Source organism: Callithrix jacchus, chromosome X, assembly GCF_049354715.1.
Source record: "Callithrix jacchus isolate 240 chromosome X, calJac240_pri, whole genome shotgun sequence".
Taxonomy (NCBI): Eukaryota; Metazoa; Chordata; class Mammalia; order Primates; family Cebidae; genus Callithrix; species Callithrix jacchus.
This window is the reverse complement of record NC_133524.1, coordinates 45,787,888-46,062,101: the sequence shown is the minus strand read 5'-3', so window position 1 is coordinate 46,062,101 and position 274,214 is coordinate 45,787,888. Positions and strand designations below refer to the sequence as shown.

The 274,214-nt window shown below is 38.4% G+C and overlaps 2 protein-coding genes and 1 non-coding gene across 18 annotated transcripts; all 3 read right to left on the bottom strand.

The window, feature by feature from the left end:
* Positions 1-35,195: 35,195 nt before the first annotated feature.
* Positions 35,196-235,319, bottom strand: KDM6A (lysine demethylase 6A). 16 transcript variants are annotated; one of them, XR_013531672.1, is made up of 31 exons: positions 234,815-235,319; positions 234,540-234,603; positions 157,331-157,439; positions 145,710-145,759; positions 131,561-131,619; positions 121,677-121,797; positions 106,474-106,528; positions 103,753-103,787; positions 92,344-92,437; positions 89,834-89,960; positions 84,420-84,518; positions 84,059-84,278; positions 83,369-83,503; positions 82,764-82,919; positions 82,112-82,207; positions 80,798-80,899; positions 79,720-80,115; positions 74,558-75,336; positions 62,292-62,421; positions 60,625-60,730; positions 59,810-60,015; positions 58,505-58,569; positions 58,355-58,429; positions 57,546-57,694; positions 55,223-55,337; positions 51,414-51,601; positions 50,481-50,622; positions 40,034-40,178; positions 39,224-39,350; positions 37,197-37,367; positions 35,196-36,066 (listed from the first exon to the last, which is right to left on the bottom strand). XR_013531672.1 is itself a non-coding variant. In XM_078363572.1 (31 exons), the coding sequence occupies exons 1-30, from the start codon at positions 234,973-234,975 to the stop codon at positions 36,756-36,758; spliced, it is 4,341 nt and encodes a 1,446-aa protein (XP_078219698.1). In that variant the 5' UTR covers positions 234,976-235,319; the 3' UTR covers positions 35,196-36,066; positions 36,721-36,755. The 16 variants fall into 16 exon arrangements, 12 of the variants coding, with proteins under 12 accessions (XP_078219698.1, XP_035144872.1, XP_078219699.1 ...); XR_013531673.1 differs by having other exon boundaries at positions 40,071-40,178; XM_078363572.1 differs by lacking the exon at positions 40,034-40,178 and adding an exon at positions 36,721-36,764.
* A 15,227-nt stretch (positions 235,320-250,546) lies between these two features.
* On the bottom strand, positions 250,547-250,618 carry TRNAE-UUC (transfer RNA glutamic acid (anticodon UUC)). The gene has a single exon. It is a non-coding gene; the product is annotated as a tRNA-Glu (tRNA).
* A 6,697-nt stretch (positions 250,619-257,315) lies between these two features.
* On the bottom strand, positions 257,316-258,189 carry LOC100394387 (dual specificity protein phosphatase 21-like). Its single transcript, XM_002763797.6, has one exon. The coding sequence runs from the start codon at positions 258,075-258,077 to the stop codon at positions 257,508-257,510; it is 570 nt and encodes a 189-aa protein (XP_002763843.3). The 5' UTR covers positions 258,078-258,189; the 3' UTR covers positions 257,316-257,507.
* Positions 258,190-274,214: the final 16,025 nt, after the last annotated feature.

Sequence of the window (274,214 nt, the reverse complement as noted above, 5' to 3'; positions counted from 1 at the left end):
ATTACTACTACTACTTCCTATTACTACTACTTTCCTACTACTACTACTTCCTATTACTACAACTACTTTCTACTACTGCTACTTCCTATTACTACCATTACTGCTTCCTACTATTATTTTCCTACCACTACTTCTACTACTTTCCTCCTACTGCTCCTACTTCCTATTGCTACTACTATATATTACTACTACTACTTCCTATTACTACTACTTTCCTACTACTACTTCCTATTACTGCCATTACTACTTCCTACTACTATTCTCCTACTACTACTACTTTCCTACTACTACTTCCTATTACTACTACAACTTCCTACTACTACTTCTTCCTAACTACTACTTTCTACTACTGCTACTACTACTTTCATACTAATACTGCTACTTCTTACTACTACTACTATGATTTTTTTTTTTTTTTTTTTTTGAGACAGAGTTTCTCTCTTGTTACCCAGGCTGGAGTGCAATGGCGCGATCTCGGCTCACCACGACCTCCGCCTCCTGGGTTCAGGCAATTCTCCTGCCTCAGCCTCCTGAGTAGCTGGGATTACAGGCACGCGCCACCATGCCCAGCTAATTTTTTGTATTTTTAGTAGAGACAGGGTTTTACCATGTTGACCTGGATGGTCTCAATCTCTTGACCTTGTGATCCACCCACCTCGGCCTCCCAAAGTGCTGGGATTACAGGCGTGAGCCACCGCGCCCAGCCTATAATTACTTCCTACTACTGCCACCTGCTAACCCTCCCCTACCCACCCTGTGGTGGACACAGAGACGATCCACCCAGCTCTCCCTTCAAGAAACAATGCTCTTCCCAGCATGGGAACATGGTTGGCATGCAGTATAAGCCATCAGGCTCTTCTGCCTCAGCCACACAGAGTGGTTTCAATTGAGGTCACACCCTTCCTAGAGCATATCTATACCCAGTGACTAGGCATGGAGAAATGTGAAGGCCCAGCCATTTTGGCCCATTGAGCAACAACTCTAACAGGCTGTTCTCCTTCCAGAACTCCAACCAAGCTGATCAAGACTGTTGAGCCTGCCTCACAGTTTGACATTTCTCTCTTTTTTTTTTGACAGGGTGTCGGTCCATCACTAAGGCTGGAGTACAGTGGCACAATCTCGGCACACAGTAGCCTCTGTCTCCCATGTTCAAGCTCTTCTCTTGCCTCAGCCTCCTGAGAGTTACAGGTATATGCCACCACTCCTGTATAATTTTTGCATTTTTTTTTAGTAGAGATGGGGTTTCAACATGTTGGCCAGGCTGGTCTCAAACTCCTGACCCCAAGTGTTCCCCATAGCAACTAGAGCAGATGCTGGGAAAATGTTCTTGCTGAGGATAATGATGGCGTTCTTAGGCCTTTCACTTGGAGTACTTCATACACCATACTGGCCTTACACGGGATAGAGCCACTTCCTCAGGAACTGTGCCTTCCCTTCCATAGCCAGGAGGCAGGAGAGTCAACACTCCAGTGACTTTAGGTGGAAAGAAATTATATGTCATGTATTCTTAGTCCCCTGGAATTTGATTGGAGGCATTAGGGTATTTTTCTGAATTGTGTCAAGCATTTGCCTTTAAGCCTGCAGGACATGCTACATAGTTTGTGGAGCCTGGTGCAAAATGAAAACGTGAGGTTCCTTGTCCAACAATTATTAAGAATCACAAGACAAGACAGCAGAGAACTAAACCAAGCTCAAGCCCCCTGGGATTGCATTGGTTGCAGGTCCACAAAGCTGACCCTGGGTGCCTATAAATGCTGATTCTCCTTACTCTTGGCATAGAGTGTTCTCAGCATTTGCTGGGGTCTCAGTTGACCTCCACACCCCAGAGGAGTAGGTGTGAGACTAGCAGCAATATATAAAATGTTTAGGCCAGGCGCTGTGGCTCACGACTGTTATCCCAGCACTTTAGGAGGCTGAGGCAGGAAGATCACCTGAGATCCAGAGTTCGTGACCAGCCTGGCCAACATGGTGAATCCCTGTCTCTACTAAAAATACAAAAATTAGCCAGGCATGGTGGCAGACGCCTGTAATCACAGCTACTCAGGAGGCTGAGACATGAGAATCGCTTGAATCCTGGAGACAGATGCTGCAGTGAGATCACGCCACTGCACTCCAGCCTGGACAACAAAGCAACACTTCACCTCTGAAAAAAAATGAACCATTACAGGGCAAAGGAGCTGACCTATAAAAACAAGACTCCACGGCCGGGCGTGGTGGCTCATGCCTATAATCCCGGCACTTTGGGAGGCCGAGGCGGGTGGATCACGAGGTCAAGAGATCTAGACCATCCTGGTCAACAAGGTGAAATCCCGTCTCTACTAAAAATACAAAAATTAGCTGCGCATGGTGATGCATGCCTGTAGTCCCAGCTACTCGGGAGGCTGAGGCAGGAGAATTGCTTGAACCCAGAAGGTGGAGGTTGTGGTGAGCCGAGATCGTGCCATTGCACTCCAGTCTGGGTAACAACAGCAAAACTCAAAAAACAAAAAAAAACAGACTCCACCAGCTGCAGCCGTCAGGAGAGCCAAACCACAGCCCTGCAGGCAAGATCTCCTTTTCAAACAAGGAAAGTGATTTCAGTGATTTGCACGAAAGATAATTTTCAGGTCTCCTGCTTTCCCAGTCCTCTCCTGTAGCATCTGACTTCTGCCTAAAAGTGATTCCATGAGCCTGAGCATTGAAGGTAAAGGTAGGGAAAGAGCAGAGTGTCTCCAGGCAGAAAGGGTTCCTCACGCAGCCACGGCGAGCACAGCAGCATCTTGGGAGGGATTCTGGTCCCTACCCCAAGCCTCTACTTTAGCTCAGAGGAGCCACCAGGATGCCTCAGTCCTCTAGACAGTCTGACGGGCCATTTTTCTTCCCTCCCTCAGCCAAATTCCGGGTGGATCATAAATGGCAGCAGAGCAGCCACTAACCTTGGCTCCCCAGCCCAGCCCTCAGCCGGGCTCAGAAGGGGCTCCGCTTTAATCAGGTAATGTTGGGCGCCTGAAGAAGTCCATTCACGCTCAGTATGTGAAGAGAAATGAGGAATGCAGTTTGCCCCGTTGAGAACTCCAGCTTCACTGCCGGTTCATGATGATGTGGCTTGGGGCCTGTTGCTCACATATGCTGGCACGGCTGAGCTCACATGCTCACATGCACACAAGTATACTCTCTGCTCTGTCCACAGTCTTTTTGTTTCTGTTTTTGAGGCAGGGCTTTGTCCAGGCTGGAGTGCAGTGATGGCATGATCATGGCACACTGCAACCTCTGCCTCCTGGGCTCAAGCAATCCTCCCGCCTCAGCCTTCTCTGTAGCTGGAACCACAGTGCATCACTATGCCTGGCTACAAAAATTCTTTGTAGCCTGGGTGCAGCGGCTCACACCTGTAATCACAACACTTTGGGAGGCTGAGGCAGGTGGATCATCTGAGGTCAGGAGTTCCAGGCCAGCCTGGCCAACATGGTGAAACCCTGTCTGTACTAAAAATACAAAAAATTAGCTGGGCATGGTGGCATATGCCTAAAATCCCAGCTACTCAGGAGGCTGAGGCAGGAGAATCTCTTGAACCTGCGAGGCAGAGGTTGCAGTGAGCCTAGATCATGCCACTGCACTCCAGCCTGGATGACAGTGTGATACTCTGTCTCAAAAAAAAATTTTTTTTGTAGAGGCAACGGGATCTCTCTCTCTCTATTGCACAGGATGGTCTCAAATTCCTGGGCTCAAGCAATCTTCTTGCCTTGGCTTCCCTAAGTATTGGAATTACATGCATGAGCCATAGCTCTCGGCCATGTCTGCCTCTGTTTATGACACTGTTGAAAGATGGTCGTGGGCTGTGTGGAAGGGTCAACACACAGGAAGGGACCACGGCATTTGCAGATATAATGACCCTTCAGAAAGGTGACTTAGATGCAGCAAACCACCACGGCATGTGTACTACTATGTAACAAACCTGCACATTCTGCACATGTATCCCAGAACTTAAAGTATATTAAAAATAAGAATTTTTTTAAAATGCAACTTAGGCCAGGCATGATGGCTCACATCCATAATCCTAGCACTTTGGGAGGGCATGGTGGGATAATCGCTTGAGCCCAGAGTTTGAGACCAGCCTGGGTAATATAGCGAGACCCCATCTCTACCAAAAAAAAAAAAAAAAAAGCAAGACATGGTGGTGCATGTGCCTGAAATCCCAGCTCCTTGGGAGGCTGAGGCAGGAGGATTGCTTAAGTCTGAGAGGTTGAGGCTGCAATGAGCTGTGATTGCACCACTGAACTCCAGCCTGGAGCCTGAGTGACAGAGCAAGACCTTGTCTCTAAAAAAGATAAATAAATAAAAATAAAAAATTTTTAAAAAGGTAACAAAGTAATCAACCAAGAAAGGAAGGCTAGGCACCCTGTGCACCCATTAGAGCTCTGTTTAGAATCAAACAAGGAGACAGGAACATTCCTGTCCCAATCAAGTGACCAGGGAATAGTGTCAGTCCTGGACAATGACTCTAGAGGCACTACGCCATTGCAGAGAGAGCACTGACTCCAGATGCAGACACATCTGCCTTCAGATCCTGCACCAGTCCCTCTTCAAAAGTCAGAGCTTCAAAGTTATTTATTGCCATGGTGTTCATTGCAATTGAGTAATGAATAAACAAACATTTGCAATGAATAAGCAAATCATTCATTGTAAATGCAAAATATTGTTAACAATCTATATGCCTGTGGTTGAATAAACTACAGTTCATCTACACAATGGAGTGCTGTGCAGCTGTACAAATGAATGAGGAAAAGCTTACTGACCTGATAAGGAATGATTTGCAGGATACTGTGCTAAGTGAGGGGAAAAAGCAAGAAGCGAAGCGTATTTACAGGACGTTACCTTTCATATAAAAAAGAAGGGGATATAAGAAATCATTTAGGCCAGGCATAGTGGCTCATGCCTGTAATCCCAGCACTTTGGGAAACCGAGGCAGGTGAATCACTTGAGGTCGGGAGTTCGAGACCAGTCTGTCCAATAAGACAAAACCCCATCTCTTCTAAAAATACAAAAAATAGCCAGGCATCGTGGCGCATGCCTGTAATCCCAGCTACTTGGGAGGCTGAGGCAGGAGAATTGCTTGAACCCAGGAGGCAGAAGTCACAGTGAGCCGAGACCACTCTGGGTGACAGACTGAGATACTGTTTCAAAAAAAAAAAAAAACCCAGGAAATCATTTATATATCTGCTCATTTGTAGTGCTCTGGATTGGATGCTGTCAGGAAGTGGGGGTAATTCTATGCTCGAATATATCAATACATCTTATCTACGGAACAAGAAGAATGAAGCACGGCTAAAGCTCTAATTAGTAAAGTCATGGCAGTCACTCATACTCTCATACTAGCCAGGATAGGGGGATGTTGTAGTCATTTCTGTTTGAACAATGTTCGCATTGTGGTTTGTGTTCAGCCGTGAGTACAGAGTGCCCTTGTTTTGTCTTGATCTGTCTTAGTCACAGAGCAGCTTTGTTTGATGGTGTTCTGAGAGATTGTTTATGTTCAAAGAGACCACAAAGGCCAAGCTACAAGGGCCAAGCCAGCTCTAAGTGGCACCAAGGGTGAAGCCTAACTGATAATGCCAAGCCAGTTCCCAGCTGGCATGAGCTACTTTTCTCTTTCTCAATAGGACAACTGGTGAAATTTGAATAGGGTTTATAGATTAGTAAATAGCATTTTATCAGTGTTATTTTCTTAGTTTCAATCATTGTACTATGATTATGTAAGATGTTAACAGGAGGGAAAGTTGGCCGGGAGCAGTGGCTCACCTGTAATCCCAACATTTTGAGAGGCCAAGGCAGGGGGATCCCTTGAGCCCAGAAGTTCGAGACCAGCCTGGGCAGCATAGTGAAATCCCATCTCTAATTGTATCAAAAAAAAAAGTTAGAGAAGTTGGATGAAGGGTATAGAGGAACTCTGTATACTATTCTGGAACTTTTCCGTAAGTATAAAATTATTCCAAAATAAAAAGTTAAAAAAAAAACTTAGTGTATGCAGTACAAGAGGTTGACTTGCATATCCAGGCTGTGCTGTATAAAACTAAACGCATATCTCAAAACACTAAAGCATTACCTGTGTGACAAGATGGCCCAGACAATGCATACAAATTGAGTAGGATTAAAAGGAAGATTCAGGGCTCCTGTTTAGGTCTTACTCTGGGGTAATGCTGCTTGAGTAGATGCATCACTGCTTCATTTTCAGTTATTGCTCTTTCTCTCCCTTTCTTCTATTTAATCTGCCCAAGTGAATATGCCCATGCTACAACCAGGACTGCCCCTACCACCCTGGAAAGCAGTAGAGACCTGGACCTTCCACATGGTCACTTCCAATTCCTTCCCTTCTCCACACAGTACCTCTTGCAGAGAGGACACCGAGCATGAGTTGAACCTCACCCCGGCCGGGTGCGGTGGCTCATGCCTGTAATCCCAGCATTCTGGGAGGCCGAAGCGGTCAGATCACCAGAGGTGAGCAGTTCAGGAGCAGCTTGGCTAATATGGTCAAACCTCATCTCTACTAAAAATACAAAAATTAGCCGGGCATGTTGGCAGGCACCTGTAATCCCAGCTACTTCAGAGGCTGAGGCAGGAGAACCACTTGAACCCAGGAGGCAGAGGTTGCAGTTGCACTCCAGCCTGGGCAACAAGAGTGAAACACCATCTCAAAAAAAAAAAAGAAGAAGAAAAAGAAACTCACCCCACACCCCACCTCGGCCCATTTAGCTGAATCCACCTTTCTGTCACCTGCTCATACCTGGAGCTTCTCTCTAAAAAACCATCCTTTAAAGACAATTGTGGCAGAGTGAGTTCATATTCCTCTTGTCAAAACAACAAATATTTTAATATTTCATTTTTGTAAGTGATCCTGTGCAAGGCAGGCAAAAATTGAGAAAAGAGGCAAGTCATGGAAACTTGGTGAGAATATAATCCTATTGAAAGCAATTTGGCAAAGTTCATCAAGAGCCTCAAAAACTATGGCACACTCTACCCCATAATTCCACTTCCGGGATGCTATCCAAAGGAAGTCATCAAGAATGCAGAGAGATTTATGCACAGACTGGCTGTTAAAAATCATGGATTGAACACTTGTAACCCCTGCTAAAATGAAAGTAAGAGGAATTTTTAATAGGCATAAACTACAAGACAGGAGAAAATGAGAGAGGAGAAAAATAGAAACGCAATTTTGAAAGCTGGAAAGCAAATAACTTAGCAGCACCAAAAAAACTGAATCCTAAACTGGCAGCAAAGAATGCTGAGAACCAACCCAATTTACACCATAAAATCCTTCAAAAGGTTCAGGAATTGATGGCACTAGATCCCTCAGGAAATGAGGGGGAAGAGGTGGATGAAATCTGGATGAAGCTTAAGACTGTTTTAAGCAGTTGGATCTGGTTCACTCTCCCTACTCCTCACAGCCAGGTAATGGTCCTCCAAGACCAACAAAAGATTGGAGGCTCCTTCCCTAGAGAGAGTCAATCAAAGGTCTTCAGGGACAACAAGGCGATGTCGGGGTGGCAAGTCACACTGAAAACTAGGAGATGAAGGGCTTGTGTGCATAGTGACTGTGGGCTCCCCATCCTCACCTGCATAGGAGAATGGAAACGGGAACCCCCAGGGTATTTCATTTCTGTCATCAGAAGCCCCTCAACCACTCCTACCCAGCCAGGTCCTCACATTGAAAGTCACAGCTAGCAAACCCCACTGGCTTTCCAGAGCACCCAGTTATCTTTTTAGTTTCCCACTCCTTTTATTTTCTGGGGTTTTTTCCCCTAACATTATTTTGAAATAATCTTAGGCCTTTAGAAAGGTTGAAGGAAAAATACAAATCCATATTCCCATTGTGTGCTTCTTTCTTGTGTTTGCTTTATCATTCCCTCCCCTCCTTTATCTCTCTCTCCCTCCCTGAATGTTCCTCCTCATGCTCTTTCCCCGCTACCCTGCCCAACTCCCACCCATTTTTTTCTGAACCATTTTAGAGAAGTGACAGACGTGCCTCTAAATACTTCAGAGTATATATCCTAAAAACCAAATATAGTCTTACCTAACCACAGAATGATTATCAGAATCAGGAGATTAATATTGATACAATACTATTATCTAACTACATATCCTGTTAAAAGAAAAATTTTAGACAAATTAAATTTCATAGAGTTTAAGCAAAGAACAATTCGAGAATCAGGCAGCAGAAGAACGAGAATAGGTTCACAGCAACTCCAGTGCTGCTATATGGTTAGATAACATTTATGGACAGAAAAAGGAAAGTGTGGTAGAGAAAACACAAGTGAAGTTACAGAAACAACTGGATTGGTTACAGCTCAGTGTTTGCCTTATTTGCATAGGCTTAAACAGTTGGCCACCTGTGATTGGTTAAAACGCAGCTACTGTGATTGGCTGAAACTCAGCAGCTGTGATTGGTTGAGACTTGGGTTATTTGTTACAAGAGCACTTTACAGTCTGTTTACACATTCAGTTAGGTTACAGTTCACTGTGTATGGAGAAACCTTTAGGCAAAACATAAACTGCTGGGTGTGGTGGCTCATACCTGTAATCCCAACACTTTGAGAGGCCAAGGCAGGCAGATTACTTGAGGCCAGGAGTTCGAGACTAGCCTGGCCAACATGTTGATACCATGTCTCTACTAAAGATACAAAAATTATCTGGGAGTGGTGACATCTGCCTGTAGTCCCACCTACTTGGGAGGCTGAAGCAGGAGGATGGCTTCAGCCCTGGAGGTGAAAGTTACAGTGAGCCAAGATTGTGTCCGTTCTGAGTGACAGAGCAAACGTAAACTATGTAAGGAGGCAGCTTTAGACTAAACTTAATTTAACAAGCCCTTTTTTAAATTTTGGTAATTTCCTCAATAATGTCCTTCATAGGAATTCTTTTTTCCTGGCCCAGGATCTAATCCAGGATGACATATTGCATTTAGTTATTGTGTCTCTCTCGTTAATTTTAATCTGGAATAGTTTCTCAGTCCTAACAGAATATATTTGAGGTCAGTTTGTCCCATTGTTGGTGATGTTCCCTTAGTTAAGCTGAGGTCTGCTAGGTTTCTCCAGTTAAAGTTAATATATAACTGAGGAGAAAATACTTTGAGACCCTGTAAATATCCTGTATTCATCAAACTTCCACCCGTTCATTTTAACATCACTAATGATTCTTGCCTGAATCGATGATTACTAAGATGGTTGCTAAACAGTGCTTTTCTAATTCTGTTACTCTTTCTACACTTATTAGGTGATATTCTTTTGTTAAAAAAAAAAAAAAATCAAAAGAACTTTTCCTTTCCCCTACTTACTTATTTATTAATACATTTATATAAGTATGGAGTGGATTCTTATTTTATTTGATGGATTATAATATATTCTTACCATTTATTTTGATGCTCCAAATTTTCCCAGGTTTGACCAGTGGGAAAACTCCCAGAAAGTAGAGCAAAAAGTCAGTCTAAAAGCAAGAGGAAAAAAATAACTACAGAATTAGTCTGAATAATAGGAGTTCCAAACACACACACACAGTGACAAATGCAAACACAGTGACAAACACACTGACATAGATGTGTACATAAACACAGACACCACACAGTGACACAGGCACAAAGACACACACAGACACACAGACTCAAACACAGAGATACAAACGTACAGACACACACATAAGGAAATAATCAACAAGAAAATTCAATTTCCCATAATCAAAGGCCGTCAGTGTTTCCATTGGAAGGACTTTTGGAATTCTCATCACAATAGATGTGGCAGGGACTTAGTGGGAGGGCGGGTGTCAAAATCACTAGAAGCCAGAAGACAATGACTTCAAAATTCTGAATGAAAATTATTTTCAACCTTGAATTCACTTTCCCAAGCAAATTATCAATCAATGTTATATCTATGCTATCAATTTCAGACATCTAAGTTCTCAAATATTTTTGTTTTTAAGCATCCTGTCTTAGGAAGAATTGCTAAGGATATTGGAAGATACGCTCTATCAAAAGAGTGCAGTGGACCAAGATAAAGGAGACCCGAATTGTAGGAAATAAGGGATCCAATACAGGAGAGACAGAAATGGGATCCAAGGAAACAGCTGCATACCAGGCATGGGCCCACCCATTCCACAGGGGAGCAGGTCAGAAGGCTTCAAGAGTGGTTGAATCCTGTGAGACTTGGCAAGTGTGTGCAAATCAAGTATACTTGACTTTCCAACCTCTTCTTTCAATGTAAGTTTTATACGAAATAAAGTAATCCATTGACAGTTCTCAAAAAAAAAGAAAGAAAGAAAAAGAAAAAGATTCATTCCTTCAGGAAGATGAAACCTTTGAAAACCCAATCTATCTGAATGTTTTATTTGTTTGTTTGTTATAGAGACAGGGTCTAGCTCTATCCCCCATGCTAGAGTACAATGGTGTGATCGTAGCTCACTGCAACCTCAAATTCCTAGGCTCAAAGGATCCTCCTGCCTCAGCCTCCTGAGTAGCTGGGACCACAGGCACACACCATCAAGCCCAACTAATTTTTAAATTTTTTGTAGAGATGGGTTCTTGCTCTGCTGCCCAGGCTGGCCTCAAGCAGTCCTCCCGCATCACCCTTCCAAAGAGCTGTGATTATATGCGTGAACCATGCCCAACCTATATCTGACTTTTTTGAGAGAAGATTTAGACAACTGGCAAAGAATTTGGATTTGAATTAATGATAACTACATAGAAAACCAAGTAAGGCACTAACAACACAAGAACTTCTGAGAAACAAAAACATAAGCAGGAAAGAAAAAGTGGGCCTTGTAGACCTCATGGCCCAGCTCTGAATGGTGTTGACATAACCATAGTTATTTAAACACAAAATACTGATTTAACCAAATAATGATATATTGATATTGGGAGTATGGGAAGGATGTGCATGGGAAGAGGGGGCCAGGGAGAAGAAAAATAAAGCTAAACAAATCATCTTCCCTGGGGAGATTCAATAGATAATGCCTACAATGGAAAAACATTGAGAAGTTTCCCTCAAACCCGTTATTTAGAAAAGAGGCAGTAAGTACCCAACGTAATTAGCTAAAAGAGGCTGTGAGGCAAGGCAAATGGTGAAGGAGAGAGGAGAGCTTGCTGGGGTTTGTAACAAACACTGCAGAGCTGTATGTCTCGCCAGACTATATATTATCTATAACTTTGCTAAAAAAAAATTTGTAAATGCAACACTAAAAATTTTTCAAATAAAATAAACAGGAGATTTATGCATTGAAATTACAATCACATCATCATTTTAGATAATAAAGAGTTGTAAATAATTTACATTCCCAAGAGTGGAGAAATGGCTAAGTAATTATAGTGGTATCCTCACAATTATATATACAACTAAATTAGAATACGTCTTTTAGGGAAGTTATAATGCTATGAGAAAATGCTTATGACCAAATGCTAAGTGAAATCAACAGGTCACAAAATGTTCTACAGATGTCAAGCTCTTTTCGTTTTGTTTCCTGTGTTTGACTTCTTTTTTGTTTCAATAAATAGTTTTGCACAGAAATAAGAATGGAAGGAAAGATACCGAAATATTAACAGTGGTTGGATTTGGATCATGCGGCTTTTGATTCTTTAAAAATCATTTTTACTCTTCTGTGTTTAACAAGTATTTGTTTTGGAGCAATATATTTATTATTGCCAATTAGATTCAGTTTTAGATTGTGAGGTCTAAATACATATATATATATATAAAGAGAGAGAGAGAGAGAGAATTGACAAGGTTTTGCTTTGTTGACTGGGCTGGTCTCTTACTCCTGGATTCAAGTGATCCTCCCGCCACAACCTCCCAAAATTCTGGGATTACAGACATGAGCCACTGCACCTAGCCAAAAAATACTTTTAATAATATTAATACGTGTTTATTATAGAAAAATATCAACATGGTCTAAGAAAAAAATGAAAGTCATCCAGATGTATTTCTTTTATTATGAAAAAAAAAAAAAAAAAAAAAAGACAGTTTTGAAGCATGGGAATTTCTCCCTTATGAGAAAAAAGCAGCCATACTCACGACAGTTTGGTCAATGAAGACCAAGGCCTTAGCCTTGACATTGAGACAGACTTCATCTGAGGCAGTAATAATCACTATTTTTTCATACTGAGATAAAACCTGATAGAATTGTTTTGCATGCCTTCATAATGGTGAATTTAAAAAAGAAATCTGAACCAGTTTTGATGTTTATTTTCAAGTCCCAGGAACTAAAAAAAAACTGCAACGACACAAAGTTTCAGAAGAATTTCAGAAACTAGGTAACTAAAAATGAACGCTAGAAAAAAATGATTTTCACATTGATCATTCCTTTTATTTGTTTCAGTCTTAAATCTGAAGCCTGCTTTTCCTGGATTTCCATTTGATAGTGTGCCAGTTCTTAGAGTCATGACTTGTGTATTATTAGTCCATTTTCATGCTGCTGATAAAGACATACCTGAAACTGGGTAATTTATAAAGAAAAAGAGGTTTAATGGACTCACAATTCCACGTGGCTGGGGAGGCCTCACAATCATGGCAGAAGGCAAAATGCACATCTTACATGGCAGCACACAAGAGAATGAGAGCCAAGTGAAAGGGGAAACCCCTTATATAATCATCAGATCTCATGAGACTTATCTACTACCATGAGAACCATATGGGGGAAACTGCCCCCATGATTCAATTATATCCCAGCAGGTCCTTCCCACAGCATGTAGGAATTATGGGAGCTACAATTCAAGATGAGATTTGAGTGGGGACACAGCCTAACCATATCAACTGGTATGGGGAACTAGAGTTTATATTGCCTTTGTGTATTCATAGAAAAAGAGGAGGGGGCAAGACTGAAAATACTTATATATAAGTAATTTTTGTCTAGGTTGCATATGGACAATTTTTGCTTACTGTTCTATTAAAAGTAATTGTCCACACAGATGTCCACAATAGAGCTTTTCATGGATAGAAGCATAAAAAATACATGTTGAATGTATAAAATGGGAGAGAAGGAGGGAAAAACAGAGGGAGAGAGAAATCCAACTTGCCATCACACCATTAGGACCAACAGGAGCAAGCAAACAGAAGCAGAGACAACTCTAGGCTGAATGTAAGGGAACAGATGATGTCTGCTCATTGAACATATAGCTCAATGTACATGGAGCAACCAAGTAACACAACTGTTGGTGGGAACTAGGAATTTGGCAGGATGGAGGAAAGGGGAGGGGAGAAAGATTGAGAACTGTGTTCCCCATAAGTCTTCCTCATCTATGGTTTAGAAAATCAGGGACACATTTAAAGTGGTGTCTAGAGGGAAATTTATAGCACTAAATGACCACACGAGAAGTGAGGAAAGATCTAGAATTGACACCCTATTGTCATAATTTAAAAAACTAGAGGAGCAACATCAAACAAATTCAAAAGATAACAAAGACAATAAATAACTAAAATCAGAGCAGAACTGAAAGAGATAGAGACACAAAAAACCCTTAAAAAATCAATAAATCCAGAAGCTGCTTTTTGAAAAGATCAACAAAATAGATAGACTTCTAGCCAGACTAACAAAAAAGAAAAGAGAGAAGAATTGAATAGATGCAATAAAAATGATAAAGAAGATATCACCACTGATTCCATAGAAATACAAACTACCATCAGAGATTACTACAAATACCTCTATGTACATAAACCAGTAAATGTAGAAGAAACAGATAAATTCCTGGACACTTACACCCTCCCAACACTAAACCAGGAAGAAGTTGAATCCCTGAATAGACCAATAATAAGATCTGAAGTTGAGGCAGCAATGAATAGCCTACCATCCAAAAAAAGTCCAGGTCCAGACAGGACTGTCTAGGTCCAGACAGCCAAATTCTACCAGATGTACCAAGAGGAGCTGGTACCACTCCTGAAACTATTCCAAATAATACAAAAAGAGGGAATCCTCCCTAACTCATTTTATGAGACCAACAGCATTCTGATTCCAAAACCAGGAAGAGAGACAACTAAAAAAGAAAATTACAGGCCAATATCCATGATTAACATTGATGCAAAAATCTTCAATAAAATACTGGTGAACTGAATGCAACAGGACATCAAAAAGCTTATCCACCATGATCAAGTAGGCTATGTCCCAGGGATGCCAGGCTGGTTCAACATATGCAAATCTATAAACGTAATCCATCACCTAAACAGAACCAAACACAAAAACTGCATGATCATATCAATAGATGCAGACAAGGCCTTAGACAAAATTCAACAGTCCTTTATGTTAAAAACTCTCAATAAACTAGGTATCAATGGAATGTATCTCAAAATAATAAAAGCTATTTATAACAAATCCACAGCCAATATCATACTGAATGGGCAAAAACTGGAAGCATTCCCTCTGAAAACTGAAACTAGACCAGAGTGTCCTCTTTCACCACTCCTATTCAAGCAATTTCTAGCAAGAGCAATTAGGCAAGAAAAAAAAAAAAATAAAGGGTATTCAATTAGGAAAAGAGGAAGCCAAATTGCCTCTATTTGCAGATGACTTGATTGTATATTTTGAAGACCCCATCATCTCAGCCCAAAATCTCCTTAAACTGATAAGCAACTTCAGCAAACTCTCAGAATACAAAATCAATGTGCAGATATCATAAGCATTTCTATACACCAATAACAGACTAACAGAGAGCCAAAGCATGAGCAAACTCCCATTCACAGTTGCTACAAAGAGAATAAAATACCTAGAAATACAACTAAGAAAGGACGTGAAGGACCTCTTCAAGAACTACAAACCTGCTCAAGAAAATAAGAGAGGACATAAACAGATGGAGAACATTCCATGCTTATGGGTAGGAAGAATCAATATTGTGAAAATGGTCATACTGCCCAAAGTAATTTATAGATTCAATGCTATCCCCATCAAGCTACCATTGAACTTCTTCACAGAACTGGAAAAAAACCATCTTAAACTTTATATGGAACCAAAAAAGAGCCCACATAACCAAGACAATCCTAAGAAAAAAGAACAAAGCTGGAGGCATCATGCTACCTGACTTCAAACTATACTACAAGGCTACACTAATCAAAACAGCATGGTACTGGTACCAAAACAGAGATATAGACCAATGGAACAGAACAGAGGCCTAGGAAGTAACACCACACATCTACAACCATCTGTTCTTTGACAAACCTGACAAAAACAAGCAATGGGGAAAGGATTCCCTGTTTAATAAATGGTGTTGGGAAAACTGGCTAGCCAAGTGCAGAAAGCTGAAACTGGTCACCTTCCTTACACGTTATAAAAATATTAACCCCAGATGGATTAAAGATTTAAACATAAGACCTAATACCATAAAAATCCTAGAAGAAAACCTAGGCAATATCATTTAGGACATAGGTATAGGCAAAGACTTCATGACTAAAACACCAAAAGCAATGGCAACAAAAACCAAAATAGACAAATGGGATCTAATTAAACTTAAGACCTTCTGCACAGCAAAAGAAACAATCATTAGAGTGAATTGCCAACCAACAGAATGGCAAAAAATTTTTGCAAGCTACCATCTGACAAAGGGCTAATATCCAGAATCTACAAAGAATTAAAACAAATTTACAAGATAATAAACAACCCCACCAAAAGTGGGGGAAGGATATGAACAGGCACTTTTCAAGATAAGACATTTATGTGGCCAACAAACATATGGAAAAAATGCTCATCATCACTGGTCATTAGAGAAATGCAAATCAAAACCACATTGAGATACCATTTCATGCCAGTTAGAATGGCGATCATTAAAAAATCTGGAGACAACAGATGCTGGAGAGGATGTAGAGAAATAGGAATGCTTTTACACTGTTGGTGGGAGTGTAAATTAGTTCGACCACTGTGGAAGACAGTGTGGCAATTCCTCAAGGATCTAGAAATTGAAATGCCATTTGACCCAGCAATCCCATTACTAGGTATATACCCAAAGGATTATAAATCATTCTATTATAAAGACACATGCACACATATATTCATTGTGGCACTGTTTACAATAGCAAAGATGTGGAACCAACCCAAATGCCCATCAGTGATAGACTGGATAAAGAAAACGTGGTACATATATACCATGGAATACTATGCAGCCATTAAAAATGATGAGTTCATGTGCTTTGTAGGAACATGGATGAATCTGGAAAGCTTCATTCTCAGCAAACTGATACAGGAACAGAAAACCAAACACCACATGTTCTCACTCATGGGTGGGTGTTGAACAATGAGAACACATGGACACAGGGAGGGGAGCATCACACACTGGGGTCTGTTGGGGGTGGGGGGCTAGGGGAGGGATAGTGGGGGATGGGGAGGTTGGGGAGGGACAACATTGGGAGAAATACCTAATGTAGGTGGAGGGGATGGAGGCAGCAAACCACCGTGGCATGTGTATACCTATGTAACAATCCTGCAAGATCTGCACATGTACCCCAGACATTAAAGTATAATAAAAATAAATAAATAGAAAATCAGAAGAGCCAAGTCCTCTGAGAATAGGACACTGCGCCCAACACAGAACTCAGCTGTGGCTTTGGGAGATATTCTGGCCCTTCATTAAAGCAGTCTCAGCCTCCAAATACTATTTCTTTGTCTTTTTTTAAGTTGCCATTTTTCCTCCCTGTTTGGCACCAAATCTGTGGGATTAATGCCCACTCTGTTGTGCTCGGGAAACTGTTTCAGCCGGCTCTGTGATGCTCATGAAGCAGCTGCCAAAAAGTTAAGAGGCCGAAATGCGGTTGGCAAAAGCTCCTGTAATTTTTACAAAATTATCTGTCTTCCCAGAAAGACCGTCTGATAACCGTTTCTGGTGGCTGAGGAGCCTGTGGCCTGTTAGAGCCAATCCTGCTACAAGATCAACTCAAGCCGTCCTCCCCCCAACCTTGGGCGAACTCCGCACAGGCACCAGCAGGAAGCAGCCAAGCAAGGCCTCTGAGCCCAGAACACTGGCTCCATTCACAGGCGCCACTCTACAGCTGCCTGTCTCCCCCCTGCAGAGAGAATAAGCCTGCATGGCAGATCCTGCTAGCCTTGTTTTGTGCTTTGTTGGGTTTATTGATGGCTTAATTTTCCACTTCCTACTCCTGTTCTTTCTTTTCTTCTCCTTCTTTTAATTGAGGTATAAATTAGACACCGTAACTGGTATACTTCTTCAGTATAGAGTGATGAATTTTTCATACACACACACACACACACACACACACACACACATACGTGTATATATACACACACATACAATCAAGATATAGAACATTTCCATTCCTCAAGAAATGTCTTCCATGAAACTTCCCAGTCAATACTGTGTCTCCTCCCATCTCCAACAAAGGTAACAGTAATTCTGGATTCTCACTCTACAGATTAGTTTTTCCTGTTCTTGAACTTCACATAAATGGAATAATACAGTGTGCACTCGTTTGGATCAAGCTCCTTTCACTTAGCATGTTTTTGAGGTTTATCCACGTTCTGTCTGTACTTTGTTCGTTTTTCTTGCTGAGTAGAATTCTATCGTCTGCAGATACCAAATATTGCTCATCCATTCAGTCATTGCAGAACATTTTGGTTGTTCCCAGTTTAAACCTATTACTAATAAATCAGCAGACAAATTGATAAAGAAAATGTGGTACATATAGACAAAACAGTACTATTCAGCCATCAAAAAGAATGAGATCCTGTCATCTGCAACAACAGGGATGGAACTGGAGGTCATTATGTTAAGTGAAATAAGCCAGGCACAGAAAGACACACATGGCATGTTCTCATTCATTTGTGGGATCTAAAAATCAAAACAATTGAACCCTTGGAGATAGAGAGTAGAAGGTTGATTCTAAATCTTGACTATTTTGAAGATGTTTTGATATATGTGTACTGTGAAATGATTACCACAATCAAGCTAATTAACGTATCTATCACCTCACATTGTGTGTGTATAGGTGTGTGTATGAGTGAAAGGGAGATAAGAACATTTAAGATCTACTATTAGCAAACCTCAAATATACAATAGTCACCATGCTGTATGCTAGACCTGCAGAACTTAATCATCCTACCTAACTGAAACTTTGTACCCTTTGAGCAACATATCCCCATGACTGTCCCCATGGAAACATCAGTCTGAAGTCTTAAAAATAAACCTACCTGATGCAAGTTAAGGTTGGTTGCTAACAGTATGTTTGAAATATAAGAGCGTGAATATTTAGCATTGTATGGAGGTACTAAATAATACAAACAAAATAATATCCAACAAACTTAAAAATATCGAGGCAGATAGTTCCATATTTAAAAACAGATGTTGGAGGGGACTCAAGATGGCGCTGTGAGAACAACCCAGGATTGGAGCCCGCGTTGAATTCGCAAACGGTGAGTCAGTGCTGCATTTCCAGACTGATCTTTGTTGCCCACAGAACGGGGAAACTCCCAAGTATAAAAAGACACGGGACGCCAGGCAGTAGGTCTGCCTGGTGAAGCCGGCAGCCGGGGCGGCGGCGGCCGGCCCTACCCAGCAATCCCCACAGGGCGCGCTTGTCCGGGTGCCTTGTTGAACCGGCAACCTGAGACTTGAGAGGGCTGGACTTGAGACTGAACGAGACTTGCACATTAGCCCAGCCCAGGGGATTGCAGGGACAGATCGCTTGGGATACCCAGTGGGACGAACAAAACCGCGATTTCAAACTATCCCGGGCAGACGGTCCGAGACGCTCTGTGGGGGAGGGGCGTCCACCACTACGGAGGCAACCCGCCCCAACTGAGATACACGCCCACTGCTGAGGCAGCCAGCCGTTGCCGAGGCAACCCGCCCCAACTGAGATACACGCCCACTGCTGACGCAGCCAGCCGTTGCCGAGGCAACCCGTCCCTACTGAGATACACGCCCACTGCTGACGCAGCCTGCCCTTGCTGAGGCAACACGCTACAACGAAGAGACTCCACCGCAGGGCGTGGCGGAGACCACAGCAGAGCCGGCAGGAACAGCGCGAATCACACAACAGCAGGGCGGAGCCTCGGCAGCCAAACAGTGGCTAGTCTGCCTTCGAGCTGGGCAGGACACCTGATCGGACATCCAAAAATAAAGCCCAAACCCCTCAACACAGAGCATTTGAGAAAAAAAAAAGGGTTGTTTAATGAGCTGTGTTGCAGCAGAATCAAACATAGCAGCCTAACAGCCCTGAATGAACAACAGAGTGCACAGCTCAGCAATTAAACCCCTATAAAGTACAAACTGTCTCCTCAAGCAGCTCCCTGACCCCTCTATATCCAAAAGACTGTCATTAGGCAGGCATCATCCTGGGACAAAGAGAGCAGAAAAAGAAACTGGTAGCATCCCTCGCTGTGCCACGGCTACTAGAGGTGCACCCCAGACAAGCAGGGTCTGGAGCGGACCTCAACAGTCGTACAGCGAAGGGGCTAGACTGGTAGAAGGAAAACCAAGCAACAGAAATACTTCATCATCAACATTCTGGGTGTCCACTCAGAGACCCAAACGAAAAGTCAGCAACTACGCAGACGACCAGCGGACAAATCCACAAAGATGGGAAGAAACCAGCGCAAAAAGGAGGAAAACACCCGAAACCAGAACACATCGCCTCCTAGAAAGGACCAAAACTCCTCACCAGCAAGGGAACAAAGCTGGACGGAGAATGACTGTGACGAAATGACGGAATTAGACTTCAGAAGATGGATAATGAGAAACTTTTGTGAGCTAAAAGATCATGTATTAAATCAATGCAAAGAAACTAAGAACCTTGAAAAAAGATTTGAAAAAAGATTCGAGGAAATGATAACAAGAATGGATACCTTAGAGAGGAATATGAATGAATTAAAGGAGCTGAAAAACACAATACGAGAACTTCGCGAAGCAAACGCAAGTTTCAATAGCCGAATTGACCAAGCAGAAGAAAGAATATCTGAAGTCGAAGACCAACTCAATGAAATAAAACGAGAAACCAAGATCAGAGAAAAAAGCGCAAAAAGGAATGAACAAAGTCTCCAAGAAATGTGGGACTATGTGAAAAGACCTAACCTACGTTTGATAGGTGTACCAGAAGGGGACGAAGAGAATGAATCCCAGCTGGAAAATACTCTTCAGGACATCATCCAGGAAAATTTCCCCCACCTAGCAAGACAAGCCAACACTCAATTGCAGGAAATACAGAGAACACCACAAAGATATTCCGCAAGAAGAGCAACCCCAAGGCACATAATCGTCAGATTCAACAGGGTTGAAATAAAGGAGAGAATACTAAGGGCAGCCAGAGAGAAAGGTCGGGTCACCCACAAAGGGAAGCCCATCAGACTCACAGCAGATCTCTCGGCAGAAACACTACAAGCCAGAAGAGAGTGGGGGCCAATATTCAACATTCTTAAAGAAAAGAACTTTCAACCCAGATTTTCATATCCAGCCAAACTGAGCTTCAGAAGTGAAGGAATAATAAAATCCTTTGCGAACAAGCAAGTACTCAGAGATTTTGTCACCACCAGGCCTGCTTTACAAGAGCTCCTAAAAGAGGCACTACACATAGAAAGGATCAATCAGTACCAGCCATTCCAAAATCACACTGAATGCTAAAGAGCTTCAACATAATGAAGAATTTACAACAACTAACAGGCAAAACAGCCACTTAGAATCAAAATGGCAGTATCAAATTCACATATAACAATATTAACCCTAAATGTAAATGGACTAAATGCACCAATCAAAAGACACAGACTGGCAAATTGGATAAAAATCCAAAACCCATCAGTGTGCTGTATCCAGGAAACCCATCTCACATGCAAGGATACACAAAGGCTCAAAATAAAGGGATGGAGGAAGATTTACCAAGCTAATGGAAAGCAAAAAAAAGCAGGAGTTGCAATTCTCATCTCTGATAAAATAGACTTTAAAGCAACAAAGATCAAAAGAGACAAAGAAGGCCATTACATAATGGTAAAAGGATCGATACAACAAGAAGAGCTAACGATCCTAAACATATATGGACCCAACACAGGAGCACCCAGATACATAAGGCAAGTTCTTAATGACTTACAGAAGGACTTAGACTCCCACACAATAATAGTGGGAGACTTTAACACTCCACTGTCAATACTAGACAGATCAACCAGACAGAAAATCAACAAGGATACCCAGGGCTTGAACTCAGACCTGGAGCAAGCAAACCTGGTGGACATTTACAGAACTCTCCACCCCAAATCCACAGAATACACATTCTTCTCAGCACCACATCACACCTACTCTAAAATTGACCACATAATTGGAAGTAAAGCACTGCTCAACAAATGCAAAACAACTGAAATCATAACAAACAGCCTCTCAGACCATAGTGCAATCAAGTTAGAACTCAGAATTCAGAAACCGACCCAGAACCGCACAGCTTCATGGAAACTGAACAACTGGCTCTTGAATGTTGACTGGGTAAACAACGAAATGAAGGCAGAAATAAAGAAGTTCTTCGAAACCAATGAGAATGAAGACACAACGTGCCAGAACCTCTGGGACACATTTAAAGCAGTCTCTAGAGGAAAGTATATAGCAATAAGTGCCCATATGAGGAGAATGGAGAGATCCAAAATTGACACCCTATCGTCAAAATTGAAAGAGCTAGAGGAGCAAGATCAAAAAAACTCAAAACCCAGCAGAAGACAAGAAATTACTAAGATCAGAGCTGAGCTGAAGGAGATTGAGACACGAAAAACCCTTCAAAAAATCAATAAATCCAAGAGCTGGTTTTTTGAAAAGATCAACAAAATAGACAGACCACTAGCCAGATTGATTAAAAATAAAAGAGAGAACAACCAAATAGATGCAATAAAAAATGATAAAGGGGAAATCACCACAGATTCCACAGAAATTCAAACCATCATCAGAGAATATTACAAACAACTCTATGCACATAAACTAGTAAACCTGGAAGAAATGGATAAATTCCTGGACTCCTGTGTCCTCCCAAGCCTAAACCAGGAGGAAGCTGAAACTATGAATAGACCAATAACAAGGTCTGAAGTTGAGGCAGCAATTAAGAGCCTACCTCACAAAAAAAGCCCAGGTGCAGACGGGTTCACAGCCGAATTCTACCAGACACACAAGGAGGAGCTGGTACCATTCCTTCTAAAACTATTTCAAACAATCCAAAAAGAGGGAATCCTTCCCAAATCATTTTATGAGACCAACATCATCCTGATACCAAAACCCGGCAGAGACCCAACGAGAAAAGAAAACTTCAGGCCAATATCCATGATGAACATAGATGCAAAAATCTTCAATAAAATATTGGCAAGCCGATTGCAACAGCAAATCAAAAAACTTATTCATCATGATCAAGTAGGATTCATCCCAGGGATGCAAGGCTGGTTCAACATACGCAAGTCTATCAACGTAATTCACCACATAAACAGAACCAAAAACAAAAACCACATGATTATCTCAATTGACGCAGAGAAGGCATTTGACAAAATTCAACAGCCCTTTATGCTAAAAACCCTCAATAAACTCGGTATCGATGGAACGTATCTCAAAGTAATAAAAGCTATTTATGACAAACCAACAGCCAATATCATACTGAATGGGCAAAAACTGGAAGCATTCCCTTTGAAATCTGGTACTAGACAAGGATGCCCTCTCTCACCACTCCTATTCAATATAGTACTGGAAGTTCTAGCCAGAGCAATCAGGCAAGAAAAAGAAATAAAGGGTATTCAAATAGGAAAGGTGGAAGCCAAATTGTCTCTATTTGCAGACGACATGATAGTATACCTACAAGACCCCATCGCCTCAGCCCAAAAACTCCTGAAACTGATAAACAACTTCAGCAAAGTCTCAGGATATAAAATCAATGTGCAAAAATCACAAGCATTCGTCTACACCAATAACAGACTTAAAGAAAGCCAAATCAAGAGCGAACTGCCATTCGCAATTGCTACAAAAAGAATAAAATACCTTGGAATACAACTCACAAGGAACGTAAGGGACCTCTTCAAGGAGAACTACAAACCACTGCTCAACGAAATCAGAGAGGACACAAACAGATGGAGAAACATTCCATGTTCATGGTTAGGAAGAATTAATATCGTGAAAATGGCTATACTGCCCAAAGTAATTTACAGAATCAACGCTATCCCCATCAAGCTACCATTGACTTTCTTCACAGAACTGGAAAAAACCACCATGAACTTCATATGGAACCAAAAGAGAGCCCGCATAGCCAAGTCAATTCTAAGCAAAAAGAACACAGCAGGGGGCATCACACTACCGGATTTCAAACTATACTACAAGGCTACAGTAATCAAAACAGCATGGTACTGGTACCAAAACAGAGATATAGACCAATGGAACAAAACAGAGGCACCAGAGGCAACACAACATACATACAACTATACAATCTTTGATAAACCTGACAAAAACAAGCAATGGGGCAAGGATTCCATGTTTAACAAATGGTGTTGGGAAAACTGGCTAGCCATGTGCAGAAAGCAGAAACTGGACCCCTTCCTGACACCTTACACTAAAATTAACTCCAGATGGATTAAAGACTTAAACATAAGACCTGGCACGATAAAAACCCTAGAAGGAAATCTAGGCAAAACTATCCAGGACATAGGAGTAGGCAAGGACTTCATGAACAAAACACCAAGAGCATTGGCAACAAAAGCCAAAATAGACAAATGGGACCTAATGAAACTCCACAGCTTCTGCACGGCAAAAGAAACAGTCACTAGAGTGGATCGGCAACCAACAGAATGGGAAAAAATTTTCGCAGTCTACCCATCTGACAAAGGGCTGATATCCAGAATTTACAAACAACTCAAGCAGATTTACAGGAAAAAAACAAACAAGCCCATTCAAAAGTGGGCAAAGGATATGAACAGATACTTTACGAAAGAAGACATATATGAGGCCAACAATCATATGAAAAAATGCTCATCGTCACTGGTCATCAGAGAGATGCAAATCAAAACCACATTGAGATACCATCTCACGCCAGTTAGAATGGCGATCATTAAAAAATCTGGAGACAACAGATGCTGGAGAGGATGTGGAGAAAAAGGAACACTTTTACACTGTTGGTGGGAGTGTAAATTAGTTCAACCATTGTGGAAGACAGTGTGGCGATTCCTCAAGGCCTTAGAAATAGAAATTCCATTTGACCCAGCAATCCCATTACTGGGTATATATGCAAAAGACTATAAATCGTTCTACTATAAGGACACATGTACACGAATGTTCATTGCAGCACTGTTTACAATAGCAAAGACCTGGAATCAACCCAAATGCCCATTGATAATAGACTGGATTGGAAAAATGTGGCACATATACACCATGGAATATTATGCAGCAATCAGAAATGATGAGTTCGTGTCGTTTGTAGGGACATGGATGAATCTGGAAAACATCATCCTCAGCAAACTGACACAAGAACAGAAAATGAAACACCGCATATTCTCACTCATAGGTGGGTGATGAAAAATGAGAACACATGGACACAGAAAGGGGAGTACTAAACACTGGGGTCTATTGGGGGGGAAAAGGGGAGGGCCAGTGGGAGGGGGAGGTGGGGAGGGATAGCCTGGGGAGAAATGCCAAATGTGGGTGAAGGGGAGAAGAAAAGCAAAGCACACTGCCATGTGTGTACCTACGCAACTGTCTTGCATGCTCTGCTCATGTACCCCAAAACCTATAATCCAATAAAAAATTAAAAAAAAAAAAAAAAAACAGATGTTTCTGCTTCCAGTAAACACGGAATAGCAGGACTTATTTACCTTCTTGCCTTAAATAAAAAACTGGACAAAATATATAAAGCAATGGTTTTCAGACATTGGAAAACTGGCATCACAAGACTGATCACTGAGAAATGGGGAAAAAATGAAGTACACCCCAGGTTATTGCTTGTATAGAGTTTCTAGGCTGTAGCCCAGGGAGAGAGAACCGAAACAAAGCCCTGTGGTTTCCTTGAGTTTAAGAGATAGAGCTGAGAACTCAAGGGGGCCAAGACAGCTACAAACTCACAGGGCAGGGTACTAAATAGAGATGCGCAGAACAGTAGCTCTTGAGATTTGCCTACGATTCCTTTCAAGTCTTCTACTAAAAGGATTTGTATGAGCTGAAGAAACTACTTGGGGACAGGATGGGTAGGGGAGAGGGGAGACACTCTATAAAATTAGAGAGAGAAATCCCTGGAGCTAACTTAGCCAATAGTATTTGTTCTTCTCCCTAACTGAATTGGCAAAACCTGATAAATCACATGGTATCTGGTAGAGTACTCTGAATGATTCTATTCCAGTAGTGGGAGAAAATTTGAACTTGATTAAATATTGCTCTGGTCTCACCTCACAAAGCTTAAAAGCAAGACCTGAAAGGTTCAAACTGTTTCCAAGAAACTTAACTGCATCCTAGAAACAAGTCCAAGGATATTTATGGAAATAAAACAATATCTAGAACCCAACAAGATAAAATTTGCACAGTTTGGCATTAAATAAAAAGTTATCAAGCATGTAAAGAAACAGGAAAATCTCACCTATAATGAAAAGAAAAATCATTCAAAAAAGCCTAGAAATGATTTCAATGACAGAATGAATACACAAGGACTTTGAAAGCATTATTAACTTATATTGCATACGTTCAAGAAAGGAGCAGAAAGGAGGAGACACGGAAGATATTAAAATGATTCAAATTCAACATGCAGAGATAAAAATTATGGTGCTTGAGATATAAAAACTATACTGGATGGGATTAAGAGCAAATTAGACATTGTGGAAGTAGAATTTAGTGAAATCAAAGACAGTATTCAAGACACACAAAATATATTCTCTGACAGCAATAAAATTAAATTAGAAACCAGTAAGAAAAATATCTTGAAAGTCCTTAAACATCTGTAAGCTAAATAACACACTTTTAAATCATTTACGTGGAAAAAAGGAAATCAAGGAAGAAATTACAAAGTATTATAAAATAAATGAAGATGAAAATATATCATATCCCAATTTGTAGCAGGCGGCATGTGCAAGAAAAGGTTAACTCAGTAAGCACACATCATTATAAATTATGAATTTCAAAAACATTATGCTAGGTGAAAGGAGTCAAACACAGAAAAGTACATTTTCCATGCTGCCATCTTAAGAGCTGTAAGAATAGCAAAATTAATCCATAGGTATAGAAATCAGAAAAGTGATTTCCTCCAGGGGCAGGGGAGGAAGGAGATAGAATAAAAAGAGACACAAGGGAACTTTCTAGGGCGATGGCAATGCATTTTTTGAGGGGGATAAAGATTACACAAGTGTATTCATTTGTCAAAACTCACTAAACTGTACACTTAAGATCTGTTCAGCTTACTGTATGCAACCATATGTCATTAAAAAAAGATGAAGTTTAAAAAACAGATCTTTAAATATATGGAAAGATATTCAACCTTAGTAATAAGAGAAATGCAAATTAAAACTATCCTAAGATTCCATTTTCACCTATCACATTTGCAAAAATCCAAATGTTTCATAATACATTCTGCTGTCAAGGCTGTGGGAAAAGTAGTCATGCTCACACATTGCTGGGGCGAGTGCAACAGCATACATCTACGAAGGGCAATATTGAGCTAAACTATATCTGCACACACTTTTGGCCTACCAATCAAACTTCTAGGACTCTACCTGGAAGATTAACCTCCACAAACACAAAACAATGTAGGTATAAGTCATTGCAACATTATCTGAAATAGCAAAAGATTGCAAACACCCCAAATGTCCATCATTAGGAAATGGTACATGCACACAACAAGCACCAATGAATTGTCGTGTGGCTTTTTAGGATACAGTCAATGAAAAAAATCAAGGTATCTACATATATAGAATGCTACGTCTTGTGTAAAAAAGGAGAAATAAGACTATATGTGCAAATTTACTTTTGGAAAAGAGAAATGGAAAGGAATTTTCCTAATGAGTTGTAAATGGTTACCTATAGATGGGAGGTGAAGGCAATTTGAAGGTGAAAGGACAAGTCTTCTGTGAAAGTACCTTTTAATATAATTTTGCATTTTGAACCACACAAATGTTATATATTTTGAAAATAAAGTTAAATCAATAGAAACAAGCCAAACATAATGTAGAAAAAAAATTTAAACCTCAAGTGTATATCAAAGTGGTAATACACAAAAGAAAATTGTCAATAACTTTTGAACACAGTGTTTCATCCTTAGTGGTATATATTCTAACAACCAAACAATTGCAGAGAAATCTCAAATATCAGTAGGTTTATGGTTGGTAATAATATTAGGTATTGTAATTTCAACATTTATATTTATTATAGAATAACAAATTAAAAATTCATGTTATTAGGAACCAAGACTTTGCACGTAAGAGGAGAAAAATAGAAAAGAAAAACCTGCAATATCAACTGTGAATTTAAAATACCAATATGAACTCAATTCATTTCATTTTTTATTTTTTTGATATAGGGTCTCACTCTGTCACTCAGGCTGGAGGGCAGTGACACGATCTCAGCTCACCGCAACCTCTGCCTCCTGGGCTCAAGCAGTCCTCCTACCTCAGCCTCCTGAGTAGCTGGGACTACAGGCACATACCACCACGCCCAGCTAATTTTTTAATTTTTTAAAATTTTTTGTAAAATATAGGGTTTCACCATGTTTCTCAGGCTGCTCTTGAACTCCTGGGCTAAAGCGATCTGCCTGCCTAGGCTTCCCAAAGTGCTGGGATTACAGGCATGGGCCACTGCACCCAGCCTCAATTTTTAAAAATAAAAGCTGTCCACAAAAAAAAAAAAAGAAAAGATTAGAAACAATGATACCACAGTAGCAAGACACACACTTAGCACACAGGCCTTGGATTCTAAATACCTTTATACACTTAAAAAAAAAAAAAAGAAATAAAAATCAAGATTCTTTGAGAAATGATCCCAGGGCTGAGACAGGGAAAACAGAAGGCAAGAAAGCCTGAGGCACCTTGTTGCTTTCCAGCAAAACTAGCTGATAGAGGGGTGTGTCAGAAGTGTCGACACAGAAACCAGCTTGAGACAATTTGAACATCAAAAAAAGTGTAATGACTGTAATTGATGGTAAAACATTCAAAAATCCATGAGTTTATGGTAATAGAGAGTATATCAGAGAAGAAAAATAATACTCTTCTTTAGAGAAGAGTACTAGTTAACACAGCTAGAACAATGTAATTAGAAAATTAGCATTTTCGGCCAGGTGAGGGGGCTCACGCCTGTAATCCCAGCACTTTGGGAGGCTGAGGCGGGTGGATCATGAGATCAGGAGTTCGAGACCAGCCTGGCCAGGATGGTGAAACCCCATCTCTACTAAACATACCAAAATTAGCCGGGTGTGGTGTCATACACCTGTAATCCCAGCCACTCAGGAGGCTGAAGCAGAACAATCGCTTGAACCGGGGAGGCGGAGGTTGCAGTGAGTGAACTAAGATCATGCCACTGCACTCCAGTGTGGGTGACAGAGGAAGACTCCGTCAAAAATAAAAAAAAAAGAAAGAAAATTAGCATTGTTCAAACCCCAATTCAGCCAAAAATGATCAGTGGGTTAAAATACAGAGTAAAATCTTGTTGAGGACAGGATATTTGCATGGTGCCAAAGTATCACCCTTACAATGACCTATTCCTAAAGTGAAAAATGTACCTGTACGGTGGAAATATCTGGCAGTCACTACCTTGACCAAATGATCAAACAACATCACAAACAGTGAGACAATCTGACATAATGTGCCTACTGATGGGACACAAATATCAGGTATACAACATCATCTATATGAAACCTCACCTAAGTTAAATGATACCATGAGGAAACAATAAGACAAATACAGAATGCAGGAGTCTCTACAAAGACAATGTCCTGGACTCTTAAGTCAATGTTTTGTTTTTTTTCTAAAAAAGGGTCAGTGGATTAAAAGAGACTAAACAGAAATAAAAACAAAATACGATGCACCTGTCTTGATTGTATCTTAGCTCTAAAAAAACAAAAGTCAAACAGACATTTTTGAGGACAACTGAGATTTTCATTTGAACTGAATATTTGACATTGGAATTACTCTTAGATATGTAATTACATTTTTAGCTTCTGCATTTTCACAATGTGCATGTTGAATATTTAGGGGCAAGCAACATGAAGTCTGCAACCAACTTTTAAATGGTTCTGTGAAAATAATTTTTAAAATGTGTTTATCTATAAAATGTGAAGAGAAAGCAAATATAAAAGAAGCCAGAAGCAAATGAATACATATGGTATGTAAAGTTCAAAAACGGTAAAAATAATTTCCGGTGTTAGAGGCCAGGCTGACATTACCTTTGTAGAAGGCATAGTCATAGGAAGGATGAAGAAGCAGGCCCGTGGGGCACTGGTAATGTTCTATTTCTTCATATGGCTGGTTACATGGGTGTTGGCTTTGCAATAACTCAAGCTATACTCTTATGATTTGTGCACTTTATGAATGTCAAATTTCAAAACAAAGTTTATAGAAATTAAGATTAAAAGCTCAAATAAAAATTTAAATATTCTGTCATGATTATTTAATGGGAATAACTGGAAAGCTGAATTGGGAGGGAAGAGGGGATAAAAAGGTAAGATAAAAGGAAGTGAGGAAAGGGAACCAGACAGAGGTGGAAGCAAGCCTAAAAGGCAAGTTTCAGAATGCTAGCATCTCGTGGCCTTTCCAGGTTAGCCTGATTACCTGCTGTTAGACACACAGCTCTTCCATGGGCTCTTATTCATAAATATTTCAGCAGACTGACCTTTTCTGGAGGAGCAGATGGAGATGGAGGCAGTCTTAAGAGAAATTATAATGCATAGACTACAAACTCCATCTTATCTAGAATGCCATATAACTTGCAGGTTCACCAATATTTTTAAACTATACAGGTTTTGTACACAGCAGTGTATTTTCAAATATTTGGTAGTTTTTTTTTTCCTGAAATGTTTGATGCATCAGTACCTCATGTAGTTTTGAACTTGCCCTCCTCTACCCAAATGTTTTAAGTAACTTAGCCCAGAAAATCTTGCTGATCATAGATCTGGGTACTGATTCCCATTTATTACACAGACTCTTCTCTACATACAGTTATCTCAAAAGTCGCATCCAACGACTACATTTCATAGAAAGATAATGGCATTTAAATCATTTGTATCTAGTTTTCTAAAGATAACATTCTCAGTTTCACTCTGTCAAATGTATTTTTCTTCCACAGTGAGCTGAAGTTAATGCTTAACTGCGATAAACTATATAAGCCTCCAAAATCAGTGTATTCACTTTTTCCTCTTTTCTCCATTCTCTTTAGTAGATGTTATATCTGGGCATTTTTGAAAGAAGGTGTGGTTCAGAGTATTGCGTTGTGTTAACCATACCTCGAATCTATTTGAAGTCATCTTTCTCTCACACACAGTTATAATTTAAATACATTAGCATAGTCCTTATGTTCATTAGAAATCTTTGTTGGTTTATATATTAAAACATACTTAATCACTTGGAATTAAACTACATGGCACTAAATGGTTTTAAAATCCTGAGAAAACAGTGACTACATTTTTTCAAATTGACACATTTAAAAACTTATTTTGAATATGTTACATCAGATTCCCATCTTACATGGGTAAATTGCAGTTGGACCAAGAGTTTAGGAAAATGCATATTAATAAAATCTCTACACTGTGAATATTCTATTCTTGTTCACTTTTTTCTTACATTTTTTTTTTCACCTGCCACTGCTTATTTTGAGAAAAACTCAGCAAACATCACTAAGGCTTAAAACCAGGAATTTCCCCTTTCTCTATCATTTCCATTTTCTGATTCATTCATGTATACAGGTTTACTGTGATAATTTATCACCTGTTTCAACCACTACTGTGGGTCCTAACACATGTAAACTCATCTGTCCTTTCCATTCTAAGAGTGCAAAAATCTAGGATAATGATGTTGGGAGGAGGTAAATGTGACTCCCAAAATGCTGCTTCTGAAGACAACTTAAACACCATTTTATAGCTGGTGCCTAGGCCAACTATTAATAATGCCTCATTTTAATCTTAAATGTGTCCTGATTTAGACTCTAAAAGATATTAGCTTAATTATACAAGTTTAAAGACATCTTAATCTTCTTAAAGAAATACTCAAAATGAAAAGGTTCTTCCAAACATTCCATTTCTGAGTGGAGTAAGCACTCAGAAATTCCTATTTCTCTACAGAGGTAGAATAATACTTACTCTGGAGTTGGATTGCTAGAGTTAGAATCCTGGCTTCACCACTTAACCATGAAACTGTGAGCAACTTACACAATCTCTCTTTGCCTCAGTTTATCTGTAATTATGGGAATAAAACAGTACTTAAATCAGTTTATTTCTATTAAGGATTAAATAGAATGTAATACTTATCACTGTGCTTTGCATAAATTCTCAGTAAATGGTAGGCATCTTTAGGCCACACTAAAAAAATACCATTCTCATTTTCATTTCCCTGTTCAACTGAAAGTATCTTTCCCTAAAAGCAAAAAACATCATATGGGTTGCTTTGATGTATGTTTACAAAGCTATTACTCTGTAAAGCATTTTAGGATAATGCTGCACAATGTTTAAAATGGGCGAGATCACCAAAGACCAACATAATTTCATATCTGGGGCTCCTGGGAAGACCGAACTGACCCGTCACTCTCAAACTCAATACCTTTTCCCATCCATAGCAATCAGGTTGTCATTCCACAGAACTCTGGCAAATGTCACCAACTGTATGGAAATCAATGGAATCCCTTTAATCCTCATTGCAGCATGCTGTGGTTATTTTTTCAAAAGACCTAGCTTGTCTACCACCACCATGGCTTCGTTTAAGCTTTCTTCTTTGCAGTCTGTCTGGCCTTTATGTGCTGTTAGCAGGTATTTGGTCCACCTTTCTCCTCACTTGATCCTGTATGATCTTACTGGCCTTAAGCACCACCTCAACGGACAGCCAGATACATACTTCTGGTCCAATCCCAATTCCAGACTAGCATATCCAACTGTAATCTCTAAGCAAATTAGATGTCCTACAGGCAGTTCATTATCTTCTGCCTCTAGAACTCCTCTATTTCTTATTCCAGTTATAAGCACGCTCAGCCAAATGGAAGGCATCTAGTTAATTACGTCTGTAGACTTTACTTCTGTCTTCTAAATCTTCTGCCCTTACTTTATCTTCATCATATCCAAAGTTCGAGCCCAAATCACCTGTTCCCATGAATTTCTATGCTTTACAACTATCCTGGCAGCAATGTAGAGGATAGAGGGAATCTGTTAAAACAGGTAGGAAGGCTACTGCAAATTCAATGCTCTTCTTTGGCTTAAATCCAGTGGCTGGTTCCATATTAACCACAGGGTAAAGTCTAAGCATCTCTTGGCCAAGGAAACTTTCCAACTTTGGGTCCTTCCTACTTTTGCAGTTCTATTTTAACACACCACCCCTTAGGCCAAACTACTATGTTTCCAGATCTTGTTCTGTAAGCTGTGATGATATAACCCCTGTTGCAATCCAAGCCCCCATACTACCTATATCTTCCAGGTTCTGCATATTTATATAAATCTTCCATCTTAGACGTGTGTACAGAGAGAAGGCAGGAATAATATCTTATTCATATTTGGTTTTCAGGGGATGCTAAATGAATATTGGCTGAATAAAAATCCATACAGCCAGGCACAGTGGCTCACATCTGTAATCCTAGCATTTTGGGAGGCCAAGGTGGGCAGATCACGTGGTCAAGAGATCGAGACCATCCTGGCCAACATGGTGAAACCACGTCTCTACTAAAAATACAAAAATTAGCTGGGTGTGGTGGCCGTGTCTGTAGTCCCAGCTACTCGGGAGGCTGAGGCATAAGTTACAGTGAGCCGAGATTGCCACTGCACTCCACAGCCTGGCGACTGTGAGAGAGACTCTTATCTCAAAAAAGAAAAAAAAATCCACACAATAACCTAAAATTCTCGTAATGAGGTTCTCTTTGAGAAACAGACTGAGTTAACTTGTAATATTATGTGACCTTAACTTTCAATTGGCCAATTACTTACTAATGTATTGAAAGACCTGTCAATTTACAACCTTGGGAAAGTAACTTAGATCTTATTTCAAAATGTAAAGCCCCTGTAATCCTAGCACTTTAGGAGGCCAAGAGGAACACCTGAGCTCAGGAGTTCAAGACCAGATTGGGCAACATAACAAAACCGGATCTCTACAAAAAATACAAAAGGTAGCCAGGCGTAGTGCAGTGTACCTGTGGTCCCAGCTACTCGGAGGGCTGAGGTGGGAGAACGGCTTGAGCCCAGGAGGTCGAGGCTGCAGTGAGCTGTGTCTGTGCCAATGCACTCCAGCCTTGGTGAGACCCTGCCCAACCCCCCAGCCCCAAGTTTTCAAAACTGATTTAAGATACTAAGTTCAATTGCTATACTGATGGTAAGTTCTTGTGTCCCTATTTAACTGATGGCAATGAGAAGAGAGTATGATTTACCACTTTCTGGATCACATCTCACTTTCTGGATTACATCTACTTTTTCTATGCACTGTGTGATCAGCTTTTTTTCTCTCAAATTTGTGTGCTAGGATGTAAACTTGTTTCATTATTAAGGCATCTAGATAGAGTGTGCGCCTTAATGGGACTGCCTATACAAACAGTAAAAAAAAAAGAAAAATTATTCTATGTCTTCTAAAAGCTTAAAAATGTAAATTGTATAGGATGTTCAATTGAAGATAAAAGCAGTTTACATAGGATTTCAATTATCTATTTCAGAGTAATGTTGATGTGTTTGATTTCTACTCCCTATCCTCTACACATTCAAAGACTAGGTTCCTGAATAAGTATTATTCTTGACATAGAATCCAAATATGAATTACACTAAATTTCTCTTAAATGTCATATAATTTATCTAAATGTCAGATAACTTATTCTCTTAAATGTCAGATAAATTAATCTTGGCAACAAACTATCTTAAAATCATAGAAAATAAGACATTGTGTCAGTAAGATAAACTAGAACAGGTTAGAAACCTTTAGGTAGAGCTTCAGCATTATGATAATCTTTGCTTCTTGATGGTTGGCCTGCAATTTTTGTTTGCAAATATGTTCGTCTTGAGTTATTCTCAATAATCTTTGGATAGGAGATTTTACAAGAAAACCACTTATTAGCGATTAAACATCCTGAATAGCATTTGGACAAGCATTCTTGCTCCATAACTAAAATAGATTTGGAATTCTTTCTTCTGAAATTATAAATGAGATGATTACTTCTAGTAGTCAATATTTACCAAATTATTAACTAATTGAAAAAAGTATCTCCATGCTTTCAACCTTCGAACTGTTTCTAAGAGGATAACATACTCTAAATCTGATTAATGCAATCAGCAGGGCATTTTACTAGATAGATTATAAGCTCTCTCTCTATATATGTATATTATTTATGGCATTATCTATGCTTCTTCACGAATGCTTGCTGGAAAATTCATACGGAGAACAGTATGATAAAATGAGAGTATGTGTCAAATGCTTCCAAAAATGGAGGTACAAATGCAAGGTGCTGTTATTATAAAATGAAATACTATCACTAACTAGCAGTGCCTTGTGAATGCTTAATATAGATGCTATATTTTACTAGTGATAGGGAATTTGCAGCACCCCTCCCGCAAATGATGTCATGCAAGCAAAAAAGCATGAGATTTCAAAATTGCCTAACGTTAAAAAATAAGTCTCTTAATTTATTTGCATTCTAAAATAGAGCCCTTCATCCTGAATCCCCTTTTCCATATAAAATGTCACTAAGTTATGTACAGGATTTGTCAAGCCCATATAACATTCCCTTTAAAATCTTAAGTTCAATCACTGTTTGTTTTCTACTATTATACTACATTTTGGCAGCAATTGTTTATTGGTCTGTCATTGCAGTAATTGCAACTTAACAATAAACCAGTCTGACATTTTAGGTCTTGAAGATACATACCATATATATTTCTTTAAAAATAATCATACTTTTTTTGTAAGCAATACTTTACAGTAGACACCTCAAAAATCTACCATAGATGTGAAACTTAAAACGAGAAAAATTTAAGTTCTAAATATTTATACATATATATCCAGATTTCTATATATATTATATATACATACATAAGTATATATAAAATATATATAATCAGATTTCAAAAATGAACAAAAACTGGGCACTGTACATAAAGTCCTTTTAAAACTCAAACAATAGAAAACTCTTTAAACATTAAACAATTTTAATAAAAGTTTCTGTACAATGCTAAGCAGTTTTATTTACACATAGAAAATGTAATAGGAGTAGTGTTTGAAATTACAGAACTCCTTAAAATTTCAATGGCAGGTAAATCTGGAAAAAATAACAGCATTCCATTCACAAATATTTTCAAGCAATAAATATGTATTTATAAATAGTGTAAATTTACATCAAGATTAGAAACAAAAATCACAAATCTGAAGTTTATTCCTTAGTCTATGTGCAATCCATTACCTTTGTGACTTGGCTGTTAATTTTTTAAATGTTTTATTTAGGAACCAAAAGTGTAACCATCATGGTCTCAAAACAAGACAGAAAAACATAAAAGCAGTAAAAAAGTGTCTTAGCTAACTTTTCACATTAAAAAAAAGTTGACCAAAGAAAGACTTAAAATTGCTAACTACCTTACAAAGAAATGACCAGCTAGGCTAGTATTTTTTTTCCAAGGAAAATTCTGAAGGGGGAGAAGACAGATGAAAACAAATTCATCAGCCCAGAAATAGAGAAATATAAAAGAGGTTGTCTTCAAGTCAGTAGTCTGTATGATGTTGCCAGTTTTGTCAGATATATACAAAACATGGAAATTATTATTTTTTTCTGAAGTACAGCTGATCAGCCTTGTGAGATCCTGGAGTAGGAGCAGTACTCTCTCCTGTCCAGTTGGTTGACACTCCGCACTTGGAAGGTTGCATAGACAACAGTTTTCAGCCAGCAGCCTTACGAGATAGCTACAAAAACCAGTGGTGCAGAACTGGGTTGTTTCCTGAATAGCAGAAAAGGTCTCATTTAATGTCCATGGAACAATATCAAGATGAGGCGGATGGTAATGGAGGAGCCTGAAAATAAAAGTAAGATGGGTTATTTTGGTATACAAATTGTTAATAGCTCATGGCTACAAAAATATAGTTTGCTTATGAAGTTAGGGGAAATAACTCCCAAGAAAGTTCAACAGCCTGCTATACAACATAAAAGCACAACCTACCTTACTATCTCCCATTCGGCCAATTTTCCTAAGAGTCTAAGACCATTGTCCTACTCAGAGTACTTGCAGTTTCCTATACTTCTTCACCTAAAACTCTTGCAATGTTATTAAGTTTACCATTTTTTAAGATTGCTTAAAAAGGGGGGGGGCTTCTTGAAAAATAATTTAACAGATTACAATTTCACTAGTGATTGCCTTCAGAATCTATCTCAGCTAGATAATATATTTTGTTCAACATATTCCAGATAATTTTCTTCTTCAGCAATCCTGAAGACCATTTAAGAGAAAATATCAGAAACAAAATTTCAAAAAGTTAGTTTCTGATCACATATGTGTGGGAGACAAGTACTGGAGAAAATCAACAATTCATAAAGTATCTCTGTGTTTCTATTCATAAAGCTATTGATCTGCTAGAGTAAAATGCTTTCCCCAAGCATCTGCTGTCTGAAATTAAAAACTGTGTGCAATTTATAAGTATACTTGAATTTCATAAGGTTATATAACATACCAGGAAGTTAAGCTCCATCAAATATTCCCATGAGGTTAATACTTCTGGCAAGGACAAAATTTTAAACAAATACAATTAGCTCTAAAAGCAGAAGTGTATTTAAAAGCACACTTACTGATTCATTTTGTGGGCTCTAATAACCTACATACACAAACATTTTATCAACCGAGATAAAATGACATAAAGGATGATAGTGTTTTATCTAAAGCACACAAAGATTTTTAAATGTAATTGTTGTAAAATCATTTAGGCTGGTCTCACCCAGAAAGAAAAGTAAAAATGATATATGCCAATTTTATAGGAATAAATACTTGGAAATGGAGGGGGGAAAAGATATGAATATACCCTCATGCAATATGTAATGAGCCAAAGGAAAACTTAAAATATTTCATTACCTCCTACTTATCAGGTGGCAGAACAAACACTGCTGCTTCATAACCCAGTTAACTATGTACTCACATGTTGATTTGACTTACTAATGTAAATTGGTCATAAACTTGCATCAGGTCCTCCATTTTGTACTGTTCTAGCACCACAAAGTTTTCCAGGTTTCCGCTTGTTTTTCGTGCACAATCTTGGCAATGTACTATGTAGGTCTTTCGTGAATTACTCTCATTTGTGACAAAAAGCAGATTAAAAACCTCTACCTGTTTTATACAAGAGAAATATGTATTCAACAGAGATGGTGGTATTTACTGTACTGCTTTAGTATAATCATGAAATTCTACTTGAATGAAATTGTGAACAGTGATCTCTGGTTAAGAGTAGGTGGTAAGAAAAACATGGCTGTGTTTGAGAATCTTTAATAGACCAGGTTTATTTTGCACCAAATCCAAAGACATGGGTGGAATGCATATTTAGGGGAGTAATCAAAGGGGGAATGACATACTCATGACAACCACCAGCAAAGCCCAGTTCAAAAGTTTGATAAAGGTCAACCTATTTTTAAATCCAAAACACTAGTATACAATCAAATGTAAGTGATCATTTTTATGTATTCATGAGTACAACATGATTTTAGAAATAATACCTCTGTCTTCTACAGAAAGATTGATGAATCGCTAAGGTGTAGGTAGCATAAGGAACAACACACCTAACTGGAATCTATCTATCTCCTAATGACTTATTTTGGTTAGGTCATACAACATTTAAAAAGTCGATGGATTCAATCATTTCAAATAAAGGTTGACATTAGAATTACAGAATTTCAAGGTTTGAAATGGACCATCAATATCCTGTCTTTGACTTATCCTTGAGTTTCTTCAGTGACAGAAAACTCTTATGACCCCATGTCTTCTTTGAACAATTAACTACAATCCCAGAGAGTTCACTATGTTATCCATTATTGTCAACAGGCAGCAATATGAACCTAGTGACCTGAGCTAGAAAGTTGGTGAGCGTTCTTCAACTTGTACTTCTGCTTCTGCTATTTAATGAGGTGTCTTGCTGATTTTACCCTCTAAATATTTTTTGAGATTATTTCCCTTCTTTGATATTCCCATTTCCAGGTTCTAGTCTAGATAACAACTCTTAAGACCACTGTCACAGCTTATATCGCTGTCCTTTCCAACCACTTTTCTCCCTGAAACACTTATCTTACCCTTAGTTGCCTGCTCAAAACCTTTTAATGGCTTCAATGACCTCAGAATATCAAATTCCTTAAAACCATTCAAGATGTGCTACAAATTACATGCCACCTAGACTTATGAGTAGAATTGGCAGTCTGTGTCCCAGCCAAATTGGAACACATTCAATCTTTTCTAAAACCATTCCATTTTCCCATTTTCTTCTTGTTCCTATAGTCCATGACAGCCTATCTCTGATTCCCATCACTTTCTTAGCCTACTGATACACTCTTTTTTTTCAAGGGTGGACTCAAATGCTAATACTTTTGTGAATTCTTATGCCAATACAACAAGAAAAAATTAGGTCACTTTTCCCCTCAGTGTTTTTATAACGGTAAGTCCAATTTCACATTCATCAGTCTCAAGTACATTATAATTAGTTGTTTATAATCTGTACGCTCCAAGTATAATTTAAGCTCCTTCATATTCATAGCAGCCACCACATCTTTGTTCCTACACCTCTTGCAAGCCTTGGCAACAGAAGATTCACAAATGTATTGTGAATTGCACCAGAGAGGACTGAACATAGATCTGCCTATACTGAACCACACATCCAGTTTATTGACATCTGTGTATATCTAGATTGTTCCCAGTTTAAAATCTCAGACTAAACTTGCTGATTCTCATCTGTTGAAGATCTACCACAAAAATGACTCTGTAGTAGATACTTTTAAGGTTATTAATTAACAGTGAAATATTGTTATTATCACACTAAGTTTTAATACAATGGCTAACAACAAAGTTGAATCCAATGTTGATTACTATAAACTGCATTGCATAAAAGTATAAACAAGTTTTAAAAAAATAACTAAAGAGAAACCAAAAGTAGAGAGGGCAGAGGCTTTATAAAACAACTGTGGATAAGAACAATTACTTACTTCACAAATGCTACAGTAATGAGCTGGTTCTTCTTTTGTCCGCCCATGCCATATAATCTCTTTTCCTGCAGCGATGAGAGCTTCCCTCAATGTTTGGCATTGCTTCAGAGTTCTTAGAAGACAATACCTATTGTGGGGGAGAAATTATTTGTGACCAGCAACTGAATATTGAATATTTTTAGCATAAAAGATATACTAACTGGAAATAATGCCAAGAGACTTGACTCTAATGTCTATGATTTCATAATTTTTCTTTCATCAATTTATCAATTATTCTCAGATTTAGAAAAAAAGCCAATGTTCAGCAGGCCTGAAAACTATTAAAACATTTAAAATTGAGAAAATTGATATTGGATATCAACATATAATCGTCTTAATATATAAAAACTAACTCCCTGCTTAAAATGTGAGTTGCTAATTTTGGCTCTTATTTGGGCAAGTCAGTTAACCTCTCTGGGAGTCAATTGCCTTATCCTTGAAATAAGGGGTGTGAATTCCAGGTCTGAACTGCTATGATTCTAATAAGGCAGGAAGGCACATTATTTTTTTTATCAGCGCTACCTAAACACTCATTAACAGCATCATCTGTACAGCTGCTTTTGAAACTCAAGTCTATAAGCAGAAAATATATTTATGAATTTAGTTACTAGAGGATACGATATTCATTTAACTATAATAGTAAAGAAAAAAGTATGTCTTCATTTTATCTTGAAGGTAACAGTAGAATTCATTCATATTAACATAATTGAACTTTTCTTATACCTTTTCTAAACTCATACTTAGGATGCTAACAACATAGTAAATTCTCACAATTTGTACTGATTCTCTTATAGTTTTCTGTCATTACTTGGAATTCTTTGCTGAATTCTCTTACTCTCCTGTGAATCTTAGTGGCTCAGGTTCTCCATTCGAATGGAGAGGTTGAACTAGATGATCTGTAACGCACTTTTCAGCTCTAAAATTCGGAAACAATGAAAATATCATAAAGTTTAGCAACTGAACGTTGTCTTGAAAGCAGAGATCTTATCTATTTTATTCCTGCTATCTACTTATCTACTCACCACCTAGGATAGTGCCTAGCATACAGTAGCTTAATCAATAAACAACTAAAATTCAAATTATAAGTAATAAAACATTTAATATACCTTATTATTTCTTTGCTATTTTATAAGTTACTATGTTAAAATATGGTTATTTATTAGAACGCACGTATATTAATCCGGCAGTGGGTGGGGAGGCGGGGAATGACTAAATCTTTGTAAAACTTGTTAGCTTATTTAAAAAACATAAAACAATATCAATTTCATAGTTGTAGGCCAATTCCTTAAGTATCATATTCAAAGATGCACTGTCAGCTTGACTTCAACAATTCTTACATATTTAACTTATTTAGAAACAAAAACAATGCTTTAGACCAGTGGTCCCCAACCTTTTTGGCACCAGAGATCAGTTTTGAGGAAGACGAGTTTTTCAACAGACCTAGGGGGAAGGGCGGGGGGAAATGGTTTCGGGATGACACTATTCCACGTCAGATCACCAGGCATTAGCTTCTTATAAGGAGCGAGGAACCCAGATCCCTTGCATGTGCAATTCACAATAGTGTTCCTGCTCCTATGAGAATCTAATGCCACCGCTGATCTGAAAGGAGGTAGAGCTTAAGTTGTAATGCCAGCTTGCCTGCTGCTCACCTCCTGCTGTGCAGCCCGGTTCCTAACAGGCTAAGGACTAATACTGGTCTGCAGCCCAGGGCTTGGGGATCCCTCCTTTAGACTGTGGTTGTGTGTCAAGACTAGGGCAGCTATCGGTGGTATGTATGCATGCCTGTAAAGGGTGCCAGGGAAGGTAGCAAGTAAAAATTTAGAACATGGAAAAGAGAGAAGAATATAATTCAGACTCTGCCTCTAGCTTTTGAACAGTACCTGCTCCTCTCTTTTTCCCTCCTCATGTCCCATACAACACTTCTAAAGGTACAGATATTACTGAACAAGTTTTCCAAGTAGGGCTTCAAAATAAGGTCTCTTATAGGAAAATATTGCCTAAAGCTCTGTAGTCATTGGAAGACTTCAAACTCAACTATCCTGACACATGGCCAAACAAAAATAATATAATAAAAGTAAATAAAAAATAGCCAGACAGGAGCTATGTATTTGCTATTTCACATACATTATGCCAAGTAAGCCTCCTAACTTGTGGAGAAAGGTTATCTCTATCTTGCAAATGGGAAAGCAGGAGTGCAGAGAAGTTAAGTTTGTCTGTCATAAAGCTATTTAAAAGTGGCTGAGCTATGAGTTTTTAAAAGAAAATCTCGAGCTTCCCCTTACTATCTCACATTGTACCCTTCTTTTTGATCTCTTCTCACATATTATTCTCACCCACTCCCCTTCTTTTCTTGTGAAGATGAGATTCTTGGTTGGGCTCAGGAAGCACAATTTTTCCAAACACAGAGCCTTGGTTCTGTGGAATTATCAGGCTACTCGTTACTCAGCAGATAAATTTTCATCTTCAATGACTACTTTGGCAATTAGACTGTAGTTTACAATGTATTGTTAGCTTGGTAGTTTCATCTTAGAAAAAGGCAGTATACCTCTGACCCCTACAAATAACTAGGGGTCAGAGATAAGGTTGCTAAGAGTAAATACTAAGCCATAAGTAGTCAGTCTGCTTCTGAAATAAATTCTGCTCCAAAATTTACATTTTATATTTTGTGTGATACCAAAATCTTAGGAAACTGACAGTTCGATTTATCTTATCTGACGATGAATAACAACATTGTGATTTCTCCTTGCCTTTACTTTTTTAACATGGAAAATTTTTGCTCCTCCTTATTTTCAAAAGGCAGCACTTGGAACAGAAGAAGAATTCAGAGAGATAGAGATTCTTAAGGAGTCCACAGTAATGAGCATATCCTAAAGAAAAGACGTGATTCAACTGAATGATAGGGAAAAATGGAAAGTAAAGTGATTTAGGGAAAGGATCCTAGTAAAGAAACAGATATAATATTTAGGACCTTACAGTAACCTGTTCTGCTTTATTAGCTCCAGACAGATTTTATACAAAGACAACATTTAAGTACATTAACAAGCTAAAAAATTAAAGCTAAACAAAATCAGCGTTCTCATTTCCTCTTAATTTTAGTTTTGCTGAATTTCTATAAGTTTACCTTATGGTAATTAAGAATTCAATTTGCTAAAAACAGAAGAATAAATCATTTGCAAAAGGTATAAACACACAGAAGATGGAAAATAATATTTGCATACGTGCACTTTAGAATCAGGGCCAAAAATGATTTTAGCAGCTATAAAAGCAGGAAATTCTTTGACATTTAAGGATCACTACTGGTTTCAGGACCCAATCCCCGTTTTTGGCTGTTTGGATGAAAGACTACACAAAAAGGCAGGGGATAAAGGAAGTTCTAGAATGGAAGAAAACCATGAGGAAAAGGCTGATTGAGGGCTTGGCATATTTGAGGTTATATAACTAGAATCTAATCCAACCAAAAAGTGATCTGCAAAGATGAAGCTTAAAGAGCAATAGAATTTTAGAAAACAACTTCACACAGGGAATCGAATGAAAATCCACTTGCAATATTGGAACAAGAAAATTGGATAAAATAATATGTAGACAAATTATCGTGAGCCTTATTTATAGGCAATTAATGTACAATATATTCATAAATCAAGGACATTAGGCAAAAAATAAACAGTATGCTATGGATACTAAAAGGAGGGAGAGATCATCTTCAGGTGAGGGGAGGTAGAGAATCACAGAAGTTTTCATATAGAAGTTGAAATTTCTGAATCAATTTACAGAGGTGGTGGAAGGCACATTCTGTACAAAAAGAATGCCACAAGAAGGTTGTATGGGGGCTTCTTTAGGGAACAAACAACTGTTCTTACAAGATTTTAATCTTAGTGTGAGGATTCTGGGGCAGGAAATAATAGGAATGAAGCCATACTATTATTACATTACATCAAAGTTAAGACAACACTGGGGGTTACTCTGACATTCTAATGACAATGTGACTCAGTTTCCAAAGTAAGTTACCACATGTCAATGTGGAGATAGATAAAATATGGGTTAACTTGGCATTGTACTTTTAAATGCTTTACGGTAACCATCTCAGCCACTGAGATGTACATAACAAATTAGCCAACACCAAGAGGTGCCTTGCTCTACCCAGTTTCCCTTACTGAAAGAGCCATGCAGGAAAAACAAGCCAACATGTGAGCTCTCTTGCCATTTGTCACTCCAGGACTGTGTTCTCCTAGGACAACAGTGGGTATATGAATGTCAATAAGGCATCTAACAGTTTTATTTACACCAACCACATGGCTGAAAATCAAGGTCTCAGTCAATAAAATACTTATCTTAAGAACTTTAATCTTCTAGATGGAAAAATAGAAAGCATGCAAGCAAATATATATTAATCATGATAATACATTTGTAGAATTTTTATATTTTGTTTGGTCAATGTTATCAAAAAGCATTATATATCAAACCCAACAGAGTATTAGAAGACCACCAGGACTAAAGCACTAGGATTAATGCTAATTATGGACTGGTCTTTATGGCTATACCATTACCTATGCATACTGTTGGAAAAATCTTGGTCCATTATTAGGTCAAATGAGTGTGGACTAAAGAGTTTTATAACACCGTATCTATCCATTTAAAAAAGGGAATCAAAGAGAAAAGAGAGTCAATACTTATGAGTTTGCTTTAATTTACATTTTAAAATTCTGTGTTTGTGATAAAGTGTATTTTATGTAGGTAAGGTAATAAGCTATAATGTATGTGAACAAATACATTATAGCTTAGAAATAAAAGGGAACAAAAAAATTCTTAGTTCTAAAAAAGACCTAACTTGTCTGATAAGATTCACTAGGCACCATGAAAAAGGTTCCCACAGTTCTTCGCATAGAGCTCTGAAGACGTATTTTAATAAGAGTTCCAGGTGATTCTTCTGATCAGCAAGTAAGAACCAATTCAGTCTCTTACTTTTTAAGTGTCAAAATTAAAACCAGTATCTCAGATTTGCAGCATATTTTTCAATAGACACTGATAAAATATCAACTTCAGAAATCACTGCATTTTTAGGATTAGAGCCTTTAAGAGACCATAGAAAGAGCTGTAGAGTGGGCAAGAGCACATTCTATACCTAAACTGTCTGGTTCAAATTCCAGCTACACATTTTTTACTGTCCATGACTCAGTTTCCTCAGCTGTAAAAAGATAAAATATGGGTTAACTTGGCATTGCATTTTTAAATGCTTTATGGTAACAATCTCAGCCACCGAGATGTACATAACAAATTAGCAAACACCAAGAGGTGCCTTGCTCTACCCAGTTTCCCTTACTGAAAGAGCTATGCAGGAAAAACAAGCCAACATGTGAGCTCTCTTGCATTTGTCACTCCAGGACTGTGTTCTCCTAGGACAACAGTGGGTATATGAACAGTGGGATATTTAACTTATAATGCTGTTTTAAGGATTACATATGTGATACAAAATGTTTAGATTTGTGCCTGGCAGTTACTACTCAATCAATGTTAATTATTTGAACTTGACATGTCAAATTCCTAAACTGCATTAAAATAATAATATAATTACTAAATTAATTTGAAAAAATTGTATGACGAATGCCAACTCAAAGTATAATAGTTAACACACCAAAAATAAAATGAAACAAGGTTATTCAAAAGGTGTTTAGTCTAGATTCTATTAGGTAAGGGTTTTTCAATCTCAGCACTATTGGTATTTAGAGCTGGGTAACTCTTTGTTGTGAGGAGCTGTCCTGCGTACTGCAGGATGTTTAGCAGCATTCCTAATCTCTACTCAAAAAAGCTAGTAGCATCTCTCCCACCCAAGTCATGATATTGCCATATGTCCCCTGGGAAAGGAAAGCAGGGGGAGGAAAAACTGTACACATTTGAGAACCACTATACTAGGTCCGAGAATATTAACCTACTTAAAAAAAAAAGAAGGTAACTGGGGTTTCTATAAACGAAAATAATAATTACAACTACCATTTCCTGAATGCTTATCCTATGCTAAGACTTGCATGATAGTCATAAAAGCTCTATTAGAAAGAGTATTATCTCCATTTTTCAGAAGAGGAAGTAAAGACGAATAGGTTTAGTAATTTGTCCACAGTGCTCCAGTCAATAAATGAAAAAGCTAAGATATGAAGACAGATTGGATTACAGAAAACTACACAGTGCTGACCTTCCTGTAATATTTTACTGGGATATTAAATAGTGTAGATTCTAAGAAAAATAAAAAAGGATGGGCAAATAATGCAAATAATGAATACACAGCGATCACATATACACAGAAGGCAGAGAAAGCACATATAACGTTAATACTGTACATATAAGATGGCACATTTAAAAACTGAAATACTGGCCAGGCATGGTGGCTCATGCCTATAATTCTAGCACTTTGGGAGGCCGAGGCAGGAGGATCCCTTGAGCCCAGGAGTTGAGACCAGCCTGGGCAACATAGGGAGACCCTTTTTTTTTTTTCCATTTAAAAAAAAAGACCATTTTTTTTTTTTTTTTTCCATTTAAAAAAAAAAAAGGTGGCCAGGCGAGATGGCTCATGCCTGTAATCACAATACTTTGGGAGGCCAAGGCAGGCAGATCACAAGGTCAAGAGAGAGAGAGAACATCCTGGCCAACATGGTAAAACCTCATCTTTAACTAAAAATACAAAACTTAGCTGGGTGTGGTGGCGTGCACCTGTAGTGCCAGCTATATGGGAGGCTGAGGCGGGAGAATGGCTTGAATTTAGGAGGCGGAGGTTGCAGTGAGCTGGTGTCACTGCTCTCCAGCCAGGTAACAGAGTGAGAATCTGTCTCAAAAAAAAAAAGATAAAGAAAAAATGTAGAAACAGTGCTTTTATAAGATGGTCAAAAGAATGACAAAATAATATGACAAGAAATTAAGTTTGTGAGGAGTGGTTTTTAATGGGCTTGGCACTGTTGAAATTTAAGAATTTATTTTCAACCATTGGCTTATATGTTATTGGTATTTTTAGAATGTATTGTCTGGCAGATTACAGGGGATTAAGACAAATGAATGTGTATCCTGAAAATTAACTTTCTGCTCCTCAGTATACTATTTAACATGCTCCTCGTAAATCTAAGACTTCCTAATATTAAAGTTTTCAGAGGAAAATGCACTCTTTGGCATTCTGTTTTTAATGTATTTTAAAATTTATTAAACTACTTATCATGATGATTTAAGTGGAACTCACAAAGTTGCTGGTGAAGAAACCAAAGTTTCCAATGTATTGAAAACATATTACCATTGCATTAATTTGACAACAGTCTAACATGACTGTAACAACTTGTAGCACATTTGTTGGGGTCGACTGTATCAACTGCCCCTATAAGTCTATTTATTCTGATAGCCTGTTGTCTACAGGAAAATCTCATCAGTACCAACAGTTTGCAGAGCTCATCTCCTCCACTAACACTTGATTCCTTTCAAGGGTCCTGCTAAAAACAAATATTTCAGTGGTAAAACAAGGAATGTATAAGTCCTATTGAAAATGAAGCAAAGAGTCTTAGGACTGTACAAAGAGAAAACAAAATATAGGCCAAAGTACTGTATCACAAATATCTTAAAATGGGAAACATGAATTTGCAGAGGGTCTCATTTAAATCAACCTACCAGTTGTAAAATTAAAACCACAAGATAAAAAACATATACTATGACATACACAGATTAAAAACTAATAATAATCTCCTCACCCCTAATTTTAAGCTTTAAAATTGCCTTTTTAGTAAAACTTAACTTACTCAGGACCCACTAATGAAAATATCTCTGACACAGTTTATACTGGTGTGAGGCAGGAGTTTAACAAAAGGAAGTATCATTAGTAGTTCTTGTCAAAAATTTACCCCAAATAAAATTACGAGAAAACAAATCCAAAATGTAGAACTCTGCACAACACAAAGGTCTGCTATCTTCAAAAAGAAAACGTCATTTAAAAAGACTTTCATAAGTTTAAAAGAAAGAAGATACAATGACTACATATTCAATCAAATGTGAACCTTGATTCAATATGGATAAGGGTGGTAGAGTGAGCAGAGGCAAAAGCTTAAAAAAAAAAAAAACAAAATTTTTGGATAGTTGGGAAAATCTAAATGTGGACTGTGTATTAAATGATACTATGGAATTTCCTATTTCCTAGATATGGTAAATGGTATTACAGGTAGATACATAGGAGAACCACCTTTTCTTAAGATGCAGGACGAAGTATTCAACGTATGTCACAATGTCTGCAAATTACTTTTTCATACAGCTTACATGAAAAAGCACATGCAAGCATGTGAGCGTATATGGAGACTGCTAAATAAATGTGGCAAAAACTTAACTGATGAATCCAGATGAGGTTACACAGGTATTTACTGTACTACTCTTTCAAAGTAAAAGTTGGAGGAAAAAGTATAAACAAGTTGGGGAGGAAAGCAGTGATGTGTTATATATGTAAATTTTACATTTTTTAAAGGAGAATAGATATATTAACATAGAAAAACTGTCATAGTTCAATGAATTAAAGGAGGTCAGTACCCTTGATCTTAAAGTTTTCTTTTATTCATTTCTTTGTGTGGGCACTGCTCTACTTTAAAAACAGTTAATGGTTGGGAAAACTCAATAGCTAATACCTTAGCAATGATTGCCTATCAGCCAGCTAAGGGCTATGAATGTATTATCTCAGACTCCTTTTCTAAGCAATAGAACCATATATCCATCTAGCTGCTATTTAACAGAAATTTCAACTTAAATCTTGTAGGAGGAATTCAAGTTCTGCATGTCTAAAGCTAGCCAAGTTGGTAATCATCATTTTCTACACCCAACTCATTTCTTCATCTCCAATTTCATCACCAAGCACAAACGTTCCACTGTCTGGCCCCTGCTGAAGTCCAGCAATACAGACTTCTCCCTCAACTCCACCACCAAGCAATCACCAAGTGTAGTCTATTTTACCCTATAATATTTGTCTCTCCTTTTGTCTGAACTGCAGCAATTATCTTCTGATTTATGCTTATAAATTTTCTGCCTTCCATTTAATGTTTCATCTTGCTAAGTGATCCAACAAGTAAAAATTTGACCATTATTTAAAATATTAAATAACAATAAAGTCTTCTCATTGGCAGCCATTGCCAATATGAAGTCTACCTGAAATTTTTAGCAACAAAAGTTTAAATCTATCTTCAGCTAATATGATCTTTGTGAAGTTGATTTCATCTCATTATTCAGGGCTAAGAAGAAAACTCACACTCTCAGACCAGTTAAGCAAAAGTAGCACTCTGACCTTTCCTCCTCCCAAATATTATTGTATTTTATCTTATTCATATAAATAAATTATTCATATAAAATAATTATACTGTTTTTTCTTGTTCTACTAGAATTTAAGTCTCCAGAGGACAGAAATTTCATTTTAAATGCTGGTATGTCTATCATCAGTGCCTAGAATAGTCTCTGGCATGGAGTTTGTTTTCAAACATTTGTTGATTGGGATTTATTCTACATAAATCCTAAATATATTTAGGAAACTGGGAACAAATGACAGGTAGACTTCAGGCCATTTTGTAAATAACTTTCAAGAATTACAGTGAGATGAAAAGAATATTTAAGAAGTCACTGGATGACCATAAATCATGAATATAGATGCGATTACTGTATCAAGCAGGAGCTGATTACGTGACCTTAAAATCCTTTCTAATTATAAAATCCTAATCTACCCATAATGTAATGAGTTACTTTCAGTCTATATAGCTGTTAGATAAATGGTTTCTATATTGACTACCTTTAAGTGATCTAATGACTTAGCATCTAGTTTATGACTACCTCCAACTTACTAACCTTCAGTGGCTTTAGGTCATTTTTATCTCAAAAAAAAAAAAAACCACTGAACTTGCTATTCAGGGTAAAGTACCATTCTGAAGTATAACAGGATAAATGGAGAGACAATTCCCCACCCCACTATAAATTATATTTATGGAGAATATGGTACCTAAGATCCAATGCTGTAAAGAATTTGTACATTACTTGCTATGATTTGGTATTGGTCCTTTTTGTCTCCCCTATCCTTCTACCCATGACTAGATAAAACGGTGCAATTGAGAAAAGGCTGTGTTATAAAATAATTCATAGGCATGTTACATTGGCCACACAACTTTTGTTTAAATAAAAGTTTGGATCCAGATTTGAATCATTTTAATAAACCAGGATTACTTTCAAAAGATAATATTTTGAAAACAACACATGCTGACCAAATTAATATATCTGCAGGAGAAAGACTTTATGTAAACACTATGTTAACAAAGACTAAGACAATTTTTTTTTTTAAATCAATGAATATAAAGCAGTGTATTCCAAAATAAACTTTTAGAAAAACGAATTCTTCAAAAGATACTGGTCAAATAATCTTGGGAAATACTGTACACTGTAACTCTTCTCCCCATTCACAAATTACATTAACACATACAGTATCTACAATACTTTACAAAAAATAAATTTAAAAAATTTTAAATAAAGAACTTGTTCACTTGCTGAACTTTAATCTATCATTTCCCATATTCCCTTAACCAGAATTCCCCATCTTTTGGGGACAGAGTTAGTAGTGGAAAATACAGCTTAGGGAAACACTGATATATAGCACTGTTTGAAAACAGTACCTCTAAATAGATTTACAAAATGGCTAAGATAGAAATTTTGAAAACAAACGAGAAGCTTACTGGTATACATGTATTCAAACTAGGTCCCTAGATAAAAATTTATATAACTTATATTAAAGTTTAAAAGTAGTTCAGAAAAGAGACACTTAAAAGATAGATTATGTAATTGAAAATTTAAAAATTAGCATTTTAGTCAAAGCCCTATATTAACTGCTAATTTGTCTGTGACAACAAATATTCTGTGATGCCATTTTCCCCTCAAGTTACTAAAGATAGATTTTCAATATTATAACTAAAGTTCTCCTGGGATATCAGAGAGAAATGGGAAAGCAGCACAGGTTTGTGAATCTACTGATTTATAATCATACATGTCTTTTTTTCCTTTCTGTACCACAGTGGGCTATTTGAAAGGTAAAAATATTTTTAACATGTGGATTCTCTTATTACATTCTGCTACACTTCTGGACTATTGTGTTTTGATGTCAACATATTTCTAAGGGAGAAAAAAAACTTAATAGTTAACACTCCCCAAAAAGAGAGGGACTACAGCAGTTTTAGAAAACACTTACTTAATCATTTCAAAAAGCTTTGGATCTGAGACCTTGATATTTCGTGCCATATTCCAGGAAAGATGAACCATGGGTACTATTGACTTCACACTTTGCAATTTGTTCCATTCGTACCGTTCCACTGCCAATTTATACTGGCAGGCTAGGAAAAAAAAAACAGTTATAAAGCAACCCAAAATACCAAAAGATATGAAGATAACCATTATCACCTGCTCAGGTGATATCTTCAACATTAATTCTGAAAACCTCCAAACACTATAAAAATAATTTTTATGCTTTATGATAATTACAGTAGTAATATTAGCAATCATATAAAGAGCGCTTCCTATGCCTATGTGCCAAGCATTGTGTTATTTTCATTTTTATCCGTTATCTCATTTACTCTTCACCATCACCTTATGAATTTCATTACTTGCATTATACAGATGAAGAAATCAAGAACCAGAGAGGTTAAATAACTTGCCCAAAGTTACAGGAGCCAGATCCTGGTCCTAATCCAGGTCTTTTTGGCTCTAAACTCCATATTCTTAACCTTAAGTGAATATTGCCTGAAGGGAGGCATAATTCAAACAGATTTTGATATTACACAGCTATTCACATGAAACACTAGTTTTTTTTTAATGTGAAAGAGTAATTTTTCTACTTTGTTTTCTCGCATATGATTTTTAAAAATAAAATAAACCAAGCACTCTAAATATTATTATTATATCCTTTATGTATATAAAAGCCATAAACTTGTTATCTGCTAATATCTATGGTTTTAGATTTCCATTTGTTAACTTGAATTACATTTATTGTACTACAAATTATAATTCTATGCAAGGAGACATTCTTCTTACAACTTTTAGTGAGTTATATTTCAAGAACAAAAGAACAGACCTATTGGATATAATCCTTTATAAACTTTTTTTTTTAGCATATTCTTTATAATACCTGTAAGTGGACCAACATTCCAAGCAATGTTGTTGCACCAGCCAATAGCCTGAACCCAGTGAACAGTGCCTGCATTTATCCAGACCAAATCTCCAGGTCGCTGAATAAACCTATACACTGGAACATTTGCTTCATAAAGATCTTCAAGGTTGGGCCACCAAGAACCCATTAGGAAATTCAAATTATTTCTGAAATTAAAAAAAAAATAATGGAAATAATGGAAATAGATCAAGTACATTAAGAAGTTCCTAGTAAGCTCCAGAAGAAAAACGTCACAATTTTTTTTTAATAAACACTTGTTCACTTTATTGAAACATAATTGCTCGTGCAAACAGATCTGCTGTATGTATGTAAACTGTGCAATTATGGTTGAGTACTAAATGACTAAAGATCAGTATTACTATCTTTTTTTTTTTTTTTTTTTTTTTTTTTTTGAGACAAAGTCTTGCTCTGTTGCCCAGGCTGGAGTGCAGTGGCTCCATCTAGGCTCACTGTAATCTAAGCCTCCCAAGTAGCTGGGATTATAGGCGTCTGCCACCATGCCTGGCTAATTTTGTATCTTTAGTAGAGACGGGGTTTCACTATGTTGGCCAGGCTTGTCTCAAACTACTGACCTCAGGTGACCCGCCTGCTTCGGCCTCCCAAAGTGCTGATATTACAGGCATGAGCCACCATGCCCAGCCCAGTATTACCATCTTAAATTGATTTTTCAAAAATCCAAATGAAATCCAAAGCTACTTTCAAGTAACACATACATTAACTTTTAATAAAGACTATTTTTTACTGAAGCCTTCTCCCTGGAGCACCTAGAAATCCCTAAAAGGTAAATGGAAGGTTGAGTTGACATCAAGTCATTTAAATCCATAAACAGAATACTGTGGCAATACAAGTACCAGGAACTTCCCTTAATTTCTGAGGAAAAGGAGACAGAATATGTCAGTCTCTATATAGTTTCGATGATTACATGATTAAAACTATGCAGTTGAAAACAACTTTATCAAAAACAAACAATCATGCAAATGCACAAATAATCATGACCACTACTACCAATATACTTTGGAAAACATTCCATAGATCATATTATAAGCTTTTATTTTAGTATCTGGATTCTTATTCTCCACCATGATATGAAGTACTTTTTAAACTACATAGAAACTTTTCCCATAAAATAACTTTATAAAATTGAATTAACTACTTTAAATTTCATATTTTGGGGAAGGAAGAACTTAGAGAGTAAAAATGTTCCTTTCCTAAAGATCTAAGAAATAATATCGATTTTATTTGTCTTGTGCTACAGCGCATGATAAAGTGTACTTTACAATTGTTTTTACTGGTTTAAATTTTATTTTTTATCTAGATAAAGGGTTGGCAAACTATGGCCCATGGGCTAAATTCAGCCCACTCCTTGTTTCTGTAAACAAAACTTATTAAATATAGCTATGTCCATTCATTTATGTACTATCTCTGACTATGTCTGTGCTGCAGTGACACAGTTGTGACAAAGAGCATATGACCTGCAAAGCCAAAAATATTTATCATCTGGCCCTTTATGGAAAAAAATTGCCAAACTATGATCTAGAAGGAACCTTAGCCTCTCTTTCTTTCTCTTGAAAAATGCAAGGCTACTCTTTAAAGTTTAGACTAGAGTGCAAATGGTAGCCTAACTGCAAAGAGATAAGGACTGGCTTATTGTGTGTGACAAGGCCAAGTAGAAACAGTCCAGAAAGAGTTGCCTATAAAGTAAAAAATGGCTATAAACAAAACTCCTAGCCTTATTTCATCCCTGTATTGCCATTATAAAATTAGAGAAAACTTTTTATCCAAAAGCAAGTAATCCCAAATAAACCAAAAACCAAAAACCAGAAACAAAAAAAACAAACTTGCCAAAAAGCATGCATTGTTTTAATCATATATTTAAAAGAATGGTTTTTCAAGACAGGTATTATTTAAAGCCATAAAATAAACTAGAGGCAGTATACAGCCACTATCAAAAACAACAATCTTTATGTGAAACAAAATTACAAGTGAAATGCTGAAGAAGCAAGTACTACTTTCACAACTGAGTTATTAAATTTATCTAACCCTTCCTACTAATTTGATATTCTTATTATCCCCATACTCAAGCTTTTTGGACATCATCTGCCTAGTCTAATTATCTTTTTTTTCCCCAAGACAACTCTCCATTTAGATAGGAAAGAAAACTACACCCTAAAAAAATAGCCAATCCCTACTCAGAAACAATGAACAAGGATCACTGTACTCTAGCTCCAACAACATAGTATTAACTCAAAGTTTAAGAAATAAAAATTTTTCTATATAGCACAATGGAGATTTCCCATATGACAATGTTCTTTCACTGCTGCTACTAGACTGCTGGTACATAAAAGAAAGTACAGATTAAAGTAGATCAGGTTATCTCATCAGTACATTAGAAACTTATTTAAAACTCCTTATCTTTGGCTTTCTTACAGTGAAAGAAACCAATATATGAACAGTGAAGACAATATAAGGCAATTATCTCGTTTGCATATAAGGAAACAATGAATTAATACCCTTTTTCTGGTTTTTCAACTATGATGTACTTCTTACTAAATCCAAATATTTACAGCAAAGATTCTTAAACCAAAGAAATGAGAAATTAGTATGGGGCTGGGCACGGTGGCTTACACCTGTAATCCTAGCACTTTGGGAGGCTGAGGTGGGCGGATCATGAGTTCAGGAGTTCCAGACCAGCCTGGCCAACATGGTGAAACCCCAACTCTACTAAAAATACAAAAATTAGCAGGGCATGGTGGGACACACCTGTAACCCCAGCTACTCAGGAGGCTGAGGCAGGAGAATTGCTTGAACCTGGAAGGTGGAGGTTGCAGTGAGTCGATATTGCACAATTGCACTCCAGCCTGGGCAACAGAGTGAGACTCTATCTCAAAAAAATAAATAAGTAACTAAATAAAGAAGTTAGTATGTGGAATATATGTATAATTAGTTTTCAATGTAATCTCATATGTAAATATTTTCTGTGTTTTCTTTTCCCCTTTTATCTAATTGGGATGGGGGGGCATAACACCAAATGTGTATATAATTTTATCCTATACTAATTTTCTAATGTTATTACTAAATGAAAATATATGGTCCTTATATAAAGTACTTTTTAGAAAAGAAGAAAGAATAATGTTCTATCTAGACAAATGATCAAATTGAAACCAACTAAAAAAAAAAAAAAAAATTCCAAAGTACTCTTTAACCCAAGACACAAAAATAAATAAAGGTTATTTCCGGAATAGGAACTAGCCACATTCTTTCAACTAGAGAAAACAAAATCTAGGCTGGATGTGGTGGCTCATGCCTGTAATCCCAACACTGTAGGAGGCCCAGGCGGGTGGATCGCCTGAGCTCAGGAGTTCAAGAGCAGCCTGGGCAACATGTGAAATCCCATCTCTATTAAAAAATAATACATTTTATAAAATTTCTTCAAAGAAAAAACTGTCAGTTCAAACAAATTCTTCTTGGAATATACACATTTCAAATGAGTAAGTATGCATCATTTTAAAAATTAAATAACTCAACTTTTCTATCTTCTAAATTCATGGGTACTACTATTGCATGAAGTGGTTTCATGGCATCTTTCTTAAAGTATTTCCAATAACACAAAATATGAGATTTGGAATCGAATCATTTAAAATGAATTCTTTGCCAAAGGTAAGTGAACACTGGCAATTTATCCATTAGGATATCCAGCTTGGTAAGCTGTCCTTTACAATTACTGCTTTCTAATATATGTTTTAAGAAAATTTACTTTGGAAACCTACTTTTCACAGAAGTCATTCAGAACACCCCAGTAACCTTCAGGAACAACAAACCATTCACAGTCACCTGGGCCAATATTTATATTAACTGAACAGAAGTTGTTATTTTCTTGATGACCTGAAATGTGAAAAGAAAAAAAAATTGGAGCTCCAGTGGCGCAATCGGTTAGTACACGGTACTTATACAGAAAAAAAAATAATGACCACACTACAATTCTATAGAAAAATGGGTCTTGAGAAACAAAACCTTACAAAGCTTAACAGAGAACACTCTAGTAGTATTTAGTTCTTCATCACTGTAGCATTTTTGTGTCAACTCCTAACTTAGAGCTTCTATGACAGGCAGTATAAATCACGGTTAAGAGATCAGGCTCTGGAGCCATGCTCCTTGGCTTAGTCATGAACCTGGGCAATTTGGTAAACCATTCTGACTCAGTTCCCCTATATGTAAGAACAGATAATAATGATTTCTGTAAATTGTTGGTCTGTTTTGAAGATCGATAAACTAATGAATGCATATAACAGTACCTAATACAATGCTCCTCAATTTACAGATAGGACTAAGTTGAAAAAGCATTTAATACTCTGATAAACCCACCATAAAGTCCAAAAATGGTAAGTTGAACCATTTCAAGTTGGGGGCTGTCTGTATACAGTAAGCAATAAATATTAGCTATTACAGATATCATTACCATTTTTTCCTTGTGAACTAATCTCCAGCAACTAAGTGTTTACCCCATAATGAGGTACACAAAATAATGTTTTTTGCCCAATATTTATATTAGTGTCCAATGACAGAGTAGAAAGCAGAACACAGTTGTTCCATCATTTGTTCCAGAATCCTTTGCACTTTATCTGACTATGGATAAAACATCACGGAATTGGGCTTCCAATGGTCTGAGGATAACAACTATAAGCAATAAGTTCTAATCCTGGCTGTATATTAGAATCCTCTGGGGACCTCTATGAAAAACCCACCCTCATGCCTGGATCTGAATCCTAGAGAATAATTAATTATATAATTTTTAAAAAACTACCAGGTGTGGTGGCTCAAGCCTTTAATCCCAGGACTTTGGGAGGCAGAGGGAAAGATAACTTGAAGTCATTACATGAACCTCAAAACAAGTAGGCATGGTGGTATGTACTTGTAGTCCTAGCTACTTGGGAGGCAGGTGAATTGCTTGAGCCTAGGGTTTAAACAAGGTTAGAGTGAGCTATAATCACATCACTGCTCTCTAGTCTGGGTGATATAGCAAGACCCTGCCTCCACCCCCACCAAAAAAAAAAAAAAAAAAAGGACCAGGAGAATCAAACGAGCAGAGCAGACGGGATGGGAACCACTGACCCATATTACCCAGAAGCAAGCATAGCTCTATTTTGAAATAATTCTTAAGCACGATGCAGTAAGAATGTGAACAAAGTAGGAAGCAGTCTGGGTTTCAAACCATGGCTGCAAAGAGAAGCACCTGAGGGAGACTGGTGCAGCCCACAGTACATTGGTACAGCTGAACTGGTTATCGATAGTATCTCTTCTAACTGATCAGTGCTGGGGTTCTACCAATTGTTAAATATTTTGAATATCATCCTGTGAAATTTCATGTCAATGCAAAGGAGCACAAAGAAGATGGTACTTTAGTACTGGATAGAAAATTTAATTCTAAAAACAATGTAATTCATTTTACAAATGAAGAAAAAGACGTAAAGAAGAAATGTAACTTGCCAAAAGTGACAAGCCTAATTAGTGGCAATGGCAAAGTCTAGACTAGATATTAGAATGAGTCTAGTAATGTTTCCACATCACAAAGTTTTTTTTTAAAACTGTGAGTTGTGATCCACTTAGAAATTTTCAATCTACCCTTTATTGTTTAAATGAAACAATGGAATAGATTGGAAAACGTATTCTTCAATGAAACCGCTGCTGTACACATACATGTGCATTAGGTTAGAAATAAAATATAAACAAAATATACTTTTTATTGTTACTGGGGTTAAAAATAGTTCAAAAACACCACACACACCATCACTTTCTGCAATGGATGAGATAAACAATAGAGTCTTGAGGCCAAAATAACTTATTTCTCAGTGCTGCTTCAATGACTCCTTTCCAGATTAAACTGTTAAAATGTTTCTGAGCTATTACACTAAAAAAAATAATGAAAAGGGAAAAAATCTTAATCTGAGCCTAGTTAAAAAGTACAATATTGTAACAGGAACAACACTTTCAGTTTTATTCATTATAAATGACAAGATTCCAGCTGTCTTTGCATGTTTCATATTTTGATTTTGTTTTCAATTTTAACATGGTATGTTAGTTCATACAAATTACCTGGTGTTCTGCTCCCTGGAACTTTCATGTATAGTTGAACTGTGTTCATGCCCAGTATGGTATGACCAACATGACTTAGAAGATTTCCTGCTGATACGACACGCACAAAAGCAGGAAGTTTAGTCAGCTCATGTAGCTGCAACTTCCACCTGCAATAAAGTAACACATCAAAAGTGAAACTCTGCTACAAATATCTGTGGAAGTTTATCATTTCTTCAAAACCCTTGTGTTCCAATCAGAATAACAATTAAATCTATAAATATTTTACCTTTCCATAGGAAAATGCTTAAATTTTAAAATTTTTCCAAAGAAAATTTTCCAATAAAAATTGACCAAGTAAATAAAAGGAAAAAAACCTTCCTATTTTTATAGTTGTATAATTTTATTTTATACACTTTCGTATAACTATTTCATATAATTAAAAATATAATTTTATGATTATGTAATTAGCATATAGTCAGAATCTTGATGAAAAACTGTACAAAAGTTTTAAGTAGAAACAAAATTTGGCAGGGTGCAGTGGCTCACACCTGTAACCCCAACACTTTGGAAGGCTGAAGTGAAAGGATCGCTTGAGCCCAGGAGTTCAAGATAAGCCTCAGCAACACAGTGAGATTCCATCTCTATTTTTGAGAAAAAATTTTAAAATTTTAATTGTAAAATGTCGCAAAAATAATTTAGCTTAAATTCATGTCAACTTAAAAAAAATGACAAGAAATGAAACAGAAGAAGAAATTGTAGAGAATTTCCAATCTTGCACAGGATAGCTCTTTGCATCAGTTCACAGAAATATGACTACAAGGACTTACTTTTTGTCATCGGATAGGTCAATATTGGTCCCAAACTTTATGGTTTTAAAGGGTCCTTTCCTCCTCCTCCCAGAACTTAAAAAAAGAGATACAATATTAGAAACATACCTTTTAAAAAGAAATACTAAGTGGACATTAAAAATGACTTACTTATCTGATGATGTAGATTCACTATCTGAGTGGTCTTTATGATGACTTCTTTTTTCATTTTCTTCCTATAGATTAAGCAAAAAGCAGTCTAGTTTAGTATTCTACAACTGGCAATCCTTTCCGCCCTACAACTGAAAAGAAGTTCATATCATCTAGATTGAATAGTATTATCTATGTTTTGAAACTAAGTTTCGTATTTTTATTTTTTTGAGACAGGGTTTGACTTCCATTGCCCAGGCTGGAGTGCAGTGATACAATCCCAGCTCGCTGCAACCTCTGCCTCCTGGACTCAAATGATTCTCCCGCCTCAGCCTCCTGAGTAGCTGGGATTATCAGTGCGCACAACCACGCCGAGCTAATTTTTGTATTTTTGGTAGAGACAGGGTTTTGCTGTGTTGCCCGGGCTAGTCTCAAACTCCTGAGCTCAAGCCATCTACCCGCCTCAGCCTCCGAAAGTGCTGGAATTACAGGCATGAACCATCATGCCTGGCCTTGAAACTAAATTTCTATAGGCCTTTTACACATGAAAATTTCTTCAAACACCACATTAAATAAATACCCAAGTCAAATCTCATTGGCATGGCATCCAATTACCTTCACTAGCCACAAAGTTATACTGCAGATTCTCACACTTCCCCCATTTTGAAGAAGAGAGAAAACCTGAGGAAAGTTGAAAGGCCTAGGACATCTCATCTTGATTATAAATGATTTAAGATAGCAGAGGTGTGTCTATGTGTACATAGCTATATATATGTATAAGAGTGGAAGGTAAGGTACTTTTTATTCTATTTCCCCATAAAGATATTTACTTCATCAACCCATAGGTTTGTTTAGATTTTACTAAAAGCAAACTGAGGCTAGGTGTGGTGGCTCACGCCTGTAATCTCAGCACTTCGAGGCCGGAGTAGGCAGATCCTTTGAGGTCAGGAGTTAAAGATCAGCCTGGCCAACATGTTGAAAACCCGTCTTACTAAAAATGCAAAGAAGTTAGCTGGGCGTAGTGGCATGTGCCTGTAATCCCAGCTACTCAGGAGGCTGAGACAGAAGAATTGCTTGAACCTGGGAGGCGGAGGTTGCAGTGAACCAAGATTATGCCACTGCACTAGTCTAGCCTAGGTGACCGAGGGAGACTCTGTCTCAAAATAAATTAAATAAATAAAATAAAAGCCAAGTGCATAGCACTTACGAAGGATTTTATGTAACATAAAATGATGAGATGCATATAAAAGTAATTTACCCTTTCAAAACTCCAAAGTAAAATCATCTTTAAAATCCTAAAATAATCTTTAGGATGCAAATACTTACTCTCAATGATTCCTGGAATGAGGAGGCCTGGTACTGTGCATATTTAGCAATTGTAGTATGAGATCTATTACTTTCACAATGCCAGATTTTCCTTGTTCCAGTGGGATCCCAGTTTTCATCTGCTGGCTGCAACAACTGCGTCCTCACTTCTACCATATGTTCATTGTTAGCTTCCACCAAAGTTTTAGTAGAGAAAAGTCCCAGGTCTTAATAAATATATAAATGTAGTTAAAAAATGAAAATTATATTTGGGATAATATTTTAAGTGCTTGTTTTGTTTTGTTCTTTTAAGGAAGAAGGTAAAGCATTTTATGGCACTGTATCAGTTCCCATAAAAACCAACTAGGGTCTCTACACAACCTGAGCTATGTGCCAAGTTTGCAGAACCATATGCTGAAGCCCTGAATCTAACTGCTATGTCATCTCATCCGAAAAGAATTATGTGTAAAGACTGAAATTTCACTTATTTAATTTCTGCAGATGCCAGGAAATAGTTATGGGGCTATAGTATTTTTTGGTAGCATTAAATTTCACCTACATTTTATAATCAAATTTTTTCTATTAACCTAAATCACAATTACATAAATGGAACAAAATAATAGCTAAATTTAAAAACCATCACAAAATTGCCAGTAACCAACATCACCATCAATATTATTCACATCATGGATTAAAGAAGTGATACACACACTCTCTCTTAGTACTAAAAAAAATTTTAAATAAAAATACAAAAAAAAAAGTTTCTGTCAGTGCTTGAAAGTTAAAAAATAGCAAAGAAATAGACAAATGTTTTCCTTTTTTTATTTAAGGCTTACCTAACTTAAGAGCTCCAGCAAGGCCACGTATTACTGTAACAGGGTTGTTTGGGTTTGTACAAAATTGATGTAATGGAGGAAAGAAAGCATCACGTTTATTTTCCAACTGTAAAATTAAAATATGTGGTTAGATCTCAGGAAAACAGAGCTTTTATTTAAATATTATGTTCCAAATTAATATTCATTTTTTTTTTACAGTTTAAGACATTTTATGGGGTGATATTTCTATTTGACTGTATCTTATCACTATGACTTTTGAGTCTAGCTTCAATTAGATAGTAACCGCATACATTTCTCCTGTCCATTTTATCATGACTAAAATATGTAGAAGAGATGAAACTGAAATTAAGCTTAAAAATCAAAGTGTTTTAAATATTATTAAATCTTGAAAAAAAGAAAATCCTGGCACATGCTGCAACATGGATAACCTTGAGGACATTATGTTAAGTGAAATAAGCCAGTCACAAAAAGACAAATATTGTATGGTTCCATTTACATGAGGTATCTAGAGTAGTCAAATTTATAGAAAGAGAAAGTAGAATGGTAGTTGCCAGTGGCTGGGAGGAGGGAGAAACGGGGAGTTGTTCAATGTGTAGTTTCAGTTTGTCAAGATGAGAAAGTTCTGGAGATTGGTTGCACAAGAATATGAATATGCTTAACAGTACTAAACTGCACACACAGAAATGGTTAAGATGGTAAATTTAATGCTATGTGTCTTTTAAAAATTACAATAAAAGAGGAAAATAAGGGGAAAAAAAGTCTAAACAAATATTATCAAAGAAAGCAGACTGAAGAGGACCCATAAAAGATAAAAACTTAATTCTGAATTTCTCTCCTGAGACCTCACTTTAAAAGTTTTTTTTACATGTCTATCCCAGTTCTTCCCTTACATAGTAAGGGATAAATAACAACTGGCTGGAGGAAGAATTAATGTGATAATATTTGGCCTCTAGGGGGCAAAGGGGGTTAAATCTATAAAACAAACTCTAGTATCATTTTATAGATTCAAGATCATTATACATACACTACCCTAACTTTATACTTAACAAAAAATTTTAATTTGGGATAGAAGCAGGAAAATGAAAGAAATTAGGGTAGGAAGATCTATTTGGAAGAAACAGAAATAGGAATTGCTTTGACTGAATTCTTATCAACTTTCCATATGAGATTCCTATATTTCTATAAAGCAGAACTAATTCCTAGTTTTAAATATTTTAAATAACCTATCAAGGTTTTTAGTAACATATATATATAACAGTTTCTCAAACACCTTTTTTAAAGGTAGTATTTTTTTAGGGGGGTAGATGTATAAAACAGAATGAATGTTAAGGTCTACATAACTAAGTAGAATGCAGATTTAAAACCCAGTTTACTCAAAAAAGTTACACTTTTAGGTAGTGTTTTCCTAATAATGCTCAAATTTAGGGCAATAAAAAGTATTTCTCATGATTCTAATATCATCACAGTTAATAGCTGAGAAGGTCTTTTAAAAATGCTATTATAAAATCTTTTTGAATATATCTTTTTTTCCCCAAAAAAATATTTAACCTGCTGGCAATAATTGTAATGTTTCCTAAAGGGCATCCATATAAATTTAAAGAAGGATTTTATGAAAGACAGGTAGCGGCAAACACTGTTTTATTTCTAGTCAGTCAATTCAGACTCACGTAAATACTAGGTGTAGGTGGATTCAACTTGTCCTTTGGCAAGGGAGGGTACGGTGAAGATGGTGGTCTTGGAGGCGGACATTTATCCAACAAAATGCTACTGTTAGATAAGCCATTTTTACCTAGATTCCTTAAAAAAAAGGGGGGGGGGGACAAATAAAACAGTTGTACATTTATTTGGAAAACAGAAAAAATCCTGAATTAAATCCTAATTAAATTACTAGGCATTTGCACAAATCCATGGGATGTGGATCCATCAGGAAAAACACTAGGAATGATTATTAATTTCAGCAAGGACTTGATTCCTATATATCCTCCGTTGAAAGAAAATAAAAGATATCACAACATATAAATTATTGATGACATTCCTTATTTTGCTTGTAATTTTCCAATTTATTTTCTTCACCTAAACAACAAACATAAGCTCCAATTTCCTCTCCACCATCATATTCGTTTCCATCAATGTTAAAACATTAACTTTACCAAAAAAGTTCTAGATAACAGTAAAAAACAGAATGTCTCTTTTCCTATGTCTCATCTTAGCAATTATAATCAGCATACCTTTGTAACAACTCAAACCTGAGATTTTTTCCTTTTTCTCAAATCAGAAAAAAATTTCCTGTACAACTCCTTAACTAATAAAATTCAGCAAGATGCCAATCTACTAACTTACACAGCAAATTATACTATTTCTTTTTAAGCAATGCATATAATTGCTGTCTACTCTCTGACATTGTATATAATTATTACTTACTGGTATTTAGGTTGATGAAGGTATCCTTCAGTTAAAATTATAAATTCTTAAGATAGGGTAGAATAATTCCCTAACCGTAATTCTTTTAGTGCAAGAAAGAAAGATATTTTCAAATTTTTTATCAAACTTAGAAAATCAACAAGAAATAATTTTGAGCTTTCAAACCAATCCAGATTAACTAGCTTACCTCACTGAATTATTACAAGTTCAATAGCAATCAATGCATTACTCTTAACATACCAAATTTCATGTAAAAATTTGAAATTTTCAACTATTCTGGGAAGTCAAAAACTCAGTAATTTTACTTAAGAAGGTATTTTCATCACAAATTACAGAATAAAACAGGCTGAAACAAAATTAATTTTCCTAATTTTGCTACACTGAACAAAGTGTTACAAATTAGCCTTCCGTTGGTACTAATGAAACTAAGGCTTAAAATTTCACTGCCATAGACTTTTAAGATGTTATACTAAATAGCACCATGGGTGTTACTTTCTTAATTTTTTCAACTACAACTCCAGGTAAAAACAAAAAAGTTCACGCAGGTCTCAAAGGAATGATTTACATTGAAAATAATTGACTTTCAAATAACAGTATATGAAAATATCATTAAACGGAAATTTTATGGTCAGCTAACAATTCAGGTTACAGGTTGAATAAATTTTCTGTCCAAAAACTAGTTTTCAATGATCTCTCCACAAAGTGCATGTGCCTTGTAGATTTAAAGACAGATAGACATTTAAGCTTTTAGATGTGGGTATAAAATTAGTACCAATTTATAAACTCCATAATTTTTGCTTTTTACAAGTAGAAAATTTTGGGCAGAGAATGGGAAAGAAACAATTCAAGTATTATCATTAAACCAATGCAAGATAAAACAGTTACAGTATCTATATAAACAATAATTAGTTTTCATGTTGAATTGTGTATCTGCCACTCTATCGAATATAAGCAAAATATGACTCAATACTCAAAAACAAAATCTGTCTTTTAGGAAAGGAGATGGATGTGCTACTGTATAGTAAATGATTACTATTTTGAAAAAATTGAAAGATATGAACCATGTATTAAAACTGACTATGCTATAAAAGAGTATCTCTAATTAAATGTGTCACCAAAATTTAAGCTTCTACGACATTCTGGACATTGAGAGATGAGACTAGAAAACAGGGTTTGACACTAGAATTCTGTCTCTATCATTTATATAGCTCTTTAACAATTAAAAAAGAGACAAACGAAAAAGTAAAACAATGGAAAACGTTGTTGCCAATATTTTCAAATAGAAAAGAAAAAGATTAAATGTGACTAACGGAGCTGATAACAATTCAATCACTTGAATGTTGCAATTAAAATTTTAGACAAGAAAGAAGCAAAAGTATTATAACTGCCTTTTAATGTATACCATTGACCACTGCAACATTAACATAAACTAAACAAGAATCAGATTAAAAAATAACCAGCACTTTAAAAACTACCTACATATATGGAAATAAAGGGGTACCCAACAGTGCATACAAGTCATACCTAGCAGTTCCTTATTGTGTTTGAAACACTGACTACCTGCTGCCTATTAAGGTCAAGTTTCAAACAAACAGGAATTTCCCTGAAGGAACTGATGATATATATAGTGGTCTGCATAGCAAATATAAGCTATTTCCACTTAAAATATACTGACTAATCCTAATGCAAAGGGCAGGGCTGTGGATAACAGGAACAGACTTTATCTTCTGAACATGTAAGTATCCAACACTGTTTAGAACACCTGAAGCCAAACAATAAAACTTTAATGTAAATATCCAAAGTGGAGAAAGGAGTTAAGAAAGAAGCAGGTTTTGGAATGGATTTAGAGATTATCCCATCTTAAATCCTTTTCTCCCATTTTTGAAATCTCTCTGAGAAAAGTCAGAGTAGGGGAAAATTAACTGTTGCTCAATTGTTTAAAATATTGGCTTAAACTTACTTTCAAATTTACCCATATCATTTGGTAGGTAGAGAAATGGTAAAAATGTGTTCTGTGATAACTCATCTACACTTAAATTATCTCTTATTAGGAAGCTCCCAGACCACAGATATCAAATCTCTCGTACCTGTGTTACTTTCCCCTTGGGTTATGGACTCCTGCCCAGCACAGGCCACCATCAACAGAACGCAGAAATGGTAACAACATGACACCTATAATTTGCCATATTACCTTTTTCTCTATGCCTCAAAAGACTGTTATCTCCAATTTATTAGAGTACTTTTTGGTCTCTTCATTAATTAATTGAGTCCTGGATTTACTGGAATAACCCAAGTAACCCCAGGGTTCTATAGTGTTTAGATGAATCTAGCTGTTTACAAGATATGTAAAATTAAGAGAAAATTAAGTCTCCATAATAAGGCAAAATGGCCTTTTTGAGTTAAAAGCTGAAAATATAACTGTGAATGTACAGAAATATTCTGAAATAAATGTTTGTATATGCCTGGAAAATGAGATGGAAGATTATAATCTTCAATACATTAAGAAATACAATCAACTAAGCACCTATAGCATAAAGCTTTATTAATACGAACTTATGAAAACTGCTACTGTACACTTTGTAACTTGGGCAATAGAACATAGCTCCATGAAACTCTTTCTGACAGTATTCCTCCTTAGGTCCCTACAGTTCATGATGTTAGTTTTGAACCTCCAAATCTTCCCATTTTCTAGCAACCACCCTGAGTCTACAGAGAGTGGATGACGGAGAAAGCTCCTCCTCCAGCAGTGAGAGCAGCAGTACATAGGAAACAGGACAGAGGCTCCAGCAGATGAGGGAGGAGCAGGTAGAAGACTGACAAACTGGCAGTGAATCAAGGCACTGTGTCTAAGGAGAGCCAAGTGTAGCATTTAATCTGAACAATCCCTATTTTCTGTAGGCCCAGAGTTGAAGTGAATGACAGTGTTAACTTCTAGACAAAAAAACTAAGATAACCTATAATATAAAAATTTCTAAATAAACAAATTTTAGGAACTCAAGAACCTCACTACAGGCTTCAGAAGAATTTCATTTAGAGATCATCCAATGTACTTTTAAGTTACTGACATTTAAAAATCTTGTAAGAAAGTTAAGATTAATTACAGTAATCACCATGTTGTAGGTCACTAAGGAAAATGCTGCCAAAAATGTGGACGCAATAGATAAAGAAAAAAATAAAACATAAAAAACAATGTAATTTCTGCTCTAGTTTATGTCAGAATAACAGCTAAATAGTTAAAAATTGACAGGAAATAATGAAATACAAAGTAACAGAAAATAAAACACAGACCAGTTATGGGCGGTGGCTCACGCCTATAATCCCAGCACTTTGGAAGGCTGAGGCACGCGGATCACCTGAGGGAGGAAGTTCGAGCCCAGCCTGACCAACATGGAAAAACCTCATCTCTACTAAAAAATAAAATTAGCTGGGCGTGGTGGCTCATGCCTGCAATCTCAGCTACTTGGCAGGCTGAGGCAGGAAAACTGCTTGAACCTGGGAGGTGGTAGTTGCAGTGAGCTGAGATTGTGCCATTGCACTCCAGCTTGGGCAACAACGGTGAAACTCCATTAAAAAAAATAATAATAATAATAAAAATGAAAAAACACAGACCAAAAGGTATTTTAAGCACTCAAATTCTTTAAAGAAAAATATAGTGTAATTTACAGTAAAGATCTAGTGTCACAATTAAAGTGATAAATTTAAATTGGAATTTATTTTTAATTAATTCTTCCCCATACTCCATTGCTTGTACTCCACATCCCTCCCAAGGAGCAAACTTATATATAAATAATAAAATTTAATTTCACTTCAATCATTTGTTACAAACATTTAATGGTAGACCCAGGATACCTTCTAATAAAATAATCTGAACAGCAGAAAAGATAACTATACTTTTAGATAACAATAAATAAGACATATAAGCACCAGCAACTGCAGGAAGAGGTTTATATGGCTATAAATAAGAACTGCTTTGAACTTTAAAATGTAAAAGCTATATTAAATGTCAATGTAGCCATATTAGAACTAATGTTTATATTTTCTAATTATAGAATGGTTATTTTCTACATATCATGACAATCTACAACCAAAAAACCATCTTTTTAAAAACTACCATATGTCTGCTCAAACTTAAAATTTAACGTACCAGAAAGTATTACAGAATTATTTCTTGTTTGTTCCAGATATGTTAACTAAATTTAATTCAATATTTAAGTCACTTATGGAGGGCAACAATTACAAGAAAATAAGAAAAATTATATATGGGCCATATACAATGAAAAGGCCAGTAAGAATTTATATCCTATAAATATCAGAGAAAGATGGTGCTGCCTGATCCTTTGATTCTTCTTCTGTGGAACAGAGGAGGTTCATTTCTTCCTAAATTCCTGAGGCCCTGCCCTTCCTAGACTAGCACAGTATGTCTAGCTCCTTCCAGAATAGCTAACAGTCTGTCATGTCTCTCTATTGCCCCTGACCTCTTCCTTCCTCTTCTGCCTCTTTTATAACCTCTTGTACATTCAAATAAAAACAGTCCAGTTTTCTCAACTGTAAGCAAAGGCTAGCCTTGATAATTGATGGGGTCAATTCCTAACCTAACATTTAACAGGCTCTGGTCAAAATAAAAAAAACCAATAGGGTTTTCCAGCCTTTCTGTTTTTGGCCAAATATGATTTAACCCATTCTCTTGTTTCAATCACCAGAGCTAAGTCAATCACACTGAAACTGACAACCCTAGTAAAGACGGAGGACAGTAACAGCACAATCAGACACACCCACTCAAAATAAGCAATTTAGGGAGGATCCAAGATGGCTGAATATGAACAGCTCCAGAGTGCAGTTCCCAGCAAGAAAAGCACAGAGGGTGAGTGCTCACCACATTTCCAAACAAGTTTTCACTACCCACAGACCAGGAGTTTCCTGGCTGAAAAGCACCAAGAGTTTTTAGTGTGGTGGTTTCAGCCGGTGCTGGGTCGGCGCACACAAACTCACACGAGTCTGGGTGGTTGTTTCCACTGGTGCCTGGAACGCCTGGAAGACAGAGCCGCCCATCCAACTGAAAGGGAGGGGGCTGAGACAGGGAGCCAGGCGATCCGGTTTGGCGGGTCCCACCCCCACAAAACAAGCAATCTGGAACACTCTGGATTGAGAGTTTCTCAGCAAGCACAGCTGGACCCAGGACAGTCCAGCTCAGTGGGGGACAGGGCATCCCCCACTACCAAAGCAGTCCACCACTACCAACGCAGTTCACACAGCAGCTGGGCAGAGCCTGCAGCAGCTCAGCAACACCTCTGCTGGCAGACTGACTAGACTACTCTGTGAAAGGCAGGGCGCATCTATGAAAAAAGGCAGCAGCACAACAGGAACTTATAAATAAAGCCGACCTTCCTAGGACCGAGCACCTAGGAAAAGAGGTGGTTATGAGTTCAGCTGCAGCAGACTTAAAGGTACCTGCCCAAGAGCTCTGCACAGAGCAACGGAGCTCCCAGCACAGCACCTGAGCTCCTATAAGGGACAGACTGTCTCCTCAGGCAATGACCCGACCACCATATGCCCTAAGAGATACCTCATAAAGGAGAGCTCAGACCAACATCTGGTGGGTACCCTTCTGGGACGAGGATAGCAGAGGAAGAAACTGGTGGCAACCCTTGCTGTTCTGCAGGCCCTGTGGGTGATCCCCAGGCGAGTGGGGTCTGGAGTGGACCTCCAGCGGTCCTGCAGCAGAGGGGTCTGACTGTTAGAAGGAAAATGAAGAAACAGAAAGAAATAGCTTCAACACCAACAAAAAGGATGTCCACTCAGAGACCCCTTCGAAAGTCACCAACTACAAAGACCACAGGTAGATAAAGCCACTAAGATGAGAAGGAACTAGTGCAAAAAGGATGAAAACACTAACAACCAGAACGCCTCTCCTCCTCCAAGGGATCACAACTCCTCACTAGCTAGAGATCAAAGATGAATGGAGAATGAATCTGATGAATTGACAGAAACAGGCTTCAGAAGGTGGGTAATAACGAACTTCTCAGCACTAAAAGAACATGGGCTAACCCAATGCAAAGAAACTAAGAACCTAGAAAAAAGGTTAGATGAGATGTTAACTAGAATAAACAACTTAGAGAAGAATATAAATGACTTGATGGACCTAAAAAACACAGCACGAGAACTTCGCAAAGCATACAGAAGTTTCAATAGCCAAACTGACCAAGCAGAAGAAAGGATATCAGAGGTTGAAGATCAACTCAATGAAATAAAATGAGAAGGCAAGAAAAGAGAAAAAAGAGTGAAAAGAAATGAACAAAGCCTCTAAGAAATATGGGATTATGTGTAAAGACCTAATCTACGTTTGATAGGTGTACCTGAATGTGACGGACAGAATGAATCCAAGCTGGAAAACACTCTTCAGGATATTATCCAGGAGAACTTCCCCAACCTAGCAAGGCAGGCCAACATTCAATTCCAGGAAATACAGAGAACACCACAAAGATATTCCTCAAGAAAAGCAACCCCAAGGCACATAATCATCAGATTCACCAGGGTTGAAATGAAGGAAAAAATGCTAAGGGCAGCCAGAGAGAAAGGTCAGGTTACCCGCAAAGGGAAGCCAATCAGACTCACAGTAGATCTCTCTGCAGAAACCCTACAAGCCAGAAGAGAGTGGGGGCCAGTATTCAACATCCTTAAAGGAAAGAACTTTCAACCTAGAATTTCATATCCAGCCAAACTAAGCTTCATAAGCAAAGGAGAAAGAAAATCCTTTATGGACAAGCAATTGCTGAGAGATTTTGTCACCACCAGGCCTGCCTTACAAGAGCTCCTGAAAGAAGCACTAAACAAGGAAAGGAACAACCAGTACCAGCCATCCAAAAAACGTACCAAATGGTAAAGACAATCAATGCAATGAAGAAAATGTGTCAACTCAGAGGCAAAACATCCAGCTAGCATCAAAACAGCAGGATCAAATTCACACATAACAATATTAACCTTAAATGTAAACAGACTAAATGCCCCAATCAAAAGATACAGACTGGCAAATTAGATAAAAAGCCAAAACCCATCAGTATGCTGTATTCAGGAAACCCATCTCACGTGCAAGGGCACACTTGAGCTAAAAATAAAGGGATGGAGGAAGATTTATCAAACAAATGAGAGCAACAAAAAGCAGGAGTTCCAATCCTAGTCTCTGATAAAATGGACTTTAAACCAACAAAGATCAAAAGAGACAAAGAAGGGCACTACATAATGGTAAAATGATCAATGCATCAAGAAGAACTAATGATCCTAAATATATATGCACCCAATACAGGAGCACCCAGGTACATAGAGCAAGTTCTTAATGACCTACAAAGAGACTTAGACTCCCACACAATAATAGTGGGAGACTTTAACACTCCACTGTCAATATTAGACAGATTAACGAGACAAAATTAACAAGGATATCCAGAACTTGAACTCAGATCTGGAGCAAGTGGACAGACATCTACAGAACTCTCCACCCCAAATCCACAGAATATACAATCTTCTCAGCACCGCATAGTACCTACTCTAAAATTGACCACATAATTGGAAGTAAATCACTCTTCAGCAAATGCAAAAGAATGGAAATCATAACAAACAGTCTCTCAGACCACAGTGCAATCAAATTAGAACTCAGAATTAAGGAACTAACTCAGAACTACACAACTTCATAGAACCTGAACAACTGGCTTCTGAATGTCAACTGGATAAACAATGAAACGAAGGAAGAAATAAAGAACAATAAAGAACAAAGACACAACACACCAGAATCTCTGGGACACATTTAAAGCAGCGTCTATAAATTTATAGCAATAAATGCCCACCAGAGAAGCGAGGAAAGATCTAAAATAGACACCCTATCACCAAAACTGAAAGAGCTCGAGGAGCAAGATCAAAAAAACTCAAAAGCTAGCAGAAGACAAGTACAACTAAGATCAGAGCAGAACTGAAGGAGATAGAGACACAAAAAATCCTTCAAAAAGTCAATAAATCCAGGAGCTGGTTTTTTGAAAAGATCAACAAAATAGACCACTAGCCAGATTAATAAAGAAAAGGAAAAGGAGAAGAATCAAATAGATGCAATAAAATAGATAAAGGGGATATCACCACTGACTCCACAGAAATACAAATGACAATCAGAGATTACTACAAACAACTCTATGCACATAAACCAGTAAACCCGGAAGAAACTAATAAATTCCTAGACACTTGCACCCTCCCAAGCCTAAACCAGGAAGAAGTTGAAACCTTGAACAGACCAGTAACAAGGGCTGAAGTTGAGGCAGCAATTAATAGCCTACCAACCAAAAAAAGTCCAGGTCTAGATGGGTTCACAGCTGAATTCTACCAGACGTACAAAGACGAGCTGGTACCATTCCTTCTGAAACTATTCCAAACAGTACAAAAAGAGGGAATACTTCCCAAATCATTTTATGAAGCCAAAATCATCCTGATACCAAAACCCGGCGGAGACTCAGCAAGAAAAGAAAACTTCAGGCCAATATCTATGATGAACATAGATGCAAAAATCTTCAATAAAATACTGGCAAACCAAATACAACAGCACATAAAAAAACTTATCCATCACGATCAAGTAGGCTTCATCCCAGGGATGCAAGACTGGTTCAACATACACAAGCCTATAAACATAATTCACCACATAAACAGAACCAAAGACAAAAACCACATGATTATCTAAACAGATGCAGAGAAGGCCCTTGACAAAATTCAACAGCCCTTTATGCTAAAAACTCTCAATAAACTAGGTATTGATGGACTGTATCTCAAAATAATAAAAGCTATTTACAACAACCCTACAGCCAATATCATACTGAATGGGGAAAAACTGGAAGCATTCTCTTTGAAATCCGGCAGTAGACAAGGATACCCTCTGTCACCATTCCTATTCAATATAGTATTGGAAGTTCTAGGCAGAGCAATTAGGCAAGCAAAAAAATAAAGGGTATTCAATTAGGAAAAGAGGAAGTCAAATTGTCTCTATCTGCAGAAGACATGATTGTGTATTCAGAAGACCCCATCATCTCAGCCCAAAATCTCCTTAAACTGATAAGCAACTTCAGCAAAGTCTCAGGATACAAAATCAATGTGCAAAAATCACAAGCATTTCTATATACAATAACAGACTAACAGAGAGCCAAATCATGAGTGAAATCCCATTCACAATTGCTACAAAGAGAATAAAATACCTAGAAATACAACTAACAAGGGATGCAAAGGACCTCTTCGAGAACTACAAACCACTGCTCAACAAAATGAGAGAGGACACAAACAGATGGAAAAACATTCCATGCTCATGATTAGGAAGAATCAATATCGTGAAAATGGCCATACTGCTCAAAGTATTTTCTAGATTCAATGCTATCCCCATAAAGCTACCAATGACCTTCATCAAAGAACTGGATAAAACCACCTTAAACTTCATATGGAACCAAAAGAGAGCCCACATAGCCAAGACAATTCTAAGCAAAAAGAACAAAGGTGGAGGCATCATGCTACCTGATTTCAAACTATACTACAAAGCTACAGTAATCAAAACAGCATGGTACTGGTACCAAAACAGATATATAAACCAATGGAACAGAATAGAGACCTTGGAGGCAACACCACACATCTACAACCATCCGATCTTTGACAAACCTGACAAAAACAAGCAATGGGGAAAGGATTCCCTGTTTAATAAATGGTGTTAGGAAAACTGACTAGCAGTGCAGAAAGCTGAAACTGGACCCCTTCCTGACACCTTACACTAAAATTAACTTCAGATGGATTAAAGATTTAAACATAATACCTAACACCATAAAAACCCTAGAAGAAAACCTAGACAGGCCGGGCGCGGTGGCTCAAGACTGTAATCCCAGCACTTTGGGAGGCCAAGGTGGGTGGATCACGAGAGATCGAGACCATGCTGGTCAACATGGTGAAACCCCATCTCTACTAAAAATACAAAAAATTAGCTGGGCATGGTGGCACGTGCCTGTAATCCCAGCTACTCAGGAGGCTGAGGCAGGAGAATTGCCTGAACCCAGGAGGCGGAGGTTGCGGTGAGCCGGATCACGCCATTGCACTCCAGCCTGGGTAACAAGAGCGAAACTCCGTCTCAAAAAAAAAAAAAAAAAAAAAAAACCTAGACAAAACCATTCAGGACATAGGCAAGGACTTCATGACTAAAATACCAGAAGCATTGGCAATGAAAGCCAAAATAGACAAATAGGACCTAATTAACCTCCAGAGCTTCTGTACAGCAAAAGGAACAATCATTAGAGTGAACTGGCAACCAACAGAATAGGAAAAAATTTTTGCAATCCACCTATCTGACAAAGGGCTAATATACAGAATCTACAAAGAAATAAAACAGATTTACAAGAAAAAAACAAACCCATCCAAAAGTGGGAGGAGGATATGAACAGATATTTTTCAAAAGAAGACATTTGAGGCCAACAAACATATGAAAAAATGCTCATCATCACTGAGTATTAGAGAAACGCAAATTAAAACCACATTGAGATACCACTTCACGCCAGTTAGAATAGCAATCATTAAAAAAATCTGGAGACAACAGATGCTGGAGAGGATGTGGAGAAATAGGAACACTTTTACACTGTTGGTGGGAATGTAAACTAGTTCAACCATTGTGGAAGACAGTGTGGCGCTTCCTCAGGGACCTAGAAATACAAATTCCATTTGATCCAGCAATCCCATTACTGGGTATATATCCAAAGGATTACAAATCATTCTATTATAAAGACACATGCACACATATGTTCATAGTAGCACTGTTTACAATAGCAAAGACCTGGAACCAACCCAAATGCCCACTGATGATAGACTAGACAAGGAAAATGTGGCACATATACACCATGGAATACTATGCAGCCATAAAAAACGATGAGTTTGTGTCCTCTGTAGGGACATGGATGAATCTGGAAACCTAATTCTCAGCAAACTGACACAAAAACAAAAAAAAATCAAACACCACATGTTCTCACTCATAGGCAGGTGATGAACAATGAGAACACATGGACACAGGGAGGGGAGCATCACACACTGGGGGGTCTGTTGGGGGTAGGGCCAAGGGAGGGACAGCGAGATGTGGGGGAGGTCAGGGAGGGATAACATGGGGAGAAATGCCATATGTAGGTGACGGGGGCATGAAGGCAGCAAACCACATTGCCATGTGTGTACCTATGCAACAATCCTGCATGATCTGCACATGTACCCCAGAACCTAAAGTACAATTTAAAAAAAAAAGGGGGTTAAAAAAAAAAAAAAGCAATTTACAGGATTACTTCTCAAATCTGATACATCAATTTGACCTCAACATCTAAGCATATCAAGGCTTCTGTCAAACTCTTACTTTAGATGAATGACTACAGCATGTTTTGCTTACTTTCCATAGCTTAAAAGATCCAAATTATGTTTCAGCATTCTTATCATGCCAGTAAGTCAAGCATTTTCACTTGACGAACTTTTGCACACTAACCTGCATGCCTTCAGAACTTCTGCTGAGCTGGGATATATGGACACAGACACTGATGGTATGATCTGAGGACTAGGTTTGTGGTTAACTAGAAGTAGATCTGTTTTCATGGGGCTCTGAGATTCTTCCATCCCTTCTCCATTAATTGTGTGTAGCCCACTGTGAGGGCTGTTAAGGCTGGTAACACTGTTTGTGGTTGTCTGCTCAGTGGATTTTGGAGAAGGTGTTGCTGTGGAAATGGCTGAAGATGGTGAAGAGGCAACAGAGTTATCAGTCTTTGTATGAACAGCTGGGTGGATGTTATTGACTTTGTCACAGGTTCCAGTACCCACATTGTTATTGGCTTTTCCCATCAACAAGGCAGAGAGCTGAGGATTGTCTGAACTTAGTAAACCTGGTGACTTAGAATCTCCATGGCTAGGACTGCAAACAGCATCTGCCGTCATCTGGTGGACATGATTAGGAAGTCCCTCGACACTGGCAGTGCTGTTAGGTGTCTCTCCAGCGTGCCTGCTTGTTTCAGGCACCGTCAACATGTTTCCTGAAGGCTTGCTCTCTTTGGTTAAGGTAATGCCTTGTTGTCCACCTGAGGTAGCAGTGTGAGAGGAGAGGTGATTGAGAGCAGCCCCCTGTGTTACTGAATTGCTAGGCAGGGTGGGATGTCCATTCTGATTCTGAATACCAGAGCCAGCTGCCTGGAGATGCTGGGAAGGCCCAGTGGAAGAGAGAGGTCGTTCACCATTAGGACCTGCCGAATGTGAACTCTGACCTTTGTGAAGCCCCTAAAATGAAAGAAAAAATAGTTTAAATCTAACATTAAGCAAACTCAGAGGGCATATATAGATTTAAAACATTAAAAAGAAAAGCCACTAAAAGTAAATATCTAACTATATAAGATAATTTGACCCAAGTCCTAAAAAGTTATCAAAAAGTACCTGTAATTTAGCTAATCAGTATTTAACATCTTTAGAGAAATTTTCCTTCCTTACTATCTAAAATGACTCCAATATTAGTGTAGAATAAACTACTTCAGATGAAGAATTACAAATTTTAAGTTTCAATATACATATTTTCATCTCTAAAAGCAGACATGGATAGACATTACAGATAGATCATTAATATTTAAAAGCCAATGACCACGGATCAACATAAACCAATTCTCATCAGTCTGTGATCTGTTAAAAGATTAAGATAGAAAGTGAGTTCATTAAAGCTTGAAAATTATCATTAACATATAATCTTCGGTAATTCAAATACTATTGTTAAAACAGCTATCCTCAAAATTAAGGACTGAACTATTAAATCTATGAAAATATTTAAAAAATACCTAAAGTTTCCCCATTTATCCATCCACACATTTTTAAAAGACTAGACAGGCTTGGTGTAGTGGCTCATGTCTGTAATTCTAGCACTTTGGAAGGCCAAAGCAGAAGGATCACTTGCGGCCAGGAGTTTGAGACCAGGCTGGGCAACACAATGAGACTCCGTCTCCACAAAGAAAAAGAAAAGGATAAAGAGGGAAGGGGAAAGAGGAAAGGAAAGGTGGCAGACAAGCTAGGTGTGGTGGTAAGTTTGCCTGTAGTCCAGCCACATAGCAGGCTGAGGTGGGAGGATCTCTGGAGCCCAGGAGTTTGAGGATGCAGTGAGCTAGGATAGTGCCACTGCACTCCAGCCTGGGTGACAGGGCAGAACCTTGTCATTTATTATCATTTTTTTTAAAAGGGGGGAGGTGGGGAACATTCTAAGTCTCCACTAATGACTTTGAGGTAAACTTCATTTTTCATCAACTTAATTTGAAAAATTAGAAAAATATACTGCTACTGTTAAAGCAATCTGAGGGAGCAGTATACTAACAGCCAATAGAAGTTTTAAGACCAGAGGAAGATCACTTAGGGCATTTAATGGAATAAAAATATGATAAATAGAACTAAGATGTATAATTTTTACCTGAAATTTGCCTCTGGTGTCACAGAGAAACTTCTTTAAGAAGAATATTTTCATTTCATTTTACTGACAAAATAATTAAATAGGATAGCCAATTTTTCAGCAACACTGATTAAAGTAACATTGGAATCATAAAACAATGATTTAATAGTTTCCAAATCATTATAATTTAAGATCAAACCTAGTAACATGTATGGGATTTACAAGATTATCGTAATTATATATTAACATATTTTATCTTATATTCCCAATAATAAATAGACCTCCATCTCCAGAAAAAATTTTAAAGCTGTTGCATTTTGAGTTGATTACTTCAGCAACAAGGTTAGAGAAATTTAATTTGTCATTAATAAGCCATAAAGGAATAAAAATATAGCTGATGACAAGATATTTATATATGAAAGGGTGCATTTAATCATCTAGTTAAAATCAGCTAGCACGCCCCTAAAACCAGTTTCTGAAGCTGAAAATTTTAAATCAATGCTTTTACTCAATAGGCTTATCTACCTAAAAAACTACATACATTATTGGCCAGGCACAATGGTTCACGCCTGTAATCCTAGCACTTTTGGAGGCCAAGGCAGGCGGATCACCTGAAGTTAGGAATTCGAGACCAGCCTGGCCAACATGGTAAACCCCCGTCTCTACTAAAATGGAAAAATTAGCTGGGCATGGTGGTAGGCACCTGTAATCCCAGCTACTTGGGAGGCTGAGGCAGGAGAATCTCTTTAACTCAGGAGGCAGAGGTTGCAGTGAGCCAAAAATCACACCACTGTACTTGAGACTAGGTGACAGAGCCAGACTCTGTCTCAAAAAGAAAAGTTGATATACATCAATGAGTGTGTTAAGGAGTGCAATTAGTTGTAAATGATTTAATAAGTAACAAAGTCCAATCATAATAAAGGAAGGTTAAAATTTGTAAGTTACATGAAAATTTCTCATAATGTAAAAATACTGCATATTATATCAATATTTAAAATATTATCCAAGAAAGTCTGGGCATTTGAGTTAAAATTTCATCAATTATAAAATACTTAATTCAGTGGCTAATTATTTAACAAATACACTGATTACAATATGCATACATGTGACAAAGTAACCATTTTATTACATCTTCTCTATCTGCAGATCAAGGTATTTTAAGCTACAAATTCTTTATAGAGTGCTTGCTGAATAATCACCTACAATTAATATAATTTTACTTCCATATCTTAAATTATACCCTTGTTACCAAAAGCAATCTGAATAAACTCATTCAAAACTGTAATGTAAATTCCTCCCTTGAGCAAAAGCTAAAAGGTAGATATAGCATTTAGGTCTATCAATTGTCTAGTTTTCATTTCAACTTCAAAAATTATTCAAATAGGTTTATATAAGACAGTTACCAAAGAAAGCCTCTTTATTTAGAGTCTATGATATTAATACCATACATCAATGGCAGAGATAGAGGCTCCCCAGCTGTACTGCTACCACTCTGGGTGCCATCATCATCTTTCAACCTGGATGACAGATATAAGCTCTAAACCGGTCATACCATTTCTAATTTTGCCTCTTTCAGTCTATCCACAGAGTACCAAAGAGGATCTAGTTAAAAACAAAGTTAGACCACATCACTTTTCTGTTCAAAATCCCCCTATATTAGTATCCTGGATACTCAGAATAAAATCTAGTATCCTTACAAGGTATCCTTGGATACAGTATCCTAAACATGAGGATACGTATCCTAAACATGATTTAGCCATCCTGTTTCCAGCTGGAGCACATTTCTTTCTCTTCTCACCCCTTGCCTGTCATATTCCGCCATGCTTGCCACCTTGATTCTTCTCAAACATGCACAGCACAATCCTATCTTAGGGTCCATTGCTTGGGCTGCTCCTTAGACCTGGAAAAATCTTACTACAAATAGCTTCAAGGCTCACTCCTTTAACTCTCATCCAAATGTTATTTTTCAGAGAAGGCTTCTCTGCCCTTCTGATTCATAACTGCAACTCTCCTATCACCAATCTCTAGCATTCTGCTGTTCCCTTTCTAATATATTAGTGCTTTTTTCCGCAGTACTAACCACAACCATCACTAAACATTATATATATATTGCTTATTTGTTTATTATTGATTTACCTACACCAAGTAAGACATCTCAGTAGGACATGAACCTAGTAGGTAACTCAGTATTTCTCTAGTATAAAGTACTCACCACTTTAGATTACGGTCCCACCAAGGATATTACTTCAAGAATAAACTTTAAAATCTTAGAAAAAGAACTTATTTCGGTTTTATCAATAATATAAGACTAACCAGCAATCAGCCAGATATTCTTAAGTCAAATATTTCTCATAAATTAATACAAGTACAAGCAATTTGGCTATATGTATTGAAAGTATTTTCTTAAGGCTTACTCTTTGGCCCTTCAGTTTCACCACAGCAAGTACCTATATCATGGAAACAATCCAAAATACGGGAAATATTCTATGCACATAAAACTTTCAGAAGTAAAAACTTAGAAATTAAATGTCTAACGAATGTGCTAACATAGAATAAATTAGGACCCATTTCCTTGACAAAAATAATGTTCATGCAATTCATTACTCTGTTTTAAAACTTTAGTGGATCAACTTTGCCTTCAAGATAAATTTGGCCTCTCCCTCCCTCTTTCAGCCTCTTATTCACCCTCCCCATTCATAACCTGTCTTCTAGGCACAATTCACCAGCCCTTTCTTCCCCTAAAGTCTAGTTTCTAGAAGACTCTAACATCTTGGTTATATACTCTCCTAGGTACTCTGATAGAACTTTCCCACAAAAGTCACACTTCACACTCATTATGGTAAATGCTTCTTCGCTGGTCTTTTTCTCCCACTAAAGCAAATACCTAACACCCAGTGTAGTGCCTAATCTTAAGTAGGCAATTTATGCAGAAATGAACTAAGTAATATTACATAAATGTGTATATGATGCCACTGTAAATTAACGGTGTGTTTTGGGTATTATATGATCTATTTTCTTCCTTTGTAAATTTGCCAGGTTATCTATGTCAGTAGAAATTGTACAAAGGGAACAAAGATATACTCACATATGTATATAATGAATCACAACGTAGTAATAACATTGTAGTGCTACAAAATTCTTACATAAAACCAGTTCCCCAAACACTTCTCTCAAAGTGTACAAAACCCAATAAAAAGAATTACGTGAAAAGCTAACAATGCAGCTAGTCCTTCTATTACCTGAGTGGAGTTAGATAGTTGGTTTTTCCACGGCTCCTCTGCGCTGCTGGTCAGGTTTGTGCGGTTATGAGGTAGAGTGAGTGCGTTTCGCTGCAGGTAAGGCACGTTTCCATTACTTCCACTTCCTGTTACATGATTATTGCCTATCAAAATAGAGTCTGTACTTCCCAGCGTTCTTGATGTGCTACAGGGAACATGGCCAGCAGAAAAGGGTCCATTGGCCAAAGGCTGCCCAGGGCAGGCAGGACGGACTCCAGGCTGAGAGACACTGGGCACTCTGGTCAGAGCAAGCTGTGGTTGCTGGCCAGAGACTGAGTTTGTAGGCAGTGATGAGTCAGCTGCTGGCCCGTTAGGAATTCCAGTAGATCGTACCTGTGCAACTCCTGTTGGTCTCATCTGTCAAAAAACAAGGGAAAAGTAAATGCTGGTGTATAATCTATAGGGAGAAAATCTATAGAAGACAGAATATGAAGATGGATCATTAGGGAATGTGTAATTTTACCCAAATGTTTAATTTCTCTATGTTGAAAAATACATACTAAAACAAGAAATTGTATTTGTTCATTTTAAAATAAGCTTCCTTGGAAAAGCAGAAATCTGTTTCATTAAAAAAAAAGAAAAAAAGAAATCCCATTAGTAATGACAAAAGGAAGCAGCTGAAAATTATAGAAAATGACTCCAGAACTTACAGGTCCTTGTCTCAACCACAAATGAAGGGACATCTCAAAATTTCATTCTGTTACATCTATGCCAGATCCTGTAAACTAAGCCCTAAAGACCCTGCTTCAGTTTAGGATCACTTGTAAGTACTAAATAATGTAAACAAACCCTTAGAATACACGTGAAATATCATGTAAATAAATAAAACACAAAGTATTGTGTTCAAAATTAAATTTATAGTTGCTTTTGTCTAAAAATTTCCATCAATTACCAGTATTTTAGGATATAGAGATTACTAAATTCTGTCAAATACCAGTAGAAAGTAAAAGTGAACATAAACATGCTCTAAAATGATATTAGAGTCAATAAAAATACTCAAAATGCTAACATATTTGAGGGGAAAATGTGCTATACACACTTGGTGTTGTTGCATTAAGACAAACTGACTTTCCAGCTGTTCCAGCATCAGTTTCTGTGCTGGATTTAAATTATTTCTATTTGCGCGGAGCTGTTCCAAGTGCTAGAAGAAGAACAAAAAGAGAATATAGTCAAAGATATATTTAGAAAATAAGATCACTATTCTAAGTAACCTTTCCCTGAAATGACTAAACTCAGAACCACTCTCTGGTCAAACATACTGTCTTCTGACCAACAGTCATATACTCCAAGATGAAGTCCTTTAATAAGCTTGAGAAACGTAAGAAGGAACTAAGCATTCATAGAACAAAGTTTACTATGAGTTCTTTGCAAAAGATAGGCATGAAATTTTACTCATCCATAGAGTATTTTTCGGTATTCATACAGAAAGCTCTTGAACCTTAAAAATATATTGACAAGTATGCTAAAAGCAGCACTGTTTGGAATAGGCAAAGTCTGAAGACAACCTGAATGTTCAAAACTAGTGATATCTGCTTAAATAAGGGTGTTACATCTATATAAAGAAATATGATGTAACCATAAAAGAACAAGGAAGCTCTTCACATACTGATGTGGAAAAGTCTGTAAAAATCCTGTTACTTGTGCAAAAAAGAAGAAAAATAATACATGTGAGAAAGGGGGGGATGGTATATTTGCTTGTACATACATAACACACCTCTGGAATGATATATAAGAAATTAGTAATACCAGCTGCATTTTGAATGGGTAGGGGCCAGAGTTAGAAGAAAACTTTACCCTATATTCATACTTTATGCAGTGTTACCCATGTGAATACATTACCTGGTCTTTTTTTTTAAAGAAGAAATTAAAAATAAGAATGAATGATTTCCATTATTCTGGTAAATGCAGGCTTGTTTTACTTTTGTTCAGATTAATTAAATGTACTACCATTTAACTTACAAGAATTAATACTTAGGGCTGGGTGCAGTGGCTGACACCTGTAATCCCAGCACTTTGGGAGCCCAAGGTGGGTGGATCACTTGAGTTCAGGAGTTCGAGACCAGTCTGGCCAATATGGCAAAACCCGATCTCTACCAAAATACAAAAATTAGCTGGGTGTGATGGCACACGCCTGTAATCCCAGCTACTCTGGAGGCTGAGGCACAAGAATCACTTTAACACAGGATGCGGAGGTTGCAGTGAGCCAAGATTATGCCACTGTGCTCCAGCCTGGGTGACAGAGCAAGACTCTGGTCTCAAAAAGAAAATAAAATTAATACTTCAAGAACTTAAAGTTTGCTACCTCTACTCCTTTTTAATAAAAAAAACAATCTGTCAAAAACATATTACATACCTGTAATTTCTGTGGTGTCAAACACCATGAATGAGCTTGTTGCTGTACTGGAGGATGTGACACAGCATGTCCACCACTCCAATTGTCAGAAGTATTCTGAGGAAAATTGATTTAAAAAAAAAAATTAAAGGATATTTGGTTAAATCCACAGTTGTTAATAATGACTAGAGGAGGCCGAATGACTATGAATTGGAATATTTACATGTTAAAAAGATGTTACAACATTCAATTATTTTAAAAATAATTTTACATGCATATTAAACTTAGAAATAATATATTTAAAAACTACTATTTAATAAGCCACCCAAAAAGGCCCACCCTCAAACTATGGCCCAAACGGCTAGCCTAAATACCACACTGTCCACTAGATCCAACATTAAATTTATTTCAATGTCAGTAAAAAGTGATGATGAAAAGTGTGCTGAGATCTTAACGGCAGGGAGATGAATAAAATGATTTGATGAATGCAAATTTATCCCTACTTTCTATATTTAATATGATACTAAGGGTTTGGGATGGAAAAACTCAAACCTTTCACTCTTTGATGTCCACAAATTTAAAATGAAGGACAGGAAATGTTCAAACTGCACAATTTCAGGGCAGCTGAAGCTTCTTTTTTGACTGGGATTTTCTATTTCTCTAAAACATATACCTTTGTTGGACTAGATGTTCTTTTCCTCTTGGCAGGACTGGACAGGTCATCTACTTGGCTAGGAGAAATCATGTGTAGTGGCAAGGATTGCTGTGAAATTGGTGTTTGACTGAGGCCTAATACAGGTTCAGTATTTGGATGATGAGGTTTACATGCCTAAGAATCACAGAAGGAAGACAAAAATAGGGTTCTATATATTCTTAATTCATTCCTTCAAATTATAAAACTTCACAAGCTGCATACTTTTCAAAGCTATGTGGACATCGCTGATTGCAATGATTGAAAATCAAAATTAAATGATTCATCAATGGAATAATGTGTACCTTCCTTTGAAAAACTTGCCTTAAAAATTAAATAAAACACTGTAGCATTATTTTAAGAAATCTTCAAAATCATGAAAATGCACAAAGGTTCTAAGCTGGTACCCCAAAATCTTTTCCCATATCAGAGGGAGTTTTATTTTGATCTAGATTCCCTTTGCAATTAAATCAAAAGGCTTTTCATTACTAAAAGCCTCCTGTGCTTAGTAAATTAAGCTTGACCACTAGAGAATTGAAAAGAACCCTTAAAGCTGGGCACCTGCCGAACATAACCCAACTTCTCACCTGCTGTGCTGTGTTCATGGCACCCTGCCTGGAGGTAAGCTCTGCGGGAATTGGTAGGCTCCACGCCTCCTCAATACTAGGAAGTAATTTAGTTTTATTCTGTAGACTACCTTGTGGAAGGTTACACAACTGAGCCTAGGAAAAATTATGTAAAAAGCAAATTTAACACAAGCCTACTGGAGTAAGACCAAGTCCACTAAATCTTCCTAAATGCTATAACTAATTGTTTTTAAAAGAAAATAGATTCTTAATTTGGGGCTTTAGAAGACACTAAGTATAAAGAAGGTTACCGGAATATAAACCTTTGTGAGAATCAAAACAAAGCTGAGCTCTGTTTTCAGAGTTCTCATAGCTGTCTTCTCATGAAACTCCAAGCAAGAGTGAAAGACTGTTTGTGTTTTCTCTAAAATGCTATGACAACTTAAAAATGTAGACAGTACATAGAAAAAAATTATGTAAATTAATATGCATCAACAGAGTAAACGTGCAAAAGAGCATCTTTTAAAATACTGCATATCCTACTTAAAATGAAAAGTAAAATAATATTACAAGCTATGGTATGTTTACAAAATATGGAAACAGATTATAGACATCAAAACACAACTAGACAAACTTTCCAGCCACCCTCCTTCTGCCTGAGTGTTCTGGGGAAATACGTGGCTTTAAAAAACTGCTATTTAAAAATTTTACCTGTAAATACTTAATTCGTGCTGCAAGTGCAGAGGTATTATTACAACTTTTGCTTCTAGTTGCATTTAAGTAGCATTTAATGGCATCCTGAGGCTGGTTGCAGGATTCATAGAGAGTGCCTAGGTCCATCCAGGCTGCAGAATGGCCATGGTCCAATTGTACAGCACAAATATAAGCCTGTAAAGCATCCATGGGCTGATTTTGCTGCTGATACAGCACACTGGAGAGAGAAATTAAGAAAAAGTCAACTAGAAGAACTGCTTGGTTTTATAATATGATTTAAACTATGAAGTATAATACATGTGATGCAACCATCTTTTTATATCAAATAAATTACTACTATTTTAATACAAAGGCTTACCCTATTGAACACCATGTATCTGCACTTGCTTCTGATTTATCAATAGACTGCCGGTAAGATATAAAGGCATCCTGAACTTTCCCAATACTTGAATAGCACCTGAGGGGGGAGGGGGGAGAAATCGAGAGAATTCCATTAATACTGAAACAAATTAATCTGCTGAAAGAATGGACTATATATCACAGCGAATTTTTTTAAAACCCTAATAAGCTAATATATTTTATGTGTATGTGTGTATATATACTTGCTAACTATAATGAATATAATTAGCCCTTCAATAAACCATGCTATAGTCTGCCTTATAGGTGCTAAAAAGCATGCTGCATTAATGAACTCTATTAAAATAATTAGGGGACATATCACTTCAATATTATAATACTGAGAGCTGCATGCACATGAGCACATGCAAACACACACACCACTCTTCTTATATAGCTTGACCTCTAGTTTCCTATACTGTCAAAACACAGAGTTAAAAACAAAAAACCTAAGATTGCTGGCTCAGATTTCAATTTCCCTTTCCTAAGTAACAACACTGAGGGCAATAATTCCTTAATTCATAAAAAATGCACACATAAGACATAATCTCAAACTAAGTATCAAAAATAATATAAAGAGCAATATTTTATTACTAAAGGGAGCAAGGTAAGATTAAAGATTTAAGGACTGCCATTTTCTTAATGTGAATATACTTGACGGATACACAAATAACAGCTGAAATTACAAATAAAGAAATTATCTTCTTATTCTGCGCACTAAAGGAAAAAGAAAAAAACAAAAACCCAGTTCCTATTTTAATGAAGCTTACAATTTAGTTCACAAATGAAGACACATTAAAAATGTCATGTTATTGTATCAAATGGCCAGTAGAGACAATAATTGGTCTGAGAATTCAGGATAAGAAGAGACCACCATATAACGCAAGATTTAGGAAAGGCAAAAAAGGGGAAGAGTAAGAGTAAGAGATTTGAATATGTAAAGATGCATATTATTTAGTGGTTCCTAATTCCAAGCCAGTATATGGCATGTTTGCCAAGCAAACAAATTGAAAAGACAACATACACATAAAGTTTTTCCAACAATTAATATTTATGGTGTAATTATTTTATTTTGAATACTACTGACTGATAGTAAATTGTAAAAAAAAAAAAAAAAATTAATGTCTTTACTTCCTTGAACACCGTATTTCTATCGTCATAATTGTTCTTTGAAATTGTACTGATTTACATAACCCAAAATTCTGAGAACCACCGATTCAGGCAGAGAAGATGAGAAAAGGAATTTTAAATGGATTTGAACAGCATAAGTAAAACCTAATGTATATACAAGAAAGCACAGATACAAAACAGTAGAGAATTTTAAATCCAGCCAAAGAATACCCTGAAGTTTGCTGTTCTAACATGGAGAATAGCATGATGAAAGCACTTTATAGGAATATTAATTTTCTAACAAGGTGTAGCCAGACTGAAAAGAAAATAAGTTATAGACAGTAAAAAAGAAGGTGGCTTCATTCACTGGTTTGGAACAGGCCAAAATTGGAGTGAAAGTACTGGAGGCAACAAAAAAAAAAGATGAGAGAAACAAGAAACCAAAAGATTGGTAAAGACTTTGTGATTAATTGATTAGATGTTCACAGAGTGGAGAAATGTAACTTAGTATTTAAGATTGATTAAATAGAAAAAAAATGGTGATCTTTTGGCAAAAGTGAAAGGAGAAGGAGTTCGTTTGAGGAAGAACAGGTGAATACAGTTTGAAATATGCTGACTTTGACATGATGTCAGGATATTAAAATGGGAAATGTTAAGTAATGAATAGGAGATGTGGTCCTGGAGTTTAAGATACCTTTAAGTATTAAAATCTAGACTTGGAATTCATCCAAATGGAAGAGAGACTGTAAAAACACAGGACACCTACAAGGGAGATGTAAAAATAAGCCTCAGGAATCACTAATCTTGTGGATTGAGAGAGATAAGAAATGTCAGTGATTGAGACAGAGAAGGCAGTTTCAGAGTGCGTCTACAAACTGTTTTATGAAGGAAAAATTCATGAGAAGAGATCAGCAACAATGCCAAACAGGGACAGACACAAGAGTGAAAGGGAATACTTAACAGATAGTAGAAAACATGCTCCTTTTGTAGTTGTTGTGAAATCAAAGCCATCTCAGATTTATAGATGAATTTGCCTAACTGCTGGGAGAAATAAGCACTTCTTTCCAAAACTAATGTTTTAACATTCCATTCCTACAAAGTCAAAGTAGGAAACCAACGTGCACAGATACAGATGTCCCAGTCCAACCATCAGCCATTTTTCCTCTAATAAAAGTAGGTTCCTCTGAGACAGTCCTGTGTAATTAAAAAACCCCAAGGTGAATCTAGTGTCTAATCCCTGATCTCATACTAGTTACTTGTGATTTTGAACCCACTTTCTAAATCTGTAAAGTGACAGAATTTACAAGGTTAACTAGGTGACCTCCCTAGTCCCTTCCAGTGGTAACATTCTATAGTTCTGTGATAACACAGTAAATGACCGGTGCTAGCATAACAGAATACCACATCACAATTTTACTTTCATATACACGTGCCAAATGACAAGCAAAGTCCATCTTCAACAAAAAGACCTGAATGCAGAGGTTAAGTAATAGAAAGCCTCAGAAATATTAGGGCCATCAAATTCCGAAGTTTCTTACTGACAACTGGGGTCTTCATTTGGAACTTTAGAAACTTCTAAAATATAATTTCTTCATAAAATTTTTCTTACGATAAACAGATTAGAGGCAACGCATTACAAGGCAGTGAAGGAGAGTAAGAAAAGTCTAAAGGATTCAGAATTGCATTATTACAGATGGAAAATAATATGTCTCAAATGATTATCTTGAACTCAAAACCAAGTTAAATTGTGATAAGTATCCTTTATTTAATTAGTCAGGAAAAGTATATTTGTAGATTTGGAAAAATTTATCCAAAAAGATTAAATTAAAAGCACTGTAATGTTTCATAATGTTTTACAATGTAAAATTAGCTAACTGGAAAAAAAAACAGCTGAAATACTGCTCACTGAAATACTGATGATGAAATACTAATTATTGAAGCTGAAAATTACAGCATGCCTACAATAGTTAATTCTACATGTGGTTCATTATACATTAATTTTATATAACTAGAATTTAAATGTAAAAACCTATACTAAAAACACACCTACAGCACTGTATTAAACTATCTTAGGTCAGAAGGAAAATACTTTCTAGTATACATTCCTTTTAATCTAGGCTAAAAGAAATTTTCATATATAAACCTTAAAGCAAGAGACAGGCACCCCCTGTTTCCCAGTTCCAGACCCCCTTTACAATCACGATATGAAGCCTCATACTCCACAACACTAATAGGATTAGTGCTAGCTCCAAAAGCAAATGGAGTTTAGTTAGTTCATTTCATCCACTTATCAAACAGCTACTTTGGTCAGGCAAAAAACATATAAAAATAATAAAATCCAGTTTCTGCTCCTGTAGAAGAGAAACACTAAAGTTTGGACCTTCAAGCTTCACTTAGAAACAACCTGAATAAGGTTCTTTTACAAGCCTGGGGAGGGATTAGGAAATCCTCACCCAAAAAGAGGTAGCTTTCCAGTCAACTCTTATTGTATATGTTAATAATGAGTTAATCAAATATTAAAAAATTTTTTTTCTTAACCTTGTAAGCATAATATGGGTAATCAAATATTTTTATAGAAGGAAACATCTTACTATTACTTTGTTTCATAGAAGCATACTTTGCTTAAAGGAAAAATGAAGCCATATAACTAAAATTTAATGTGATTATATGGCAAATTTACTTACGATCAAATATTCTATGTAAAAAATCATAGAACAAAACTTAAAACAGAGTAACTTCAAAAGAAGTCATAAAACTGGAACCTTTAGAGCAGAAAGGTACCTAACAGATCATCTAACCCAGGGTTTCTCAACTACAGCATTATTGACATTTGGAGCCAGGTACTTCTTTGCTGTAGAGGACTGTCCCGTGCATTGCAGCATGTTTAGCAGCATCCCTGGTACCCACTATACGAAAGTAGCACACCCCACAGTTGGGATGAGAGAAATAAATGTCTCTAAACATTGTGAAATGTTCTTGGTGGGGGCGGGGGTGGGGGTGGCAAAATAGCCTGCCCCTGAGGACCACTGATCTAACACAATTATCTAATATGTTAAACAAAAATTGAGGCTTTAAGAGGTTTAACTAAACCATCCACAATTCCACAAACAGTAGCTGAATCAGAACCTGAATCCAAGTCTCTTGGCTCCTAGTACACTAATCTTTTCACAATGTCATGAAAGCTCAAAGTGATTAGGAATCAAAATATAATCTGATGATAGTCTAAAACTATAATGTATCAGATATTTATGCATGAGGTATAGTTCAGATCACTAAGCATAATCCAGACGTCTATTCAATGTATAAACAGTATGGAAGAAAGTTAATAAACTTACAGAAAACTATTTTCATTATACAACACTTCTTCATTCCAACAAATCTAATAATGTATTTACTTTAAGATTTAAAGTGTAACTATAATTTGAGATTTATTATGTCAATTCTAACATAAATATCATTAATCAAAATAATAAATGATAAAGCTTCCACTAACTACCAGTAGTCATCAGGCAGATGAGAAATTAATCCTCTGTTTTATAAAGCAGACATATAGAAAAAATACTACAAGTCTGAAGGAGAGGCGTTTAAATACTTCATTTAAAATTAATACTGGAGCCAGGCGTGGTGGCACACACCTGTAATCCCAGCACTTTGGGGGGTGAGGCTGGTGGATCATGAGGTCAAGAGTTCGAGACCAGCCTGGCTAATATGGTAAAACCCCATCTCTACTAAAAATACAAAAAATTAACTGGGCGTGGTAGCGTGCATCTGCAGTCCTAGCTGCTTGGGAGGCTGAGGCAGGAGAATTGCTTGAACCCAGTAGGCGGAGGTTGCAGTGAGCCAAGACTGCGTCACTGTACTCCAGCCTGGGCAACAGAGCAAGACTCCATCTAAAAAACAAAAAACAAAAAGGAAAAATACAAATTACTATTGGATAAGACTTTTTTTTAAAACTAGCAATAATTCAAATCAAATAAAAATTCAATACCAAAATAAGAAATGTCCTGCTAGTCCAGATTATGCTATGAAAAAACTACCACATTTAGAAACTTAATTTTGTTGTTTAACTTCAAAGAATCTTGGTAATAATGTATTTATAGAAGAGAAAAATACACTGTGCTTATGTGCTTCTTTTTTTTTTTTTTAAGACGAAGTCCTGCGTATCTAACTGATCCCGTTAGATACGTAAACTAACATTTTAGATTTTAAATCAAATCTTTTAGCTGGAATAGACAAAGGCAAACATAAATGCCTGTTAAGTCTCACCTTCCAAGGAAATACCAGGACTGGCCAGAATTAGGATCTGCTTCCAAGGACTTTTGGAGATACTGAATAGCATAGCTTTCCTTGGTGGCTTTATCTCCCAGAAGATCTACAGTGTGATGCATCCAACCTACAATAAATAATTTAAAAATATTTACATAAATGACTTAATTGTTCTTCTATGTTTAAGAATACCAAGCAGAAAACAAACAAAAAAAATACTCTTTTCTGTCAATTTATTAATTTAATTTGGAGTACACATTTCCAAAACTTAGAACTGCCAATTCTGGCCGTAAGAAAGTCAGTTTCTCACAATAAGGTCCTGTGTCCTGTAAAAGCTACGAAGAGCTTTCATTCAACAGAAATTAAAACAATTTTTAGTACTGATTTAACAGATTATAAATCATAGACTTTTCTAATTTTGATATTTTAAAACATCCAAGTTATGAAACAAAGAATATAAAGATGTTAAGTCTTTTTTTTATTTTTTTGAGATGGAGTTTCGCTCTTGTTACCCAGGCTGGAGTGCAATGGCGCGATCTCGGCTCACCGCAACCTCCGCCTCCTGGGTTCAGGCAATTCTCCTGCCTCAGCCTCCTGAGTAGCCGGGATTACAGGCACACGCCACCATGCCCAGCTAATTTTTGTATTTTTAGTAGAGACGGGGTTTCACCATGTTGACCAGGATGGTCTCGATCTCTTGACCTCGTGATCCACCTGCCTCAGCCTCCCAAAGTGCTGGGATTACAGGCTTGAGCCACCGTGCCCGGCAAAGATGTTACGTCTTATTTACTATTCCATGTAAAAATAAATTAATGTGCTTATGTGCTGCTTTTTTTTTTTTTTTTTTTTTTTTTTGAGACCGAGTCCTGCTCTTTCACCAGGCTGGAGTGCAGTGGCACAATCTCAGCTCACTGCAACCTCTGCCTCCCAAGTTCAAGTGATTCTCCTGCCTCAGCCTCCTGAGTAGCTGTGACTACAGGCACATGCCACCACACCTGGCTAATTTTTGCATTTTTAGTAGAGATGGGGTTTCAGCAATTTGGTCAGGATGGTCTCGATCTCTTGACCTCGTGATCAGCCCAACTCAGCCTCCCAAAGTGCTGGGATTACAGGCATGAGCTACCGCACCCAGTCAATTACAAATCTCCAAGACATTCCATTAACAAAATGTTTATTTCCAAGAAATAAATATAAAGCTATAGAATCAACAATAGTTCAGATTAAAAAACATATGAACACTCCTACCTCACTGGCACTGGCTACATATATTCACACCCTATATAACATAAAAACTATAGGCCGAGCACAGTGGCTCACACCTGTAATCCTAGAATTTTGGGAGGCTGAGGCAGAAGGATCGCTTGATGCCAGGAGTTTGAGACAAGCCTGGGTAACATAGAGAGAGATCTTGTCTCTACAAAGGAATTTTTTTTTTTTTAATTAGCCAGATGTGATGGCATGTGCCTATAGCCCTAGCTACTCAGGAGGCTGAGGTAGGAGGATCACCTGAGCCCAGGAGTTTGAGGGTGCAGTGAGTTATGATCACACCACTATATTCCAGACTGGGGGACAGAGCGAGACTCTGTCTAAAATAAATAAGCAAACAAACTAACTATAAAGTATTTGACGACTGAAAAAAACAAACACTGCCTTCATAATAAAACCTTAGTTTTGTTCGTAATTTTATCCATTAGGATTTTACTTCAATTGTCTACAGTTTTAAGAATTTTAAGAGTGTCAACATATTTGTTTTTATTCAGTGATTTATAATTATTTTTATGTATATTATCTAAAGATAAATGATAAAATCTAAGCTTAAGTGACTTTAAAACTATATAAAAATAGTTACATTATGAAAGCCTTCATGTTACTACAATGTTGGCTAAAAATTAAGAATAAATGACTCGCTCAGACCAAAAACAAAACTGTAAAAACAACCCAAATATCAAATACAAACAAGAAATATGACTTAATAATTAAGCAACAAAATTAAATGCTGGGGAGTTCCTTCACTACCTTTTTTGGTGATAGCTACATCTGATATCCAAATGAATAGATTCCCTCATGTTACACATTAGAAGTGCATGCTTACTTACAGTGTCAGACTTCTACAGTTTATAGATAAATTGTTTTATAGTCATTATAACTGATAAAGCTATGAAAGCAAGGTCACCAACCGTTAAGTGTCATTAGGTAAATCACAACTTCATTAAGTGCTTAAGCACATATATGGCACAAAGGAAGTATTCAATCCTCCTTGGGTTAAATACTGGGGAGTAATTTTGATGATTTAAATGGACTGGCTGTGCTAAAGAATTATACTGAGACAGAATGTGGGAAGAACAATGCTGGGCAGAGGACAGCAATATGCTGGATTCAGAATAATGTTATCAACTCTGAGCAATGGAAGGAAAAGGAATAGAATAGGTAAGTCCCATATTTGCCATACCGAACATGTAAAAAACATAAAGAAAAGCACTTATAATACACTATATGTATCTATTACATACCTAACTGTTGTAAGACAGTTGCTTTCACTTGTGCAGAAAGGTTTTCTGTCTGCAAAAGTTGTTCATAAGCTTCCTTTGCAGAATGATATTTCCTCTAAAGAGCAGAAAAATAGATTTAGAGAAAAATTAACAGAATATTTAAAGAACTACTTCATTATATTAAGAATTATGCAATACTGATGTTTTAGCATATTTTTTAAAACTGAAAGTGCTGATTCCATTACTGAATGTTTCTTTAACACTAGACAGTTGAGTAACAAGCCTTGTTTCAGAGTACCTAATACCAGTAAAACTGACATTCATTATAACGAAGTATAATTAAAATAGGACCTTTTAAAAATTTTCCAAATGCCAATAACATCATCTCAAATTTAATAACATAAGTGGTCTCAACTTTATTTAATAATATTAATGGATCAAGAAGTATTCTACCTTCAAGTGCATAATCTGTCTGCCCAGAAACACCAAGCTCCCAAGCAACTCAATAAATAGAGCACATGTCAAAATTGCTGTAGACAAAATCTAAAGTGCTAAAGTAGTTAAAAATTTAAGTTTTAAAGATACAGCTTCTGGTATATATAAAATATCCTGTGAAAATATTTATAGCACATATGATTTTAAAGATATCAAAACTCTCATAGTTACAGCCTAACAATGTTTGTAAGACAGGATTTCACAGGCAAAAGTCTAAATGAAACCACTTAGCCACAGTTCTCAAGAGTACTAATATGACTGAAACTAGTTATAAGGTTATAACTATAGTTATAAACCTTAAGACAACTCCTCCAAAACAAAAGGAAAAAACTGACAAAAGAAAGCCTCATAAATATTGTCTTTAAAATATACTTGGAAAAACAATGGATTGAAGTGGCTTTTATTCATATCATTACCAGTACATAACTGCCTGAGCAAACATATATTTCCCCAAACAAGTAGGCAGAAATACAAAACTAGTTGTATGAACCACAGGCAAGTCACTTAAACTATGATTCAACATCAATAAACAATTGAGGCAATAAAACAAGAGTTAATGTCCAATCGTACTACCTACTGGGTTGCCCTAATGAGGGAAACAAGGAGACACAGACACACACACAGACACATTTCTAACATAAGGAAGATTTTAGAGAACTATCCATTGAGATGATCAGGAGTTATTAAATTAACTTTCACTTATTAGCTAAACTAGTTTCCCCCAAAACACTCATCTAGTCTAAAAAGTCAATTAAATAGTTAGGCCAAGGATAAGGGCCAAGTTATTCAATTCCTTCAATTGATAAATATTTGTTCAACACCTAATATATAACAGGAACTGCTAAGACTACTCAGTAGTGAAAAAAAAATACAGAAAAAACAAATTAAGCATATTGTGCTGTGCATGATAACATTATAATACATCTCAGAGGAAGACTGAGTGCATATTAAGTTTAGAGTACTAGCAGGCTGGACAGAAAATGCCAAGACTACTACTTCACAAAGACCTTTCTAATCCATTTAAAGACAACTGACTGTATCCTAAAACAATAGAGAACCACTGAATGATTTCAAGTAAGGTGATCAGATTTAAATTTTAGAAAAACCATTTTCATGAATTATCTTAACAAATGTTAAAATATACTCCCAGCACTGTAATAAAAACAAAATACTTGAAAAAATGGCGGCATATTTGGAAATATAAAGTTAGATTTCTACCTCATACCATATACAACAAAACCAGCAACTGCATTAAAGACCTGAATACGAAAGGTAAAAGTATAAAGTGAAGAAAATAAAACGTAGGACAACATTTCCTTGAGATGGGAGAGTACTTATTGGGCGTGACCCAAAAAACCACAAATCATAAGGAAGAGTAAAGATCGGACTCAAAAAGCATAGGCAGAAAAACAGGCAATGGACAGAAGTAACCCAACAAGTAAAAGGTGAAAAAAAAACAAAAAACAAAAAACGTGAGTACTATACTCCTCTAGAAATCAGAATATACAAGTTTAAATGACATACCACCTTCTGCCTTTAAGACTAACAAACATAAATTGAGTAATTCCAAGTATGGTAGGGATGTCAGTAAAGGAGAGCACTCATGTCCTGCTGGAAGGGGATTTACTCATAAAATTAGGAATACAGATATGCTACAATTCAGCAACCTTACTCTTGAATATGTCTGCCAAAGAAACCTTTCCACAGGTAATGTTCTAAACAGTACTGCTTATAGTATGGAGAAGCTGAGGGGCAACCTAAGTTTATGTCACTAGGCAAGTAGAAATAAAACAGGATTAGATGCTTAGAGTAGAACATTAAGTAACATTGATAAATAATGTGTAAAAAAGTAACGAGTTTATCTTTAATAGTGTTGAGTACAAGTTTTGCCTCTGATAATATTTGGAGTGGCATTCAACACACAGCTTTACATTCTGGATAAAATACAAAAGTCAACTACAAGACAGCACTGGAGAGAGACCAAAAACAGGCAAAACCAGAGGAAAAGTTCATACTTAAAGGAAGGAAATGGCATTAAATGAGTAACCCCCTTTTTCTTGGATTTTCACCTGAAGGCAGGCTTCAACTCAAATAGAAATTGCCATCTTACTAGCCTGAAGAATCACAAGAAAGATTTTGAGGCTACCGTAAGAGTTGGAAGTGAGGGGAAAAATCCCAGGAAGAAGAGAGTCAGAGTGTGGAAACACCAAATTCCACACATAAACTCTGCCCAAAGCTCTGACTGACTGCTGAATTATGCGTGAACAGAACAGATGTCAAGCAGCCTAAAGAACTAAAGAGATTTTAGTTGCTGCCACTACAAGGGTGACCAAGTTTAGGGTGTGAGTTAACTGGCTAATAAAGCAAAAATGTATCAATCTTCAGGAAAATATAGGCAATCTCTACAACGTATTATTCATGACATGCAAGCTAAAAATCACAAAACTTACGAAGATCAGGAATTACCCATATTCAAAAGTAAAGAAATTAATAAAAACCAACTGTGCAATTACTCAGACGCTGAAATTTGTAGATTATTTTATTTTTTGAGATATAGTCTCACTCTGCTACCCAGACTGGAGTGCAGTGGTGCAATCTCGGCTCACCGCAACCTGTCTCCCGGGTTCAAGTGATTGTCCTGCCTCAGTCTCCCAAGTAGCTGGAATTACAGATGAATCACCACGCCCAGCTAATTTTTTGTATTTTTGGTAGAGATGGTATCTGGCCATGTTGGCCAGGCTGGTCTTGAACTCCTGACTGTAGGTGATCTGCCCGCCTTGGCCTCTCAAAGTGCTGGGATTACAGGTGTGAGCCACCGTGCCTAGCCCTGTAGATAATTTTAAAGCAGATATTTAGGTAGGATGTGGTGGCATGTGCCTGTAGTCCCAGCTACTTGGCAGGCTGAGGCATGAGAATCGCTTGAACCCAAGAGGCAGAGGTTGCAGTGAGGCAAAATTATGCCACTGCACGCCAGCCTGGGCAACAGAGCCAGATTCTGTCTAAAAAAAAGCAGGTATTTTAACAATGTTCACAAAAAGAAAAACATAATCCTAATGAATTGATATACAAAAAAAATCATATTCCAGAAAGAGAAACAAAAGGAAATTCCAGGACTGAAAAATGTTAATCTGAAATTTAAAAAGGAAAGTCACTGTATGGATTGAAATGGCAGATTGGAAAATATATTTTTAAAAAAAAGAAATAAGTGCATTTGAAAACAAGTCACTGGAAAGCATACAGATTGAAGCAATACAAACAAAAAAGACAAAAGTTAAAAGAAAAAAAAAGAAGGCATCTAAGAAGTTTCAGGCAATATCATATAGTCTACCATATATTAATTGGAGTCCAAGAAGAAGAGAAAAACGGTGGAGCAGAAAATATATTTGAAAACTCAATGGCTGAGAATTTTCCAAAACTGATAAAAGATATCAAACTCCAGGCTTTAAACACTTCAAGTAGTATAATTATAAAGGAAAAACCAATATCAGAGCACACTGAAGTCAAATTATTGGAAACCAAATATAAACAGAAAAACCTTTCAAAAACCACCAGAGAAAAACAATAGAATACGAAGGAAACAGTAAGAATGACAGCTAACTTTATCCAACCATATCAGTAACCAAATTAAATATAAATGGACTAGACACTCCAACTCATCACCACTACCACCACCAACAACAAAAGAGACTGCCAGAATAGATTTACAAAAGGAAGGGTCAAGAACATTCTATTTATGGCATGGACATTACAGGCCCCAAGAATTTAAGAATAATACCTTTATCATATAATCTGTTTCTATACGTACTTGGGTCTATTCCTGGGCTTTCTAGGATATTTCACTGATCTATTTGTCTATTCACATGCCATTACCACATTTTTAACTATACAAGTTTTACTGGGTTAGTACAATCCATACAATCCTCCCATCCCTGTTTTATCTTAGCAGTTCTAGCATGTTTTCCATATCAACTTAGCTAACTCCTAACAAAAGTTTGTTGGTATTTTTGTACTGATGTTTGTTATACTAAGAAGAATCAACATCTTTATACTGTTGAGCCAGTATCTCTCTTAGGTTTATTCCTAAGTATTTAATCTACTTTGCTGAACACTATAAATAGAATTTTTTCCTGTTATGTTCTGACTATTGTTGTTGAAGCTTATTAATTTCTGTATGTTAATCTGTGCCTGTAATTGACTTAACTCTCTTATCTAACTACATTGGCTAATATCTATAGTATAACACTAAGTATTAACGGAATAGTAGGCATCTTCACCTTGCTCCTGATTCTAGTGAAAAGATCTCTAGAATTTTGCCTCAAGTAAAATTCTGACTTTAAAACTAAAGCATACATATCTTATTACGATAAAGTAATCCGCAATTCCTGTTTAGAGTGTTTTTATTAGAAACGGGTATTGAATTTGTCAAAGATTTTTTTTTTCAGAACCTATGGTGATAATGATTTGGCTTTACCTTTAAGCTCTATTATTGCAACATTAATAGATTTCCTAAGATTCTATTACTACAACGTTCATAGATTTCCTAAGATTCCTAGATTTCCTTAAATTCCCTAAGATTCCCCACATTCCTGAAATGAATAATACTTGGTCATAGTATATTGCTGTGGTTTTTTTTGATGAGATAAGATATTCTGTTTGCTAACATTTTATCAGCATTTTTACACCGATATCCATCATATCAGTCTGTATACCGATTCTCTTATTAGACTGTCTTTTATTAGGTTCAGATGTAACACTTGCTTCAAAATGAAATGAGGAAAAACCATATGACTGTTTTTCCAAAAATTAAACATAGAATTACCATATGATCCAGCAACACCACTTCTGGGTATGTTGCAAAAAATAACTAAAAGCAGGAACTCTTAACAACTTACATACACACCCATGGTCAAGCAGCACTATTCACAAGAGACAAAAACTGGAAACAACCCAAGTGTCTATCAACAGATGAAACAGATAAACAAAATGTGGTATAGCCATACAATGGAATATTATTTAGTCTTAAAAAGGAGTGGAATTCTGACACATACTACAATATGTATGAACCTTAAAGACATTATGCTAAGTAGGCAGATGCAAAAGCACAAATACTGTATGATTCCACTTTTTTTTTTTTCTTGAGACAGAGTCTCACTCTGTCAGCATGGCTGGAGTACAGTGGGGCAATTCTGGCTCACTGCAACATCCACCTCCCGGTTTCAAGCAATTCTCCTGCCTCAGCCTCCCGAGTAGCTGGGACTACAGGTGCCTGCCACAACGCCCAGCTAAGTTTTCTATTTTTAGTAGAAATGGGGTTTCACCATGTTGGCCAGGCTGGTCTCAAACTCATGACTTGAAATGATCCACCCCTCGGCCTCCCAAAGCACTGAGATTACAGGCATGAACCACTGCGTCTAGCTGATTTCACTTTTATGAGATACCTAGAGTGGTCAACTCATAGAGACAGAAAGTAGAATTGTAGTTGCTAGGAGCCCAGTGAAGGTGGTAATGAGGAATTATTACCTAATGGATACTTTGGGATGATGAAACAGTTTTAGTGATGAATGGTGGTGACAGCTGCAGAGCAATGCAAATGTACTTAATGTCAGTGAGCTGTACACTTAAAACTGCTTAAAATGGTAAAACCCAATGTATTCATGAAATAAACCCTACATATTTATCACATACTTATCTATCAGCTGGAATTCTTTTGTTTATTTAGAATTCTTGGATCTGTGTAAGATACTTATCTATATTATAGATGTTTAATATAGGTAAGTATTATAGTATTTATCTATAGTATAATAACAGATAAGACTAGTGTTTTGGTAATATTGCTTGACAGAAAAGTGCTAAAAATGAAAAAATTCTTATAAACAACATTATTCGTAAAAACATTATTTGTAATTATTCCTCAAAGGGGAGTAGTCAAATTAGTTAACAGTACATCTATATGTAAAGGGATATGACGCAGCCCTACATGTACTGATATGGAATGATTTCCAAGATACAATATTAAGTTAAAAATTAAAGCAAAGTCAGAAGAGAACATACATTATTGACTATCATTTGCATAAAATTAAATACAAGAAATATACATGTAAACATATGTTGACTTGCTTATATATACACCAAGTTTCTCTGGAAGGATTTAAAAACCACTGGTAATATTGATGGCTTTACAGAGAGGAGTCAGTGCCTGGGGAAGTGGAAGGAAGAGGATACTTCACTGTGTATTCTTTCAAAACTTTTCATTTTGGATTATTTATTCAAAAATAACTAACATTTTAGTAACATAATGTAAAGGGAGAAATCCTCTATCTTTAAACTTTAAAGACTGTAAGAATTAAGATGGTTAACTGCTCAAATTATTTCACTGAAGTCGAGAAGAAGAAAAGAAGCCTAGCTAGTATTATTACTGTAGAAAAAAAAAATGATTTGGCGGTCCCAGCTAATAAAACAAGGAAAGTAAATTAATGCATCGATATAAATGTTCAAGAATAATTGATAATATATTTGGAGATATGACATTATATAGTTATGCATCGCTTAACGATTTCATCATTGTGTAAACAGCACAGAGTATACTTACACAAACCTAAACAGTATTGCCTACTACACAGCTAAGCTATATGGCATAGCCTTTGCTTCTGGCTACAAACCTGTACAGTATGTTACTATACTAAATACGAGAGGCAATTACAATACAATAGTAAATAACTAAACACAGAAAAAACACAGTTAAAAAAAAAAAAAAAAACAGAAAAAGTACAGTAAAAATGCATTATCATAATCCTATGGGACCACCATCATATATGTGATCCTTCATTAATCAAAACATCATTGTGTGGCACATGTACAGAGAGGCAAAAGTTATCTTTATTTATAGACGGTATGACAATATACATATACAATATACAATCTATGAGAATCTTTTTTCCTTTTTAAACAGAGTCTTGCTCTGTCACCCAGGCTGGTGTGCAATGGCGCCATCTCAGCTCACTGCAACCTCTGCTTCCCAGGTTCAAGCAATTCTCCTACCTCAGCCACCCAAGTAGCTGGGATTACAGGTGAATGCTACCACACGCAGCTAATTTTTTATTTTAGTAGAAACAGCGTTTCATCATGTTGCCCAGGCTGGTTTCGAACTCTGGGCCTCAAGTGATCAACCCACCTCGGCCTCCCAAAGGGTTGGGGATTACAGGTGTGAGTCACCACACCCAACCAATGTATATATTTTTTAAATCTATTAAAATGTTAATAGTTTTGTCTATAAGATCATAAAAGGTAAAAATACAGGGGTTAGGGGATGAGATCTCATTAAAATTAAACAAACCAAAATGCCTATTATTATATTTAACAAAAGTTTTTTTGTTGTTGTTAAATCCTGTACTTATATCTCTACGAAAGACATCTTCTTTTTTTTGAGACAGAGTATTGTCCTTGTCGCCCAGGCTGGAGTGCAATGGCACAATCTCGGCCCACTGCAACCTCTGCCTCTTGGGTTCAAGTTATTCTCCTGCCTCAGTCTCCCTAGTAGCTGGGATTACAGGCACCCACCACCACACACGGCTAATTTTTGTATTTTTAGTAGAGACCGGGTTTCGCCATGTTGGCCGGGCTGGTCTCGAACTCCTGACCTTGTGATCCACCCACCTCGGCCTCCCAAAGTGCTGGAATTACAGATGTCAGCCACCACCTTTTTATTTTTTTCTTTTTGTTTGAGATGGGGTCTCGCTTTGTCACCCAGGCTGGAGTACAGCAGCGAGATCTCAGATCACTGCTACCTCCACCTCCTAGGCTCAAGAGATCCTCCCACCTCAGCCTCCCAAGCAGCTGTGACTACAGGCATGTGCCACCACATTCTGTTAATTTTTGTATTTTTGGTAGAGATGGGGTTTTACCATGTTGTCCAGGCTGGTCTTGAACTATTGAGCTCAAGCAGTCCACCTTCCTTGCCCTACCAAAGTGCCGGGATTACAGGCGTCAGCCACCGTGCCTGGCCAAGACCTCCTTTTTTGCCTTTCAAACATTAGAAGCTCAGTATCACAAAGCCATTGCACTTGCTAACATTTCTTTAATACCATTCTAAGTAAAGTTGTATTTCATAACTTTACAATTCTAATTATGATGTTAGTATTTAATCCTGTGAAGGTAATGTGGGGACAGGTCCCTCGGGGATTATGAAATGACCCTCCTTCATTAATTAGTGGGGAAGACTTCTTCCTATGTAGAGAAGTAGAGAAAACTTCCTTTGAACTATTGTTTAACCTAGCAGTAGCCATTAAATACATGTCACTTAAATTTCCTAAATCCGTATTCATAAATAGGGTCTATTGGTTAAAGCTGGTAGAACTATAAAAACTTTTAATAGGTAGGTGAGCAGGCCATCTTGCTTCTCTTAATTTTTCACTTGAAAATGAAAATTTGTATTACAATCACTGGAGTAGAGTTGTTTTTTAATTCTTTCATATGCTTACAGTGTCATCTTCCTATCATCTAATAATTATACACTGTTTGCCATGAATTTATTCTTTTTGTTTTGTTTAATCTGAATCAGTATTAAAATTTATTAGATGAAAGAATCAATGGGAGAAGGGCCCTGTCCCCACATTACCTTTACAGGATTAAACAATAAGACCAACAGACAATCACGTCAGAAACAATGAAAGCCAAAACACAAGGTATTGTGAATTTCAAAGCAGTCAGATAGACAGAATTCCATCTCCAGCAAAAATACTCATAAAAAATAAAGGTTAACACTTTGGGAGGCCAAGGTGGGTGGATCACCTGAGGTCAGGAGTTTGAGACCAGCCTGGCCAACATGGTGAAACCCTGTCTCTACTAAAAAAAAAAAATACAAAAATTAGCCAGGTATGGTGGTGGGCACCTGTAGTCCTAGCTACTTAGGAGGCTGAGGCAGGAGAATCACTTGAATCTGGGAGGCAGAGGTTACAGTGAGCTGAGATTGCACCACTGCATTCCAGCCTGGGTGACAGAGGCGAGACTCTGTCTCAAATAAATAAATAAATAACCCTTCTGCTTCAGCTAATGACAAACCAGTGCTCATCGAGAACTAGAAAAACTGGAGGAAAACAAAATCAGAACTCAACCTGTGTGTGCATCATTTATGATTCAGGGAGTATGGGGTAGAGGGGGAATGGAGGGGTTGATGTGCCCAGAAATGTGATGTTAATTTTTTAAACCTCCCCATTTATAAAGCTTCCCGGATAATTCTGCCATAGAGCTGGGTTTTGGAACTACCAGTAAAAATTATCTCAAGCTATCATCCTACAACAATATAAATAATGAGATGTAGTAGGATCTTGCATCTGGTGGGTATGAACTCTGCATGGCACATATATACCTTATTGTAATACTTGGGTCAATACATCAAAACAGACCTTACAAATTATGTAGACATATAAAAAACATATTTGTTTCCTAAAAAGCTGTTAAAAATTTATGTAAACTACAATGACCTAATTTTGAGTCTCATAAATTTATTCTTGATTTTCCATACCATTTCCTAAAATGAACGGGGTATACTTTTTTTTTTTTTGGAGACAGCGTTTCGCTCTTGTTACCCAGGCTGCAGTGCAATGGTGTGATCTTGGCTCACCACAACCTCCACCTCCCGGGTTCAAGTCATTCTCCTGCCTCAGCCTCCCGAGTAGCTGGGATTACAGGTATGTGCCACCATGTCCAGCTAATTTTGTATTTTTAGTAGAGACAGGGTTTCTCCATGTTGGTCAGGCTGGTCTTGAACTCCCAACCTCAAGTGATCTGCCTGCCTCGGCCTACCAATGTCTGGGATTAAAGGCATGAACCACTGCACGCAGCTACTTTTTTTTTTTAATTTTAAGTTCTGGGATACATGTGCAGAATGTGCAGTTTTGTTACATAGGTATACATATGCCATGGTGGTTTGCTGCACCTATCAACCCATCATCTAACTTTTAAGTCCTGCATGCATTAGGTGTTTGTCCTAATGCTTTCCCTCCTCTTCCCCCAACTCCCTGAATGTTGTAAACTTTTATCATACAACTAAGCAAAATCAAGATGTACCAATCTTGACTGTGTATCAATCAATACAAACAAAACCAAGATGTTCTAAAATTTAAAAGTTTTTTAAAGTAAAGGAGCCATGAAATTAATGGCAAAAACATCAAGAGGTGACTCTTTATGCCTTTCCAATAGTCACATGTAGAAGAGTTATTTCAGTCTTAAGAAAAAGCAAAATAATTTTTTTTAAAAAACGCATTACAACAACCATCTATAAACATTTTGAAAAGAAAAGAACGGCATTTGGCATTAATAATAAGAGAAATCTTAAATATAGCCATTTCAGCTTGCAAATGGTCTAGATCAATCAGCTTGCAAATGAGCTAGTTGTTTCTTTTCTTCTTAAGACAGTCTTATTCTGTTGCCCAGGCTGGAGTGCAATGGCGAGATCTCAGCTCACCGCAACCTCCACCTCCAGGGTTCAAGCAATTCTTGTGCCTCAGCCTCCTGAGTAGCTGGGATTACAGGTGCTTGCCACCATGCCTGGCTAATTTTTTGTATTTTTAGTAAAGACAGGGTTTCAGCATGTTGGCCAGTCTGGTCTCGAACTCCTGGCCTCAAGTGATCTGCCCGCCTTGGCCTCCCAAAGCACTGGAATTAAAGACATAAGCTACTGCGCCTGGCTGCAAATAAATCAAGTTTAAAGGAAAATATTAACTGTAATTTATTTTGTACACAGCAAGCACTCTGTGGAATAACTATTTTACTAAGCAGCATCTTGATCACATTTAATGAGTATAAAATGTAAAGTTTACCTAAGAAGTAATGCCCAGAACGCCATTAAATTATCTGTACATTTCTGATTTCAGTAAAGTATGACAGGAGTGATGGTTTTTTGTTTGCTTTTGTTTTAAATAAAGTTAAAATACTTACCTGGGTTTCATATAAGTGGGCAATGTGAAACTGAACTGCAAAGGATGATGAAAAATAAAAAAATCAGTAACAGTACAGAAGAATTTGGGGCAAATTAAGTAAGAATAACAAAACATCAAACATTATCACGGTCTACATTATATAGATTTAATAGAAAATAGAACTTTTATTTGCTTTTACTAAAACAGAATATATAAACAAACACACTAAAGAACACAATCTTAAGAAACCACATGTATTCATTGTTGGTCATTATAAAATGAAATTTCTGTCAATGTTATTATTAAAATTAGCATTACATCTATAGCAAGTGAATATACGTTTTACAAAGTTCAAAAGGGGCAACATTAAACAGATAGATAAAACCTTTATAATTTATACAGTTCAAAATGCAGTATTTAAAAACTGAATTCCAAGTCAAAAAAGAGCAAAGTCAATATTTAATTTAAAAATGTTAAAACTAAAGTACAAATCAATGTTGACATAAAAAACTCAAAGAGAAGTATGTTTTACAAAGACAATAAAGAGGCTAGTGTTGAGAAGAGTAATACTGGCTCAAAGTAGGTACCTACATTTGTTGTGACATAAGACATTATCATAGTTATCCAGTAATCAGGTCAAATCAACTGAACGGCAATAGCCAAGTCTCTAACAGAGAACATGCTCTCCCGTTTGAGTGACCAACCACCTTTTAGCACTGAAAATCCCGGGGAATTCCTCAGTCCTGGTCTAAATGAATAATGGTCATCCTATTTCCTATTTCCCTTCTCAATAATAAACAGAAAAAGAGGCATAGCCGACTTGAAAGTACACTCAGGATGGTTCTGTTTCAAAGTCAACAGTTTTCTGCCATGTGGCACTCATCCTACCTATGCAGACATTTTTCCCTCAAGAGTAATGATCTACAACTGAGATTTAAACTCAACAGAGTAGAATAAAATGAGAATTTGCCAAAACATTTAGTTTGATATTTATGAGACATCTGTAAAAAGTTATCATTCAAACTGACTTACCAAAGCTACCTTTTAGGTACTAGACCATAATGAATTAAAGGATAGTCAGCTGTTTCCTTATTCTCATAAACGGATTTGAAAAGAATTTTAAGCATCTATATATTCTAGATCGTTTATATAACCTGAATATATAATTAAGAAAAAGGTATAAATTAAAACTTTATAAACTACTAAACAAATGAGTCAATTTTTTCAAATCTAACCTTATCTTAGAAACTAGAAAATATTGCTGCATTTCTTATTTTTCCACCATTTATTCTACAAACACATTAATCAGTACTAGATCCTGAATTTCATTTAAGAAGATAAAAATCCTTTACATTTTCTCAGGAATTTACCTTTAGTAAAAGTAAGACATATAGTTCATCTGGCTTAGACGATGACTTAATCCATACTATTTCTTAATTCATGTTATATTGAAAATTCCATAGCATTTTCACTGATTCAACAATTTCCTAGGACATTTCTAAAGACTAAGACTACTTTTCACTAAGATCTCTCTGTACTCTTTTCTTTCTTAAGTGATTTACATGAGGCTAAGGCAGGAAGATCACTTAAGTGCAGCAGTTCGAGGCTACAGTTTAGCTACTATGGCCCCACTACACTCCAGTCTAAGTGGCAGAAAAAGACCCTGTCTCAAAATGAAACAAAAACTACACACAAAAAAGTAACTTACAGCAAAAAACTGACTTTCTAAAACCTGGAATCCTTTGTATGACTGAACTTGTCATTAATTGCTCATACCAATTAAAAATTTTATTTTTTAAGTAAGAAAGTTTTTAAGAAATTCAGCTTCAATGAATATTCTTAAACCTTTTTACGGGATACTTTAGAGTGTACTAAATAAATACACCAAAATACATAATTACTGATAAACATATGTAATTGATAAACATATAATACAAAGGATTCCAGGTTTTAGAAAGTCAGTTTTTGCTATACGTTACTTTTTTTTTTGTTTTTCGTTTCATTTTGAGACAGGGTCTTTCTCTGCCACTTAGGGTGGAGTGTAGTGGGGCCATAGTAACTCAACTGCATCCTCGAACTCCTGCACTTAAGTGATCTTCCTGCCTTAGCCTCCTGTAAATCACTTCAAAAAGAGTATTATAGAGAGATATTAGTGAAAAGGAGTCTTAGTTTTAGAAATGCTTTTGAAAAGACATCTATATAGAAGCAGAAAATAACTGGAAAAAATACTTCATTAGAACATGCCTTATAAATGCATTCTTTTCTAATTAACTGAAAAATGTCATCTCAAACTTTCTATATGATACATAAAACTATAATAAAAGTCACAAATATGTCTTCATAATTATCAATAATTTTAATCCCACATAGGAGGAATCAGTAAGCTATCAGATAAGAATCTTTATATACTTATGTTTTCTAAAAGACCAGCAAAATCTGTTTTTAATCCTACCAAGTCATCTACAATATAATACGCAACAGAAAAAAAATCAATCTTGTTCATCAGTGCAGATAATTTTAATTCAACAACCTACTTCACTGGCCTAACTATTTTAGACACGGGCTGTTCACAGTATCTGGTCTTGCAGGTTGCATTTGTGTTAAGTAGCCATGGCAACCAATACAGTTACATTAAACAATTCTAAAAGAAAAAATGGCACAGAATTTATCAGTAACATTATTATTTGCCATGAAGTGATCTGAATACATGTAGAAAACTATGGTACTTAATAATACTTACTTTCAGCATTGGACAAAGTGCAGGGATTACAGTCAACCAAAGCTAACTGAAAATGCTGCAAGAGGAGAGTGAGAAAATTAATGCACTAAATTTAGAGTCACATAAAAGCATCTTAAGATAGTTTCCAGGTATGTAAGGTCTAACACATAATAATGAATACATGCTATGCAAAAAAAAAAATACAGTAGCCTACCAACTAGAAATACTTTGAATATTTACTGCTAACAACTGACATGCTATGGGGTTATTTTCTTGAGACAGCTGAGAATGGAGAATTTGAAGAAGAGTTAATTTTACCAAGTTATCCTCTGTATACTTTTATGTATATGACAAAGGTGAAGACTTTTAAGTCTTCAAGTAAACATGAAGTATTATACAACAGTTTAAACAGAGAGTATATGATTATTTTTTAAAATCCAAGTAGAAGTCTGTTGGTATTGTCAGAACACCACTGCTTATCTCAAAATGAGACATGAACTTCTGAAACAAAAAAAAAAATCACTATGAGAATTGTCATAGAGGGTAAAACTTTATGTCTTTACTGATCTTTCAATACTCACTGTACTTAAGTGTCCTTTAAAATAGCCTATGTCCAAGTTCATCTAACAAATATAACTGTCCTTTTACAATGTGACATTGTATATATAGAATCTGCATAATCTGTTTTTAACCCTACCAAGTCATCTACAATATAATACGCAATCAATATTAAGCCACTAACTTAGTATCCACTTATAATATCATGAAAGCACATTAACATCAATGCATAATACTAATTTTTAAGAATGCATATTATCAAGAACACTGGGTGACATTTAACATCTAGTTTATCAACATTAAACGAGGCATAAGACAAACAAGTACTAGAGTTGGTATGAAATCTAAGTTTAAAAAGATAAGTAAATCTCTTGAAACTCTTTTAAATGATATTCCCACAAATGTATACTCAAATTTTCTGGGCCTCCACAAATTTTTAGCATTAAAAGTAATTAACAAAGTGGAAAGCATTAAAAAAAAAAAAAAAAGACCATGATAAATTCATTCCTATTCACAATCCAAAAATTTAAAGAGTCGTATTGTTTTATAACTGCTGGAGAAACTGCTAATTGATATTCAATGACAACCTCTAGATGCAAGCCCCCAAAGAACTTTTTTTTTTTTTTTAATTTTTTATTGCATTTTAGGTTTTGGGGTACATGTGCAGAACACCCAAGACAGTTGCATAGGTACACACATGGCAGTGTGTTTTGCTTCCTTTCTCCCCTTCACCCACATTTGGCATTTCTCCCCCAGGCTATCAAGAGAAATAATGATCAGCAAGCACTAAGTACTGTATTCAACAAAGAATCAATCAAAATGTACTTGGGTCAATGAGAACCCTCAACTAATAAGAAGCAACTAATGTTGGCTACCCAAAGTCACAAGGAATGAAAAATTAGAAGACATCATTTGGTATGAACACTAGCTATTATTAATATATTCACTCAAGAATGTCTCTTGGCGGAGCACAGTGGCAGCTCACGCCTGTAATCCCAGCACTTTGGGAGGCCAAGCCGGGTGGATCATGTGATGTGACCAATATGGTGAAACACCATCTCTAGTTAAAAGCACAAAAATTAGCCAGGCGTGGTGGCATGCACCTGTAGTCCCAGTTACTTCAGAGGCTGAGAGCAGAACTGCTTGAACCCGAGAGGTGGAGGTTGCAGTGAGCTGAGAGCATGCCACTCCACTCCAGCCTGGGCGACAAGAGACTCCATCTCAAAAAAAAAAAGTCTCTGATGTGCATAACTAGGCTGCCCAACACTTGTGGTTTTCTTAAAACTTAAAGCTGATTACATCTTCTGAATGGGTAAATTACTAACAAAATGACTGTGACCCTTAAATATTAAATGTTTAATTTATCCAGCAAGTATTTATCAAGGGCCTATAATGCCTTAAAGACAACGCAGACATGAGGAATGAAATGGTCAACAAAACAAAAGTGAAAAATCATTTGCCATGGTTGACTGAATGAAAAAAATCTAACATTTGAACACTTTGAAAACTGCATTCATTTTCCCTTGGTCTACTAAGCAGACTATGTCTTCAAACATCCCTTTAGTGTGCTACCACAGCAATAGAAAACAGACTATTTTAAAATGTGAGTACTATGAAAGCAAAAAAGCACGCTTTATAATAAATTGCTTTTCTCGAGACAAAAAGAGCAGAAGAGTAGTCACACATTCAGACTGTACTACATTTCTAAGTCTAATTTATCCTGTAAGCATAAATTAATATTTAGATATAAGAACACAGACCACCATTACTAACTGAGCAATCAAAGGATACAAACTGAAATGAGAAGAAACAGCCTTTGATATGGCAATATTTTAGTTTTACTATTTCACTGAAACCCCACAAAGAATAGAGATGTAAAATTCAAATAGCCCAGCCTACATTTCATTTATCAGTAATTCAAGATTCTGCAATGTAACCTGGCAACAGTACTTCTTGACCACGTTTTGTGTAATTATTGAACAATCTTAAAAGCAGCAATCAAGTTACTGATATACCATTTAAAACCCACAACACTATGAAATATCAAACCTTTCCAAACAGCAAAGATAGAGGAAAATTAGTGAAAGAATACACATTCAGTTGGGTGCAGTGTCTCATGCCTACATTTCCAGCACTTTGGGAGGCTGAGGCGGACAGATAACCTGAGATTAGGAGTTCGAGACTAGCTTGGCCAACTTGGTGAAACCCATCTCTACTAAAAATACAAAAATTAGCCACCATGGTGGCGGGCGCCTGTGGGGAACAAAACAAGAATCCATCTCAAAAACAACAATGAAAAACAAATACACGCTCAAAAACATGCATTATGAGAGTAAAAGAACTTATAGAATAATTGCTAAATGTTTATAAGAAACTAAGAACAGCCACACAAAACAATCCACGAAAAGAAAAACACTGAAAAACATTCAGCACTCTCAAGAGAGACGAGGGATGGGGTGGGGATAACATGACCACAAAGTTTCATTTACAGCACCTAAACCAGATGCAAAATAGATGTACCTATTAACATATACACCAGTAGAAAAGACTATCAATTATGATAACCAGCCCACAAACATAAAAATACCACGGTAAAATATCCAGCACCCTTCCCTGCAACCAATAGAGGCAGCTAGGGAACATCTGTGCTTCACACTGAAATATTGCAGTGCTGAAACTGGCTACTGCTGTGTGAAATAATTATTATGCAGAAGAGGCCTCCGCAGTTCAAAGACTATATACAAACCTGAAGGCAGAAAGCAGTGTACAGAAAATTAGTTTGCAAGCAAGAAGATTTACTTATGACTTTTTTTTAATGTTATAGAGATTTTCTTTTTATGGAGCACTTCTGGTCCAATTTAACGCAAGGTTTGATTCATTACCATTTCTGTTGACATCTTTATCACCAAAGTCACCTTTTGTTTTAAAAGCCTTCAATGTGTTCAATATTTCAAAATAATGTTATAGTATTTTGCCTAATACAGCCAATGGAACTTGATTTCTAGTGGGGAGGAGTAATCTATATTCATGTAATTAACACATAAAACTTGAGTTTCAAGATTTTATTTCCCTTTAAATTGTTTTATTTCTAGCTGTATATAGTCTGATTATCTCATAAATCTTTTCACTTGTAGAAACCTTCAACTGTATTCCCAATACCAAAAACAAGCAATGGGATAACGCTTTGCAATTGATAAATTGTGTATTGAGTTATAAGTTATTAATTTTGAGCAATGTTTGGATTCTAGTACCAATTTAGAATGTTCTGATTCAGTGGGTTGGGAGTAACATCCTACAAACCAGAAAAAACTTCTGCAAGTTATTCTAATATACAGAGTTAAATCACACCATTCTATTTTGAAGTTTTAAAATTATGTGCTTGTCCCAGAAACCTTTATTTCAGACTATATAAACAAGGTATGTATAGTTGACACTGCTGTCTATAGCCAATTAAGGTAGACACACGGCATTTTAGGACTGACACTCTGGCTACCAGCTTTTACCAGTTTTTATCTATGTCAGGCACTCCTCTATGGGTATTCACCAGCAGAACACAATGTTCACTGAAATTAATGTGGTAAAAGGAGTTTTAAAAGTTTAGCCTGCTCTGAGAACGCACAGAAAAGACAACTCTGTAACATAGTCCAAAAAGATATAGAAGAGGAATGTAAGAAAAGGGTTTCTTCAAGTTGAGAAAAACCACTGAAGTTATTTTTACAGAGCCCCTATAAAACAGGCTTGTACTGACCATTTAAGCGAGAAAATGAAAGGTGTGTCAGGTACTCTTGCACGTCAAAAGAAAATCATCTTTTTCTTATTGTTACAGATCGCCGTACTTCTGTACGGGGCAGGCCATGGTGGCTCACGTCTGTAATCTCAGCATTTAGGGAGGCTAAGGCGGGCAGATAACTTGAGGATAGGAGTTTGAAACCAACCTGGCCAACATGGCAAAACCCAGTTTCTACTAAAATTACAAAAATTAGCTGGGTGCGGTGGTGCATGCCTGCGGTGGCATGGTGGCGCACACCTCAGGTAGCTGAGGCATGAGAATCACTTGAACCCAGGAAGCGAAGGTTGCAGTGACCGAAGATGGTGCCACTGCACTCCAACCTGGGCGACAGAATGAGATTCTGTCTCAAAAAAATAAAATTTAAATTTAAAAATAAAAGTATAACTTAAAACCAACAAACTTGATCCCTAAAACGAATAGTCTATGGGTAAGAATAGGGAAATGCCTTAGGATGTCGTGGTACTTACTTTAAAAAATGTAGTCTCCAAAATAAGATACAGAACTGAAAATGGCTAAGTTTTGATTGGGCTTGTGAGCCATGCTCCTGGCCAAGATGATCTGACTGAGGTTCTCCCAAAGCCCTCGAATTCAGTTCTGATTCTCTTTGTAATGCAAGGTTATAACAACTACTTCCAGGAAGGACTCTAGTGCATACCAATGACTCGCTAATAGCTAACAAATCCTGGCAATCTTCACTCAAAAAAGAGACTCCCTTTTAGAAGTTTACCAGCCGGTCTCTACAAATTTCTTTAACAAAAAAAAGGGGGGAGGGCGCCGGGCGCAGTGGCTCAAGCCTGTAATCCCAGCACTTTGGGAGGCTGAGGTGGGTGGATCACGAGGTCAAGAGATCGAGACCATCCTGGTCAACATGGTGAAACCCCATCTCTACTAAAAATACAAAAAATTAGCTGGGCATGGTGGCGCACGCCTGTAATCCCAGCTACTCAGGAGGCTGAGGCAGGAGAATTGCCTGAACCCCGGAGGCGGAGGTTGCGGTGAGCCGAGATCGCGCCATTGCACTCCAACCTGGGTAACAAGAGCGAAACTCTGTCTCAAAAAAAAAAAACAAAACAACAAAAAAAAAAAAAGGGGAAGACAAAACACATTGTACCATGAAGATATTCAAAATCTTAGTTCCAGCTCTTATTTTTGCTTCTTTTTGGCTCCAGATCTGTCTGCATGAATATCTAATATCCCTCAGGTACCTCCAAATCAATTTGCTCCCAAATGACTTATCTCCATTCAGAGCCTTTTCACGTCCTAAACTCAAAACCAGGTGCTACTTTCTTTATTCCCTTATTTAACACAGTAAAGTGGTATAAGGCTGGTCGTGGTGGCTCACACCAGTAATCCCACCACTTTGGGGGGCCAAGGCGGGCGTATCACCTGAGGTCAAGACTCCATCTCCAAAAAAAAAAAAAAAAAAAAAAAAAGGTGGCCTGAGCCCATAAATAGGGAATCTCTTCCCACATCAAGTCAGTTGACAAATCTCTAAGATCTCTAGGATACATTCATTAACTTGCACCCATCCATCCGAAGAGCAACCATTTATCTTATAGCTCCTGCTCATCTTTCTTCCTGTAGCTATATCCTACCTAGTCTTCCAACTCTTCATTTCTATTATACTTTACAAAAGCATAGATATGCAAATGACTAGAAATTTTTAAAAACTGGTCCTAGTTTGCATCTAATCCATGTACACAAAATGATCAGAATATGAGCCAATTTAATTTCCAAGGTATTTCTATCTAGTGAGCAATTTGTATTGGTATTAGAATAAGACTGATATGTACACAAATAACTAATACAAGGTGAGGATGATACATATTTTATAAAGGGGATACTGCAAAAATGTGCACTGTAGAATATCTTTTTAAAACATAACCTTTTTTTTCTTTTTTTGAGCCAGTCTCACTCTGCTGCCCAGACTGGAGTGCAGTGGTGTCATATCTACTCACTGCAACCTCCACCTCCCTGGTTCAAGTGATTTTCCTGCCTTAGCCTCCAAAGTAGCTGGGATTACAGATGTCTGCCACCACACCTGGCTAATCTTTTGCATTTTTAGTAGAGACAGGGTTTCACAATGTTGGCCAAGCTGGTCTCAAACTCCTGACCTCAGGTAATCTGCCTGCCTCGGCCTCCCAAAATGCTGGGATTACAGGCCTGAGCCATTGCACCCGGCCTAAATTTTGTATTTTTAGTACAGATGGGGTTTCACTATGTTGGCCAGGCTGGTCTCAAACTCCCAACCTCAGGGGATCTGTCCACCTCAGCCTCCCAAAGTGCTGGGATTACAGGCGTGGGCCACTGCTCCTGGCCAAACATAACCTTTTTTTAAAAATGTGACAATATAGTGACTGCTTCATAAGCTGTCTTTTAAGACCAAATATATATATATAAATGTATATATACATACACACATACTCTTGTCTCCGAGTCTCACTCTCTTGCCCAGGCTGGAGTTGCAATGGTATCTGCTCACCGCAACCTCTTCCTCCTGGGTTCAAGCGATTCTCCTGTCTCAGCCTCCCGAGTAGCTAGGATTACAGGCATGAGCCACCACACCCAGATAATTTTTTTTTTTTTTTTGTATTTTTAGTAGAGACGGGTTTTCACCATGTTGGCCAGGCTAGTCTTGAACTCCTGATCTCAGGTGATCCACCTGCCTTAGCATCCCGAAGTGCTGGGATTACAGGAGTGAGCCACCGGGCCCAGCCGAAGACCAAATGTAACGACCTTAAGTTGTTAGAAGTTAGCACCCAAAACCACTTTTTAATTAGAAATGACTTCTGTAGTTAAAATATACTAGAAGAGAGAAAACTGTAACACAGGGAACCTTGGAATCACCCTAACTCCTCACTTTCAAGGAGAAAGAAACAACAGTATTACTGCACATATATGTATGAGCAGTCACGTAGTCTTCAAACATGCATTTTGGAGGTATTGAAGTATTTTGGCCATTTACTAATTCACACTTGAAGGCATGTTACAGAACTCAGGGCAGAAATAAATATCAAACAGAAAACCAAAATTGGGCAGGCAGAGTGAAATAGAGAAAGCATTATCAAGTGGCCAGATAAATCCATTAGGAGGTTGCCTCATATCAAAAAGTATTATCTAGGAAATTGGTAAAGTACAAGCTGATGAGTAGTAGAAAGAGAAAAGAACAGGGAAAGGATTATTTTACTACAAGTGAGAAAAAATAGAAAACAAACAGCAATGACCATCCTCTGCCAAAAGGAACAGTGATGTTACACTCAGGTAAAACTGAGTTCTACTGTAAATGACTGAAAGGAAAAGAAAGATTTAAATCAAAGAAAATAAACTGGCTTGCAGTTTCCTCAATTATAATCCAATCTACCGTCAACCATAAAAAGCCAAGCAAAATCTGTATAAAGAACCAACAGTTATACTGAAGGAAGAAATACAGAGTGTAACTAATACTAAAAAAGAATGTTGTTGTTCTTTTCTTAAGACGACCAGAATAGTGTGCAAATAATTTTTGGTACCTGCCTGATGGTTTATCCAAAAACAATGTATATTAAGAGTTGCCTCAGTGAAGCATTTTAAATGTTAAATATGGTAGCAATGAAAAATGACCTTAATTGTGAATCTGCCCCTAAACTTAGTGATGTTGCTGTTGCTGTGCGGTGTTGCTGTTACTCCAGTAAGAAATCCACTAAACAAAAAGTACCAAAAAATTAAGATCAGACCTCACCACTTTTACATCCCAACCAATTCCTATGAAGATTCTACAAATGCAGCTTCCATGATATGCCAATACTCTGTAGATGCTTTCTTGAAGAATTTATTTCCCTTCCTGGTCCCATGTTCTAGGCCAAATCTCAGGATAAACACCACATCTTACAGTTTTATAACTACCACCAATTATTCCAAGCTGTTGGGGGTAGGGAGAGGATAGGACTTTCCCAATCCCCTAAGAAAACTGAGTCACATGAGTGAGATGCCTTCCTCCACTCTCTCTCTCAAATCAAACCACTCAAAATTGAAATTTTCAGTATGCCAGTTGAAAGAGGTGAGAGCTATTAAGCATGATAAAGGAAATAGGGCAAAGCAAGTATGGAATAATAATCAACTTTCTTTTTTCTTTAAGAGATGGGGTGGCGGGGGCAGTCTCACTATGTTGCCCAGGCTGGTCTCAAACCTGGGCTCAAGCGATCTGCCCACCTCAGGCCTCCCAAAGTGCTGGGATTACAGGCATAAGTCAACATGCACAGCCCTAAACTTTCATTATCTTCACACAACTGAAAAAAATATATACTGTTAAAATGTCACTAAAGAAACATTACGAGTATTTTGGAAACATAAGGCATACACAAAATTAATTTAATAGCTAGCATTCAAACTTAGCAAGTATTTCCAAAATATAGAAAGTTCATGATATCTTAGTTGTATGAAACAAATGATCTGTGCATTCTACATTAATAAAATAATAAAAGACGGGGCATTTCAGATTTCAAAAGTGGTTTCTAAAAAGAGGTATATATAGATGATCATGTCATCAGGTATTCCTTCTGCCTAAATATCCTGGGATTAAAAAAATTACAGTAAAATTCCTGAGTTTACATAGGATAGATGATCAAATGAGACACCTGGAAATGAAGCAGTTCCTAAAGAAGAGTATGGTACAAGACAGTGGAATTACTACTTCACTCAGAAGTTTCATGTCAAGTATAATAAGATGGGAAACATGCTGAATGAATTGGTGAACTGAGCCATCTGGAGAAAACAACTGCAGTATCAGTTTGGATAGAAAAAAATTCTGTTAAGTGATGATGAATAAAACCAGCTTTTTTTCTTTCTTTTAAATTTTCCAGCCTGTGCTATAAGTAGGCATTTTCTCATTCTATAGCCTCTTCCATTTCATTTATCTACCCATTCGAGAAACACCAATACCCAGTAAAATGCCAAGCTAACACACGTCTTATTTAAGCTCAACCCATTTCCTTTGAAACATTTACTGTTTCTGTAATTCTCATCTTTCTATCCCTTTCACATTAACCCCTTCAATCAGCATTTATCATATTCAAATACCAAATTATAAAAGGGGACTTATATTGGCATCTCAGCCAATGATCTACAGGTTTCCATAAAAAACCCACCCTCTTTAGTTACCTACCTTTAAAAACCCAAAAAAGTTCTAAGTTGACATACTTTAGGAATATTTAAATATGAAAACATTAGGGAGAATTCCTATATGAGTTCATTAAATAGATGTACAGGCATTGAACTGACTGAAGAATATGGGTGTCATTCTATCTTATTCTTCACACGAAGGAAATAATTTTAATAGTCTGTCAGGATGTGAAAATTAAGGGCATTATAAAAAACTGTCAACAGTAGCATTCTTTTGTTGAAGTAATGGTAGTACACTGCTTCAAATATATAAGAAAAATAAGTAACTGTCATTATATATCATTAAAGGATAATGAAATAAAAATCCTGAATTAGGCTGGGTGCAGTGGCTCACACTTGTAATCCCAGCACTTTGGGAGGCCGAGGCGGGTGGAACAGCTGAGATCAAGAGTTCGAGACCAGCCTGACCAATATGGTGAAACCCCGTATCTACTAAAAATATAAAACTGAGCCGGGTACGGTGGTGTGTGCCTGTAGTCCCAGCTACTCGAGAGGCTGAAACAGGAGAATTGCTTGAATCTGGGAGGTAGAGGCTGCAGTGAGCCGAGATCACAACACAGTACTCCAGCCTGGGCAACAAAGCAAGACTCTGTCTCCAAAAAAAAAAAAAAAAGAATCCTGAATTAACTGTATGGCATTAGCTAGGCAACCAAACCCACCTTAGGGGATATTAGCTGAAGCAAAGAAGAAAAACAACAAGAAAACATCTGTCACCCTCAAATGTACTCTGGATCAGATAATATTAAAAAAACTAATTCAGAGGTCAGGCATCGTGGCTCACACCTGTATTCCCAGCACTTTGGGAGGCCAAGATGGGCAGATCACGAGGTCAGGAAATCAAGACTATCCTGGCCAACATGGTGAAACCCCGTCTCTACTAAAAATACAAAAATTAGCTGGGTGTGGTGGTGGGCACCTGTAATCCCAGCTACTCAGGAGGCTGAGGCAGGAGAATTGTTTGAACCTGGGAGGTGGAGGATGAAGTGAGCCGAGATCTCGCCACTGCACTCCAGCCTGGCGACAGAGCAAGACTCCATCTCAAAAAAAAAAAAAAAAAACCCAAAAACTAGTTCATAAATTAAGAATTAGTATCTCCACCGCTCACTAAACACATGAAATCTTTATTGGTCAATTTGATATAAAAATAACACCATATGATTATAAAGTTTCCTGAGCATTAGCTTCACATTTCTGAGGATGGGCAGAGAGATAAAAATACAAGGATTAAATTTTAAGCCAGGCGTGGTGGCTCACGCCTATAATCCCAGCACTTTGGGAGGCTGAGGCAGGTAGATCACCTGAGGTTGGGAGTTTGAGACCAGCCTGACCAACATGGTGAAACCCCGTCTCTACTAAAAATACAAAAATTAGCTGGGTGTAGTGGCGGGCACCTGTAATCCCAGCTAGTTGGGAGGTTGAGGCAGCAGACTCACTTGAACACAGCAGGCGGAGGTTGCAGTGAGCCGAGATCGCGCCATTGCACTCCAGCCTGGGCCACAGAGTGAGACTCCATCTCAAAAAAAAAAAAAAAAATTTTAAGACAGGAAAATTGATTTCTCCAACAGGACCTATGCTGACCCCAAACTATGGTTGTTTTACATGGTAGATAACTGAGACTAAAGGTTGAAACAATTTATTTGCAAAATATAAATTCTAGAAGATAAGATCAGAAAAACTGTTCTAGACATTAGGCAAAGAGTTCATAACCAAGAATCCAAAAGCAAATGCAACAAAAACAAAGATAAATAGCTAGGGCCTAATTAAACTAAAGAGCTTTGGTACAGCAAAAGAAATAATCAGCAGAGTAATCAGACAACCAATACAGTGGGAGAAAATGTTTGCAAACTACGTATCCAACAAAGGACTAATATCCAGATCTACAAGGAACTCAAACAAATCAGCTAGAAAAATAAATAAACCATCAAAAAAGTGGGAAAAGGACATGAATTGAGAAATCAAAAGAAGACATACAAATGGCCAACAAACATATGAAAAACTGCTCAACATCACTAATGATCAGGGAAATGCACATCAAACCCACAATGCGATACCATCTTACTCCTGCAAGAATGGCCATAATTTAAATATAAAAAAATAACATAAGTTGGCGTGGATGTGGTAAAAACTGCTGGTGGGAATGCAAACTAGTACAACTACTATGGAAAACAGTGTGGAGGTTCCTTAAAGAACTAAATGCAGAACTATCATTTAATCCAGCAATCCCACTACTGGGTATCAATCCAGAGGAAAAGAAGTCATTATATAAAAAAGACACTTGCATACACTTTATAGCAGCACAATTCTCAATTGCAAAAATATGGAACCAGCCTAATGTCCATCAACCAACAAATGGATAAAGAAAATGTGTTATATACACCATGGAATACTACTCAGTCATAAAAAGGAAGGAAATAATGGCATTCACACAACCTAGATGGAACTGGAGACCATTATTCTATGTGAAGTAACTCAGGAATGGAAAACCAAACATCACATGTTCTCATTAGAAGTGGAAGCTAAGCTATAAGGACGCAAAGGCATAAGAATGAGATAATGGACTTCCCGGATTCAGGGGGAAGGGGGGCAAGGGAGTAAGAGATAAAAGATTACATCCTGGATACAGTGTACACTGCTCAGGTGATAGGGGCATCAAAATCTCAGAAATCACCACTGAAGAACTTTTCCATGCAACCAAATACCACCTGTTGCCCCAAAACTAGTGATATAAAAACTAAACACACACACACACACGTATGTACATATATATATTCATCTTTATATCAATCATGTGGGGTGGATAGAATTATTCTAGTTCTTCAGACACAGAGAAAATCAAGAGTACCCAAGGTCACACAGATGTGTGGCAGGGTCAAAGTTTTTAAAACCAAATTTCTGTGCTCTGAGAGCTATTTACATAGCACCAACACAGAATTTCAGAGACACATTTTGTGAGAAAGTTATCACCAGTGATAGAAACAAAAGAGGAGGTCCTAGAATGCATTTCATGTGTGGGTGATAAAAAGGAATCTATTATGAAAATACACTGTATTTTATTTAAATAGTTTACCATCTAAAAAGCATTATACATACTTGGGCAGAGGGAACGGAAAGGGGGTAAAGAAGACCTGATCTGTAACGTACAGATTATTCTCACCACTCCCCATACTAGAATATCCTTTTACTCATCCTGTCCCTCCATTGGATAACAACTGTTTATTTACAGATTTGAACAGTGCTCAAAGACTGGGCATAACTAGTTTAGAAAACCACGTCTCCTTTGATAAGAAATCAATTAGGAATGGCCATGTGGCCTATTTCTGGCCAGTAAGATGCAAAGTGAAGTATTTTTGAAGAGATCAATAAGAAACCAGGATCTTTCTCCTACATAAAATGATGATCATCATCATTTACTGTGCACTTATTATATGCCAGCATTACACTAAGCACCTAAGCCACTGCTCTATAACATCTTTTTATATGAGATACGAAAAAGGATGCATCTCACTTTGATTGCATCTGGCAACCATCTTATATCAAACAGAGCAACCAGCCTTTAGAAAATGCCAGTGCAGAACTAAGAAGAAAATGAATCCTTGATGAAACCCTGAATCAGCTGAATCAACCAATCCTGAAGGCTAGACTTCACATATGAGCATATTTTTATTATTTTAGCCAGTTTGAGTTTGAGTTTCTGAGGTTACAGCCTAAAAAGCACTGTGCTAGAAAACAGCATAATGTAGTGGAAAACTCATCAGAGGTTCTACATTTATCCAGATGAAGGTGAGGTATTAGAAAAATGGAAAACCACCTAAAGGGGGATATCATTCCTTCTATTCCTATCTTCACTCACTCTGAATTGCTAAGCACTTAAGTAATAAACTAAAATATCTCCTCCTCTTTGACTAAAAATGTTGATGCCCAACTTCTTCTTAAAATAGATAAAGGAATACTAGAGAGAAGGCTGAAAAAGCCAACGTCGGGATAAGATAAAAATCAAATGAAACCTTCACACTATAGGGACGAGAAATATCATGGCCTCTTTAAAGGTAAAAGCTCCCCCAAAAGAAGGCTATTCTCAGTTAAGGCAATTTTTCTAAGTAAGATCACCATGACTTGACTTTTTAGACTTTCTACCTGAACAAATAAAAGTGGTATGCAGGAATGTTCCCACCAAGCCTGAGTAAAGTAGAACACTTTCAATCAGCCATGAAGCACTTGTTTCCCTTGATTAAAGATGTTAAATATCACCACCTCCATTTAAATGGAACTTTGCATCTTTAGAATTACTTAAGGTATCACTGTACTGATACACGGATAGTCACATTTCATAATTTGGGACACATCTGATTGCTTTTTCCTTCAAATGTATTTCCTAAGCAACATTTACCAAACTGCTACCAAAAATACTTCTGCAACATAATAAGCATATTGTAACAATATTGTGAATTGCTTAAATGTTTATTCTATATTATAAGACATTTTAAGTGCCTTTGATAGCTAATAAAACCACAAAAAAAATGTGAGGCAACTTATTTTCCAGTTCACATTAACTGACATCCCACAGAATGGTGCCAGAAATGCTACTACTCTAAGCTTGAGGAAAACTGAAACTTCCAGGCATCCCTCATTCTCCACACTACTTGCACTTACCCTGGACCCTAATTCCTCGACTGCACTTACCTTCAACCACTGTGTGATCTAAACTCTTCGCAATCTACTGTTTTTAGCATTTTGGGTTGTATCGCTCTTTCACATCATTAACATTTTTCTTTTAACTCATGTAAGGTAGAAACAGTACTTGCATAGTTTTCTACTTTAAAAATCTAGAACAGTTAGATACTCTTGAGTACAGTTTTTTTTTAAACCTTCAGTAGTTCCTTATTAGTGAGCTCAAAACATCTATCTTTATCTCCCCAACCACCCCTCCTTTAGAATCAAGATAGTCTGCAATCGAGATTCACAATACAAGAACCATTATAGACAATAACCATAAATTCACAAAAACTTAGTAACTTTTTCCTAGAACTGCTACTCCTTTCAAAATGTTAAGTCCTCTGTTGGGCAGGGAAACACTATTTTCAGAAAAACCCCAGCAAGACCTAAATTGATGGTTCAGATAGCATAAAAAACTCAATGAAAAATGAAAAATTGGAGAAATATCAAATTTCCACGGATAGAAAGTTATTTAATCAACATATCATCTTTTCCCAACAATGTTTATGCTCACAAACCAACAGTCCAAATGCCTTGCAGAGAACACTCTTTTTTCTAATTTAGATATAAGGTGTGCTTCTGCTGGTAGAGGTGGGCAGATTTCTACTGAGACCCTTGGAAACAGATGGTCAATGATTGGGTCACAGATAAACATCCATTAAGTATCTGGTTCTCAACTCTATAGTGGCAAATCCATTCTAGGGGAGTTATTTACATATCCAAATTGAGATTGAAAGCTTTACCCTTTCCTGGTGACAGATCTTAGTTAAAACTATTTTTTTAAGTGTAATGTATAATGTTACCATGGAAGTCTTAGCATGACTACTTTGTACCTTGAAACTCTAGTTCACAGTTGATAAACAGTTCTGTCACCTAAATTTTCAAATTTTCTTTTAAAGTGGCAATATAAATTCCAACATTTCTCAATGCGCTAACATTTAAGAACAACAAAAACAAAAAACCATAAAATGAAACATTGTATCTTGAAAAAAACCCAACAACCTACCTTTAAACTAGACTCATAGTCTGTGTTCACTTTGAACATAAGCCCAAGTCGTAAATGAATTTCCTTGGCTCGACAAAAGCTGGGATCAACATAAAGCACCTCCTGAAATGCTTTAATTGCCCTGAAAGAATATAGACATAAGATATCTTAACTTTTTAACACGCGCATGAATTTTTGCTTGGTAGTACAGTAAAACTTCTGTATTATGCAATATTGCTTTAAAGGAAATGTTGGTTTTATAAAAATGATGTTAATAAATACTAAAAAAGTAAAATTGGAAAGGGGCACATGGACCTTTTATATAATTAAATGTATATAATCTAATTTAATATAAGGGGGAGGAAGATCAGTTGAATTTAAATTATTCAAACAGACAATATTTCATGGTTTAATCAAATTATCAGTATAAATAACTGATTTCATTGTTTCTGGAATTTCCTAGGGGAAAACTGGGTGGGGCAGACAGGAAAGTTTTTAAGGATAAGGGATTAATCTTGCTTCTAGTCTACTCAAAAAATAAGTCTTCTTTCTAAAATTTTACATTTCTGTCTTTCATATTTAGGCTTACAAACCATCTGTACCTTATCTTTTATACTATGTGAGGTTAAGAGACCGTCTTCATATTTTCTAAACTGATATCCAATAGTCCCTGTATCATTTGTAGAAGTGATCATCCTTACTCCAAACTCTATGGTGCTACTTTGTCCTAAATCAAATATCCATATTTGTGTAGGTCTACTTCCCTATTCCATTTCATTTTTCTTTGTCTATCAGTTTATCTTTGCCCCAAATTCCCATTGTATGTTTTACAAAAGGTTTTGATTACCAATAGAACAAGTTCAGGGTTTGGGGAAAGAAAAACTTTTCACTGAATACATTGTTATATTGTTTAATTTGATCATGTGAATGCATTACCTACTCAAAAGTAAATATTAAAATAATGACAAAGAAAAACGTCTACTTTGATTTTTGAACATTATATCAGATATAACAGTATATTCAGTATCATTTTAGATTCCTCTACATGATTTAAAGCTTCTTGCAAGCAAAAGCTAATATATTCTTTGCAAAACTTTTAATAAATTATCTCTACCCCTACAGACCTCACACAACTGGCTATTCAGAATCTTAGATGCTTTCAAAACAAAAACAATCTTTTGTATAAAATAGTTCAAAACATCATAACCACAAAATAGAGCAAAATAATACTTCATGTCTTTAGTAACTTTACTTTGATGGATTCATACATTACTTCCCCAAAAAATATGAGTGGTTATGTACATGTTAACTATAATATTAAGAGTTCTAAAGGCAGTGTTTATTGCAGATGGCAGTGAAGGGTGGAACACAGGTCTGGCATCAGACACCTTTATCCTGATTATGACAGTACTTAACTTTCTTCTTGAGGGGGAGGTGGGTATCCATCTGCTAGGTGTTTTTTTAAGTAGGTGGGATATGTGTGTATTCTATTATCTGATATATATAGGGTTTGAGGCAGGCGAGGAGAATTAAAGGAAAGAACTGTGGTAAATTACCATTCTCATTGAAAGGCAGCTTCCTACTTCTCTCAATCAATGTACACTTTGGGGCTGGGGCAAGTCACATGTTTGGAAAAGGCATCAAAGGGGGTTAGGGGGAGTGCAAATGCAGCAATAAATGGTGCCAATTAAAACATATGGTGTGACTGGGAAAGGGTATACAAAGGCTTTTAGTAGCTTCTGGAGTTATAGCAGTATTTTTTTTTTCTTGATCCAGGTGGTGATTATATGAATGCTTATTTAATAACAACATGTTAAGATATACACTGATTTATGCACTTTTCTGTAGGTATGTTTTATTTTATAATAATAAAATTATTGATAATGCTTCTTAAACAACCTTACCTTATGACATGACAGAAAACTTTTTAATGGAATGGGTCAGAACTAAGCAATGTCCACATATGCCAATAAAAAACCCAGGCAGGCCTGAGTCAAAGATATGAAAGCAAATGAATGAAAGTGGAAAGAAATAAAGAATTCAGTTAAGAAAAAAGGTGTAACAAAGAGTACGTGAGGAAGAGAAGGAGAAGGAACACAGAGCACAAATAGCCCCTCAGGGCAATATTTCCTACTCTTGGTTTCTATTTCTAGTCTTTTCCCTAAACATAGTATTTGTGGATGTATTTTACTCCATAGGTGCCTTTAGCATAGTTATCTTTTCCACTTAGTTCACAATGTCACACAGAGGCAAAGAGACATGGATTTAACATGTTCTCTGTTAACAAACTGGGGTTTTAAAAAACACTAACGATAAGTAAAAACACATGTTCCAAATAACAGCAGTCTCGGTCTACGTTTACTCTTTAAGGACTATTAAGTGCCCAGGACAAGGTGCAACCTATATATATAAAATCAAGGTTCTCCTCGTTGTTCTTTCAATGTTTGTCTGTAATCGAATACCTTATAGACTCAATCTTCTGCTTCTGTATCTCATTATTAGATTACTGAAATAGTCTCCTTAAGGACTTTCCTTGCTCTGTTCTGGCTTGTACATATTGCCTTAAATATGTGGCTCCTGTGTTTGCCTAATAACTATGATACTATAAATAAAATCTCCATGTTGCACTTAAGATGTGTGAGCAGTACCTATTCAACTACATTTCCTGTTATGCCCTATTATTGCTCCTCCTCAGCTACCAACTGGCTTATCTCAGGAATTCTTAAATATCGGTTCTCTTCACTGCTCTTCCTTATTAATTCTCCTGATCTGTAATATTTTGATTCTTCCACTCCCCTCTAAACCCACTATTATTGTCAAGACACACCACCCGAACTGGACAACGACTATTTCTTGCTTAATGTAAACCAGCAGTTAGGCCTACTTTACAATCAAATCATTTCATTCACTACGTATCAGTGTGCTGTCTCCAGTTTTTCCAAGTCTATTCCTTGAGGCCTGTGTTTTTCTTCCATGTTTAATATCCTAAAATAATAAAGCAAAAGGTTTAAATTTAATAGATGTTTACTGGTGTCATCATGTTTACAGTTAATTGATGGGACTTCTTTACCATCAGTTCTTCTCATCTAACACAAAACACATTATTTGAGTATATAAGTTCATTTCCTTCTCTAGACTTTTACCCATGTTCCTCTCTTGTGTGAGTCTTCAGTTTTCTCCATCACAAAAAAAAAATCTAAGTAAATAAATGAGAAATAAAACCACTGGGGGAGGGGGAGAAGGAAGTAGGTGAGTTGGATTTGGAGTTAAGAGTTTAGAATTAGAGTTGGGGAGGTGGGGATAGAGAAAATAGGTAACACTCAGACTACATTCTAATTTTGGTCATCAGCTTACTGCATTGATATTTCACCAAAATGGAGGTGGCCAGAACATGATCTCTGTAGCACAAACTAGACTAAATCATCAACACATTCAGTTTCTGCTACCCTCAGAATTCTGACTGACAGAGAATTCTAAAACATGAGAAATAGCTACCAAGAACCATAAATACTTTTATGATACAATGCCTGGAAAGGTTTACAGTTTTCAAATACTTAAAGCATATTCTTTTTTTTTTTTTTTTTTTTTTGAGACGGAGTTTCGCTCTTGTTACCCAGGCTGGAGTGCAATGGCACGATCTCGGCTCACCGCAACCTCCGCCTCCTGGGTTCAGGCAATTTTCCTGCCTCAGCCTCCTGAGTAGCTGGGATTACAGGCACGTGCCACCGTGCCCAACTAATTTTTTTCGTATTTTTAGTAGAGACGGGGTTTTACCGTGTTGACCAGGATAGTCTCGATCTCTTTTTTTTTTTTTTTGAGACAGAGTTTCACTCTTGTTACCCAGGCTGGAGTGCAATGGCGCGATCTCGGCTCACCACAACCTCCGCCTCCTGGGTTCAGGCAATTCTCCTGCCTCAGCCTCCTGAGTAGCTGGGATTACAGGCACGCACCACTGTGCCCAGCTAATTTTTTGTATTTTTAGTAGAGACGGGGTTTCACCATGTTGACCAGGATGGTCTCCATCTCTCAACCTCGTGATTCACCCGCCTCGGCCTCCCAAAGTGCTGGGATTACAGGCGTGAGACACCGCACCCGGTCTAGTCTCGATCTCTTGACCTCATGATCCACCCGCCGCCTTGGCCTCCCAAAGTGCAGGGATTACAGGCATGAGCCACAGTGCCCAGCCCTAAAGCATATTCTCTAATGAAATAAAAGACATACATACTGCTCTGCATGGTATCACTGGCATTTTTCTTAAAATCTGAAAAATGTAGTTTTTATATCACCAAAATAATTTCTATAGATTTTCAGTTTAAAGATTTTTTTATTTAATGTTTGCCACTGTTAACAACTTTAAAAAGAAAATGATATAAAGCTAAAACCTCAATAACATTACCTACAAAAAACATACACATGTGCTAAATATATTTCATAATGGTCATTTTTAATAAGATTTCTAAAGCCTTCTCTAGAACTATAGCAAAAATAATAATATTAACATTCTTAGCAGAGTTTCAGCACATTTGGAAAGACACATAATAAAACTAAGTTCTCTGAGGCTAATAAGCTGAATCAGAGATTTCTCATAGAGATATATAAAGGGATAAATCAACTAATTCTACAAATTTTCATTTAATAAAAGAATATTTTAGCTCTGATTCAGTTATAACACATACACACACAACACAGATATACATACATGTTAGTAAATTTAGAGGTTATTTCTAAATAAAACAATTAGATTTGATGAAGTAAGAGACAGGTAAGATTTTAAAAGGTGAAGATGAAAGAAGGCAGATTAAACAGTAAATGGCACAAAGTCAAACCCAGGTAAAAAAAAAATGCTTAAGATGTTTTCAGGGAAACGTTAATACAGTGTGACTGGCACAAAGAATCTATTAATATTCAGGAGAGCAGTAGGCTAGAAGGATCATCTGAGGCTGAAACAGAAACGACCGTAAATGAGATGCTAAATTAGAAATATCGTACCCTGGATTATTCACACTGACAGTTGCTAATATATCACCTGTCCTGGTTCTTTTCCCCTCACTACCCACTCTTCTTTTCATCACTTCAGGAGTGGGATTATTTTTTTTCCCTACCCTATTGCAAGATTCATGTTTTTATTCATAATTTCCCTGAAGCCTAATTAATTAAATCCCTTTCAAAATTTCTCTGGCCATCTACGTATCACTGTTTAAGTGTAACTTTATCAGAACTGCCTTAGTTAAATCTGCTGGTTATTTTCTGAAATAAAAGTGTATATAATAAACTCAAAACATGTTAACATCAACTGCTTAATTTTAATGGAAATATAAGAGCATATTTGAATCATGATAGCTCAAAAATATAATTAGATGTTTGCCAGGCTCCATGTTAGACAAGCCTCAGAATCAATGATATTGCCATGCATTAGGTATATGTTGCATTATTCTTTTGTTCCATCAAAAAGCCATAAGAACTATTCTTTTTCTTTACTGTACCCAAAGAAGTGACTCTACAGGAGAGCAGAAATTCCTATACCTCTAAGAACACTTGTGACTAGTACAGTGCTATGGAAATGAATCCTACAGAAACTTTACACCAGGCTTGGTGGTTCACACCTGTAATCCCAGCACTTTGGGAGGCCAATGCAGGATTGCTTGAGCCCGGGGTTCAAGACCAGCCTGGGCAACACAGTGAGACCTCATCTCTACAAAAAATTAGCCAGCCACAGTGGCTCAAGTCTGTAGTCCAAGCTACTCGGGAGGCTGAAGTAGGAGGATCACTAGAGCCCCAGGAGGTTGAGGCTGCAGTGGGCTGTGATCATGCCATTGCACTCCAGCCTGGGTAACAGAGTGAGATCCTGTCTCAGAAAAAAAGAAAAAGAGGACTTTACTAGTAGTATGTTAATACTTCTGTCTTTCTAAATTCATCTTCACCTCATTCTCCTAATCCTTTTTGATGTAAAAGTAATAATTATCACATTTCCTTATTAGGCCTGTCAATTATATTTGGGGGCTTAATTTCCAAAATCCTATGCCTCTAGCACAATATCTCTTACATTTGCTGCTGTAAGACCATTCTGATATTGATCAATGGAACGAAGAAAGGTTACAGGACAGAGATAGTTAATAAGGATTCTTAGGAAGACATATTTAGAGAGATGGCTATAAGCTGTACTAGGAAGAATGATTTCTATTGTGCTGTCAAAAGACTTTTTTTCCCTCAACTATCTTTTCTTAGTCTAACTTTCCCTTTCTTTCTATTTCACTTACTCTCACCCTAGGATATAGGTTTCTTTCCAAAGGCAAGGAGCTCAGTCCAAGGTATCCCCTAGCAATTAGCCACCTTAACAAATAAGAACAAGTGAACGCAGGGGCAAGCATCCATGCACGTGTAAAGGAATGGCCTTTTAAAGACTGGTTTCTAGCACTCTGCTGCATATATTTTACACTCTGCTTCTATGTCTTCCTTTATCCGTCTGGACATCTTTTAAGTTTGGTCCCAGATTACTAAGATACCAGCATAGTTGTTACCATAAGTCCAGTGAAGATGGAACAGTTGTTCTAATGTACTACTTGACATGGGCTCCTCTGTCTAAGAAGAGGCTACAACTGATACTGAAAAAACTGACCAAATAATTGAACTATCTAGAGACTGACCAATAAAATCAACTCTGAAAGAAAATACAGGTAGCATAACATGACAATAAGTTAACAGTAATACTACAGTTAATAAAATTGCTCTCAATATTTTAAGTCACCAACTCAGACACACGTTGGTTACATACATTATCATCAAATGCCAACAGACACCATTAGCAAATTTTACTTAAATTATAAATGTACCAGAGATACAACACTCTGAAACATCATAGGCCGATTCTTCATGCTGACAATCCAAAACAAAAACCCATACTCATCCCTAGAAAGATTTCTCAATAAATCCCAGAGCACCTGACATGTAACTAAAAAAATTCCTGATCCCAGTAATCAACAGGTATCTACAAATAAAACAAAAAAGTAGTTTTAACCTAAACAAGCACCTATCAATTAAGGCTGTACCCTAAAACTATCACCAAGCACCTACTGCATACTTTCTAATTTTATAGCTGTTAAAGAAATAGCAAGTTAAAGCAGAAACGTGAGGCACAGTTTGTGAAAAAAACACTTGATTAGCAAGAAAAAAACACAGCCAGAGTGAATTCATAAGATAGGGTGTGAGATGTATCATTTTAGGAAGCAGCTATAAGAATTAAAACTCAAGACATGTGAAAGTGATGGAAACCAGGACAGGATCAATAGGGCAAGGGGCACTTTTTAATTCAGACATTGCACTGTCCTTATATCATTCTGTTTCATTTCTTAGGTCAACTAAAAAATATAGAAATCATATATAGATAAGGAATCACAGCTACAAGCCTGCTAACTTAACATGGCCACATGCTTATTAAAGCAATCAACATGTGAACTACAGACAGGTTCACCTCACTACTAATTTTATGTTCTTCTCTTCAGTACATAGAGAGGCTTACAAGTTACCACAGGTATGTGAAAACTGGCTGGTATGGGGTAGAACTGAAGAGTTCCTCCCCTCAGATTTCACATAAATTATTTCTAGCTGATGTAAAGATTAAATCAATGTGCTCAAGTGAACAACGACAAATACTGATTAAATAACCACCTATCAATCTTAAAACCTGGGGACAGAGTACAATAAAATATTTGATTGGAGATTATGAGCATAAGCTTGCTTCTACCATTCACCAGTGATGTAATACTGACTTAACACTTACACACACACACACACACACACACACACACACCCTCACTTTCTCCATCTACAAAACTAAAAGGGAAAAACTAAATTATCTCTAAGACTACTTCTATTTCTAAAAATTTAGAATTCTGAATTCTATATGTAGGATATTAAAGAAACTAAAAGATTTTAAAACAGTCCTAATCTATCTTTGGTTTTACATACAATACACTGAACATGAAGTTAGGAAGCTTTATTTAGGATTAAGCAAAGGATAATTTAAGAGAATAAAATTACAAAGCTTCTTCATAAAGATCAAATATACTTTTGTGAGATTTACAAAGAAAATCAGTGATGTGAATCATTATAATACACTATATACACACAGATATTCTCTAACAAAGCAGTGCTTCCACACATGATCAAAAGCCAATAAGACCAAAAGCTAAGAGGGAAGAAAAAGGATACTAGGAAAACCATCCATGTATAAAGTCTCCTCTTCAGGGAAACCATGTAAAATCATTGTCAATGCATATGTATATGTTGTGTGATAAATATTTAGGGTGCCCAACAGGTATATGACAGAGTTGTAACATTTTGCCAAATACTCAATCCTTCCTTTGGACTCCCACAGAATTCACTCCTGAGCTTAAAATTCTGGAGCACAGAAGGACTCTGAAAAGGTGAGATACACTAAAAATAAAAAATATCGCCAGGTATAGTGGCTCACACTTGTAATCCTAGCACTTTGGGAGGTTGAGGTGGGAGGATCATTTGAGGTCAAAAGTTTGAGATCAGCCTGGCCAACATGGTGAAACCCCATCTCTACTAAAAATACAGAAACATTAGCCAGGCATGGTGATGGGTGCCTGTAATCCCAGCTACTCAGGAGGTTGAAGCAGGAGAATCACTTGAACCTGGGGAGCAGAGGTTACAGTGAGCTAAGATTGTGTCACTGCACTCTAGCCGGGGCGTGAGAGAGACTCAAAAAGGAAAAAAAGTCTACATTGGGTTTACATTTTATAAAATGTACAATATCTCATTTCATCATCAAAACTCTACAAGAAATGCATGTGACTGTTGTGTAGTTTTGTTTTTTAAACAAATGAGGAGGCTGGGCAGTGGCTCATGCCTGTAAAATCTCAACACTTTGACAGGCCAAGGTGGCAGCATGCCTTGAGGCCACGAGTTCAAGACCAGAATGGGCAGCACAGGGAGGCCCCATCTGTACAAATAAAAATAAATTCACTGGGCATGGTGGCATGTGCCTGTGGTCCTATCTACTTGGGAGGCTAAGATGGAAGGATTCCTTGAACACATTAGGTTGAGGCTGCAGGGAGCTGCAACCACACCACTGCATTCTAGACTGGGCAACAGAATGAGACCCTGTCTCAAAAATAAATAAAATAAAAGTAAGTAAAAACTAATGAGGAAACAGACTTAGAGAAGTTATTTAACTCAAGATCAAACTAAGTGGCAATGCTGTGACCACAATACCAATCTTCCAATTAAAACTATTTTTTTTTTCTGTTAGCGCATACTATTGTCTGGTAAAAGGAAAAACAAAGGGGCAAAGGCCATAACATAACAGGGTACTATACTTTACAGTTTAGAAAATCTTATGTATTATTATATTTAATCTCCAACTCTGAAGTGGTGGTACTATTGTTTTACAGAGAACTGAGAGTTTATGATCTGGTGTCCAGTTACTAAATATTGGAAAGTGCTATTTGTTATGTGGTAGGGAGAAGCAGTCAATCTTGTCTTGAAGTCTATAAACTAGCCATCATAGATCATTTACCCACATATCTTGACATCAGAGATCACAGTCATCCACCAGTTCAAATAACCTGGGGAATACCAGTCCATAATGAATGACTGAGAAATTCCAAAAAGCTTTCTAATCTAAGTCTTCTTCAACAGTATCTTATACTAGATCCTTTTAGGAAAACATACAACTCTAAAAATCTAAGGTGAGCCAACACCCTTGAAGGAACAATTTAATCATTTTAAGAGATTGCTGAAAAGTGTAGGTTTAACAACACTCTATTTTTTATTTATTACACACACACACACACACACACACACAGATCAAGCACAAACAAAACAAGAAAACAAGCCATTTACTGAAAACAACTGGAATTACTGGTTTCATGTCAACTTACCACTGAAACGCATTATAATGGAAGTAGACCAAACCAAGACCATATAAAAAGGCAGCATTCTGTAAAGGAAGGGAAAAAGATTTTTAAGAAAAATACTTCTATCTACCATATAAGATGTTATTACTGTAAAATACGGTATCCAAGATGCTTTAAGTCTTAAAACTCTATCATGTATTATAATATATTTGCAATATATTTTTAAAACACTAAAATAACAGTGATCAGATGACACAGATTCCAATCAACTTAAGAGAGGTATACCAGCTTCTAGTTAATCAAACCAGCCCTGAAATAAAAATACTAGCAGAAATTCTATGGACAAATCTAAAATTAAAAATCTATTCTTCAGGACTATGAAAGTGCTCAGTCTATGTTATCCTATTCTCTCTTGCTATAGCTACATTCTTTCTCTGGTTCTTTCTGCTTCTTAAATTGGATTTTATTTTCTATTTAGTATTGCCAGGAAGGTAATCAGAAGTCAAAGGAAATGCACAATATAAACCTAAAACACATTTTAGAATTTAAGAAAAATTGTGTCATGCCAATCATCACCTAGGCCTTAACACTTTAAGCTTTAAATGTCATTGATTCCTTTTGCAGTATGAAACAGACATGCGTCAACACTTAACTCTGACCTCTGGACTCCAACGAGGAACCAGGTATTTATATAATTTATATAACTGTTTCTTTCTTTCTTTTTAAGAGACAAAATCTCACTCTGTTGCCCCAACGCAATCACAGCTCACTGCAGCCTCAACCTCCTGGGCTCAAGCAATCTTCCCACCTCAGCCTCCCAAGTAGCTGAGATTAAAGGCATGTGACACCACACCCAGCTCCTACTCCCTATTTTCAAAAAGGGTAAATGTTCGAGTACCTAGTATATGTTTTATCAATAACCAAGCAAATCTATTTTAGTAAATCTTCCCTATTAAAAAAAGGTAAAGCTTTCATACTGATCTGTTTGAACAAATTTCTTCTTCTAAATTATAAATTTCAAATTACAAATATGTCTCTGAATTCTAAAAGTTCAAAATTTTTAAACTATTATTAAAATGCTTGTCCCACTGCCTTGAGTTGCATCTCCCAAGAAACAGACTCTGAGATAAAAGTTTTTGTGCAAGTAGTTTATTTGAGAAGTACTCTAGGAAATACCTTTAATGAAGTAAAGGATGCCAATAAAGGATGCATTATGGAGCTGATTATGACTCTAGGCAACTGGGACTCAAGCTGGGAGAACGTATGGAACATTTCTCAGAGTCATCTTGTCTTTAAGTATGAAGGAACTCGGGTAATTATACCACAACCTCTGTAATTCATTATTTAAGGAAAAAGAATCAATGATGTTTAAAGCCCAAAATGTAAACAGCTTGTCAGAGGTATTTGAACCAGAAGAACTCCATCTTCAATAAGGGCTGGGTAAAATAAGGTTGTGACCTACTGAGCTGCATTCCCAGGAGGTTGGGCATTCTTGTCACAGGATGAGACTGGAGGTCAGCACAAGATACAGGTCACAAGGACCTTGCTGATAAAAACAAGTTGCATTTAAAAAGCTAGCCAGAAGCCACCAAAACCCAGATGGCAACAAAAGTGATCTCTGGTCATCCTCAATGCTCATTATACACTAATTATGCATTAATATACTAAAAGACACTTCTACCAGTGCTATGACAACATCAGAACCCTATAAGGTCTAAAAAAAGGAGGAACTCTCAGTTCCAGGAATTGCCCACTGCTTTCCTGGAAAATTAATGAATAATTCACCTTTTGGTATTTAATCCCCACCACTCTATAAATTCTATCTATCATTCAAGATCCATTTAAATGCCACCTTCCCCATGAAAACTTTGTTTCCTGTCCCACCTCAAACTAGAGGTGATTTTTCCAACCTCTAAATTTGGTCTTAGTGCTCTATCATCTGACACTATTATGTAACAAGAAAGAACTTGGTTTTATGCAAAATCTAACATCAACTCTTTCAAAAGGTTCTAGAAAACCCTATGAAGTGGTAGAGGGTTTCATTTATAGAATGAAGAAACTGTGGATCAGAAAATAAATTTAATCAAGAAGACAGGTACTAAGTAGCAGAAATAGGAACTGAAGCTAGGTCAGTCTCCAGAGCTCACTCTTAACTATTACACTATATATTTGTTATTTATGTATTGACTAAACTCCATCCTATCAAACGAAAGTGCCACAAAGGCAGGAATGATCACTGCCTATATTCCTAGTTATCACCTAGCACAGGATGCATTTCCATACAGTAGATGCCCAAAGATTTACTAGTCTAATCACCAAGTACAGGAGGACTTCAAAAAGTTCATGGGGAAAAAAAAAAACAAAATGAAAAGATAAAAATACAAATACCATTTCTCAACATAAGCTCCATCAAGTTCAAGACACTTTTGTAAGCAATGTTAACAGCCATTTAGTCCAGCTCTAAACAATTGAGGGGTCCTGAGGATTCAGCCATGTCAATGCAGTCTTTTTTACATTATTTAGTCAAGATAAAAGTGGGTGCCTTTTAAAGATTTTTAAAAGAAACAAAAAGAAGCTGGAAGAAGCCAAATCAGGACTGTAAGGTGGGTGCCTAATCATTTCCCATGAAAACTCTCAAAATATTGCCCTTGTTTGATGAGAGGAGTGAGCAGGGGCACTGCCATGGTGAGGCTTTCCTGGGCATTTTTCTGCTAAAGCTTTGGCATTCTTAAAATATACTCATAATAAGCAGAGGTTATATATCACTCTTTGGCTCTCCAGAAAGTCAACAAGCAAAATGCCTTGAGAAATCCCTAAAACCTGTTGTCATGATATGTGCTCTTCTTGACTGGTCTACTTTCACTATGACAGGACCAATTTCTACCTCTTGGTAGCCATTGCTTTGATTTGAAAGTCAGTGCTTTGTCATTAAGATCATACTGGTAAAGCCAAGTTTCAACTCCTGTTACAATCCTTTGTAAAAATGCTTCAGGATCTTTTTTTTTTTTTTTTTTTTTTGAGATGGAGTATTGCTTTGTCACCCAGGCTGGAGTGCAGTGGCACAATCTCAGCTCACTGCAACCTCCACCTCTGGGGTTCAAGCAACTCTCCTGCCTCAGTCTCCCAAGTTGCTGGGTCTACAGGTGCATGCCACCACACTCGGCTAATTTTTGTATTTTTAGAGGAGATGGAGGTTCACTATGTTGGCCAGACTTGTCTTGAACTCTGGCTTCATGTGATCCATCCGCCTCGGCCTTCCAAAGTACTGGAATTACAGGCATGAGCCACCACTCCCAGATATATTATTTTACAGAGTTTGACTCTTTTTATTGACAAAAACTTGCATATATAAGGTTCAGTCCTACCTACAGTTTCAGGATCCCACTGAAGGTCTTGGAACATATCGCTCCATAGGTAAGGGGGACAACAGTAATTAGGTTCTAAATAATAAAATTCTATGTTGTTATAACGTTACCAATTTTGGGTTGGAATGAGAATTTGATTGTAATCATCTTTGAAGACAACTGTATTTTTATGCTAGGATATTAAGAAATAAAACCATGCCAAAATACTACAAAAACATCAAATGTCTTAATCTTACTGTATTAGGACTCTGATTCCACAAACCCAGTGATACACGGTTGGGGGAAACAATCTGCTATTAACCCTCTGGGTACCTTTGTCTACGAGATCTGGGAAAGAAAGAAAAATACAATACGATAAAATAAAACAAAATAAACCCTACTGGGGAACAAAAAAAGGGGGAAGGTGGGTGTAGAATAAAGGCATGAATTTCCAAATACTTTCTTTATAATTACCTCCATCTGTTACATATACCATGAATAACTGAAATTACATGACACTTAACACTGAACAAGAAAGTCTAATGGTACTGCAGATTTTAGATAGTGGTAACAATCTCACCAGCTGACCAAGCCAAAAAGCAGTCCTACTTTTCTTCTCTCACCTCCTGCCCACCTATAAACCATGCTCCGTCTATTCACAGAGTTCATTTTACAATCTGAAAGCCTTTTAATCTACCCCTTCTCCAAGTTAGTTAGGACCTCAACTTTATATACTTGTCCTATTTCAACAGTTTTTTAACTTGTCTCCCAAACTGTAGCCTCTCTCTCCATTTCCACCTCTTTCAGTCTGCCCTCCATACCACTGCCAATGAGCTTTCAAAAACTCAAACATGGAAGTGCAAAACATGCACTTTCTATTTTAAACTCCTCTGAAGAAGAGTCCCCACAATCTAGCTTGATTTACAAGGGCCTTCATTTTATGATTCCTGCTAAAATGTTCCCAATCTCATAGCCACCACCTCAGTCAGGACAAGTAACAAGCAGATCTGTGAATAAAATACAACCTTACACATTTCTATTATTTTAATCATGTTTGCTGCTTCTGCCTAAAAAAGCCATTGCCATCTTTCCCTAACTTACTCCTTAATCAGGCAAATTTCTATCTATCCTTTAAAAAGCAACATTCACCTCTTTCTTCCAGAAGTATTATTTGACATATTCCCAAACCCAGAGTGAGTTATAGTTTCTACCACATGCTTTTGATATGGGACCGCTGGGAAGGGATGAGCGTGGTCCCTTTAAATGATATGGAATGGGGGAAAGGAAGTGCTGGGTAGACGAGGATGTGGTCCCTAGGTAGGGCTCTACCCCCACAAATCTAGGTGAGGACAAGCACTTCTGCTTTCCTGCCCAAATGCTGCGCTTTCCAAGACCACCCTGGTCTCCTATATCCCCATCCTGGGTCTATAAAAACCCAAAACTCTAGCAAGGACGAGACAGAAGCTGCTAGACGGCAACAGGAACACGTAGGTAGAAGAAGACAAGTAGCTGGACATCAAGAGGACCTCGAAGGGAGTACGCAGAAGGAAGAGCACACCGACATACGCTGGCACCTTGCAGGTCACTGACCAGCAGGACTAGGTGGAGTTCGGCCGGGACAGTCGGAGGAGAGTCGGGACCACCAAGTAGCCATCTCCCTCTGGCTCCCACATTGGCTGAGAGTTACTTCTACTCAGTAAAACTTTACACTCACTCTCCAAGCCCACGTGTGATCTGATTCTTCCAGTACACCAAGGCAAGAACCCAGGATGCAGAAAGCCTACTCTGTCCTTGCGACAAAGTAGAGGCTAACTGAGCTGGTTAACACAAGCCACCTATAGACAGCAAACTAAAAGAGCACCCGGTAACGCATGCCCACTGGGGTTTCAGCTGTAAACATTAACCCCTAGACACTGCCATGGGGTCAGGGCCCCACAACCTGCCAGTCTGTATGCTCCCCTAGAAGTCTGAGCAGCAGGGCACTGAAGAAGTGAACCACACTCCCATCACATGCCCTGTGAGGGGAACAAGGGAACTCTCCCATTTCACTTCCAAATGAATACTTATATCTATTATGTCATTTATCTTCTCCACTAGAATATGAGCCTACAAATGGTAGAGATCAACCACAAGTTGTGGTTTGATCCCTACAGCAAAGTAACCAGCATATGTAAGTTATTCCTGCCACTGAGTAAATCAATATCTTAGTTTTTTAATAACCTGTTACACAGTTTTCATAAAAGGATAATACTTTATTGATTCAATTTATACAGAATCATTTCCTTATTATAGTCTGAATTACCTTCTGGACAATTAAAAGAACGTTAATGGTTAAGATAATATAGCAGAAGAGGTTGGCAAAAGCTCATTTTATGCATCATGCCCAAAGTCACAACACTGAAGCAGAAGTTCTTCTTCCAAAGTGTATGTGTAATATTGCACAGCAATAATGAAATCGAACTGTAGAGGCCATATCATAACTAATAAGTGACAAGGCTGTGATTCTGACCCCCAAGTGGGCACAGCCTTGTCACTTGCTAGTTATGAGACTCATGAAAGGCCAAGCAACAGTGGCTCACACCTGTAATCCTACCGTTTTGGGGGGTCAATGTGGCAGAATCACTTGAGACCAGGAGTTGGAGACCAACCTGGGCAACATAGTAAGACCCTCATTCTCTACAAAAAAACTTAAAAATTAGCTGAGCATGATGGTACATGCCTGTAGTCCTAGCTACTTGGAAGGCTGAGGCAAAAGGACTGCTTGAGTCCAAAAGTTCAAAGCTGCAGTGAGCTGCAATTGTGCCACTGCATTCCAGCATACAGAGCAAGACCTGTCTCTTATCAAAAAAAAAAAAAAAAAAAAAAATTCAGAATGACTCATGAAACAGGTTAGCTGATACCAATGTCTTCATCTTTATAAAATGCAGAAAGCAGTATTTATGTCAAAGGGTTGTTTGAGGAATTAAATGAGATGACACATGTAAAATAGTTCAAGTACTACCTGGCACTTAGAATTTTGGTGACAAGGGGGCAGTGCATCTAGTAACACCAACAACTTCTTTCCTCGTGTTGCTGAACCACAAACTGGTTGAAAAACAGAAGGAATTATAATTAAAGCACAAAAGGGGCAGGTGGATCACCTGAGGTCAGGAATTTGAGACCAGCCTGGCCAACATGGTAAAACCCTGTCTCTACTAAAAAAATAAATGCAAAATTAGCCAGGTATGGTGACCTGTAGTCCCAGCTACCCAGGAGGCTGAGACAAGAGAATGACTTGAACCTGCCTGGGAGGCAGAGGCAGCAGTGAGCCAAGATGGCACCATTGCACTCCAGCCTGGGTGAGACAGAGCAAGACTCCGCCTCAAATAAATAAATAAATAGAACCCCAACAATTTCATTTACATTTCCTTAAATTATAGTACAGTTTCCAAAAATAAGGCCAATGGCAAGTAGTATACATATTGAAAAACTCTAATACAAAATTAATGAAAATATTAGATGATATATTTTAAAAGGATCTTTATAAATGAATGGCTGAGCTGGCAGCAAAAGGAAAAGGGCTGAAGAAAAAGAAAAAGATAATGGAGGATGGTAAATAAACACTGAAAGCCACTAAAATACTCTGAGATTTAGGAAACAAACTGGGTACCACACAGAATTGTATCCAAGATTTCCCACATAAATCTGAAGCCCTGGGAATGCTTTCTTAGTAAAATATTGGAATTTCCCCCCCAAAAAACTAACAATGGAACTACCATATGATCCAGCACTCCCACAGCTAGGTATAAATCATAGGAATTGGAATCAAAATTTCAAAGACATATCTATACTTCCACATTCATTTCAGCATTATTCACAATAGACAAGATATAGAATCAACCTAAGTATCCACTGAAGGATAAATGGACAAAGAAAACATGGTATATATACATCTTGAAATACTATTCAGCTTTTAAAAGAAGGAAATTCTGTTATTTGTGCAACATGGATGAACCTCGAGGACCTTGTGTTAAGTAAAATAAGCCAGGCACAGAAAGACAAAACGGCACGGTCTCACTTATATGTGGAATCTAAAAAAGTCAAACTCAAAGAATATCTATCTCATAGAAGTAAAGAGAACAACAGTGGTTACCAGAGGCTGGGGAGGGTGTGGAAAGGGAACTGGGGAGATACTATTCAAAGGGTACAAAGTTTCACTTAGATGAGAAGAATAAATTCTAGTGATCAACTGCAGAGCATGGTAACTGTAGTTAATAATAATAATGTATATTTCAAATATTCATCAAGAAAAACAAGTGAAGTTATGGGTATGTGGAAAAATCTATCATATCTCTAAAACCAGTTGTAGAAGGAGTCAAAAAATAAAATGGGACACAGGCAATATTTGAAGATGTAGTGGCTGAAAGTTTTCTAGTGCTGAAAGCAATAATCCCAAGATGCAGAACGATGAATAAAGAAAAATCCTATGTAGAAATGGAACATGCAGAAGAAAAAGAGATCTTTTAAAAGACATTAAGAGAGCTCTAAAACAGCTTCAATACAGCATCAAAAGAGCTAAAACAACACTAACAACTAACTTTTCAAAACTATCCAGGAAAACTGGAGTCTGAAAATTCAGGCCTGGCACGGTGGCTCACACCTGTAACCCCAGAACTTTGGGAGGTGGAGGTGGGCGAAATCACAAGGTCAGAAGTTCGAGACCAGCCTGGCCAACATGGTGAAATCCCGTCTCTACTAAAAGTACCAAAAAATTAGCTGGGCATAGTGGCGCACACCTATAATTCCAGCTACTCGGGAGGCTGAGGCAGGAGACCTGCTTGAACCCAGGAGGTGTAGGTAGCAGTGAGCCAAGATCACACCACTGCACTCCAACCCTGGTGACAGAGTGAGACTCTGTCTTTAAAAAAAAAGAAAAAAGAAAATTCAGGAAGAAGCTGGGTATAGTGGCTCACATCTGTAATACCAGCACTTTGGGAGGCAGAGGTGGGCTGACCACTCAAGCCCAGGAATTTGAGACCAGCTTGGGCAATATAGTAAGACCTCGTCTCTAATTTAAAAAAAGAAAGAAAGAAAAAAGAATTAGCGATTAAAATTATTTTCAGTTATTTTTAATGGTAAACATAAATTTTTATCACATACATTTTTTTCACACATAAAGATAATTTAAGTGAAAAAAATTAATTAAGATATCCTAAGTGTAGTGTCCAATTCTGAATCATTTTTGAATCCTGTTAACCATACTCTCATCCATGTTTTTCCACACAATATCAACTACTGGACCATCAAAAATGGTGGTGATATACCATTTCTTAGAAGATTCTTCCACTGTTGTCTACAAACCCCATTCCTGCAAGTTTTGACATCACTTTTTTTTTTTACCTTACCACAAGGTATCAATGAAATGTTTTCAGTCAGCAATAAAAACTCCTTATTTCCTCAGATGGTCTATAAATGACTTGTCTACTGAAACAATAGGCTACAGTTATCTAATCATGCCAAGAGGAAAAACAACAAAGATGAGGCACTGACAACCATATCATGACTACCAGCTGGCCAATGGAGACTTAAATGGCATGATTTATTACATACCTTGATCCAAAAATTTAAACAAAAATGGTGCATCTTTGAAGGAACAAAAGCAGTATTGCTGGCCCGGCAAGGTGGCTCATGCCTGTAATCCCAACACTTTGGGAGACCGAGGCAGGCAGATCACCTAAGGTCGGGAGTTCAAGACCAGCCTGACTAACATGGAGAAACCTCTTCTTTACTAAAAATACAAAATTAGCCGGGCAGGGTGGCACATGCCTGTAATCCCAGCTACTCAGGAGGCTGAGGCAAGAGAATCACTTGAACCTGGGAGGCGGAAGTTGCAGTGAGTTGCTAAATTTTATTAGGTGGTAAAGACCCGAGATATTTAAGGAAACTTTCTTAGTTTGTAGAAAGGTATTTACAATATGAAGGATTGAAATATCATGTTATCTGTAATTTACTCTGAAATATACATATAGGAAGGAAAATACATATATATGGGGAGAAATATTTAAAATGAATGTTATAAGCCATGATGAAACTACGTCAGGAAGGCATTAAAAAACTACTAAGCAAATGGTTGATGGTTAACTGTCAACTTAGTTAAAATAAATACAGAAGATAGTGAAATGAGCTAAACACCACCAAAAGAAAGCAATAAAACAAAGCCAGCAAATGGGACATTCTATAAGACAATTGAGCTGGTCTCTTTAAGCCAGTGACAAAAACAAACACACAAAAGGGATAAGAGTGAAGGGAAACAATACAATAAAAAAAAGACACCTAAGGGACGTACTCAGTTCTAACCTACAGTCCTGGACTAGATAGTGGTTTGGACAAAAAGGCTGTGGAAGACATTTCAGAATAAATTAGGTGAGGGAGAGAGGAGGAGGGGAAGGGAGAGGAGGAGGGGGAATGGGGAGGGGAAGGGAGAGGGGGAGGAGGCAGGGAGAGGGGAAGGGGGAGAGAGAGGGAGAGGGAGGGAAGGAGGGAGAGGGAGGGAGGGAGAGAGAGAATAAACACAAAGAAAGAAGGAAAAAACTAGAGATGATCGACAATAACAAAATTTTATTGTTTGAAATCACTATTAAAATTGACAACCCTTTAACTGAAGCAAGGAAGAAAACAGAAGGCAAAACTAAGTATCAGAAATTAATTAAGAACCTAATTATAGGTGTATGTGACCATAAACAAATGTAGCAGAGATTTACAACATAAAAAATCAACTGGTAACTAATAAAACCAGTAGTATAAAATCTTCCCACAAAGACATACCCCAATCCCAGAGAGTTTAACAGGTTGGTTTTATCAAATATTCATGAAACTACTTTTACAAGATTATATCTAGCTATTTCAGAAAATACAAGATGGAAACATTCCAAACACTTTTAATGAAATGTTTACAATGTTGATAACAAAAGAAACAAAACTCTCATTAAGTACAAAGGTAGGATAATCTATATAGAAAATCCAAAGTTACATAGTCAAATCACCCGTGAGTAAAAGTTAATGAAGTTGCTTGATAAGTTTAACACAGAAAAGTCAACTGCTGTTCCATATACCAGCAGAGATAAAAAATAAAATTAAAATGGCACAGATAGCAATAGAAGTGTAAGACGTAAAATACATTATTTATAGGATGCACAAGAACTTTGTGAGGAAGTTATAAAACTCCACTGAGAAAAGATGACAGTTTCTTTTTAAAATACAAAGTCAATGCGATCCCGAACCAACCCCTAAGAAATAACCATTGTATAATTTATTTAACTTTATCTGATCTCCAGCACTACACTATTTCACAAGACTCTGACAAATCTAAGACTTCAAAACAGTGCTAACTGTTGCAAATGCATTTATGATCTGGCCTTTGGCTTCCTTTCCCCGACACTGAGTCCTGTAACGCCATGCTCTAAAAACTATTGCCAGAAAAATCCTTGTTTTGTTGTTGTTGTTTTTAGGTTTTTTGTTGTTGTTGTTGTTGTTGTTGTTGTTGTTTTGAGACAGAGTCTGGCTCTGTCACCAGACTGGAGTGCAGTGGCACAATCTCGGCTCACTGCAACTTTCGCCTCCTGGGTTCAAGCAATTCTTCTGCCTCAGTCTCCTGAGCGGTGGCTGGGACTACAGGCACGCACCACCACACCCAGCTAATTTTTGTATTTTCAGTATGTTAGCCAGGATGGTCTTGATCTCTTGACCTTGTGATCGCCTGCCTTAGCCTCCCAAAGTCCTCGAATTACAGGCATGAGCCACCATGTCCAGCTGCCAAATCCTTTTATTAAGGCCTGGGAGCTAAAAATGATTTTTATATAAAAGATTATCTAACCACCTATATAATAACTGATTTTGCCTCTTGGTCCACAAAACCTAAAATATGTACTATTTATTTACTATTTTGCCCTATAAGAAAAAGTTTGTGGACCTCTGCTCTATACCAACAATGTGGGAGTTTCCGAAACACCTACTGCACTTCTGTGTGCTCCTCTCTCATTTCTCTTCTTGGAAAACTTGACCAGGTCTTGTATCTGGTCAAGTTAATCCTTCCCTAAAGTTTCATCTTTTCTGTGAAGTCTTTCCTAACTCCCCACTCAGACTTTTCCATACCCCTTAAACAAAGCATGTGCACTTATGTCTCCAGCACAGCCTTCAACACCTCTAATATATTACTTATCAAAACTTTACCATGTTTACATGTATCCTCCTCACAGAAACATGGGAGAGGAGGAGCTATCTTACTCATCTCTGTATTGTCAAAAAGCCCCCATCAACAAATATAAAAGCCAGACTAGACTAAACTGTGTAACAGAAAAAGCCACCAGAAAGTCAGAAAATGAGCAAATTCCACTAAGTTATTCCACCACCTATTTGTGCTGATTTGGATGCTTCCTTCATCACCAGGATACACGATATCTAGTCCATAAAGTAAAGAAATTAGATAATAATTTCTAAGATGTGTTCTGCTTCTAAACTTGTAAAATTCCCAAAGAATCTAACTCTTACTCCAAAATATACTGCCTTTTAACTTTTCTTTAAAAGGTATCATTCTCTTGGTCTCCTCTAGGCAGAAAAGTTTTTTAGATTTTTTTAAAATTCAGGTTAATTTAGGCATTAAACGTGCTGAAATATTAATTATAGTTCTGTCTTTCCTACAAGCTCTAAATATTTTCATATTATGAAGCACTTCCAGACTGATATATTTAAATATGGAATATATTTGTGAATGCAAAAAACAAACTGGAATTAGAAGAACCTTGAGTTCTCCCACTACAATAATTCTCTCTTCAACATTTCTCTGCTACCTGACATTAACCCATAATCCCACATCAGTACAACACTGAAGAAAAAAATAAAACCATACAGAAGAAAACCTCACCAATCAGGCCCAATTAGGAAAACAAGGTCAAAAGTTCCAGAGGCCTGCACTGGCATCTGAAGTGGGGGTAATCTTGCAGGACTTAGCTCTCAGTCTTTGGGATTTGAAACTATCTCTGGGTATTGTCAGAATTGAACTGAATTAGAGGACATCCAGCTGGTGTCCACTGCAGAACTGATTGCTTGCCAGGTATGCAGGGAAAAACCCACACACATTTTGGTATAGAAATGTTCTGTGCTGTTGAGAGCATAGGAGGAGCTGAATTTTTTCCTATATCCTCAGACCATTCATTATAAAAACATAAAGTAGAGGAAAGAGGGAAGAGCCCTCGAAGTAAAGTAACAACAGAAGGGAACATCTTCAATATAAGTCTACAAAAACCCTACAGCTAATATCACATTCAACAGTAAAAATTTAATGTTTTCTCCCAAGAAACAAAACACGGGTGTCCCCTTCCATGCATTGAATGGGAGGTCCCTGCCAGTACAAGGCAAGGCAAAAACTAAAGGGCATCCACAAGTAAGAAAAGAAAAAATAAAACTTCATTTGTAGACAGCATAATGTATGTAGAAAATCCTATCTAGAGCAACATTACTAGAACAATATAATCTAGTAAGATAATAGGATACTAGATCAGTATGCAATAATATAAGAGCAATATACAATTAGAAACAAAATTTTACAACCACTCCAATCACAATAGCATCAAAAAACAAAAGCAGGAATAAATTTAAAACATATGTGATAAAAACTAGAAAGTACTGCTATAGAGTCTTAAAGAAGGCTAATAGAGGGTGAAACACGGCATATTCATGAACAAGCAAAAAAATTTGTGCACAAATGTTCACAGCAGTATTATTCACAATAGCCAAAAAGTGGAAACAAGCCAAATGCCCATCAATTAACGAAAAGATAAACGAACTGTGGTATATTGATCTAATGGAAGTGTTGGGCAGAATATAGAAAAACTGGAACCCTCACACATTACTGGAGGGAATGTAAAATGGGACAGACATAGGAGAAAAAAGTTTTAGCAGTTTCTCAAAATGCTAAACACAGATTTACCCTATAATCCAACAATTCCATTTCTGAGTACCTACTCAAGAGAACTGAAAATATTATAGCATGTGAATTATACTTTGATAAAGCTTAAAAAAAAAAAACCCCAGAGGTCAGAAAAGATATTTTCAATACACTTAAAAAATAATATATGTGTCTAAAACTTCTACACAGTGTTCTTAAGATCTCTGCACAGGATGACTGTTGAAGGGCTTTCCCAGACACAGCCAGTCTATGAAGACTGGAATAAGAACCTACTTCAAAAAAAAAAGATAAAAATCCACAAAAAATCTGAAACGGCAATTCAGATTAAAAAACCTCACTGGTCAATAAATTTAAAAGTAAACACAATGTAAAAGATTATGCACTGCTTAAACTAAGATAAGAAAGTGGATGATTCATTGTTTCACTGCTATGCACTTTCATTTAGTTAAGTCTTTCAATTAGGTAGGCCTTCTTAAAAATTGTTAGAGTTCATCATAACTTTCCCTTTACACCTTCCCATTTTAGCCTGGTATACACATCTTCAGCCTTCTTTTACTCCCACATACCAACTTTAGAAATGAAAACCAAGGAATCATTTTGTTATTGTTATTTGTTTAGTTTGCTTGATTTTTTACTTATCATACTTCCATCATATTTGACCAGTAAAATGTGTCAGAGGAATCTAATTCTTAATAAAAGATAAAGATATTCATGTAAGATAGCACAAACATAAATAATACTCTCTCCCCTTTTCTAATACCTTTCCCCTAGAAGCAATATTTTTAAGTAATTAACCAAAAAAGGCAAGTTCAATTCATTTTGAATATAACTGGCAATAATCTGCCCAAAACATACACACGAAATTGGCATGCAAATGTGCACTAACCTTCCAGTAGTCAGATTGTAAACTGTAGTACCTCTGGTATGCAGATAATGCTGGAAGAGGGAAAATAATTATGAGTCATAATTATGTCTCACTTTAAAGTCAATAATACACTTAACAAACATTATAACAAGATTCCCACCATACCACCTCCAAGCAGATAGTGATATTTCAGACCAAACAACTTAAAAATCTGGGCCCCCCTCAGGAGTTCAAGAACGTAAAACCATGGTCAAATCTCAGATCTGCACTTAAACAGCATCTAGGCTAACCGCTTGTATCAACCTGACCTTCCTCAAAGATCAAAACTGGTAAAGGATTAAGATTTTCCAAGGCTACTCCAGAATGTTCTAGATTATTTGTTCTCACAAGAGACCTCACTTCCAAGAATGGCTAACAAGTCGACCACCTTAAAGAGCATGAGAACTATTTCTTCTGTGTTGCTTCCTATCCTACAATCAACAAAAGCTTACCCTGCAATTACCTTTCTCAACCTCAATTGCAAAATAGGACAACCCATCCACCAAATCCATCTTAGGCATAAAAGTTTCTAAGAAACTTAAAAGTAGTTCCTGTCAAACTCAAAATTCAGTGAAGTAAATGTAAAAAAGTAAAAATTACATATGTTCATTACATTTGGTAGAGACTGCCCTTAAAAAACAAAATACTGATGAATAAACCCCATTCCATACCAATTAAATCAGAATCTCTTAAGGCAGGAGGCTAAGCACTTATTTGATCCTTCAAGTACATGTATGACTGAGGGACACCCTAATGACAAAGGCAGTAAAATGGAGTCTGAAGCAGGATTAAAAAGTGGCAGCAGCTCAGATACATTCTAATATGCTGGAGATGTTTACAGATGAACCAATTTATGAACTTTAGACATTGGTACAACAGAAGCAACTGCAAACATTACGTGAAATGCTTTCATAAAATTAAACAGGCAAAGAAAGTTAAGAAAACAATTGGATGTAATGAAGAGAACTTGCTCTAACAGATATTGGAATTATCATAAAGTTGTAAGAAATGGAATCGAAAAGAACTGAAAGCCCAAAATGAGAACTTTATATAAGAATTAGCACAGTATATAGGTGGCATTTCTAATCAGTGGGGAATCATTAATGTAATCAGCACCCAAGTATTTATAAGTAAGCAAAAAAGTAAAATTTCTAACTCAAATCATATACTAAAATAATTCAGTGACTACATTAAAATATAAAAAGAAGCCCATAAAACTACTTACTAGATGAAAACATGAGGGAATAATACTTTTTTTGGTCAGCTAGAAAAGGATTTTTTTAACTGTGGTTTACAATCCACAAGCTAAGATTGGAAGACCACGATAAAAACTATTTGAGAAGCAAATGGCTCCCTCAACTCTCTCACTCAATCCTTGATATTGTTTAGGCAATATGACCAAAAAAATACAGAGATTCTCCAACAAAAGGCCATGGAGATCATATTCGGAGATCCCCAATCATATTCTCAGAGCCTCCAGTTCTCAATTATTCCAATTGTGAAATATGAACAGCTAAGAATTATCAGACATCTAAAGAAAACCTCTAACCAAGAAGACAAAAACTAACACAAACAGGAAAAAAAGCAACCTAAAAGAAAAAATAATGAATATTATACAGGGGAAAATATACTTCAAAAAATTCTTACTAGTCTTAAATAAGGGAAAATATTGTTTTCATTGAGGGGGTAGAGAGGGGGTGTATGCAGGAGAACAAACAGGATGCTCTAGAAAAAAAATTAAATTCAGTAAAGTATGATAGGAGAAACACATAATTCAATGAAAAGATTAAAACGAAATTTGAAGAAATCTCTCAAAAAATAAACAAAAAGGACATAAACAGAAAAACTGTGTCCTGGAGGTCTAACATATCAATCATAGAGCCCCAAAAAGAATAAAAAGAAGAAGAAAATTCAGAAAATAATTCAAAAAAAAAAAATCCCAGAAAAGAAGGCTATGAGTTGGTAGTTTGAAGGGTCCTAGAACAAATGTGTAATTCTAGAAATAAGGCAATAGAACGATGTTTTCAAAATTCTGAAGGAAAATTATTTCCAACCCAGAATTATATATCCAGCCAATCTATTAGGAAAAGTAGAATAAAGGTGTTTTCAGATATGCAAAGTCTCCAAAGAAGATTATCTCCCAAATACCTTTCCTGAAGAAAATTCTGACAAATACGCTCCCGTTAAAGGAGAGTATATACCAAGAAGGAAAAAGATATGGTTTATTGAAAGCAGGAGACAAAACAGAGACAAGAGGCCATGGGAATACCCAAGATGAAGAAAAAGAGTGATCCCAGGATAGCAGCTATGCCCCAGATCCAGGTCACTGAGGCTTATCATTAAAATTCTGCTGCCCTTGTAACCTGTTCTCAACCTGAGGACCAAATATCCAGATAAACCTGGCCCAGATTCTTAACTGGGTTTGGGTTTTTCTCTACCATGTTCTGATGAAGTTTCTATTCTCCCTTCTATATTCTACAAAATAGATGATGTGAAGGCTCCCAGAAGTGTTACAGAGGCAGGGAGGAGGATGCAACTGGAGAGAACACAGGCTGGTGGTAGCAGTACCATTCTATTTCTTAAATTGTATAGTAGGTAGACAGATGTCAATTTTAATAGTCTTTAAATCATATATAGGTTTTTAGACATTCTACTTAAATATAATACACTGCTTAATTTAAAGGGAAAAAAGTATTAAGGATAGGAAACAAGCAAAAAAAAAAAAAAAAACACCACTTTGCAACATACTGCATGTTACCCTTCACTAGTGACCAAGTTGTTTCTTCAACAAAGCAGTAAAATAAAACATTATCTTCTGATTATATATGAGATGCTGAATAAAAGAAGATTTACCAAAAATGGAAGTTAATGCTTTCTAAAATTCTATATGCAATGTTTTCATACTGTTTATTGTAAATTGCCAAAACATATATAAATACCATATAAATAACATTCTGAATATGCTCAAATTACAGAAGCATTACCCAAAAATATCATCACATATCTGAAAAAGTAACTTTTACATATGAATAATGCTCCTCTTTTTTGCATAAAGATGATGTCAACCAACCTATCATTGGAAGGACATTAGACTATGATAAATTTTTCCAGTTGTGGTGAAGAAGTAAATTTTAAGCCATCCCCCGTTTCCTAGTTCTTCATGTATGAGGGGGTAGCTTAACTAGTTCATAAAGGTCATTAATTAATGGTTTTCTACAAAGAAAAGCAAACCAAATTATCAAACTAGCTGAAGAAAATAGTCAAGCAAGAGTCTGTGTAGTCAATGGTGTGGCTGACATTCTCACATCCATTTCTAATCAGACTCTCATCCCCATTATTGATTTGAAAGGACTATCAGTTTCCTGGCAATCTCAGTGATTGTTTTAGTACAGAAATGAGCACATGAGCTCAAGCGGCCCAATCACCACTGATTTATAGATGACAGACATGAAAAAGGTTCTCTGTCTACTAATGGATGTGAACAAAGAAGCATATATCACCAACTGCCACCACAAGGGAAGTATCTTAGGATGAAGCCCACAGAAGAAACACACTGAAAGTAACTGGCTCCTTCTAGACTTCACACTATGCCTAGAGAAAACCCCACCTATGAGCTTCCCATTATGTGAGGTAATAAATGTCCTTATTGTTTAAGCTAGAATCGGGTATTTAATACTTATGCCTAAAAAGATTCTGAACAACAGAAGACTTGGTTCCTGAGAATTTTGTGCAGTCACCATACCAAACCTGGAGATTGCCCTTTTAATGATATTATAGAATTTCCACAAATTTGGAGAGCATACTTTCAATAATTTGATAAATTATACGTATCATCTGGCTTCATTAAAATTCTCTTTTAGGACTGGGGAGCCTTTAAAAAGATAGTATGATGTTTTTTGAAGCAAATAAAACTGAGGTATAAGAGGTGCATGTGATGTGAAAAGATGTTACAAAAAGAAAAAAAAACACCCCAAAGAAATAAAAAACTAAAGAGAAAAAATTTTTAAAAAATTTATAAGAAGTTCATGTAATTATCAGTTGGGAGAAACATGGCATCCATAGGAAAATATGGTGAACTGAGAAATAAATATGAATGTTCAAATTCAAAGTCACAAAGTTAATACTCTAAATGGCAGGAACAGATTTGTAATTGACCCATTTCTTCCATGAGCATTTGTTCCATTTCTTCCATGAGCGCTCTTTCTACTTGTTTACACATTTTATCAACAATTATACTCTACCCTCATTATACTCAGCATCTTACTTTAGGAAGATCTTAACATACTGTTTCTTAATCAGAAAAACACATTATTAAAACTTTAAAGGTACAGTATACAAGTACCCATCACCAGAGTCTCTCTAGTAATATCCTTTTGACCAAAGCACATTCCTTATTCCTAATCTTTAAGTTACTTATCCTTGAAAACTCCTAGTCTACTGTAACTAGAATTTTCTAAAGTCCTTAATACAGAAGGAGAGAAATCAGTTATTTGAACATCTTCATAATGCTTAAAGCCGGTTTAAGAATAATTACAGAAAATGGATTAAAGAAATGGACAATTTTCAAGAAGCCAAACAAAATCTATGATTGGAAAATACACATTTCATATTCTTATACTATAAATATTCCAGATATTCCAGGACGGAGTATTGTCATTTGACAGACAAGAGACAAAAAAAGAAAACTTTGCAAGCTCTAACTTAAGGCTTCTCCACGTTAGCAGCTCTTGGCATGTAACTTGCCCTGGCCATTTGTAACTGCTTAAGAATTGAAAAAAAAAAACAAAGCAAATTTTGCCCAAAAGTGACAGAAATGCAACAAATGACCAACTACTTGAAGGAAGGAAAAATGGAAGAAAAATCTATCACTGGCTAGAATTTCAGGGAACTTATAAATGGGAAAACTTCCAGCTCACAAATACAAAGAAACAAATTTTAAGAGTTTCAAGATTTTCATATTAATGTCAGGAATGATTATTATACTCCTCTAATTTCTAACTTCTGAAATTCTTACTATCTATCCTTTAAGTCTCTCACCTCTAATTTATATCTGTTTATACTTTTGCTATATACTTTGAAGTAATCTGCTACCTGATTTTCTAATTAACTTAACTCAGTGACTCTTTTGCCTATAATTTACCACATATTTATAGATATTAATACATATTTTCTATTAATTAACTGCTCCTAAGATCCATCACATATATTTATCTGAATATATATGCTTGTGCATATATATTATACCCAGGGTTTTGTATCTCTCAGGTTGTCCTCCAACCCACATAAGTGAAATCACTGCATCAACTCCACAGCTGAAGGCTTATCTGTCTGAGAGCCCCATCAGCCATTGGCTTACGAGGTTAATGGGTTAGCTTTAGAATTAGGGGTAAAAAGGAAGTATAGTAGACACTGTAAAGAACCACTCATATACCACTTTAAGAAAGAACTGCTGGGAGTCCAGCTTGCTGAAAGCCTCTGTGAGATTCTACAGAAGCTACTTCAGTTGCAGAGAGCCAACTTGTCCATGATCATACTTCTTCCCGGGCTGGCCCATGTTCAATATGGAATAATTGGAGTATAAAGGCCTGGCTATCTTGACCCAACTTGGTATAGCTCTCAAGGGTCATTCTGACTCCAGAGCTTCCCATGAAGTTAGTAAAGGCGGCCACAGCTTAATTTCTCCCTCTGTCCAATACTGGTTCTATCTCCACCTTCCCAAGCTGTTGAACATAAAGGAAACTCCTTACTAAACATCTTGTATGCTACACTCCCTCCCGAGGAATAGAACCTACAACAACAGGCTGTATGCACTGAGCCTCTATTTTCCCACAATTCCCTACCCAATTACTATTTTAATACTTAAAATAAATTCCTATAAGCAAAATGACCAAATAAAGTGACAGGACTTTTTAAACTCTTCATTTATATCACCAGCCAGAAAGGCTAAGAAACATGTTTTACAAAGCTTTTTTTCCTTCTGTATCAAATTTGCCTGAAATAACAGAAAAGATAAATGATTACCAAATTATACCATCTTCAGACCAAAATTTTTTTTTGGAATTCTTGTAAGACAGAAGGTAGATGAGAGCAAAATGACAATTAAGGGTAAGAAAAACCACAGCCCAAAACATACACAAAACAGGTTCTACCATTTTCTACTGTAGAAATATAATCTTTTTTTTTTTTCCTACAAGGAACTAAACTCAAGAGAAACACCAAGCTCAGGAAACTTTCCACAGAAAAGATGACTATGAATCAGGGCAAATAATTACAGGGCTGTCTTCAGAAAAACAAGGCCAGTAAGTCGCCTATGTACATATACCTGAGCTGTTCACTCACAGAATTACATGTTTATTATACGGTTTATTCCAGGGAAGTTATGGTTTATAATGTGTTCTCTAAAAATAAGTATCTATTTGCCCAGGGTTAGTAGTTCTCTTATTCTGTACTGGTTCCAAAGAGAGGTAGAGGAAGCAGCCAAAGGTAACAAACGTCTCTATAAATTGGTAATCTTTATGAGTGTGTGTTGAAGAGGACCTGAGAGGGCTATTAGAGACCAATTCTAGTTTTGGACTTGAAGAAAGACAGTGAAGAGAACAGATAGAGAATTTTTTTGTAAGTGGAAATGTGCCTTAAAAAGCCTCAGAGAGGATTTTTTAAAATAACCAACTACATCTAGTAAATAATAGAAACCACCAGCTTGAATACTAAAACATACTGAATATATCTGCATACCCCCGCATCCATTTTCTCCTTCCTCTTCCCCCTACTACATACTAATCAAGCTGTTGACTACTTATCAATGGCCAGATCATCTACACAACACTAAACAAAGCACGTTTTCAAGGACTTAATCCTTATATTATCCTTCTCTTCTCTTACTAGATTACTCTCACCAGCTACTTTGCTAACACAGTCTAGTTGCCACATGCCCTCCCTTCTAAAAAAGAAAACACATATCCAAGATGAATGCCCCTGATTCATTATCTTCATATCCAAAATTTTTATAAGTGGCCAGGAACAGTGACTCACATCTGGAATCTCAACACTTTGGGAGGTTGAGGTGGGAGGATAGCTGGAGCCCAGGAGTTCAAAAATAGCCTGGGCAACAAAGCAAGACCTCTGTCTCTAAAAACAAAACAAAAAAAATACAAAAATTAGCTAGGCATGGTGGCATACACATCTAGTTCCAGCTACTCAGGAGGCTGAGGTTGAGCCCAGGAGCTTGGGGCTGCAGTGAATCCTGTCTCAAAAATAAAAAATTTATAAAAGAAAAATAAAGCTATAGTCATAGTCTAACAGTGTAAAAAGTTAAAAGATTCATTGTTTTAACAACCACTAAGTAGCAAGTACATACAGCCCATATGTAAACCTAATTTTCAAGTCTAGGTCTCTCTGTACATGCTCTAAAATCAGCATGTCCTCCAACTACATAAAGGTGCAGTAATAAAAAGTAGCAGATTGTACAGAACTCTACAGACATACCTCGTTTTATTGCACTTCGCTTTACTGTGCTTCACAGATATTTGCGTTCTTTACAAATTGAAGGTTCATAACAACCCCGCCTAAAGCAAGTCTATTGGTGCCATTTTTCCAACAGCCATGTGCTCGCTTAATGGCTCTGTGTCACATTTTGGCAAATCAATATTCCAAACATTTTCATTATTACTGCATCTGTTATGATGACCTATGATCACCAATCTTTGATGTTACTAATGTAATTGCTTTGGGGAATCATTAACTGTGCCCATATACAACATTTAATTGATAAATGTTGTGTGTGTTCTGACTACTCCACCAACAGGCCATTCCCTGGTCTCTCTCCCTCTCCTTGGGCTTCCCTATTCATTAAGCCACAACAATATTGAAATTACACATATTTAATAACCCTACAATGGCCTCTTAGTGTACAACTGAAAGAAAGAGTTACACATTTCTCACTTTAAATCCAAAGCTAGAAACCATTAAGCTTAGTGAAAAAGGCACTTAGAAAGCTGAGACAGACCAAAAGGTAGGCCTCTTGTGCCAAACAGTTAGCCAAGTTATGAATACAAAGGAAACATTCTTGAAGGAAATTTGAAATGCTACTCCACTGAACACACAAAAGACAAGAAAATGAAAACAACCTTACTGCTGATATGGACGTGGTCTGAGTGGTCTGGATAAAAGATCAAACCAGCCACAACATTCCCTTAAGCCAAAGACCACTCCAGAGAAAGGCCCTAACTCTTTCCTCGGTTCTATGAAGGCCAAGAGAAGTGAGGACGCTGCAGAAGAAAAGTGTGAAGCTAGCAGAGGCTGGTTCATGAGGTTTAAGGAAAGACGCTATCTCCATACATAACATAAAAGTCCAAGGTGAAGCGGCAAGTGCTGATGGAGAACTGTAGCAAATTATCCAGAAGATCTAGCTAAGATTATTGATGAAGGCAGTTACACTAAACAACAGACTTTCAATCTCCATGAAACAGCCTTCTATTGAGGAATATGCCATGTAGGACTTTCATAGACAGGAGAGAGTTATCAACATCCGGCTTCAAAGTTTCAAAGGACAGGCTGACTCTCTTGTTAGGAGATAATCCAGGTGGTACCTTTAAGTTGAAGCAATTGCTCATTTACCATTCAGAAAATCCTAGGGACCTCAGGATTTATGCTAAATCTACTGTCTGGGCTCTATAAATAGGAAAACAAAGTTTGGATGACAGCACATCTGTTCACAGCACAGCTGACTATTTTCAGCCCATTATTGAGAACTATTGCTCAGAAAAAAGGATTCCTTTCAAAATGTCATTGCTCACTGACAATGCACCTGGTCACTCAAGAGCTCTGATGGAGATGTACAAGAAGATTAAAGTTGTTTTCATGCCTGCTAACACAACATCCATTCTGCAGCCTATGCACCAAGGAGTAATTTTTACTTTCAAGTCTTAATTCTTTTTTAGACCGAGTCTCACTCTGTCACCCAGGCTGGAGTGCAGTGGTGCAATCTCAGGTCACTGCAAGCTGCCCCCCCAACCCCAACCCCCCCCCTCGCCCCAGGTTCTAGCGATCCTCCTGCCACAGCCTCCTGAGTAGCTGGGACTACAGGCATGCACCACTGCACCCAGCCGATTTTTGTATTTTTGATAGACGGAGTTTTGCCTTGTTAGCCAGGCTGGTCTCAACTCTTGACCTCAGGCGATCCACCCACCTAGGACTCCCAAAGAGCTGGGATTAAGTCATGAGCCATAAGCCTCAAGTCTTATTAGAGTAATATATTTTGTAAGGCTATATAGCTGCCACAGTGATTCCTCTCATGGATCCACTAAATTAAAAGCCTTCTGGAAAAGATTCATCATTCTCGATGCTATTAAGAACATTCAAGGTCAAAATATTGACATTAACAGGAGTTTGGAAGAAGCTGATTCCCAGCCCCATAGATGAGTTTGAGGGGTTCAAGATGACAATGGAGGAAGTCACTGCAGATGTGCTGGAAACAACAAAAGAAACAGAATTAGAAGTGGAGTCTGAGTGGGTAAGAAACTACTTCTTACACATGAGCAAAGAAAGTAGTTTCTTTAAAAAAACAAAAAAAGAGAGAGTGAGTCTCACTCTGTCATCCTGGCTTAAGTGCAGTGATGTGATCCCAGCTCACTGTAGCCTCGACCTCCCAGGTTCAAGTGATCCTTCCACTTCAGCCTCCAGGGTAGGTCCATGCCACCACACCATTTTTTTTTAAGATATGGGGTCTCCAGGCTGGTCTTGAACTCATGGGCTCAAGTAATCCTCCTCCCTTGGCCTTCCAAAATGCTGGAATTACAGACGTAAACTATTGTGCCTGGCCAAAAGGAGTTTCTTGAGATGGAATCTACTTCTGATAAAGGTGCTATGAACACTGTGGAAATGATAACAATGAATTGAGAACATTATGTGAATTTAGTTAACAGAGTAGTGGCAGAGTTGGAGAGGACTGACTCATTCTACCGTAAGTAAAATGTTTTCAAACACCATCACGTGCTACAGAGAAACCTTTCATGAAAGGAAGAGTCCACTGATGAGGCAAAGTTCAATGTTTTCTTATTTTACAAACTGCCACAGCCACCCCAACATGCAGCAACCACCATCCTGATCATTCAGCAGACATCAAAACTGTTGCAAGACCGTCCACCAGCAAAACGATTACAACTTGTTGAAAGCTCAGTTGGCGGTTAGCACTTTTTAGCAAGAAAGCATTTAACTAAAGTATGTACATTTTTTAGACATAATGCTACTGCACACTTACAGTGTTAACATAACTTTTATATGTAATAGGAAACAAAAAATTGTTCGGTTCTATTACAATATTTGCAATAAATTGCAGTGGTCTAAAACCAAACTTGCAATATCTCCCAGGTATGCCTCTATTTTTTGGTACAATAGTTTCCTTTAAATAAATTTCCATTTTTAATTAAAGATAAAGTATCTGATGGAGTATTAAGTAATTATTAACACCCATTACCCTGTTGGACTGAAACCATTTTGCTAAGTCCTAACCAATGTCACATAATCTGAAAACCCATGAGGTGCCATCCATCACTTCCTCCCCCTTCTACGGATTAGACAAGATGCCAGCAATGTCTATGTATAATCTGTTAAAGGTAGCGCAGCTGTAAATAATAGAGCTGAGCTGAGAAATAAGCCTATATTTCAAACCTCACAGAATATGCCTCAGACTAAAATCGCATTTTCATTAGGAAAACATTCACTTGACCTAACACAAAAGTCACATAATAAAACATCAACATGAACGACTAACAATCCTTCACTTTAGCCCTGAAACTATCTGCCAGGTGTTTTGCCCTCTAAACATATTTGTTGAAAACAAGCGTAACACATCCATCCGCTCCACATCAAAATGTTTACTATCATCAAAAGGTTAAAATGTTCTTGGTTATAATAATTTTCTTTTAATGTGGATTTTTCCTTTGGTATCGGAGGGGTGGGGTTTGGTGGTGCTTTTAACTTCCTAAGTAATGGTCTGAGTTGGCAGCCTGGTACCATAAAAAAGGGCAAATCTTAGGGACTGACTACTTTCAGTTATTTATCTCAGTTATTTCTTAAAGGAAAAAAATTTCAAGTAAATTTTAAAAACTGGTTTTATCCAAGGCTCATCTGTGGTCATCTCTCTGTATTACTTACCTTTATCTGTAAGTTACCAGATAACATGGCTACTTACAGATCAGACTTTCATTCAAGTATTTTTGGGCTAAAATGGAATCGTTTCAGGATAAAGAAAATGTTGAGTTTTTATTACCTTTCCAAAGTATCCATCAATGTACAAATATCTCTATCAAACTAGCTTACTTTTTACTATAGGAAGGCCTTTCAAGGGCAAGGATTTTCACAAGGCAGAACAAAATTGTACTGCACATGTAGGTGGTTTTCACTTTTACTGAATAGCCAACTTATTGATGATTTAGATGGAGTTATATGACATTTTTCCATTTCCATCTACTCCACTTTTCTTTCTCATTGTTTAGTATGTTCATGCACTTAGAATTTCTTAGGATAGTACTCTTGATAAAGCACAAATAATTACAATCCAACACATGTATAAATCAAACAATAATGAACCAAAAAAAAATTACCTTTTGGATAATCTTCCAATAAGAGGTTGAAGTGACCTAATTGACAAAAGAAATCAGACTCCACTTTTCCTTCAGCTTTTAAGATTAGAGATTCATAGCAGCGAACAGCCTAGAAATAAAAAAAACACAAAATATGTAAGCAAAAAATAAAGCCCTAAAATACATTTCCTCCCCGAGATAATGCATATAGCCTCTATTCAATCACCTAAGCCTATATTGAAAATTTCGCTTCTATCTCAGACATATTCAATACAGCATTCTTCAGAAGGAACAGCTTCCCCATGTATTTATTAAAAGAGCCACTAATTATGGCATAAGTGCTTTTCCCATTTATACATGAAAATAGTATTTGCCAAATAAGATAATGTAGGAGCACTTTGATCATTTTATTTGTAACTTGCAAGTCTAAATTACTACTGTGGTCCCCAATTGATATAAACAAAACTGCTCTCAAATATCAATAATATGCATCTTTCCCACAGGTGGGAAGAACTTTATTGAATTATGTGAGATCTCATAGAATCTCTAGAGTAATAAAAATACCTATAATTTATACTGAACTGCTTTTACTGACTTTTTGCCAGAACCTCTACTAGTTTTAAACTACCATATACTGCCTGCCTTTCAATGTCTTCACATGATACATTTCAAACACATCAACTTCATTTCTGATCCTACTTCCAGCTCCAATACATGCATGTGCTCCCACTCCACATTTCCTTCCCCAAAGAAAAAAATAACATTATTTTAACAATATCAATTCATTTTTTTTTATAACACAGGAGGACTAAAGGACAAAATCAACAATGAAAAGAACACAGTTCTAGAGTCTGACCAAATTCCAGTTGTCATTTGCTACAGGAGATCCTGGGGAATTTATCCTCTCTATTTTAATAACACTCGAAGAGCTGATAAAAGGAATAAAACTAGAAAACTCTAAGGCTTTATCTCAATGTTTGGCACACAGTAAGTACTTAAGTGTTTCTTTACCTTCCCAGGTAATAACAAAGCTCTAATTCTCTCAAGGTTCCCAATAATTTTGTCAAAATTTCCCCCATTAACAACTAAATACTCCGTAACACTGCTCTGTTAATAATGTGTCCTGGAGTCAATGAAGTAAGAAATGTGTGTGAATTCTGAAATCTCTGATATACTCCCAGGAACACTTGCAAGTTTGGTACCCACAAAGAAAGAAACTTGGCTAGTTTCTATTACAGTAAAAAACTCTTTAGCTACCATTTCAAGAGCTTTGTTGAGATAAGAAAATGTGATGTGGGCCAGAGTACTCACTTTGAATGCCTTCATTTTTCCTCTCCTGTGAAATACAGAGCTTTTAATATAGAGTTTCAAAATGTATATCCTAACATTTACCTATCCTAAGCACATAAATAAATGTTCAACAAGTTTGGATAATCCATTCTAAACAAGGCAAATTCTAGGCTTAGTCTATTATCCTTAAAGCCTAAGGATTTATAAAAGAACTTCTCTTCAGTTTCTATTCCACTCTTAGCTATATGTAGCAAATCACAATCACTGAAAGCTAATTATTCTGCTTCCCTATAGTGTGAATGCTACACTTTAGTCTCAGAAATTCCTATAATCTGAAGGTATGAAATTTCAAAATCCTCTTAATTTAAGTCATATATAATTCTTATCTAGCAGATGGATAGAGTATAAAATACAATTTATTACAGTGCTTTATAATGTCAAAGAAATTCATAAACTTATTGGAATACATTACAATTCTTAATTTTAATTTAAATGACTTTCCAAAGCTAACAAGAATATTGCAAATAAAGTTCTCATTATAATAGTGAGCATCCTTTTTAAAAAAAAACTCTTAGGCTCTTTATAAACTTTTCCTAGTTCTCTGATAGCTTCATATGGCTAATTAACATTAAATTCGCAGGCAAATATGTTTTCATGGTAAAAAGGATTCAAGATACAAACACGAATTTTCTTTAATGATGTAAACAAAAAAGATGCCAATATCCTCTACTTCCTCTTATCACTCTTGATGCCACTGCCTTGATCATCAATTCCCTATCTTCTACTTCTCATAAACTATGGAAAACACCTAAAATTAATACTATACACAATGCTGATCATCATGAAATATAAAATCAGGTAAAAACTGGAATGGTTGATTTCAAATTCAGGTACCCATACACTCCGGCTTGATTAACAAATTGTTAATAATTTCCCCATAAATCTGCCATGCCCCTACAAAACTAACATGAGTGGTCAATGATGCTGACAGAGCCAAATATCAAACCAGATGAAAACGAGCAAAATGGCAAAAGAAAGTTGCCAAGCACACCGTGTTACCACTTCATAGTGAAACTTCATGAATTAATTTGAAGTATCTGAGGTAATTCTGACACCAGATACAACCAAATATCTAACACACTTTTAAAAGAACATTTAAAGGAAAATAAACAACTTGAGATACTTTCCAACGCTCCTATCTCATACAATAATCTAGAATAAAACACAGTTGGTCCACACAGAATCTTCCTTGTATTTTGTTCATTTTACTTTTCGGTATTTTTGAGATTTTTTTTTCAAGATTAACCTATATCATTTCTATTCTTATAAAAATCATTAAAGAATTATTATGCTTTCCCCCTAGGACTCATCCTATACCTTTAGTGTAAGGATAGTCAGAAATTTGAAAGAAAATCATTTGTGGTTGCATCAGCAATCAACAGAACAATATCTGCAATGATAAAAATATCCTATGATCTGTGCTGTCCAATACAGTAGTCATTAGACATACGTGGCACTCTGAAACATGGCTAGTACAAACAGACAACCGAATTTTTAAACTGTTTCATTTTAATATTTAAATTTAAATGAACATGTGGCTAATGGCTACCATACTGAACAGTACAGACCTAGATAATTCTTAAAGCCTAAAAACAACTTTATATTCAATCCATACACTAAATATTCGGAAAGCAAAATTTCTTATGTTTATAAATGAAAAGCCTATAAAAATAATAAAATATCTTGCAGCAAGGAGGATAAAAGCAATATCCTCCACAAAAATCATTGTTACATCCTCTAATTGTTTATAGCTGGTGGCTTGCACATCTATAATCCTTACCATCTAATATAAAAAAACATTGAAAAGAAAAATAAACATTAATCAGTGAATACTAAAAACAAATGAGAGTAAACTAAGCACCTCCTAGCTAGGTAGAAATCTTGGGTGTATTTTTTATTTCCATCATAGTGCCATATTCCACAACATTCAATATAACCTGTGCTTGGTATCTGTTGTACTGTTATTATTTTAAAAATCTGCTATCCCAGAAAAGTAACATTACCATTACCCTGTATTTCTAGACATTGACACATACATAGACATGTAACTAATTTAATTTAATGTGAAGCATTAATCTTTTATAATGAACTTGGTCAGTGCCTTGCTAAAATAGGATGCTGTCAACATTTTAGAACTGTTAAATATATGCAACCTTTAAACTTTTTTTTTTTTCAACTTAAAAGATTAACTGCAGTAGTTGGGTGACTACCATGGTAGAAAAAAATACAGAGTTTAATATCCCAGTGGTTTTAAATGAGGTAAAACTTTTAGGTTGAATATAATAAAAACAAATATGCAGTCCTACCCATAATTTTTATTTTTATTTTTTGACATGGAGTTTCCCTCTTGTAATCCAGGCTGGAGTGCAATGGCGTGATCTCTGCTCACTGCAACCTCTGTCTCCCAGGTTCAAGCAATTCTCCTGCCTCAGCCTCCCAAGTAGTTAGGATTACAGGTGCCCACCACCATGCCCAGATAATTTTTGTATTTTTAGTAGAGATGAGGTTTCACCATGTTGGCCAGGTGAGTCTCAAACTCAGTGGCCTCAGGTGATCTGCCCGCCTCGGCCTCCCAAAGGGCTGGGATTACAGGCGTGAGCCACCATGCCTGTCCCTGCCCATCGTTTTTTAAAGTCGATCATACATGTACACAATGGTCGAGCATCCAGCATCTAGCAGACTCCTTAAAATAGATTAAGGGATTTAAGCAGACAACAGGTCAATGTATCATCCACATAAAATATGGCTATTTGGCTAGACATGATGGCTCCTGCCTATACTCCTTGTACTTTGGAAGGCCAAGGCAGGAGGATTCCTTGAGCCCATGAGTTCGAGACCAGCCTGGGCAACATAGGGAGGCCTCATCTCTGCAAAAAAAAAAAAAAAAAAATAGCCAGGCATGGTGGCACATGCCTACGATCCCAGCTACATGGGAAGCTGAGGTGGGAGGATGGCTTGGGCCTGGGAGGTTGAGGCTGCAGTGAGCCATGATTGCGCCACTGCACTCCAACCTGGGCAACAGAGCAAGACCCTGTCGAAGGAAAAGGAAGAGGAAGGCAAGCAATTTAAAAAGTATTCATGGCCCAAATTAATAAAGTATATTGTATACCTCAACAGCAATAATCTGCTCACCAAGGTCTAGTCTGACCAGATCTCTAACATTTTCAGTTCTGAATACATTTTAACAGGTGATAACATAACAAAGTCTACAAGTTGGGGAAGGATGTGGAAACTGTCATATGAAAACTATCTTAACTAAGTTTAACTGAAGAGACTCAAATGGAATTGAAGCTTTACTTATTTAAAAAGGAGTCACTTAGGAGAAAAGATTAATTGCACTTTGGGTAGTGCCAATGAATGAGTATAACTTATAAAAGCAAGTTTAATACATCTCATTCACAAAGTAGGAAAAATTAAACACACCAAAAATTATTAAATGGGCCATATTGGCTCTTATCAATGCAAAGAAGTAAAGCATATTATTACCAAGCTATTTCAGTGGGAGTTAGAAAGGAGATACCTTATTTTGGATACAATTTTAATTTGCATTTTTAAAAAGATCCCTTGGACTCTATGATTCTAAGTATAATTCTATGAAATTTGTACAATAAAAAACAAGATAAAAATTTAAAAATTATGGTTTTTAGAAGCCTACAACTTTCTCAATAAAAGACCACTCAAAACAACACAGTTTTAAGACTTACTTAAATAAGACTATTTTAGCGAAAAAGAAAAACCCCTATATTAACCTAAAAGGGGATAAATATTGCAAACAATTTTATTAAAAGCACTGAAATACTGTCAATTATTTAATGGGTATGAAGTTCCACTTTTACAAGGTGAAAAGAGTTCTGGAAACACTACTGAACTGTACATTTAAAAAAGGTTGCAATGGTAAACTGCATGTTATGTATATTTTGCCATTAGTTTTTCTTTTAAGGTACTAAAGTAGATAATATCATAGATACTTAAAAATACTTAGTATAATACCAGTCACTCATCAATGAGCACCTACTCCATCCTGGTCACTTTTATTGGCTGCTGGGTATCAAAAGTAAAGGCAAACTGGTTCCTATCTCCTTTACTTTTTATTTTCCTCCACATCATTTATTTTCTCCTGGATCCTCTTTTCAAACCAATCTTCCTTCCTCACTCCTCTTTCTGCCTTGGCTCTACCTTACTATCTTGATCCTTAACTAAAGATACTTTCCCGAGAGTCACTTTTGTGCCCTATAAACTTCTGTTTAAATGCTCTTGCAAAAGAGAAAGGAGGGAGATGGGAAGGACAGGGGAGGAAGAAGAAGAAAGAAGAAATCTTTGAACTCTAAACAACATACCAGACTTTTTCCACTTGGACACCCCAACATCATCTTAAATTCACCAAGCAAAAATTAAGTTTCTTGCACTATTCAGAAATTCCCCCTCTTTAAGTTTCCTTTTCAGGAAACTAGCTGTTAACAACACCTAGTCAAATCATTTCTTTATCCCTACACATCTAATGACTGCTGCTAAGTCTTCCCTAACACTTCTCCCATATCATTCCTCTTTTTCTTTTTACTTGTAATTTCCCCAAATTCCAATGAATACCTGTACTACACCACTACTGCCACTTGCTGCTCCTTGACTGTTCTGTTTCTGCAGTCCAACTCATACCCTAAACAAACAAAACCCACTTTTCCAGCAATGCTATTTATTGTCATGCTTCCCAGCTCTTAAACTTCCAATTATTTCCTACTGCCTATAACAGTGAGTACTTGGCTCCAGTCCCAGCCTACACATCCATATTTTTTCTTTCACTGTTCCCCAACACAAAGCCCACTCTACTCCAACCCCACATCAAACTCTCATCCCACTAACTTCCTGTATTTTTAACAGCTTGTTATTCAGACACCCTAAAGAGGTGGAAAACTATGTAACTATAGCAGATCACTCCTGCTACTTCTGACACAGATCAGTAAAAGAGTCTGTTGCAGCAATCCAGACAATATCAAGAAAAGGTGTCTCTACTGCACCACTACCATCATCGCCACCCACTTAGTTATTAGAGTGTTTTCTTTCTTACTCTACATTATGTGTAAAGAGACATAATATTTAATGTATAATATTACTATTTTTCTGACCTGTTCCCAACAAATCCCTAAAAGTGTATGCATCATTAAAGTTGATATTCTTTCCAGAAAGATGTGTTATACATCAGAAGGTAATTCTTCCTGTTTGCGGGTATTTAGCAATGCCTTTGTCTGACTGCTTTTAAAACACCATAAATATGCTTAGGAATTTAAAAGGATTGAAACTGCCCGAATCTAAACCATTTTTGAAATGTCAACACATTATACTTTTTTTGTTAATGAGGGAAGAATTACAATTCAAATAATCTTAAGTGTTAATGATTTTTTGTTCTGTTTTGTTTTTGGAGACAAGGTCTCACTCTGTTACCCAGGCTGAAGTGTAGTGGCACAATCATGGCTCACTGCAGCCTTGACCTCCCAGGCCCAGGTGATCCTCCCACCTCAGCACCCCCGAGGGGCTGGGACTACAGGCATATGCCACCACATCTGGCTAATTTTTGTAGAGACCGTGTTTCACCATGTTAGCCAGGCTGTTCTCAAACAATCCACCTGCCTTGGTCTCCCAAAGTGCTGAGATTACAGGCGCAAAGTATTATTGATTCTTAATAACATGTCTACTCCTGAACTTATATATCAAACTTGTAGGCTTTTTCTTTTTAATTTCATTTACTATTTTTGAAAAATTTATCACCACTTCAAAAAGGAATATATAGTAAAAAGTCTCTCTCCTAGTCCTGACCCCAGCCACCTAGTTCCCTTTCCCAGAAGCAACAAATGTTTAAAATTTCTATCTATTCAAGATTATACTGTAAAGGAAAAAAATATTATAGCACATATACGTTTCCTACCTTACTATTAATATTTTTATAAACACTGTTTTGTAACTTGCTTCAGATTCTAGGTGTCTCAGCTATCCTTCCTCCTCCCCTTTGTTAATAGAACCCCTAAATTTAATTAGGCACATGTTAACGGACTGAAGGCTGAGATTTCCAACCATCCTTGTAGGTGTGGCTTGGTGATTATATTCTAACCAATGGAATATAATGAAAAGACAGGCTGCACTTCAACCCCTCCTCTGCCTACTTGCGTAGAATCACCCAGATACCAAGAACTTCAATGGCTCTCCTGAACTAAGAGGTAGATGCCACAGCTGAGAATGTCAGAGTAGGAAATGGAAGCCCATGTTCCTGGAACAGTGGAGTTCCAGTGCAACCCAGAACTGTTTTTGAGAATTCTTAACGAGACAGATGTGTGTGTAACCCTTTACTCGCTTAAGAACAAAAACAAAAAAAAACAAAGCTGGGTGCAATGGCTCACACCTGTAATCTGAGCACTTTGGGAGGCTGAGGTGGGAGGATCACTGGAGACCAGCCTGGGCGCAACATAGGGAGACCCTTGTCTCTACAAAAACATTTTTAAAAATTATGCTGGCATGATGGCACACACCTGTGGTCCCAGCTACTCAGGAGGCTGAGGTGGTAGGATCACTTGAGCCCAGGAGATAGAGGCTGCAGTGAGCTGTGATCATGCCACTGCAGCCTGGGCAAAACAGTGAGACCATGTCTTAAAACACAACCAACAACAACAAAACAACTGCCTAATGAAATAATCATTAACACACACAAAAAGGATGGAGGGAAGAAAAAAGAAACCCAGTTAATTATCACCCATATCTAACGTTTTAGAAATGATAAAGGAACTTATACATATGTTACTCTACCCTGTATCTTTCCTACTTTCAATTAATATACATCTTTTATCAAAAGAGTCAATAGAGGGGCCAGACATGGTAGCTCATGCCTATAATCCCAGCACTTTGGGAGGCAGGCAGATCACCTGAGGTCAGGAGTTCGAGAACAGCCTAGCCAATACAATGAAACCCCACCTCTACTAAAAAATACAAAAAAAAATAGCTGGGCATGGTGGTGGTTGCCTGTAATCCCAGCTGCTCAGGAGGTTAAGGCAGGAGAGTCATTTGAACCCAGGAGGCGGAGGTTGCAATGAACTGAGATCACACCACTGCACTCCAGCCTGGGCAACAAGAGCAAAACCCTGTGTCCAAAAAAAAAAAAAAAAAAAAAAAAAAAGAGTCAGTAGAATAAAAGTTAAAGATGCCAGTCTCAATCCTGGATTTTTCAGTCTCTTTGGACCTACTACTCTGCATTCATGGGATGTGGTGAATGCTAATGAGTAAACAAGCATCATTCAAGAAACCATCATTGGCACTTTAAGAACTATTCTTTTCAAATAAACTATTTAAAACACCTTGCTACTCCAAAATACTCTCACGGTATTATACTACTGAAATCAAACTAGACAACTTAGTATTTAAAGTGTTGATAGCTAATATCTGAGCTCTTGATATGTACCAAGCACTATTCTAAGCAACTTACATGTACTTATTCTTTAATCCTCACCATTACTATGAAATGGGGTCTATTACAGTAATTATCCCTACTTCGCTGACAGGAAAACTGAGGCCTAAGTAAATCCTGTGCTCATGGTCACAAAGCTACAAACTAGCAAAAGGTGGATTCAAACAGTATGGCTTCACAGCCTCTGAGTAGTAAAGTACTTAACTCGGGTCATGCCCAGGGACCTAAAGGCAGGTGCAAGAACTACCCTCTCCATAATCAGCTTTTCCTCCTACACACTAGCTCCTCCTCCCCAATTCCACACCAAGCAGAAAAGCAACACATAAAATTTCAACTCCCAGCTCTCACAAACCATTCCTAGACTTACTCTCAGTTCTCTACCATATTTTCTCACCCCTTTATTTTAAATCATTATAAAAAGCAATCGCCATTACAAAAAGTAAAAAATAAACAGACATAAACACATCCAAAAGTAACACAACCAAAAACTACTAAGTTCTCATATTCAAGACACCTGTGACAGAAAAATAAAACACTACTACATACACGCACGCATGCATATAAAATAATATGCCAGTTCAGACTAACTGTGGTATGTATCTGGAAAACGTTAAACAGCTTTATTCCACTTCTTTGCAGCTCTGGAACGACAACTCCTTAGTTTACCTTGTTGATTCTTCTCTTTAGTGTTTTTCAGAAAGAAATTACAAATACAGCTACAACAAAGCAAACTAAGCTGTACTGTCTGTCTAACAGTCAACAAGTTGCTAGTTTACTACTAACTCCAAAACTTCTATCTCAGATGCATACAACCACAAGAATTAATGGATTCTAGATTCACATTCACACATACATACACACATGGTATATATTAAATAAAAAGAAGCTGTACTAACACAACAGCTAAGTTATTTTCCAAATTTTTTTTGTAGCATCCTAAATATAACACTGTAAAGATGGGATATATATATATATATTCAAGTACATTATAAAGTCTCCTTACTCAATCCTAGATTTTTCAGTCTCTTTGGACCTACTACTTTGCATTCATGGGATGTGGTACATACAAATTAAGCCTTAAATGATCTTTAAAATACTGTATATTTTAAAATTTGGAGCCAAGGACAGAATGAGAGATAATTTCAGTTCAGAATCATCCTGTTATTTTCCATATGAAAAAGCTGGGATGATCAGGCATGGTAGCTCACTCCTGTAATCCCAGCACTTTGGGAGGCCAAGGTGGGCAAATCATGAAGTCAGGAGTTCAAGACCAGCCTGGCCAATATGGTGAAACCTCATCCCTACTAAAAAGACAAAAATTAGCCAGGCGGGGTGGCGCGCGCCTGTAGCCCCAGCTACTTGGGAGGCCGAGGCAGAAGAATCACTTGAATCTGGCAGAGGTTGCAGTGAGTTAAGATTGTGCCACTGCCCTCCAGCCTGGGCAACAGAGCAAGACTCTGTTTTAAAAAAAAAAAAAAAAAAAAAAAGTTGGCATTATAACCCTTTATTTTAAAATTTAATTCGCTTGTGCTACTCCACAGGGTCTATTATTTACCTAGAAGTTGATAGAAACAGTCTTACATCATTCTGCCTTTCATTTAAGCTGTATATACTTAATTCAAAATTCCAAAAAGATACTTGTAAAAAGAAAGCCTGCCTGCAGCAAAATTATGTACACCATATCTTTATGAAGGGAAAAGACAAATTATTCTGCTTGCTGTATCCTGGTCAAATATATAGCTCAAATTAATATATTTGGTAGCAAGTATGTATTCCTTTGCCTTATACACAGTTTTAAATAAATGCACATAAAAAGGAAGAAGAAAGCACTTCATCAGATTGCATGAAAAGGTAGAAGAGACAGAGTTTATGAGCATGAGCTCCACGGAAAATATGCCTTGAATGCCACAACTTCTAATAGGTAGGCACTTAAGATTTATTTCTTGAACACATGAAACACCTTAAATCTAGAGAAACTGCAACACAATAAAGGACCCTCTCCCAAAATAGTAAGTGCCTTAAAAAAAAATTTTTTTTAATCAGCCTGAATATACCCTTTCAGACTCTATGCAGATACACAAAGAGTAAAAATCGTTGTTGTTGTTTTTTTTCTTTGAAAGGTCTCACTTTGTCACCTAGGCTAGAAGGCACACCATCATGTTCACTGCAGCCTCCACTTCCTGGGCTCAAGCGATCCTACTGCTTCAGCCACCCAAGTAGCTGGAACTACACACACACACCACCATGCCCGGCTAATTTTTTGTAGAGACAAGGTTTCATCATGTTGCCCAGGCTGGTCTCAAACTCCTGAGTTCAAGTGATTTACCTGCCTCAGCCTCCCAAAGTGCTAGGATTACAAGCGTGAGCCACTGCACCCGGATTAGTACAAATCTTCATATGCAATTTTATAAAGTTTTATAAAATTTTTCTTTGATTCAATATATTATTTATCCTGTCAAAACATATAGATCTCAAAATTAACATCTGCATAGCATGTTACTAAACAGTTAAACTATAATTTCTGTTGAAGAGTATCTGATTGTTAACCAAGTTTATGCTATTATTTCCCTACGAGCAATTTTTTTACAAATTTGTATTTCTTAAGTTCCTTACAGTCAAATTAAAAGCACAATTTAAGCTGCTGCTAAGCCAACCAGCAAAGCTAAAACAATATAACCTTCCGCCAGCAATGCTTGTTTTCGTTACTTTTTCCCAATATTTATTTACTAGCTAAGTTTATTACTTCTTTCATGAATTATCAACCTGTCCATACACTGTACATAGTTCTCAGTATACTATATCGTAAATAGTTCTTTCCTAAATGATCTGTCTCGTGCTATTTATATATAAAGGATTTCTATACATAATATTACAGAATATTTTTTCCCACTTTGCATTTACCTTTGACTTTTTTATAGAGTTTTTGATGTAAAAGTTCCCCTATTTTCTCAAAACCAACCACCATTTCCTTTATTGTACATAAGCCCAGTACAGAATCAGAAAATCCCCAGAACCTGGCCTGATGTAAACACTCACCAATATTTTCTTCTACTGTAAAGCAAGGACCTAATTGCATTTTTCTTCCCTATGCAATGTTGTACTGGCCAAGTATGAGTCAACATCTTTAATTCTCCCTTCTCTCGTGAACTAAAAAATTTAACTATGCACACACAGCTCTGTTTCTGGGACTCATAATTCTACAACCAAATATCTCCAACAACTTGGGAGATATGGTTGCAGAATATAAGTTCTGGTAATGGGTAACAGGAGTGCCAAGACAGGGATAGCTTTAACCGCTAGGGCTACCAGGCATAAAACAGCCAGGATACCAGGGGCAGCCAAAGTCTCTCAAACAGAGCCCTTGTAATATGTACCAATCTTAAGAGCCCTCAAGAAATTCTCTCAGTAATTAGTACTATCAATTGTCCATGTATGTCATAAAATGAAAAGAGTTAAGAAAGGCTTCCACTTCTGGACAACCACTGAAATCTTGTGCTGAAAACTAAAGATGTCAGATAAAACACAATGGCAGGCAACCAATACAAAGTTCTTAAGTCCTAGCAAGAAATTTACAAAAAGTGGACTTTGTGGACAGTCAGGGGAATGAGAACTAAGAAAAGCAGAGACAGAGAGAATATCAAAGGGACTTTTTGTATGGATTTTGAAAGCCTGTGTGAACCTGAGTGTTAGGTTTAGGGGTCTCATTCAGGGACAGAACACAAGGCCTGAAGGTCACCTAAGAAGAGGAGTCAAATAAGATACCCACTCAGTGCACTGAGCCTCAATGAGCAAACATCTTCAATCTAAGTATAAACTAAAATGTAATAATAAAACAAATTTTTAAATGTTATTTTAAAACTGTTCTTGAAGGACAAAGAAAACTGCCAATTCCATGATGGCAATGAGTAGAAAAGAAAATATGAGTATTTACAACTGTAAGCTTGAATTCATCTGACCTAGGTAGAATACAAACTTCAGACAAGAATTTAACTATAGATGGTCTTCAACTAATAACAATACATAGTATAGGCCAGAATCAAAGACAGTACTATCACATTCCTGGTCTAAAAGAAATCCTACAGTTCCCCCTAACCCTCCCCCCCGGCACCAAAAAACCGCTTCATATTCAAGAACTCACTATACCTGGTGGGGTGATGGGGAGTAGGGCAGAGCAAAGAAGGTAATCAGTATGTAGATATACTTAAATGAATATTATTTAATGCAATATTTTAATCACAACAAATGTAAATGGAATAAATATGCTAAGAAAAAGACTTTCAACAAAATTTTTTAATCCAGATTTATTCAATTTAGACACACCTAAAATATAGTATAGAAAGATTTAAACAAAAAAGACAGAAAAATACCACAAACATAATCAAAAGAAAGTTGGCATTGTACCAGATACCATGAGTCACAATAAAGACACAGAAATATGCTTACATAAATTTAATGTTTTTTAAAGAAAACAACAACAAATGCTTACGTAAATTTAATGTTTTCTAAGAAAAAAAAAGAACAGAAATAAAGCAAGCTGGTGCATGAATACATATATTTAGCAAAAAACAGCTCAGAAACAGAACTTACATGTGTGGAAACCTGTAATGAAACTGGCAAACAATAACCTAACAAAAAAGTGGTGGCAAGCCAGCAAGTTATTTCTAACAGGAGGAAAATAAAATAAAAAAATAACGCAGACTCCCGTATCTACATACATATAAAAGCCCTAACATTAAGCTATATAAATTATTAAAAAGAAAACATAGAAAAATGGCTTTGACATCAGGACACCATAAGGTTTCTTTAAAATTAGACAAAAAGTACAAGTCATTGAAAAAGGGTGACAGACTAATTCAACTATGTCAACACTCAGAACTTGTTTATTAAAAAAAATTAAGTATAAAGGCAAGCCACAACTGAGAAAATATACTTTCAACACATGTAGTGACAGAGCACTCACATTCAGAACATATAAGGAACTCCTAAAAATCAAATTTTTAAATAATTTGTTTTTAAAAATACTAATGAGGAAAATCTAGGCCAGGTGGGGTGGTTCATGCCTATAATCCCAACACTTTGGGAGGCTGAGGCAGGCAGATCACTTGAGGTCAGGAGAAGAGCCTGGCCACCATGGTGAAACCCTGTCTCTACTAAAAATACAAAAATTAGCCAGGCACGGTGGTATGCACCCGTAATCCCAGATACTCAGGAGACTGAGGATAATCGCTTGAATCTAGGAGGCAGAGCTTGCAATGTGCTGAGATCGTGCCACTGCACTCCAGCGTGTGCAACAAAGCAGGACTCCATCTCAAAAAAAGAAAGAAAAAAGAAAATCTGATCTGCCATTGTGATCCATAAATGGCAAGAATGAGTAACAAAGCAAAACACAAATTCTTCACTGATTAATAAAAGATCAAAGGACAAACAGTTGCATTACGCATTTGGATACTCCATAAGGGCCCTCGTCTATTTAAACCACTAGGTGGTAGCCCTGCTCCAGTCTATCACAACTATGAATTTTTCCAATATGACTAGGTAGGTTTTGCATTTAGGAAGTGAAAGGGTAAAAATAATAAGGTATTAGGTAAATTTAAGTATCTCTCATTACTAGTGGCTCTTTTAACAATGTGCTCCACTAATTTGAAAAGGCTCTTCTGAAAAACTAGTCCAAAAATCATTTTACCAAAAATCTGAATTTAAAGAGAATTGTCATAACTACTCATAACACTGTTCAAATACTGTCATATAAAATATGAAATCCGACCATCCAAAATACCATTTCAACTTAGCTTGAATCTCTAAGCTTCTATTCAAATTTTTATTTTAAACCAGTGAAATGAATACCAAACCACGAGTGTCAGAAGAAACCTTAAACCCAGCATGCTCTATACAAGGCATACATTTGAATTACTGAAGTAATATTCTTGGCATCTCAATCTTCTGCTCTATAAGGCATTACGAGATTAAAAATTCTTAAAATCTTTGGACTTCTGCTTCAGGCCAAGATGCAGTAAAAGAGACCCCACTCATGAATATAACAATTAAATAACTAGAGAAACATGAAACAAAGGATTTCAGACAACTGAATATCAGGACACATGAGAGCAAATGGAAAATAATGAATGTGAGCTCTAAAATTACCCCAAGCTTACTGCCTAAAGAAACTTTTCAGGCCACAGCACATGTATGGGGAAACTTCTTGAAGGAATCAATACAAGCTGAAATAAAATAGAACAATACTCTTATAGTTAATAAATGGGAGGAGAAGGCAGGTCTGTCAACCGACAATCGCATTTTTTTCCTTCTAAATGCCAACTGACACCATACAACCTACAATTCTATACCCAGCAAAAATATCTTCCATAAATACTTTTTCAGATATATAAAGGCTGAAAAATTCATCACCAGCAGACCTACAGTCTAAGAAATGTCAATTCTCAGGCAGAAGGAAAAGTATACCAAATGGAAATCTTGATCTACACAACAAAATAAAGAGTACCTAAAATGGTAGCTTGTAGGTAATTTTAAGACATTTTTCTCAATTTTTAAAGTCTCCTTAAAACACAACTGACCCAAGAACTATATCCCCAAATACTCTCCTGTAACTGAGAGTATTTACAGTTTAGCAAAGACATGCTACAAAGTCAACATACAAAAATAAATTACATTTCTACAAACAAACAATAAACTGTAAGCAACATTTTTATCACTTATAATAGCTTCAAAATATGAAACATATAACAAAGTATGTGCAGCAGAATCTGTTTATGCTAGAAGAACTAAAAAACCCTGGTGAAAAGAGTCAAAGAAGTCCTAAATAGTCCTAAATAAGTGCAGAGAGATACTGTGTTCATGAAATTGGGAGACTCAATAGCATTAAGATGAGAAGTCTTCCAAGTGATGCATAGATTTAATGAAATTTCAAATTTTCAACAAGATATTTTTGCAGATGCAGATGACTGCAAAATGTATATGGAAAGGCAAAGAAACCAGAACAAAACAATCTTGAAAAATAATAATGTTAGAGAATTCACATGTCCTAACAGAGTTTTGCTCTGTCGCCCAGACTGGAGTGCAGTAGTATGATTTCAGCTCACTGAAACCTCTGCCTCCAGGGTTCAACCGATTCTCCTGCCTCGGCCTCCCAAGTAGCTGGGATTGCAGACACCCAGCCACCACATCCAGCTAATTTTTGCATTTTTAGTAGAAATGGGGTTTCACCATGTTGGCGCAGGTTGGTCTCAAACTCCTAACCTCAAGTGATCTGCCAGTCTCTGCCTCCCAAAGTGCTGGGATTACAGGTGTGAGCCACCATGCCTGGCCCACATGTCCTAACTTTAAGATCTATTATAAAGCTACAGAAATCAATTAAAACCAGATAATGGTTAAAACCTCATAATGAGGTACCACTACGTTATCTGTATGAATAGCTACAATTTTCAAGCAGTGACAGTACCAAGTGTTAATGAGGATGTGGAACACATGGAACTCTCATACGTTGCTGGTGAGAATGTAAAATGTAATATTACAGTCACTCCAGAACACAGACTGGCAGTTAAATATAAAGATACATTTACAATATAACTCAGCAATCCCACTCCTAAATATGTAACCTAGAGAAGTTTAAAGTTATCCTCATACCAAAACCTATACATGAATGTTTATAGCAGCTTCATTTATAATCACTGAAAATTGGAAATAACCCAAATAATCCTTCAATGAATAAATGGATAAACAAACTATGGTACAACTATACAATGGAATACTATTTAGCAATAAAAACAAATGAACTACTGACATAACACATGGGTAAATCTAAAAAACATTATGCTAAGTGAAAGAAGCCAGTCTCAAAAGATCACAGAATATATGCATTTGTCTAAACACATCAGATACATAAAATGAGTGACATTACACAGAGACATGCTTCATTTTATTGCACTTTACTGCAAATTTTTGCAAACTGAAGGTTTGTGGCAAGTCTATCAGCACCAGGTTTCTAACAGCAGGTGATTATCAATATTATATTGCTAAAAAAATGTGTCAGCATTTTTAAGCAACAAAATATTATTCTTCAATTAAGGTATATACATTTTCTTAGATATAATGTTATTACACACTTAAGAGACTACAGTATAGTGTAAACATAACTTTTATATGCACCAGGAGACCAAAAAAATTGTGTGACTCACTTTACTGCAATATTTGTTTTCTTTTTTTATTATTATTATACTTTAAGTTCTGGTGTACATGTGCAGATCATGCAGTACCTGCTACATAGGTATACACATGCCATGGTGGTTTGCTGCCTCCATCCCCCCATCACCTACATTAGGTATTTCTCCTAATGTTATCCCTCTCCAATCTTTCCACCCCCTGCTATCCCTCCTCTAGCCCCCACCCCCCGAGTGTGTGATGTTCCCCTCCCTGTGTCCATGTGTTCTCACTGTTCAACACCCACTTATGAGTGAGAACATGAGGTGTTTGGTTTTCTGTTCTTGTGTCAGTTAGCTGAGAATCATGGTTTCCAGCTTCATCCATGTCCCTGCAAAGGACATGAACTCATCCTTTTTTATAGCTACATAGTATTCCAGCAGTATCTGCTTTCTTGCAGTGGTTTGGAACCAAATCAAGCCCCCAGTATCTCCAGGGTACACCAGTATATGTAAATTATACATCAAAAAAAGTTTATTTTTTAAAAGGAGATTGTTTAAAAATATTGACAATATATTGTGAGGTTTACAACGTATACAGATGTAAAATGTAAGACAATACAAAAGAACAGAATGAGAGAAATGAAGTATACTCTTGTAACGTCCATTCTACACATGATGTAGTATAAATATTTGAAACTAGACTGTGTCAAGTCAAAAGTTGAAATTAAAATGCTAGAACTGGTTAAGTGTAATATTCAAGGTGAATAAACAACAGTCAATTATATTCCAAAATACCAGTAATAAACAATTGGAATTTGAAATTTTAAAAAGACATTTACAATAACACTTGCCTCTACCCCCTGAAGAAAGGAGTACTTAGGTATAAGTGTAGCAAAATATGTGCAGAATCTAGCCAAAACAACTATGAAAAAGAACAAAGTCAGAGGATATATATTATCCAATTTCAAAACTTAATACAGTAAGCTACAACGATCAAGGTGTTATAGTATTGGTGAAAGTACAAACATACAGATCAGCAGAAGACAGAGAACCCAGAAAATGACCCTCAGATATAGAGCCAACTGGTTTTTTACAAAGACAATTCCATTTAAAAAAAAAAAAAAAAAAAAAAAGCAGTCTTTCAACAAATGGTGATAGAACTGGAAGTTCACATGCTTGAATTCCCCCGCAAAGAAGAACCTCTCAACAACTACCTCAGGAAGGTATGATAAAAAATATTTTCAGATATATAAACACAGCAGACTCACATGCAGAAATGATCTCAAAAAGAAGGTCAGTGATACAGGAAGAAATGGCAAGCAAAAAAGGTGGGGTGTTAAATACATGGGTAACAACATTAAAGATAACTTGTGTTTAAAACTGGTACAGAATTCATGTACACAACAATGATGGAAGAGGGGAGGGATAAAGGCCCTAAGAATCTTGCACTGCCTAAGAAAAGGGCAGAAGTACCAACTAGACTTTGGTAAGTCAAAAATACATGATGTAATCCCTAAGGCAACTGTTCTCAAACTCCGATTCACAGACAACTGGGGTCTCAAACCCTTTCATGGGGTCTACAAGGTAAAAATTTTCATTATAATATTAAGATGCTATCTGAACTGATACAAAAGCAACGGTGAGCAAAACTGTTGGCATCTTAGCAAAAATCAAACAGAGCTAACACTATAGTAATCATGGTATTCTTCATCACCAGTTGTTTTTTGTTTTTTTTTTTTAAGAAAATGCTAGTTTCATTTAAGAATATCCTCAATAAAACAGTAAAAAAAAAAAATCATTTTATAAAATGTTAACCCTTGAGTAAATGCTGCTGTTGTTGTTGTTTTTAATTTGAGACAGAGTTTCACTCTTATTGTCCAGGCTGGAGCGCAATGGCACCTTCTTGACTTACCACAACCTCCGCCTCCTGGGTTCAAGAGATTCTCCTGCCTCAGCCTCCCAAGTAGCTGACGTTAAGGCATGCGCCACCATGCCCAGCTAGTTTTGTATTTTTAGTAGAGACGAGGTTTCTCCTTGTTGGTCAGGTGCTGGTCTCAAAATCCCGACCTCAGGTGATCAGCCCACCTCGGCCTCCCAAAGTACTGGGATTACAGGTGTGAGTCACTGCTCCTGGCTGGGTACAAGTTGTTTTAATAAGCTGTGTGACAGAATGGGAACTTTAGGCCGGACACAGTGGCTTACACCTGTAATCTCAGCACTTTGGGAGGTCGAGACAGGTGGATCACAAGGTCAGGAGTTCAAGACCAGCCTGGCCCATATGGTGAAACCCTGTCTCTAATAAAAATACAAAAATTGGCTAGGCGTGGTGGCTCATGCCTGTAAGCTACTTGGGGGGCTGAGGCAGGGGAACCACTTGAACCCAGGAGGCGGAGGTTGCAATGAGCCGAGATCGTACCATTGCACTACAGCCTGGGCAACAAGAGCAAAACTCTGTCTCAAAAACAAAACAAAACAGAATGGGAACTTTAAAGCATTTCTGTATAATTAGTTTATTAAGTCAACTAGCCTCTTTTTTCATGGAGCATCATTTTGACTACAAAGAATGAATGACAAAATATGTCTATCCAGATTTGGGTAGTTAGCTTCTCAAGAACAGATGTAATTAGCCTATCATTTAAAGAAAAGCAAATAACAACATTTATTGCCAATGATAAGATTTGAGATTTGAAGCAAAAATCAGCATTTTCGAAAACTTCAACCTACCACTACTGTGAGCTTGACAGCTTCCCAAAAATTGTTTTTTTTTTTCCTGATGAGACTGGTGGTGATATCGATGAATATAATTTTTTGATAATGTATAATTGTATTGACATCAGCCAGGTATGGTAGCTCATGCCTGTAATCCCAGAACTTTGGGAGGCCAAGGCAGGCGGATCACTTGAAGTCAGGACAAGACCAGCCTGGCCAACATGGTGAAACCCCATCTCTACTAAAAATACAAAAAAATTAGCTGGGTGTGGTGGTGCACACCTGTAATCCCAGCTACTCAGGAGGCTGAGGCAGGAGAATCACGAACCCGGGAAGCAGAGGTTGCAGTGAGCAGAGATCATGACACTGCACTTCAGCATGAGCAACAAAGCGAGACTCCCTCTCAAGGAAAAAAAAAAAGTGTTAACATCAGTAATAACTGGTAGCGTAGGCATCCTTTGGGGATAAATGGAGACCACATTAGAATTATCACAACAAAGCAAGTCACACGAATTTTCTCGTTTCCCAGTGCATATAAAAGTTATGTTAACAATATTCAATAGTCTACTACACATGCAACATCATTTAGTCAAAGAAAATGCACATACCCAATTTAAAAATCAGCTGAGCCTTCAGCAAGTTGTAATCTTTTTGCTAATGGAGGGTCCTGGCTCAATGTTGATGGCTGCTGACTGATCAGGGTGGTGGTTGCTGAAAGTTAGGGTGGCTGAAGCAGTTTCTTAAGACAATGAAGTTTGCCACATTGACTGACTCTTCCTTTCATGAAAGGGTTTTCTTGGTAGCATGTGATGCAGTTTGAAAGCATTTTACTCACGTAGAACTTCTTTCAAAACTGGAGTCAGTCCTCTCAAACCCTGCCACTACTCTGTTAGCTAAGTTTACATAATATTCTAAATCCTTTGTCATTTCCACAATGTTCACAGCATCTTCACCAGGAGTGAGTTCCATCTCAAGAAACCACCTTATTTCCTCATCCATAAGAAGCAACTCCTCATCAATTCAAGTTTTATCATGAGATGACATCAATTCAATCACATCTTCAGGCTTCACTTCTAATTTTGATTCTTTTACTATTTCTACCATATTTGCATTTACTACTACTCAAGTCTAGAACTCCTCAAAATCATCCATGAGGGTTGAAATCAACTTCTCCCAAGCTCCTGCTAATGTGGATATTTTAACCTTATCCCATGAATCACAAGTGTTCTTAAAGGCATCAAGAATGGTGAATCTATCCCAGAAGGTTTTCTATTTACTTTGCCCAGATCCATGAAAGGAATCACTATCTATGGCAGCCATATAGCCTTACAAAATGTATCACTTAAATAGTAAGACTTGAAAGTCAAAATTATTCCTTGATCCATGGGCTACATAATGAATGTCGTGTTAACAGGCATGAAAACATTCGTCTCCTTATGTATTTCCACCAGAGCTCCTGGATAAACAGGTGCACTGTCAATAAGCAGCAATATTTTGGAAAAAAAAAATTTTTCTGAGCAGGAAGTATCAACAGTGGACTTATAATATTCAGTAAACTATGCTGTAAACAGATACGCTCTAATCCAGGCTTTGTTGTTTCACTTATAAAGTACAGGTAGAATAGATTCAGCATAATTCTAAAAGGTCCCTAGGATTTTCTGAATGGTAAATAAGCAATTGATTCAACCTAAAATCAGCAGCTGCATTAGCCCCTGACAAAGAGTCAGGCTGTCCCTTGAAGTTTCTGAAGCTAAGCCTTGACTTTTCCTCTAGCTATCAAAGTCCTACATGGCATCTTCTTCCAATAGATGGAAAATCTGTTTAGTGTAGTGTAGATCACTGATGAATTATCTTAGCTAGATCTTCTGGATAACTTGCTACACTCTCCGTGAGCACTTGCTACCTCATATTGCACTTTTATGTTATGGACATCGCTTCTCTCCTTAAACCTCAGGAACCAACCTCTGCTAGCCTCAATCTTTTCTTCTGCAGCTTTCTCGCCTCTCTCAGATTTCACAGAATTAAAGGGAATTATTGCCTTGCTCTGGATTGGGCTTTGGCTTAAGGGAATGCTGTGGCTAGATCGATTTTCCACCCAGACCACTCAAACTTTGCTTATCAGCAGTAAGGTTGTTCTGCTTCCTTATCTTTCATGTGTTCACTGGAGTAGCACTTCTAATTCCCTTCAAGAATGTTTTCAGTCAGGTGCAGTGGCTCATGCCTGTAATGCCAACACTTTGTGAGGCCAAAGCAAGGGGATGGCTTGAGGTCAGGAGTTCGAGACCAGCCTAGACAGCATATGAAGACCCTCACCTCTACAAAGATAAAAATGAACATAGCTGGGTACCTGTCATCCTAGCTACTTGAGAGGCTGAGGCAGGAAGACCGGCTGAGCCCAGGAGCTTGATACTGCAGTGAGCTAAGATCACCCCACTGAATTCCAACCTGGGCAACAAAGAAAGACCCTGACTCTTTAAAAACAAAGTTTCCTCTGTATTCACAACTTGGCTGTTTGGTGTAAGAGGCCTAGTTTTTAGTCTATCTTGGCTTCTATCTTGGCCTTCCTCATTCCTCACTAAGCTTAATCATTTCTAGCTTTGGCCTTAAAGTGAGAAATGTGCAACTCTTTCTTTCACTTGAATACTCAGAGGCCACCACAGGATTACTCACTGGCCTAATTTCAATACTGTATCTCAGGGAATAGGATAGGAGAGGGAGAAAGACCAGGGAACGGCCAGTTGGTAGAGCAGTCAGAACACATACGTGTTTATTAAGTTTACTGTTGCACATTGGCATGGTTCATGGTGTCCCAAAACAATTACAAAAGTAACATCAAAGGTCACTGATCACAGATCAACATTACAGATATAATAATAATGACAAAGCTTGAAATAGTGTGAGAATTACCACACTATTTGTGGTAACTGTGACTCGGAGTCAGAGTGAACACATGCTGTTGGAAAAATGGTTCCAATAGATTTGCAACACCTAGTACTGCCATAAACCTTCCATTTGTGTGTGTGTGTGTGTGTGTGTATGCAAAGTACAATAAAGCAAGGTATGTCTATAACTCTCCTATTCCTTCTTTCATGTTTATCCACTTGCCCCAAACCAAAACTATTACAATTTATGTTTTCCAATCCATTCAAAACATCTCCTCCCTACTATTCAGGGTTACAGTATCATTATTTCAGTATCCACAAAATCAAAAATATAAATCTTACAACGCCACACCCTCACTTAAAAAAAAAAAAAAAAAGGTCAGTGCATCATCAAACTCACTGCTACTCCCAAGGCCTAGGACAGTATCAGTCAATCATGAAAAGTTCTAACATGATCTATAGTAATCACGGTATATCCTAAATAATTTGTAAAGGGTTAACAAAACCCTTCTCTTCTATGGACAACGTTGACCTTGGCATCTTTTACTTCTAAAGCTTGTATGTCAGTTGTGTTATAGGCTGAGCATCCCGAAACCTAAATCCAAAATGCTGCAAAGTCCAAAGTGGTTTGAGCAATGACATGATGCCACAAAGTGGAAAATTCCATACTTGGCCTTATAACAGGTTGCAGACAAAATTTTGTTTAACAAAATTATTAAAGATTTTATAAAACTGGCCAGGCTCAGTGACTCATGCCTGTAATCCCAGTGCTTTGGGAGGCAGAAGCGGGAGGATCACGAGATCAAGAGATCAAGACCATCCTGGCCAACATGGTGAAACCCCGTCTCTACTAAAAATACAAAAATTAGCTCGGCATGGTGGCACAAGCCTGTAGTTCCAGCTATTCAGGAGGCTGAGGCAGTAGAATCACTTGAAGCCAGGAGGCAGAGGTTGCAGTGAGTCCAGATAGTGCCACTGCACTCCAGCCTGGGGACCGAGTAAGACTCTGTCTCAAAAAAAAAAAAAAAAAAAAAAAAAAACCTTATAAAATTACCTTCAGGCTATGTATATAAAGTACATGTAAAACATAAATTAATTTCATGTTTAAACTTAATGTTCCATTCCCAAGATCTGTTTGTGCATATGCAAATATTCCAAGTAGTTAACACTGATTATGGTGAAAATTATCCCCGATTAATTAAATAAATCTAAAGTCAGAGAACTGCAAATGAACTATTAATACCTGCTAGACTGCCACAGCTTTGGAATTTCTATAGAGAAAACTTGGAAATGATCACAAAACCATTACAAAAGATATTGGTTTCTCTTTGGGGGTGATGGGACAAGGGAGGGTGTCTCTAAATCAGCGATAGTAGGCTGAAAAAAAAACAATACCTTATCTGGTAAAACACGGGATTAAGATAAGGATCCTGAAAGGAGACTACTGTCCTGCATTATCTGGGAAGGCCCCAACTGTAATTGGATGTGTCCTTTTATGAGATAGGCAGGAGTTTCCAGGTACACAAAGTAGACAGTGATGTTAAGACCAGCTACTAGAAGGCAGAAAAAGACAAGGAACTGATTCTCCACTGGAGCCTCCAGGAATATGGCCCTGCCAACACATTTATTTCAAACTTCTAGCCTTTACAACTGTGAAAGAATAAATTTCTATGTTTTCAATCACCCCTTTTATAGTTATCTGTTACGGAAGCCACAGGAAACTAACACACCAAAGCAGATCTGCAACCACCTGTGTGAGTATCATTCTTGCATACCTGAGCTGTCACACATGGACCAAACACAAGCCCCAGGAATCCTGTAAGAGCAAGGCATTGCTCTGCTAGCATGCTGTTTCCTGTGCAATATCCTTCTATGTCAATAAGATACCAAGCACGACCTGATCAGGTCTTACTTGTCTGACTGACTATTGAGCCTAGGTTTCCCCAGTGGGCAACTGCAATTACTAATGATACTTATAGTGCAGAGGTCTCCAAATGCTTTGTCTTTTTTAATGCCATGAGAGCTAAGTGCAGCGGACAGACCCTGAAACCTGACTGGCTAGGTTTTGAATTTTAGCTTCGTATTGTTTGGCCTTGGGCAAGTCATTTAATCTCTTTGTGTTCTATAAAACAGGAAGATTTTATAGCAACTACCCCAAAGGATTATTCTAAGAATTAAAGGAATACATACAACAATTTAAGATTTTAAGGAAAAATCAGAATATTTGAAAACTTATACCCATCGCCACTGTGAACTTTATGAATCACAATTCGTAATTTGTATTTTTGTCACAACTCACCTGTTTCATCGAGACAATTACAGTTTGGCTGTGCATCATATTCCGTTTATAACTCTGTATATATCCCTTTCTCATTCTTGGTATTTCATATTTATGCTACCCCTTTGCCCACTCCCTAAGCCTTAAAAGAGGTATGTGTATTTAGCTCTTTCCAAAAAAAAAAAAAAAGGGACTGGATTTCTTTATGAACACATTTTAAATGCTGTACCACAAATCACTTAGACTAAGGTGTATATATATGTATGTATTCACTGTATAACATCACCCTCTTGAATGTTTTATTACAGGAAAGACCTGGCTTTCCAGGATTGTGCATAATCCCAGAAAAGGCCAAATAAGTACTGCATATATCCTAATAGAGGGGGAAAAACACACATCTCAATATGTTTCTCGGCTTACTAACTAGAAACATCAATAACATAGTAAACATTATTTATTTAACCTAAAGCTGTTATACTAAAAAGATACAGAAATGGGAAAATATTATTTTAAAATATCAACATTACCCCTTATAAGAGCAAGTCAAGGCCAGGCACGGTGGCTTATGCCTGTAATCCCAATACTTTGGGAGGCCAAGGCGGGAGAATCACTTGAGGCCAGGAGTTCAAGACCAGACTGGCCAACACAGTGAAACCCCATCTCTACTAAAAATACCAAAATTAGGTAATCATGGTGGTGCACACCTGTAGTCCCAATTACTCAGGAGGCTGAGACATGAGAATCGCTCCAACCCAGAAGGCAGAGGTTGCAGAGAGCCGTGATTGTGTCACTAGACTCCAGCCTGGACGACAGATGGTGACTTCATCTAGAAAAAAAAAAAGAATTCGGCAGGGTGGGATGGCTCACACCTGTAATTCCAGCACTTTGGCAGGCCTAGGCAGGTGGTCAGGAGTTCAAGACCAGCCTGGCCAACATAATAAAACCCCATCTCTACTAAAAATACCAAAAAATTAGCCAGGAGGGTGGGGAGGGCAGGTTGCAGTGAGCTGAGATCTCGCCACTGCACTCCAGCCTGTGTGACAGAGTGAGACTCCATCTCCAAAAAAAAAATCAAGAGAAAGTAAACTGCAAGGGAATGGAAGGACACAGAAACAGCATTATAGGCACATTATCTAAAAATATGGAGGCAAATACCAAAAATAACAGCTATGCATTGATGGTAGCACCTCTGAGACTATGAAAAACTGCTGTTTTTCACTTTATAAGTCTTGTAGAACCACTCTAGGTTTGTGTTTTAAATTCTGTACCTGCATTTTCTTAATTTAAAAAAATTAGTAAAAACAATACATAAGACATGTATTTACAATTAAACGTAAATTAAAACATTAGAAAAAAGCAATACATGAGTAACACATGTATTTACAATATTTAATTATAAATATTTACAATTAATCAGGGAGAAAAGCTATAGGACTAAGTGAAATAAGTAGGCAGAAAAAGAAAAGCAGTTAAATGAGTGAAAAATCAAGAGACCTTGGTATGTCAAAGAAACTGAAAAGAGAAAAAAGTTTTTAAAGAATATAAGCATAGTCTATCATGAATAATATTGCTTAAAAGTAAGATATAAGAAAAATATAAGCAATGTGCTACACGCCTAAATATCACTGGACACAAATAGTAATAGCAAAAGGTTATGTAGACGGCCAGGCGTGGTGGCTCAAACCTGTAATCCCAGCACTCTGGGAGGCCCAGATGGGCAGATCACCTGAATTTTCAGACCAGCCTAGCCAACTTGGTGAGACCCCCGTCTCTACTAAGAATACAAACATTAGCCGCACATGGTGGTACACTCCTGTAGTCCTAGCTACTCAGGAGGCTGAGGCAGGTGAATCAGTAGAACCCGAGAGGCGGAGGTTGCAGTGAGCTGAGATGGTACCACTGCACTCTAGCCTGGACAGAGCAAGATTCCGTCTCAAAAGAAAAGGGGGTGGGGAGAGTTACCTAGAGCAATCAGGACCAGCAATCTAGCTAAAACAGCAATGATCTAAAAGCTATCACAGGAATAATCAACCAAACTCCTCAGTTCAAGACAAATCAGCAGGTTCAAACAAGCATCCACTTCTTGGTTCCAAGGTTCCCCAACTAAAAGACCACCAAATAAGGTAATTTAAAATAAAAAAAAAAAAAAAAACAGGATTCTGAGACAAACTGTATCATTGAATTGTGGTTTTTAAAAACCCAAAACATTACATTTACAATCTTAACCATTTTTAAGTGTGCAATTCAGTAGTGTAAGTATATTCATTGTTATGCAACAGATCTCTAGAAATTCTTCAACTTGAAAAACTAAACTTCTATACACATTAAACACTAATTCTCCCTTACAATATTCCCTCCCCCCCCCCCAGCCCTTGGCAATTACCTTTCTACTTTCTATGTTTTTCAACTATTTAGATGCTTCTTTTAAGTAGAACCATACAGTATGTGTCCTTTTATGATGGGCATACTTCATCTAGGATAATGTCCTCAGGTTTCATCCATGTTGTAGCAAGTGACAGAATTTCCTTCAAAATGCTACATAGTATTTCACTGTATGAATATGCTACATTTTTTTAATCCATTCACATCTGCTGATGCTCATTTGGGATGTTTCCATCTCTTGGCTGTTTTCAATAATGCCACAAAGAACATGAGTATGCTAATACCTCTTTGAGATCCTGCTTTGGAGACCAGGTGCGGCCTGTAATCCCAGCACTTTGGGAGACTGAGGCGGGTAGATCACCTGAGGTCAGGAGTTAGAGACCAGACTGGCCAACATGGTAAAACCCCGTCTATATTGAAAACAAAAGATACAAAAAATTAGCCAGGCGTGGTATTACACACCTGTAGTCCCAGCTATTCAGGAAGCTGAGGCATGAGAATGTCTTGAACCTGGGAGGTGAAGGTTGCAGTGAGCTGAGATCACACCACTGCACGCCAGCCTGGATGACAGAGTGAGAGAGACTCTGTCTCCAAAAAAAGAAAAAAAAAAAAAAAAAAGGTGGAATAGAGATTCCCCTTTGAATTCTTTTGAACATATACACAGAAGTGGGGTTGATGGATAAGATGAATTTTTTAAATGTCTTCTGCTTATTAGGCAGAGGGCTAAAATATGAAAGGGATGGGGGTCGAGGGTGTCTCAGATAAGAAAATAAAGAATTGAAAATTCAAATGCAAAGGAGGCATATATTATTCAGACTGGGGGTATGGGGATAGAAACTTTTCTCTTTTGTATTACATCTGTTAAAAATGCTTGTCTGTGGCATTTGTTTTAATTCCAGGTACATAAGAGATAATTATCTATAACTTTTCAGATTACAGCCTTATGTATTTTTAAAAGTGAGTATCTTTCAACTTAACCAAAATACTTTTAAAATAGCTTTAATTACACTATTTCATACTCCTGAAAATCATTTTACATAACTCCAATAAGAATAAATTATACAATGTAATAAACTGCACTGTGGCAAATACAGAACCAATACATTTTAATAGAGTATACCTTGAATTAAATAGAGCAACTCTTTTCAGACAATGAACCAAAATTTATAGAACATGTAAAAAGGTAGAGTTCCTATAGTGAAACCCTGAATATAGCTACTTAGAGAAGCCTATTACTGTCTCATTTGTAAAATGTCACTTTTCATCTATTGGAGGTTTAGAATAAAATATCAAATTTATAAAAACAGAATTCTAGACTGGGCACAGTGGCTTATATCTGTAATCCCAGCACTTCGGGAGCCCCAGGCGGATGGATCACCTGAGTTCAGGAGTTTGAGACCAGCTTGATCAACATGGAGAAACCCTGTCTCTACTAAAAATACAAAATTAGCCTGGCATGGTGGCTCATGCCAGCTACTTCGGGAGGCTGAGGCAGGAGAATCACTTGAACCCAGGAGGCAGAGGTTGAGGTGAGCCAAGATCGTGCCATTGCACTCCAGCCTGGGCAACAAGAGCAAAACTCGGTCTCCAGAAAAAGAAAATAGAATTCTAAACAGAAACTAATATTCTGCTTCAACACAAACACACAATACATCAGGGGAAAAAAATGATAAACTTTATCAAAATTAAAAAGTTATACTGTTAAGAGAATGAAAGCAAAGTCCCAAACTGAAGAAAATATTTGCAAAGCATGTATCTGATTAAGCACTTGTATCCAAAATAAAGAACTCTCAAAATAGGGGAAAAAAGAAAAAAATAATTTTTTATAAAGTGAGCAGAATATCTGAACAGGCACTCACCAAAGAATATATACAAGTGACAGATAAGTACATGAAAAACCACTCATCATCATGGGAAAATGCAAATTAAAACCAAAATGAGGATGAGAGACTACTACACCACATACTACAATGTCTAAAATTGGAGGGAGGGAAGCAGAAAAAAGTACTAATGGAGACTAGGTGTAATACTTGGGTAATTAAATAATCTGTACAACCAACCCCAATGACACACGTTTACCTATGTAACAAACCTCTACATCCTGCACATGTACCCCTGAACTTAAAAGTTAAAAAAAAAAGTGTCTAAAATTAAAAAGAGTAATTATACCAAATGTTGGCAAGAATGCAGAACTGGAACTCTTATACACTGTTGGTAGAAATGCATTTAAAATGGTACAACCACTTTAGAAAGTGGTTTGGGAGTTTATTCAGTTAAACATACATCCAGCATACAATCCAACCACTCAACTCCTAGGTATTTACCCAAAGAAAAGCAAATACATGTCCATACAAAGACTTAGATAAGAATGTTCACAGCAGCTTTCTTTTAAGAGCCAAAAACTGGAAACAACCCATCAGTAACTGAATGATCTTTGGTATATCCATATGTTCAATTACTACTTAGCAATAAAGGGGAATAAATTATTGATGAACACACATGCCTGAATCTCAAAAAGTATGCTAAAAGAAGCCAGACAAAAAGAATACATACTATATAATTCCATTTAAATAAAACTTTAGAAAATGCAAACTAATCTAATGTGATAGAAAGCCAATCAGTGGTTGAGAATGGTGGAGAGAAGCAAATTCCAAAACAGAGGAACTTAAAACACGGACAATATCTCACCCACCCCCTTCCAAAGTCCCTTACACATTTCTGTACAACCAACCCCAACAACACACATTTACCTATTGCACTCCAGCAATAGGTTGCTTTTTAAAACCTAGTAAAATGACTTTGAAGGTTATAGTACTGAAAGCATAGGACAAGTATTTGAAAGTATTCACTGAGAAGTGCATTTCAGGTTTGCTGAATTTCCTTTATCCACCCTTCCTTTTTCTTTTCTCTTTTATTCCTCTAAGTATAAAGAAATAAATAAAAAATGTTCCCTAACTACCACCTAGATAACTGCTGCTGACATTAAAAAAAAAAAAAAAAGTAGGCAGCATATATGTAGAAAATTCAAATAGTGAAGAAAGCTATAAGGTAAAACAAAAAACCAAAAGCTTTCCCCCATCTCCTATTACCAATTTCTGTTAAAGTTTGTCCCAGTGCTTCTCCATGTGTTTGTGGTTGTATCTGCTTTTACAAAATGTAAACAATGTTCAATAACTTGCCTTTTTAATATGTTGCTTGAAGCTATCTCCAATATCAAAAATATTACTATTTTATTATTTTCAGCCATTCTAGAATATTTCGCATACTGGAATTTCATTTAGCCCCAATTGTTGGATATTTGTTTCCGGTTTCTTAATTTTGTATTTTGAAAAATATCAAGCCATCAGAAAAGCTGAAAAAGATAGTACAAGGGACTATAATACACTAGATTCACCAACTGTTAACATTTTGCCACATTTGTACACAGGCTCCCTCTCTCTCTCCCTCTCTCCATTTTACTAAATTCACTTGAAAGTTACCTACATACTCCAGCATGCATTTCCTAAGAACAAGCGCAATGTCCAAAATAACCACAATGTAGTTACCATTTTTCAGAAATTTGACATTGACTATACTGTTATTGAATATGTAGCCTATATTAAAATTTCTTTTCTTTTTTTTTTTTTTTGAGACAGAGTCTCGCTCTGTTGCCAGGCGTCAGGCTGGAGTGCAGTGGCAGGATCTCAGCTCACTGCAACCTCCGCCTCCTGGGTTCAAGCAATTCTCCTGCCTCAGCCTCCTGAGTAGCTGGGACTACAGGCACGCCACCACGTCCAGCTAACTTTTGTATTTTTAGTAGAGACAGAGTTTCACCATGGTCTCGATCTTCTAACCTTGTGATCCACCCGCCTCGGCCTCCCAAAGTGCTGGGATTACAGGTGTGAGCCACCACGCCCACCCTATTAAAATTTCTTCATTCTCCCATAGTGTTATTTACAGCTGTTGCATTTTAAATACAGGATCATTTTAGGAATCATGTTTTACATAGTATTGCCCTGTCACGTCAGTCTCCTTTATAGTCCTTTTTCTTTAGTCTGTTTCTTTGCATGTCTCAAAAACTTTTGTTGAAATTGTACATTTTCAATAATATATAACAACTCGGGATTCTGACCCCTGACACCTCCCAGATTATTGTGGTTGCTTTGTTTGCAAACTTGTCTGGACTATCGCTATAGTCTTCTTAACAGTGTATAACCACTGATGTCTCTGATTAGTTGTTTTCTGCTTTTTTCTTTTCCTCAATTTTTCTTTTTAAACTTGGCTTTCTATAAGTCACTCCTAAGTCAATATAGTTTGGTGACCAGTTAATAAGTAAAAGGTTATGTTTAAACATACTGAGCCAATAAGGTTTCTGTCCTTTACCAAAGTATCTCTCTCTGTGTTGGCTGGGACCCCATTTAAAGTTCAGGTGGCTTACGAACCAGTTCTGACTTCTACTTTCTGCTTGAGCAAAGCCTCACATTGAGCCAGGTGAACAGACAGCTGGAGACCTCTCTGCTCTCTCCTGAGCGTGTGTAGCTTTCCAGACACCCATGAATATGTGCGAGCTTATCAAGGTCTACTACGGCTGTCTCATTCCCCAGACTACCCAGTAAAATCTCCAGCTAGTTTTAGGATTGCCCCTCCCAACACTAGCTTCAGGCAGCTATAAGGTTGTCCTTTAGTCATTTGATGTTCAGATTGCTATTGTTTTATGTACAGTTGTTCCTCTGTATCAATGGGTTTTACATCCATGGACTCAACCAACTGCACACTGAAAATATTCAGGAAATAAAAAAGGAAGGTAGCGTCTCTACTGAAGGGAGCTAAGGGCTAGTTTTTATAAGCTTTATAGGATTTTTTTTTTTACGCTGAACTATATGCATGTACACTACTTTGCTAACATTTAAAGAAAAGACTAACTGCAACTCACAGAAGAAGAAACATTAAAGTCCAATAAATATGAGGGAGGGAAGGCAGCCCTGTAAGTGTATTTTAAAATGCAATGATGGCCAGGCGCGGTGGCTCACACCTGTAATTCCAACACGTTGGGAGGCTGAGGTAGGCGGCTCACAAGGTCAGGAGTTCCAGACCAGCCTAGCCAACATTGTGAAACCCCATCTCTACTAAAAATACAAAAAGTTAGATGGGCGTGGTGGCACACGCTTGTAATCCCAGCTACTCAGGAGGCTGAGGCAGGAAAATCGCTTGAACCCAGGAGGTGGAGGTTGCAGTGAGCTAAGATCACGCCACTGCACTCCAGCCTGGATGACAGAGCAAGATTGTTTTTCTTTTTTTAAATGGACAAAAGACATGAACAGACATTTTACTGAAGGAAATACTCAGACGGCAAATAAGCACATGAAAAGACATCCAAATTAATTCACTATTAGAGAAGCACAAATTAAAATCACAATGAGGCCAGGCACAGTGGCTCATGCCTGTAATCCTAGCACTTTGGGAGGCCAAGGCGGGTGGATCCACCTGAGGTCAGGAGTTCGAGACCAGCCTGGCCAACATGGCAAAACCTGCTCTCTACTAAAAATACAAAAATTACCTTGGTATGTTGGTGCACACCTGTAGTCCCAGCTACTAGGGGAGGCTGAGGCAGGACAACTGCTTAAACCTGGAAGGCAGAAGGTGCAGTGAGCCAAGGCTGCACTCCAGCCTGGGCAACAGAGCAAGACTCCAACTCAAAAAAAAAAAAAAAATCACAATGAATTATCACCATACACCTATCAGAATAACTAAAATTTTTAAAAAGTAGTAATACCAAATGTACACATACATTTTGTATACTTACTATATACAAGTATACATTTGTATGTATATTTGCATACCAAATATATACAGTAAGTATACAAGGAAACTGGGTCATCACTCATACATGGCTGGCAGGAATACAAAATGGGAAAGATTGTTTGGTAGTTCCTTCCAAAACTAAAAGTGGACTCACCATACAACCCAGCAATTAGATTCTGGGTTAGCCTTCATTTCGGAGAAATGAAAGTTTTCAAGCAGAAACTTGCCATGTCAATATTCAGAGCAGTTTATTTATAAAAGCCAAAAATTGGAAGATATCCAATGTCCTTCAATGGATGAGTAGTTAAACAAAATGTGGTATATCCATAACCACAGAATATAACTCAACAATAAAAACAGACTACTAATACACACGGTAATTTGGATGAACAACGAGATTATGCCACTATCAGAAAATGCATGCTACATGATTCTATCAGATTAGTGGTTCCTAGAGGTTAGGTATGGGGTGGGGGAGATGATTGTAGGGGTTGGTATAGCTATAAAGGGACACCACAAAGGAATCTTGTGGTAATGGTACAGCTAAATATCTTGATTGTGGTTGTAGATGCACAAAACTACACCTGATAAAACTGCATAGAGCTATACAAACACAAACAAGTAAGTACATACATACCTGGTGAAATCTAAATCAGCTTTACCAATGTTATTTTCCTCATCTTGACATTGCAGAGTACTTAAGCAAGATGCTAACATTGGGGAAGGTTGGGTAAAGAGTGCACAAGCCCTCCCTGTCCATTTCTTCACAACTTCCTATGAAGCTACAACTATTTCAAAATAAAAGTTTTTGAAAAAATTAAAAAGCAAAAGGCAGAGTTCATCAGTTTCGACATGAAAACAAGACCTAACTATATGCTTGCTCCCTGTAAGAAATTCTCTTTAAAGACACAAAAATGTTAAAAGTAAAAAGATATATTATGCTAACACTAATGAAAACTAGAGAAGCTATATTAGTATCACAGAGAATTTCAGAGCAAAAAATATAACCAGAAACAAAGAAGGTCATTTTATAATGATAAAAGAATCAATCCGGCTGGGCTCCGTGGCTCACGCCTGTAATCCCAGCACTTTGGGAGGCTGAGGCAGGTAGATCACCTGAGGTCAGGAATTCGAAATCAGCCTGGCCAACATGGTGAAACCCTGTCTCTACTAAAAATACAAAAAATTGGCCGGGCGCGGTGGCTCACGCCTGTAATCCCAGCACTTTGGGAGGCCGAGGCGGGTGGATTACCGGAGGTCAGGAGTTCGACACCAGTCTGACCAACATGGTAAAACCCCGTCTCAAAAAAAAAAAAAATTAGCCAGGCATGGTGGTGCATGCCTGTAATCCCAGCTACTCAGGAGGCTGAAGCATGAGAATTGCTTGAACCTGGGAGGCGGAGGTTGCAGTGAGTTGAGATTGCACTATTGAGACTGGGAAACAAGAGTGAAACTCCGTCTCAAAAACAAAAACAAAAAAGAATCAATCCATCAAGAGAATATAATAATCCTAAACACTAAACTACCTAATAAAAGAGCTGGAAAATACATTAAGCAAAAACTGAAGGAACTGAAAGGCTAGAAGTAGATATACAATCAGTAGGATAGAGGAGATTGGAGAAATATAATAGTAGGATAGAGGAGATTGGAGAAATATAATCAACCAAAGTTGAACTAATTGCTATTTTTTTGAGGAATATACTTTCTTTTCATGTGCACAGAAACACTCACCAACACTCACCAAAACTTTTAAAGTTTTTGAAAAGATTCAAATCATACAAAATATGTTGTTCCCTGAAAACAGTATTTAGGAAATCTCCCAAATACCTGGATACTAATCACCTAACGCACTTGTAAAAAAAATCCATGGGTCAATGCAGAAATCAAAAGACTGTAATCCCAGCACTTTGGGAGGCCCAGGCAGGCAGATCAACTGAGATCAGGAGTTTGAGACCAGCACGGCCAACATGGTGAAATCACATCTCTACTAAAAATACATAAATTAGCTGGGCCTGGTGGCACATGCCTGTAGTCCCAGCTACTCTGGAGGGTGAGGCAGGAGAATTGCTTGAACCTGGGAGGTGGAGGTTGCCCGAGATTGTGCCATTGCACTCCAGCCTGGAGCCTGGACAACAGAGCAAGCCACTGTCACAAAAAAGGAAAGGAAAAGGAAAGGAAAAGGGGAAGGAAAAGGGAAAGGAAAAGGGAAAGGACAACAGAGCAAGCCACTGTCACAAAAAAGGAAAGGAAAAGGGGAAGGAAAAGGAAAGGGGAAGGGAAGGGGAAGGGAAAGGGGAAGGGAAGGGGAAGGGAAGGGGAAGGGAAGGGGAAGGGAACGGGGAAGGGAAGGGGAAGGGAACGGGGAAGGGAAGGGGAAGGGAACGGGGAAGGGAAGGGGAAGGGAACGGGGAGGGGAAGGGGAAGGGGAAGGGAACGGGGAGGGGAAGGGAACGGGGAAGGGGAGGGGAAGGGAACGGGGAAGGGAAGGGGAAGGGAACGGGGAAGGGAAGGGGAAGGGAAGGGGAGGGGAAGGGGAGGGGAAGGGGAGGGGAAGGGGAGGGGAACGGGGAAGGGAACGGGGAGGGGAAGGGGAGGGGAAGGGGAGGGGAACGGGGAGGGGAAGGGGAGGGGAACGGGGAAGGGAAGGGGAGGGGAACGGGGAGGGGAAGGGGAAGGGAACGGGGAGGGGAAGGGGAAGGGAACGGGGAAGGGGAGGGGAGGGGAACGGGGAAGGGGAGGGGAGGGGAACGGGGAAGGGGAGGGGAGGGGAACGGGGAAGGGGAGGGGAGGGGAGGGGAGGGGAGGGGAACAGGGGAGGGGAGGGGAGGGGAACGGGGAAGGGGAGGGGAAGGGGGAGGGGAGGGGAACGGGGAAGGGGGAGGGGAGGGGAACGGGGAAGGGGAGGGGAGGGGAACGGGGAAGGGGAGGGGAGGGGAACGGGGAAGGGGAGGGGAGGGGAACGGGGAAGGGGAGGGGAGGGGAACGGGGAAGGGGAGGGGAGGGGAACGGGGAAGGGGAGGGGAGGGAAGAGGAAAGGAAAGAGGAAAGGAAAGAGGAAAGGAAAGGAAAGGAAAGGAAAGGAAAGGAAAGGAAAGGAAAGGAAAGGAAAAGAAAAAAAGAAATATACTGAAATGAATTTAAATGAAAACACAACATAGCAAAATCTGTGGAATGAAACTAAAGGAGTAATTTAATAAATGGAAAAAAGACAAGCCTCTCATTCAGAAGACTCCCAAATAATGTATACAGATATTCTGGCCCTCAAGGAGGGAGACTATAATTTTTGATAACATGAAAATGTTACCTGACTTCTGTGATCTTCCTCTAAAAAACTCACAACCCTGGTCTAATCATCAGAACACCAGACCTACAGCAATAGAGGAGCATCCAATATACCTGACCAGTATTCCTCAAAACTAAGATCATCAAGAACAAGGAAAGTCTGAGAAAATGTCAGCCAAGAAGAGCCTAGAGACATGACAACTAAATGTAATGTAGTATCCTGAATGAGATCCTGGAACAGTAAAAACTAAGGAAACCTAAATAAACTATGGACTTTAAGCTAATAATAAAGTATCAATACTGGTTCATTAATAGTAACAAATAGATCATACTAATATGTTAATAATAAGGTAAACTGGGTGCAGGAATGCTCTTTTTTCCTATAAATCTAAAACTGTTGCAAAAGTAAAGCACATTTTAAAAATTATACTTCACCTAGGAGAACTTCAGTCCTCCCTCCCTTTTTATGATCTTTCAGAACATTTATTTGTACTGTTCATGACATACAACTCTAACGTTTTTAAGAGTTACATCATGGCAAAGATCATGAACTACACATGTAAACTGTAAACTTGTAAATATGTAAAACTTGTAAACAGGAAAATGTAAACATGTAAACTGCCACTTCCTCGCCCACTTTCACCTAAATATACAGCCTGCTTGGTAGTATGCAAATAAAGTTTAAATGGCTAAATCAGGAATGTGAGACACCTTTCAACTGATTTCCTTACAAATTATTCTTATTAGTTTAAACTGATAACTGTTCAACTACACAAAAACTGTATTGTTATACAACATAATTAAAATGAGATTTGACTTATATACAAAGTCAAACTGGAGTCCACATGTTCTCTCCTAGAATTTTCACCATGGAAAAATTTTTAAATTTCTATAATTTAGAAATGCCTGATAAAACATTCTCATTCTTCTCATATTTTGACAACCCTACACCCAAATACTGACAAGCAATGCTAACGCCCATATTTACCTTCACAACCGTACTGACTCCAAGCAAAACCACTTTTAGTAGCAAATTGCATAACCCAAAAGAGATAATGTACAAAATAGAGGAGAGTTTCATACAAGTTCTAACAGAAAAAAATCTATAGGTGAATGAAGTCAAGTAGCACATAGTAGTAAAAGCATGCCAAAAGAAACCTGAGCTGTCATAACTCTAACATTAACCAAGTGATTTATTAAGATAAAATGTCAACCATCATATTGATGTCACTTTCAATTTTTGTACTGGCTTTAGTTCAGTTTATATTTAATTTATAAATTACATTTATGAAACTGTTTTCTAATAGTACAAAAAATACATGTAAGGAATTTATTCAGAGATGTTTGAACAAGCCAACAGTTTCTGGGAGAAAGTTTTTTACCATGACATTTTCCTTGGTATAAGAGCTGTAAAGTAATAAAAGGAAAGCCATTACATTCACTCAAGAATATGTCCAGTTGTGCTTTAGGTTTCACACTTTAATATCTTTAGCTTTAAACGTAACTTTACAGGTAATTTTAAAGACAAACTTTAAGAATTTCAAGAATACATTACTTTTACTCAACTAGACATTATTCATTATTAACTAAACTAAAAGCTTTAAAACTCAAATTAAAAATAAAACCCCAATAAAAGCTTTAAAACTCAGATGAAAAATAAAACTTAACAAACCTCAGTTTAAGTTCCAGCTCCACCATCTGGTAACTGTGAGATCTTAGTAAAGCCACTTAAAACCCTCTGAACCTTAGTTTCCTCATATGTAAAATAAGAATACTATCGCTTTTGCCTATCTCACATAAGCAAGCACAGGAGAAGTAAAACCTACCCACATTGCCAGTATGTTTTCTATTCCTTCTGGACAGAAAAGATCAACTCATATAAACAGTTCACTTCAGAAAAAGACGAAAATATAACAATCTTGTCATCATTTTTAAATGAAAAAGAATTTAACCTGCGTTTGAGCTACACAGATACAACACATGAAACATTACGACAGACTGAGGAAATACAGAAAGGAATAAAAGATTCATGCTTGCTCAACGTATGTGTGTGTTAGGGGGTAGGGATGCTTAAAGAGACAATTCTACCGTGCTATCACAAATATGATAGAGAAAATATAGCTGGGCATGGTGGCTCACACTTATAATCCCAGCACTTTGGGAGGTCAGGAGTTTGAGAACAGCCTAGCAATCATGGTGAAACCCTGTCTCTACTAAAAATACAAATATTGGCCAGGCGTGGTGGTGCATGCCTGTAATTCCAGCTACTAGGGAGGCTAAGGCAGGAAAATTGCTTAAACCCGGGAGGTGGAGGTTGCAGTGAGCTGAGATGGCGCCACTGTACTCAAACCCAGACACAACAGAGCAAGAGTCCATCTCCAAAAAGAAACACAAATATGATCAAGAAAATGTATAGTACTATAAAAACCATAAATACCTGACCAACTAGGTAGTCAAACTGCTTTAAAGATGTAAAGCAATTTAAATGTAAGCTACAAGCAATGCAGTAATTCCTTGCTGGGTACCTATTATGTGGCAGACACTCTGCTTAGTAGGTATACCAGATTCATAAGTGAGTATACACAAAACCCTGTCCTCACAGAAACAGCAATCATGCAGGAAAGACAAAATTTTAAAATGGAAAGACGGGCCAGGCACCATAGCTCATGAGCCTACAATCCCAACACTTTGGGGAGGCTAAGGCAGGAGGATTGCTTGTGCCCAGGAGTTGGAGATCAGCCTGAGCAACACAGTGGCACCCTGTCCCTACAAAAAATTTAAAAATTAGTCAGGTGTGGTGGTGCGCACCTATAGTCTCAGCTACTAGGAAGGCTGAGGTGAGACAATCGCTTGAGCATAGGCTAGGTCGAGCCTGCAGTGAGCCATGATTACACCACTGTACTCTAGCCTAGGTGACAGTGAGACCCTGTCTCTAAATAAAAAGTAATTAAAAAAAAAATTTGAAAAGGTTGGCCGGGTGTGGTGGCTCACGCCTGTAATCCCAGCCCTTTGGGAGGCCAAGGCAGGCAGATCACAAGGTCAGGAGTTCAAGACTAACCTGACCAACATGTTGAAACCCCATCTCTACTAAAAATACATAAATTAGCGAGGTGTGGTGGCTCACACCTGTAATCTCAGCTACTCAGGAGGCTGAGGCAGGAGAAATCACTTGAACCTGGGAGGCGGAGGTTGCAGTGAGCCAAGATTGAGCTACTGTACTCCAGCCTGGGTGACAGGGCAAGACTCAGTCTCAAAAAAAAAAAAAAAAAAAAATACACACACACACACACATAAAGGCATGACACTACAGAGAAAATATGGTATACTACTAAAGTATACAGCAGCGAGGGATGGGCAGCCTAAGGAAACATACATTAGCAAGAAAAAAAGTTTCATTTTTCCTTTAACTTTCTCATTCTTTCCTCTTTTAAACAGTAAAGGCAGCCAAAGCATTGGGGGAAATCTAACTCAAAAACTTAGTTCAGTGTTGATAAGTAAATTGCTTCGCTCACTCGCTCGCTCTTTCTTTCTCTCTCTCTCTCCCCTCCCCCACCCCCACCTCCCTCTTCCCTCAACCGTTACTATGAAATCTATCCTTTTGACACATAAGGGCACAAGTATTCCTCCCACAAAAGAATACTGTTTCTACCCTGCCTGGTCAACAATGAACATTGTCCCAGCACTTTGGGAGGTTGAGATGGGGGGATCACGAGGTCAGGAGATCAAGACCATCCCGGCTAACACAGTGAAACCCTGGAAATCCCATCTCCACTAAAATTACAAAAATTAGCTGGGCATGGTGGCACACACCTGTAGTCCCAGCTACTCGGGAGTCTGAAGCAGGAGAATCGCTTGAACCCATGAGGCAGAGGTTACAGTGAGTCGAGATCATGCTGCTGAATTCCAGCATGGGCGACAGAGCAAGACTCTCTCAAAAAAAAAAAAAAAAAAAGAAAGAACAAGAAAAAGTTATGTCAATGTGGTCTTTCTCTCTAAATATTGTATTGCACTGTACTCACCTTCTTCTTGTGATGAACTTCAGTTTATGGTTTTTTTTCTTTCCTTATTAAGAACTTTCTCCTATTCATTTAAAGGAAGCACTTTACGGCTTCTCTGTCATATCCAAATTGCAAGCATCACTTCTCTTGTGTTTTGGGGTCATTGTTAAGTCAAATAAGGGTTACTTGAACACAAGCACTTTGATATCACAACAGTCTATCTGGTAACTCAGACAACTACTAAGTGGACTAACAGTGGGCAGTGTAAACATTGTAGATACACTGGACAAAGGGATAATTCATGTCCTAGGCAGGATGGTGCGAGATTTCATCATGCTACTCAGAAAAGGGTGCAATCTAAAACTTAATGAGTTTCTGGAACTTTCCATTCAATATTTTCAGACTGCAGTTAACCACAGGTCAACTGAAACCACACAAAGTAAAACCATGGATAAGAGGGTACTACTCTGTTACAAAGCAGATTAGCTACACCGCGCTCTTCTACGATAAAAGGTTTTTTTCTTATCTCCAACAGTGAGAATACAGATCCAAGGCCAGCCACTGGTGTACAATACCAGAGGGTGATGAACACAAGCAATAAATTGGGCTAGGTCTCAGAATTGGAGAAATGTTACTTTTTCTAGCATTGGAACAGAAGGATGTCATTTTTAGCTACAATACTTAAACATTTTCTACAGTCTGTGCCCTTTCCATTCCTGTTTATTTAAAGAGAAGTGGCAACATAAGCTCATGACCAGCAACATAAAAGAAGGTTAAAATAAATAGCCATTTTTCTACATATCAACTATATTATCACCACTCACAATGTTCATACTAAGTCAATAACTAATGGCAAGAAAAAACCTTAGAGCTAGGGTCATTGCTTAGGAAACATCCACAATGTACAAATGTCTAAAGCAGTTGTCTAGATTCTAGAAAAGCCTGGCCAGCTCCAAATGTTTCTATCAACATAGAATGTAAATAAATTAGTAGGACAGACTATCATAACTAGGTTTACCATTATGGGTCAAGAATTAACCCAAGAAAATAGTGTAAGACAGTGGCTGTATGACTTTTTAGTCACAGAATGCTCTCATTTCAGACATACTCTCACAAGAGTATCCAGTATTATGCTCAATTCTAAGCTAGCTTTGCTAATGCCACCCACTGAGTCCAACCATTCAAAGTATACCAGATGTAAACAAGGGTGCTATTATAAAGAAAACTTTGAATTACATCTGGTTCTTTTCTAAAAGTAAGCAACTTAAAAAACTGGTACTTTCATGAGTTTAGTCTGTCCACAGTCTCACAGCTAGTAAGTGTCAAAGTCTAGGGACAGGGTCGGGGAACACATGAAAAAGAACGAATACCTAGAACCCACAACCCAATAGTAACATCTTTCTTATGATTCACTCCTGACACAATGCTCTTCCTGGAATCATTTCCTTTATCTACCTAAAAAACTTATCTAGGCCGGGCGTGGTGGCTCACGCCTGTAATCCCAGCACTTTGGGAGGCCGAGGTGGGTGGATCACGAGGTCAAGAGATCGACACCATCCTGGTCAACATGGTGAAACCCCGTCTCTACTAAAAATACAAAAATTAGCTGGGTGTGGTGGTGGGCACCTGTAATCCCAGCTGCTCAGGAGGCTGAGGCAGGAGAATTGCCTGAACCCAGGGGGCGGAGGTTGCGGTGAGCCGAGATTGCGCCATTGCACTCCAGCCTGGGTAACAAGAGCGAAACTCCGTCTCCAAAAAAAAAAAAAAAAAAAAAAAACTTATCTAAGACATAAAGAACTTCTGCATTAACATATATGAGACATCCATTCTAACATAACCTATTCTTGTTCATCAAGTAGATTGTCAGAATTGTTAATTATTAACAAAAGTTACTGACTACTAAGTACTATGCACTTTACATACCTTAGCTCATTTAATTCACACAAACGTATGAGGTAAGTACAGATGACCCTTGAATAACGAGGGGGTTAGGGGCGCTGACCCCGAGGCACAGCTGAAAATTTACATATAACTTTTGATTCCCCCAAAACGTAACTACTTATAGCCTACTGTAAACCGGAAGTCTTACCAATAATATAAACCGTTAACACGATCAGGCATGGTGGCTCATGCCTGTAATCCCAACACTCTGGGAGGCCAAGGCGGGCGAATCACCTGAGGTCAGGAGTTCGAGACCAGCCTGACCAACATGGAGAAACCCCGTCTCTATGGAAAATACAAAATTAGCCGAGCGTGGTGGTGCACGCCTATAATCCCAGCTACTCAGGAGGTTGAGGCAGGAGAATCGCCTGAACCCAGGAGGCAGAGGTTACAGTGAGCTGAGATGGCACCACTGAACTCCAGCCTGGGCAACAAGAGCAAAGCTCCGTCTCAAGAGGAAAAAAAAGGATTCTAATAATATGCAATTCTAGTTAATCCAAGTAAACAGAGATTTACCTTGGCACTCTGAGGCAGTTTTTCCTAAGTAGTTTTTTATGGAAAAAGGATTTCCCATTATAAAACATACGTATGGTGTGTAGTGGATCATGATGTAATGCACTTCTTCCCACTGTCATGATTAGAAAAGAAAAATTCCAATAAACACTGTTTAAAAGTTTAAGGAAAAAAACGAGGCCGAGGTGAGCAGACCACTTGAGTTCAGGAGTTCGAGACCAGCCTGGCCAACATGGTGAAACAGCACCTCTACTAAAAAATACAAGAAAATTAGCCGGGTGCAGTGGCACACTCCTGCTTGAACCAGGGAGGCAGAGGTTGCAGTGAGCTAAGATCACGCCACTGCCCTCCAGCCTGGGCAACAGGAGCAAGATTCTGTCTCAAAAAATAAAAATAAAAAGTCTGTGAAAAACAATAGAGTAATCTTCATTCCTGTATCAAAGAATAAGACATTCTAATTAGGAAGACTTAAAGATCACTGAATGCAGCTGGGCACGGTGGCTCACACCTGTAATCCCAGCACTTTGGGAGGCTGAGGCATGTGGATCACGAAGTCAGATCAAGACCATCCTGGCTTCAGGGATTGCAGGCTTAAGAAAAAAAAAGACCATCCTGGCTAACACGGTGAAACCCCGTCTCTACTAAAAATACAAAAAATTAGCCAGGCACGGTGGTATGCGCCTATAGTCCCAGCTACTAGGGAGGCTGAGGCAGGATAATCGCTTGAACCCAGGAGACGGAGGTTTCAGTGAGCCAGGACTGCACTACTGCACTCCGGCCTGGGCAACAGAGCATGGCTCTATCTCCACCCCCAAGAAAAGAAAGAAAAAGAAAGAAAAAGAAAAGAAAAGAAAAAGAAAGAAAGAAAGAAAGAAAGAAAGAAAGAAAGAAAGAAAGAAAGAGGAAGGAAGGAAGGAAGGAAGGAAGGAAGGAAGGAAGGAAGGAAGGAAGGAGAGAGAAAGAGGAAAAGGAAAAGAAAAGAAAGACCAAAAGCTTCCATTATAGTTACTTTAAGTCATCATGGGTATGACCTCTCAAAGATTTCCTTATCTTCTTAAAGAGTATAGAAAACACAACTGAAGGATTTCTTTGGTTAAACTGAATGTAATTTAACCAAATAATCATTAAGAAAAACAGATTATTACACTGTGTTATTTTACTAAAAAGACCATTAAGAATTCATTGTAAACAGCCAAAAATTGCTATGCTTTTATTCTTTTCACACAGTCACCTAATTTTTTTTCACTATTACACTATCTGACATCAGTATACTAGCACGCAACAACGTCTCTCCTAATCCACATGTTCTAATCTTTCTATGGGAAAGGAAACCAAATAGGCAGCCATCCTTTCTGAAATAAAAATAAACTTAGTAACTGGACTCTGAGATGTTTTGGCTTAAAGACCTTTCCTTTTTATATTACTTCTTACTTTATAATACATTACAGAAATGTATAGATGACTAATACTATACACTATTAGTATTTCAAAATGTATAATCATCTATAGGTGACTATACATTTCAAAATAGAAAATGATAAAGGTCTTCTATATACAATAGATGACATAATCAAAATATAACCAAATGATTGGGGGGAAGGGTGACTGCAAAGATAAGCTATTAAATGAAAGTCATTAAAGCGCCCACCGTGCAAGTAAACAATACAAATAAGAGTCAAGATCTACAGAGACCTTTAACCACTATGGGAGACATCAACAGCAAAAGGGATAAATAAATTTATACATTTGCACATTGGAATACTATTCAGCAATAATAAAAAATGATGTTTCTGGTTCTGCAAACGCAAGGATGAATAAGGAAGAATCTTAAATGTGTTATTGAACAAATGCAGCCAAAAATAAGAGTACCCATTACATAGTTCCATTATATAAAATTCAAAAATAAGCAAAACTAGTCTATGATGATAGAAGTTGTTGTAGCGGTTACCTTTGAAGAGTAAAATAAAAGTAGTAACTATGAAGGGGCAAGAGGTGCTTCAGAGTGCTACTACCGTTCCACTTCCTGATTTGAGGTAGCACTTACAAAATGTGTTTACTGTGTGATAAATCATTGAATGGCACACTTGTGATATGTGAACTCAATTGTGTTCATGTTACACTTCAGTAAGTTTCCTTAAAAACAAAAATCATCATGCAAAGGACTTCTGTTAAACACAACAATTTGAACAATGGAGTTTATCTCTGTTCTCTTCCAACATCTCTGAAATAAAAGCTAAGAAATTAAAAGATGGCAACCCCAAGGCCGGAGCAGTAGCTCACACCTGTAATCCGAGCACTTTGGGAGGCTGAGGCGGGCGGATCACAAGGTTAGGAGATGAAGACCATCCTGGCCAACATGGTGAAACCCTGTCTCTGCTAAAAATACAAAAAATTGCTGGTTGTGGTTGTGCATGCTTGTAATCCCAGCTACTCAGGAGGCTGAGGCAGAAGAATCACTTGAACCTGGGAGGCGGAGGTTGCAGTGACCTGAGATCGCACCACTACACCGCGGCCTGGTGACAGGGCGAGACTCTGTCTCAAAAAAAAAACAAAAAAAGACAGCAACCCTTAACAAAAGTATATTCGATACTTCCCAAAAATGGCCACAATATCCCCCATGTCACATCCTTTTCTGCAGTGTGGCCTTGCCTCTTCCACATCAAGAAAGGGGCTTTCTGTCCCCTCTCCTAGAATCCAGGTAGGCTTTGACTATTAGGTTATGGCAAAAATGACACTGTGTGACTTCTGAGGACAGGTCACTTAAAAGTACATGCAGCTTTCTACCTGGTCCTTTTACACACTCACTCTTGGATCCCTGAGCTTCTATATAATTACCTTAAAAGAGCAACGCTGGGAAGGCCATAGGCAGACCCTTGGGTTGACAAAAGCAGATGAGCCCACCTTTCTAGCCATCCCTGCCAAGGTGCCACAAATGGGATGAAGCCATCTTTCAGTCTCTCTCTACATGAGTCATCACAGCTGAGACCCCAAACATGTAGAACAAAAAGAAGGCATCCCGGCTGTACCCCTTCCAAATTCCTGACCCACAAATTCTGTGAACATAACAAAAAAGTGGCATTGGTAGTGGTTCGTTAGGCAACAAGATACAGACCAGAAAGGGAGAGAAGACAACAGACAATGCAGGTCCATAAATTCGGAAAGACAAAAAGTACATAGAATGTCAAGTATCTTAGACTTCAGCCACCCAGTCGAAAAGTCCTTTCAAGCAGCAGAATCCTGGAAATAAATGATGGCTGGAGTTGAAGACTGATGAAAAAACTGAGTAAGAACTTAACCAGACCTCTAGACCTGCTCCTCCAGAAAACGCTACCAGGGAACTGTCCTTCCTCTATTACCTTTTCCACCACCCCAATAAAAAATTAAACATTTAACTCTAGAGAGATGTTAAATTAAAACAGAAACACCGAGCACAGATCAGGGTGCAGAATAGCCCAAGTCCTCTTCCACAGTTTGGCTATCAAAACACTAACTATAAGGCTTATGCTTCTTGCAGCCCAGGATGAGAGTTAAAGTCCCAGAATGCCAGCTGTCGAACACGCCCAGTGACCTACACAGCAACAGTAATCTTTGAAGGATACAGGTAATTTTAAAAAAACAAAAAATGGAGGCCAGGTTGGTGGCTCATGCCTATAATCCCAGCACTCTGGGAGGCTAAGGTGGGTGGATCACTTAAGGTCAGCAGTTCAATACCAGCCTGATCAACATGGTGAAACCCCATCTCTACTAAAAAAACACACGCTACTTGGGAAGCTGAGGCAGGAGAATAGTTGAACCTGGGAAACGGGGGTTGCAGTGAGCCAAGATTGCGCCACTGCACTCCAGCCTAAGCAACAGAACAAGGCTCTGTCTCAAAAAAAAAAAAAAAAAAAAAAATCAGCTGGGAGTGGTGTCGCATGACTGTAATCCCAGCTACCTGGGAGGCTGAAGCAGAACTGCTTGAATCCAGGAGACAGAAGCTGCAGTGAGCCAAGACAGCGCCACTGCACTCCAGTCTGGGCAAAAAGGGCAAAACTTCACCTCAAAAAAAGAAAAAAAAAATAGTGAAGAGCACTTACTTATGCCGTCTTAATAATCTAAACATTGATTTAACACAAAGATATTATGGACAAGGAGGGAAATGTAGGGGCAGATGGAGAAGAGAACAGGTAGGGAAAAGGTTACAGGTAGGAAAATATCTAAAATAGAAAAATGAGGGCTGGGCGCGGTGGCTCACACCTGTAATCCCCAGCACTCTGAGAGGCCGAGACAGGCAGATAATGAGGTCAGGATATCAAACCATCCGTGTTAACGGTGAAACCCTGTCTCTACTAAAAATACAAAAAATTAGCCAAGCATGGTGGCGCATGTCTGCAGTCCCAGCTACTTGGGAGGCTGAGGAAGGACAATCGCTTGAACCCAGAAGGCGGAGGTTGCAGTGAGCAAAGATCACACCATTGCACTCCAGACTGGGCGACAGAGCAAGACCATCTCAAAAGAAAAAGAAAAAAGAAGAAATATCAGCACTGGCAATGTGAAATGTGCTGATAAATAAGAGAAAAAAGCACTAAAGAATGGAAAGTGGAAAGAGAAAAGTAACTAGAACTGTGCACTTTATGCAAATTATGAATCAATAATGTTGCTCCTAACAAAAGATGAGCCCAGCACAATGGCTCAGGCCCAACACTTAGAGGAGGCCAGGGTAGAGGGATCGCTTGAGACCAGGACTTGAAGACCAGCCTGGGCAACATTGCGAAACCCCATCTCTCTCTCTCTCTCTCTTTTTTTTTTTCTCTCTCTCTGTTTCTCTCTATATATGTGTGTGTATATATACTCGTTATATCTATACACACACATAACATTTAAAAATAAAATTTTAAAAATGAAAAATGTTTAAATTATTCTGGAAGCACCAAGTGCAATTGGTTCTACTTCTACACAATTAAGGGAAAGCTTCATAAAAAGAGAAAGGAAGCCATTTAAAGGTCTGAAATTAAAATGAGACAAAGAAAAACTGGAGGGCCATACACAGTGTCTCACACCTGTAATCTCAGCAATTTGGGAGTCTGAGGTGGATCACCTGAGCTCAACAGTTCAAGACCAGCCTAGGCAGCAACACACTGAGACTTTATCTTTACCAAAAATCAAAAAAAAACCAAAAAACAAAAATTAGCTGGGCGTAGTAAGTGCCTGTAGTCTCTGTTACTCAGGAGACTGAGGCAGGAAGATTGCTTAATCCCAAGAGCGTGTGGCTGCAGTCATCCATGATCACACTGCCGAACTCCAGCCTGGGCTACAGAGAAAGACCCTGTGTCCAAAAAAAGAAAAGAAAAGATGGAGGAGAAGCAATGAGGATGAGGTTAAAAAGTTATATGGAGGCCAAAATGTTGAGGGACATCAAATTTTACTCTTCTATGGGAAGAAAGCAAAGACTTTTTTTGTTGTTTTTGGAAACAGTGTCTCCCTCTGTCACCAGCAGGCTGGAGCACAGTGGTACAATCTTGGCTCACTGCAACCTCCACCTCCCAAGTTCAAGTGATTCTCTTGCCTCAGCCTCCCAAGTAACTGGGACTACAGGCACACGCCACCACATCCAGCTAATTTTTTGTATTTTAGTAGAGATAGGGTTTCACCGTGTTGCCCAGGCTGGTCTCGAACTACTGAGCTCAGGCAATCCGCCCACGTCAGCCTCCCAAAGTGCTAGCCAAAAGCAAAGATTTTTCAGTAAAAATGTATCACTGAGGGGAGTACAAAGAATGATTATCTGGAGATTCCAAACTCAAGAAGCATTAGCTACTATACTACCTGAGCAAAGCAAAAGAGAAAGAAAAAAAAAAATTATAGCCACATATAGAAGCTATATATATTCTATACTTACATATATAAACATATATATATATGTTTGCCTTTAATTTTTAAAACAAAACGTTATAAACATTTTTAAATGGTTGAGGAGGGAATATTATGGTAGATTTGGTTCTGAAACAATGTAAATATTTTACAATCATGTATGTATTTTAAATGTTATGCTGTAAATAAAATTACAGTTAAAAAAGCAATCTTTATAAAGCCAAACGCAAAATGAAACAAATAAACCTTACTATGTAGCCATCTGATAACATAACCAGACATAAAACAATTATTTCAAAGAATTTTAAAACAGTAATTTGACCAAACATTCCCAATGGAATATATCTTGCAGACAAAAATAAAAGAACTACAAAAAAATCCTCAAGCTACAATTAGGAACCATGTACAGTCATGCACCCCTTAAGACTAAGATATGCCCTGATAAATGGGCAATTTCATCCCTCTGCAAACACAAGAGTATACTTACACCAACCTAGATGGTATATCCTACTACACACCTAGGCTACAAACCTGGCACTGCTTGTTACTGTACTGAATACAATAGACCATTGTAACATATGGTAAATATTTGTGTCTAAACATATCTAAACATACAAAAGGTACAGTAAAAATAGGGTATTATAATCTTATGGAACGAACCTTAAGATTAACCAAAATATTGTCATCGACCAAAATATTGTTATATGGCAGATCACTATAGTTTATAGAATTGGTATTGTTATTCCAACACTGTTAATGTATGTAGCGTGTGATAAAGCAACTGAGTCATTATGTTATTGTCTCTGAGAGCCAAAATTTTCAACACGCTAGACAAGACATTTAAAATTGATAACAAAACATTGTAGTTCTGAATTTGAACTGAAAGATATGTGTGAAATCCTTATTTTAAAACCTTTAGAAAGAAGAGTGACATCAGCAAAAATGGTGGCTTAAGAACATCTAACAATTCCTCTCCTCTCCCATGAGAAAGCTAGCAAATATTTTCAGAATTAACTTTTTAATAACTCTGGAAACTAATCAAAGGCCTGCAGCAATCTTGGAAGTGTTTAGTGAAGAAAAATTGCCAAATCTTGGTAAAAACAGAAAGCTTTGTGGCTTGATTTGCCCTAGTCCTATTTTCTCCATACAGCTCTGCAGTAGACTTGAAAACAAACAGCATGATAGATTCGTGGTAACATCCAGCAGCCTGAAAAGCCAGCAGAGGGAGCACAATATGACTGAAGCTCCTTCAAAGTCTCATTCCCAGAAAATTTACCTGTATAATGGTTCCCTAGAAAATCCCTCTTGCAAGGCTAGGTATTTTGACGTAGAGTTCACCAGTGTGAAATGCCTTTACTTGAGGGCTATTAGCTTAGAGTCTGGCTGAAGCAGTGGGTAACAACAGAGACAAACAAAAGACTAACCAAAAACTTCAGAAGGAAAAGCAGGAGACTGAGATATCCGTTAAAAGTTTTAAAAGCTCCAACAAAAATATGAAAAACCTAAGAATGAAGAAAGCCAAGCACAGACAGATAAGGGCCCATGTGCATGTGCCCATGAAAGATCTGAGAAGTCCCTAGGCTCTCACCTCTGCTTTACCATGAGGCTCTGTGCAATCAAAATAATGGCTATGGCAATGCTGTCAACTGCCTGCACAAAGCGCCCCTGAGCAAACACTGGGAGACTTACTGGTCCCAGACAGTTGAGGAAATCACCCACTAAAATAAACAAGGGGAGAATTCAGTGGTAATAATGTAACAAAGAATACAGACTTTACAAAATTAATTCAGAGAAGTTACTAAACAAAGTAACAACTACAGCAAACAAAAGCCAATGCTGCATAAGGGGAACCTTCTGCTTTCAGAGTTGCTACATTATAATAAATTGTCCATTTTCAACCAAAAATTCTGAGACATGCAAAGATCCAGCCATAGAACAAAAAGCAATCTACAGAAACCAAAAGTGTTGAAAGGAAAAAACAGTCAACCAAGAATTCTAGATTCATTCAGCAAAACTATTCTTAATCATCAAGGGAGGATTAAGACTACTACATAAACAAAAACTGAATTTGTCACTAGGAAACCAGTTGAAAGGTCACGAGACAATAACTAAAATTCACAAGAAAAAGTAAGGAGTACCAGTAAAAGTAATTCTCAGCTGCAACAATCTTAATGTGCCCCCACAAGAAGATTCCTACGTTGAAACTTAATCAACAATGTGATAGCATTAAGAGGTAAGGCGGCCTTTATGAGGTGATTAAGTGATGAAAGCAAAGCCCTCATGAATGGGATTAATAACCTAAAAGAAGTCTGAGAAAGCTGTTCTTCCCTTTGCCCTTCTGCTTTATGTCACATAAAGATGCAGCAATCTTGCAGGCAGAAAGCAAGCCTTCACTAGACACCAAATCTAAGAGTGCCTTGAAGTTCCCTATCCCCAGCACTATGAGAAATAGATTATCCAGGCTGTGCTATTCTGTTATAGCAGAACAAATTGACTGAGACACCAGGTAAATATAAAAGACAGTGTTAAATGCGCCGGGCTTGGTGGCTCACGTCTGTAATCCAGCACTTTGGGAGGCTAACGGGCGGATCACCTGAGGTCAGGAGATCGAGATCAGCCTGTCCGAAATGGAAAAATCCCGTCTCTACTAAAATATACAAAACTTAGCTGGGCGTGGTGGCAAGCGCCTGTAATTCCAGCTACTCGGGAGGCTGAGGCAGAAGAATCGGCTGAACCTGGAAAGTGAAGGTTACAGTGATCCAAGATTATGCCATTACACCTCAGCCTGAGAGACAGCAAGACTCCGTCTCGGAAAAAAAAAAAGACCTATAGAACACTCCCTGCAACAACAGCAGAATACACATTCTACTCAAATGTACATGGAACACTATCCGCGATACAGGATAAACCACGTTAGGCCACTAAAACAAGTCCCCATAATTTTTTTTTTGAGACAGAATCTCACTCTGTTGCCTTGGCTCACTGCAGCCTCTGCCTCCCAAGTTCAATCAATTATCCTGCCTCAGCCTCCTGAGTACCTGAGATTACAAGCATGTGCCACAATGCCTGGGTAATTTTTGTACTTTAGTAGAGATGGGGTTTCACCATGTTGGACAAGCTGGTCTCAAACTCCTAACCTCAAGAGAGCTGCCCGCCTTGACCTCCCAAAGTGCTTAGATTACTGGCCTGAGCCATTGCACCCAGTTGTCCCCATAATTTTTAAAAAATTAAAATTTTAAAAGCTGTGCTCTTCCTTAGAAGAATCTGAGTTGGCAAAAAAAAAAAGAAAGAAAGAAAGAAAGAAAAATAAAAAAGAGAAAAGCTGTGCTCTCTGACCAAAATGTGGTGAAATTAGAAATCAGTAACAGGAACAAATGGGGGAAATTCACAGAAATATGAAATTTTTTTAACACTCCAAAATAACTAATGGATCAAAGAAAAATGCAGACTACTAAACCATTCCACATTATGATTCAATACATTACACAGAAAATAAATTGCCTCATTTATTAAATATCAGAATGGCTAAACTTATTTTAAGAGAAAAATCCGTATTATTAAAGGGCCCACCAATCTTTTTTCCAGGAAGATTCCTCTCATAAAAGTCACAGATTCTTATATGAATTGTACAGTATCATTTATAAATAGCAAAAAGGATAAAATCTCAGAAAAAATAGCAAATTTTTGCTATTTTGCTATAAAATAGCAAAAAGGATAAAATCTCAGAATTTTATAGCTAAAATGAATTAAAATTGTAAAACTTTATTGCATGTACATTGCTGAAATAATTATTCCCTGCCTAAGGCAGACTAATGTCTCCTATCTATTAATTTTTCCCTTGCCTATTCATTTGAAATTCATACAGAAACATATCTGTATGTACCGTCACCTCTCCTTCCTACTCCTAAAAACTTCCGAATCACTTTGCCTATTTTAAGCGTTTTAAGAATTTGGGGGAAAAAAATTTTGTTTGGCTGGCCTTAATATGTTGAAAGGAGCAGAATGTTATGTTATACTGGTATATTTGGCATGGGAAACTAAAGAGTAACTGCTGTTTGACGGCAAACCATAACAGTGACATTCTGCTATAACCCAGCTTATCTTTCAGTTTCTTTCTTTGCATGTAAATATGTACTTCCTTTAAAGAATATGACAGGAAGCACTTTATATTCAAAAGTAAGCCTTGCAGTTATTTAAACCATATCACCAAAATAACAGTTATGGGTCAAGCCCTAATTGAAACAGCTTTAAAATGAGTATCATATGTTGTGATTTTCTCACAAGATTTTCCTAAATTTGATTTTTAAGATTTACTTTGTTCACATGACATGGTATCTTTAGATAAAACTTTCATAATTCGAACTTGAATTAACATAAGACTTCCAGTTCCACCAAAATGGAGTACCATAGCTTCATTCTTCCCAGATCCTCCCTCTAACAGCTAAAAAACCCTGAACATAACATAACAAACAAGCACAGAAAGTAGCTGAAAAGTGGAAAGAAAGCAGATTTCCTAAAGACTTCATGATTTGAGGAGTAACAAGGCAATGAGATCCTTGGGTTTTCATACTGCTACCCATATTTCCAAGACAGGATGCTGCTTCAGAAGGCCCCAATCCAGTATCACCAACTGTCACAGAGGGGAAAAAAAAAAATCCCAAGAAAAGCCTGTTCCTCCTAGTCAAGGGGCTGGGAAAAAGGTAAGCTTAACAAAAGAAACCTTTCTGGCAAAACCCATCTTACTCCAGCTAAGTACCAACAGAAAACACACACACACACACACACACACACACACACACTCCTCCTCCCTCCACAGTTTCAGTGGAGCCAAGCATACAGCTAATATAACACAAAACACCTCCATCACCAAACAGAAGAAGCAGGTGGTACTTTGCACCAGGTGGTACTGGCAGGGCAGAGTACACCCTCCACCCAGCAAAGCAAGCTGTGGGATTGGAGCCCCTACCAAGGTTGTGTTGGCAAGACCAAACAGGGAACTGATCTATCCCCCACATAGGGGTGCTCCAGTTCCTCTGTTGGGTTAGGGGCAAGGCTAAAAGAGGAGCTGATCTTTCATACTCCACCCAGTAAAGCAAGTGGTGTTCAGATTCACCCATTTAAGATAGTGTCAGTGAAGTCCAGGGGCATGCTAGGTTTCCACCATCACCCATTAGCAAGGAGGCTTAATGAAGCTGTGTGAGGCAGTTCGTCATGACTATCTTTCACCACCACTCCATTCCCACCTCCTCCCGCACATACAGGCCTGGTGTCAACAGGACCTAGAAAGAACCTGAACCTGCACCCCTACCCAGCCATTACCAAGACTAAATAAGGAGATGTGAGTTAGAGTCAGTCAGCTTTCTACTACCTTCCCCCACCCTGGTGTCAGTGGTAACCAGTGAAGAGCTGAACCTCCACATTCACCCAGCATCAAGGCTAAATGAAGCAGTGTAAGGCAGAGTAGCTAATGACTATTTCAGCCATTCTCAAACACCAGTGATACCCAGAGGGGGGCTGAGCTTCTATTCCCCACCTGGCATCAACTCGGGGGAAGTGGTATGAGGTAAGGAGCTTTTTCTTTATCCTGCAGCATCAAAGCAGTGTGAGTTAGCCTCCCTACTTCTCTCTTGCTGAGGCAGCATGGCCCATCAGAAGGTTCATCTTATACCCCCTACTCAGAGACAACAAGGTGGCATAAATGGTGCCCAACTTTCGTCAGGAAGATGTGAGGGTAAGGGAGGAATTGAACTTCCATCCCACCAGTCTGCATTAAGTCAGTATGACTTAGTGCCCCACATTTTCCAGAGTAATTGTCAGCAGGACCCAACAAGAAGCTGAACAAACACACCCACCTAGCCCTTGCACTACACTTCAACAGGGAAACTGCCTACTGTAAAAAAAGAATAGGCCAGGAACTGTGGAGCACACCTGTGACTCCAGCTACTCAAGAGGCTGAGGTAGGAGGACTACTTGAGTCCTAGAGTTCAAGACCAGCCTGGTCAACAGAGTAAGATCCTATCTCAAAGGGGGAAATAAAATTAGCCACGCATGGTGGTGCACTCCTGTTGTCCTAGTTATTCAGGAGGCCAAGGTGGGAGAATCACTTAAGCTCAGGAGTTGAGGTTACAGCAAACTATAATAATATCACTGCACTCCAGCCTGAATCACAGAGCAAGACCCTGTCTCAAAAAAAAAAAAAAAAAAAAAAACATGAACAAGATGCACAGTTCTCAAAATATGTATGCTATCCAAATGTCCAGGGTACAACAGAAAATCACATACCATACCAAAAACCAGGAAAGTAAAAAATGAATGAGAAACAACCAACGGATATGACAGTGAGATACATAAGATTTTTGAATTACTTGACAAAAATAAAGATTTTTAGAGCAGTCAACGAAATGCTTCAACAAGCAATTGCAACTGCTCTTGAAACAAATAAACAGAAATCTCAGCAAACAAACATTTTAAAAGAGCCAAAGGAAATTATAAAAGCAAAAAAAGAAAAACCTAAAATAAAAACTCTTTGGATGAGCTCAATAAAAGAGTGGAAATGATAGGTGACAGAGTCAGTGAACAGATCTATAGAATTAAGTCAATCTAAACAAGAGAGAAAACAGACTGGGGAAAAAAAAAAACGAACAATGTCTCAGGGACCTATTGGACAAAAATTGAAAAAGATTCTTCTCAGAGTCCCAGAAGATAAGAGAGAATAGTACTGAAAAAGTATTCAAAGATATGATGGCTGAAAACTTGCCAAATGTAGTGAAACACACTAAACAAAGATACAAAAAGGTGAGTAAACCCCAAATAAAAAAGACATCCACACCAATACATCACAATTAAACTTCTGAAAACTAAAGACAAAAAACTCCTGACAGCAGCTAGAGAGAAATGATACATTACTTTACAGGGGAACATTAATTCAAATGACAGCAAATTTCTCATCTAAAACCATAAAGAACAGGAAAAAAAAAAAAAAAAAAAGCACAACGCTTGTCAAGTACTGAAAGAAAATAACTGTCCACTGTGAATTTTATATACAGCAAAAATATACTTCAGTAATGAAGGAAAATGAGACAATCTCAGAAAAACTAAGAATTTTTTGCTAGCAAACCTACCCTGAAAGAATGGCTAAAGCAGCGCTCTTAAAAAAAAAAAAAAAAAAAAGAAAGAAAGAAAAAGAAGAAAGAAAATGATAATGGACGAATGCTGTAACTTCAGAGAACCTTGGAATAGGTAAAAATAGGGGTAAATATAACAGACTATCATACTACTCATACATTTCTTTTTATTTTTACCTTTTTTTAGTTCTGCTTACTAAGGAAGAGTTCTTAAATCATTTTTGTTGGTTGAAGCAAAATTTGTCACACCATCTGATGTGTTGTTCAATATATGGAGAGTAAGTACACTTAAGTAAAAAAAATTTGTTTTTTGAGACAGTTTCACCCTTGTTGCCCAGGCTGGAGTACAATGGTGCGACCTCAGCTCACTGCAACCTCCCCATCCCAGATTAAAACAATTCTCCTGCCTCCGCCTCCGTAGTAGCTGGGATTATAGGCGCCCACCACCACACCCCAGCTAATTTTTTTTTTTTAATTTTTAGTAGAGACTGGGTTTCACCATGTTGGCCAGGCTGGTTGAGAACTCCTGAACTACCTGCCTCAGCCTCCCAAAGTGCTGGGATTACAGGCGTGAGCCATGGCATCCAGCCAGAAAATTTATTTTCAAAGTAAAGAAGGCAAAAGGGCCTAAATGGAAACAAAGTTTCTGTACTTAACTGAAAGTGGTAAAACACCAATACCAGTAGACAGTGGTAAGTTACATATGAATATTGCAATATCTAGAGCAACCATTAAGAAATCTATACAAAAAAATATATCCAAAAATATTAAAAATCAAGATGTAATCCTAAAATATATTAACATAACCCATAAGAAGATAAGGAAAAAACAGCTGAATAAGAAACACAGAAAAAAAATACAAGTAATAGAAAGAAAACAGGAAAACCACCAAATACTTAGAAACTTAACAACACATACTAAATACTCCATGGATCAAAGAAATTTTAAAATGCACAGAACTGAATCAAAATGAAAATACAAATATAAGAATATGTGAGATACAGCTAAAGTAGTGCTGAAAGGTAAATTTATAGCACCAAATTGTTACATCAGAGAAAAGGAAATTACTCAAAAATTACTAATCCAAGTTCCAAGCTTAAGAAACTAGAAAACAAAGAGGAATTAAACCCAAAGCAAGCAGGAAGAAGGAAATAGTAAAGATGAGAGAAGAAATCAATAAAATTGAAAACAGGAGAACAACAGAATAAAAAAAATCGATAAAACAAAAAGTTGGTTCTTAAAAATATATAAATTAGGCTGGGCATGGTGGCTCGCACCTGTAATCCCAGCACTTTGGGAGGCTAAGGTGGGCGGAATACAAGGTCAGGAGATCAAGAGCATCCTGGCCAACATGGTGAAACCCTGTCTCTACTAAAATACAAAAAATTAGCCAGGTGTGGTGGCACGCACCTATAGTCCCAGCTACTCAGGAGACTGAGGCAGGAGAATTGCTTGAACCTGAGAGATGGAGGTTGCAGTGAGCTGAGATCACGCCACTGCACTTAACCTGGCGACAGAGGAAGACTCTGTCTCAAAAATAAAAGTAAAAATAAAAATAAAAATTAGGCCTGGCGTGGTGGCTCACCTCAGGTCAGGAGTTGAAGATCAGCCTAGACAACATGGCAAAACACCATCTCTACTAAAAATACTAAAATTAGCTGGGCGTGATGGTGGGCGCCTATAATCCCAGCTACTTGGGAGGCTGAGGCAGGAGAATCGCTTGAACCTGGGAGGCAGAGGTTATGGTGAGCAGAGATCGTGCCACTGCACTCCAGCCTGAAGTAAAGAGTGAGATTATATTAATATCAAAATAAATAAATATTAAAATTAATAAAACTGACAAATCTAAGACAGACATGAAAACACCAATCATTATGTCAGGAATGAAAACAAAGAGAACACTACAGATTTTGCTGCCATTAAAAGAAAAACATGGGAATGATACTATGAACAATTCTGCATTCATAAATTCAACTTAGAAGAAACAGATCAACTCCTCAAAACCTACAAGCTACCAAAACTCCGTCAAGATAACAATCTGAAGAGTCCTATAACCACTAAAGAAACTGATTTTCTAATCAAAAGCTCCAAAAACAATAAAGCTCATATGGTTTCACTGAACAATTCTAACAAACATTTAAAGATGAATTAAAACCAATTTTACACATTCTCATCCAGAAATAGGAGGCTGTTATTATCCTGATATCAAAACCAGATACTCTACAAAAAATGTTAACTACAAACCAGTATCTCTCATGATACTTAGAGGCAGAAATCCTCAACGAAATATTAGCATCCTCATACTCTATTATTATCGATGAGAATGTACTCATCCGTATACTTGTCATGATCTTATACACAAAAATTCTCAACAAAGTATTAGCAAATGTAATCCAACAATGTACACAAAGAAGTATACGCCATGACCAACTGGGTTTTGCTCCAGGTATGCAAAGCTGGTTTAGCATTCAAAAATCAATGTTATCGTATCAATAGGCTGAACCAAAAAACTTATATAATCACATAGTTGACTCCGAAAAAGCATTTAACAAAACCCAATCTCTATTCAAGATTAAAAATCTCAGCAACTTAGGAAGGAGTGGGGTGGAGATGGAATTCCTCAACTGAATAAATAGCATCTACAAAAAATGCTGTAACTTTAGGACAAAATATTGAGTGCTTTCCCACTACTCTTCTTTAACACAGTACTGGCAGTTCTAGCCACCACAATAAGGCAAAACATACATACATACATACATACATACATACATACATACATAAATAAATAAAACAAGCATACAGGTTGCAAAGGAAGAAATAAAACTTTTCCTACCCACAGGTGACATGATTGTCTACCTAGAAAATCTCACAACAAGCAATCTACAAAAAAATTAAAAATAAAAAAATCTGCCACCAGGTGCAGTGGCTCACACCTGTAATCCCAGCACTTTGGGAGGCTGAGGTGGGCGGATCCCCTGAGCTAAGGAGTTCAAGACGAGCCTGACCAACATGGTAACACCTGTCTCTACTAAAAATACAAAACTTAGCCAGGCACGGTGGTGTACATCTGTAATCCCAACTTCTAGGGAGGCTGAGGCAGGAGAATTGCTTGAACTTGGGCAGTGGAGGTTGCAGTGAGCCCAGATCCCACCTCTGCACTCCAGCCTGGGAGACAAAGCAAGACTCCGTCTCAATATTTAAAAAAAAAAAAAAACAAACCCCTCCTATAACAAATGAATTCACTAAGGTTGCAGGATACAAAATCAACACACAAAAATTTACAAGCTAACAATAAAGACCTGGAAATTTGCATTTAAAATGCATCATAATTTTCAATTGCTCAAAAGGAAATGAAATACCTAGGTATAAACTTAACAAACACTCATGGAACAAATCAAAGACGACCCAAGTAAACAAAGAGACATCCCATGTTCATGAACTGGAAGGCTCAGTGTAGTGCTGGAAATGCGTTTATAATGTCAGAAAAAATCTACACCAAGACAATGGGTAACTCAGCAAGGCTAGTTTACTTCCTGCAGGAAGGGTGCAACTTGCCAGCAGTCTTGCCACAAGAGCAAACCTGAACAAAGGAGACAGGGACATTTATAACTTCCATAACCTAACACAATCACCCTACTGCTGTGTCCAGTTTCCATTGGCCAGAACAGGACCTCACATTCTATACTTGGCCCCATTGGCTAATAACTTGGGAATTTTCTAAAGAGGTAAAGGCAGAGGAAAACAAAGGAAAAGAGGAAGTAACTTGAGGAATGCTTAGAGAAGCAATAACATTTCCATATAAGGAAGAGGAATAAGCTATGACTAAGCCATAGGTGTGATCTCAGCTCACTGCAACCTCCGCCTCCCAGGTTCAAGCAATTCTCCTGCCTCAACCTCCTGAGTAGCTGGGATTATAGGTGCACACCACCATGCTTGGCTAATTTTTGTATTTTTAGTACAGACAGGATTTCACCATGTTCACCAGGCTGGTCTTGAACTCCTGAACTTGTGATCCACCCGCCTTGGCCTTCCAAAGTTCTGGGATTACAAGCATGAGCCACAGCACCCAGCCTAAAGCTGTAAAACTTTCAGGAAAAAAAATAAACCTTAGGGACCTAGGGCCAAGCAATGTGTTTTTATATTTCACATCAACACAAGATCCATAAGATAAAAATTAATACGTTGGAATACAACAAATTAAAAGCTTTGCTCTGCAAAGATCGTTAAAATCATTTACAGTTATAAAGCAGGAGAAAATAATTCCAACCACATACCCAACAAGGACTAAAATCTAGAAAATATAAAGAAATCTCAAAACTGAACAGTAAAAAATAAAATAAAAACCAAACAATCCCAACTAGAAAATGTGCAAAAGACACGAACAGATATTTTACAAAAGACGATATACAGATGGAAAATAAGAACATGAAAGATGTTCAAAATCACTAGCCATTAGGAAAACACACATTAAAAGCATAATGCCTGATCACTACACACCTATCGAGAATGTCAAAAATAAAAAATAGCACAAATATCAGATGCGGGCAAGGATGCAGTGCAACTATAACACTGATACATTGCTGGTGGAAATGTAAAATGGTAGAGAAGCTCTGGAGAACAGTTTGATGGCTTTTATAAAACTAAATATGCAACTACCAGCAATTGTACTCTTGGGCATGTAGCCCAGAGAAAACTTATGTTCACACAAAAACCTGTACACAAATGTTCATAGCAGTTTTATTCACAACAGCCAAAAACCGGAAATAACTCAGATGTCTTTCAAGGGGTAAATGATTAAAGAAACTGTGATGCATCAAAAAGGAACAAACTACTGATACAAAATACAACTTAGATAACTCTCCAGGGATATCTGCTCAATAAAAAAAGGGAATTCCAAAAGGATATATACTGTATGATCCCACTTATATAACATTCCTAAAATGACAAAACCATACAAATGAATTCATGGATAAATGGGTTAGTAGTCGCCAGGGGGTGGGAAGAGATGAAAGAAGGAAGTAGATATGGCTATAAAAGGGGAACAAGACACATATTTTTGGTGTGGAACTTCTCTGTCCCTTGACTATATTTCAATATCAGCATCCTGGTTGTAATAGGACACCAGTTTTGCAAGATGGTACAATTGGGGGAAACTAGGTAAAGTACATACTAGCTCTATTATTTCTTACAAATGCATATAAATCTACAATTATCTCAAAATAAAAAGTCAGATTTTTAAAATAAGTTGATAAGTGTTGCCATTTACAGAAATATATTCATGATATCCAATCTATCAGGTGATGTCTACTTCTGTAAATAAGGACAACCAAGTCCAACAAGACAAAGAGGCAAAAAAAACTTATATTAGATTGTTAAGGACTCCAGCTTTCCTTCCAATAATCAGGACCCAACTCTTTTCAAAGAATCATGACTATTTAAGGACTGGATAATCTATACGAATAGTCTATTAAAAGTTATTCTCTGAATGTCTGAATGCTATTTACAACATCCTGGCCAATAGTGTCAATGCACAAACCTGAGCACCCTCAAGGACAGATAGACACAATTTTATCTATCCTTTTATCATCTTTGAAAAGCTGATTTAAAAAAAGTTTTTCCTTAAGAGTTATGAGTTATACTGTGAATCTAACTTACAAGCTCCAACTCTTTTTAACTGATAGACTTGTAATAAAAGTATAATCATATACACACAGAGACACGTGCAAACAGCAAAATCCAACGATAAAAACTTACTTTTGGCTGGTTGGAGTGGTTTACGCCTGTAATTCCAGCACTTTGGGAGGCCAAGGTGGGTGGATTACCTGAGCTCACTTCAAGACCAGGTTGGACAACATAGTGAAACCCTGTCTCGAATATAAATACAAAAAGTAGACTGGGCGCAGTGGCTCACGCCTGTAATCCCAGCCCGCTGAGAGGCTGAGGAGGGTGGATCACAAACTCAAGAGATCAAGATCATCCCAGCCAACATGGTGAAACCCTTTCTCTACAAAAATTAGCTAAATATGGTGGTGTGCGCCTGTAATCCCAGCTACTTGAGAGGCTGAGGCAGGAGAACTGCTTGAACCTGGAAGGCAGAGGTTGTGGTAAGCCAAGATGGTGCCATTGCACTCCAGCCTGGGCAGCAAGAGCAAAACTCAGTCATAAGAAAAACTTAGCCAGACATGGTGGCAGCAGGCACTTAGAATTCCAGCTACTTGGGAGGCTGAGATAAGCAAATCACTTGAACTCAGGAGGCGGAGGTTGCAGTGAGCCAAGATTGCACCACTGCACTCCAGTCTGGGCAACAGAGCAAGACTCCTCATTCATTCATTGATTCATTCATTCATTCATAAATAAATAAATGCTTACTTTCAATAGATCAGAAAGGGACTTAACTAATGCCAAGTGACTCTTGCTACTCTTGGGAAACTAAAGACCCTTACTCATCTTTGTGATACCCACATACCCAGTACCTAACATATATTTATTCAATGTGATATTTCTTATCCATTCATACCTAAGAATTCACTTAACCTTGCCATCACATGAGTTCCTAGCAAGCAGGAATATACAGTGATTATGCCCAGAATTAAACATCAGACCTAACCTAAGTAATAACAATCCCAACTGTAAGAAAGAAGTGGTTTAGGAATGTCAAAACACTAAAGAAAAACTTTCAAACCAGTCTAAAACTAAATGGTTAATCTTAGACTAACAAAAACACGCAACTTAGATTAACAAAAGCATACAAATGTCAATTTTATTATGTGCATTCAGTTTCTGGTCTTAAAAGCTTGAGGCTAGGCCAGGTGCGGTGATCATGCCTGTAATCCCAGCACTTTGGGAGGCCAAGGTGGGTGGATCACGAGGGAAGGAGGTTTGAGACCAGCCTGGCCAAGATGGTGAATCCCCGTATCTACTAAAAATAAAAATTAAAAAAAATTAGCCAGGCGTGGTGGCACACACCTGTAGTCCCAGCTACTCAGGAGGCTGAGGCAGAAGAATCACCTGAACCTAGGAGGTAGAGGCTGCAGTGAGCCAACATCGCACCACTCCACTCCAGCCTGGGTGACAGAGTGAGACTCCATCTCCAAAAAAAAAGAAAATATTGAACCAATATCCGCAGTTGAGCTTCAAGCAAGATTCCCTATACGCTCTGAAATCATATATGTATGTAGCTAAAGGGTTACCAACACTCAAGGGGTACATGACTCCAGAAAAGCACTCTTGTCCGAGCCCTATCAGCAAATTTTTCATCTTTATAACAAAAATAAAGATATTCTGAGCTGGGCATGGTGGCTCTTGTCTCTAATCCCAGAACTTTCAGAGGCCGAGGCCGGCAGATCGCTTGAGGTTAGGAGCTCGAGACCAGCCTGGCCTACATAGTGAAACCCCCTCTCTACCAAAAAATACAAAAACTAACTGAGAGTGGTGGTGTGCACCTGTAGTCCCAGCTACTCAGGAGGCTGAGGTGAAAGAATCACCTGAATTTAGGAAGCAGAGGCTGCAGTGAGCCAAGGTCACTCCACTGCACTACAGCCTGGGGGGCAGTGAGACCCTGTCTCCAGGAAAAAAAGAAAAAAAGATATTCAACTATAAAATAAGTTCACACACTAAAGGCTGTGCTTTTTTTTTTAACTAATCAAGGATGCAAATTTACGTATTTTATCTTTTCTATAATAAAAACCAAGAATAAATAATGAAAATAAATGAATCTTACAATTACAAGAGGGTAAATAGTCCGGGCGTGGTGGCTCAGGCCTGTAATCCCAGCACTCTGGGAGGCCGGGGCAGCAGATCACAAGGTCAGGAATTCAAGAGCAGCCTGGCCAAAAGGGTGAAACCCCTGTAATCACAGCTACAGCTACTCAGGAGGCTGACGCAGGAGAATGGCTTGAACCTGGGAGGGATTCAACCCGGGAGGCAGAGGTTGCAGTGAGCCAAGATTGTACCACTGCACTCCAGCAGGGGCAACAGAGCGAGACTCCATCTCAAAAAAAGATAGTAAGTAGTATAAATGTGGCTACTTCTATACACATTCAGGGAATGAATTCAGTTAGTATTCATGGGGCCTGGTAATCAGTCAGAGCAATGAAGGCAAAATTTGCCAATTATTCCAATCAAGAATTCACAGTAGGCAGGGCGCAGTGGCTTACGCTTGTAATCCCAGCACTTTGGGAAGCTGATGCAGGCAGATCACGAGGTCAGGAGTTCGAGACCAGCCTGGCCAACATAGTGAAACCTCGTCTCTGTTAAAAATACAAAAAATTAGCCAGGCGTTGGTGGCACACACCTGTAATCCCAGCTACTTGGGAGACTGAGGCAGGAGAATTGCTTGAACCCAGGAGACAGAGGTTGCAGTCAGCAGAGATAGTGCCACTGCACTCCAGCCTGGGCAGCAGAGCGAGACACCGTCTCAAAAAAAAAAAAAAAATAGTTCACAGTATATAAAATTAAGTAACTACTATCTTAGGAAAACACATGTGAACACACTTTCCATTAAGACCTTCGCATGATGAATAATTTCTACATTCAATACCATGTATAAAAGGAGTAACAGAACCTCAAAATCAAAAAACTTGTATTACCCAAATCAATCCCTTCACCAGTATCTCACTACTTGAACCCAAGACAACTGGATATAAAAACTACCAGGGCTGAGCATGGTGGCTCACGCCTGTAATCCCCGCACTTTGGAAGGCCAAGGCGGGCGTATCACAAAGTCAGGAGTTCGAGACCAGCCTGACCAACAAGGTGAAACCCTGTCTCTACTAAAACTATACAAAAACTTAGCCAGGGCTGGGCGCGGTGGCTCACGCCTATAATCCTAGCACTTTGGGAGGCCGAGGTGGGTGGATCACCTGAGGTCAGGAGTTCAAGACCAGCTTGGCCATCATGGTGAAATCCAATCTTAAAAAAAAAAGAAAAAAAGAAAAAAGAAATAAAATTTAAAAAAAGGAAAAAAACAATTAGCCAGGCATGGTGATGTGCAACTGTAGTCCCAGCTACAGGGGAGGCTGAGGCAGGAAATTACTTGAACCCGGGAGGTGGGGGTTGCAGTGAGCCAAGATTGCACCACTGCACTTCAACCTGGGCAACAGAGCGAGACTCCGTCTCAAAAAAAAAAAAACAAAAACTACCAGTATTTTCATATAGCAAGCGGTAAAATTAACAAAGCATTTTAACAATATACAGTATGATCTCATTTTTGTGATAAAAATATCTAACAGAATATGCTTGAAATGTGAAAAGCTACCCAATAAACTTTTATCAGTGGCTGCCTCTTAAAAAAACAAAAGTAAGTGAGAGACAACGTAGGAATTTTTATTATTTTTGAAACAGAGTCTCACTCTGTTACCCAGGCTGGAGTGCAGTGGTGCAACCTTGGCTCACTGCAACCTCCGCCTACTGGGTTCAAGCGATTTTCCTGCCTCAGCATTCCAAGTAGCTGGGACTACAGGCTCCCACCACCGTGCCCGGCTGATTCTATTTTGTATTTTTAGTAGAGATGGGATTTCACCATGTTTGCCAGGCTGGTCTCAAACTCCCGACCTCGTGATACACCCACCTTAGCCTCCCAAAGTGGCTGGGATTACATGCATGAGCTACAGTGCCCTACCAGAATTTTTTTTTTTTTTTAATTTTTGGCCATACTACTCTTTCTCTGTATTGTTCCAGTTTTAGCATATGTACTGTCAAAGCAAGAACAGGGGGTGATTTTCACTATAACATCCTTTCTATAACTTTTCAATTTTGTACTATGTGCAAGTATACCTATATTCAAAAAATTGCATGAAGGTATTTCAAAAGTCAGACAATATCATGGCTGCAATTAGGATGGGGGAAATGGGAATGGAAGGAAACGGATTTAAGATTTAAAATGTAGGCCAGGCACAGTGGCTCATGCCTGTAATCCCAGCACTTTGGCAGCCAGAACCAGAAGATCACTTGTGTTCAAGAGTTCAAGACCAACCCAGGCATCATAGCAAGAGCTCATCTCTCCAAAAATCAAAAAAAAAGCCACACGTGCTAGCACATGCCTGTAGTCCCAGCTACTTAAGAGGCTAAGGTGGAAGGATACACTTGAGCCTGGGAGGTCAGACTGTAGTGAGCAGTGATCATGCCAAAGCACTCAGTCTGGGTAACAAAGTGAGATTCTGTCCATAAAAAAAAAAAAAAAAGTAGAAATGATGAGGTCTGATGATTAGGAATTGAGAAAATGAGATGTTAACAACTATTCCAAGGTTTCTGGCAGGGGTAGTGGTAAGTGACATTTACTAAGATAATGAACATTAAAGACAATTATAAATTCAGTTTGCGTATGTTCAGTTTGAGACACCTTCAAGATACCTAGGCAGTCAAACATGTATGTAAATTGGGAGGAGGGTGAATAAAGAGGACCTAAAACAGCCTCCTTGCAAAGACTGAGATGTTGTCAGCTACAAAGCAAAAGTAGCAACTATATTATGAAAGCCAAGAAAAGGCCTTTTTCAAGAGCTCCTAAGTCTGCCTCCACCTCACACCATTCCTAAACCATAGCCTTAGTTTAAACTTGTCTTTTCCAAGATGTTATCATTATCCAAGATATTATCTCATATTGATCACCTTCCATTCACCAAGTCCAATGCCACATACTTTGCATTTTTTTCCCTAACACAAAATGCAATAGCCTGCAGGAAATGTATTACTACATTACTTCACAAGAAAACTGAGACTCTGAAAGATGCTCACTTGCCCAAGGATCACACATCTAGTTAACTGCTAGGAACAGAATTCCATCCTAAAATTGATACATTCCTCTCTATCCATCGGTACTGAAGCTCCTTTCCCTTACACCATATTCTTCTTACAGTGGCCAGTAATATTCCCATAAAACCTACTTCTGGTCATGACACTTCACCTGATTAAACAGTTGAGTTTAACAATGCCCCAAAACATCCTACAGCCTATAGTAATGGGGCTCCTCACACACTCAGTTATCTTATCCCAATCTCACTGAAAAATTCTATTCACAATTCCTCAAACACCATTTAACTTTATACCTCTAACTCTGTTTTTTTTTCCCCAGATGGAGTTTCACTCTTGTTGCCCAGAATGGAGTGCAATGGCACAATCTCAGCTCACCACAACCTCTGCTTCCCAGGTTCAAGCGATTCTCTGTCTCAGCCTCCTGAGCAGCTGGATTACAGGCATGTACCACCACACCCAGATAATTTTGTATTTTTAGTAGAGACAGAGTTTCTCCATGTTGGTCAGGCTGGTCTCCAACTCCTGATCTCAGGTGATCCGCCCGCCTCAGCCTCCCAAAGTGCTGGGATTACAGGCATGAGCCACTGTGCCCAGCCTTATGCCTTTAACTCTTTACCCTCTTTTTACTCTTGCTAAATCTACATCTACATACCTGGTAAATTTCTACTCATGTTTCATAACCAAAGCTAAATGCTGAACCTTTCTGTAGTTTCTCTGTCACTTCTCCAGTAAAAACTAACTGCTCCAGGCCAGGCACGGTGGCTCATGCCTGTAATCGCAGCACCTTGGCAGGCAAAGACGAAAGGATTACTTGAGGCCAAGAGTTTGAGACCAGCCTTGAGACCAGCCTTGCCAACATGGTGAAACCCCATCTCTACTAAAAATCAAAAAAATTAGCTGGGCATGGTGGCACATGCCTGTAATCCTAGCTGCTCAGGAGGCTGAGGCAGGAGGATCATTTTGAACCTAGGAGGTGGAGGTTGCAGTCAGCCAAGATCACACCACTGCACTCCAGCCTGGGTGACACAGTAAGACTCTGTCTCAAAAAACTAACCGCTCCAGCTGGCACAGTGGCTCGTGTCTGTAATCCTAGCACTTAGGGAGGCTGAAGTAGGCATATACCTTGAGCCTAGGAGTTGGAGATCAGCCTGGGCAACGCAGTGAAACCCAGTCTCTACAAAAAAATACAAAAAGTAGCCAGGCTTAGTGGCTCACGCCTATAGTCCCAGCTACACAGAAGGCTGAGACAGAAGAATAACTTGAGCCTGGGAGGCAGAGGTTGCAGTGAGCCTACTCTGTACTCAGCCTGGGTAACAGCTGACAAAGTGAGACCCTGTCTCAAAAAAAAAAAAAAAAAACTAAACTAACTGCTCCAAAATGTGGAGAACTGTTGAAAGCAGTTCATTAAACTATCTTCAACACCTGTGCATACTTTAAATGATCCATAATAAAAAGTTTTAAATATTTTAATTACTCAATCATTTCACAGCTCACAGTACTTTGTATATATCTTTATTATTATACTTACTACATCATATGATCACTCAGTCTGTCAGCCTCTCCCAACAGACTGACTGCAGGGCAGAGGCCAGGTCTTACTGGTTGCCCCAAAACTTGACACAGTCCCTCACCCACAGCAGTTCAACAAATTTCACAAAGCAATCAAGCAAAGCAGAAAGCTTTTGTAGTTCTCATTCTGATATTTGAAATTCAAAAACTTAAAATATTTAACTACAGTATCTTGAAAACAAATTTTCTCTAAAAATAAAAACTATCCAGACTCAAGCAATTACGATTCATAAAGTTCTTAGGAAAAATTACCTCTTGTGTCTCAATATTATGTAACATTCCATCATAGAACCCTATCACAATATCTAAATACAAACAAAATTCACCTCATATACTCAGCTAAATGTTTTCTACTCATTTTCCAAGCAACTATTTCTCAACTTCCTTGTAGCAAAAAACAAGGTCCATAGAAATTAATTAATTATTTTACATGTAGTAAGGGCATCATAGTTATGTTTCAGAAACAAATATGGATTAAATGATGTGACTGACTGCTGAGATGTGCTTCAAAATAGCATGGGTGAGGGGCAAGATATATATAGATGAAACAGGACTGGTCATGAGTTGAAAACTGTTGAAGCTGGGTGATGGCTGATTTTCACTACTTTTGAAAACACTGAAAATTTTTCCTAATGAACTTTTTTTTTCAAAAAGAGAGAAAGATCTAATGAACAGGTAATAAATCTATAGTCTGAAAAAAAAAACCTTTAAAACAATTTCTTCCACCGTTCTAAACTAAAATGCATTGGATGACCTTCTATAATAACCTTCACTGTAACAAAGCCCAACTTTCTTCCTGAGAATAAACTTAGTAGCAGCATCTTCTATGCATTCTAACAAAGACAAAATTCTCGGCCAGGCGCAGTGGCTCACACTTTTAATCCCAGCACTTTGGGAGTCCAAGGTGGGTAGATCAACTTGAAGTCAGGAGTTCAAGACCAGCCTGGCCAACACAGTGAAACCGTGTCTCTACTAACAATACAAAAATTAGCTGGGCGTGGTGGCGCATGCCTGTAAACTCAGCTACTTTGAAGCAAGAGAATACCTAGAACCCAGGAGGCAGAGGTTGCAGTGAGCCGAGATGGCGCCACTGCACTGCAGCCTGGGCAACAAGAGCAAAACTCCATCTAAAAAAAAAAAAAAAGGCTCTGTTCCAGCCTTTTCAAAATAAAAATAAAAAACACTACCACAGAGAAAATTACAAAAAGCATACAAAAATATATCCACAATGAAAGGATACCAACAGTTTTAATAAAAGTTTATATAGAAGAAAGTTCCAAGTTCCAAGCAGTCTTCAAGTTGGTTCGGAAACCTGAAACCGTCTAACAAGGGATTACTCCCACCTTTTCAGGTTACAGTTTTTAATCAGGTCCCAAGTAGCAGCCTGTGCCAAATCAGACCCAAAAGTAAAGTCAGCAATGAAACAGATGCTAAAGATCAAAATGAAGAATGAGTGCAGTGACTACCACAAAACCATCTAAGACAGGAAGAAATAGGACCTAACTGGGTACATCTCTACTCCATTCACTCCTACCCTCAATAAAGGACCATGAAGTTCAAAAGCATCCCAACTTGAGACTAACAAAATGCAATAAGGCCTTCAAATTATCTCTTCTAACTACAGACTTGGTAGTGTAAATCCATTTTTAGTCAACCAAAATATAATATTCTGGGGTACTGTCAGAGTGCTTATTATTTTTTTTTTTCTTTTTTTGAGACAGAATCTCGCTCTGTCACCCAGGCTGGAGTGCAATGGGATGATCTCGGCTCACTGCAACCTCCACCTCCCAGGTTCAAGTGATTCTCCTGCCCCAACCTCCCAACTAGCTAGGACTACAGGCGCGCGCCACCACACCCAGCTAATTTTTGTATTTTTAGTAGACACAGGGTTTCACCATGTTGGCCAGATGGTCTCCATCTCTTGACCTCGTGATCCACCCACCTTGACTTCCAAAGTGCTGGGATTACAAGCCTGAGCCACTGCGCCTGGCCTATTGTATTATTTTTAAGGTAATATATGTCTTTTTTTTCTGTTTTTTTTTTTTTGTTCTTTTTTTTTCTCTTTTCCTTTTTCTCTTTCTCTCTTTTCTTTTTCTCTTTTTTTCTCTTTCTAGGTAATACGTGTCTACAGTATTAAGAAAAAAAAAAAAAAGGGTGGGGGGCCGTACAGAAATCTACACAATAAAAAGTTTAAAATCTCTCCTCCTTCTCACCCCAAAGGCATCTTGTACTCCAAGATGACCATTAAGTACTTCTTGAGTGTCCTTCGAAACTGTCAGAAAATTTAAATTGACCTGTGAACACTCATTTAAGGATCTAAAGAACTCATAAAGGTAAATATTACTACAAAATGAGATCAAAGGACAGAACACACAGCAGATCATCCTTTGAACATTTGCTAAAAGCTACAATGTGATTTTTAAATCATGTTTTCCTAAACAAAATTGTAAGATGCCTTGCTAACATCTAAATCAAGAAATACCATCTCTGAGAAACACAATCAGCAAACAATCCTCATCTTTAAGAGCCTTTCTAATTTGTACCTTGTTAAATTTACCTTTATCATAAACTTTCAGAGAATGCACATTTTTCTTCTCCCAAAGATGTTCCTGTGTTAGTCATCCTTAACCTTATCTCACCCCTCTCAAAGAACTTAAGTTCAATACGGGCAAGGAATATCTATGTTATCTTCATACTGCCTGCATAGAAGATTTGCACTTAGTGTACATTAAAATACTGTTTTAGGCTAGGCGCGGTGGCTCACGCCTGTAATCCCAGAACTTTGGGAGGCCTAGGCAGGTGAATCACAAGGTCAGAAGTTTGAGACCAGACTGGTCAACATAGTGAAACCCTGTCTCTACTAAAAATACAAAAAATTAGCCAGGTATGGTGGTGGGCCCCTGTAATCCTAGCTACTCAGGAGGCTGAGGCAGGAGAATCACTTGAACCTGGGAGGTAGAGGTTGCAGCGAGCCAAGATTGCACCACTGCACTCCAGCCCAGGTGACAGTGCGAGACTCTACATTAAAAAAAAAAAATACTGTTTTAATTTACTGTCATGATAACTTACAAACCAATGTGGAAAACTGATAAAATTCTATGTGAAGTTTCAGGATTAATACTTAAGACTGTCAATTATGCATTCATTAAATAAACTTCGTTAATTAACTAATCTACAAATAATACATGTGAGTCCTAAACAGCCTAACCACCATTTCAATTCTTCCACAAACTGGTGACATTTTCCTAACCTAAATTAGCTCTCTAGATACCACATTTCAAAAATATTATTAATAATGCAGTGTTATCAGTCATTAACATCAATTTCAAAGAGTTCAAAGCATCACAATGAATTTCAAAGTAAAAATAAACAAGTCCTTTCAAAGATACAGAATATTGATACTATGTAAACAAAAACTAAATGTTACATAATTTAAGTCAGAAAAAGACTTACTCTGCAGCTAGCTAAGCAATGAACTTTCATTTTGGTTTAAAGTACACAACCCATCACTTCACCTAAGTCACAGAAATTCATCTCTCAGGCAGTTCTTCTTAATAACTTAAGATATTGGCCAGGTGTGGTGGCTCACACCTGTAATCCCAGTACTTTGGGAGGCCATGGCGGTTGGATCACATCCGGTCAGGAGTTTGAGACCCACCTGGCCAACACGGTGAAACTCCGCCTCTACTAAAAATACAAAAATTAGCCAGGTGTGGTGGCAGGCACCTGTAATTCCTGCTACTCAGGAGGCTGAGGCAGGAGAATAGCCTGAACCTGAGAGGCTAAGGTTACCGTGAGCCAAGATAGCTCTACAGCCTGGGGGATGGCATGAGACTCTGTCTCCAAAAAAAAAAAAAGGAATCTAGAGGTGACAGTCAAATGTTCTGTATTTCTTTTTTTTTTTTTTTTTTTTTTTGAGACGGAGTTTCGCTCTTGTTACCCAGGCTGGAGTGCAGTGGCGCGATCTCGGCTCACCGCAACCTCTGCCTCCTGGGTTCAGGCAATTCTCCCGCCTCAGCCTCCAGAGTAGCTGGGATTACAGGTGCGCACCACCATGCCCAGCTAAATTTTTGTATTTTTTTTTTAGTAGAGATAGGGCTTCACCATGTTGACCAGGATGGTCTCGATCTCTTGACCTCATGATCCACCCGCCTCAGCCTCCCAAAGTGCTGGGATTACAGACTTGAGCCACCGCGCCTGGCCAAATGTTCTGTATTTCAATTTATAATTAATTCAACAGAACAAGCTATTCACTAAAAAAAAAAAAAAAAAAAAAAAACCAGAACTTTAAAAGTACCTGTTTATGTATTGCTGTAGTTCCATTTTGTACCCAAATATGCAAACATGTTCTATAATCTCTTAAATATCTTTATTACCAGAGATGTATCAAAACTTTAGGAAATATCAAGTATATAAGACTTTGTCCACGTAAAAAATTAAGACCGCAATTGTTCAGAAGACAATCTTCCAAACTAGAAAACTCTTTCAAACACATTAAATTGAAGACCTAGTTTTCAAACACAAAGCATGACATTATTTCTAAGGTTACTTTCTTTTGGGGGTTTTTTTGTGTGTGTTGTTTCTTTTTTGACACAGGGTCTCATTACTTTTCTAACCAAAACACTAACCATCTTTAGCACTGCAAATGAATTTACAGGTTGAGAATCCCTAATTTTAAAATCTAAATACCAAAACTTTTTGGGTATCAACATGACATGCTCAAAGAAAACGCTCATTGGAGCATTCTGGAATTCAGATTTTCCGATTAGGTACGCTCAACTGGTATGTATTCTGCAAATATCCTGAAATCAAAAAAAAAAAAAAAAACTCACAAATCCAAAACACGTCTGGTTCCAAGCATTTTGGATAAAGGATACCCAACCTGTATCCCTTTACATGCCAGCAAACAAAAAACACACATAAATTAGAATTTTTGGGGGGGGGGGGGTTATAATAGTCCAGATTTTTTTTCTTTTCTCATTTATCGTACTTTAAGTTCTGGGGTACATGTGTAGAACCTGCAGGTTTGCTACATAGGTATACACGTGCCATGGTGGTTTACTGCATCCATCACTCATCATCACATGAGGTACTTCTCCTAATGTTATCCCTCCCCAATCCCTCCGCCCCAGAATGTTTTTAATCAACATCCAAATATTACAGTATAAAAAAGCTAACTTGAGAACTGACCTAATAATTTCCCCCACCATACATGCCAGCAAACCAATTTACGAAAATATTCTTTGGCCGGGCATGGTGGCTCATGCCTGTAATCCCAGCACTTTGGGAGGCTGAGGCGGGCAGATCACGAGGTCAGAAGTTCAAGACCAACCTGGCCAAGATGATGAAACCCAGTCTCTACTAAAAATGCAAAAATTAGCCGGACGTGTAGCAGGTGCCTGTAATCCCGGCTACTTGGGAGGCTGAGGCAGAGAACTGCTTGAACCCAGGAGACAGAGGCTGCAGTGAGCCGAGATAGTACCACTGTACTCAAGCCTGGGCAACAGAGCAAGACTCCATTTCCAAAAAAAAAAAGAAAATATGTTTCAATGGGTCTTAAACTACTTCCATTATCAAAAAAATTAAAAACACCAACTGTTTTAATGCTAATATATCCTAGGGGAAAAAAAAGAGCATACATTTTTAAGTGATATAAAATCCATAACTTCAGTATTCTGTATAATCTTTCTATTAATAGAACTATAAAAAAAACTTCCAGTAAGATATTTAAGAAAAACTTAAAAATAAGACGCTTTGAAACTGCGTATTTTAGTAATAGTTCCCTGACACAGATAAGATTCCCCAGTCCTCTAGCATTATGTTATTACTATAACTATACTTGGCAGTACTACTATATTTATACTTATTATATTTATGGTATATATTCTTATACATTGTACTTTAACTCAAACCCTTACCCTACTTTAAAAAAAAAATTAACCCAAAAGGTTTTCCAAAATGTACTAAAAAAGTCACAGGTTAATTTGTTAAAATATTTCTCTTAGTTTTCAATAATTCCATTGAAATTTTAAAAATAAGAATCTTCAATTATTATATTACCATAAGATTAAGGGTCAGCATTCAAAAACAAACCGTTAGAGATCGCACTGTATTACAACAAGTCTGATTATGCAAGCTCTAGCTGTTTATAACCTTAAAGACATTACCAACAAAAAATGCATTGTATTAACTACTTCATTTTTTAACCGAAAACCCCAGGCATTGTATATCAAATGGCCATCCTACAAACAAAAAATTCTTTCAACGACTGTAATATAATTGAATCTAACAAAAACATTCGAGAGATGATGAAAAATCAGTGGTTTGGATAAACTATCCTCACATCTGGAAAAGGAATATACATGTATGTGTATATATGTTAAAGGGCAAGTAAGAGACACATATTTAATGCTTTAAGCTTTCTAAAGCTTTTAGGTCAAGAGTTATTTTTTTCTTAACGTACAAATGTGAATTTTAAAAACTTGAAAGAAAATCCAACGATACATAGGAATAAGAATTTTTGAAAACAAGCAGTAATTGCTAAATTTTTGCCAGAAAGGAAAAAAGTGCAGACTAAATTGGATGGGGGAGGTGGGTGGGTGGCAGGACAAAAACAGAAGCTAAATAGGGAGTTCTGGGAGTTACTCAATTCCATTATCTACCCTCAGGTAAGTAGCCTGAACCTGCCCAGTAAAGAAAAGCCAATTCTTAAGACTTTCAGAGAATAAGAATTCTGAAACCAACATAGCTCAACATTCCATAAAAAATAAAGAAATACTGCTTCGAGGACTGTTAAAAGAAGGATGAAACTAAATAATTCAATATAACCTATAGCAGGACTCCAGCTCATTCATTTCATTCAGAATCCAATTCAGAGGGTGCGAAGTTATGTAATGTCAAGCTTTACATTACACACTCCACTGGTATGTTCAGGCTCACAAAGATGCAAGCAAAAGCTACATGCGGTTGCAAGCACATATTACAGAATGCTTTATTTTAATGTTAAGGCTGATAAATCTTGACCTAAGCAGGTAGGACCTCACAAGCACTGAGTTTGAAGCAATGAAGATTTTTTTCTTTAGTTCAACAAACTACTTAATCGTTTATCAAATTACCCTATATATCCTGAAGCCCCCCAAAACACAGTGAAACCTCACAAGTTGTTCATGTTTAAGATGTTGTATTCAAACATCAAGTAATGCACAACTTCCCAAAAATATTTTAAAATGGTTAATTTTTTAAAATTTAAACTCGTCAGTGCATAACTGCAGGGTTTAATATTACAATCTGAAATCCAACGTTAAGCACTATTCACCATGAATCTGTCTGAATACGAGCGTTCTAAGACATAAAATCATTAACTAGCATTTTACACATTCTCAACATAAAACATCGGATTCCATTTATTTTTTCATCACCATAACCAAAAGCAATCAGTTTGGCCAAACTTTTCTAAGTGAATTATCTTTGCAAGCAATTTTATCAGCCCATGTCAGACCAGCAATAATCCCTCCAAAACAAGCTCTTTAAATTTAAATCATTTGTTTAATCTTTTAGAATGACAACTTTGACAGTAGTCAAATGTTTTTAAATAAAATGTTTTAAATACTCAGATTGGGGAAAAAAAAAAAAAAAAAACCTTTAAGGCAGGAGACCAACAATTACTGACACTTAAATCTTTCCAGAGCTAGTCACTGTTCATTTTTACATCAATAATTGTGATGAAGCCAATTAAAACCTACGTAGTCAAAGTTTAATTCAAGTTTTCTGTATCGGTCAAAGGGGCCGGGCTTACTAAAAAGCATTATTTCCATTTAGTTTTCTAATCATTATATGCAGTAAAACTCCTTATAATCACTTTTAAGTAAAAACAAAAGTATCATTACAGATAAAAAGGAATTAACCACTCTGCTAAACCAAGCTACAGATAAAAATTCAGAACTAAACAAAAAAAATCAACTTAAGAATAAAATGTTAGACTTATTCCCAACTTCCCTCTCAACCGCAACAATAAAGCTAGGTGTCAAATGCAAAGCTATGATTTCAGCTAAAAAAGAAAATGTCTAACGGACACAACACCTATAGCACACACTCCAACTTTCATGGTCCCAATTACGAAGAAAGTATGCAAATATCATCGCAATCAGATTTTGGCCAGGAAATACAAACTGATGCATACAGATTGAGACTCCAGCCTTTGTTCAATAGCTTACGGATGGATAACTAAATGTGCTACAGGTTGATAAGCATTTACCAGGCTTATGCATGCTGCTTTCAAGCTTGTGAAAGGTACAAGAACTCATATATGCAAATAATCTTAGGTAATTTTTTTTAAACACCACTGAGCTACACACTCCGAAGGAAAGGCTTATTCACGGCTACTATTTATTTCCATGTTTACCTCTACTCCCTCCCCCAAACCCCCCCCTTCACTTTCTCCTCCCACCCTGTCCCGCCATCTTGGGCCGATAGAAGCAGCCATTACTTAACTAAATGACAGTGCCAACAACTTTCCACACAAATAAACAGAGACTACACCCCGAATCCTCCCCAGTCTCCCCTGACAGACACACAGGAAATGCGGCTCTAAGAAGAGAACACATTCACAAATAATTACGGTATTTCTATGCCAAAAAGACCCAAAAAGTAAACAAGTCACCTAACTTCAGGTAACACACATTTCAATCGAGATACATGTCAACAGCCCAATGCAAACTCTTCACCGACCTAAACTCCGTGCAACTTCCCCCTTCTGGGAGCGGGGACACAAGAAAGCCTAAAACATTTGGTTAACAGTAGACATCACAAACAGCCTGCTTGAAGGAAAAGAATTTTTTTTAAACCCGTGAGAGGCAAGTTAAGTTCGAAATTTGGAGAGATCTGAGAACATTCACGATCCCTTGATCCTAAATAGGCACCTCCACGATCACTGGCCTACCCCCAAAAAGCTGGAAAATAGCAAGCAGTTTTGTCGACCCGGTGGAGCCCAGCCCCAAAGCGATCCCGTCTCAGTTCCTCCAGCTACAAGAGGAAAAGAGCGATTTCGCAAGGGAGCAAGCGGGGTACCCAGGGGTGGGGGGAGAGCAGAGGCAGGAAATCGTTTTCCGGAAGCCCCTCGGCCATCGTCCGCGGTCACAAAGAGCGCAGACCCGGCCACGGGGCCCGGGGCGAGCGCGGCGCCGGCCGGGGAGACCGTGTCCGCGCTCCGACTCGCGGCTGCCTTACCTTGCCCAGTAGGGCCTTCGTCCTGGCGCCATCTTCTTGAAACCTCACGAACCCGAAGAGGCGGCTGTGGGGAGAGACACAGGCTGCTTGTTAACGCTCCGGGAACACCACCGACCCGTTCCTGCCCGAGCCCGAAGCCCCGGCGGAGGCGGCGCGGAGAGCGCCAAACCGAGGTGCCCGCCCCGCCGCCGCCAGAGACAAGCCGCGCTCGGGCCCCCCGGGAAAGCGGCTACTGCCAGTCCGGAGCCGACCGGGCAAGTGACGGGGGCCCGTACCTGTCCAGTCCGCCGAGCGCCTCCCTCTCCTCGGCTGTCAGGCTGGGGGACGCCTCCTCGCTCTCGCCGCTCGCTTTTCCCGCCGCCATTTTCTTTTCCTCATCACCGAAAGCGGCGGCGGCAGCAGCGGCGGTAGCGAGCGACACTCCGCAGGATTTCATGGAAACGCAGGGAATTCACAACTCCAACGCCGACACCCCCCCCCGGACCGGGGCCCGCAACGACGCCCCCAATCTGCGCGCGGGACTAGCACACCAACTTTATCGCCGCCTCCTCCTCCGCCGCGGGCGGCGGCGACGAAAAATCCCAACGCGGCGGCGAAGGCGGCGGCGGCAGGGGCTGCGGAGCCCCCGGGTCGGCAGCGGCGGCTATAGGCTGTAGGGTCACATCGCGGGGTTGGGCAAGGGGTAGCCACGGGCAGGGACGGCGGGAACGGCAGGAGCGCGCGGGGCTGGGGAGCACAGGGGGGATTCGTTGGAGACACAAACTTCCCCGGCACCAGCACAAAGTTGTTGTAATTGTGTCACACAGCGAACCCCACGCCGCCGCCGTGACCCCCCCCCCCCGCCCGGCTGGCGCCACCAATCGGCGCGGCCTGCACGCCTCACGTGACCTTTGTTGACTCACGTCAGCCGTGGCTCCACTTAACTTGCTAGCGGCCCGAGCCCCGCCCACCGAGGCCGCCACCGAGAGGGGAGCGGGACGCAGGCCAATTCTGGCCGGTGGTTGGCTGCTGGGCGCGTCTGTCGGGGGAAGGGTTGTCACCTAGAGGGAGCTTCCTGTTAGGTTGTGCTGGTTAAATACACAGGGGCAGAGAATGGAGGGTCCGGGCCGTGTCACCTCGGGAACCGCGGCGGGCTTGGGAGGGGGAGGGGAGTAGTGGGGAAGGGCGAGGTCCGGCACCGCCCGCGGCGGGCGTGAGCAGCGGACTAAGACGCCAGGGACTGCCTTTGCCTGCCCGAAAGCTCTGAGATGGGCCCAGACTGCGGCTCCGGCTGTCCCGCGCGCGCTCCAGGGGTCCCGGGACCCCACAGTGCCTGGTACAGGTCGCGTAGCCGGGAGGCGGCGCACGGCCCTAGACCTCTGCCCTCCGAAAAAGGCTCAGACTTTTGGCACAGCTGGAAATAATGGCCTCCGCAAGGAGTGCGCTCGGGGAGCGGCTGCGGGCCCCGTGCCCCGCGGCCCGGGTGCCGCCCTAGGCCAGACCTGCGCTGGCAGCCCAGATCACCTCACCCGCGCCGAAAGTGAAGGGGGAAAGGCTCTCTTGACCCCCACCCATACGCCCCAGGCTGGAGGGAATGAAGAGTCGCCCACGGGGCCTGGGTCGCGGACCATGGCTCCCCACCGCCAAAGGTCTGTCGGCGACACTTAGGGGCCAAATTTTCGTGCTGTGTTTACCCTGTGTCTTATCAGTAATTCATTACAGTCTTGCAAGAAAAAGCAATCAGAAATTGTTACGCGGGATTCTCCAGAATGTTGGGTTCTATTGCCCTGTTTTCAGTAGAGCCTTCTTACAAAAGTAGGGGCTGCTTGTGGACAGACCTGGGAGAACACGTAATTACATTCTCATCACAGCTGTTGGCCCAGGAAAGCCTTTCTGTTCCCCAAAACCTGCAGGTTTGTAACGCTTAGACAACAGTTAACAATTTCTTGTTCTCTCAGGTGCAGGGGAAAGGCTTTCATCTGGCTTTTAATCTTTAGTATAAGTGAGAAAAAAAAACAGGCCTTATTTCGACTACTCTTCTCAAAAGGCAAATTTACTAAGCTATGTCTTAAAACAGGGATAGGGAAAAGTTAACGGACATATAAAGACAAGATTTTCTTTATAAACGGAGTTTTGTGTATTTTTTTCAGTAGGTTTTCCACCTGTAACCAATAAAAAAGATATTTAAACTTGGATTTCAAAATATGAGGACAATTTAGTGCTGACCCAGTAATTCCAATATTCAGCAGGAAGCTATGAGAATCCCAACTGATTTTGCACAGTGTTTTAAATTGTTCCCCTGAGACTAGTAACTAGAAGAACAAACTGTAGTTTTGTACAGATTATATTTCATGTTTAATTACTTCCTCTGAAACACCTTTCCCATTCTTAATGATACTCCATTTTGCTTGAATGAGTGTATACAGAGGGCCAAACCTTTTCTACAGCTAAATTAATACATTGTTAACTTTGTCGCCAATGGTGACATTCAAAACCAAGGGAATTTTCACCCTACTAACTCACTCTGGCACTCATACACATACACACACAGAGACTTCGACAAGCAGAGATAGAAATTTTGCTGGTATTTGACCATCTCCCTGAAGTTGACAGTCCTGACTCAGGTCCTTTTCAAGGATTATAAGGGTGCCCACTCCTCACTCCTCTACACCTTTCTTCCCGCTATTACTAGGTAATAGAACTACAAAGACCGGATGCAATGGGTGGGAGTTGGAGTGAGGCAGACCTGGATTCGAATCCTTGCTCTACACAGGCTGTGCAACCTTGAGAAAGTTACCTAGCCTCTAGGCCAGCACATGTCTATTTCAACTACAAGATCTATCCTCCATCATCAAGCATGGGGCAAATTTTATATGGTAACATAAGTCCTTACATCATGCATATGTTTAAGTAGTGTGTTATCTGTCAAACATATGTGAAATATATACGGAGCCTATTAAGGTTTAGATCTTTCACTGGAGACAGAAATAGGGACATAGAAATAACTGATTTTATAATAAATTTCCATGAAAAGTGAATCTGAAAACTCCTGTAGAAGGCAGGGTAGTGCAGCCAAAGGAGCATGAATTGTGGAATCATATGGATCTAGGTTCAAATCCTAACTCTACCACTTGACAGCTAGGCAGACTTGAACAAGTTAGTCTAATTTGAGCTTCAGTTCTCTCATCTGTGAAAAAGAGAAAATACAGCCACTTTGCAACATGATTTTAGATGCCACAAGGTAGGTAAACGGCCAGACACATAGATTGAAAAACCACAATAAAATAGGAAGATTGGAATTTCCAAATTTTTTTCTTGCTTTCACAATCTGGGTTCTAAATTTATTATTGCTCTACCCATCACTTCTTCCTTATCCCTCCACAACCTTACTATAAGCCCAACATAAGCAGTCCTAATCTACTCTGTACTTGAGGCATATAACCCCAGTATTGCTACATGTCTCATTTATTCTAAAATTCAGCCTTATAAGCTGGATGTGGTGGCTCATGCCTGTAATCCCAGCACTTTGGGAGGCTGAGGTGGACAGATCACAAGGTCAAAAGTTCAAGACCAGGCTGACCAACATGGCTAAACCCATCTCTAAGAAAAATACAAAAATTAGTTGAGCCATGGTGGCAGGCGCCTGTAATCCCAGCTACTGGAAAAGCTGACATAGGAGAATTGCTTGAACCCAGGAGGCACAGGTTACAGTGAGCCAAGATTGTCTCATTGCACTCCAGACTGGACAACAAGAACGAGACTCCACATGAAAAAAAAATTCAGCCTTATATCACTTAGTACTAATCCCTTATCATAATTCTAAATACAACAGGAGCTGGGGAAAGTCTAATCTGAATTTAGCAAATTGATACGACTAATATAAGTATCATAAAATTACATAAAATCTAGTGGCTAAGTCACATTTTGTACTAAGTGCATACTTTGTAGCAATATTCTATTAATATTTATGTAAATGCCATCAACTAATTAGAGAAGAAACCTATTAAGTTATAGGAAGATAATGTAACTTTCTTTTAAACAACTAAATATTTAACCTAAAGCATTTAGGAATATCTAGTGTGTTGATAATGTTAGTGCCATATAACCTATACAGATAATAAAAAGTTGGCCAGCCACGGTGGCTCACGCCTATAATCCCAGCACTTTGAGGAGCCGAGGCAGGTGGATCATGAAGGAGTTCAAGACCAGCCTGGCCAAGATGATGAAACCCCGTCTCTACTAAAAATACAGAAATTAGCCAGGCGTGGTGGTGGGCGCCTGTAATCCCACCTACTTAGGAGGCTGAGGCAGGTAATTGCTTGAACCCAGGAGGCAGAGGTTGCAGTGAGCCAAGATTGCACCGTTGAACTCTACCCTGGGAAAAAGGGCAAGACTCTGTCTCAAAAAAAAAAAAAAAAGAAAAAAAGGTACATAACTGTCATAGTTTATCTAGTCTTAGAACAATACATAAATGTCACAATCAAAAATAAGTTCAAGAACAATTACCAGTTCTTCCCATACTTACCATTGTCATGGAGACTATCCAATTGATGCCAGAACACAAAAATGACAGAAATCAATATAGGGAGAGGGTTGAGGAGAGAGAGGGAGCCAAATATAAATGGACTTTCAGTAATTCCAAAAACGTCAGTTGTCAGAATAGTGTGAGGACTTCTAGCAGATTCCTGGACTCCTACCTTCATCAGGCTACAATGAGGAACTCAAATCACCCCCTACATACACACACACACACACACATAACTGCACTAGGCAACCTGGACTTCCACCAACACCTGGCAGTAACAAGAGAGTGCCCCCTTTACCCCACCAGAGCAATGTCAGAGGAGGCCTGCTAAAATACTAGATTTAAATAAGATCTAGAGTCTTCCCTGGGTTCAGTGGCTCATGTCTGTTATCTCAACAGTTTGGGAGGTGGAGGCAGGTGAATCACCTGAGGTCAGGAGTTCTGGACAGCCTGACGAACATGGCAAACCCCATCTCTACTAAATACAAAAAAAATTAGCCTGGTGTGTTTGTGCATGCCTGTAATCCCAGCTACTTGGGATGCTGAGGCAAGAGAATCGCTTGAACCCTGGAGGCAGGGGTTGCAATGAACCAAGATTACACCATTGCACTCTAGCCATTGCACTCCCGCCTGGGCAACAGTTAAAGACCATCTCAAAAACAAAAAAAAAGGGAAAAGATCTAGAGTCTCAGAACAATGCCCAAAATAGCCAGTTTTCAATCAAAATATTACTCATCATGGCAAGAACCAGGATAATTTCAAATGAGAAGAGATCAGCAGATGGAAACACTAAGGTGAATCAGATGTTTACATTTTCTGACAAGGGACGGGTGCAGTGACTCACGCCTGTAATCCCAGCACTTTGGGAGGCCGAAGCAGGCTGATTACGAGGTCAGGAGTTCGAGACAAGCCTGGCCAACATTGCAAAAACCCTTCTCTACTAAAAATACAAAAATTAGCCGGGTGTGGTGATGGGCACCTGTAATCCAGCTACTTGGGAGACTGAGGCAGGAGAATGCTTGAACCCGGAAGGCGGCAGTTGCAGTGAGCCGAGATTGTGCCATTGCACTCCAGCCTGAGCAACAAGAAAGAGACTCCGTCTCAAAAAAAAAAAAGCACTCAGCCTTATATCACTTAGTACTGATTCTTTTTCATAATTCTAAATACACCAGGAGCTGAGGAAAGTCTAATCTGAATTTAGCAAATTGATACGACTAATATATGTATGGATAAATCAATATTGTAAAATTACAAAATCTAGTAGCTAAGTCAGATTATGGACTAAGTGCATAATTTGTAGCAATATTTTGTTAATATTTATTTAGGTACCATCAATTAATTAGAGAAGAAACTCAAGTTTTAGGAAAACAATGTAACTTTCTTTTAAATAGCCTGAAGCATTTAGGAATATGTAGTATGTTTTTAATGTTAGTGTCATATAACCTATACACATAATAAAAAGTCACATAACAGAGTCATAGTTTATCTAGTCTTATTAAAAGAACTACATGTAAATATCACAATCAAGACTAAGTTCAAAAAAACTTACCAGTTCTTCCCATACTTAAAATCGTCATGGAGACTATCCAACAGATGCCAGAACACAAAAATGACAGAAATCAATATAGGGTGAGGGTTGAGGAGAGAGAGGGAGCCAAGTATAAATGGACTTTCAGTTATTCCAAAAACTTCAGTTGTCAGAATAGTGTGAGGACTTCTAGCAGATGCCTGGACTCCTACCTTCACCATGCTGCAATGAGGCACCTCAAATCACCCCCTACACATACACACACACATAACTGCACTAGGCAGCGTGGACTTCCAGGAAGCAGTTATGAGGGGTCAGTCCCTCTCCCCGCTGAATTAATGTCAGAGTCGTCAAAACTTTCATCACTGCACAAAGGTACACTACCACCCCCCATTGTATCAGTGGAGGGGGAGCAATACAGGGAGCAACAATGAGGGACTCCTGTAACCTCCCAGCTAGGGTGAATGGAGGCCTCAATCTAGGCCGAGTAGAGAGCCACAACTCCCATCCCCACAAAGCAGTAACAAGGAGCCATTACACTCATTGTCAACCAAGAGTGAGTGGGAAACCTGGACTTCCACCCACACCTGGCAGTAACAAGAGAGTGCCCCATTTACCCCCACCAGAGCAATGTCAGAGGAGGCCTGCTAAAATATAAGATTTAAATAAGATATAGAGTCTTCGCTGGGTGAGGTGACTCATGCCTGTAATCCCAGCACTTTGGGAGGTGGAGGCGGATAGCCTGACCAACACGGTAAAACCTGTCTATACCAAATACGAGGCTGAGGCAGGAGAATCATTTGAACCCTGGAGGCAGAGGTTAAAATGAACCAAGATTGCCCCATTGCACTGCAGCCTGAGCAACAGAGTGAAACTCCATCTAAAAAAAAAAAAAAAGAAGAAAAACAAAAAAGATCTAGAGTCTCAGAACAATGCCCAAATTACCCAGGTTTCAATCAGAAAACTACTCATTATAACAAGAACCAGGATAGTTTCAAATGAGAGAAGATAATTGAAACCAGGATTGTTTCAAACGAGAAAAGATAAACATGTTTAAATTATCTGACAAGAGCCAGGCGTGGTGGCTCACGCTGGTAATCCCAGCACCTTGGGAGGCCAAATCAGGCAGATCACCTGAGGTCAGAAGTTCAAGACCAGCCTGGCCAACATAGTAAAACCCTGTCTTTACTAAAAATACAAATATTAGCTGGGCATGGTACCGCAGGCCTATAATCCCCGCTACTACTTGGGAGGCTGAGGCAGGAGAATTGCTTAAACGGGAGACGGAGTTTGCAGTGAGCCAGGATCATGCCACTGCACTCCAACCTGGACAACAGAGTGACACTCTGTCTGAAAAAAATAATAAAAAGCAAAAAAAAAAAAAAAACAAAAAACTAGTAGGCACTCCAGCCCGGACAACAAAGCGAGACTCTCTCTTAAAAAAAAAATAAAAATTGGCACAGCAGGCATGTGACAAAATAAAAATAAAAAATAAAGACTGGGCGTGGTAGCTCAAGCCTGTAATACCAGCACTTTGGGAGGCCAAGGTGGGCAGATAATTGAGGTCAGGAGTTTGAAACCAGCCTGGCTAACATGGTGAAACCCCATTTAAAAAAATTAAAATAAAAATAAAAAATGAGTAGGCTCAGCAGAGCAAGAGGAAGTTTCAGGAAAAAAAAAAAAAGACGCTAAAAAGAAGAATTGTTGAGCTAGTGGCATCTGTGGCCCATTGGCAGGAGGAGATGTCCAAGCACTTCTTCCCACTGCATCTTGGCACCAGAATCTCCAAGGAAAATACAATTCAGTGGAGCCCTGGGTAGAATAACTTTACTCACATAGAGAAGACATAGAGCAAGTTCAGCTTCAACAGTGGACGTTCATCCTCTCTGGTCAACAGGTCCCTCCATCAGCTGACATGCTCTTCTTGTGCTGCAGCAGAAAGATCTCATCCCCTCCCTGCTGGGGACAGATAGTGGTGTGGCCCAGATGCCATAGGACACACACACTTAAGCAGAACAAAGGAGCACACATTGAATCTGAAACAAGGACAGATATTCCCACACAAGGTAACATGTCTAGTACAGGCTGTGAGGACTCTCCATCCCTTAGTAACGAAGTGTTCCAGGCTCAAGGCCTCTTCTCATGTGGCTGAGAGGAGGTCAAAAGACTGCCCCATGGAATCAAATGAAAATCTTAGAACCAAAAAATATAATGATCAAAATAAACTCCACATATAGGTTCAAGAGCAGAATGGTGGGAAAAGAATGCTTGAACCTCAAGACAGAACAAAAGGAAGTACCCGGCTGGGCACAGTGGCTGGCGCCTGTAATCCCAGCAGTTGGGGAGGCTGAGGTGGGTGGATCACTTGAGGTCAGGAGTTCAAGACTAGCCTGGCCAACATCATGAAACCCCATCTCTACTAAAAATACAAAAATTAGCCAGGCAGGGTGGCACATGCCTGTTATATTAAAAAAAAGTAGCCAACCTGAACAACAGAGAAAGAATAGATGGAAAAAACAAATAGAGCCTCAAGGATGTGTGGCACTATAATGAAAGACACAACACCTCTGTCCTCAAGTCTCAGAAGGAGAGGAGAAATCGGGCATGACCAAAAGAAGTATGCCAAGACATAGTAGCTGAAAATGTTTAAAATTGGCATGATCCTTGTCCTGAAGCTACTCTTACTTGAACAGGTGTATAAATAAATTCTATACTATAATACAGTGATGAGTGCCATGACCTATGCCCAGATTTCTGTGGGATCACACAGAAGAGGCATCTTTGTCATCATGGAGGGACCAGGGAAGTATCCTAGAGATGAGAAGATAGATTGGTCATGGTGGCACATGCCTATAATCCCAGCACTTTGGGAGGCCGAAGCAGGTGGGTTATCTGAGGTCAGGAGTTCGAGACCAGCCTGGAAACATGTTGAAGCCCCGTCTCTACTAAAAATACAAAAATTAGCCGGGCATGGTGGCAGGTGCATCAATTCCCAGCTACTCGGGAGGCTGAGGTAGGAGAACCGCTTGAACCCGGGATGCAGAGGTTGCAGTGAGCTGAGATTGTGCCATTACACTCCAGCCTAGGTGACAAGAGCAAAACTCCATCTCAAAAAAAAAAAAAAGAAGAAGATACATTGGTAGTAACTGGGAGAGGAGTCGGGTATGGGGGTGTTTACATTCCAGGGAAAGACAGCACCATACCTGCAAGCGCACAGAAGGCTAAGAATATGGGACTTCTGATAAATTCAAGAAGTTGAATGTGGTTTTGGTCAAGAGGATAAGAGAAAAATCAGGGGCTGAGATTCAGAAATCAGTCAGCACCATGAAGAATCTAGAATGGAATGCTAAAGAATCATGCCAAAGTTTACAGTGAACTATTAAAAATGTTTAGAGAGAGAAATAATAATTGTAGGGTCGCTATTGGTGTTAGTGTTGTTGCTTTAAACAGATTTGCTTTCACCTGGGCTTCGCACTTGGCACCAAGTTCAGTGAATACTGACTAGCTGGCTGGCAGCCTGACCCTTTTGCTAAACCAGGGTTCAGAAAACTATAACCTATAGGCCAAATCTAGCCCACTACCTGTCTTCATATAGTCATTTCATCCCACATGAAAACTACATGAAATTCAATTTTTGGTCTCCATAAAAATGGTTTCATTGAAACACAGTCATGGTTATTTACTTAAGTATTATCTATGGCTGCTTTCATGCAACAATACAGAGTTGAATAGTTGCAACAGAAAATATACATGGCACTCACATCATTTTGCACTGCTGCTTAGTTCCCTACAAATCACAGTGATACTGTTAGAACTTGGCAGTGTTTTCAGTGCCATACACACAACACCGAGACTTTTTAAAACTACCAGTGCATACCTATCATGTCAAAACAAGCAAAGAGAGAAATATGGACTTCAGATGTCATGCTTTTAAGGTATAGTGGAGTATGGATTATTTTGTTATTAAATTCCATGGCAAAGCATTTATTATGCCATAACACTATAGCTTTGCTAAAAGAATACAAGATATGTCAACATTATTAAACTAAGCACTCATCACAGTATTTCCAACTGACAGAAAAGCAACAGTGAGAACAATTAGAGGATTTAAAACAGAATATTTCATCATGGCAGAATTTCTTCACAAAAATAACAAATGAAAATGAGGCTGCAACCAAAGTAATTTTCTAAATGGTTCATTTCTTAGCCAAACAGGAAAGCTGTTCAGTTGAATTGTGTTTGATTACAATGGCCAAAGAAATGTGTCCAGAGAAAACAAACTGAAGGCTTTTAGCTAATAGCTGGAGGCTCTTAGCCTTTCAGCTAGAACAGTTTGCTTGAAGAGTGAGGACATTGGGGGCAACATGAATAGTCAAAGACAAGGCAATTAACTTTGAGTGGTTTTCCTTGGCTCTTAATGAATTAACAGATATTACTGATACTATTTAGTTGTTGTTTATTAAAGGAATCAATGCTGTGTTTCAAGCAACTAAAGAATTAACCTCTGTGAATAGTCTGCATGGAACAACTGGGGTGGGGACATTTTCAAAAAAGCTGAGCATGCACTGGTTCCATACAACATGAAGTGGAATCTTCTAAGATGTGTTACAACTGATGGTAGTAAAAATATATATGGAGAAGAAAAGTGCTTAGTTGAACAAATTCACAAAAGTTGTGAGAATATAAGGTGTTTAAACCCTGTGGCTATTTAGAGTATTATTTATCAGTGGTTACTGTGCAGTAATATTTGAATCCATCACGTGTTATTGAACCAGTAGTGTTAGTGATAACTTCATCAAGTCTCATGGATTTAACCATCATCACTTTGGTGAATTTTTGTCAGAAGTAGAAATGAATATCCTGGTTAGCCCTATCACATAGCAGTTTGATTTTGATGTCTTAGCAGTGGCAAATTTCTATTGTGATTCTTTTGAGCTTAAGACCAAAACTGAAAATGTTTTAATTATAAGAGCTTTCCTCTACCACTATTATCAAACAATGAAAGGCTTTGGAAATTAGTTTTGCTGCAGACTTGATAATGTGTCTTCATGAATTTTACCAATTATAGGGCAAAATAGCACTTATATGTATAATTTATATCATAGTAAAGTCATTTTAATGACAACTAACATTGTTTGAATTACAAGGAATGTCAAGCCACTTTATACACTTTCATGCTGTCAAATTTGAAACAAGAAGTGAATTGTCAAAAAAAATTTCAAGTGAATTATTCATTCTCATATAAATTTGCAGCAGATATATTTTCCAAGCTCAAACTATGGTTCCAAGCAGCATTTTTCAGACCTCAATGTAAAATCCAAAGAAAATTTCCATATTTCAAAATTCATTTAACTGTGCAATTGAGGACTTTCTGCCTAATCATCAATTGGAAATGATGAATCTGCGGTGTAATGATGACATACTAAAAGGCAGATATCAAGAGAAGAATCTACTAGAATTCTATAAATGCCTTTCATGTGATGAATATGCTCAGTTAAAATCACATGCACATAGATTGATTCAATGTTTGGCAGTGTCTTTCTGTGTGCAAAGACTTTTTTTTTTTTTTTTGGTGGAGTCTCACTTTATCACCCAGTCTGGAGTGCAGTGACACGATCTCAGCTCACTGCAAACTCTGCCTCCTGGGTTCAAGCAATTCTCCTGCCTCAGCCTCCCAAGTAGCTGGGATTACATGCATGTGCCATTACATTTGGCTAATTTTTATATTTTTCAGTAGAGATGGGGTTTCACCATGTTGGCCAGGCTGGTCTCATACCCCTGACCTCAGGTGATCCGCCAGCCTTGGCCACCCAAAGTGTTAGGATTCCAGGCATGAGCCACTGCACCTGGCTGCGTGAGAAGACATTTTCAAAAGTGAAATACATAAAATCTTCTTATAGATTAGCATTAACAAATGAACATTTACAATGTAATCTGATGATAGGGAACACTAACTTTGAAACTCAATTAAGTAAAATGTATTCCAAAAGCATAGAATTTTATTCTTCTCATTAGTAGACCTGTATTGCCAAAAATTGTACCCAATTAACGACTGTTAGATTTTGAATTTCATCAATATAGTATTTGTGGAAATTTGTTTTCTCTATTGTTATATAAGTACTTACATCATATCTTTGATTCTGCCTTTTGGCCTGTCAGCAAAACCTAAAATATTTACCATCTGGCCCTATACAGAAAAAGTTTGCCAATCCCTGACCTAACTAATTGGTTCCCTGGGGCTTCCAGATCAAAATAATGGGTCGGGGGCAGTGGCTCATGCCTGTAATCCCAGCACTTTGGGAGGCTAAGGCCGATGAATCACCAGGCCAACATGGTGAAACCCCGTCTCTACTAAAAATACAAAAATTAGCTGGGGTGGTGGTACCTGACTGTAGTCCCAGCTACTCGGGAGGCTGCGGCCAGGAAATCGCTTGAATCTAGGAGATGGAGGTTGCAGCGAGCTGAGATTGCACCACTGCATTCCAGCCTGGCCAAAGGGTGGGATTCCATCTAAAAAAAAAAAAATGTATTGCTATATGCCCCGACATGCATCCTGGCCTAACTTTTTACAAAAATTCCTTCAAATACAGGAAAAAAAAAAAAAAAAGGACAAGATTTCACAACATTAAGGACTAAAACAGGTAACTCAAGGCTTGGATCTGGGTGAAATAGGTGTTAATTATAAGGCGGATGGCCCTAAAGGGCTGGATTGATAAAATCCCAGTCCTGTTTTAGTTTGGTTTCATTTCCTCAGACACGAGAAAAGGTAGGAAGCCGCTTATTTAAAGCTCATACCGCCATTCCCTGATGAACCACAATCTGTCTCCCATCTCAAAGACTTGGTACCTAAACCAACAAGAAACATGTTTCTCTGTCTTTCAAAGCTTCTCACCAGAATACTGATCCCCACCTCTGCCTCCACTCCACATCCCCTGTACCCCTCTATTTACTATTGTTTATCTAGGCAGATAGATCAAATAAGTGGGCAGGAAATAAGGGAGAAATTGGAAGAAAAAGGGAGGAACACATTTAGGAAGGTACAGTCTCAATACATGGCTGGTTTCATGAGTGTTTGCAGTGTGCAGTCACCCAGGGCCCCAAGAAAGAAGGCCCCATGCTTGCTTTAATGCTTTGCTGTCACTGTCTTGAAATTCTTAATTTTTAAACAAGAGGCCCCACATTCTCATTTTACATATAATTTTCCTGCAAATTATGTTGTGGGTTCTGCCCAAAACTTTAGGAAGAAGTCAACTATTTGAAGAGCTTACAGAAGTCTGTGCTGGGAACTATATTCTGTTATGTATCACATTAGTAAATAAGAGGTACAAAAAGTGAAATCAAACTATGTGTACATTAATGCTCTCCAACTACTGACCTAAGATGGTGATTCTGCCTTGAGTTCCATGGGCAGATGGTGGATCCAAGGGTAACCAGCTCACTTACCTGCAGACAGAGATAAGAGAGAAACCTTGTTTTATTTGAGGGTGAAGAGAATAACCAGTACAGAACTAGGTGAAGAACATAGCATTCAGAAACATTAGAGGAAATGAGAACTCTTCTTCACCAGGGCCCAGAAAAAAAGTTTAGAAACCTGTTAGCAGCCCTAAGGATTCCTTCTATAAATGGAAGGAAGGGGTGGGGACTAGGATGACAATTCAACAGAATGAAATGAGAAACCGACAGGATAAGGAAAATTAGTAAGTACTCTAAAACAGAAGGAACAAAACTAAAGTACACATTGGAGAGAGCAAAGAGCAATATTCATATAGGAAAAAAAATTGAATTTGATGTCAACAACAAAGCTGATGCTAACAAATTGAACGTAATCTGAAGAACAAAGAGACAGAAACAGAGAGAAGATGATGGTTGTAGAGAAAGAAAAATGGAGAATCTGAAGAACCAACATATGGATAATTTGTGTTCCTAAAAGAGGAACAAAGGCAACTGGAAGAGAAGTAATGAAAGTAAACTAAAACAGAAAAGTTTTCCTTTCTTCTTTTTTTGAGACAGAGTCTCACACTGTTGCCCAACCTGGAGTACAGTGTTGTGATCTCGGCTCACTGCAACCTCCTCCTCCCAGGTTCAAGCTGTTCTGCCTCAGCCTCCTGAGTAGCTGTGATTACAGGTGCCTACCACCATGCTGAGGTAATTTTTGTATTTTTGGTAGAGACGGAGTTTCACCATGTTGGCCAGGCTGGTCTTGAACTCCTGACCTCAGCTGATCTGCCCTCCTCAGCCTCCCAAAGTGCTGGGGTTACAGGCCTGAGCCACCACGCCCGTCAAAACGTTTTCCTTTATTGAAGAACATCATATATTGATTGGAAGAGCCCACCATGGTGGGGCATGGTGACTCACACCTGTAATCCCAGCACTTTGGGAGGCTGATGCAGGCAGATCACCTGAGGTCAGGAGTTGGAGACCAGCCTGACCAACATGGGGAAACCCCGTCTCTACTAAAAATACAAAATTAGCTGGGCATGGTGGCGCATGCTTGTAATCCCAGCTACTCCGGAGGCTGAGGCAGGAGAATTGCTTAAACCCAGGAGGTGGAGGTTGTGGTGAGCCAAGATCGCGCCATTGCACTCCAGCGTGGACAACAAGAGCAAAACTCTGGCTCAAAAAAAAAAAAAAAAAAAAAAGCGCCATTGGTTGGGCAGGATGGCTTACTCCTGCAATCCCAGCACTTTAAGAGGCCCAAGGCAGGAGGATCACTTGAGCCCAGCAGTGAAACCCCATCTCTACCGAACATCAAAACGTTAGCCAGATGTGGTGTGTATGCCATTGGTCCTGGCTACTCAGGAGGTGAAGGCAGGAGGATCGCTTGAGCCTGGGAGGTCAAGGCTGCAATAAGCCATGGTTCACGCCACTGCACTCCAGCTTCAGTGACATTGAGACTATGTCTCAAAAAAAAAAAAAAAAAATGACATTCAACCCTGGATTTATCGATTACATAAAGATTAAGTTAAAGAAAAGTTTTGGCTGGGCACGGTGGCTCAGGCCAGTAATCCCAGCATTTTGGGGAGGCTGAGGGGGCAGATCATGAGGTTAAGAGATCGACACCATCTTGGCCAATACGGTGAAACCCCGTCTCTACTAAAAATACAAAAATTAGGCCGGGCACGGTGGCTCACACCATAATCCCAGCACTTTGGGAGGCCAAGGTGGCGGATCACGAGGTCAGAAGATTGAGACCCTCCTGGATAACTCGGTGAAACCCCGTCTCTACTTAAAATACAAAAAATTAGCTGGGCATGGTGGCACGCGCCTGTAGTCCCAGCTCTAGGGAAGTTGAGGCAGGAGAGTAACTTGAACCCGGGAGGTGGAGGTTGCAGTGAGCCGAGATTGCGCCACTGCACTCCAGCCTGGGCAGCAACCAAAAAAAAAAGAAAAAAGAAAAAAATAGCCGGGCATGGTGTCTCGCCCTGTATTCCCAGCTACTCGGGAGGCTGAGACAGTAGAATCTCTTGAACCCGGGAGGTGGAGTTTTCAGTGAGCTGAGATCGCGCCACTGCACTCCAGCCTGGCAACAGGGAGAGACTCCGTCTCAAAAAAGAAGAGAGAGAGAGAGCGAGAGAGAGAGAGAGAGAGAGAGAGAGAGAGAGAGAGAGAGAGAGAGAGAGAGAGAGAGAGACAGAGACAGACAGAAAAGGCTTTGGTGGCTCACGCCTGTAATCCTAGCACTTTGGGAGGTCGAGGTGGGCGGATCACCTGAGATAGGGAGTTCAAGACCAGCCCGACCAACGTGGAGAAACCTCATCTCTACTAAGAATACAAAATTAATGGAGCCTGGTGCATGCCTGTAATCCCAGCTACTCAGGAAACTGAGACAGGAGAATCGCTTGAACCCGGGAGGCAGAAGTTGCAGCGAGCCGAGATCATGCCGTTATACTCCAGCCTGGGCAACAAGACCGAAACTCGATCTCAAAAAAAAAAATAGAAATTGAGATTTTTTTCCTCCCCGTTTTTCGAAAAGAACTCCCTGGCCGGGGGTCGAACCCGGGTCTCAGCAGTGAAAATGCCAAATCATAACCACTAGACCACCAGGGACCACGCTATGGCCCCTTGGCAAAACTATATTTTATATGTGAAGACAGTGTTCAATTTGTTGGCTATGCCACACCCCGAGTAGGGAGGACACGCTGCTTTATTTCAAACCAATTTATAGCCAGGCGCGGTGGCGCGTGCCTGTAGTCCCAGCTACTTGGGAGGCTGAAGTGGGAGAATCGCTTGAGCCCAGGAATTCTGGGCTGTAGTGCGCTATGCCGATCGGGTGTCTACACTAAGTTCGGCATCAGTATGGTGACCTACCGGGATCGGAGAACCACCAGGTTGCCTAAGGAGGGCTGAACCGGCCGGGTCGGAAACGGAGCAGGTCGAAACTGAGGCGCTGAGCAGGTAGCCAGGGGTGATCAGGTGACCAGGATGAGTATGGATGGAGCTGGGGTGGGGGAGGGGGGACAGATGGGAACTACTGATGAACTGGTGGAGAAGGTTGTTTACTGGAATTACAAGGACGTTAAACTTTAAAATAGAGATTTAAAGAAGAAGAGAGCTGCCCTGTCTCTACTAAAAATACAAAAAATTAGCTGGGCATGGTGGCGCCACTGGGTTTATACAGAAAAGAGGTTTAATTAACTCACAGTTCAGCAGGGCTGGAGAAGCTTCAGGAAACCTACAATCATAGTGGAAGGGAAAGCAAATACCTTGGCCTCCCAAAGTGCTAGGATTACAGGCGTGAGCCACTGTGCCCGGCCACAAATTATTCTTAAATGAATGAAAAGAAACTAGAATTTACTCAAAAGACACACAAATTAAAAGTAATCGGAGACAGCATTTTCCACTGGTCAGAATGGTAAAGATATAAAAGCGCAATATTATACTGTGCTGTTGATTCCGCAGAGGGACAGGCACGTTCATATACTGCTGACAGGTTTTGATGACATCCATAGGAATTAATTTGGCAATGTTTATGAAAATGTAAAGTAATGAAATTAGACCCACCAATTTTATTTCTAATAGCATCCTATAAAAATATTTGCACATGCATAAAATAATTTATATACCTAAACCTAACTAACTACAAGTTATTTACTGCTGTATTATTTGTAGTAGCAAAATTTTGGCAACAAACCTAAACGTCCACCAATAGGAACAGGTTAAATGAATCGATACTTCCATACAATGGAATACTATGCAGTTGTTAAAAAAATGAGGATATTCTCTTTTACTGGCTTAGCATGATCTGTAATATATATTAGTAAACAAAAAGAAACAACGTAGAGAACAGCATGAAGTATTCTACCACTTGTTGAAAAATGGAAAAAGTATGTATACAAATGTAATTTCTTATATATTCGTAAAATAATACCATGGACACATACCTGAGGAACTGATAATATTGGCTGTGTTTGGTGAGGGGAACTGGTTGTGTAGAGAACAGATGTGAGGAGCCTTTCACTCTGTATACCCTTATATACCCTTTGAATGTGGAATCATGACTGTATTACCTATTCAACATTAAAAATTTTTTTATTTTTATTTTTTTAGATGGAGTGTCACTCTGTCACCTAGGCTGGAGTGCAGTAGCACAATCTTGGCTCACTGCAACCTCCACCTCCTGAATTCAAGCGATTCTCCTGCCTCAGCCTCCCAAGTAGCTGGGAATACAGGTGCATGCCACCATGCCCGGCTATAAATTTTTTAAATAATAAAATATTGTAAAAGTTATGGCTGGGCGTGGTGGCTCACACCTGTAATCTCAGCGCTTTGGGAGGCCGAGGCGGGCAGATCACCTGAGATCAGGAGTTCGAGACCAGCCTGGCCAACATGATGAAACCCTGTCTCTTCTAAAAATACAAAAATTAGCTGGACGTGGTGGCACATGCCTGTAATCCCAGCTACCTGAGAGTCTGAGACAGGAGAATTGCTTTAACCCAGGAGGCAGAGGTTGTGGTGATCCAAGATCATGCCATTGCCCTCCAGCCTGGGCAACAAGAGCAAAACTCTGTCTCAGAATAAATAAACAAGAGCAAAACTCTGTCTCAAAATAAATAAATAAATAAATAGGCCGGGTGCAGTGGCTCACGCCTGTAATCCCAGTACTTTGGGAGGCTGAGGCAGGTGGATTACGAGATCAGGAGATAGAGGAGATAGAGACCATTGTGACTAGACAGTGAAACCCTGTGTCTCATAAAAGTACAAAAAATTAGCCAGGCATGGTGGCACGTGCTTATAGTCCCAGCTACTCAGGAGGCCAAGATCTGCTCCACTGCACTCCAGCCTGGGTGACAGATACTCCATCTCAAAAAAAAAAGAAGAAAAGAAAATTAGCTGGGCGTGGTGGCACATGCCTCCTGTAAACCCAGCTACTTGGGAGGCTAAAGCAGGAGAATTGCTTGAACCCAGGAGGTAGAGGCTGCAGTGAGTGGCGGTCGTGCCACTGCACTCCAGCCTAGGCGACAGAGTGAGACTGTCTCAAAATCAAACAAACAAACAAAAACAAAAACAAAAAACAACTCCCTTAATGACTTGTAATCATACTATTTGGGAAGTAAGGGTGTGACTAGAAAGTCTCCTTTCAATCTACTTACTTTTGTCTCAAAAGAAATGCAGGAAAATAGAGTTTCGTCTGTATGTCTCTTCTTCACTCCTGGACTATGTGCTACCTTAGGCAAATTCTTAAATACATTGGTACAGTGGGAATAATAACTACCTTGAAGGGCTGTTGGAAGGAGAAGAGACACTGTAAAGTGCCCAGTACTATGTTAGGCATTTAATAGCTTCTTAATATATAGTAGCTATTGTTACTTTTCACTCTAACTCATTTTGCACTAGTTTTAAACTGCTACTGTTCTTTTTTCAGGTGACATGATCCTTTTCTTCGTGTGTGTGCGTGTGCATGTGTGTGTGTGTGTTACTGTGCTTTATGCATAATTGCTTAAAACTAGAAATAACCTCGTTATGGGTTGAGTTGTATCCCCACAAAATATGTGGAAATCCTAACCGCCACAACCTCAGAATGTAACCTTATTTGAACATAGGGTCATTCAATTTATTAATTACTCATACTGGAGTAGAGTGGGCCCCTAATCTAATATGATTGGTGTCCTTACAACAAGAGGAAGAGGCCAGGTGAGGTGGTTCACACCTGTAATCCCTTTGGGAGGCCAAGGTGGGCAGATCATGAGGTCAGGAATTCGAAATCAGCCTGGCCAACATTGTGAAACCTGTCTCTACGAAAAATACCAAAAAATATTAGCTGGGCATGATTACAGGTGCCTGTAATCCCAGCTACTCAGGAGGCTGAAGCAGGAGAATCACTTGAACCCGGGAGGCAGAGGTTGCAGTGAGCCAAGTTGGCACCACTGCACTCCAGCCTGGGCAACAGAGTGAGACTCTGTCTCAAAAAAAAAAAAAAGAAGAGGAAGATTTGGACATAGATTCGCACAGAGGGAAGACAGATGTGAAGACACACTAAGGAAGATAGCCCTGTGACTCCAGAGGCAGAGATTAGAGTGATGCATCTACAAACTAAGGAATGCCAAGGAGTGTCAGCTAACACTAGATGCTAGAAAGAGGAAGGCCAGCTGCAGTGACTCACGCCTGTAATCCCATCGCTTTAGGAGGCTGAGGTGGAAAGATCACCTGAGGTCAGGAGTTCAAGACCAGCCTGGCCAACATGGTGAAACCCTGTCTCTACTAAAACTACAAAAATTCGCTGGGCATGGTGGCGCATGCCTGTCATCCCAGCTACTTGGGAGGCTGAGGCAGGAGAATCACTTGAACCTGGGAGGCAGAGATTGCAGTGAGCCGAGATCATGCCACTGTACTCCAGCCTGGGTGACAGAACAAGACTCTATCTCAAAAAAAAAGAAAAAGTCAAGGAGGTTTCTCCTCTACAGGTTTCAGAGGGAGCATGACCCTGACCCTGCTGACATCTTGATTTAGGACTTCTGGCCTCCGTAACTATGAGAAAATACATTTCTATTGTTTTAAGCCACCCAGTTTTTGGTATTTGTTACAGTATTTCCTAGGAAACTAATACGAACCCTAATATTCTTCAATAGGTGCATGTAGAACAAACTGGTACATCCATACAATGAACTATACCACGGGTGAATCTGAAAGACATTATGCTGAGTGAAAGAGGCCAGTCTCCAGAGGTTACATCCTGTATGATTCCATTTACATGACATTCAGTTAAAGGCAAATCAGGCCAGGCGTGGTGGCTCACGCCTGTAATCCCAGCACTTTGGGAGGCTGAGGAGGGTGAATCACAAGGTTAGGAGTTCGAGACCACCTTGGCCAAAATAGTGAAACCCCCATCTCTACTAAAAATACAAAAAGTTAGCTGGGTGTGGTGGTGGGCTCCTGTAATCCCAGCTACTCCAGAGGCTGAGTCAGGAGAATCGTTTGAACCCAGGAGATGGAGGCTGCATTGAGCCGAGATCGTGCCGCTGCACTCCAGCCTGGGCAACAGTGCAAGACTCGGTGTCAAAAAAAAAAAAAAGGCAAATCCATAGGGAAGGAAAATTGATCAGTGTTTGCCAGAGGTTGGGATGGGTTGATGGTTTAATTAGAAAGGGGAAGCATGAGGGAAATTTTGGGATTGTGGTGATGGTTACCTAAATCTATGCATGTGTTAAAACTCATGGAATTGTTTATCCACAAAGAGTAATTTCCTGGTGTGTCAATTTAGATTTTTTTTTTTTTTTGACGGAGTTTTGCTCTTGTTGCCCAGGCTGGAGTGTAGTGGCACAGTCTCGACTCACTGCAACCTCTGCCTCCCGGGTTCAAGCCATTCTCCTGTCTCAGTGTCCCGAGTAGCTGGGACTACAGGTGCCCACCACCACACCTGGCTAATTTTGTAATTTTAGTAGAGACGAGGTTTCTCCACGTTGGTCAGGCTGGTCTTGAATTCCCGACCTCGGGTGATCCACCTGCCTCAGCCTCCCAAAGTGCTGGGATTATAGGTGTGAGCCACCATGCCTGGCCAATTTAGATATTTTTAAAAATGAAAACACACACACACACACAAATAATTTTCTTCTAATAAATACTTTAAAAGAAATTTTCCATCTGGATCTCTGCCAGAAAGGCTGCTTTGTGGGGGCTCTACCGCAACTCTTGCATTCTGTGGGTCTGTTTTTCCATCTGTAAATGGAGTGGATCTGCCGAGAGCAGTGATTTTTATCCCCCTTTCCTCAAACTGCATCCTAGGCACTCCGTTTGTGGCGGTGGTGGTGTCTCGGGTTTGGAGAGAAAAAACATTTGGATGTCACTGGGCTTTGGACACATAGTTCTTCAAATGGAGCAGTTGTACTTTTGTCTCTCCCCCTCCTTTTTTTTTTTTTTTGTCTAAAACCCTCTGGATTAGAATAACTGAACACAAGCCAGAGCCCCAGGTTCCCAGGAAGTTAGAATGATCCTGGATTCCAGGGTCTACATGTGGGGCTCAGTTGTTCATCCCTTTGGCAAATGCCCTGGTAATTAGCAAAACCAGGGTGCTGGCTCTAACTGTTACTGACTCTAAACAAGTGTTTCAGGGAAGCTGGAATTATGCTTCTACACGACCCCTTGGATGGATGCACACGGATTAAACACAAGGGACCTCTGTAAAGGCTCTAAATCTAGCCAACCCCCAACCTTTTTTTTTTTGTTTTTGGAGTCTCACTCTGTCATCCAGGCTGGAGTGCAATGGTGCAATCTCAGCTCACCACAACCTCCACCTCCTGGGACCAAGCGTTTCTCCTGCCTCAGCCTCCCAAGTAGCTGGGACTACAGGTGCCCCCCACCATGCCCAAATCTAGGTCCATTCTAAGGTAAGGTCCAAAAGGACCTTAAGCCATTTGTTTTTACACACTCAATGATTTTTTTGTAAACAAAAAAGGACTGTGCACAGATGGGGGAAAAGCCATTATGAGGATGAGTGTGCTGACCTCAAGCCAGGGCCAAAGAGTATCATTGCCCTTTACTCCCAGCATGAAACCATTCATGTGCCAGGTACTGTGCTAAGGAACCTAGTCCTCGTGACAGCTCTGTGGGAGTGAGTTGTTTTGACAGGTAAGGACAGTGAAGCTCTGAGAAGACCCAGGTCACAATCAAAGGAGATGTTAGAGGTGATGGGGCTGGGTCATGGCCAGCAGTTCCAGCCTCTTAAGCCCAGGTTCACGAGAAGAACCCCTGTGCCTGGTGTCAGGCCTCTTCTCTCTCAGTATATGCCCTGGGAAAAGGACTAATGTCCCTTTTCACAAAGGCTGGTGGGAGATCACCAAGAACACTTTGAGACCTTGCTATCTAGTACAGCACTCAAAAAAAAAACAGTATTTTTAAACTTTATGGAGTGGAATGGTTTTTTAAAAAACTAGTATATTTTTAAAATTAATGTATAAATCCAATCTAGAAAACCAGCAATGGGTCACTGTGATTGAAGGTGGGCAAGGGTAGCCTGAGACTCCTCCAGAGCTCCTGGAGCACAGCTTGAATGAAAGCCACTTATCCACTAGGTTGACACTTACCGGGAGAAGTGCAAGGGGCACCAAGATGTCTAAGGCTTTGACTTTGGGTTGGAAAGAACCAGGTGGGATTCTACAGGATTTACTCCTGGGTTAGTCAGCTTCTGGCAGGGCTCAGGATTCCAGGCCTGCCACATGTGTTGGGTGCTGCTGGCAGATCTATGTGAGCTGGGCATCTCTTACCCCACCCTGGTTCCAGCCAGGCCCCAATAGCTTGACCTCACAAGATAAAAGACATTTTCACCAAATTACGTTTCATGAATTTAATGCTTTTAAGGGAAGAGTGACTACGTTCACCCCCTTCCTTTTTTTCTTGCCCTTTAACAAGGTATCATCCGGTTTTCTTTATCAGCAAAACTTCAGTGTTCAAGTTCAGTCTTCGTGCAAGATCGATGGTAGATGTCAGGGATGACGGGGATGGCTTACACTGACATCATCGTAAATAATTCCTCCTCATAGAGGTCAGGGATATCACCTACCGGCGAGTTGATCATGCGCACGGTGTTGTTGTTGAACAGCTTGAATTCGTAAAGGATGAGCTGTTCCCAGAAGCCGTTGTTGGGCCGGATGATGGGGCGGCATGACTTGGTCCATCGGTAAGCGCCCAGCAGCGACATGGAGTGGTATTTCATGAGGTAAGCAAGGCACAGTGAGGCGGAGCGGCTCACTCCAGCCACGCAGTGCAGCAGCGTGCGGCCCTGCCTCATTTCCACGCTGTGAATGTAATCAGCAACTGGGTCAAAAAACTTGTAGAGACGAGAATCCGGGGCATCAGCAATAGGCACCTTTATGTACTGAATGCCCTCGAAGAACGTGTTGGCCACTTCTATCGAAACATTGATAACGGTGGTGATGCGATGGCTGGTAAGCAGGAGTTTGCTGTTGGCGGCCACACCATTGCTGAGAAAGAGGCTGCTGGTTACCTGAGAGAGGCTGAAGATGGGAGGCTGCTGGACAGACTGAGATGGAAGGGTGGAGACAGATGTTGTCATTAAGGCTGCTGGTCCGAGGTCTCACTGCGGTGGTTTGGGGCACAATCCTTATCAAGCCAGTTCAGGATAGCAGCCTTGCCGCGAAGTCTCAGGCTAGGGCGTGGAGAAAGAGGACCTGCCTTGGGTCACCACCCTTTTCCTGTCTCCTTCCACCACACGCATCTGGGCGTCACAATCCCGGACAGATAGCCCTGTGGTTCTGGTTTCCATGGCAATGGCCGCTTGCCGCAAGGAGGGCAGGGCCTCTAAGCAGGGTCTTCAGAGGACCCCCAGTCTCTTTTCTTTTTATTTTTCTTCATAGTCATTTATTGTTCAAAGCTTAATTCTTATCTTTCTTGACTTTTAAAAATGTTCTATTACAAGATATCTATTTTATGTTTCAATTATTGGACCACATTAAACACAGTATCTATGAATGCTTCTATTCCATCAGTGTTGCAGAACAGGGCGTATGCTTTCCCTGAAAAATAGCAATATCATATTCTAAGTTGGGGAACAGCGTTTGGCTTGTGTAATATGCTAATCTCTATGAAACTGGAACGAATTATGGGATTTGGCTGGGCTTGGTGTACTGGCCTGATACCTCTTTGTTGATTGTAACCATAAAATTTTTCTGCTTACAAACATATCAGGGCTGGTTCTAAGTGAGCATTGCTGATGAATATATAGGCTTTATCTTGAAGTTGGCCTGGGGTGGACAGTTGTGACTAATTTAGCTGTGTGATAGTCCATTTGTACGTACAGCTCAAATGACTTATTGAATAAGTCTACTTTATTACCGGAAACAACAGTTCAAATTATTTTGTGTATTTTCTTCAAAAAGAATGCCCACATGCTTTGTGAACTACAAATCACTTTGACCCCTACCAGTGCTGTCTTCCCAGTAATATTAAACATTCTGGAACAAGTTAATGCTACATTGGGCTAAAAATTGAGACAGAGTCATGCTCTGTCGCCCAGGCTGGAAAGGCTCAGGCCTTTGCCTCTGGGGTTCAAGCGATGCTTCTGCCTCAGCCAACCAAGTAGCTGGGATTACAGGTGTGCACCACCATGCCTGGCTAATTTTTGTATTTTTAGTAGAGACAGGGTTTCACCATGTTGGCCAGGCTGGTCTTGAACTCCTGACCTCAGGTGATCCTCTCCCACCTCGGCCTCTCAAAGTGCAGGATTACAGGCTAAGTTACTGCGGCCAGCCCAAAAACTGATTTCTAAAATGCCACCTGACATTTGCATTTCCTTCCAGCTAAGGTTTTTGTAGAATTTGGCTGAAAATTGAAAAGAACTATAGCTTAAAACTAACAAATTGTTTCACAGAGCAGCCAGTTGGCTTACATACTTTGCTCTGATTCCGTCGACATTTTGGTATGTGTTCAAAGGTGTGCTGTGATTGTGAACAAAGATGAAATAGATGTCAGGCTGCTTATGATGGTCAAGGAAACAATAACCTCAAAACACAACACACTCTTCTCTTTCTCAGTTGTCATAATTAAATTATTTTGCATTACTTAAATTGTCAGTCTCTGCAACTCTATCTGGAAGAAAATAGAACACAAATACGAAATAAATATGAAAACTGTCTACTGAAAACAGCTCAACTGGGCTAAAGGAGAAGCTTTGTAATTTATGTAGTAATGTGGAGTCCCTAAACTACTATTGGAGTCTACTTATTTCATAAGTATACACTCCTCAAACTTTAAAACTATAGTAAAATTAATAAAATAATTTCAGACACTATTTTCTTTCTTCTTTTTTTTTGAGATGGAGTTTTGCTGTTGTTGCCCAGGCTGGAGTGCAGTGGCATGATCTCAGCTCACTGCAACCTCCACCTCCCAGGTTCAAGCAGTTCTCCTGCCTTAGCCTCCTGGGTAGCTGGGATTACAGGCTTGCGCCACCATGCCCAGCTATTTTTTTTTTTTTGCATTTTTAGCAGAGACGGGATTTTATCATGTTGGCTAGACTGGTCTCAAACTCCTGACCTCAGGTGACGCTCCTGCTTTGGCCTTCCAAAGTGCAGTGATTACAGGTGTGAGCCATCGTGCCTGGCCTCAGACACTATTTTCAAAAACAAGCATGACCCATATTAAATAGATTTATTCATTTATTTATTTATTTATTTATTGAGACAGAGTCTCACTCCGTCACTCAGGCTGGAGTGCAGTGGCACGATCTCGGCTCCCTGCAACCTCTACCTCCTGGGTACAAGCAATTCTCTGCCTCAGCCTCGCGAGTAGCTGGGATTACAGGAGCCTGCCACCATGCCCAGCCAATTTTTGTATTTTTAGTAGAGACAAGGTTTCACCATCTTGGCCAGGCTGGTCTTGAACTCCTGATCTTGTGATCCACCCGCCTCAGTCTCCCAAAGTACTGGGATTACAGGCGTGAGCCACCGCACCAAGCCTTATTTATTCTTTCGTATTCTGTGATATCCATTAGTCTGAGGGATGTTGGATGTTTTAAAACTCCAGTATGGAGTTTTTCCTGGATAGATAACATTTTCTCCCCTTGAGTTTGGAAACAGGTCACTTTCAGATCCCACTTGTCTCTACTTTCCCTTTTTAAAAAAAAAAACACACTGGTGGAGGCAATTTTCCTTGTTACTTAGTGAGGAAAATGTATGAGGGACTTGCCCAAGAGCATACTCTCTTTACCGCTGGGAAAACACCCTGGATGTTAACAACTAGTTAATGTTCAGATTTCTCAATTCAGTAGTCAAAGCCCTTTCTAATATGATCTAAGCCTGCCTTTCAAATCTTCTTCATTCATTTATTCATCAGATTTTTATTTTATTTTATTTTTTGAGACAGAGTTTTGCTGTTGTTACCCAGACTGGAGTGCAATGGCACGATCTCGGCTCACCGCAACCTCCGCCTCCTGGGTTCAGGCAATTCTCCTGCCTCGGCCTCCCGAGTAGCTGGGATTACAGGCACGCGCCACCATGCCCAGCTAATTTTTTGTATTTTTAGTAGAGACGGGGTTTCACCATGTTGACCAGGATGGTCTCGATCTCTTGACCTCCTGATCCACCCGCCTCGGCTTCCCAAAGTGCTGGGATTATAGGTGTGCGCCAACAAGCCCGGCCCAGATTTTTATTCAGAATCTATTGCGTGTTAAGCGTTTTCACCTATACAAATCCTCAGTTCTGACCAAACAAATCAAATGCTTTTGGTAAATACAAAATGTACATTTCTGTTTCCTTACTTTTGCTCATGCTGTTCCTCTCTCTTGACAGAGCTGACTCCTCTATGCTTCCTGAACTCTATCCAAGCTTTGAGACTCAGCTGGATTAATTTAAAAAGAGGATCAACTGAGCATCCAATCTGTGTCAGGTACAGTCCTAGCAGTGTAGATCTATCACAACACAGGCCCTGATTTCCAAGAGCTTATAATTTGGTCAAAGAGATAGATAATCTTAGAAGAGTCCGGAAGAGAGGGTATGATTCATTGTTTTAGGTGAATGTTTGGGGGCCAGGGCCAGTAGGGGTATGTCATGGAAGGCTTAACCGAAAACATGACTGGGAAAAATCTTTTTGTTTTTATTACTCATTATTTAATGTGTCCAAATTTGTGTTTTAAAAAAAATATCAAAACTACATAAAAGCTGCAAGAATGGAACAATGAGCAGCTGTTTATCCTTCACCTATAGTTCATCTATTGTTAACATTCACCACATTTGCTTTATCTATTTTGAGAAACAAACACACGTATTTATTTATTTGCTTGTTTCTTTTTGCTGAAACATTGTGAGTTTCTTGCAGATACAGCAACAATTTAGCCCTTCAGCACGTATCTCCGAAGAACAGGTACATTCTCTCTCATCACCATAATACAATGACCACAATCAGGAAATTTAACATGGACCCCATACTATTATCTAATATTCAAATCCATATTCAAATTTCACCAAGTCTGTTAATAATATTATTTATAGGTGTTTTTTTTTGCTTTTGATCCAGGACTGAATCAAGGATCACACGTTGCATTTAGTTGTCACACTTCTTTAGCGTCTTTAAATTTGCAGCTATTGCTGAGCCTTTTGTTTTGTTTTGGTCTTGCTGGACATTAGCATGTTTAAGAGTTCAGAGGAGTTTTGCAGAACATCTTTCAATGTGTATTTGTTTGATTGTTCCCTTGGGATTAGATTCAGGTGAAATATTTTTGGCAAGAATACCACCAGAATGTGTGATTCTCAGTACGTCGTACCGGGGGCATGTTATTTATTTGTTCCGTTAATGGTGATGAGAAATTTTCTTTTGTCTTTCAGAAGCTTTAGGGGTACTAGTGGTTTTGGGTTACATGGATGAATTGTATAACGGCAAAGTCTGAAATTTAGTGCACCCATCGCCCGAGTAGTGTACATTCTTTCCAATATGTAGTTTTAAAATCTCTCCCCCTTTCCCTCCTCCCCCATTCTGAGTCTCCAATGTCCATTATACCACTCTGTATGTCTTTGCGTACCCATAGCTTAGCTCTCACTTATGAGAACATGAAACCAGGCGTGGTGGCTCACACCTGTAATCCCAGCATTTTGGGAGGCCGAGGCAGGCGGATTACCTGAGGTCAGGAGTTCGAGACCAGTCTGGCCAACATGGCAAAACCCTATCTCTACTAAAAATACAAAATTAGCCAGGCGTGTTGGTGCACACTTGTACTCCCAGCTACTTGGGAGACTGAGGCAGGAGGAAGGCTTGAATGCAGGAGGATCGCTTGAACCCAAGGCAGACGTTCCAGTGAGCCAAGATCGCATTATTGCACTCCAGCCTCGGCAAGAGAATGAGACTTACCAAAAAAAAAAAAAAAAAAAAAAAAAGTGAGAACACGTGGTATTTTGTTTTACATTCCTGAGTTGCTTCACTTAGAATAATGTTCTCCAGGCTGGGCTCGGTGGCACATGCCTGTAATCCTGGCACTTTGAGAGGCCGAGGCGGGCTGATTGCCTGAGCTCAGGAGTTCAAGACCAGCCTGGGCAACACAGTGAAACTCTATCTATTTAAAAAAAAAAAAGAATAATGTTCTCCAGTTCCATCCAAGTTGCTGCAAAAGACATTATTTTCTTCTTTTTTATAGCTGAGTAGTATTCCATGGTGTATATATATCACGTTTTCTTTATCCACTTATCAGTTAATAGGCACTTAGTTTTGTTCTGTATCTTTTTAATTGTGAATTGTGCTGTAATAAATATATGCATGCAGGTGTCTTTTTGATATAAGGACTTCTTTTCCTTTGAGTAGATACCCAGTAGTGGGATTGCTAGATCAAATGCTAGATCTATTTTTAGTTCTTTAAAGAATCTCCATACTGCTTTCCATAAAGGTTGCACCAATTTACATTCCCCCAGCAGTGTTACCTTTTTACCACCTCCATACCAATATCTATTTTTTTAATTTTTAAATTATTTTTAATTTTATTTATTTATTTTTGAGACAGAGCCTTGCTCTGTCGCCCAGGCTCAAGAGCACTGGTGCCATCTCGGCTCACTACAACCCCTGCCTCCCAGGTTCAAGCAATTCTCATGCTTCAGCCTCCATGTAGCTGAGATTACAGGTGCCCACCATCATGCCTGGCTAATTTTTGTATTTTTAGTAGAAGTGGGGTTTCACCATTTTGGCCAGGCTGGTCTTGAACTCCCGACCTCAGGTGATCTGCCCACCTCAGCCTCCCAAAATGCCCGGCCTTTACTTTTTAATAATGGCCATTATGGCTAGGGTAAGACAGCATGTCATTGTGGTTTTAATTTGCATTTCCCTAATGATTAGTAATGTTGAGCATTTTTTCATGCTTGTTGGGCATTTGTATATCTTCTTTTGAGAAATATCTATTCATATCATTTGCTCACTTTTTAATGACATTGTTTTTTTTTTTCCTGCTGATTTGTTTGAGTTTCATGTGGATTTTGGATATTAGTCCTTTGTCGAATGCACAGTTTGCAAATATTTTCTTCCGTTCTGTGGGTTGTCTGTTTACTCTGATGATTGTTACTTTTGCTGTGCAGAAGCTTTTAAATTTAATTATGTCCCACTTATTTTTGTTTTGTTGCATTTGCTTTTGGAGTCTTAGTCATGAATTCTTTTTGCCTAGGCAAATGTCCACAAAAGCTTTCTTAGGTTTTCTTCTAGAATTTTTATGGCTTTACGTTTAAGTCTTTAATTCATCTTGAGTTGATTTTTGTATATGGTGAGAGAAATGAATCTAGTTTCATTCTTCTACATGTGGGATCCAGTTTTCCCAACACTATTTATTGAATAGGGTGTCCTTTCCCCAGTTTATGTTTTTGTATGCGAGATCAGTTGGTTGTAAGTATTTTGCATTATTTCTGGGTTTGCCATTCTATTCCATTGATCTGTGTATCTACTTTCATACCTGTACCATGATAGCCTTGCAGCATAATTTGAAGTGTGGTAATGTGATGCCTTCAGATTTTTTTCTTTTTGCTTAGGATCGCTTTAGCTATTGGGGTTCTTTTTTGGTTCTATATGAAATTTTCGGGATCATTTTCTCTAATTCTGTGAAAAAATGACGTTGGTGTTTTGATAGGAATTGCAGTGAGTTTATAGATTGCTTTGGGCAGTATGGTCATTTTCATTATACTGATTCTCTTTTTTTTTTGAGATGGAGTCTTGCTCTGTTGCTCAGGCTGGAGTGCAGTGGCACAATCTCAGCTCACTGCAACCTCCACCTCCCAGATTCAAGCAATTCTCCTGTCTCAGCCTCCCGAGTAGCTGGGATTACAGGCATGAGCCACCACCAAGCCTGGTTAATTTTTTTTTTTTTTTGCATTTTTAATAGAGGCAGGGTTTCACCATATTGGCCAGGTTGGTCTTGAACTCCTGACCTCAGGTGATCCACCCTCTTCAGCCTTCCAAAATGCTGGGATTACAGGCATGAGGCACCTCACCCAGCGATACCGATTCTTGTTATTCATGAGCATGGGATGTATTTCCATTTGTTTGTGGCATCTACAATTTCTTTCAGCAGTATTTTGCAGTTCTCCTTGAGATCTTTCACCTCCTTTCACCTTCAAGCAATTCTCCTCAACCTCCCGAGTAGCTGGGATTACAGGCATGCGCCACCATACCTGGCTATTTTTTTTTTTTTTTTTTTTTTGTATTTTTAGTGGCGGCAGGGTTTCACCATATTGGCCAGGCTGGTCTTGAACTCCTGACCTCAGGTGATCCACCCACCTCAGCCTCCCAAAGTGCTGAAATTACAGGTGTGAGCCACCGCACCCAGCTTTCTTTTCCAATTTGGATGCCCTTTATTTCTTTCTTTTGCCTCATTGCTCTGGCTAGAACTTCCAGTACTATGCTGAATAACAGTGGTGAAAGTGGGCATCCTTGTCTTGTTCCTATTCTCAGAGGGACTATTTTCAGCTTTTCCCCATTCAGTATGATGTTGGCTGTCAGTCTGTCATATATGGCTTTTATTATTTTGAGGTATGTTCCTTCTATGCCTAGTTTGTTTAGGGTTTTTATCATAAAAGGATGCTGGATTTTCTCAAGTGCTTTTTTTGCATCTATTGAGATAATATTATGGTTTTTGTTTTAAATTGTATTAGTAATTTTATTATTATTATTATTATTATTTTGAGATGGAGTTGCGCTTGTGTTGCCCAGGCTGGAGTGCAATGGCGCTATCTCGGTTCACTGCAACCTCTGCCTCCCGAGCTCAAGCGATTCTCCTGTGTCAGCCTCCCAAGCAGCTGAGATTCATTTTGTATTTTTAGTAGAGATGGAGTTTCTTCATGTTGGTCAGGCTGGTCTCGAACTCCTGACCTCAGGTAATCTGCCCACCTGGGCCTCCCAAAATGCTAGGATTACAGGCGTGAGCCACCGTGACCAGTCTATTATGATTATTTTTATTGAGATGGAGTCTTGCTCTGTCACCCAGGCTGGAGTGCAGTGGCATGATCTCAGCTCACTGCAGCCTCCATCTCCCGAGTTCAAGCAATTCTCCCACCTCAGCCTCTCAAGTAGCTGGGATTACAGGTGCTTGCCACCATGCTCAGCTAATTTTTGTATTTTTAGTAGAGACGGGATTTTCCCGTGTTGGCCAGGCTAGTTTTGAACTACTGACCTCAAGTGATCCACCCACCTAGGCCTCCCAAAGTGCTAGGATTACAGATGTGAGCTACCGCACCTGACCCTCTTTGTATTAATAATGACTAAAGATATGTGGGTGGTGCTTTGAGTTTGTGGGACTATCCTTGGAACAGAACTGAAGAATGAATAGTTTTCCAGTCAGACAAAGAGGAAAGGATATTCTAGACAGAAAGGGAAGCATATGCAAAGGTGTATAGGTATGAAATAGTGTCAGAAGGACAAAGAACAACTCAGATTTGCTAGAGTATACAGAGCAAAGCTATAGAAGTTGTAGGAAGGATGGCTAGAGATCCCAGAGGGCCTTAAAGCAGGGACTTGGGCTTGATCCTGTGGGTCAGGTGATAAACAAGTATTTTGTGCAGGGAAATTGCATCATCAGAATAGAATTTTGGGAAGCTCACTTATAGCTATGTGGATGAATTTGTAGAGAGAAGGGGCGAAGTGGGAAGAATGGCAATAAATACTAGCAGGAGTAAGAACTATTGCAATAGTCTAGGTGAGCAATGAGATACATCTATGTAGACTCTTTCCTGCATGGAAGCTGGATCAAATCCAAATATATTTCATCTGATCAAATGTACACATAGGCTAGGTGACATAAGAGGATGGAATACCAAACTTCCTATGGATCAGGCTCTGGAGAGTTTGACGTCCTGAAAGGAGAGAGTAAGGCAAGAGGTTGAGGTTGCAGGTAATATGTTTAAATTGAAGGGTGGCAGCAGGGAGAAAACCTGAAAGGGTATAGAGTGAGGGCACAGGAGAGCCCTGTAGCTAAAAGGAGTTGCATGTTATGCTGTCCAACAGGCAGGTAAGATGGGAATTCCCAGCAGAATGCCCTAAGGCAGAGGTGGCAGTTGGCCTACCTGAGTAATGAGCACGTGGGGCTGGGTCAGTTGCAACACGATATACAACCAGCAGGAAGCCAGTTCCTCTAGGACTTGTTGCTGGGCTCAGCCCGGTCCTTGGTTTATGGACGGTGAATGGGGAGACAGATGGATATGAATATGGAAGTCTTTAAATAACACCCTCTAGTCCTGAATACAAATAACATGAGAAAATGATTGTTGCTTATTTGTTAGGTGGGAAAAAAAACAGTTTATAAAAGACTAGATACATTTTTGTAAAGGCAAAATATATACGTGGATATTTGTCATTATGTGTACATATCATATATATTAAACACCTATTTATGAATCCTATTTATGGAAATATTAGGTATTTGAAGGAGCTCTAGTTATGGAGTAAGAACTCAATTTGTTAAAGTCTTTTTCATTGTCAGTTTTAACTGTAATCTACATGAATCATTCAAATTAAGACAGAATTTTATTTATTTAAATTGACAAATGACAAATGGAGCTGAGCGTGGTGGGTAACATAGGGAGACCCTGTCTCTACAAAAAACTTTTTAAAAATTAAAAAAAAATTAGGTGAGTGTGGTGGCATGTACCTGTGGACCCAGCTAGTTTGGGAGGCTCAGGTGGGAGGATCACTTGAGTCCAGGAAGTCAAAGCTTCCATGAGCCATGATTGGGCCACCAGACTCCAGCGGGGTGAAAGAGGAAGACTGTCTCAAAAAAGAAAACCTGACACCCAGTACTTTGGGAGGCTGAGGTGGGCGGATCGCTTGAGGTCAGGAGTTCTAGATCAGCCTGGCCAACATAGTGAAATCCCATCTCTACTAAAAATACAAAAATTAGCTGGGCGTGGTGACGGGCACCTGTAATCCCAGCTACTCGGGAGGCTGAGGCAGGAGAATCGCTTGAACCTGGGAGGTGGAGTTTGCAGGGAACTGAGATCGTGACACTGCACTCCAGACTGGGTGACAGAGTCCATTTCAAAAAAAAAAAAAACCCACAAAAAAACAAGTAACAAATTGTATATATTTATGCTGTATAACATTATTTCAATATGTATAAACATTGTGGAATGATTAAAACATGCTAATTAACATATCTATCACCTGACATATCATTTTTGTGAATGCTGAATATTATCTAGTATTATATTTGAGTGGTGAGATTCAAGGGGATTCTCCTTTGTTTTCTCACTTGTCTATACTTTCAAATTTTCTAAAATAATGTGTGTTATTTTGTAATGAGAAAAAAGAAAGAATATAAGTGTTCTTAAACATTATCAACAAATACCCTTTTTTCTTTTGCCAATAAAATTAGCAAAGTTGGCCAGGTGTGGTAACTTATGCCTTTAATCCCAGCACTTTGGGAGGCTGAGGTGGGTGGATCACGAGGTCAGGAGATCAAGACCATCCTGGCTAACACAGTAAAACCCTGTCTCTACTAAAAATACAAAAAATTAGTCAGGGGTGGTGGCATGCACCTGTAGTCCCAGCTACTTGGGAAGCTGAAGCAGGAGACTCACTTGAACCTAGAAGGTGGAGGTTGCAGTGAACCGAGCTCGTGCTACTACACTCCAGCCTGGGCAACAGAGTGAGACTCCATCTCAAAAAACAAACAAACAAACAAAAATTAGCAAAGTTGGGCTGGGCGCAGGGGCTCACACCTGTATTCCCAGCACTTTGGGAGGCCGAGACAGGCTGATCACATAAGCTCAGGAGTTCGAGACCAGCCTGGGCAACATGGCAAAACCCTGTCTCTACTAAAAATGCAAAAATTAGCCGGGCATGGTGGCGCTGGCCTATAATCTCAGCTACTCAGGAGGCTGAGGCAGGAGAATTGTTTGAACCCAGGAGTTGGAGGTTGCAGGGAGCTGAGATCATGCCACTGCACTCCAGCCTGGGCAACAGAGTGAAACTCTATCTCAAAAAAATAAAAAAAATAAAATGAAATTAGCAAAGTTGAAAAACTGATAATACGTGGTGGTGACAAGAATTCAGAGAAACAGATCCACTCATGCACTGTCAGATTTGGATGTGGCATAGAGCAACACTGGCCAAACCATGTAATGATGATGTAAATCAAAAAAACCTCTATCGCCTTGGAGAATAAGGAGGGTACTACCAGTTTGGCAATATCCAGTAAACTGACAGTGCACATACTCTATCCCCCAGCAACTCCACCCCAGGCAGAAACTCTTGCTCATATACACAAGAAGACATTTATAAGAAAGCTTATAAGAGTGAAAAAATGGAAACGATATAAATGTTCACCAAGAAGAAAATTAAAACTTGATGGCGTAGTCATATTATGAACACCACACAAACAGCTATGAAAATAAATGAACTAGAGCTACATGTGTAAATCTGTAAGCCTTAAAAGTATAATGCTGTAGAAAAAGAGCAAATCAGCCGGGTACAGTGGCTCACGCATGTAATCCCAGCAGTTTAGGAGGCCAAGGCGGGCAGATCACGAGGTCAGGAGAGAGAGACTGTCCTGGCTAACATGGTGAAACCCCGTCTCTACTAAAAATTATCTGGGTGTGGTGGTGCTCACCTGTAGTCTCAGCTACCCTGGGGGCTGAGGCAGGGGAATCGCTTGAACCCGGGAGGCAGAGGTTGCAGTGAGCTGAGATGGCACCACTGCACTCCAGCCTGGTGACAAAGTGAGACTCTGTGTTAAAAAAGAAAGAGAAAGAAAGAAGGAGAAAGAAAGAAAGAAAGAAAAAGAAAGAAAGAAAGAAAAGAAAGAAAGAAAGAAAGAAAGAAAGAAAGAAAGAAAGAAAGAAAAGAAAGAAAGAAAGAAAGAGAAAGAGCAAATCACAGGAGAATACGTGCAGCACGAAGATTAGACAAGAAGAACAGTACTATATATTGTTTATGCATGCATATGCATATACATATATTATATATAGCAAAAGTTAAAAACCCTGCATGGGTCTGAGAAACACCAAATTGAGGATGTGATTCCTCCAGGGAAAGAGAGGCTCTGGGAAGTCTAACTAGGCTGTTTCAATATGTCTTAATACTTTATTTCATTAAGGAAATAGATCTAAAGCAAATATAGCAAAATGTTAAGGTCTAACAAGCTGCATGTTGGGTATATAGGCATTTATTATCATATCCAGTAGACTGTTAGGATTGCTTAAAACATTTCTTAATAAAAATGAATGGGGAAAAATGCACATATGCTTTGGGCTAGCAATTTCTCTGCTGGTAATTTATTTATTCTAGAGAAACCCTTACAAATGTGTACAAGAGATTTGCCTACCAAGATGTTTATTGTAGGTATTATTTATGATATAAAAAATTGGAAAAAACCTAATCCAGCAATAAGGGCTTGTTTAACTATAACACCTCCATACACTAAAATATAATGCAGATCTTAAAATGATAACCTAGAAGAATATTTATGGATACAAAGAAAAATTCATACTATTTTGTTAATAAGAATACTATAAAAGGATTTAATCTCAATTTATACAATAAAGTAATATCTATTTATCTATATATATATAGATTCATTAATAGAAGAAAGCAAAGAATGAAATACACAAAAATGTCCACAATCATTGCCTCTGAGCAGTGTTATTGTAAAAATCTTATATTTTCTGGATTTCTCCAACATTTATATAATAGATCTGTGACAATTTTATAATTAGAAAACTATATATTTTAAAAAAAGATACTAATAAGATGGTTTTTGTGGGAGATAATGTGGAATAAGACAAAAAAGCAGCAGCCACAGGATGAAGAAAAAAAGAGAGAAAATCAAGAGTGACGAAGAAGGTGTAATCGACAAGAATTTCTAACAGATTAAGAAGGGAGGGGAGGGCCAGCCGCGGTGGCTCATGCCTGTAATCCCAGCACTTTGAGAGGCTCAGGTGGGCGGATCACAAGGTCAGGAGTTCAAGACCAGCCTGGCCAAAATAGTGAAACCCAGTCTCTACTAAAAATACAAAAAAGTTAACCAGGTGTGGTGGCACATGCCTATAATCCCAGCTACTCGGGAGGCTGAGGCAGGAGAATTGCTTGAACCTGGGAGGCAGAGGTTGCAGAGAGCCGAGATTCCGCCACTGCACTCCTGCACTCCAGCCTGGACAACAGAGTGAGACTCCATTCAAAAAAAAAAAAAAAGAAAGAAAAGAAAGGAGGGGAAAGGAGAACTATCATAATTACTTGCTGGTTTCTGACTTGGGCACCTGGACAGGCAACCATACCATTTCTTGAAATAAGAAATGCACTAGGGAGATCAGATCCAGCACAAAAGATGAACGAGGAGTACAATTTGGAACTCCTTGTTCCAAATTGGATGAGATCAAGAGGTCCCAGGATATTGTGGCAAATAGCGCGGAGCTTCTATCCTGTATTCACTCTCTCCTGTCCACCACTTAACAGGAGCACCTGGCTTAAGAATGGGCAACTATCCAAAATCTGGCAAATGCTATGTTAGGGGAAGTCTACTGGAAGTTCCTGGGAAAGGTTTCCTGGCTCCTAAGAAAAAGGTAAGAGTACTAGATGCCCCTCTTTCCTTCTCTGAACATGTCATTTCTGGGTGTGATACCCAGATGTTGGTAGCTATCCTGCAGCCCTGTGGTGAGGTAACCTGAGGGCAAAGCCAGCAGAAGGGAGAAGTGGGAAGACCATGTGTCCTTGACAGTGTCGACAGAATTATTTATTAACTAATCCCAGAACTTACTTATCTCTAGACTCCTTGTTATGGGGGATAATAAACCCTTATTGCTTATGTGTTTTGAGTCAGGATGTTCTGTTGCTTGCAACATTTATCTAAAGTAATATAGACAATTCTGTGGAGATGTCCAGAGGGTGGAAAAAAGGTTTTGAGAGGAAGACTTGCCTGAAGTCAAAAGTAGCAGAGTCCTAATCCTATTTGCAATTGCGAGTAAGTTGTTTGGTGGGTTTTATTTTATTTCATTTTGAGACAGGATCACCCAGGCTGAACTGCAGTGGTGCAATCACGGCTCATTGGAGCCTCAATCTCCCAGGCTCAAGTGATTCTCCCACCTCACCCACCGCAGTAGCTGGGACTACAGGCACGCACCACCATACCTGTCTAATTTCTGTATATTTTGTAGAGATAGGGTTTCACTATGTTGTCCATGCTGGCCTCAAACTTCTGGGCTCAAGTGATCCTCCAGCCTCAGCCTCCCGAAGTGCTGGGATTATAGGTATGAGCCACAGCCCCTGGCCTGTTTGGCAGTTTTTTTTTTTGAGACTGAGTTTCACTCTGTCACCAGGCTGGTGTGCAGTGGTGCCATCTCGGCTCACTGTAGCCTCTGCCTCCCAGGTCCAAGCGATTCTCCTACCTCAGGCTTCCGAATAGCTGGGACTGCAGGAGTACACCACCACACCCAGCTAATTTTTGTATTTTTAGTAGTGACGGGGTTTCACCATGTTGATCAGGATGGTCTCAATCTCTTGATCTCGTGATCCACCCTCCTTGGCCTCCCAAAGTGCTGGGATTACAGGTGTGAGCCACCGCGTCCGGCTTGTGTTTTTAAATTGTCTTAAAATTGTAAAGCTAGTACAATTCTATAATATTATATTCTATTTATGTAAGTGTATTCTTATTTTATTATTTTATTTTTTGAGACAGTTTCACTCTTGTTGCCCAGGCTGCAGTGCAATGGCACAATCTCGGCTCACTGCAGCCTCCACATCCTGGGTTCAAACGATTCTCCTGCCTCAGCCTCCTGAGTAGCTGGGATTCCAGGCGCCCGCCACCACGCCAGGACACTTTTGTATTTTTAGTAGAGCTGGGGTTTCACCATGTTGGTCAAGCTGGTCTCAAATTCTTGACCTCAAGTGATCCACCTGCCTCAACTTCCCAAAGCACTGGAATTATAGGTGTGAGCCACTGTGCCTGGCTGCTTATTTATTATAAATATAATATTATATATTATTTATATGAGTGAATGCTTATTTTTAATCTAATAACACAGAAGTTTAGGCCGGTCACAGTGGCTCACGCCTGTAATCCCAGCACTTTGGGAAGCCGAGGCTGGCAGATCACATGAGGTCAGGAGTTCAAGACCAGCCTGGCCGACATGGTGAAACTCCCTCGCTACTAAAAATACAAAAATTAGCCAGGTGTGGCGGTACATGCCTGTAATCCCAGCTACTCAGGAGGCTGAGGCAGGAGAATTGCTTGAACCAGGAGGCAGAGTTTGCAGTAAGCTGAGATCGCACCACTGCACTCCAGCCTGGGCAACAGAGCAAAACTCTGTCTCAAAAAATAAAATTAAAAAAAAATGTAAGTTTATATATAGAAGTTTATAGGGTAAAAAGCGAAACTCTCACTTTCATTCACCCACTAATCCCATTTTTTAAATCAGAAGTAATTAACTGCTGATAATAATATGAGTTACCCTTCAGATATTTTAATGAGCATTTTGCGTACACACACATTTTTACTAAAATTGGAAAGAATATTTAAGATGGTCTAAGAATTTGGACTTGGCAGTCCTGTGGAAGGAAAAAGAAAAGGAAGATGGGCTAAGGTAAAACATAGGCCATGGAGCATACCTGCAATTCTTGGTAGAGAGCACTGGTACCTCAAAAAGATAAAGCAGTCATTTTCAGAAGAGCTGAAATAATATGTCAGTGGGCCTGTGAGAAATGGGCTAGACAAGAAAGACATACATATGTATTAACAGAGTGTGTTCAGAGAAAACAAAGATATTAAAGTCAGAAGTCTCAGAGACAGACCCTTCAATTTTCAGGCATTGATTAATGACAGAGCTTGTCATGTGGGCAGTTCAACGCAGCATGCTCTAGGAGGAGTCATTTTGGAGCATGTGCCAAGATTTTCCACAATGTGTAGCAGTAGCAGGGATTCATTTGTGTAAGGATGAATAATAATTTATTTGTGTAAGATGGGTAATGCTGGGGAAATTAAGGAGTATCGTATTTATAAAATCACACTATATAGGTTAGTCTGAAATTATTATTACTTCGTTTTTATTTATTTTCCTTCTTTTTGTTAGTCTGAAATTATTTTAATTGAACAATATATCTTGGAGCTCTGTTCATCTTGAACTCATTTTTTACACAAGCTGTGCGGCATTTCATAGTATGAATGTACAATATTTATTTTATGAGGGGGAGTTTCACTCTTGTTGCCTAGGCTAGAGTGCAATGGCATGATCTTGGCTCACTGCAACTTCTGCCT

What these genes read in the sequence shown, in the direction of transcription:
- KDM6A (XM_035288981.3), bottom strand. Translation starts at nt 234,975, where the DNA reads ATGAAATCCTGCGGAGTGTCGCTCGCTACCGCCGCTGCTGCCGCCGCC. An exon ending in CTGAATGACTTCTGTGAAAA is followed by an intron (nt 51,602 to 55,222) that starts GTAGGTTTCCAA and finishes TTTTAATTTCAG; the next exon opens with AAATAATTTGAATTTCCTAA. An exon ending in AAGCTTTTTGAAATGATTAA is followed by an intron (nt 39,351 to 50,480) that starts GTAAGTGTTTTC and finishes CCCCCACAATAG; the next exon opens with GTATTGTCTTCTAAGAACTC.
- LOC100394387 (XM_002763797.6), bottom strand. Translation starts at nt 258,077, where the DNA reads ATGACAACATCTGTCTCCACCCTTCCATCTCAGTCTGTCCAGCAGCCT.